The 261,481-nt window shown below is 54.0% G+C and overlaps 26 protein-coding genes, 1 long non-coding RNA gene and 1 other non-coding gene across 50 annotated transcripts in view; 13 read left to right on the top strand and 15 right to left on the bottom strand.

The window, feature by feature from the left end:
- Window positions 1-9,271, top strand: part of RHBDF1 (rhomboid 5 homolog 1) — an 11,876-nt gene extending 2,605 nt beyond the window's left edge. Inside the window, exons 2-19 of one of the 3 annotated variants that reach the window (XM_070954933.1) lie at window positions 1,513-1,654; window positions 1,931-2,061; window positions 2,717-2,821; window positions 3,275-3,488; window positions 3,787-3,993; window positions 5,091-5,213; window positions 5,309-5,472; window positions 5,861-6,112; window positions 6,193-6,304; window positions 6,462-6,536; window positions 6,654-6,815; window positions 6,929-7,029; window positions 7,132-7,195; window positions 7,338-7,432; window positions 7,619-7,694; window positions 7,772-7,872; window positions 7,962-8,115; window positions 8,616-9,271. In XM_070954933.1, coding sequence (XP_070811034.1) covers window positions 1,535-1,654; window positions 1,931-2,061; window positions 2,717-2,821; window positions 3,275-3,488; window positions 3,787-3,993; window positions 5,091-5,213; window positions 5,309-5,472; window positions 5,861-6,112; window positions 6,193-6,304; window positions 6,462-6,536; window positions 6,654-6,815; window positions 6,929-7,029; window positions 7,132-7,195; window positions 7,338-7,432; window positions 7,619-7,694; window positions 7,772-7,872; window positions 7,962-8,115; window positions 8,616-9,035 — 2,676 coding nt within the window. In that variant the 5' untranslated portion in view covers window positions 1,513-1,534 and the 3' untranslated portion in view covers window positions 9,036-9,271. Of the gene's footprint in view, window positions 1-1,512; window positions 1,655-1,930; window positions 2,062-2,716; window positions 2,822-3,274; window positions 3,489-3,786; window positions 3,994-5,090; window positions 5,214-5,308; window positions 5,473-5,860; window positions 6,113-6,192; window positions 6,305-6,461; window positions 6,537-6,653; window positions 6,816-6,928; window positions 7,030-7,131; window positions 7,196-7,337; window positions 7,433-7,618; window positions 7,695-7,771; window positions 7,873-7,961; window positions 8,116-8,615 lie in introns of those variants that run through there. The other 2 variants (XM_070954934.1, XM_070954935.1) reach the window with 2 other exon arrangements.
- A 447-nt stretch (window positions 9,272-9,718) lies between these two features.
- Window positions 9,719-11,138, bottom strand: SNRNP25 (small nuclear ribonucleoprotein U11/U12 subunit 25). Its single transcript, XM_070955303.1, has 6 exons — window positions 11,022-11,138; window positions 10,850-10,946; window positions 10,663-10,768; window positions 10,501-10,575; window positions 10,324-10,386; window positions 9,719-9,837 (listed from the first exon to the last, which is right to left on the bottom strand). Exons 1-5 carry the CDS (start codon window positions 11,136-11,138, stop codon window positions 10,332-10,334), a joined length of 450 nt encoding a protein of 149 aa, XP_070811404.1. The 3' UTR covers window positions 9,719-9,837; window positions 10,324-10,331.
- A 77-nt stretch (window positions 11,139-11,215) lies between these two features.
- On the top strand, window positions 11,216-11,794 carry POLR3K (RNA polymerase III subunit K). Its single transcript, XM_070955304.1, has 3 exons — window positions 11,216-11,326; window positions 11,418-11,505; window positions 11,592-11,794. The coding sequence occupies exons 1-3, from the start codon at window positions 11,216-11,218 to the stop codon at window positions 11,717-11,719; spliced, it is 327 nt and encodes a 108-aa protein (XP_070811405.1). The 3' UTR covers window positions 11,720-11,794.
- GTF3C1 (general transcription factor IIIC subunit 1) lies at window positions 11,765-37,089 on the bottom strand. Of its 6 annotated transcripts, none has more exons than XM_070955296.1 (37): window positions 36,866-37,089; window positions 36,462-36,665; window positions 35,085-35,258; window positions 34,152-34,295; window positions 33,641-33,737; window positions 32,203-32,326; window positions 31,632-31,790; window positions 30,660-30,775; window positions 30,163-30,523; window positions 29,094-29,248; window positions 28,614-28,756; window positions 28,301-28,454; window positions 27,578-27,681; window positions 27,053-27,213; window positions 26,147-26,398; window positions 25,554-25,699; window positions 25,222-25,319; window positions 24,355-24,451; window positions 23,367-23,544; window positions 23,054-23,195; window positions 22,609-22,744; window positions 22,019-22,100; window positions 20,812-21,000; window positions 20,343-20,500; window positions 20,076-20,218; window positions 19,608-19,689; window positions 18,911-19,023; window positions 18,491-18,553; window positions 18,039-18,132; window positions 15,683-15,855; window positions 15,206-15,490; window positions 14,751-15,010; window positions 14,296-14,570; window positions 13,376-13,844; window positions 13,035-13,074; window positions 12,355-12,541; window positions 11,765-12,013 (listed from the first exon to the last, which is right to left on the bottom strand). In XM_070955296.1, exons 1-37 carry the CDS (start codon window positions 37,084-37,086, stop codon window positions 11,792-11,794), a joined length of 6,201 nt encoding a protein of 2,066 aa, XP_070811397.1. In that variant the 5' UTR covers window positions 37,087-37,089; the 3' UTR covers window positions 11,765-11,791. The 6 variants fall into 6 exon arrangements, with proteins under 6 accessions (XP_070811397.1, XP_070811399.1, XP_070811398.1 ...); XM_070955298.1 differs by having other exon boundaries at window positions 28,614-28,753; XM_070955297.1 differs by having other exon boundaries at window positions 29,094-29,245.
- A 1,429-nt stretch (window positions 37,090-38,518) lies between these two features.
- KATNIP (katanin interacting protein) lies at window positions 38,519-56,412 on the top strand. Its single transcript, XM_070955084.1, has 22 exons — window positions 38,519-38,603; window positions 39,396-39,642; window positions 40,159-40,287; window positions 41,218-41,381; window positions 42,235-42,338; window positions 42,972-43,074; window positions 43,453-43,665; window positions 44,446-44,586; window positions 45,992-46,766; window positions 46,963-47,700; window positions 50,056-50,264; window positions 50,531-50,609; window positions 51,890-52,067; window positions 52,424-52,589; window positions 52,826-52,983; window positions 53,101-53,165; window positions 53,478-53,588; window positions 53,929-54,068; window positions 54,851-54,952; window positions 55,101-55,261; window positions 55,792-55,883; window positions 56,022-56,412. The coding sequence occupies exons 2-22, from the start codon at window positions 39,423-39,425 to the stop codon at window positions 56,078-56,080; spliced, it is 4,107 nt and encodes a 1,368-aa protein (XP_070811185.1). The 5' UTR covers window positions 38,519-38,603; window positions 39,396-39,422; the 3' UTR covers window positions 56,081-56,412.
- A 1,004-nt stretch (window positions 56,413-57,416) lies between these two features.
- ADCY9 (adenylate cyclase 9) lies at window positions 57,417-77,294 on the bottom strand. Its single transcript, XM_070955147.1, has 10 exons — window positions 75,671-77,294; window positions 70,879-71,051; window positions 70,015-70,119; window positions 69,134-69,351; window positions 67,624-67,726; window positions 66,161-66,369; window positions 65,780-65,939; window positions 64,669-64,817; window positions 64,317-64,358; window positions 57,417-63,404 (listed from the first exon to the last, which is right to left on the bottom strand). The coding sequence occupies exons 1-10, from the start codon at window positions 77,292-77,294 to the stop codon at window positions 62,225-62,227; spliced, it is 3,963 nt and encodes a 1,320-aa protein (XP_070811248.1). The 3' UTR covers window positions 57,417-62,224.
- A 3,426-nt stretch (window positions 77,295-80,720) lies between these two features.
- Window positions 80,721-95,852, bottom strand: SRL (sarcalumenin). 5 transcript variants are annotated; one of them, XM_070955395.1, is made up of 8 exons: window positions 95,666-95,852; window positions 90,417-91,274; window positions 88,318-88,404; window positions 87,747-87,842; window positions 86,815-86,850; window positions 85,727-85,843; window positions 82,427-82,660; window positions 80,721-81,708 (listed from the first exon to the last, which is right to left on the bottom strand). In XM_070955395.1, the coding sequence occupies exons 1-8, from the start codon at window positions 95,724-95,726 to the stop codon at window positions 80,897-80,899; spliced, it is 2,301 nt and encodes a 766-aa protein (XP_070811496.1). In that variant the 5' UTR covers window positions 95,727-95,852; the 3' UTR covers window positions 80,721-80,896. The 5 variants fall into 5 exon arrangements, with proteins under 5 accessions (XP_070811496.1, XP_070811495.1, XP_070811498.1 ...); XM_070955394.1 differs by having other exon boundaries at window positions 88,318-88,407; window positions 95,666-95,851; XM_070955397.1 differs by lacking the exon at window positions 86,815-86,850 and having other exon boundaries at window positions 88,318-88,407; window positions 95,666-95,851.
- A 996-nt stretch (window positions 95,853-96,848) lies between these two features.
- On the bottom strand, window positions 96,849-102,053 carry TFAP4 (transcription factor AP-4). 2 transcript variants are annotated; one of them, XM_070955182.1, is made up of 7 exons: window positions 101,913-102,053; window positions 100,272-100,437; window positions 99,731-99,829; window positions 99,471-99,641; window positions 99,226-99,306; window positions 98,492-98,653; window positions 96,849-97,940 (listed from the first exon to the last, which is right to left on the bottom strand). In XM_070955182.1, the coding sequence occupies exons 1-7, from the start codon at window positions 101,999-102,001 to the stop codon at window positions 97,758-97,760; spliced, it is 951 nt and encodes a 316-aa protein (XP_070811283.1). In that variant the 5' UTR covers window positions 102,002-102,053; the 3' UTR covers window positions 96,849-97,757. The 2 variants fall into 2 exon arrangements, with proteins under 2 accessions (XP_070811283.1, XP_070811284.1); XM_070955183.1 differs by lacking the exon at window positions 101,913-102,053 and adding an exon at window positions 101,209-101,284.
- A 5,279-nt stretch (window positions 102,054-107,332) lies between these two features.
- Window positions 107,333-117,927, top strand: GLIS2 (GLIS family zinc finger 2). The gene is made up of 7 exons (XM_070955155.1): window positions 107,333-107,522; window positions 113,606-113,841; window positions 113,936-114,099; window positions 114,543-114,719; window positions 114,816-114,949; window positions 115,244-115,362; window positions 115,610-117,927. Exons 2-7 carry the CDS (start codon window positions 113,676-113,678, stop codon window positions 116,389-116,391), a joined length of 1,542 nt encoding a protein of 513 aa, XP_070811256.1. The 5' UTR covers window positions 107,333-107,522; window positions 113,606-113,675; the 3' UTR covers window positions 116,392-117,927.
- Window positions 117,928-118,438: 511 nt separating this feature from the next.
- LOC139325401 (mitochondrial import inner membrane translocase subunit TIM16-like) lies at window positions 118,439-147,377 on the bottom strand. Of its 5 annotated transcripts, XM_070955253.1 has the most exons (31): window positions 147,271-147,360; window positions 145,671-145,764; window positions 145,078-145,152; window positions 143,510-143,580; window positions 143,090-143,273; window positions 141,905-141,981; window positions 141,218-141,268; window positions 139,441-139,527; window positions 139,186-139,268; window positions 126,250-126,304; window positions 126,109-126,166; window positions 125,882-126,027; window positions 125,703-125,798; window positions 125,276-125,419; window positions 124,988-125,111; window positions 124,651-124,826; window positions 124,390-124,498; window positions 124,167-124,253; window positions 123,915-124,057; window positions 123,572-123,676; window positions 123,369-123,454; window positions 123,145-123,286; window positions 122,718-122,807; window positions 122,101-122,217; window positions 121,474-121,609; window positions 121,293-121,381; window positions 121,108-121,194; window positions 119,378-119,462; window positions 119,162-119,298; window positions 118,958-119,023; window positions 118,439-118,591 (listed from the first exon to the last, which is right to left on the bottom strand). In XM_070955253.1, the coding sequence occupies exons 1-31, from the start codon at window positions 147,328-147,330 to the stop codon at window positions 118,505-118,507; spliced, it is 3,147 nt and encodes a 1,048-aa protein (XP_070811354.1). In that variant the 5' UTR covers window positions 147,331-147,360; the 3' UTR covers window positions 118,439-118,504. The 5 variants fall into 5 exon arrangements, with proteins under 5 accessions (XP_070811354.1, XP_070811353.1, XP_070811352.1 ...); XM_070955251.1 differs by lacking the exons at window positions 118,439-118,591; window positions 118,958-119,023; window positions 119,162-119,298; window positions 119,378-119,462 and adding an exon at window positions 119,891-120,788 and having other exon boundaries at window positions 147,271-147,377; XM_070955249.1 differs by lacking the exons at window positions 118,439-118,591; window positions 118,958-119,023; window positions 119,162-119,298; window positions 119,378-119,462; window positions 147,271-147,360 and adding an exon at window positions 119,891-120,788 and having other exon boundaries at window positions 145,671-145,875.
- On the top strand, window positions 132,576-134,961 carry VASN (vasorin). Its single transcript, XM_070955255.1, has one exon. It carries the CDS (start codon window positions 132,576-132,578, stop codon window positions 134,556-134,558), a length of 1,983 nt encoding a protein of 660 aa, XP_070811356.1. The 3' UTR covers window positions 134,559-134,961.
- A 1,226-nt stretch (window positions 147,378-148,603) lies between the features above and the next one.
- DNAJA3 (DnaJ heat shock protein family (Hsp40) member A3) lies at window positions 148,604-155,285 on the top strand. 2 transcript variants are annotated; one of them, XM_070955256.1, is made up of 12 exons: window positions 148,604-148,812; window positions 149,014-149,150; window positions 149,979-150,062; window positions 150,146-150,358; window positions 151,614-151,766; window positions 152,044-152,191; window positions 152,417-152,481; window positions 152,577-152,705; window positions 153,093-153,208; window positions 153,394-153,491; window positions 154,357-154,475; window positions 154,991-155,285. In XM_070955256.1, the coding sequence occupies exons 1-11, from the start codon at window positions 148,635-148,637 to the stop codon at window positions 154,458-154,460; spliced, it is 1,425 nt and encodes a 474-aa protein (XP_070811357.1). In that variant the 5' UTR covers window positions 148,604-148,634; the 3' UTR covers window positions 154,461-154,475; window positions 154,991-155,285. The 2 variants fall into 2 exon arrangements, with proteins under 2 accessions (XP_070811357.1, XP_070811358.1); XM_070955257.1 differs by lacking the exon at window positions 154,357-154,475.
- Window positions 155,286-156,007: 722 nt separating this feature from the next.
- On the top strand, window positions 156,008-159,295 carry HMOX2 (heme oxygenase 2). Its single transcript, XM_070954849.1, has 6 exons — window positions 156,008-156,096; window positions 156,301-156,463; window positions 156,874-156,991; window positions 157,402-157,893; window positions 158,366-158,486; window positions 158,557-159,295. The coding sequence occupies exons 2-6, from the start codon at window positions 156,345-156,347 to the stop codon at window positions 158,682-158,684; spliced, it is 978 nt and encodes a 325-aa protein (XP_070810950.1). The 5' UTR covers window positions 156,008-156,096; window positions 156,301-156,344; the 3' UTR covers window positions 158,685-159,295.
- Window positions 159,296-162,214: 2,919 nt separating this feature from the next.
- On the bottom strand, window positions 162,215-163,769 carry CDIP1 (cell death inducing p53 target 1). The gene is made up of 4 exons (XM_070955185.1): window positions 163,668-163,769; window positions 163,453-163,587; window positions 162,653-162,917; window positions 162,215-162,418 (listed from the first exon to the last, which is right to left on the bottom strand). Exons 1-4 carry the CDS (start codon window positions 163,750-163,752, stop codon window positions 162,307-162,309), a joined length of 597 nt encoding a protein of 198 aa, XP_070811286.1. The 5' UTR covers window positions 163,753-163,769; the 3' UTR covers window positions 162,215-162,306.
- A 2,210-nt stretch (window positions 163,770-165,979) lies between these two features.
- Window positions 165,980-173,780, top strand: CUNH16orf96 (chromosome unknown C16orf96 homolog). Its single transcript, XM_070955099.1, has 17 exons — window positions 165,980-166,477; window positions 167,087-167,191; window positions 167,295-167,375; window positions 167,946-168,032; window positions 168,400-168,832; window positions 169,020-169,090; window positions 169,628-169,738; window positions 169,857-169,931; window positions 171,009-171,173; window positions 171,281-171,399; window positions 171,531-171,593; window positions 171,673-171,759; window positions 172,033-172,192; window positions 172,377-172,476; window positions 172,766-172,852; window positions 173,012-173,156; window positions 173,340-173,780. The coding sequence occupies exons 1-17, from the start codon at window positions 165,989-165,991 to the stop codon at window positions 173,356-173,358; spliced, it is 2,397 nt and encodes a 798-aa protein (XP_070811200.1). The 5' UTR covers window positions 165,980-165,988; the 3' UTR covers window positions 173,359-173,780.
- A 1,102-nt stretch (window positions 173,781-174,882) lies between these two features.
- On the top strand, window positions 174,883-183,418 carry MGRN1 (mahogunin ring finger 1). 2 transcript variants are annotated; one of them, XM_070954838.1, is made up of 17 exons: window positions 174,883-175,042; window positions 175,437-175,555; window positions 176,105-176,193; window positions 176,905-177,051; window positions 177,273-177,390; window positions 177,774-177,840; window positions 178,280-178,332; window positions 178,706-178,753; window positions 179,269-179,337; window positions 179,617-179,776; window positions 180,000-180,109; window positions 180,503-180,726; window positions 180,861-180,984; window positions 181,589-181,634; window positions 181,849-181,959; window positions 182,405-182,449; window positions 182,689-182,779. In XM_070954838.1, exons 1-16 carry the CDS (start codon window positions 174,955-174,957, stop codon window positions 182,443-182,445), a joined length of 1,614 nt encoding a protein of 537 aa, XP_070810939.1. In that variant the 5' UTR covers window positions 174,883-174,954; the 3' UTR covers window positions 182,446-182,449; window positions 182,689-182,779. The 2 variants fall into 2 exon arrangements, with proteins under 2 accessions (XP_070810939.1, XP_070810938.1); XM_070954837.1 differs by lacking the exon at window positions 182,405-182,449 and having other exon boundaries at window positions 174,884-175,042; window positions 182,689-183,418.
- A 447-nt stretch (window positions 183,419-183,865) lies between these two features.
- NAA60 (N-alpha-acetyltransferase 60, NatF catalytic subunit) lies at window positions 183,866-192,132 on the bottom strand. The gene is made up of 7 exons (XM_070955064.1): window positions 192,008-192,132; window positions 190,026-190,141; window positions 188,293-188,422; window positions 187,790-187,886; window positions 187,197-187,431; window positions 186,781-186,944; window positions 183,866-186,395 (listed from the first exon to the last, which is right to left on the bottom strand). The coding sequence occupies exons 2-6, from the start codon at window positions 190,133-190,135 to the stop codon at window positions 186,788-186,790; spliced, it is 729 nt and encodes a 242-aa protein (XP_070811165.1). The 5' UTR covers window positions 190,136-190,141; window positions 192,008-192,132; the 3' UTR covers window positions 183,866-186,395; window positions 186,781-186,787.
- An 807-nt stretch (window positions 192,133-192,939) lies between these two features.
- INTS15 (integrator complex subunit 15) lies at window positions 192,940-196,098 on the bottom strand. 2 transcript variants are annotated; one of them, XM_070954982.1, is made up of 6 exons: window positions 195,896-196,098; window positions 195,580-195,801; window positions 195,332-195,497; window positions 193,971-194,489; window positions 193,703-193,742; window positions 192,940-193,609 (listed from the first exon to the last, which is right to left on the bottom strand). In XM_070954982.1, the coding sequence occupies exons 1-6, from the start codon at window positions 196,091-196,093 to the stop codon at window positions 193,429-193,431; spliced, it is 1,326 nt and encodes a 441-aa protein (XP_070811083.1). In that variant the 5' UTR covers window positions 196,094-196,098; the 3' UTR covers window positions 192,940-193,428. The 2 variants fall into 2 exon arrangements, with proteins under 2 accessions (XP_070811083.1, XP_070811084.1); XM_070954983.1 differs by having other exon boundaries at window positions 195,580-195,744.
- A 1,721-nt stretch (window positions 196,099-197,819) lies between these two features.
- On the top strand, window positions 197,820-200,954 carry LOC139325523 (deoxyribonuclease-1-like). The gene is made up of 8 exons (XM_070955450.1): window positions 197,820-198,086; window positions 198,313-198,401; window positions 198,590-198,673; window positions 199,125-199,234; window positions 199,476-199,588; window positions 199,721-199,875; window positions 200,290-200,386; window positions 200,786-200,954. Exons 1-8 carry the CDS (start codon window positions 197,820-197,822, stop codon window positions 200,837-200,839), a joined length of 969 nt encoding a protein of 322 aa, XP_070811551.1. The 3' UTR covers window positions 200,840-200,954.
- Window positions 200,955-203,809: 2,855 nt separating this feature from the next.
- Window positions 203,810-207,734, top strand: LOC139325524 (deoxyribonuclease-1-like 2). The gene is made up of 8 exons (XM_070955451.1): window positions 203,810-203,947; window positions 204,189-204,277; window positions 204,555-204,638; window positions 204,725-204,825; window positions 205,132-205,241; window positions 205,642-205,796; window positions 205,981-206,077; window positions 207,123-207,734. Exons 1-8 carry the CDS (start codon window positions 203,810-203,812, stop codon window positions 207,174-207,176), a joined length of 828 nt encoding a protein of 275 aa, XP_070811552.1. The 3' UTR covers window positions 207,177-207,734.
- Window positions 207,735-208,409: 675 nt separating this feature from the next.
- Window positions 208,410-210,283, bottom strand: ECI1 (enoyl-CoA delta isomerase 1). Its single transcript, XM_070954954.1, has 6 exons — window positions 210,111-210,283; window positions 209,910-210,037; window positions 209,666-209,812; window positions 209,306-209,427; window positions 208,991-209,169; window positions 208,410-208,862 (listed from the first exon to the last, which is right to left on the bottom strand). Exons 1-6 carry the CDS (start codon window positions 210,274-210,276, stop codon window positions 208,696-208,698), a joined length of 909 nt encoding a protein of 302 aa, XP_070811055.1. The 5' UTR covers window positions 210,277-210,283; the 3' UTR covers window positions 208,410-208,695.
- An 82-nt stretch (window positions 210,284-210,365) lies between these two features.
- PARN (poly(A)-specific ribonuclease) lies at window positions 210,366-224,264 on the top strand. Of its 3 annotated transcripts, none has more exons than XM_070955372.1 (24): window positions 210,366-210,446; window positions 210,524-210,601; window positions 210,689-210,768; window positions 210,945-211,012; window positions 211,096-211,177; window positions 211,663-211,723; window positions 212,028-212,193; window positions 213,002-213,067; window positions 213,174-213,212; window positions 213,543-213,585; window positions 213,973-214,050; window positions 214,198-214,254; window positions 214,411-214,488; window positions 215,003-215,046; window positions 215,329-215,371; window positions 216,195-216,270; window positions 218,333-218,443; window positions 218,524-218,593; window positions 218,949-219,004; window positions 219,370-219,456; window positions 219,831-219,905; window positions 222,073-222,265; window positions 222,864-223,057; window positions 223,456-224,264. In XM_070955372.1, exons 1-24 carry the CDS (start codon window positions 210,428-210,430, stop codon window positions 223,506-223,508), a joined length of 1,917 nt encoding a protein of 638 aa, XP_070811473.1. In that variant the 5' UTR covers window positions 210,366-210,427; the 3' UTR covers window positions 223,509-224,264. The 3 variants fall into 3 exon arrangements, with proteins under 3 accessions (XP_070811473.1, XP_070811472.1, XP_070811474.1); XM_070955371.1 differs by having other exon boundaries at window positions 213,970-214,050; XM_070955373.1 differs by lacking the exon at window positions 222,864-223,057 and having other exon boundaries at window positions 213,970-214,050.
- LOC139325478 (uncharacterized) lies at window positions 220,588-221,596 on the bottom strand. The gene is made up of 2 exons (XR_011601094.1): window positions 221,458-221,596; window positions 220,588-220,902 (listed from the first exon to the last, which is right to left on the bottom strand). It is a non-coding gene; the product is annotated as an uncharacterized lncRNA (long non-coding RNA).
- A 2,735-nt stretch (window positions 224,265-226,999) lies between the features above and the next one.
- TRNAT-CGU (transfer RNA threonine (anticodon CGU)) lies at window positions 227,000-227,071 on the bottom strand. Its single transcript has one exon. It is a non-coding gene; the product is annotated as a tRNA-Thr (tRNA).
- A 6,378-nt stretch (window positions 227,072-233,449) lies between these two features.
- CLCN7 (chloride voltage-gated channel 7) lies at window positions 233,450-243,723 on the bottom strand. Its single transcript, XM_070954866.1, has 25 exons — window positions 243,591-243,723; window positions 242,319-242,390; window positions 242,162-242,233; window positions 241,934-241,999; window positions 241,266-241,398; window positions 240,926-241,035; window positions 240,763-240,843; window positions 240,435-240,497; window positions 240,041-240,124; window positions 239,808-239,901; window positions 239,582-239,646; window positions 239,371-239,487; window positions 239,018-239,072; window positions 238,605-238,665; window positions 238,367-238,505; window positions 238,012-238,105; window positions 237,601-237,770; window positions 237,345-237,396; window positions 236,914-237,041; window positions 236,452-236,537; window positions 236,118-236,250; window positions 235,662-235,721; window positions 234,673-234,849; window positions 234,323-234,403; window positions 233,450-234,204 (listed from the first exon to the last, which is right to left on the bottom strand). Exons 1-25 carry the CDS (start codon window positions 243,687-243,689, stop codon window positions 234,118-234,120), a joined length of 2,379 nt encoding a protein of 792 aa, XP_070810967.1. The 5' UTR covers window positions 243,690-243,723; the 3' UTR covers window positions 233,450-234,117.
- Window positions 243,724-244,582: 859 nt separating this feature from the next.
- PTX4 (pentraxin 4) lies at window positions 244,583-249,887 on the bottom strand. Its single transcript, XM_070955065.1, has 3 exons — window positions 249,744-249,887; window positions 246,520-247,279; window positions 244,583-245,934 (listed from the first exon to the last, which is right to left on the bottom strand). Exons 1-3 carry the CDS (start codon window positions 249,885-249,887, stop codon window positions 245,294-245,296), a joined length of 1,545 nt encoding a protein of 514 aa, XP_070811166.1. The 3' UTR covers window positions 244,583-245,293.
- A 1,331-nt stretch (window positions 249,888-251,218) lies between these two features.
- On the top strand, window positions 251,219-255,733 carry BFAR (bifunctional apoptosis regulator). Of its 2 annotated transcripts, none has more exons than XM_070954928.1 (8): window positions 251,219-251,293; window positions 252,150-252,448; window positions 252,969-253,170; window positions 253,601-253,770; window positions 254,047-254,191; window positions 254,415-254,588; window positions 254,742-254,944; window positions 255,077-255,733. In XM_070954928.1, exons 2-8 carry the CDS (start codon window positions 252,204-252,206, stop codon window positions 255,267-255,269), a joined length of 1,332 nt encoding a protein of 443 aa, XP_070811029.1. In that variant the 5' UTR covers window positions 251,219-251,293; window positions 252,150-252,203; the 3' UTR covers window positions 255,270-255,733. The 2 variants fall into 2 exon arrangements, with proteins under 2 accessions (XP_070811029.1, XP_070811028.1); XM_070954927.1 differs by having other exon boundaries at window positions 251,221-251,311.
- Window positions 255,734-256,459: 726 nt separating this feature from the next.
- PLA2G10 (phospholipase A2 group X) lies at window positions 256,460-259,348 on the bottom strand. The gene is made up of 4 exons (XM_070954929.1): window positions 259,297-259,348; window positions 257,964-258,123; window positions 256,785-256,891; window positions 256,460-256,608 (listed from the first exon to the last, which is right to left on the bottom strand). Exons 1-4 carry the CDS (start codon window positions 259,346-259,348, stop codon window positions 256,460-256,462), a joined length of 468 nt encoding a protein of 155 aa, XP_070811030.1.
- Between the last annotated feature and the right edge of the window lie 2,133 nt (window positions 259,349-261,481).

The following is a 261,481-nucleotide window of genomic DNA, read 5'->3' as shown; positions in this document are numbered from 1 at the left end:
GGGTCTGAGACAGGGAGGCCCTCCCGGCAGATGTAGACTTATTGGAGTAGTGGGTGGCAAAGGGAGGCGCGGGGGGGGGGGGGAGGTAGGCAAAGCAGGGAAGAGAGGTCTGCCTAATGTTTGGAGGCACTGGGGTGAGAACACCCAGCCATCCCTGAGCCAGGGGTCTGGACATGGAGGGACTGTGGAGTTACCAGTGGAAGGTAGCTGGCTGGTTATGTGCACCAGAAAACTCTCCTGGCCCAGCCCTGCCCTGCTTGCTGGAAGGGCCCCATTAGGACAGGATCCCTCTGGGAAGGGAGTCATCCTCCTTTCATTCCCTAGAACAGATGGTCTGCTTTAATTGCTTCCTCATTTTCATGTGACCCAGAAGAGGATGGAAACTGCCAAAGGCAGCTGTGTTGATGTTAGTGGGCAGCATGACCCTCTTGCTTAGGGATTCCTCTATCCAGGCAGGCCTCTTCAACCTTGTCCCTTTATAGTGGTATGTCCCAAAATGTCTTTGTGGGAGACGGGAGTGAAGAGATGCTGCCCAGGGAATGGTCTGAGAAGAGGTAGCAGAGCCCACAGCTGGAAAGTGGGCAGGGCAAGAGGCTCAGGAGGGACCCTGCCTAGTTTCCCAGGCTGCGAAGGAGATGGCGGGAGAATAGCACTTTCAGGCTTGCAAAACAAATAAAGTGGAATGATCTTAGTAGCTTGTGTTTCCTGCCTAATCTGTCTGATGAAGCTGACCCGTCAGCCCAAAGGACCCCACACAGACCTTGGGAAGCTTCTGGCCGCGAGGGGTTTGCCAGGGGCTTGGAAGGGCTGTCTGTCAGGGTCAGGTCTGCGCTGGTGTTGGATCATTTTGCTAGATATGCAAAGCTAGTTCAGCTTCAAGCCAAGTATAGCCTCAGCTGCTTAAATGTAGTCTTGTTTCTAGGGGTTAAATGCTTCGGATTTGGACCGGATCGCCCGATCCAATAGTGATGGAGGCGGGTGGTTCAGAGAACCGGTAGCAAAAATCCCTGCCCCCCCCCATTCCCAGCTGAGCCACACAATCATCAGAGGCTTTTTTTTAACTTTTAAAAGCATTTTTTCTACAACCTCTTCGGCCGAAAAATGCTTTTAAAAGTAAAAAAAAAAAGCCTCTGATGATCGTGGGGCTCAGCTGGGATAGTCAGAGCCTTTTGAAAGCGTTTTTTTACAACCTCTTCGCCGAAGAGGTGATAGAAAAAATGCTTTTAAAAGTAAAAAAAAAGAAAATTGGCCACACCCACCCAGTCACATTACCCCACCACCACCACCAAGCCACGCCCACAGAACTGGTAGTAACACATTTTAGATTTCACCACTGCTTGTTTCCCAGAGCTCAGTGGACCCTGGATCTTAGGAAGCCAAGTGGCTGGAGGGTAACAGGATGGGTCCCAGGCCAGGCCTTCCAGTGAAGGGGGAAGAGAGTCGGTGCTTGTGGCCACAAGCAGGCTTGCCTCGGTGTGTGGTTTGTTTGCCCATAAGTTCTGTCCCCTCTAGGCTGGGCTTCTGAAGAGGGAAGATGACCGAGATCCGCCAGGACAGCTCTAGCAGCTTGCAGAGGAAGAAGCCTCCTTGGCTGAAACTGGACATTCCGGCTGCCCCTTTCTTGGCTGCAGCAGAGGAACCAGCCTCGCTTCAGGTACCCAGCCAGCCGGCCGGCCAGTCATCCAGCAGTGGGCTCTGCTCTGCCTTTCCACCATGCCTGACCTGCCAGCTGCTCTTTCTTCCCCAAAGGCTGGGCGGGTCTTCGGTAGGATGGGGGAATTCCTTGGGGGGGCCTGCACAGAAATCGGCTGAGGAGTGCCCCATCCTGGAGCCTCCAGACGGGAGGGATGGGGGGGCCTCTCTGGCCTCAGTGGTGGCCCTCTGCATTTGGCTGCCAGTGCTCTGATGCCCGGGCACCGTTCCTTTGCAGCCCTTGAAGCGCCAGGCCTTCCTCCGAAGCATCAGCATGCCTGCCGAGAACAGCCTCTTTCCTGCTGCCTACAGCGAGGCACGGCGGCCTGTCCTGCAGCAACAGACGTCCATCACCCAGACCATCTGGAGGTAAGCCCTAGAGCCCGTGCCTTGGCGCAGTCCTGGACATTTGGACTGGGTCCCTGCCAAGGCACGGTTGGCAACTGGATTGTCACACGTCCTCCCTGCCCTACTGGCTGGCAGCTTTTCTCTGCCAATGCATTTCCTGGCAATAAACGAGCCCTCGAGAGGGAAGGAGGCTCCGCAGCTCTTCAACTGATAAGTTCAGCTGAAGGGGGACAGGAGCCGGAGGGGCACGACCAAGAAGGGCTGCACGGTCTTCCGGCTCTTGCAAAAAGGACGTGGCATCTTTGCTCCTTGGTGCCTCTGTCCAAGCCCAGGAAAGCAAAGGAAGCAGGCATCCAGAGACAGCATGCCCGAGCAGCAAGGGAGCGTGTGATCCAGAGGACGAAAGGCTGGGAAGAGGCACCTCGCCCACCAGGCAGCTCCAATGCTCCCAGCCCTCCAGTAGCCCCTAGGTCTGTGAGTGACCTGAGCTGGGTGTTGATGTGATAGAACCCAGCCAAGTTGGGACATGGGTTCCTGCCCCTCCTTGTGTGCCAGGGATTCTCTCCACCCCACATCTTGCCAAGCTGTCACCACTGGAAGAGCCAGTTGTTCTAGCCCAGCCAAGAGGCACCGGAGCCCCCTTCCTTCCCCCCATTCAGGACTCTCTCCTTTGCAGCAGACAGGTGCACTTTGAGAGGACCCAGACCCTGCCCATTCGGGGGCACCAGGTGGGCAGGAGGTACCTGAGAAAGCGCCAGTCACTGCCCAGAACACTGTTCAGGTACCAGTGACTGCATGCGTTTGAGCTGCATGTGGGTCCTGGCAGCAGAGCTGCTCCAGTTGCCAGCAAGCAGCCTGTGACACACACACACACAAACAAACCACTCTCTGGAAATCGGCTGTTCCCTCCTGCCTCTGAGTCCAGTTGGGCCCCTCCTGTGCTGTGATCCTGGACCTGGCCCACGAGTGGCTGCACCCACCACAGGGCCAAGAATTCTGCCGGCCAATGAAGGGTCTCTTGTGACACTGTCCTGTAGGTGCTACTAACAACTCCTGAAGCTCTTGTAGCTCACTCCCACTGGCAACACCCCCTACTCCCCACCCCTCATCTTGACCACTGGCTCTGGGCCCAGAGTCTTTGGGGGATGAGGGATTTAGTAATGTCAGTGGCTGGAAGGGGAATAATATTGTGGCTTCAGCAAGGTCTCCTCCTGACCCTCCACTTTCTCATCAGGGGCACAGCAGACTGGTTTGGGGTCAGTAAGGAGAGTGATGCCACCCAGAAGTGGCAACGGAAGAGCCTGCGCCACTGCAGCCTGCGCTACGGAAAGCTGAAACCTCAGGCCCTCCGCGAAATGGACCTTCCGAGCCAGGACAACATCTCTCTGGCTAGCACGGAGACCCCACCACCACTCTATCTGCCCCCTTGCCCACCTGGCATGCAGAGAGTAGGTAGCCTGGGGTCACATGACTTTGGTGGGATGGAGCAAGCAGCCTCTGGGCTGACTTTCTTGTCATCACAATTGTGGAGGAGGAAGGAAGAGCACCTTCCCACAAGGGTGGCGACAGGGCTAAAGGAAATGGCAGACACTCTATGGGAAGCAGTTCTGGAATAAGACACCTGCCCCCCCCTTCTTCACCTGATCGTCCCCCCCAAAGCTCCTCCTGGGACCTGCTGAAGCCCAGTTGGTGGAGGAGCTATTGTGGCTGCTGGCCTCAGGGCTGTTTCCTTCTCTCTGCTGTCAGATAATCGACCCCCTGGCCCGTGGACGGGCCTTCCGAGTGGTGGAGGATTGCGATGGCTGCAATGTGCCCCCCACCCCAAACACACCAGGAGCTGCCTCGTTGTGCTCTTTCACTAGCTCACGCTCCGGTTTCGGTCGTTGGCCTCGGCGGCGGAAAAGGGAGTCAGTGGCTAAGATGAGCTTCCGAGCAGCAGCAGCGCTAGTGAAGGTGAGGGGCTGGGAGGGAGGGAGAGGGAAAGGACATCTTGCCAGGGGCATGTGCCATCTCACTAGCACACCTCGGGGCTCCTGCCCCTATGCACATACCTGTTGTGACCTAGGCTTACTGAGTCATTACAAGACACAATTAGTCCCAAATAAACCTATTTTATTGTAACAGCTGAAAATTATGTTCATTCCCAGCTGAGTCCTAATTAGTTGCAAAACAAGTTCTTAGGAAGAAGTCCTTCGGGATAATCACCAACCGTTATCTTCTTTGACACCCTGCCAAAGGCCTTGCTTGGCAAAGCCCCATAAAGTTTAGAAATAAACAAGAGAAACAGAGTTAGCAACGTTGCTTTCCTGCAAAAACGCCCAAGTGCCTTTGTTTCTCTTTTAAGCCTTATGGGTGGGGCCAATCATCTGGCCTTACTCCCGAGTCGTCCCTTTTGCTTTAGCTGCTCTTGCCTTCTGGCAACTCTGTGCATGCGTGCACTAGGAACAGGCTCCTCCTGTTCCTCTGCCTCTCTGCTGTCCACCTCTGGGGGCTCCGGAGTCTGCACATCACTCCCAGATAGCCCTGGTCCCATCCCTGCCTCCGATGCCGAGCCCTTGTCCAGGTCTTCCCCAGACTCCTCACTGTCCGACTACTGCCAGCTCTGCAGGCTGCTGGTGGACCACAACAATACGTAGCCAGTGCTTGCAGCCTTCCTCGCATTCTGTATGCATGGTCTAATCAGTCTGATTAGCAGTTGTGGCTGGTCTCTTCCACCTAGGACTGGCAACAGTCCTCCTTCTGAGAATAAGCAAGAGGAACAAACTGAAATCAATCCAGCTGGCTGAAGTATTTGATTTTTAATTACTTTTTGGAAGCATTGTGGCTAGGCCAGGCCCCTATTCTTGGTCCTGGTCCAGTGGAGCAGGAGAGCTGAAAAAGGTTTGCCAGGATCCTTAGGCCTTGCAGGGCTTTGAAGTCCAAACCTAGCCCCTTCTGCCGTGCTGGTGGAGAGTGGTCAGCATATCCTGGATGAATTATGGTGGGTTGGCCCACTCGTGGCTGCTTAGGGATGGCATGCTTCCCGCCTCTTGAACATCTCTCTTTGCCAGGGCCGTTCCATGAGAGATGGTACCCTGCGTAGGACACGACAGCGCAGCTTCACTCCGGCCAGCTTCCTGGAGGAAGACTTCACGGAGTTCCCAGATGAGCTGGACACCTCCTTCTTTGCTAGGGTAGGAGTTGAGCCGCAGGGGAGGGGAAGGGAAGGGGTGGAACTGCTGGTGGCCCCAGCAGCTGCTCACAGCTGGGTCTTCCCTCCCTTGCCCAGGAAGGGGTCCTGCCGGAAGAGCCCTCCACATATCCCGATGAAGTTTTTGAGTCCCCCTCTGAAGCAGCCCTAAGGGTCCCCGAGGCAAAGACCCTGCAGGCTCAGTCAGCCCTCACAGGGGGGGCTCTGGACCGGAGTGAGCTAGAGAGAAGCCACCTGCTCTTGTGAGTGTTGCAGGGGATGCACAGAGGCCAACAAACACAAGCCTGAGTCCTCTGGGGGAAGGAAAGCGGGTGGCCCCTTGCAGTTGCCCTGGGGAGATTCCTCTGATGATGTGTGCCAGACGCTGCAGCCGTTTGGAAAGGTGACCTGCAGTTGGGAAGGGGGGGGGGTCCTAAAAGAAGGCAAGGCGGATGTTCCAGGCTGTCAACCATCCATTCCATCCGTGATTCAGGGTCTGGCATGACCTGGAAACCATGCACTCAGACACCAGATGAAGGGGATGAAAGGGGGTGTGCATGCCGCAATTAAGTGCACCGCATGGGGACATGGTCCAAGATTCCAGCTCTTTCTTTGAGGAATGAGCCTCTTCTTGCCTTCCCTGTCTTCCAGCCCCCTGGAGCGTGGCTGGCGGAAACAGAAAGAGGGGGCTTCCGTGCAACCGAAGGTCCGTCTGCGGCAGGAGGTGGTCAGCCTGGGCCTCCAGCGACGTGGCCAGCGCATCACCATACCTGTCCGCAAACTCTTTTCCAAAGAGAAGCGTCCCTACGGTTTAGGCATAGTGGGCCGGCTGACCAACCGGACATACCGCAAGCGCATCGACAGCTTTGTGAAGCAGCAGATTGAGGACATGGATGACCACCGGTGGGTGGAGGCTTGGGTGCCTGGGAGGGTGAGCAACTGATTGTGGCCTGATGGCCCCCATCACCCTCTGCTCTGCACAGGCCTTTCTTCACCTACTGGGTCACCTTCGTGCATTCACTCATCACCATCCTGGCTGTGTCCATCTACGGGATTGCTCCTGTGGGGTTTTCGCAGCACGAGACAGTGGATTCGGTGAGTGGCAGCACCTGAGGTCTCCCTGGTCCCCTTTCTCCCATAATGGACCTGCCCCTTCTCTACTTCCAAGGAGCCCTTCCTCTTCTGCTACTGGAAGGGCTGGAGGTGGGCAGTCTTCCCATCTCCTCTCCTCAATGGGCCTTTTTACTGGTAGGTCTTGAAAAACCGGGGAATATATGAGAACGTGAAATATGTCCAGCAAGAGAATTTCTGGATAGGGCCCAGCTCGGTGAGTGCCGGCCCCCATCTGCTTCATCCCTCTATGGCTCAGCCTTGTCCTGGCTAGAGCCTTGTCTGGGAGTCGGTCTTTCCGTGGGCTTTAGCTGAGACTCTGCTGCCCTTTCAGGAAGCTCTCATCCATCTGGGAGCAAAGTTCGCCCCTTGCATGCGACAGGATCAGCAGGTGCACAGCTTCATCAGCGCTGACCGGGAGAAGGAGAAACACTCTGCCTGCTGTGTGCGCAACGACAAATCAGGCTGTGTGCAGACGGCCGAGGAGGAGTGCTCCGTAAGCTCGGCTCATGATCTCTTCCTTCCCACTGGCCTGTCCCCTGTTTTCGTGGGGAAAGGGCGTCCCTTGGGGACCCTGCTTCTGCCCACTTTTGCCCCTCTGCTTTGCAGTCCACTTTGGCCGTGTGGGTGAAGTGGCCAAGTCATCCCAGCACCCCCTTGCTGGCTGGGGGCAAGAGAAAGTTTGGCTCTGTGTGCCACCAAGATCCCAGGTAGGTTGGGGGTCCATGTGTGGGGGTCCAGCTCTTGGCAAGGGCAGAGGGGCTGGTGTTGCGTCTGACACATAAAGTTGCCCAGGACTTCTCCCTCCATAGGGTGTGTGAGCAGCCGGCATCCATGGACCCTCATGAGTGGCCTGATGACATCACCAAGTGGCCTGTAGGTTTCTGGAGGATTAGGGAGCAGTGATTGACTGTCCAGTTGCCCCATGTCTGCCTGCACATGGAGTGAGGGGGGTGGAGAAGGCTTCTGAGGGCCTTTTCTTGAGGACCAGGAGCAACGCCTGCCCATCTTCTTCCAGATCTGCACCAACAACAGTGCTGGGAACCACACCAACCACCTGCACATGGACTGTGTGATCACTGGGCGGCCCTGCTGTATCGGCACCAAGGGAAGGTAGGGTGGGGGGCCAGCTCATTTTGCTGGGAGATGCCCTGGACCAGCCCTTCTAGGACTGGGGGCTCAGCTGCCCCAGCCTTTAAGCTCATTCTCAGCAGTCCGTTTTACTTCCTGGTGCCTTAGCTGGCATCCTCCCCACTTCAGCCTGGCTTAACTTCCAAGCATCTGGTTCTCTTCTCCCAGGTGTGAGATCACTTCACGGGAATACTGCACCTTCATGCATGGTTACTTTCACGAAGAGGCCACACTCTGCTCCCAGGTACCCCCATCCCCCTTCTGGCTGGCTCCAGCAGGCAGGCGGCGTTCTCTGACCTGGCTGTTCCTCTGTCTTGCCAGGTGCACTGCATGGATGATGTCTGTGGCCTCCTCCCCTTCCTCAACCCTGAGGTGCCAGATCAGGTCTACCGCCTGTGGCTGTCGCTCTTCCTTCATGCAGGGTAAGCCTGGCCCAGGGCCACAAACGCCTTTTCCTTGGAACCCAAGTCCATGTCCCACTTGGTCACTGCTGTTTTTTCCTGCCTGATAGGATCCTGCACTGCCTTGTGTCCGTATGCTTCCAGATGACCATCTTGCGTGACTTGGAGAAGCTGGCTGGTTGGCACCGCATTTCCCTGATCTACTTGTTTAGCGGCATCACAGGCAACCTAGCCAGCGCTATCTTCCTCCCTTACCGGGCCGAGGTGTGTCTCACTAGCAGCTCATGAAGGGGGCTCCTTCTTCCCAAGCAAAGCGTGTCTTAGTTTGAGGACCAGGCCACCGGTCAGCTCGCTTGTAGAACATCCAGATTGTTGGGGGCAATATGCTGACTCTGTTAACCACTTAGAAAGGGCTGTAAAAGCACTGTGAAGCAGTATATAAGTCTAAGTGCCATTGCCATCCTCCAGCAGAGGCTGGATAAAAGCAGATAGGGTTGGGGACGGAACCCAGTCTTGATACTCCTGGGCGTTTCCTGCCTCCCTTGTGGGGGGAGGGGAGGGTGTTTTATCTTGGCAAATCTTGCAAATTTTCACCTGAAATTGAGATGCTCCTTCCCCCACCCCTATAGGCACTTCCCCCCGGGTTGCTTATAGGAGCGGCTGGCTGTACAAGCCAGGGCCTTGACCTAGATTTTGAGTAGGACCTACCCTGTCCAACCAGCCTTCCATGCAGGGCAGGTGTCTAATGGTGACCCCCTATCCAGGTTGGCCCAGCAGGCTCCCAGTTTGGCATCTTGGCCTGCCTCTTTGTGGAGCTCTTCCAGAGTTGGCAGATCCTGGCTCGGCCCTGGAGGGCCTTCTTCAAACTACTGGCGATCGTGCTTTTCCTGTTTGCCTTCGGCCTCCTCCCTTGGATAGACAACTTTGCTCACATCTGTGGCTTTATCAGTGGCCTCTTCCTGTCCTTCGCCTTCCTCCCCTACATCAGCTTTGGCAGATTTGACCTGTACCGGAAGCGGTGTCAGATCATCGTTTTCCAGTCGGTCTTCGTGGGACTCCTCTCCGGACTGGTGGTGCTGTTTTACTTTTACCCCATTCGCTGCCAGTGGTGCGAGGTGCTCACCTGCCTTCCCTTCACTGACAAGTTCTGTGAAAAGTATGACCTGGATGCGCAGCTCCACTGAGCAGGGAGGGGTGGAGTCACCGGCTGCCTTGGGCAAAGCTGGCCTGGTGCTACTTGCCAGACTGCCAGCCAACTTAAAATTCCTGCTTTTCCCTGTGCTGCCTTATCTTGGCGACTGGAACTTTTTCAGCACACAGAAAGTTGGTGCCTTGTTCAATTTTACTGAACCTTTTCTGCTGCCATGTTTTTATTATGCTAGTTTCAAAGCGACCCTTTTCATGAGGTTTGTTAATTGTTACCCTGGTGGTGATTAAAAGTGAAGGTAGCGTTTTAGCTACATTTCCACTAAGTTTCGGAGTGTATCTGTGCCAAAATTGAGATTGCTGACCAAGTGCCTCCCAAAGCAGTTCTTCATTCAGTGTTGACTCCATTTCTAACATGCAAACACTGAACTTGGATGAATTCTAACATTTAAAATGAAAGACTGGCTGTGTACAGAGGGAGCAGTAACAAGTATAGATGTTAGATCATCATGAAGAAAATCTATGTGGTCACTAAGAGTTGACAATCACATGATGTCATGAAATCAATCAAGTACAAAGAAAAATGTTAACCGACAGTATCAGTTGTAGATTCATATTCTACTGATGCCATACACTATACAATTGAGTGCAGAGGTAACGTGTGTGTGAGTGTGTGTATAACTGGATGAGTGGTAATTTAATAGAAAAAACTTTCAATGTATTTTATTATAATTTAAGAAATTTTAATGTTACTGGCTGGCTATTACTTGCTTCAGATTCATTGATATCTTCGTGTTCAGAAAAAGATCCAGCACTTTTTCAAATGTGGATTCTCGATCACTGTTTAAAAAAAAAAGGACAGTTGTTTCATATGTGCAGAAGTGAGGGTTTTGGGGGGAATTCTGAGGGTTTCCCTGAAGCAAAGCAGGTATGGCTTCTTCTCCCCCCTTCTCCTTTTTTATTATTATTATTATTATTATTTATACAATTTATACCCCGCCCTTCTCCTAGTGGACCCAGGGCGGTGCACAGCCCTGAGTCCACTCAGAGACCCCAAAAGGGGCTCAGACAAATTCCCAAAGAGCACCAGGATGGTTACCTGTTAATGAAGCAAGCTTACTACTGCACCCCAAAGACCCCCTCAAAATCAGGCAACGTTAACTTTGAAAAGATGGAGGTGGGAAACAGCTTCACCAAACACAACTGCCAAGGCTTTGGGGCTAATATTAATCCTGCCTGGGAGCCCCAGCAATCGTCCGGATGCAGAGCCACATTGCCACGCGAGGCCGGCAGCCGCCCAAGGAAGGGACAAGAAGCTGGACTTGCCTGGGAGTTCATTGCCGGAGCTTTTTCACAAAACTGACCTCATCCCGGTTGCGAATCCCATACCTAGAAGCGGCAGAGGCAGGCGAGGGTCACCTCGAGACGATGGGGGCTCCCCAGAAGGCGAGAAGCCCCCCGGCACCTTCCCCGGACACCCTCCCGCCCCGCGAAGCCACTCACTCCCGCAGCTTCTTGCGGTCGTCCGCCAGCTTCTCTCCGCCGAAGGTCAGACTGTAGGTGCGCCAGACGTGCCTCCTGCGGGGCAGCGGGGCGGCGATGAGCGGGGCCTCCCCAGCCAGCTCGCCTTCCCCCCCCCCGCTCGTCCGCAGCGCCCGCACTCACCAGCTGATGTGCCGCACGCCGCCCTGGCGCTCCTGCCGCAGCTGCACGAACCGCCGCAGCGCCTTCTTGAGCTCCAGCACGGTCGCGCTCTGCACCACCACCACCGCTGCGGGGAGAGAACAGCTGGGTGTCCCCGCGGCGGCCGCAAGGGGGCGCGCCGCCCCCCGCCCCCCCCCCCGCGACTTACGCATGGGCGCCTCTGAGGCGTCGACTCTGCGCACGCGCACCGTCATCGCCTGTCCATACTCGAGCGCCACCTGCGAGCAGATCTCCTCGGGGGTCACCTGCAGGACACAGCGCGCATGCGCCGCGTAAGCCGCCGCCTACGACGTCCCCCGCCCGCCCCCGCGGCCACTGACCTGCGCCGGGAGGTCGCAAAGGAGCGGGTCCCTGACTAGTTGCGCCAGGCCGGCCTGCCAGCGGGCCACCGCCTCCGCGTGCGCCTCCTCCTCCTCTTCCTCCTCCTCTTCCATCATCGTCGTGGCCTGATCCTCGCGCGGCCGGAACCGGAAGTGGCGCCTATCGCGCAGGCGGACGTCCGAGGCGCGCCGAGATGCTGCTCTTCTGCCCGGCCTGCGGGAACGTGCTGGTGGCCGAGGAGGGCGCCCGCTGCCACCGCTTCGCTTGCACCACCTGCCCCTACGTGCGCAACGTCACGCGCAAGGTGGGTGTCCGGGCGGGCCGGGGCTCGCTCGCTCGCTCCCTCCCCCGCGCACCCCCCCCAGCCTCCGCTCACCCTCTCCCCGTGTTGCCAGGTGACGAGCCGGCGCTACCCGAAGCTAAAGGAAGTGGACGACGTGCTGGGCGGGGCCGCCGCCTGGGAGAACGTGGACTCCACCGCAGGTGCGTGGGCGGAACGCGTGGGCGGGGCGGAGTCCTCCCTCCCTCCCTCCCTCGCTTGACCCCTCCCTCCCTCCTTCCCCCCGCAGAGCCCTGCCCCAAGTGCGGCCACCCGCGCGCCTACTTCATGCAGCTGCAGACGCGCTCGGCCGACGAGCCCATGACCACCTTCTACAAGTGCTGCAGCGGCCGGTGCGGCCACCGCTGGCGGGACTGAGCAGCCTGAAGGAGCAGGAGCCGCGGCGGAGGAAGGGAGCCAGAGTCGCTTTAATAAAGTCGCTTTATTCGCTCACAGGAGCGCCCCCGCGCCCCACTTGTTCCAGTTCAGTTCGTAGGGGAAGACCCTGCCCATTTTCAGGGTGCAGTCGATGGCCGGCTCGTAGAAGGCGGCCGGAGCGTCGCTCAGCTTGCTGCCGGTGATCACTTCTTCCCGGACAGGCTTGGAGAAGAGCGAAGCGGCGCCGGGCCTTTCAAAGTAGAATTTTCTGATGCAGCCTAGAGACTCCAGAGCCTGCAGGGAGCAAGAGGACCCGTCAGCTGGGGGGGGAGGGGGGAGAGGGAAACTATGGATGGTGGGAGGGGGAGCCCTCCGATTAGGGTTAGGGACTGTCTGATAGCTCAGCTCCAGCTGCATAGGAAAATGATAGGCGGAGGTCGTCAGCTTCTTGGGAACATACAGCCTTTTCTGGCATTCTGGGGGTCAGAGAAAGGGTTGCCCCAGACTGGGAAGCTGGTTTTGGACGGCGCCCATGCCAGATCCCAAATCTCTTTGCCCTTCTGGATCTGAACAGTTGTCCGTTCCTCAGAAGAAACAGCCACCATTATATGACCTGCCTCACCAAGCACACCCACCTGTAGGATCTCCAGGAGAGCCACTGGCTGCAGGACGCCCAGGTAGTGGTGTTGCAGGGCCACTTCTGTGATGCCAGGTTTTGTCATAATGTGGCCGAGCACCCCTTCCATGATCCCTTTGCAGACTGGTTTGTTCAGACTGCCGTCCACAATGCGCCAAGGCCGCCCCACAAAGCAGATGCTATCCCTGCTTAGGAGAATGAGCCATTTCACTGTAGGTGCAAATAGCCTCTCTCCTGGTATCAGGAAATGTTTGTGAAGATGCATCCAGTAATTGCGGTGCAACATTATCATTCTGCTTTATGTCCTGTCTGTCCTACCTCTAAGTCTACTCCCATCTCGGCATCAAATTAGAGGCTTCTTTGGCACATGGGAAGCTGAGAGCCGCCCATGCTTTGCCCTCTTTACCATATCTGCACAAAACGCCTTTCATAAAACCCTGGAAATTAATCCAGAGAAAGCTATTTCATACAGAACTTGCTCTGCATAAAAGTAAGCGAAAAATAGAAGCTCCTGCTGCAGCTTCAAAGATTACAGCTCAACAAGTTGAGAATTCCAGACCTGTGCATATAGACAGATGGCTGGAATAAAAGCACTTCTTATGTTCAGGTTATCCTTGCTGTTTCCCAATTGCACAACAAATGCAACAGCTACAAGTTGTGCTTTATCTGCATGCTTACCGTCTTGTTCCAGCCTGAAGAGACTGCCCTGTCGCACATCCTAGGGAAGAGCAGGAAAGGCAGTGAGCCACAGAAACACCCATCTCATTTGTACTGAATAATTAGTGTAATCATCAGAGTTGCTACTGAACAAGGTTTAGCTGATTGGGGAGGGTCCTGTCTTCCATTTCATGGACTGTTGAAGGGAACAGCATCGAGACAAGACTCACCAATGAGATGTGCTTTCCTTGTCTCTGGGAGTGAGCCCACCCCCATCCCCAATACAAAATGTGAGCCAGCTAGCTAAGTCTTGTTTCCTTTCTGGAGGGTCTCAGTACAGTTCAGGAGGGCTTCAAGCTTACCGTTGAGAGTATCCTCTTGGAATGAGCAGGAATCCTCATGGGGCTCTTGGCTGGGCATCCCCCCATCCAAGGCTTCTCTGCCAGGGAGGGCCATGGCTTTTTGCCTACAGGACGGGATGCCCATCCCGCACTTCTGCATGGCAGCTCCTCCTTGCGCTGCAGGGGTCTTGGCTCCCTCCAAGCATGGGGAGTTTGAGGAGAAAGCCCTTGTTTCTGGAAACCCCTCCTCCCCACCACCACTTCTTGGCCTTTTCCTGGCTGGTTCTTCTCTTGCTGCTGCAGCACAGGAGGCAGCCTCTCCTTCCTGCTCAGCACGGTCCCTCTTTGTACATGGCTCTTTGCCCGGCAGGCTCTGACTGATGTCCTTGAGACCCACAGAATGCAACAGCCACGGACTAGCAAATCTCTTTGCCACCAGCCGGGTAGTTTTTCCACCTACTTCCAACACTTGCTCCAAATCAAGAAGATCCTAAATGGGAGGAAAGGTGCATCACGATCCACAAAGTTTGTAGGTGAAATATAGCCAGACAGTGAAAGGCTTCTGACCCACAAAGGATGAGGAAATTCACTCTCCCCAACATGAACCAAATGTGCTCAACTGCAGCATTCGTTTATTTCATTAGATTTAGATGCTGCCTGACTCCAAGGCAATACTGGGCACTGACAATTTTAAACAAAAGAATAATATAAAATATAAAAGAAATCAACGTCCACCTGGAAAATACACCACGTATCCAAAACACATCTTAACAATGGGACCACATCCATCCTACCCCAGCCAGCACACTTAAGAACCAGAAGGTGGCCGGGGGGAGGGGGGAATTAGTATAATTGTGCAGTGCTCCAGGACAGCACTTTGGTTAGGAGGCTGCATAGGAGCTCCCACTCTGTGCTTTTTCCTCCCTCTCACCCATACCAACCTGAACATATTTCTGCAAGACCCCAGAGCGCCCAAGAACAGCTTCTTCGTAATGCTGGAACTGCCTGGCAAGATTCACCTGGTCCACCCCAAAGTGTGAAGTGGCCTCTATGGCAGAGAAGATTTCAAGGGCTGCGGCAGCATCTCCAGGGCTGTGATTGTAATGATCCAGCAACTGAAGTTTTGGATCAGCCTCTTCTAGGATCCTGAGACATTTGGTGAAGGAGCTGGGGAGGCAAGAGGCTCCAACCGGCATGTTCTCCAGGTCGAATGGGACTGTGGGCACAAAACAGAAGTCCTTCGGCTGACAGGAAGCGCAGACCCAGACATCTGCTCCCCAGGCCTAGGCCAAAGGCAAGCAGAGGCCACCACAATGATGGCTGCTTCTGAAACGGGACAAAGGGGAAACTATTGTGGGACCACTTGTCCAAGAACGCCTCTACCCAGGAGACTGACCTTCAGCTAAGAGGCCGTTTTGGGCAGGTGTTGCTCTCAGTCTGACTTTCACCTGACAGGAATCAACCACAATGTTGTCTGTGGGACTCAAATTCCGGGTGTTGATGATCCCTGGGGCACAATAGCCTCTCATGAGCAGGTAGTTGGTACGTGAAGCCTGCCGGGCCTTCACCTCAATCTGGCGCTTGTTGACTTGGTTCTCCTCCACATCCTCATCCTCATCATCGTCTTCGTCCTCCTCCAGCCCATCTTTCCCTAGGCTACAAGAGGCAGGAAGGAGTGAAATGTCAGCATGGCTGGTGTAGAAGGCTGGTCTTATGCATGGTTCAGTAAGTGAAAGATTGCAACCTTCTAAGAGAAAGGCACGGAACAATGAAAGGTTTGAGAAATTCAGTTATAAAACATTAATTGGAACTGAGCACACAAATCTGGCTGGAGGCACTGTGGTTTCTTACCTCTTGATGACTTCATTTTCCACCATGGTGCTGTCAACCACGACAATCTGTTCTGGGATTGCAACGTCTACAGAAACCAGGCCGAGAGAGAAGAGGGCCAGCAGAGCAGAGCAGTAGCCTCCTGGCCCATCCAAAGGAAACGTTACCATCTCAGCCCCAGGGAGGTTGTCTTGATCCTTAAAGGAAAAGCTGGAAACGGCATCCTGTTTCCCAGCTTCTTTGAGTTTTAAGAGAAACTGGTAAGATTCACTGCAAAGGGTGCTGGGAAACCGCCAAGTGAACACTCTGAGGAGAACCAAGAAAGAAGAGACTGACCAGACAGGACTTGGAAGCAGGAGACCAGGGGCTCCCCAATTTCTGGACAACAGGGTCTTTTAGCCAGAGCCCCCGGGTAAAACCACTTCCCAGTTGGCTAGCTACACATCCTTCATGTTCAGCCCTGCCAACTCAGGATGGAAGGAGAGGCAAGGCACCAACCTGTAGTAGCTCTGAGAAAGCTGATAAGACATGGGCACGAAGGGCAGTGCCCGACTTTTCTTGGGGCCCAGGCTGTGATTACCCCGGCGGCGGTTCACCAAGCTCCTCTTCTGACAATCCAAGAAAGCTTTCACCAGGATGTCATCCTGATAGTCACGGTAGAGGCGGAAGGTCTGCCGATGGAAAGACCCCTTTCAGTGCCTTCTGCAGGCCCCCTGACTCCTGTCAATGGGTGGAGGGGTGCCCCCCCATGCCTCACAACTACTTTGTACGTCTAGCCATGGACAGGAGGGGGTGCCTGATCAAGACCCTCACCCTAACCAGACTCGAAGCCCCGGTCCCTCTGCAGAGTCAGGGCCACTCCTAGTAGATCCAGTGTCACAAAGGTAGGCTGAGGGAGGCAAAGGGGAGTCCAGAGCCAAGCGCTGACCAATAAGGGCAGTTAAAATAGGGAAGAAAATGGTAAGTGAACACCTGTCTACCCTAGACAAGTTCAAATCACCAGGACCAGATGGATTACATCCCAAGGTTCTGAAAGAACTGGCAGACGAGATCTCAGAACCACTGAACTATATCTTTCAAAGATCCTGGAGCACAGGGGAACTGCCAGAGGACAGTTCATCTTCAAAAAAGGAAAAAAAAATAGATCCAGGAAACTACAGACCTATCAGCCTGACCTCAATACCAGGAAAAGATAAACAATGAATCACCGAACACCTAGAAGCAAACCAAGTAATAACCAAAAGCCAACATGGGTTTGTCAAAAACAGATCATGCCAGACTAATCTTATTGCATTCTTTGACAAAGTGACAAAATTAGTGAACCAAAGGAATGGTGTCAATATAATTTACTTGGACTTCAGTAAAGCATTCGATAAAGTAGACCATAACCTACTACTAGATAAAGTAGAAAAATGTGGGTTAGACAGCATCACCACCAGATGGATTCGTAACTGGCTGACCAACTGCACTCAACGTGTAGTCCTCAATGGAACTGCATCTACATGGAGGGAAGTATGCAGTGGAGTACCCCAGGGCTCTGTTTTAGGCCCAGTGCTCTTCAACATCTTCATCAATGACTTGGATGAGGGGATAGATGGGGAACTCATCTAATTTGCAGATGACACCAAGCTGGCAGGAATAGCCAACACTCCAGAAGATAGGTTCAAGATACAGAAGGATCTTGACAGACTTGAACATTGGGTGCTATCTAACAAAATGAAATTCAACAGTGAAAAAAGCAAAGTTCTACATTGAGGGAAGAAAAACAAAATGCACAGGTACCGTATATGTGGTACCTTGCTCAATAGTAGTAACTGTGAGAGGGATCTTGGAGTCCTAGTGGACAACCATTTAGATATGACTCAGCAGTGTGCAGCAGCTGCCAAAAAAGCCAACACAGTTTTGGGCTGCATAAACAGAGGGATAGAATCAAGTTCACGTGAAGTGTTAATACCACTTTATAATGCCTTGGTAAGGCCACACTTGGAATATTGTATTCAGTTTTGGTCGCCACGATGTAAAAAAGATGTTGAGATTCTAGAAGGAGTGCAGAGAAGAGCAACAAAGATGATTAGGGGAATGGAGGCTAAAACATATGTAGAACGGTTGCAGGAACTGGGTATGTCTAGTTTAATGAAGAGAAAGACTAGGGGTGACATGATAGCAGTGTTCCAATATCTCAGGGGTTGCCACAAAGAAGGAGTCAAATTATTATTCAAAGTACCTGAGGGCAGGACAAGAAACAATGGGTGGAAACTAATCAAGGAGAGAAGCAATTTAGAACTAAGGAGAAATTTCTTGACAGTAAGAACAATTAATAAGTGGAACAACTTGCCTGCAGAAGTTGTGAATGCTCCAACACTGGAAATTATTAAGATGTTGGATAACCATTTGTCTGAAGTGGTGTAGGGTTTCCTGCCTGGGCAGGGGGTTGGACTAGAAGACCTCCAAGGTCCCTTCCTACTCTGTTATTCTATTCTATTCTATTCTATTCTATTCTATTCTATTCTATTCTATTCTATTCTATTCTATTCTATTCTATTCTATTCTATTATTCTATTCTATTCTATTATTCTATTCTATTCTATTCTATTCTATTCTATTCTATTCTATTAATTCTATCCCTATCCCTATCCCTATCCCTATCCCTATCCCTATCCCTATCCCTATCCCTATCCCTATCCCTATCCCTATCGGCACTTCTGGGATGGGGTGGAACAATTGACATTTGAAGAGTGGCCAAAAGCATTCTCTGCTGCAAAGCAAATCAGGTTTCTATCTCCCACACCACTTCTTGGTATCCTTTAGAGAATGGCCCTTCCTAGACCCATAAAGTCCGGCCTGTTCTTCTCACCTGGAAGGACTGGAAGGATTTCATCTGGTTGTTGGAGAGAGCTAGTGTGCTTTGAATCAGGTTCTGCAGCACCAGAAAGTGGATGTCAGCCACGCTAAGAGGAAAAGGAAGAGGAGGGAAGCCACAGCTTTAGCCCAAGCCTGGCTATGGGGTTTCAGTTCAATCATCCCCATGGCCCGGAACGCAGAAGCCAAGGCAGGCTCAGCAGGGGCCCCGCACGGTTCTCTGAAGGGAAGAGCCTTTTCCCTGCCCTCTTGGCTTGCCCACCCACCAGTCGAAGCCAATCCGCTCTGTCTGGGTTTCAATGACCTCTCCTGTGACTGCAACTCTCAACCAGGGAGACAACTAGGAAGCCCCTCTAATGGGGGCTGGGTGTTGGGAAGGGCTTCCATCTTTCCTGAGGAAGGGGCTCTGCAAGCAGAGACGGCCAAGAGCAGAACCAGCTGCCTCACCTGCACAGTTCATCTTCTTTTCTGCCACAGCTAGTTTCATTTCCAATAGCCAGAACCCGGAACCTGGAGAAAGGCCAGCAGGAAGCCAACTCTCATCAGACTGGATGCCAATTCTCGGCCCTGTTTCTGAGCTGGAAAGCAACTGCAGAGCGGCTGAGGGGCTGCCGGGTGTCTAGACAAAGCTCTGCCTCTGCACCCAGACTGAAAAAGACCCCTTCTCCCTGGAACAGACACCCCCCCATGCCCAGCAGCCCAACTGGCACAGCATGTTCTCCCCTGCGCTGTCTAGTGAAGCTGCCTTCGAGCCAAAAGGCAGCCTGGGAAAGAGAAAGCAAGAAGGGAATGAGAAGCAAAGGCAGTTGCCCCCCTAGCAATGAAGAGCCCTAAAAATGGGCAGGCTTGGCAAAGGTTGCCACCCACCTGAGGAAAAGGTCCTGCAAAGTGTCCGGAATGGCGGGCCTGGGAATCCCCAGCGTGGAGCTGAACTTCTCCTTCAGCCTCTCCACAAAGTCCTTGAACTCTTTGGAACAAACCTTTTCACAAGAACACCAGAAATCCTATTTTAGGAACATGCAGCTCTGGGAAGTAACAGACTTGAAATTGTCTTCCTCTCCTCACTTTTGAAACAGACGAGAGAGAATCAGCTGTTGCACTGGACTGGCTAGGAATTCCAGTCTGGAGAAGTTAAGGTCCCAGAGGATTTTAAAAGGGTCAGGCAAGCAGGGTTTGTTGCTCCCCCACTCCCCCCCCCCCAATTCTGCCTCAAAAGCACCAACACCCCAGGGAGCAGCTGCAGCAGGTCTGAAAACGGGGGCTGAGTCTGTGGGAATACGCCTTTTGAGAGCTCAGCATCTTGGCTGCAGATGGAAGCATGCCATTGTTTGGACCTGAACAAGTCTGTGAGCTGCCGGAAGAAAGGGAATTAGCAGCCCGGGGGGGGGGAGGGGGAGGAGTTGTCTCCCTCTCCCTCCCCACCTTTTTTCTCATGAATGGGTGTCCTTTGCTTCTGCTGGAGGTTGCATAGCAGCAGAGGCTTCTACTTGGTTCCTGGTGTTGAAACTTGGCCTTTCCAGGGAAAGAATCCAGGAGAACAAATTCCTGCAGCAACGTTTCTCACCTTGGCATCCTGATAGTCGCTCTTCCTATTCATGAAGTCCTCGATCAGGGCTCTGTCTTGGTAGACTTCAGCAAGGCAAACTCTGCAAAAGATAAAAGCCCAACCTGAGGAGCAACTTTCTTCTGGACTGCTCTGTCCTTCTGGGGAAAGCACCCCCCTCCCCATATGCACCTCCAGGAGATACGGTCTTCCCCACAATCTGGATGGACAGGCAGCAGTGCTGGGCTCCATCCCGGCTTCTCCTTCACGGGAGCCAAGGGCCCACTCTGACAAGATGGGAAAGATCTCTGCAGATGCCAGGCAGTGACAGTAACCATGGGTCACTCGGTGACCAGGCAAGTTGTTTGCTGGACAACAGAGAGCAAAGCCCCGAGGAAGCTAAAAGCAGCTGAGGGGAGTTCAGAATTACCCCCATCTCACTCCCCAAATGCATAACTTTTCAAGTCAAAACTTCAAGTAAAGCCTCACTTGTAGTTGAGGTAGGTCTGGGGGTTTTTGACAATGTAGCGAGCCCGCCGCCCAACAGAATGAGAAGTCTTGTCTAGCGATTCCTCAAAGCTGCCGTGCATGATGTCTCGGACCACCTGCCAGGGGACAAACGGCCCCTTCACCTGCAGGACGCAAAAGAGCAGCTCAACTTCTGAGCCTCGCCTCCACTCCCTCCCAGGGCGGCAGGGGCTGGCAATGGCAATGCCGCAGGAGGCTGGGCCTCCGCCGGCTGATGCCAGCCAGTACCTTGGCATTCAGAATGTTGCTTGCAATGCGGCAGAGCATCAGCAGGCTGTCCTCCTGCACGGTCCACATCACACGCAGGCGGGTCATCCTCTGCAGAGCCCTTCGGTCCACCTCATCGTGGTAGCGTGGCTTTGGGTTCTTTGCCTCAGGATTTTCGTCTGAGCAGAGGGAGCAAAAAAAAGCCAAGCTTAATTCGTAAGCGGGGCACCAATCTGAGCCAGAGCTTCTGCCTCAGATTATTTTTAACTCTGTACTGCCCAGACCTGTCGTAGTGGGGCATTCCATCAGTCTTCAGCAATGAATAATTAAATCCAAAGAACTCTAAAAGGACAAACTGAACAGAAAGGCCAACCACCACAAGAACTTGCCAAGCAGCTCTCCGGCGGCGGGGAATCCTGTCTTGTGCAGAAGTTCTCCATGCTCTCAAGCAGATGAGCTCTGCACCAAGAGCCTCCTGCTGCTGTGTTACCTCTCCTTCTCTTCCTTTTCTTTGTCTTCTTCACCATGTCCTTCTTCAGTCGCTTCCTCTTCTGGCTCTTCCCCCCCCTCACCCTCTGGCTTCTGTTCAGGTTTGCCTCTTTCTCAATGGCCAGGTCTTCTCTCTGCAGAGCAGGTTCTGAAGTTAACAAACTCTCTTTCCAGAGAGCACTGTGGGTACCTGAGGGTGACAAGAAAGACTGAAGAAAAGCATGGAGGATGGAAGCATCATGGCTGCCTTCTGTTCTGCCTGAGCTACGGACCCCAAAGAACACAGCACACACAAATTCTGTACAAAACTTAATTTACTAAAATAACTCAGTCTTTTTCAAAACAAAGGCTGTTAATAAACTTTCTTAACAGCCTACAACAAACCAAAGATAAAGTAATCACAATCTTACTATGGTTGGCAGAAAGCCCAGAAGCAATTTGCAGAGAATCCAGACACAAAGGAGAGTGAACTAAAGTTGTTCCCTACAATTTGCTTCAGTCGGCATTCCTCCTTAAATAGGCTAAGGGAATGGCCAATTAGCCCCAAACCTTACTCTCGAGGAGACCTCCTCCTGAGGAGCCACTCCTGCCTTTTGGCAGCTCTGCGTGCCCATGTTTCGAGAAGAGGCTCCTCCTCTTCGTCCTCTTCACTTAAAGGAGCTTCTGGAGGTTCTGAAGGCCCTGGCTGAATCCCTGCCTCTGGCACCACCTCTTCTCCAGCCTCCTCATTGTCTGACTTGAGTGCCAGCTGCACAGGCTGCTGGCGCAGCACCACACCAGCCTCCTCGCTGTCAGAATAAAGCTACAATCCTCACAGGCCGCTGATGGGCCACCACACCTTCTGCTGGCCAAGAAGTCCTTCCCATGAGGAATTGGAAGGTTGAAGTGACACTCCCAACAACCCCTTTCCACCCTCTGCTATCCACATTTTAGGAACAGACTAACCTAGCATTCAACAGAGACAACCCATGCACAAATCAAAATCGGCAGAGGATTTGGTCACTGAAATACGAGTTGATCAAATCGTTTCATGTTTAGCAATCCCAGGAAATCCCGTTATCTCCTTGTAGTGTAAAAACCATCCCGAGATCGGCTTCTGCTGCTCTATTCTGCAGCTGAGGCATCATAGGAAACCCTTCCTAAAACTCCCTCCAAGTATAAGCATCCTTGTAGTTCTTGCATTCACAACCCCCGTTCTGTCCCCTCACCTCCAGGGCCAAATGGCAGGGAGCGCTTGGGCAGGAATGTCTGCAGTCTGACCATGTGCCCAGCTTCAGAAACTGCATTTTCCTGGTGGTAAAGAACGGGGAGGGGGAGTAAGTGGGAGAAGAAGACAGCAAAGGCTGTTGTAGAACAAATTTAGGATGGTGGACAGAAAAGCTACTAATTTATTTCTACTCGTCCTTATCTTTCTGTATCTTCTCCCTTCACCCAGGGGGAACCACCGAGACAGGATCCCCACCATCAACCCTCATCCACAGTTGATGGGAGGGGCACTGCTGAGAAGTCTAGCAGGGCCAGGTGCCCCAAGGTTCCTTCAAAGAACTTGAACTAGAAGGGGGGAGGGTCATGCTGTTTGGTGCCCGGCCTCCTTCACCATGGGAAAGGATCCAAATAAGGATCTGCCTTCTTCTTGCACCAGTCAGAATTGGAACAGTTAAAAAGAGATTTCCAAGAATAAGGCAGAAATCCAAACATTTATCAGAAAAAGGGTCACTGCCATTCCCGAAAGTCTACTTTGCTAACCACATAGTAAAGTGGGGCAGAGAAAAATGACAGCTTTGTGGAAAAGCCTCACCTTCCTAGTCTTATTAATGATGTAGCTTGTCCAGATCCAGTTGCGTTTCAAGTGGCTGTAAAAGCTGGAATCTAAACCGCCTGCCCCGAGCCCGTCCCCTGGGACAGAGCCCTCGTCCTCCACCTCTCGGTGTCCTCTGGGAGGGAAACAGCCAGGTGAGCAACTCTTCTCCCAAGTCTGAGGGCCACTCATCCTCCATCCAGATGGAGGTGGGGCAATCTGGGTTCCTTTGCCTGCCCCCTCCCAGGAACCAAGCCACGTTTCTACCAGGAACCCCCCACCCCCGTTAGCAGAACAGAAAGTGTAAGCAGTCACCCTGGAAGCGGGGGGGGGGGGGGAAACACTTCTTGCTCCTCTGAGAGAGTTGGTCTAGAGCCTGCTCCCGCACCCCATCTCCAGGCAAAGGAAGACCTTCCCGCAACCCTTCACAGCAGGGGAGACGTACGTTGTGTATACCAGCATAGCACACTTGCGCTCCAGGTTGTGCTTGTGGGCTGCTGATTCTTGCTCCAGGGCTACGTCTGAGAGAGCATCTGCCTCCCCAGCTGGAGCGCCACTTCTTTTCGCCCGGGGCTGGCGAATAATCCCTGAAGCAACCAACAGATGCTGTCAGCAGAGGCAGAGCCAGCAGCCAGATGCAAACCGACCTACTGGCAGTGGGAGACAGAGGGAGAGCCAGAGGCCAGGGATGGAGAAGAACTGGATGGCCAGCCATCCACCTTGGAAGCGGGGTTGGGGGCTGGCTGCCAGCATCATACCGAGGGGTGTGTTGAGGCAGACACACTGCAGGTCGAACCAGAAGTTCTCCACATCCTGGAGAGTGCCCAGGGTATAATGGCGCTCGTCAAATGGGCGGCTGCTTTGAGCCAGGTTGTAATGGGGTTCACAAATGGTGGTATCCACAATCACCGCTTTTTTCTTCAAGTACACAAACACCTGCATGTGGTTGAAAATGCTCAGACTAAAGCCCTTCCGGTCAGGATGAATTAAAACATGCAGATTTCTAGTTTCAGGCAACAGAAAAGGGGCTGACCAGTAATCCTAGCATCCAGTTTTATTTTAAAACAAGCAAAGGCACCTAGTCACTGTAGCTATTACCTTTTGACCTATTTCTTGGAAAGCCCCACTTTCATTTGAAGTTTGAGCATCATTTTCTATATATTATAAGGGTTTGCTCACCTTGTATGTGATGACTAAGCTCAAATTGCCCTATTTTGCCCAGTGCACATTATACAAATGCCTAGTTCTCCTGAGAAGTTTGTAACACTGGTCAAGGGGGAAGGAAGGAGAAGAGAATGGCCAGTAGCAGCAAGATGGATGGACTCATTTGCAGCAGCAACAGGCGAACCGTTGGAAGCCCTGAAGATGCATGCTGGGGGAGCATCCTATCTACATGGTTCCTAAAAGGCAATGCCAACTTGATGACATTTCATAAATCAAGTACCCTCATGAAGCATTAATTGCTGATAATGCCAACAGCAGTCCCTGCTTAACTATTCATCAGACATTTCAGTTGTAGTCAGAAACGTCTTTAGAATATCATATTTTGTGCATCTGATGAAGAGAACTTCTTTCCGACTATGGTCTGTCACAATCAGCGGTCAAGTCTTCAATTTAGAACAGGACACCATTGTTTTTGTAGGAAACGCATTCCCTGAAGAACATTGTTTCTCTTGCATTAATTTAAGTAACACAGCATAGCATTCAGTTTCAGAAAAACAATACAGAAATAATAACACACATTACCTGATCTTTTTCTTGAAATTTCTCTGTGGGGCCAAACTGCAGTAATCCCATATAACATAACCGCTGTAGGCTTTCCATTACTGAAAAGATGTACCTCCTGTCGTGATACATTCAGTTGAAAATTATTGGACCGCTTCTGAATTGTAAGAAATCAGCCAAATATCTTTGACTCAAATCAAAGGCAGCTCTAAAAGCTAAATACGCTGTATAGTTATCAAAGTACAAAATCTAAGTTCAAATCCAAATAAAGGGTTGAACATTATGTAAGACCCAATATGTGGCAGCCACCTCTGCTTGATAAATTTCCACATGAACAAAACTGATTGTAGCATAGTGCTCTGAGGGTCAGCAGTGCAGAAACCCTCTATCCAGAGAGTTCTTTCTTGAGGGCCAGGCTCAATTTATCCTACTCTGCATGCCGTTACATAAAGACCCATAACTCTGGAGAGGGCTCTAATGCTAGGAAAGGTGGACAGAAAGAGAAGACGATGACAACCAGCAGCTATAGTGGCGATGGGGGCACTATTGGAAGTCTGAAGGACCGGGTTGGGGAGAGATCTTCATACAGAAAATCTGTGGTCATTCAGACCACAACATTGACTTGATGGCACATAATCAACTCACCAATTAATCAAGCTAGTCAAAGTACTGGTAATGTAACATTCCATTCTCTGACCACCAAAGTCATCCCATCAAAGATAAGGACATCTTTGTGCCTGGTGACATTTTAGGGCAAGTCCTATCAGTGAGCTACCCTTGCCAAAATTCTACTTCTAACTAGAATCAAGCAGTGCCAGGAGAGCCTCCCTTTGGACCGTTGCACCCTCTCCCCTTTCCTGGAACAGCCCCAATGGAATCAGAACCCACCGCTTGTAAACGAGTTGCTGCCGAACCGATCTGGGAAGGTTTCTGATGAGTGTATGTTTCCTCAGAGAGTCCATCAGATAATCTTCCAGGTTATCTACCTATATTAATTTCATACAGCAGAATGCAAGATTGGCAGCCAAGCCTTAATCCATTTCATCCTGCAGCTGAGAGCTAAGCATGGAGATTCATCAGGGAGGAGACTGACACCAGCCTATGAAGCATGACCTGGCGAGGACTTTGAAGGCCCACTAGTCCCCCGTTCTGCCCACCCAGAAAAGGCCTGAGGTCAAGCGCATTAGCTCCTGAAGAGTTCTGAATTTGAAGCCCCTCACCTTATAGCTGACTTGCACTATCTGGACAAAGATGGACAAAGGCAGACAGAGAAGAAGGTCACTAACAAGTGCCCAGCCGTGTCCAAACTCCCGGTGGACTGGCAGAGGAGGGATGTGACGCTTCCAGGAGGCCTCATCCACATACACTGCAAGGAAAAAGGGAAGTGATGCAGGGCTCTGGCCATTTCACCCAGGGGATGTTCAGAATACGTTCACTTTTCAGCCACCCCCAGAAATGGAGGGTCACCGTTTTCACCTTGCCTTTATTGAAATAGGCTGCTGCAGACAGACAGGGATACTGAAAGCTGTGCTGACCATGACAGCAGCTCAGATAGGTCTGCTTGCCTAAATTTGGGGTGGGGGTGGGGGTGGGGGTGTGCAGAAGAACTGGCTCCAGAGGGAATGGGAGAGGACAAGTTATGGAGGCTACCATGTCCCCTGAGCAGAAAGCTGCCTGTTACTGAAACAGGCAGGCAAAATTGATACAGCTTTGTCAGAGAGGGCTGCCTTAGCTAAACTGTGAATAGGTTGGGAGACATTTCCTGAGAGTTATGCAAACTCCTCGAACCCTTGCTTTTGAGCTGGATCCTTACCTTTCTGCTCCCCGAGCTCCAGATCTCCTTCATGGGCAAGAACCTCTGGGCTTTGCAGAGACTCGTCATCTGCCGCATCAAGTGGAGAGCCGGAGGAAGCGCGGCCCGTGTCCTCTCCCAGCAGGTCACAACCAGGTCTCCTTCTCTGCGAGCTAGCAGGATGTCCATAGATCAGGTACCAGACGAAGAGGTGAGTCATCTTTAAGCGCGGCATTTTGGGTAGGAAACCCAGGGAGCGACCAAGGCCTGGCACTGAAAAGAAACAGATGCTATTTCCCCTTAAGAAATCCAGAGTCAAACACCTGTTGCTATGTTTCAAACTGCAGCCTTTATCCCACTTCCACTAAACATATATATATATATATATATATATATATATATAGAGAGAGAGAGAGAGAGAGAGAGAGAGAGAGAGAGAGAGAGAGAGAGAGAGAGACTCTCACCGCCCAGTACGCTCCCATAGAGAGGGGCTTCTCAGGGTGCCGTCAGCCAAACAGTGTTGACTGGCGGCCCCCAGGGGGAGAGCCTTTTCTGTGAGGGCACCCACCATCTGGAACGAGCTCCCCCCAGAGATACAGAGGATTCCGGATCTGCGCACTTTCCGCCGTGCCCTCAAAACATTCCTGTTTCAGCAGGCCGCCCTGGCCTAAATTTCCCTTTATATTGCTTTTGATTTTATTTTAAACTGGGATGTCTTGAATTATCTAGGACCAGAGTGTTTAGTATATTTTAATTGGTTTTTTTAACGGTTGTATTACATGTATTTTTATCGTTCGCTGTTCACTGCCCTGAGTCCCTCGGGAATAGGGCGGTATATAAATTTAATAAACAAACAAACAAACAAACAAACAAACAAACAAACAAACCAACCAACCAACCACGGCAGAGCAGAAAAGGTCCCCTTACCTGTAATGGGATGGTAGTTGAATTTGGCAATGCACACCTTCTCACCAGCTATTTCGCTTTGGCAAGAAAAAGTACAATCTTTCCTTTCCTGTAGGGTGGTCTCAGCTTCAGACTCCTGCCCTTTTGGGTCCGGAGACATCGGTGCCTGCTGGACTTTAATCCTGAAAATTAGGGAGAAAGAGAGGAGTAAAACCTTGGCTTCAAAGATCTGTTGCCTGGACAGAAATTCCACTACAGTCAGTGAACAACAAGGTCAGGACAACTCTTGCCAGCTAATACCCGTCTATTCTCATGGGTCAGTTGGCCTGGCAAGCGGCTGTTGAAGGGAGGCCTTTCAAAATCTCTGCAAGGAAAGTCAGATTTGTAACTGAAACGCAGGACGGCTCGTCTGCGGGGGAAAGAGAGCCGTCAGGCGAGAAGTCGATGACAGACTCTCTGAACCTCTTGGGTCTTAGAAGGGTCCCACCTCTACCAGCCAGCACTGGGCAGCGGTTACCCCCATCTGCCAGTCCTTTGGGAACTTGCCTGTTCACAGAACTTGAATTGGAGATTCGGAAGCGCACTTGCTCAATGGCACTTTTCACCAGTGGGTCACCTGGAGTCACAGACGGATCAACCACAAATTCAACCTGTCAAGAAAAGAATCCAGAGGGCCCACATTTATTTACTTTATGAATCACCTTTACTTCCAGCCTGGTGACTTAGCCACTAACCAAACTGGCTCTCTCTTCATGAAAGAGTTCCCTGATCTTTCCATTCTCCAGTTGGGACAGAGCCCTCAAGATGGGGGGAGGCCTTGCTGAAGCAAATCCTCAAATTTGCCCCACAGCTCCAGCCTCTGCAAGCTAAGCAAGAGGGGGCTCAAAGCTGCAAAGAGTGTGCAGCTGTGTGGCTGGCAATGCTCCCTGGGGAGAACAGGCTGCCTCGTAAAAGGCATGTTGGCTGCTTCCTCATTCCAAAGTCAACCTGTTTATTTGAAAAGAAAAAAAAATCCCCTTAAAAAATCTGAAGCGCTTGACAAGAAAACTTCTGGCGGAGCTAGCAGGAGCTGGTCTGCTGGGCTTGCTGAGCCCTGAACACCTGGCCTCTTTCCCTTGAATTCAGCCATTTGGCAAGACTGTCGCTTCCGAGACTCCTCTATAAGGGCAAAAGTAACCTCTTGTGGGGAAAAGAACATGGTCTTCCTTGCTCTCTTGCTCTGCCTATCCAGGAAGCTTCTCCTCCAGCATTTCGGAAAGGGAGGGCTACCTTGCGGCTGATGCCATCCTGGATAACAGTGGTGCGGAAGAGACGCAGAAGGCCTTCCTGGGAGAGCTTCTGGACTAAGCGAACAATGGATTTCTTGCAGCACCTGGTGGCGACCCCTTCTTGTTTTTCCTGATCCAGGATCATTTTCTGAAGTCTGAAAGAAGGAAGGAACAGAGGAGTCCTTTCTTCAGTGGCAGAAGGAGAGGAGGAATCACCACAGGAGCAACTCTTCTTGAGATGGCTTATGAGGCCCTGAAGGGAAAGCTCTTCTGCCCCTGCTCGCTGGTTGGTAAGCTCTGCCACTCCAACTTACACAAACAAACTCTCGATCAAGCGCAGATTTCGGACTGCCTCAATGATGAGGTTCCTACGTTTCAGCAGGCGGTAGGTCTCATGGGATCGCTCCACTGGGGGTGCCTGTGAGTTCTTCTCATTTTTCTTTTCATCACAACTCTTCTAGGACAAAGTCAGAAAACAGAATGTAAGAAAGTCTGGTAAAAAGCCAATAAATCCAGTGAGGTCCCATTGTCAAGAGGACCCCAGAATGGGGCCCCCTGAGAAAGCTTTCCACAGCACAAAAGACAGCAAGGACAGCTGACCTGGCCCTGGCCTAGATAAGAGCCCTCTTCAACCTGGAGTGGGCCACGGTCTGCTGGGTTCAGCTTGCCTCTGCCTAGGGAGGCCCCTTTGGGGGCCCATCTAAGCATGGGCTGAAGGGAGACTCTGGGCCCATCTGCAGCTATAGCTCCTGCCCAGATTTGCCATCACCAGCTTGCAAGCCTTGGATTCTTACAGGCAGGACTTCTTCAACCACGGCTGCATCACCAGAGACAGCTTTGAAACGGGCACAGCTAGAACGGCTGGCTTCCGACCTGAGCCAATCCAGAGCAGAATCCCTGCCTTCCAAGTATTCCAGAGGGAGCAGAGACGACCTCTTCTTCTTAGCTGCTTTGGGAAGAAGGACATCCGGAGTGAGTGGTTTCCACAGAGCTTTGCTGCTGAAAGAAAAGGGGAAGGGGACCCTCCAACCATCCTCTTTGCTGAGCCAGGAATTGAATCCATTTGGCAAACAATCTGCCCTTAAACACTGGTGAATAACTTTTCACTTTAATATAGTCAGTTGGTCTGGGGCAGCGGAGAAGGCATTGACTCAGAAATCAGGAGAAAGTGAGTTTTATGCTTTCCTTTGGCTGGAAAAGTGTCTGGGTGATTTTCGGCCAGTCATTCCCTCTCATCCCACCTCACAGTGTTGTTGCTGTGGCGTGGGAGAACAGGGAGGTGAGTCTTAAGTATGTTTACCATCTTATTTATTACATGTATTTATTTATTTATTTATTACATGTATTTATATGCCGCCATTCTCCCGAAGGACTCAGGGCAGCGAACACAAGTTAAGAAACAAGTACAATAAAATCATAATTTAATCCAAATAATTAATTAGTAGTAAATAATAAAGCCTAGAATCAGTCTCAGCCTATTTGTTTGAAAAGCCAAGCCTTCAAGTCCTGACGGAAGGAGTGGAGATCAGGAGCATATTGGCCATAGTAGTAGAAAATGCTCTTGAGTAACTCCAAATTTTCAGAAAGTGCTCAGAGTCTTCTCTCCTGAGCTCATCTCAGTTAATATCCCATTTCAGAGCCTGGCAATTTTCCCAGTGCCCCAAACTCAGAGGAAGGTTTACACTGGTTGTATTAAGAACAGCAGTACAGGGGTTCCTGGCACAAGCTGATACCATAAAGGCAAGACATGGCCAGGGACACCCCAAGGGAAGATTTGGGTTTTACTAGGAAGAATGAAACATTTTTGACCTCCAACACTTTTGGTGCCCTCTGCCTGGGCAACAGGCAAAGCCCAATCAGTACCTTTCTTTCTTGTTGACTGGCAAAGCCCATCTCCTCCTTCAAAATCAAGCCTGGGCAGGGCCTGTGCATTGCCCTTCTTCCGCCTTGCACCGTCTTTCTCTTCCTCTTCCTTCTCCAGTTCCAGGAGGACTGCCTGCCCTTCCTCCTCCTCTTCCTCCTCCTCCTCCTCCTCTTCCTCTTCTGCCAGCGAGAGCCGTTCTCCAGGCAAAGGGTCATCATGTGCAAAAGCTATGCTGGCCTGAGCCAACTTCTCACTCCGAGCCTTCTCCCGTTCAAACTGCTGGCTCAGGTCGCTCTGTTCTGCATACATCCGTGCAATGTATTTGGTTGTCCGTTGCCTGCCCTCGTCCTCCATGAACCCCTAAACAAAAAAAAGCACGGCTATCACCTCTGCCTTGTCCTCAAAGCTCTCAAAATGTCTTTAGGAAACAGGACAAAGCCAGTGACAATCCTTCCCCCAGTTCTTGCTGACCACAAAATGGCTTCTAGAGTATTACCTTGATCACTTTATATCTCTCCAACAAGCGACACAGCATCCGGGCTTCCAGCTTTCCCACGTTCATCGCGGCTCGAAGCTCTGCCTGAGAAATACCTTTGGTCCCCCAGCTTTCAACTGTGAGGCAGAAAAAGTGGGAATAAGCAAATTGGAAGGAGAACACTGAGTACCAAGTCCCAGCATCAGCAAGAACTGGGTCTGAAGCAATGTCAACTTCTGGAGAAAAAGGAAGCAACGTTCCAGACCTCAGCCATGCCAGACCCACCTTTACCTACTGGTCCAACTCTTCCTGCCAGGGGGGTTCCAAAGGTAGACTTAGTTTTGGTCATGGCCAGGAATGTCCTCCTGGCGCATCAGCCCTGGTTCTGCTGAAGGGGGGCTGCCAGGCCTTAAACCCTCAGTGGTGCTACATAGTAAAGTTTGGCCCTTGAAGCTCAGAAGAAACCCGGAGGGGTAGGCTGGTAGTCCTGCTCAGTACAGTCTCTGTGAGAGTCAAGAGATCTGGCCAGTCATGTTGCAAAATCTCTATCCCATTTGGGGTCTGGGGTTAAACATTTCAGCTAGAAAGAAGGATCCGTGGCTAATTCAAGGGGGAAGAACAGAAACAATCCTGCAGGTTAACAAGGCTGGAGATAGTAAGTGCCAAACTCATGTCACAAGTCTGATCCCTACATGTTCATGAACCTTATTAGATAAGCAGAAAACTTCATAAATTATTTGTTTAGGCTACTGTGAAGTTACATTGTGTACTGCCAAGAACTGGCTGGCTTACAAACCCAACAAATAAACAAGAATCTGTTCCATTTTGAAAATCCAAATCCAAATTCAGATTGCACTGAAAAATTAAGCAACGCTAGACTTCATGAGAATAGAGTTGTCCCTCTGCCACAATGCCCAAACCAGCTGTTTCTACCCTGCAACCAAAATGGCATCAGCTGAAAGGCACAGAAAAAGCAACCCAGACAATACCCACTCAGCTCATATGCTTGTGCCAACATGTCCTTTTCATACACAACGTCCACCGGCTGCACGGTTTTGGCAATCATTTCTTCTTCATCATCATCGTGGAAGTCAGCCACCTTCTTCTGATATTCCTTCACTAGCTTTAAACAACGGACCATGACTTGAGTTCCTGAGAATGAATAAACCCAAAAGGATTATGGAATGACTGAAGACAGTCTGCATGATCTCCCCTAATCCTGGCATCGAAGACACAGTATTGAAGCCCAATTTAATTCTTGCTGGATAACACTGCCAAAGAAATCCTGCCGCCCCCTCACCACCACCCCCAGCCTCATGGCAGTCCTACTTCAATCCCAGGTGCTTGTTCCCGTTCTCAGCAACCCCCAAAGGCCCCGATGAGCTAGCTCAATGCCAGAGAGGCAACTGGGGGCGGGGAGACTCCTGTCCATGCATTTCTTTCAGCCTTGCGATTGCTTTAAAGTCTGGGTATGTCCTCACTAGTCAGATCTAAATCCTCAGGAAAATCACAGGTCCCCCTCCACCTTTTTCCTGGGTAGCCCCATGACTTTCCCCTCACTTACCCTTCTTTGTCTTGAAAGGCCTCCCGTCAGAACACATGTCCCGCAGCGGAACAGAGACCATCTTGCCCAAGTTGGCATTCAGCATGTACTGATAGAGGCGCTTAAAGGTTTTTTCACAGAGACCCTGCAAGCAGCCAGAGGGGGAGGCCATTGAACTCTTCAGCAAATATGTATTTTTCCCAATCAGCCAAGTTTTCCCACCTGCCCAGTATCAGTTAACTAAGACACATTCAAAGTATAACTTTCCCACATTCATGCATTTTGGAATGAAGTAAAAGTTAATGCTATTTTTGCATTCTTGATATATTTCCGATTTATGCTCTCTCTCTCATTCTTTTTCTCTCTCTCTCTCTCTCACACACAGCATTCCAATGAAAGTAACTTTAATTTACTGGCAGCTATTCTAAAATTCCTCTCCAAGTATTTTATTACAATGCTGTATTAATAAGAATTTAATGAAAAGCAAGGCAGAATATTCTCTGTGGGACTCCCCAAGCAAAGATACTGTCTGCTTTGAGAAGGTCCTGCTTTGTGCCGACAAAAATGTGGAATCGGCCTCCAGGGTTCGGGAAATACTCCCAACCGATGAACTCCAATTCATCCATACATGGAAGGAGCCAATAAAAAATGAGGGCACACCTGGACACCCCACCACCACCACCACCACAAATACACACACTCTTCACCAGTGCCTATTCAGAGCTTCATAAAAGTTCTGAATGAGAAACAGCCACCTTGGTTATTCAGGAAGAGAGCAGCAAGCTTGCCAGTTCACCGGATAGAACAGGAAACCTGCTCTAATAGACTAAAAGATATACTGGGCTGTGAAATAAAAGGAACCTAGTTGCTAGAATACCTATAATCTTATCTTTTACTCTTTCATTAACTTGTATTAAAGATGGGAATCTTGCTTTCAGTTTGAGTTGGCTACCAAGGGCCTAGCAACAGCAAGGATTCAACAACTGCTTAGACCCTACCAAATTTTAAACCAATTTTAATGTTTATGTAATTTTTTATGTTCCTTTTGTAAGCCGCCCTGAGTCCTTCGGGAGAAGGGCGGTATATAAATTACATACATACATACATACATACATACATACATAAATGGGGCTTGGAATTCTTTTGTGCCCATGACTGCCAAGGTTTGGCGACAGGATAGGAGACTTTTGGAAAAAAGTAGAAAAAGCAGAAACACACATGTGGAATCTTGGGCAGGGAGCTGTACAGAAATAAAATAAAATAAGAGATCCTATAGCTGAACCCCCACCTCAGCTTTTGTTACAGCTACAGAAAATCCCCAGGATTTGTATGGTCTCAAAAGTAGACATCTTTAATGCTTCTGATGCTTTGAAGAACAGATGCCAGGGCTGAAGATGCTGCCAACAGATACCCTGCACTCACATGCACAGTCTTTCATTTCAAAAGCTCTCAATCTTACCAGTTCCTCCTTTATGTTGCCCAGTGTTTCCATCTGACCTGGCCGGCTGCTCAGCATGCCAGAGAGCTTCTCCATAAGAATATCATATTTGCTCCTCCTAAAACCCAAGATGCAACAATGAACAAATGCTATATTGCCGCTGTCTTGTCTATCCTCATAAGGAAACTCACACCTTGCAAAAACTGACTACTGCCAAGACTCGTGGCCCTCTGCTAACTACCTCAAGGGGTCTCTGAGACCCCAAGAAGGAAATTTCTGTAATGAAAGAAGCCTTCTCTTGAAGTATCTCCCTTAGGCAATCAGTTAGTTATCAGAGGCAGAGATTAGTCCCCTATCTCCAAAATGCAGAAGAAAAGGAAACTCAGATCCAAAAAGCAAATCAAATGTGATAAAACCTGATAAGAAGATTAGAGACAGAGTGGGAGTAGTGACATTTGGGGCTTTCAAACATGCTCAACAGCCCGAGAGGAGCACAACTGAAAGCTCAAGTGTGAACTTGCCAAACGCATACCTGTCAATATGAAAGCGGCTGAGAAGCAGAAGAATGGAGTGCTGTTGGATCCCTGAGGGCAACCTAATCACATGTGACTGCATTGAGATCAGCCCATTTTGGATCAGGACTTTTCGATGATAGTGAAGCTTTCCAGCATCCACCCTATAAAAGAGTAGCCTCCATTGTGTTTGGAACACAAAGATGGCACAGCAGCTAACTCCCGCTCCTCAACCCTCCTTTATAACAAAAACTGGAAGAAGGCAAACAAGAACCAATATTTCTGCATCAACTAAATTTCTTTTTTAAAAAAAAAAAAAAGTTTTGTTTTATTACAACACATTATCACAAACACATAACATACAACATATAAATATATCCTCTTTTTAACAAGTGTTTCTTTGTGGTCTGCTTTCCACTGTGACTTCCCCCCCCCCCATCCATGTCTCTCATATAGTTTCATTTTCTTCATTGTCTCCTCTTTGATTACAATGTATTTTCTACTCCTAATAGCCTTGATTTTATAAATTTCTATACATTTGTTTCAGATGCCTGAAAAACCCATTTTTTAAAAACTAAATTTCTTAAATAGCCTAAATCTTAAAATGATAATTGCTAAACCAACAAAGGTGATGGTCCCTTGCCTCAAAGATTTTGCACTACAATGAAACTGAAGCTTGGCTCAGAGTAAGGAAATTTCCGGGGATAATGTTCTCCCGTTTTTATAGCAGTATTTTATGCTTCTCTCCGAAGGGAAGCATCCTCCAGACTGTAACAGAGAAGTTACAGTCATAATTAGCTTATAAAATATTTCAGTAGCAAACCAAGTTAAAACAGTATTTAATCCCTAAGATAAACAGCTCTCCACATCTGTGGGAATATCTGTGCATAGAATCTTCCTTTCTGGCATTATAACATCAGCTAGTCCAGAATAAGACAACACTTACAACTTACTTAAAAGCCACACTGAGGTCTTTTTGGAGCTCTCCTTGCCAGCGAGCTCGTCCTAATCGCTCCAAAATGCAGTAGGAGAAGTCAGGAAGCTTTAAATCTGGATCCCCTTCCCAACCTATTAGTGCCCTGTGACGCAATACCTGGGAGGCAACAATGACCAGCCTCTCTCCCCAACTGCAAAGTAAAAAGAAGAGTCACTTTGAGAATCCCCCCCAAAAAGACAGCACTTTCTGTGCTCCAGCAATATTGTCGCCAGCCTCCTGAATTGTAGATAGACCATGTCAGCTAGAAGCAGACAATGCAATGACAATTCCTCCCACAGCCCACCGATTAATGGGCAACTGTTATTTTTCTTCTGGTAATCACACCCTTAAAGCGCCCCATCACTTATCTTCAGTTGTCTATGCCTGCCCAATTCAATCCAGCTGAGTGGGTACACTTCAAGCTCCGTAAATTAAAAGAATACAATTTGGTGGCAACCAGTCTTGCTTATTCCCGCCCTTTGGAATAAGCTCCCTCCAGAGATACAGGTGGGGTCCTTGGTGCTCTCTGAGCTTGGTTCTTTTCTTAAAGACGGGGCGCTCCCATGTGACTCCTCTCCTGCGCGAGCTACATTGGCTCCCGGTGGACTTCCGGGTGCGCTTCAAGGTGTTGGTGATCACCTTTAAAGTGCTCCATGGCTTAGGGCCGGGGTATCTACGGGACCGCCTCCTGCCACCAAATTGCCTCCCACCGGCCAGTTCGCTCCCACAGAGAGGGCCTCCTCAGGGTGCCGTCGGCCAGGCAATGTCAGCTGATGACCCCCAGGGGGAGAGCCTTCTCTGTGGTAGCACCCACCCTCTGGAACAATCTACCCCCAGAGATACGAGTGATCCCAGACCTCCGGACTTTTCGTCGGGCTCTCAAAACCTATTTTTTTCAGTTAACCGGGCTGTCCTGATTTTATGATTGGTTTTAAATAATTTTGATATGGTTTTAATTGGAATGTTTTAAATTAATGGGCCAAATTTATTTAATTATTTTAAATTTATTTTAACTTTTGTATATAAAATGTTTTATTTTTTGGCTGTTCACCGCCCTGAGTCCAAAAGAAGAAGGGCGGTATAGAAATTTGAATAAAGATAAAGAAAGATAAAGAAAGATGTTTCATTACCCAAACTAGGTATGGGGTAGCAGGGAGAGCAGTTTGTCCTCATTTTGTATTCTAGTGGCTTGCCCTTTCAGTGTTGGTGGGAATTGTATTGATGATTCGTTGGTTGGGCTGTTTATTGTTTGGCATTCCTTGATCGGGTACGGTTTACTTCTAAACAGGATAAGCAAATAAAGTGCACCTGGGTATTAAAAAGTAGAGAACCACAACCATCAAAGCTTACTCACTTCTCATAAGCCTCCACGTACGAGCAACAGGGCTGCATGTCCTTCGTCCTGATCCGATCAGTAACGTCCAGCCTCTCTTTCAAATACTGGCAGGAGCCCTGGACGCCCTCGTCCAAAATCATATGCACCGGGTAAATGTCGCTTAATGGAACGGGATCCCGCTTGGTCTCCAGAATTCCCGTCTCAAGATCGATTTCTTCATATCTGGAAACGAACAAAACCTTTTGGACGAAACTGCCACGATCCACAATTCCCCCCACTCCGTTGGAAAGGTAAAACCGGGACGTTCGGCACCACGAACCTCCCCCTCCCCCGGCTGAACCGCGGGCCCGCCCGCCAAGAAGCCAGGCTCCGGGCACTGCGGCTTTCGCAACTCCACCAGCGGCGGCCAGGCCAGGCCTCACCGGTCGAAGAGGCGCAGCGGCGGCCGCGGCTGGGGCAGCAGATGGAAGCGGAGCTCGGCTTGCGCAGCCAGCGTGGCCCACAGCAGCTGCCGGGCGCCCGGCTCCAGGGGCAGCGGGAAGGGCGGCACGCGGCCCGCCAGTCGGTCCCAGAGCGCGCCGGGGGTGACGCCGTCCAGCCCCTCCAGGGCCACCTCGTCCAACGCAGCCCATAGAGCCTCCATGGCTGCAGGCGCCCGATGACCGGCGGCGCGCAGGAAGTGACGCCTCGGCGCGGGACGCCCGAGCCGCCGCGGTAACCACGGCAACGGCCCAACAGACGGCGGCGGGCCTGGCGCTGAGGCAGCTTCGCCGCGCCTGGCTGGGCCCGGCGGCCCGGTTGGGGACGGGAGGGAGTAGCAGCGGTTCTCGCGGAGACTCGGCCGGCCCGCCTCCTCCGTCGCCGGAGGGCCGCGGGGATCAGGCCCCCAGGGAGCGGACGGGGCTCGGAAGGCGCTTCTCAGGCTTCGCCTTTCAGGCGCGCGTAACTCGAGGCCATGGTGACCGACTTCGACGAGAAGCACGACGAGCACTTGGTGCTGCTGCAGCAGAGAAACAGGTGAGCCGCCTGCCTGCGGGAGGGCCGGGGCGTCCGCCCGCCCGCCCGTCGTCGCCAGGAACAACCCGTGTTTTCGGTTCCAGGATCCTGAAGGCCCTGGAGAGGAAGGACCCTCTGCAGCTCCGGCTGAAGCAGCTGGAGCAGGGCTTCACTTTGTACGTGAACGGCGCCAACTCGGAGGCGAGCCGCGGCCGCAAAATCAGCCCTCCGGCCCTTCTAGGGAGCGGCGGCGCGCGAACCCCCAGAGCAAACCGTGAGTTCCTTGACGGTCGCGACCATCCGGAGGCTCAGGGGAAAAACTCGCCCAGAGATCAGCGTCGCCTCTGGTTGAGGTTCCTCGGTCTGGGATTTTTCGAACGTAAAAAGCAAAAGTTTTATTCAGTAAATAACACATTTGACTCATAGTATCCAGTCTGAGAAAGCATCTCTTGAGCGCAGAGAGCAGACCATTTCAATTATTTATGGAATTTATGCAGGGTGTCTGGACTTTGACCCTTTTACTAATACTGTTTCCCATTTCTTTTCAGCTGTGAGTACCAAAGACCTGTTAAAACAAGGAGAGGAGCGAGAGAGGAGCACCCAAAGTGCACCTAGTAAAATCCAACGTCGGGAATGGCTCCAGGTATGAAAAAGAGGAGGCAGCACTAGAGTTCCCATCCTGGCATTTTTTGGATTACAGCAGCATGCAACAAATATAAATAAATGAAGTGATGTGTCAGGCGTGCAACATTCTTCAATTTGTTAATAGGGCATTGTACGACCCTTAAGGTTGGAGGTCCAATCATAGACAAAGACATAAGAGAGAAGCACTGAGAACAAATATCTGTTGGAAGACATAAAGGAGATCCCCCCCAAAAAACAAGGACTGAGTTGTGGAGCCAGTCTGGATCAAGTCTGATTATAATGGTTCCTGAGTTTTGTGACGGCTACAGTTCTAAAAGCAACATTTCTTAAGGCTGTAATACTGTAATCCTGTGTGCTGTGTACTGATTTTTCTCAATCTTTCAGAAAGCTGTGCAGATCAAGACAGAAACTGGATCTAGGCTCTGCATTGCTCCCCCTTGTGAGTATTCTGAGGATTTTGAATCTGAGGAAAGTTTAGATCTGCAGACAACTGATTGTGAAGAGAATGATACTTTCCAGGTAAATAGATCTGTTGGATCAAATCTGCTATTTATTAAAGATGAATCACCAGCACGGGCATTTGGAAACACCCTTTCCTTCCTCCTAGAAAGTAACCTTGGGCAAAATAGCCTTGCTTCTTGTTGCTTTCAAAGCCATGCCAGAAAGAGAGAGCAGAAGGATATCCAGGGAGTCTTGCAGATCAGATCAAAGGCATATTTTCTCAAGCATCTGGCTCTCCAGCCCAACAGTTGGCATTCAGATTCTCATCTGGCTGGGTTTAACTAACCATCATGGATAACAACCTTTAGCAACCTCCCTGTCCTGTTCTAGGTGGGAGCCATTGTCACATCTTCAGTATCTTAGCTATGGTTAGGTAAGGGTATAAGAAGTTTTTGGGTTCTAGTATTTCAAAATAAGAAAGCTACTTCTTTCCAACTGTCCTCATCACACAGATTTTGTATCATTTCTCCTTTTAATTTTTTTATACATGAGATTGCAAAAAACTACTTGATATCTGTGTGCTTTTTTCTCAGTTCATTTGGTAATAGGTGATAATTAAGTTTGAAGTAACTATGAATGCAAATTTCATTCATTTATATTTTAATCCAGATTTTACTTTAAATCAGATGTTTTCTTCAGAGCAGAAGAAATGCTGTTTAAAGAAGTTAAGACAAAATAATTTTGAGTTGTCTACATCTGCAGTGATTGGTAGTGGCCCTCCCAAATTTTCCTTCAGTAATATCTGGAGAAGTTGGAGCTGAAATCTGCTAAGCCGTTATACGATGTTTGAGCTCCTTCTCTTTGTCCCAGGAACTCCGGCAAAGCTTGGATGTTGCCATGAGCCGAAACAAGGTGAAAGGGGAATGTTCCGAGGATTCTGACTCCATCGAGGAGGAGGTTCCCACTGAAATTTCTGAGAAGAAAGAACCCACTGAATGTCTGGGAGGGGCCGCTGAGCTGCTCCTTGCCAAAGCAGCAGCTCTCTCCCCTCTGCCTGATGCAGACTCTGCTCCAGCTACTGAGCCTCTTGTGTTGGAGTTCAAGCCAATCTGCCCAGGTAGGTCCATTTATTACGGGATGGAGAATTACTAACTTTGACCTCTTTGTGATGAAGATTAGAAGTCACTTTTTAAAATATTTTTCTCTTTTTCTTATTTGTTCTTTTTTTCTTTACACTTTTTATTCTCCCTTGTTTATTCTTTCTTTTTTTGAGAGGGTATGTAGTGTATATTGTCTTTTACCATTGTTATTAAATCTTCACTAAAAAGTATTTTAAAAATTGCCTGGATAAATCCAGTACTGTGCTGATCGTTTTTTATCTTCAGAATCAAAGAGTGCATTGGCTGGCTTGGCTCCGAAGCAATCCTCAAAAGAAAGGGTCCTTTATGTGCCTGGTAAACAAGGGCAGAGATGGTCTTTGAATCTCTTAATTCTTGAGATGGTGCTTTCCTTATCTTTTGCTCAGTTGCATTTAAAGACAGTTCCCAATCTAAAATATGGCTAAAGAAGGCTATGCTGGATGCTGACTGCCTTCAGAATAAGTTCCTGGTTAAGGTGTCTGCTCTTCCTGCAGGCGTTAAGAAGGAGCAAAGTCTCTCTGCAAAAAGGAAGGGCACTGCTGAAACCTACCTGCCCATCAAACCCATGAGTCCAGCAGCTGCAGGTCGTCGGTGCCTGGAAGAACAGGAAGGAACCGCCTCTAGTAAGAGACAGATTGTTTCTAAGTGGCCCCCTTAAGAGCTTGACAGGCATACAGAAGCTGCAGTAGTGAAAGGCAGCAGAAATGTGCCTGTCATTTCTCTTCTCTCAACAAGCCCATGGTCAGAATAATTCTGGGTGTTAACATTCATATTGGTTTTCTGATGCTGGTCGCCCCTGGAGACCTCCTTGGTTAGGCAGAACACTCTCCTGGAGAAAAGGAGAGGATTGTGCCAAGTGTGATTCTCTGGATTGGAGTAGCAGGTTCTCTTAGATGTCAATGCCAGGCCTTAAGAGTGGCAGCTGCGCTTAGGAACATTAGTTTGAGAATCTGCCTTTGGCCAGTCAAATGTGCCACTTTACTCAATTTTCTTCCTGTTAATTAGCATTTTGACTTCTACTGTTTCTTCTATTCCTTTGCCTGTCACTCTCCTTATTTTTCTTGGTGCATAAACATAGTTCAGCATCAACATCGCTAAAATATTTCTTATTCATTCTGTTTTTCACACCACCTTAAATACTCCTGTAGTAAAGCTACATTCAACCTTTCCATAATTGTCCACTACAGTTCGTTGAACACTTACATTCTCCACCATAATTCTGCTGCTGCTCTTGAAATATTGCTGCCCAGAATCAACAGAACTTGCTTGGCCCATTCTGTGGGACTAACACAGGAAGCGTCGTATGGTCTTCAGTTGCCACACCTTTTCACTTGGTGGGGTTTTGTTAGTCTTGGCTGGAACCAGGTACCAACTCCTTCCCAGAAGACGGCATTATTTCTCTGACATCTTGTAGGCTGCCACTAAGTTTTGCTCTTGTTAGTCTCTATGCTGTCTAGGAGTTTCCACTCCTGTGACTCGAGAATCTTAGCATGGGGATGTTTGAGGCCCAACTTGCTTCCCTCTGGCTTCTTTTTGTTTCTTTTGAATGTCAGGATCAATAAGCCGATCAGAAAGACCACTCTCAGCTGTTCGGAAAAATGTGTGTGAGAAGAAGGATCCAGCACATGCTGCTTCTGTTGTCCTCAAAGCTATGCAGGCAGAAAATGAGACGCTACAAAAGGAGCTGTTCTGTAGGCAGCTGGAGGTTTCTGCAGAGGTCAGTGACACGGGGGACCTGTCTTATTCAAAGACAGCCACAGCAGGTGGCTGGGCATAGACTTCCCTGCTCCATCTGGCCTCTGCCATGGAAGCAGACAATTTGGCCATTGCACAGAGGGATTTGAGAGGATCAGGATGTTCTTCCAAAATGTTGCTTTGGAACCATTTGCCTTGAAATGGACCATGTGCTCTGTCCAATGTTAAACAAAGGTTTTCTTTTCCTTGGCTTCCTAGAATTTTTTTCTTTTTTGCAGACAATGAAATAGAGACTAATTTTCTTAAGAAGAATTCTCCTGTCTCCTTTTTCTAGTTTATTATTTAATATTTTGACTAGTGGATACTAGATCAGTAAGAACTGAAGTCAGAGAAATCTCCCTTAGATGAGAGAATACCCATTCACTTATTTGCTCACTTATAATGATTTTACTTCAGTCACATTTTTTAGAAGCTGTTAGTGACAGGAAGGTAGTAGTTTAGTAACTTTCAAAGAAGAGAAGCTCCTCATGTTTGCCTGGAGGTAAGGCTGAATTGTGAATCTTTTCCATTCCTGAAAAGAAAGCTCCTGTGTGTAAAGGCATTGTGTGGCGATGGCAGAATCGTACTAAAAATTGACCTTGCTGATATTTGTAGAATTGCTGTCCAGAATCATCTAGCTGCTGATTGTGGTCGGTGAAAGGAAAGACAGGTAGAATATTCTCTGCCAAGAGTCTTTGGTGAGGCACATTGACTGCTTGAATAGGGCGTGGGACTTCTGCACATCGCCTGACCTCCCAGTTCAGACCAGTCCCCAGTTCCATTGTCTGGAAACTGAAGCTCTCTTGCGAGTTTGTTTTGATTTCCCTTCTGTACAGTCACTGCTGGCTTCTGGTTCTGCAACAGTGGACCTTCCTCCAAAACAGCAGGAAGATGCAGTTGTCTCCACAGCTCTGGAACAGACTGGACTTCTGGAAAACAGGTGGCAGTTTTGAATCCTTTGAGTCCATTCCCAGGGGCAAGATGAGTTCTGAGCTAATATACTTTTATCTCTGCATGGAGATGTCTAATGGACTCCTTTGCTAGTTCTTCTCTCCACTGCCTCCAATTACTAGGGCATCCGGAAGGCAAGTATCTTCATCTGCAAAGGGTGTCTGTGGAGGCTGGGGCGTGGGATAGCAAAAGGTGATTCAGAAACTCAGCTTTAGAAAAATTTGAGACAATGTCAATATTTTCATACTGAAGTGTGAACGTTGTGCTCTGAGCAATACAAGGAACAGCATCTCAGCTTTCTGGTTCTTGGTTTATAACATTCCATATTTTTCAAACTTGCACCAGTATTCTTTATCAAAAAAAAAACTAATGGGGACATATTTTCTCAAGTTGCTGATAATCCATGTGTGGGCATAAAGGCTTTGAGCCATTTAACAAGAAAAGCAGAACTGGATTATTCACAACTGTCAGCACCGCTACCTCAACCTCACCCTCCACCTTCACGTCCTTGTCTTGAGAGTTTCTGAGCGTCTGAATGAGTTCAAATCAATGGTCCTTCTGGGTCCAAAGAAAAAAGCACTGATTTTGCTTCTTGTTTGCCTCTGATCTCTTCAATGTTTAGGCAACAGAAGAAACTTTTCAAAGCTCTGCAAAAGACCGAGACTCTGTCCGTCTGCCATGGCCCTGCACCTTTGGGCTTTGGACAGCTACAGCTTTCTGTTCTGGTAGGAAGCAAGTTAAATTTTTGAACAGCAGTTTCCTCATCTTCATCCCAGTTGTGTTAATTAGCAACAATCAGAATGGGTTGGATCATGGTCCTGAAGAGAATGTGAACTCCAGACAGCTTTCTTCTGAAAAAGGGGCATTCCAACACATCATGTGTAGACTATGAGAGCAGAAATGTGGGGTTGGAATACTTAGGCTCTGTGCCTGGTGTTGGACTGAAGGGGAAGGCCTTGCTTGAGCCATGGGCCCACGCCTTGCAGGAAGCCAGACAGGATCCATCTGGGCCCCTCCAGGTCTCTTTGGCACTGTCATGAATGTCATATTCAGGTCAGTTTGAGATCAGGCTCTCCAGTGATGTCCTGAATTTTTCTTTTCAGGACCATGTGGAATTGGAAAAGGAGGTCCGGGATGCCATCTATATTACTATAGAGATCCTCTCCAATTGGGGAGACATGTCCCGTGTGGGTCTGACAGAAGTGGAGTTCTTTGATTCAAATTTTGAGAGAATGTTTGTGTCACCTCACGATGTGGACATCCGACATGCGGATCCACCTGGAGAGCTGAGCTGCTTAGTTATCCAAAGCACAAATGTAAGCCTCCAATGGTTGATTTTCAAGGAACAGCAGACATAATTTTGCACATAGGTTTATTTATTAAATTTCTATGGCCGTCAATCTCAACCAAATGAATCTGCCCCAGGGGTTGTTTATTTCTAAACAACAGCTGGCATCCAAAAGTGTTCCTGGGTTCTTGCAAAGCTTTCCACCCCTTGGTGAGATGTCGGGTTCTGTTTCTTCTGCTCAGGTAGTGGCTATGTTGTGATGGCCATGGTTGCTTTGGAACTAAAGCTTTGCTATCTGTTGCAAAGAACCAAACCTACTCCACTTACCTCAGTCAAGTTCCAGGGCCTGTGGATTGCACAGCAGCTCTGAGCTCAGCAGTCGGTTTTAATAACAAGCATAAGAACTGCAGTAAATAAAGACAGAAAGAACATCTCTTCTCGCTTAAAGAATTGTAATTGTATGATAAAAGGTATAATAAAATTTTGAACTGGCATGTTTTACAACAGTAAGACTAGGAACTTTTTTTAAGCTAACTGATTCCTTCCAAGGAAAAAGGAGGTGATCAGAAATGCTAATCCTCACTGGTAGCCCTTTGGCATTCTTACTAGCACTAAAGCGGATTAGGCTGAGCAGGTCAGCCTTGGAACTGGCCTCACACTTTCAAGCAGACTCTGCTTGCTCAGAGACAGAGCAAGCCAGAAGGAGCACGCAGCTTTTCCTCTCGCTGGCTTCTTTCAGGGGTCCCAGAGCCAGTGCTGTGCTTTGCTCCGGGGTAACGGGCCAACCATCAGTTTCCTTGTGTTGTAGGTCCCCAGAGAGCTTCTCCCCTGGTCATGCCTCTTCCAGCCTCCAGTGCAGCTGTACTTCATTGTCCGAAACCCCAGCCTCTCAGGAGACTTTGGCCTATCCAGAATCAGGATCTGGAACTACAGCTCAACTGTTCGTGGTGTAAGTGACTGCTCTAATCTCTGGGGTAGAGCTTTGCTTTTTCATACTTAGTAGGAGCTAACTTGTGTTCTAGAACAGGGGAAGGAGAAGGGAGAGGAGCAAAGCAGCCATGACTGTGTTAACTTTTATTTGGGTTAATTCTAACTTTAGGTTGAAATTGTTCTATTTTTTTAAACAAGGTTGAAATGTTACGTTGCTGCTGGAAATGTTTGGCAATGGAATGTTTTTGTATGAAGGTGCCGCCCTCCTTCATATCAGCCTGCATTCTGAGGCCACTGAGCTCCCCCCCCCCCCCCGCTCTTTTAGAAGGCTTCCCCTTCCATTTGGGAACTCTAGCTGGCCCAAGAGTGACACTGATGACATGCTATGTCTATTTGTGGAGGGAACAGGGTTCTTTTACAAAAACAGCCAAATCCAAGTCCTGCTGCCCTGAGTCTGATGTCTTCTGCAGAAACAGCTGCTTTGTTTGCTTTGGCTCCAGCTAGTCCTCGTGGCAAAGAAGATTTAATGAGCTGGATTAGACAAGAAGCAAATCCTGATCCTTTATGACTTGTTCTCAGATGTGCACTTAGCAAGAGGTGTTGCTACCTCTTCTCTGCTCGTGGGATTATCATGTAGTTTTCCAAGGTTTTCAAATGGCATTTGAATTAGAAGAACCCTATTTGACTTCTTGAGCTCAGTCTTGCATCTTTGGACTGACCTCTCCTGATGTGTTGAGAAGAGAGCCTAACTTCAGAGAGATCTTCTCTTGGGCAGTGAGTGGGAGGCCCTGTTCTCCAGAAACTCAGGGAATAGAACACCAAAAAAAGGGAGGGAAGTCAGTTCCTCAATCCAAAATGAAATGCTTTGTAGGAAAAATCCAGCCATCTTGTCGCCGAGCACAGTTTAGAGTACCATCCTAAACTATGTTCAACCATAGTGGATTCCCCGATCTGTCTTATTAGGAGAAAAGGCCGTGTTAGTCAGGTTGAGGCTAATTCTTACCTGCAAAACAAATCACCTTGTTCCTACTCACTTATTTGTGCCAGTTGGGCCAAAGCCAAAAGTGGATGGGTTCACCATTTTGCTTTTTTCTGTCATTCTCCTTTTCTGAGCAAAGAACTTGGAGGAGCAGCTTTGGGTGAGAACATGGGAAACAGGAAGGTTGCCTCACTATGGAATATTATAAATGAGACTTAACCATGTTGCCCAGTCTTCCAGGACCCATCCCAAACTCAAAGCCAGGTGAACACTTGAAAGAAGACATCTATCCATTTTTCAACCCATTTCCTCTGCATATTGTATATTTAATTCCTCAGATCTCAGCAGGGGCCTTTTCAGTTTTCTACCAATTAGAGACATGTACATTAGAATCTTGAGGTTGGCTTTTGCTTGCCCATCAGAACATCTTTCTTTGTCTCATCAGGATCTGAATATTGGAGCGAGAAATATTATTGTATATGTTGATGGGTGTCTAATCTTTGCTGGGGAACTGCAGAAGGGCTGCTTGGCTCATGATTCTGATGGCAATGGCTGCACTTCCATTGATCTCCCAACGAACCTTCCCCTTCCTCTGAAGGGAAAGATAGATAAGAATTGGGCTTCTGCAGATCCGAGAGAGGAGCTTGACAAGCTGCTGCTGTTCAATTGGAAGCCCTCCATAAAAGAAAACTACCTTGAGGAAAAAAAGAGAACCGGTGATTCTGATCTCCAACTCAACCCAAACAGCAGCAGCTTCATCTCACTGGAGACTGCAAGGTGTGTCTCCCCTGAGGATGACAGTTCCCTGAGTGAGAAAACGGAAGAACATTTTCAGCTAGCCAGTTTTACTTCCCCCGGTATTCTGACCTCTCCTGAGACAAAGCGGGAGATGCAGGTTAGCTGTGGAAAGCAAAAACTGCCTCCTTTGGGGTTACAAGTCCAGCTGCCTTCAGAGAGCATCAAGAGAGGCTGTCTAAGAACATCTGATGGGGGTCCCCATCTCTTTCCAACTGAGGAACAGCAACCCAGCAGTGAGGCCCCAGAGGCAGGCAAGAGACCCTCAGAGGAGACCCAGGAGTCCATCCCTGACCTGGATTTCTTGAAACCACTTCTTTATAATCACAGTGGTCCAACTGAGCTGCTTCCCCCTGATCAAGATCTTAGAGAGGAGGAAGAATTCAGCCACCCCTTCTATACAGAGAATGCTGCCCTTGACAAAGGTAAGAGCTGATGTCCACTGGTCAAATTCTCTCAGATCTTCTAGGGATTGTCTGGTTAGCCACATTTTGAGCAGAATCTGACCTTCCTGTGCTCTTCCTGAGTATTACAGGCTACTTGCTGCTCTCGTTTTATTTGTACATTTTGTTTAAAAGATGCCTCCCCTTCATTATCTAATAACTAATTTCTCCCTTTCAGAGGAGCCCTTCCCGGCCAAGGGCAGCGCGAGGCCCTCAAGAGCCAAGTGGGGCACCTCTCAGGAGTACATGCTGCAGGAATCTTGGAATTCATTATTGAAATTCAATCATTCACATCGTGGTCGAATCTCCAATATGGATTTCCAAGGTGACATTTTTGATGAGTTTCTCCATCAGCACAAAATTAGCCGGCAAGAAGCTCAGAAGCTCAGGATAAAGAACCAGACACAGGGGCTGCCAGCACAGAAGAAGGCCGACAGCTGCTTAGACCTGGAAGATGAGAGTGAATTTAAAATCCCTGTCTTACCTCATGGTCAGCACTTAAACATTGATATCAGGTCAACCTGGGGAGACAGACACTATGTTGGTCTGAATGGACTTGAGCTGTTTAGCTCAAAAGGTGAGCCCATCCAGATTATAAAAATCACAGCCAGCCCACCCGATATCAACATCTTGCCTGCGTATGGCAAAGACCCCCGGATTGTAACTAATCTGCTGGATGGAGTGAACCGGACACAGGATGACATGCACCTCTGGCTGGCTCCCTTCACTCCAGGAAAGTCTCACTGTGTTTGCCTGGACTTTGCAAAGCCATGCGAGGTAGCCATGATTCGCATCTGGAATTACAACAAGTCTCGTATCCATTCATTTCGGGGGGTGAAGGACCTCTCCATTCTCCTGGATGAGCGCTGCATTTTCCAAGGAGAAATTGCCAAGGCTTCAGGGACATTAGCTGGAGGTAGGGGTCAGACTGTCTCTGATTTTAAACTTGGGTTTTCAAAGGGGGGGGGTATTAGTTGGTAGATCTTGGCCCTGGTCATCCAACTAGTTAGCCTTTCTTCTTTCCTCTGTTAATTGTACAAGAGAAGTAGACTTTTCATTAAAGCCAATAGTAAGCTGGGGAAACAACTTTGCTCAGCCATTCTGGTTTAGTTTGTCTGGTATTCCAGTGTTTGGCTTTTGTATTCAAGGTTGCCTGGTGTAAGAACCTTGGATGCTCTGTTGTTATGTCCATTCATAGAGGAAGCCAGGGCCATCTGACAGGTCAAAATAAAGTTATAACAAGCTGATAAAATCCCACCAAAGCCTATACTAAACTAAACTATACTCCAAACCTCCCGGAGGTTACAGGAGGCTGGCTCCAGGGGATTATAAATGCTTCTCTGAGTGAGGGTGTCTTTCCTGCCGCCTTGAAAGAGGCAGTTGTGAAGCCCCTCTTCAAGAAGCCTTCCCTGGACCCGGTTATATTATCAAATTATCGTCCAGTCTCCAATCTTCGCTTTGTTGTGAAGGTTGTTGAGAATGTGGTGGCGCGACAACTACCCCGATACCTGGATGAAGTTGTCTATCTGGATCCGTTCCAGTCCGGCTTCAGGTCACGATACAGCACAGAAACGGCATTGGTCGCGTTGGTTGATGATCTTTGGAGGGCTCGGGACAGAGGTTGCTCCTCTATCCTGATCCTATTAGATCTCTCAGCGGTTTTTGATACCATCGACCATGGTATCTTACTGCACCGACTGGAGGGGTTAGGAATAGGGGGCACCATGCTTTGGTGGTTCTCCTCCTTCCTCTCTGACTGTTCGCAGTTTGTGTTGGCAGGGGGGCAGAGGTCGACCTCGAGGCACCTTATTTGTGGGGTGCCGCAAGGGTCAGTCCTCTCACCTCTTCTGTTCAACATTTATGTAAAACCGCTAGGCGAGATCATCCGTGGTTTCGGGGTAAGTGTTCATCAGTATGCTGATGACACACAGCTATACATCTCCACCCCAGACCACCCCAGTGATGCCCTTGCTGTGATGTCCCGTTGCCTGGAGGCCGTGCGGATCTGGATGGGGAGAAACAAGCTCAGACTCAACCCCTCCAAGACCGAGTGGCTGTGGCTTCCACCGTCCCGGTATAGTCAGCTGGTATCATCACTGACAATTGGGGATGAGATCTTGCTCCCCACAGAGACAGCCCGCAACTTAGGTGTCCTCCTGGATTCACGGCTATCTTTAGAAGATCATTTGACGGCCGTGGCCAGGGGTGCCTTTTATCAGGTTTGCCTGATCCGCCAGTTGCGTCCCTTTCTGGATCGGGACGCCTTGCGCATGGTCACTCATGCCCTAGTCACCTCTCATATGGACTACTGTAATGCTGTCTACATGGGGCTCCCCTTGAAAAGCACCCGGAGGCTCCAACTGGTCCAGAATGTAGCTGTGCGGATGATTATGGGCGCAGCTCGTTGCGCCCATGTAACACCTCTCCTACGCGAGCTGCACTGGCTCCCGGTGGTCTTCCGGGTGCGATTCAAGGTGTTAGTTATCACCTTTAAAGCGCTCCATGGCTTAGGACCTGGGTACCTATGAGACCGTTTTTTGCCACCAATAGCCTCCCACCAACCAGTTCGTTCTCACAGGGAGGGACTACTCGGTACCGTCAGTCAAATTATGCCGACTGGCGACCCCCAGGGGGAGGGCCTTCTCTGTGAGGGCTCCAACCCTTTGGAATGAACTGCCCCCTGAGATACGAAATACCCCTGATCTCCGTGCTTTCCGCCGTGCCCTCAAAACCCTGATGTTCCAACAGGCGGTACATTCACACGTTCGTGTGAATGTACGTGTGAATGTTTTTAAAATGTTATCTAATTTTAGGTTCTATTTAATTGGGCCAAACTATGTTATAATAATAATTTTAATTAGCAATTTTATGATGTTTGTGTATCTATATTTTTCTTGACTGTACACCGCCTTGAGTCCTACGGGAGAAAGGCGGTATAGAAATATATTAAATAAATAAAATAAATAAATAAAATACTAGTCCTAGACCCCACAGGACCTCTGTAGAAGGCAAGTTCATTTAGGACTCTAACCTGATGCAGACATCCTGACTTTTTCCTTATAGCCTTTTGTTCTTTATTGCAGGCACAGGCTTCTGACTTCCATTAGCTGGATCAAGGCACTATGTTAATATAGATTTAAGATAGTTTTTATTTGTGGATATTCGTTCCTTCCTTGCATGAGTCTTTATATTTACTTCCAAGAAGAGGGAGGACGCAGGAGGAGCTGTTAATCTAGTGGATATTGTCACCATAAAGTTCACAATGTTTCAGGTCCAGAGCAATTTGGAGACACCATCCTGTTCACAACTGATGAGGACATTCTTGAGGCCATTTACTGTTACGATGAGTCCTGCGAGGAGGAAATTGAAAGCAGGTGCAGCTTGGGCTATGAGGAGGAGCTGAAGAGGCCGAGAACAGCTGATGGCGAAGGGGATGAGAGGCCCTTCACTCAGGCGGGTTCCAGGACAGAAGACAAGCCGGTGAGAGTTCCAGCTGTGAAAGTGAGGTTTCTCTGGGAATTAAGATGAGGGCACAATTGTAGTGGCTTTAAGAGAGCTTTGAAAATGTCCTACTCTGGTGCTTAATTGAAACACTTTTGTGTAATTGACTGCTTGAGATGTTTGCATTTTATTCCAACTGCTTAAAAATTAAAGGACTCTGCTATATTTCTCAGAATGTTTCTACTGCAATCAAAAGAAATGGATTTTTGTTCTGACTTGTCCCTTGATTATCCAAACTTTTTTAGAGTCAGGAACAAATTGCAGGGTCAGATTCCCTCTCCGAGGCCGTGTCAAGCAGAGAACCCGGAGTCTACTCTGGAAAATGTACGTCCTCTCTTCCCATCTTCATTGTCTTCTGAAGGAGGGTGCTTGTGTGTATGGGTTCTTCACTCAATGTGCTGTTGATTTCTAGGTGCAGGGACCCTTTTAAAGAAAAGTTCAGAAGGAGAATAATTGACTAATGGTTATAATAGTTATATATACTCTCACATCAGAGGGAAGATGTTCCACAGGGCGGGTGCCCGTTTCCTGGGTCGCCTCAAACATTATTCCTTAGCAGATGAGATTCAGAGCGTGTCATTTCTGCCAGACTTGATGGGGCTGGTGGAAGTAATTGGGAAGAGGCGGTCCCTCAAGTAACTCGGCCCTATGCCACGAACAGCTTTAAAGGTCAAAAGCAGCACCTTGAATTGGAACGAACAGCCAATGCATCTTGTGGAGCAGAGGAATAATGTGTCCTTTATCAGAGAGAGGCTGGGCCAATTGTTAAGGTTTTGGGGGAGGTCTTATTGCATGCCAAAAACTGTAGAGCCTCAAATTTCCACCAGGGCCCAGCATGACATCAGCACCTGGAATGCTGTTCCCTCTGAAACCTGTGACTTTTGCACCTTCGATTGCAGATTGTGGTGCCCTCTGATTGACTCTCTTGTTTATTATTCAGCCCTTCTCTGAATGATGCTACAGGACTGAAAATATATTTTCCTATTTTGAATGTTTTTGTTATTTGCTGACTTCTGAGATTTTTAATCATAAAATATAGCACACAAATATATGCCTTAGGTAGCTCAGCCCTGCTTTTCTCTGGTACTGAATTCCTCCTGCTAATTATGTTGGTTGCACAGTCAGCCAGACGTTTAGATTGGATTTGGCATTTCTGTTTAATCAGGTCCTTCCAAGAACCTGGGATAGGCAGATGTGGTTCAATGAGGTTAAAGGTATCGTCACAGGATGTAAGCTGTTCCAAGTAGAGTTGCCTGTTGCAATTGACCGATGGTGATTTTATCAATGCCGATGGCATTCACATGGTGCTCCAGATGGTTTGGGATTGCACTCAAGGTGCCTAACACTATTGGTACTATCTTTGCTTTCTAATTCTTATAATTAATATTGTTTTAAATTTATTATAGTTACCCACTGTCATAGACTCTGGTTGGCTTAGTTAAAAATATAGAACCCCAAGGCGACCATTTCTTTATAACTAGGATCCATTTCATTGGAAAGGAATGGAGTAACTGTCTAGTTCCTTTTTGTGCTACAGTTCATCCTTGCAGTAAGTTTAATGTCTACTCAGAAGCTGATCCTGTGCTATGTCTGTCTCCTTTCAGGCCTGCTGCTGAATTTCACCGCTTCTTGGGGAGATTCACATTACCTTGGACTGACAGGACTTGAAGTGGTTGGAAAGGATGGCCAAGCAATCCCATTCTCTGTGGATCAGCTCTCTGCTTCTCCTCAGGATCTCAATGATCTTGTGGAATATGTGGACGATTCAAGGACCTTAGATAAGTGAGCATCATTCAAGAAACTGGAAGCTTATGAATAAGACAGATATAGGCTGCTGATAGTATTTCAGGATGATGCTGTCCATGATGGATTTCCATAAAATCTCCAGCTCCCAGGAACCTTGATATTGAAAACTAGTGGAGACTGCCTGACCACGGCACAGGAAGGGTGGTACATACCCTCCGGGCAGGAAAGATAGTCCTAGTTCCCAAGGTTTGCAGTCAGCTAAAAAGTAATCAAATGGAAGAGAGTTTGAAACACTATTAACTGCAAAGCAAGTGGCATGGCATATACGTTTCTGCAATAAATGTGTAGGTATCCAAATTCCCTCCCCAGCCAGTTCCTGTGCTTCCTCCTAGATTGATTGATGGAAAAAACATCACTACAGAAGATAACCACATGTGGCTCATTCCCTTTTGCCCTGGAGAAGATCACCTGGTAACCATCCATTTCACCCAAGTAGAAAATATTGCAGGGTTTCGCATCTGGAATTACAACAAATCTCCTGAGGACACCTATCGAGGGGTAAGGCCCAATGCAGAACCCTCCAGGAAACCTCAGGTGGATAAAGACAGGAGCCGGATCCCCTGGCAGAAGGTTTTCTGTGTCGTTCCCACCTCTTCCCTCTGCTCAACTTTTGGGTAGCATGTTGGGAGGTGAAGTGGCGGATGAGGGAGTTTGCTTTAGTTTTAATACTCTTGATACTATGTGACTCCAGTTCTTTAGTGGGTGCCATTTCCTGGTTTTCTGCTTTTCCCTAGGCAAAGATGGTTCACGTGTGGTTGGACGGTTGCTGCATCTCCCCTCCAGGGGGCTTTCTTATTCGCAAAGGACCAGGCAACTGTCACTTTGACTTTGCTCAAGAGGTCCTCTTCATCAACTACCTTGTGGGTCCCACAGTTGCTCCGGCACATGAGCGGTGAGTCTGGGCAACAAGATTGTTCCATTGGATGACAATGCTCATTTCAAAATGGATTTGTGGCCAGTAATGATGGCATCTCACAGTGCTGTGACAGTCTCCATCCTCACTGAACAGGAGTGAAATGAAGAAAAGGGAGCAAGGTAGCATGGAGTACGAAGCACCACTGATGCCGTGTGGATGTATCCTTCTCTGTGGAGCTGGCTTTGGCCTTGGCAGTTGTACTTCTGGGCTGGATGACGCTGGGGGCTCGGGGGTTCTCTGCAGGCTGCTCTCCTAAAGGATGTCTCATTTGATTCCCAGCTTCCCTGGGTTCCCGTCAGTGCCCAGCTGCCCCTCCTTGCCAGACTCCTCACTGCAGACATCAGAGGCCTTTGCATTCCACAAGGCTGGCTTTTGTTCTTAGGCTTTTTGCCATCTGCTGCGGGTACCCGAGGAACGAGTCGGGTGGAAGTCTTTTAACAAAGACATATTTTCTCAATAACCTCCATCAGTCATCTTCCAGTTCCAGCTACTCACGAGTTGGGGTGATCCATATTACATTGGTTTAAACGGGCTGGAGCTGTATAATGAACACGGGGAGAAGATTCTTTTAAATCAGAACAGTATCCTTTCTGCCATGTAAATAGAACCATTTCTGAGGGTGCCTCCCTTCCCCTGTAGCTCACAGCCAAGCCAGAGAAAGGTGGCCAGAGCAGGGCCCCTGCAAGAACAGAGGAGCGTGATCTTCCTGCCTGCTGCTGCTGCCGTGACACTTTTATGGTGCAGCTGGAGTTTTTCCTCCTCTGCCTTCAAAGGCTTCTCTTCAGGTTGAAGGACAGCTAGGCAGGACCCCAAGCCTTGTTTGCTTCTGCAGATGTCTCAGGGGCTGTGGGACTTTGCATCGCAACGGGGCTGGGAGACTATCCAGGCCAGATGCTCTCCTTGATGGATGCCCTTTTTCAGACATTGCAGCTTTTCCAGACAGCGTCAATGTTCTGGAGGGAGTCTGTGGAGATATTCGAACACCAGACAAGCTCATTGATGGTGTGAATCACAGCAGTGATGGAAGGCACATGTGGCTTGCACCAATTCTGCCAGGGCTGGTATGCTTCCCTTTTGCATTCAGTCACGTGCACTGCCTAACAGTCTGTCTGAAAGACCAGGTGAACAGCTGTCCCAACCGCTGATGGATGAGCCTCTAATTGCCTTATTTGGGTGCTTCCTCTGAGTTTTATGGAAGAAGCATTCCAGGGCTTGGAAAAATACTATACTAAATACTATATTGGGAGTGGGCAGTCTTTAAGGGAAAAAGAGATTGGTCCAGTGGTGAAATCTAAAAATTTTCCGTACCGGTTCTCTGGGTGTGGCTTGGGGTGAGGGGTGGGGGAGCATTCCTGTAACTGAGTGGACATGACCAACTTGACATCACTCACAGCCACCCCCACTCAGTCACATGACCATTACCACCACCAAGCCACGCCCACAGAACCCGGTAGCAAAAAAAAATTAATTTCTATTTTCTATTCTAAAACCCTATTTTCCCCTGTCGCGAGATGCAAATGTTATTCTTATGTATTATTTCTTCTTCTGAGTAAAGAAGTTTCCTTTCGCCCCCACACTTGTTTACTTGTTAAAGGGCAACAACTCCTGGGATGTCATGGGCAGCCTCATTTTTCTTTTTCTTTCACTAATGGGAGGAGGAAGAACATTCTCCTCACATCCAGTTTCACAGCCCAGAGCAACTTTAATCTGTTAATCAGATTTAGTTTCAAACATGTACAAAACAGTTGGAGTTAAAATAATCCTCACTGGAGTTAAAATAGTCCTCACAGAGATTATTTCTCTTGATTAAAGAATTTCTTCTCTGCTTCATTCCTGGTGGTAGGTGAATCGAGTTTACATTATTTTTGACTTGCCAACTACCATTTCCATGATCAAGCTATGGAATTATGCAAAAACTCCCCAGCGAGGAGTCAAGGAATTTGGAGTAAGTGCCTGTTTAGTAACTCATCTTGAACCTCTAATTCAGCATTCATTCAGAGAGGGGAGGGGGAAGAGAGAACGAGAGAAAGAGTGACTTCATTTCTGTGTGATGATGAGACCCTCAAACTTTTTACCCTGTTTTTGGGACCCAGCTCCTTGTGGACGATTTGCTGGTATACAACGGCATTCTTGATCTGGTGAGCCACCTGGTCCCTGGCATTCTTCCCAACTGTGAGCCTGTCATTCCCCATCACACCTTCCTCTTCACAGAGGACGAGAAGATCTGCCGGCAGGAGAGGAGCACCATGGTTAGGTGTGTGGGTACATTTGTAACTCTTTCTCTAGGGAGCAGGTGATCATTTTCCTCTGATCATTTTCAGTTTACTTTCAATCCGAGTAATAATAAACATCAGTAACATAAAAAGACATTCTGCCTCTCATATGTTTCATCTGACAATTAGATAAAAGCAAACAATAGGTAAGTAATTTGACAAGCATGATCTGATGTGAGCTTCTGTGAGAGAGGCTTCCGTGGTAGGAAGCCACTTTGGTTCAGGAATTTTCCTGTGCCAAACCCATCTGCTCTTTCAGCTCCATGGTCCTTTTCCTGATTTCCACCGAGGACCTAGGTGTAGAGGTGCGGGTGCCCCCAGGGGGGGACAAGAGAAGAGCCACAGTGGTACCCAGTCCCCATCAAATCAGCGTAGTGGGGAGGGCAGGACCATTATTTGTGAACCGAATAGGGAGGGAAGTATGGTTTGCAGATAGTTCCACTCCAAAAACGACCTTTCTTCTGACCGTTCAGGATGTCCATTGACCTTTTTGATCCTTTTGGCTCAGCAGCAACCAAATGGAGGACCAGGATGTGCGGCTGACGAATGAGAGCCAGCTTATATCCTCTTCCAGAAAGAAGCAAAAGGGAGTTGCTGATCCAGGTTGGTCGACCCTCATTGCCTTGGTTAGCAGGGATGGTAAGGGGTGCCAGTCTGGTTGACTTTCCTGCGATGGCTGGAGGTTTCTTCAAATGGATAAAGACATCACAGCTAAGGGCACTTCACTCTTCTCTCCACCAGCTCTTCGTCCTAAAACCTGCATTCAGGATAAAGGACCATTGCGGAGAACAAGACAGTGAGGAAAGAACAGGATGGCCAGCCTTCTATTGCCCATTTGTTGCCCAAGAAGAGGGGACAGCCTGGACCACTGGCACCCAGTTCCCAACCGGAATCATGAGGGGGAACTCTGGGTGGGAATGAACTGGCTGTTGGTACTGCTGAGACCATTGGAAGCACTTCTGTCACCTGCAGGTTGATTATAGTTCTCTTTGCTTCTCCTTCTCACAAGAGGGTTTGGCTGAACTCGAGCAGGCTTGGATGTGTGCTGTGGAAAGAGGATATGCAAAAGTCCGGGCTGGTTCACAAGCTAGAGAGAAGGGGCGTTTTCTGTAATTTCCACAGGAAGCCTTAGGGGTGCTTTTTTACTGGGCGGGGGGGGGGGGGGGAGAAAAGAAAGGCCAACATGGGTGCCATTAGGAGCACACAGCTCTTTTCCCCTTGTGCGCGTGCTTCACTGACATGCACATCATGTATTTTCTCTGCAGTTTCAGAGAAAGTATCTCAGCCACTGTAGAAATGAACAGCATTGAAGCCCGGAGAGGTGCCACCTTCAGTGGCCAGCCCGAAGGCCTTCCTGTGCAATAGCTACAGTGGCGGAGGGTTGGAGTTGTAACCAAGTGTGACTAAGAGAAAAAGCAGCAGCACCTCCATGGCCAGGTGCTCAACCGCCATGGGCTGCCATGTTTCTAAGGTGGAATGAGCAGAGGGGCTTGGTACCTTTCTTGGCAATTTTTTTTTTTTTTTTTTGCCCTTTCTTGGCAATTCTTAAAGGGTTGGAGGCATTTCCTGAAACCGAGCCAAAAGGCAGAAAGCGCCTAGATCTCCTTGAACAGCAAGTGCCTTATTTAAAAAATTCCCAGTTGCAGCAAGTCGACTGCTTGCAAGTACTAGATTCTCATGTTTGCAGTTACACTCTACTGTTTATTGCACAGTACACACAAACCCAGATTATTTCTTTTTTATCCCATTAGCCTATTAACCACATCGACTTGTGCCCCCTTGGCTAGCACAAAAAATGCCCGGAAAGATTGCCATCTTACTTTGGAAGAAGATGAAAGCCTGGCAGTCCAATAGCTACAGCAGTTGTGACCTTTGGGCTTGCTGGCACCATCACTGTGACCCATTTTGGTGGCTTGAGCACAGGGTCCAAAAGCTGCTTCTGCAAAGAATGAGGATCCATGCCTTGCCTCTTCCACTGAGTTTGCCCAGCCCTGCTCTCTTACCCTGGCAACTTTTGTAACTTGGCCTTGGCAGAGCTTTTGCTCAGCCTTCATAAGCATTGCCTAAATGCCCAGAGAGAAGTATGAGGGCACCATTCAATACACCCACCCACCCCCAAAAGAAGATCTGCACCTGTTTTGAAGGACCACAGATTTATTTTTCCTAGATAAATATTTCTTTGGCAGACAACTCATCACTGCTTGCAACAGAGTGTCTTGCACGCAGTATGTTATTTCAGTTGGCGTTTTCCATAGTAGGAGCAACTCTGTGGTTTCAGGTTAGGCTCAGAGTGAGGTTGCAGAAGATGAAGAAGTTAAACCTCAGCTTTTGTTGACGTGCGTTTCCCCAACATCACATGAGATCATTCTTGGTCCCTAAATGTTGCTGAAGTAGACTGAGAATGGGAAGAGCTTATGAGTGGTTTTTACTAATGGGGTTTAAAGTAATTTTAATAGCCTAGTAAGGGTTATTTTTCCCCATGTGTCCAACAATAGCAGTACTAAAACTTCTGAGCTGAAACAAAGAATCATGGTTGAGAACAGGATTGGAAAGATCCAGTTTTGTGACAAGATCGATTCGTGCTAAGAATAAATTCCTGGCTTTGAAACACTACCCTTTTCATGATTTCTACTGCAGTCACCTGACAGTAAACATTGGGCTGTGTATGGTTGCTCTCTGGATCCGGTGTATGAACAAAGAAGTGATCCTGCATATCCAATACAGAAGAGTTTAATAGAGAATTGATTACATTGCCTAAGTAACAAAGAAAGGTTTCTACCGTTCTTCCCCATTCATCTTGCAGCATTTCACCTTTGCTCTCAGGTGCCAGTCAGGCCTATTCTCAGCGGCTATTTACATCCCACATCTGGCAATACTCTCCACACTTCCGACAGTCAGTCAGTTAACCTCTGGGCCACCCCAGCACAGGAGTGGCTTGAGAGGAGTCAAGGCCATGCCAAGGAATGGATTTTAAAATCCAGCCCAGTTGCTCAGGAGCCTTCCCTCGGAAAGCCTGGCTCAAGGGAAGCCCAACAACCCTGATGCGTTCATATGGCACTATTGAGTCTTATGTACCCTGCAAACCAGCTGAAGATTAGTTAATAAATTATATCATGTTTACCCAAGAAATTGGCCTGAGTACACAATAGTCCAATTCACTGTATGTAGGCACATGGTTTGAGCACAGACACATTTCAAGCCAACGAAGCGGCTTCAAGTTTCATTGCTTATCTCTTGCTCTTCCCCTAATTCAGCACAAGAGGCAACAGTGACAAAGGATCAATTCTTGTGTACACTGAGGACAGACAAGGGTGTTGCATAGCCCAGACTTAAGACAGAGGCAAAGGAGGTGCACCACTTCCTATTTCCCAGGACAAAATGCATCTGCCAGGGCCTATTGCTAAGATGAAACAGCCCCAGAAAACTCCTAAAACACACCAACCAGCCATCAGACATAAAATGTTCCTGTCCAGATTAAGATGATCTGGTGTATCTTGCTTCTGAGATCTAGGAGAGCAGATACTCAAACCTCCCTGCTATGTGGATCAGCAGCACAGAAGAGGCAGTAGCAGTGAAGAACCAGCATACACTTGGGCAGCCCTCAAATTCTCCAGTGCTCAGGAGCTTCTCACAGAGGTCAATAGTCCCGTGGCCTCTTCTAGAGGTATTGTTTCTATAAAATGGGAACAGCGCCCCACTGGCACCATTGTGATCCCTGCACACTTCAGAACTAGCAGATGCTCTGTAGGAAATGCAAGTTATGGAGAAAAAGGAGAAACTATTATTCCTGCCAGGATTTACTAGGGAGCAAACCAGACAATCCCAGATGACAGGCAAGGAGGAAATTGCTTGCTGTGGAAGTCAAAAGCAAAGACTTTGATCAAGAGATTACAGTCAGCAGAAGAGGATGCAGGCTTGATCCACTCCCAAACAGGCACTTACTGCCTTGATTTGACTGAATCCAACTTCAGTAAGTGACAAGAATTTTAATGAAACTCCACTTTCAGCAAAGCAAGGCAGAGCTCCTTCCTAGCCCTCTTCTGTACAAAAGTCTCCCGTCTCTCCACATCAGGCCCTGATGTCTCCTTAAGCCACTTTACAGTACAGCCTAGCCTAAGCTGTGAGGAGTTTCCTTACAAAAAGGCACCAGACCTTGGCTTCTCTTACTATCCCACCCGTCCCTCCTACCCTTCAGGAATTTGCTGCTTGTTAGTCCATCAGTGTATTTCTTCTATCAGCCTGCAATTTCCCATTATATTGTCAAGTTCTTTCATCTCAGAATATTCCAAACCAAAATACAGGACACTGCACAGTATTGGAGTTGTATTATTTACATACACATTTAATAAAGCACTTATTCAAAACTTCTGAACTACCATGATGGACCCACAACCTGTCTTCTTTCAGAATTTTTGTTGCTGTTTTGCTATGCTTGAAATGCTCAACAGTTATTCCATTTTCCCAAGGGACCCTTCTTTCCATCTAGTTATCTGCAGATAGTGGCAACATGAACAGCTTTTAGAATAAAAACTGTCTGTGGAAGCCTGTTTAACTTGTCTTCTGGACCTTTCTGACAGGGAAAGGGCTGGAATACCCCACTAACCTTGGTTGAAGCAGTTATTTGGTCACAGCAAGAAATACTTTCTAGGATCCAAGATGGCTTAGGCCAGCAAGCTACCCTGTTTGCCATAGATAAAAGCTTCAAGATAGCATGCTGCATTCTTCAAAAGGAGGTTGTGGAATTTACTTTTCAGGTTACTTTGCTAAGTGAACACAACAGTTGCTGAACCATAAAATGGCCAAGCTCTTTCCCTCTCCAAGACCATTGGTGTCTGGAACTGAAGTAAATAAAATAAAGACTCAGAACTTTCTGCACTTTTGACACAAGAAAGAGCTACTCTCAGCAGCAATCTAGGCAATGCTACTGCTCTTATCTGAAAAGGTTGAATTTAACTCTGCAGGTCCCTTTTGGCAGGAAACCCTAGGCAATCAACAATCTACTCCATACTGAGAGCAGAACCCAGGAAGAAATCGAAGGACTATAGCTATAGCTATTTTTGATCCTGAAGCAAAATGCCACCACCCAAAAAAGTTCTTTCTAGTAGCTGTCTGCCTGCTGAGGCTTGGCATTAAGCGCGATCCACTTAGCATAGGGAAAACAGCAGTTCAAACAGAGACTAGGATTCAAAGGGTAACCTCAGATTATTCATTTATAGAGAATATAAATTGACACTGATTTTTCTGGAAGCTCGACTGAAAGGGAGGCAAGAAGATGCATCCAAATGAGTTCAGCCTACTCCTAACAACCTATTGCGTACATTGCTGGTAATTCCCAATCCTGGTGTTTACGAATGTAACCACAGTATGCTAGGCAGAAAAAAAGGTTGCCTTTGTAATTGCGCTTTGCGAAGCACACAGCCCTGTTTTCCTCCCTGAAAAGCGTGGAGGGCAGCCTGCATTGCTGCGCCTTCAGCCCATGCTGGAAAAGGGGCTTGCGCACTGTAGTGCTGTTTGGCACATCTGTGATGGTAGATTCAAAGAAAGAATGAGGTACAGAAAAGCTCCTTGGGCCACAAATTCTTGGGATGCGTTCAATAATTGGCAGGAAAAAAGCCTATACTCTAGTTTTAACAGAATCAGCTGACCCACAAAAAGAGGGAACTCTGTCATCTTCAGGCTTCATCAAGTCTGGTGGTGAAAAAGTGCCAAAGGAGAGTTCTATGATACATTAAAACTTAATACTTTTAAAGTAGCCCAAGTTTGTCTAACCCTAAAAGCATTTTGATTTTCAGGTTATTTGAGCTTGGAAAAAAGTAAGTAAGTCCCTATTCATTTTTGCATATTAATATTACAGATTTATGATTGAATTTCTTTTCTTTAGGTGGACCAATATTTCACTAGAGTATACTGGAATAAAAATATTGTGCCAAATAAAAGAGTGTATCATTTCCTCAGCAAAAGGCTACATGGCTGAGGTCTTATCTTATTCCCGCTTGTTTTGACATCTTGTGACACACAGTTATGACTCAAATACTGCACGAGTTAATCCAGATGCCCCTGGAGGTATTATCATCACCTTTGGGGCCAATTCTGCTGAGGGACAGGCTGCCTTTTGCATGTAGACAGGTAAACTGATGGGGGCCAGCAGGGCCCCCAAAGCAGAAAATAAAGTGGGGCAGGCCCAAGTCAGGCCTTACTACCTGCCCCCTAAATTGGCAAAGGAAAAATGAGGAACCACCAGGACCAAAACTGGCGGCACCAGCACATCCGACTGGCTGGGAAAGATGGGCTGTACACTACCTGCCCCCTTCTGATCTGCCGGGAAACGGCAAGTCCAGCGTTCCAGAAAGCACAATGGCACTTTAATCTGATTTTGGCAAACAACAGCTCAGCTGCTTCTTTAGTAAGTACTGAACTCCAAATGAAATCTTCTCATTCCTCCCTGTTCCAAGATGATCATTCCTTCCGGCCCCTGGTATCTCCTTTGAGCAGTTCTTAGTGTCGATCACAGAAGGTAGGCAAACATGCAATTGTCCGTGTTTACATATAAAGTGTGAGTGCTGTACACACTCACACCTATTTATTCACTCTGCTTGGAGGTGCAAAGGAAGCTGTTGATGAGGAACAAAAATGAAGCAACCACAGCTTGTCCTTTAAATGTGTTCCAAACCCCAATCTATATCGCTCCTCCTCAGTCCAGAGAGGAATCCAGCAGAGTCTGTCTGAAGGCACTTGATGTCTCCTCTCAGGAAAAAATAAACATTTCAAGGGAAGTGAAAAAGAGGGGCCAGAGCCTGGCATGGCTACGATCCTCTCCAATTCAGGTGCCCAAAGAAATGGGTAACAACTGAGCCAGGCTGTGTCATTTCCTGTCAGCCCACTGTGCAAGAGAAAAGGTCAGTTGGAGAGAGCTCAGATTTCTCGCTGAGAAGAATCGATGGGCATCACACACTCCGGGAGCTGTTCAGTTTGGTCAGTTCATTGACCTCTCCTGGCCCAGCCTCCTCACAGACACCCTTCTCACCAGCTGCACCAAACTGAGGGCGACTGTCTAATTTAACCAATTCTTTGGGAAACTTCTTGAAGCGGGGAAGCAAATCTTTGAGCTCTATGTCGGGAGGCATCTTGTCCAAGTTCTGTACAGAAGGCACCAAGTTGGTGATCTCATCAGTTGGAGACCGCCCAATGCTGCCATCCACTTGAACCCGAATATCTGGCGAGATAGACAACTGATGGTGGGGCACCACCCCACTGTCCATGCATTTGGGATAGAGGAAAGTCTTCATTTGGCCTTTGCCCTTCACATTGACTGTCCCACGGTAATCAAAGTCATAGCCCATTTTGTGAAGAATGCGGTAACTCTCCTCACTCACCTGGATCCGGCACTCGACTCCCGTGGTGTCCATCCTGCTTGCTATGTTCACAGTGTCCCCCCAGATGTCGTACAAGAGCTTGGTGGTGCCGATGACCCCAGCTGTCAGGGGGCCATGGTTAAAGCCGATCCTCAACTTAAAATTGAACCACAGCATGTTGTTGTTAAAGTCATCCACCACACGCATCATTTCTTTGGCAAATTCAAAGAGCGTCTGCAGATGGGCATGAGGGTTACTGCTGTCCTGGCACTGGGAAGCGTTCAGCCCAGAGGCAGCCATGTAGGTGGCCCCGATGGTTTTGATTTTCTCAATGTTGCTGTAATCAGGCTTGCTTAGCAGCTCATCAAAGTCTCCAATCAGTTCATTCAGGACACGGTAACATTCCTTGCCTCCTTCGTAATTCTCCTCGTAGAACTCACTGAAGTTCACAATGCTGGCAAAGATCACACCCCCGCTGTCGTGGTTTTTGGAATAGCTTTGAGACACTTTCAGCTGCTCGGCCACATGGTAGGGAATGATGTTCCGCAGGAGCCAGTCCGCCTGGTCCCTCATGCTTTGAATCTTGGTACGGTGAAGATCAGCTTCCACATCTCCATGATAATGGAGACGGTAACTCACCTCAAACTCCCGATTTAAGAACCAAACTAAGACAAGGAGAAGGAAGAGGCCTAAAACCACTTCCAGGCCAATCAGATCTGCCGGCCTACTGAAGTCCTCTGATGCAGACCTGTTGCAGACATTCTCTATGAAGCTGGGGAAGGAACAAAACAAAAAAGATAATGCATTCTTTAAAGATAACTTCAGATCATTCTGTTTGGGATCTCAAACAGGTGCTGTGATCATTATAATCATCTAGTTTTTACATGAACATGTATCAACATTTAAAGGCTCTGTGTGTTGGCACAAAGGGTACATGTGAAGCTGGGATATGCTGAAATGGCATCGGGCATGTAGGCTGAGGACGGCCAGCCCGATGCAACATTTTTTTCCAAGTCAAACTCCAAAGAGAATTTCCTTAAATCAAATGTGTGATGTACTCATTGTTAAGAACATCCAATTTTGATACGTATCTTGATACATATAGAAACTGTTCAACAGCTCAGATCATTACAGCTTCTCTCTTAGTAGTTAACAGAAGAGACACATCTGGCCACACTGCAAGTGAGAGACTTGTGAATATATAGGCATGACACCTTAAGAGCACCTGGCTTTATAATGTTATTGCTCTATAAAAATATTGTGCTTAGAAATAATCCATCTCACGCAGTAGTGGGTTCCACTTACCTTCGCTACTGGTTCGGAACTGTGAGTGCATGCGTGTGTGCACTCTGCACATGCGCAGAGTGCCCGTGATGATGTCCGGCGGGTGGGCAGAGCCTCCCGCCGCCACTACCGGATCGTCCGAACCAGGGCGAACCAGTAGAAACCCACCACTGAGAACGGCTCTCACGGCTTGAGAACTTAAGAGTACTCTGAGATTCATAAAAAGGAAACCTGTGGTTCACAGTCCAAATTTTAGCCTCTTCAAAATCTTTTTCATTTTGGTCACAACTTCTATACTGACTCTCAGCTGGCAGAATAGAGCAGTTTGGATCCTTAAAGAATATACACCAAAGACTGGAGGCTGACACACAATAAAGTCCAATAGCTCTTAAAAACATACCTTAGGTTCCTCAATGAAACAAGGTTTGAATCCTCCAAAACGCTGGAACAGAAACATAAGGGACTCACATTATCAACAAACCAACAGTCTGGACCAAAACAAAGGCAACCATATGGCAGTAGTCACAAAGTAGGACTTCTTCTCTCACTAAATTGCTAATCCCTGTGATGCATGCACACCCCAGCCCTCTTTAGACTTTCTCCTCCATCGCTTAGCCACACTCCTAGGCAAAACTGGCAACAATTGTGGCACTTCTCTTGAAGCAAGCAGGCTTCATTCCAGCATCCTGGGACCTTTCCTGGATATGGCAGCCTGGTCTTCATTAGGATTGCAGTGGTTTGTCTTGACTCACCTGTCAGGACACCAGGACACGTACAGGAGGAGGAGGAGGACCCCCCCAACAAGGGTAGCCAAAGTGGATCTCATCCAGGAGCTGAGCTGACAAAAGTTACAGTACTGGACTATTGTGATGAGAACTGCAGAACACATAAACATGGTGGACTGCAACAAAAGAAATGTTAGAACAGTGGAGCAAATTAGAGCAAAACTGCTGTACCTTTCCTCAAAAAAATCCCAAAGTTAAAATAAGCGACAATATTAGAGCAGTCACGAAATCTTTCATCCTCCATGGATTTGACTGAAGTCGTATTTAAGGTCTGTCTGCTTCTGTGCCTGGCAGAAAATGCCTAATTTCATTATGAGTTGGGAGGACAGAAACAGGGTGGCTCTGCCACGCAGATTCCTAGGGTGGTCAGACCACAGGCTGAAGTATCACCTAATCCAGGGAAAAGTTCACTAAAGGCAGGCAGTCTGATTCAGAATCCACTGGCTTCTTAGACAGTAGTCGTCCAGGGAATTGCAGCAGACCAAATTTGGGTGGAAGATAAACCTAGGAGGAGGAGGGAGGCGCCCCCTCCCTCCTCCTCTAGGCTCCCGGCGCTGGGAGCAAAACTCTGACTGAGAAGTGGAGCCCTTTGGGACTATTCTAGATGACTGGGATGGACAAAGGGGGCCACTGCCCCTTCCGGCTACCTGTTTCCACTCCTGGACAAGAAGTCTCTCCGTGTGATTTGGCACCAGAAGAGCCTGGTGGCGCAGCAGACTAATAGCCTGTTATTAACATTCAGCTGCCTGCAATTACTGCAAGTTTGAATCTCCCCAGGCTCAAGGTTGACTCAGCCTTCCATCCTTTCTAAGGTAGGTAAATTGAGGACCCAGTTTGTGGGGGCAATAAGCTGACTTTGTATAAATATACAAAAGTATGAAGGTTATTGCTTAACGCATTGTAAGCTGCCCTGAGTCTCTGGAGAAGGGCGGCATATAAATCAAATTTAAAAAAAAAAAAATTTTAGACCCAGAGCATCCAATGACCGAAAGTAGGGTAAAAGATATCCCCACACCCCGTGCTTTCTCACTCGGAAACTCTGCTTGCCCACCAAGAGCTGGTGCTGAGGCCAACGTACATAGAGGTTGGATCCAAACTCAGAGGTGAAGTGTGAGAAGACCGCAAGAGCAGGCAGGGAGATCAAAACGGCTCCGATGAAGTGTCGGGGCAGCCACCCAGCAATCACTTCCAAGAGTCGCTTGGTGCAGACCATCATATCCTCCAGAAAGAAAGCCATCCTGGAAACCGTAGAGACAGCTGCTGAGCTTTCCCTGCCCTTAGCCTCAGGAGAATGCTTCTCCACCACAAGTGCCCATCAGTGACATCAGAGCTTCCCCCCTTCCAAAATCAGGACAGCCTCCCTTTGCACCGGGGGGGGGGGGTGCATTTGCTGTCACCTGCATCCAACAAGGAAGCCCTGATATTGAAGGAGGGAGGACAAGCACAGCGTTTGGCTCACCTGATGGAGACAGTAAGAGAGACCACCTCGAGCAAGACGGCCACTACTGCCACAGCCACGGCTGCAGGAGGAGGAGGAGAGGCCACCACCCCATGTTTCAGGAAGCAAGCGATGGAGAGGATGAGGAAGACGGTGGCGGATAGGCATACGTCCAGGAGGGAGCTGAAGGTAGCGCTAGCGAAGGTCTTCACAGGGACTCTTCTAACAACCTGGGGAGAACGAAAAGGTTGAAGTTGGCTGGCCACACAGGAGCTTCTTCAGAACCCAACACCAAGCAGGGAAATCAAAAGTCACCTAACTCTACACTTTTCGCTTTGATTTCAGAATCTGATCCAGAGATGACCTCCACTCTTTACAATGGTTCTCTGCTCTCTATTTTAGAAAAAAATTACTAAGATACAGCAGCAGTTTTCAGAATCAGTTTCTAAAAGACCACCAGAATGAAAACAATCAGCAAAAGTGAGTACAACAAACCGAATCTAGATTCTTACAGGAAGTTATTCTCAAAACCGCTTTAGAAGAAATCAGATAACTTCTCCTTGATATGAGGTTATTATAAGTGTCATGGATCGTTACTTCGGATAGCTGAGAGATATTTTAGTTTATAACCAGACCTTCCAGTCTACAGACCTTGTTTTTAACCACCTATCTTTTAATTATCTTCGTATGCAAACAGTGCACATTTGCCCACTCTGTATGGAATGACAAGGAAAAAAACCTGACTTAGTGAATATAGACACACAAAGGAAGAAGTGATACAGGACTAAAGTTTAAAGCAGTCACAACAGGGACTGTTTCCAGGACAAAGGTCTGTAAAATAAATAATCGATAAAAACATTCTTGGGGAAGCTTGCAAATTTGAGCCCAAATTTATATGTGAAGTTTAGTGGCCTGAAGAGTAGTATGTCTCCTGCAGTTTATCAGATACGTTGCCAGAATTTCATATACCTATTTAAATAAAAGCAGTAAAATGCTAGAAGAGAAAAAAGTTTTATTTGTTAATTTATATGGTTCAAGTAGGAAGGGTGTGAATGTTTGTACATAAAAGCAAGCTCCTTAAATTTAGCATCAAGCCAACATAGTTTATCAAAACAGGTATTACATGTTCCTGGTTGGAGACTCTAGACAGGAGCCTGGTTGCTACGCTGCGGATGCTGCAATTTCAGTTTCTCTTTCAAAGACTTCCCTTCACCAATAGCAAAAGCAGAGACAAAACACACTTGAAATGATTTAAAACAAAGCCTAAATCAAAAGTAACTGCCAAACTGCCAACCAAGCTTCTTTTTCAAAGAGGGAATATCAGTGTAGAAAACAGGCAGCATAACAATTACTGATCTCTCCCCAGTCAACATGAACAGTTAAAATAAACATAAATTGTTTTGGAATTTTGTTACTGTGTTCCTCAGATACTATCAGCATGCATGTGCCTGTGTGCACACAGATCCACACACACAAAACCTTACCTCTTCTTGGTAGCTGCTCCGGTAGGCCATCTCCAAATCAGGTTCAAGGAAGTTCAGGCTCAACTTGTTAATGGGTGGCTTAAAAAAATAGTCTTTCATCAAGCTGAGGGAAAACATTCATTTTAGGAAAGTTTATTTTCCAACAAAGAAATAATGATTAATCATCCTCCTTTGACAGATCACTGAAACACAGGCATCTTTAATTATTAGCCCATCCTTAATTGGGCTTGGGGAAAGAGGAGTGCTGTATTAACTCTTCAAATAAAAAGTAATTGCTGCTTAATGACTGGACCTCAATCAACTACACTGCATGAATAATTTTCTTTTCCTTCTGCTCTACTGTGTCTGATTCTCAGAGATTGCCTGGACAAGTCCCTGTAATTTTCTTGACATTGCCAAACAATTTTTTCAGAAGTTGTTTGCCAATGCCTACTTACTAGGGCTGTGACAAAATGACTGGCCCAAGGTCATCCAACGGGCTTTGTGTCTAAGGTGGGAGCCAAGAATAAACTTCTAATCTCAGCACTGCCATAAACTTGTTGGCAAACAACGAATGAGACCACACAGATCACAAAGCGCCTATTCTGATTGTTGCAAACAGATCACTCATCCTCAGCACAGAGAAATTAGGACAATCAGCAGCTCGTTGAAAAAAAACCACAGAACTTATCTCTTCCAAGCATTTCAGCCAGACTCTATCTGTCAACATAAAAACTGCATAAATGAGACCACCATTAAATAAGGAAAAGTCCCCTTGCCAGGGCCAGAGGTCTCGTTGTTGCAACTTAACAAGTATGCACAACAAGTTGGCTTCCTGTTTGTATGCTGAGACCCTGCACTCCACCAAGCCTCAGAAAAGTGGCATTCGTGTATGTTAAAAAAAAGAATACGACCTTATAATTAGTAAAATTTTAGAGTGTGCAGAGATAAGTAAATTAACGCACGAGATAAATAATGATGAAAATTCAGATTATGATACTGTGTGGGGAAGATGGTACGAATGGATAAATGATAGAATCAAGGAAGGAGTAAAAGGTGTAGAAATCAATTAGAAATACATAGTATAAATAACACCAGATATTTTTTTTCATGTATATATATACAAACACTGCGAATCCGATGTCAAATAGAAATTGTTATTATATTTTATCTGTATAAAAAAAAATCAATAAAGTGTAAATAAAAAAAAAAAAGAATTGGTGAGATTAGCTGATTTAACTGCAGCATGTCTGTTCACAGGCTGCAGGTTAACACTCAACCTTCCTGGACACAATACAACTTTAAAGAGAACTAGACTGATAAAAGAAAACACTGATAAAAAATTGAGCAAATCAAGCCCATTTGGTTCAGCAATTTTCTATTCCATAGGAAGTGATAAGCAGAGGGAGGGGCTGAGCAAATGGCACTCAGACTGGTGGGTCTTGAAGCGCTCCATCTCCCCCCAATCTGCTGAACCTTGTGGAGCCCCATGGAGAGCAAAGGTCCAAGTGATGAGAATGCTTTGCCTGACCTGTCTTCTTTAATGACATCAACAAAGTGAGCATCTGTTTTTTCTCGGATATTTTTGAACCGCAGTGGCAGAAGAGCTGAATGATCCAAGCTTGCTCCAACCCATCTTCCCTTCTCTTGCAACATTTCATAAAGAGACGTTTGGCTGTTGCTGAGTTTTTCCTCTTGTGGGGGACTTAGAAGTCCATTCCGAGACTTTGGGCTGCCTCCCCCAGGACTCTGAATGAGACAAAAAGAGAAAAATTGAAGTAGTTTATAATTAAGTCAGAGAGAATTCAGATTATACTTGTCTGTTTCTACAAGTATACTGTGGTAGAAAAATCATCTCTGTTCAACGATTTTGTTCTATTTTTGAATGTATAATTTTTAAAAATATCCAAAGTACATCACGGTGCTCTTCAAATCATCCTAGGGAGAAATCTCATACATACGATTCCTGAGAATAAGAAAAGGGCTTGGAACCATCTGCACTCAAGAACACCTAGGCGAACACTTGAAGGCCATCTCATTCCAAAGTTTTACTTGCACCCTATTTGAGTCTGTCTCATCTCATGACCGACCTGCATCAGCTTCTGCTCCGTTGATGAAGAGAAGAAGGTGACTTGAAGAATAAAAGAGCCTTGGTAGTACGGTGGTTTAATGCACCCTGTTATTAACACAGCTGCCTGCAATTTCTGCAGGTTCGAATCTTACCAGGCTCAAGGATGACTCAGCCTTCCATCCTTTCTAAGGTACGTTAAATGAGGACCCAGTTTGTGGGAGCAATAAGCTGACTTTGTATAAATATACAAAAGTATGAAGGCTATTGCTTAACGCACTGTAAGCCGCCCTGAGTCTCCGGAGAAGGGCGGCATATAAATCAAATTAAAAAAAAAAAATTACCTTTGTGCTGGTCTTATGGTCCTCCTGGCATCCATTTTGAAATGTTCCTTCCTCTGCACTCACAGCACAGCCAGGGGAAAAAGTAACACTGCACGAATGGCAGATCTGCAACCACAAAGAAACATACTACAGGGTGAATTGCTCCTTTCGTCCCTGGCCTGCCTCTACTGCCAGTGTCTGTATGCTATTCAAAATGGCACATATTTTGTGTAACTCCTGGGGTGCTATCTAGTCTGCACGTGACACTTTTCCTCCCTTAAATGTTTCAGAACACAATGAGGCACTTAGGCATTGAAAGAAGTTATCATGCACATGAGAAGACACAGTTAGCATTTAGCAGCTGTCTTTTCCCCATCTCATATCTCAACCTAATTTGTACATATCAGCAGATTAAATCAATTATAATATTAGAAAAGCAAATGCTTGATTTTTGGAACAAATGCTTTTATACACCCTTTGCAAAAGCAGACCCATCCAAAAAGTTATGGTCTTTTTTCTTACTTGCATTTAATGATTTTGTGTCACTCACTCTACCAAGGCTGGCAACCGTGATCCTTGCCCCTTTATGCTAGCTGCTTGCTGGCTTTTTCTCAGAAGTGCTTAGAGCAGCATTTTTCAACTTCTGCAATTAACGACACAAGGGCTCCTAAACTATGTGAGATTTAAACCAAGCCCCTCAAAGCCAACTCATAATCCACACCTTCTCGTGTTATGACTTCCAGAGCAAAAAAATAAACCAATTTATGATTTGCCTTCTTAGAGGATCAGTAACTGCAGATGAAAGCTTCCAATTTTGGGTAGGTTGTGAAAATAGGTTTCTAAAAACAAATCCATAGAAATGTACAGAATTTGCATTTTTCGAACCTTATTTTTTTCTAAGTACTTGAATGTTTTTGCTAAATCATCCACATTCTCCGATGAAGTTCCCTGTGACTTGCTTCCATCTCCTGCTTCTAGACCTGGAAGGAGGAGCGTCTCTGAGCAGCTGCAATGTGTCTCCTTCTTTTTCAAGCCAGAGATCAAGTATGTTTTCAAACCTACAGGAAAACTATAGTTAACATATCTGTTGTTATTCTTCTACTATACACTTCCCCCAACTTACCTGTAGAGCTCCTTTCTGCAAAACGCTGTTTACTACAGATGGCCATCCTACATCCCTTGCCATCACAGCCTGCAGAGAAATGACTCATTTCTCCTTTGGAAACAGCCAAATCCACTTTTTAGCAACAAATCTGCATTTTATAAATTACTTGGCCAGCTACTAGGGTAGTAATTGATTTCTCATTGGCTAGTTTTCTATTCTTTTTTTTAATACCGCGTTTCCCCAAAAATAAGACCCTGTCTTATATTTTTTTGAAACCTGGAATAAGCGCTTGGCCTTATTGCCATGCACTCAAAAGCCCGATTGGGCTTATTATCAGGGGATGCCTTATTTTTGGAGAAACAGGGTAGGATTGTGAAATATAATCCATGAGTACTTTCAAATTTTTAAAAACTGTACATATTTTGTTTTTACTTTTACTTAAAAGCACTGTTTTAGTGTCACTGTGAATGTTAACTCAAAAGGCTTTTTGTATCAAATGATCAAACTAAAAAGACCAAATTGGGAACAGCTGTGTGTCATCTGCAAATTGATGAGCGTCCCTTCAATTCTCCCATCTGGGTCATTTCTAAAGACCCTGAAGAGCACTGGTCCCAAGAAAGAACCTTGAGGTATCCCACTGCATGCTTCCCTCCACACCAATGTCGTTCCATAAAGACCACATGCTGAGTGTGGTCGATCAGCCAATTGCAAACCCATCTGGTAATGGCACAGCGTGTCCCATACTGTTCTCTCTTATCAAGTAGCCGGCTGTCTTAAATAAATAAATAAATAAATAATTTTATTTCTATACCGCCCTTCTCCCGAAGGACTCAGGGCGGTGTACAGCCTATTTAAAAACACAAAAACACGACAACAATTTAAAATTTAAAATCATTAAATAATTAGGCTCCAATTAAAATCCCAGAAATTTAAAATACCCCAATTTAAAACGTTATGTTAATAGCCCTGCCTGGCGGAACAACAGGGTCTTCAGAGCGCAGCGAAACACCCGGAGGTCGGAAATCTTTCGTATTTCGGGGGGCAGTTCATTCCACAGGGCTGGGGCTCCCACAGAGAAGGCCCTCCCCCTGGGTGTCGCCAGCCGACATAACTTGGCTGATGGCACCCGGAGGAGACCCTCTCTGTGGGAGCGGACTGGTCGGTGGGAGGCTATTGGTGGCAGAAGTCGGTCTCGAAGGTACCCGGGTCCTATGCCATAGAGCGCTTTAAAGGTGGTAACCAACACCTTGAATCGCACCCGGAAGACCACTGGGAGCCAGTGCAGCTCGCGCAGTTAGGGTGTCACGTGGGCGCAACGGGTTGCACCCATAACCACCCGCGCGGCCGCATTCTGGACCAGTTGGAGCCTCCGAGTGCTCTTCAAGGGGAGCCCCATGTAGAGAGCATTACAATAGTCCAACCGGGAGGTGACAAGGGCGTGAGTGACCGTGCGCAAGGCGTCCCGATCCAGAAAGGGCTGCAACTGGCGAATCAGGCGAACCTGATAAAAGGCCCCCCTGGCCACGGCCGTCATGTGCTCTTCTAAAGACAGCCGTGCGTCCAGGAGGACACCCAGATTGCGAGCCCTCTCTGTGGGGGGCAAGGATTCACCCCCAATAGTCAGCGATGGCACCTGCTGACTATATTGGGGCGCCGGAAGCCACAGCCACTCGGTCTTGGAGGGGTTGAGTCTGAGCCTGTTCCTCCCCATCCAGGCCCGCACGGCCTCCAGGCAGCGGGACATCACATCAAGGGCATCGTTGGGGTGGTCTGGGGTGGAGATGTACAGCTGAGTATCGTCAGCGTACAGATGACACTTCACCCCAAAACCACGGATGATCTCACCCAGCGGCTTCACATAAATGTTGAACAGGAGAGGCGAGAGGACCGACCCTTGCGGCACTCCCCATGTGAGATGCCTCGAGGTCGACCTCTGTCCCCCTGCCAACACAAACTGCGAGCGGTCGGAGAGGAAGGAGGAGAACCACCGCAAAACGGTGCCCCCTATTCCTAACCCCCTCAACCGCTGCAGCATGATACCATGGTCGATGGTATCAAAAGCCGCCAAGAGGTCTAATAGGACTAGGACAGAGGAGCAGCCCCTGTCCCGAGCCCTCCAGAGATCATCGACCAACGCGACCAATGCCGTTTCAGTGCTGTACCCCTGCCTGAAGCCCGACTGGTACGGGTCTAGATAGATAGCTTCATCCAGGTGCCGGGGAAGTTGTCGTGCCACCACGCTCTCAACAACCTTCGCCACAAAACGAAGGTTGGAGACTGGACGATAGTTGGCTAATTCAGCCGGGTCCAGGGAAGGCTTCTTGAGGAGGGGCCTCACTACCTCCTCTTTCAAGGCGGCAGGAAAGGCACCCTCACTCAGAGAAGCACTTATAATCCCCTGGAGCCAGCCTCGTGTAACCTCCCGGGAGGCCAGCACCAACCAGGAGGGACACGGGTCCAATAAACACGTGGCGGCACTAATCTTACCCAGAACCCTGTCCACATCCTCGGGAGTCACAGGATCAAACTCCTCCCAGGTAACATTCTCAAGACCTGCCCTCGTCTCCTCCCGTGGACTCATCCAGTCGGAGTCCAAGCCATCCCGAATCCGAGCGACTTTATCGTGCAGGAATTGCACAAAATCCTCAGCGCGACCCTGCAAGGGATCTTCCCGCACTCCCCCCCGGAGGAGGGAGTGGGTCACCCTAAACAAGGCGGCTGGGCGGTTCTCTGCAGATGCGATAAGAGCAGAAAAGTGGTTAGACTTTGCCGCTTTTATCGCCACTAGGTAGGTCTTGATATAAGACCTCACCTGTGTCCGGTCGGAATCGGATTGACTAGTCCTCCAAATGCTCTCTAGGCGTCTTTTCCGACGCTTCATCTCTCTCAGCTCCTCAGAGAACCAAGGAGCCAGTTGAGATCGGCATCGGGTCAGAGGCCGCAAAGGCACGACGCGGTCCAAAGCTCCAGCGGCCGCCCTTTCCCAGGCGGCCACCAGCTCTTCAGTCGAGTCGTGTGTTAGGGTCTCAGGGCACGGCCCAAGCTCCGTCAGGAACCTTTCGGGTTCCATCAGGCGCCTGGGACGGAACCATCTAGTTGGCTCCGTCTCCCTGCGGCGGGGGACGGCAGTAGGAAAGTCTAGTTGGAGGAGCGAATGATCTGTCCATGACAAGGGTTTAATATCTAGGTCCCCTCTACCAAGATCATTCAACCACTGACCAGAAACAAAAATCAGGTCCAGAGTGTGTCCCCCTATGTGAGTTGGGCCTTGAACTAACTGGGTCAGGTCCATGGCCGTCATGGAAGCCATGAACTCCCGAGCCGCCTCTGACGCCTCACCCGCGGATGGAAGGTTGAAATCCCCCATGACGATAAGTCTGGGGGTATCAACCGCCACCCCGGCAATGACGTCGAGTAGCTCGGGCAGGGTCGCTGCCACGTGGCAGGGAGCCAGGTACGTAGTCAGCAAACCCATCTGCACCCCACGGCCCCACTTTACACAGAGGGACTCACATCCGGCTATCTGAGGAACAGTGGTCTCCCTCGGACAAAGACTTTCCCTAATAATCACCGCCACTCCCCCACCCCTCCCCTGGGCCCTTGGCTGATGAAATGCATGGAAACCTGGCGGGCACATCTCAACGAGGGGGACCCCCCCCTCCTGGCCCAACCAGGTCTCCGTAATACCTGCCAGGTCCGCACCCCCCTCCGAAATAAGGTCACAAATGAAGGGGGCTTTATTAACCACCGACCTGGCATTACACAACATCAGCCGCGGACCCAGAGTCTTGTACTCTATCCAATGCCTTACTGAAATCTAAATCTATTACATCCATAGCATTCCCTTAGTGTGTGGAAATAGGGCCTCACTGCTGAAGAAAAACTGTTTTTTGTGTACTTTATAACATCTTTTACTCCAGTCTCACGCACTACTCACATTTATCTCAATACTCTGTGCTTTTCTTTTATTTAAAATGCCTTTACTAATCCTTGTCTGTGACATTAATAAAAATTGATACTAAACTGCTAGAAGTTGGTCAGCAGAATAAAAAGTCTGCGGACTATATACCAACTTCTAGCAGTTTACAATACTCATAGAATTCTAAAAACTGTCCCCCAAAAAGCTGGTATCAAAAGCAACTTTTTTCCTTGCTCAACCATCTTATGGAAGAGCTATCTTAACTGTCCTCCAGAATACTGTAGGGTTTTTTTTCCTTCCAAAGTGATAATTTCTTTTTACCAAACATCATGTGACTTACCTGCATAGCAATAAAAGTATATTTTTATTATGGAAGTGTACATTTTAGTGTTAAATCACATGTCACAAACTATAAAATAATCAGTTAATTAAAATTCCACTTGGAAACCAAAAGACATTGCAGCTACAATGCATACCTCCCTCATCTTTAGTATCTCTTCAAGAACCAGGAAGGGCCGAGGCACCACGTTTACATGGCAGGTTTCATGTAAAATATGAAATTGATCCAAATTTGCTCACATTAGCACAAGAGAAGGAAAAGGCTAACTTCCAAAACAAATCAACTTATTCACAGGCAAAAATGAGAGAAATACCTTTCAGCTGGTCTGCTACCACGCTCTGGCCCACACGCTCCATCACCTTTCCATCCTCCATTTCGTAGCGATCATCCAAGTATTTTGCAGTAGCCTCTGAAATATGGACCTTTCCAGCGACACCCAGTTGTTCCATTAAGTTAGCTAAATTGACATCATTGGACCAGACATCAAACTTAAACCTCCTCATTCCCAAAATGCCACAAAGGACTGTTCCGGTGTGTACGCCAACCCTCATATTCACCATCTCCTTCTTCTCTTGGCAAAACTGCTCAATGGCTTTGATCATGCCCAAGCCCATCTCGATGCAGCAGTAAGCGTGATCCGCTCGGGGCTCGGGACACCCTGCCACACAGTAGTAGCAGTCCCCCAAAGTGCTTATCTTCTCGCACTTGGTGTCCTCGCAGAGGCGATCAAAGCGGCCAAAGAGGTCATTCAAAAGCCCCACCAAGGCATGCGCAGATTTGTTGGCACTCATTTTGGTAAAGCCTACAATATCGGCAAACAAAATACTGACTTGTTCTATCTGCTGCATCTTGAAGGGGCGAAAGACAATGGGGGTCTTCTGAATAGATGGTTTCTTCTTCCTACTTTTGGGGCTGGAGGCAGAATGGCGTTTGACGGAGGAGTTCTCGCTGTCCTCATCCCCCTGCTTCATCAGGTCGTCGGCGATGATCCTGGGCATGACCGAGTGGATCATGCGCTCCTTCAAGGCCTTCTCCACCTCCAGGTCCTTCCCGTGCATGATGGACTGCCCCACCTTGAGGAAGGTGCTCCTGGACCGCACCTCCGACATGATGAAGAGGTGAACGCCGGTGGCGTGGATGCAGAGGTGCAGCAGGGCCTTGCCCAGGAGCTCCCAGGGGGCCAGCCGCTGGCCCGGCGGGCGCGCGAAGCAGCGCTCGTCGCGGAAGCCGTAGCCCAGCGCCTCGAAGAGCGCCGAACCGCCCAGTCCAAACAGCAGGCTCAGGTAGAGCGGCAGGTGCGGCACGGCGTAGAGCAGCAGCAGCGCGGCCACGCACAGCGAGAAGCTGCCCACCGGGGACAGGCAGGGCGGGGGCGCGGCGCGCGCGCTCCCGTTGCCCCCCGCGCCGGGCCCGGGCGCCGTCGGCAGCTGCGTGGCCAGCGGGAGGGCCAACACCAGGAGGGTCAGCGCCAGCGACGAGCCGGCCGGGTGGCGGCCGTAGGCGCGCGTGAAGGTGAAGAGAAGCGCGGCCAGGCAGGCGGCCAGGAAGGCCAGCGCCACCCCCGCCGCCGCCGCCCCGCCCCGCCGCCAGCCCAGGTAGGCGCCCCACAGCAGCGCCGCCGCGCCCAGGTAGCAGAGCGCGTAGCGGAGCCGGCGCCGCGTCTGCGGGAAGCGGCGCTCGCGGCAGGCCTGCTCCAGGTTGCTCGAGTCGAAGCGCGGGTCCCACCAGCGCGACGAGGCGCGCTCGAAGAGCTGCGGCGCCCGCCCGGCCCCCAGCCCCAGCCCCAGCCCCGGCCCCAGCGCCGCCCGCGCGCGCCCACGCCGCCCGCGCCCACGCCCCGCCGCCGCCTGCAGCCGCACCGCCACGCGCCCGCCGCCCCCGGCCACGCTCACCTCGGTGCCACGCGGCGGGGAGCCGGCGGCCGCCACCGCCGCCATGGCCCCGCCCGCCTCACCCGGCGCCGCTCAGCCCAACCCGCCGCCGCCGCCGCCGCCTCTCAGGCCCGGCCTCCCGCTGCTCCCGCCGGGCCTCGCCGGGCTCCGCCGCATGGCGCCGCGCCGGAGCCCCCCGCCCGGCTGCTCCCCTCCCCCGCCCTCGCCGCCGCCTGCCTGGAAACGCCTCACGGGCCGCGTCGAAGGAGGGGGAGGGGCGGCGGCGGCGCCGAGGCTGCTGTCACTGGCGCGCGGGACGAGGAGCGCCTGCGCGCGGTGCGGGAGACGTCCGGGGACGCGGTCTGCGCACGCGCAGCGGGGACCAAGTGCGCAGCCGTAGCCCTCGTCCACCTCCCGCGAGCGCCGTGGGGGGGGGGGACGACCGACCAGCCCTCTCCCCGCCCCCGATCGCCCGGCTGCGGGCCCGGGCCGGTCCCGCCCGCCGCCTGGGACCTTCCCTCGCTGAAGGCCCTGCTCGGTCCGAGGCTCCGGCTGCTGGGAGGAGGCGAGGGCGGCCCCGACGGCTCCTGAACTCCCTCCGGTGGGAAGTCTGGGAGCGGCGGGCGGAGCTTCTCTGCTGCTGCGCTGCCGCCGGAGGAGCCGCCTCTGCTGCCGGCCCTTCGCGCCTTAAAAGGGGCCTTTAAAAGAAAAGCCCCCCCCCCACCTTTGGCTTTCTGGCAGTGCGGGAGGAGGGGGCCGGGATAGGGCGCTGCTCCTCTGGCCGCCTTGGGAAGGGGCGCCGGCCCAACTTCTGAGAGCGGCAAAAGGCAGAATTGGGTTGCTCTGAAGGCTGCACAGCAAGAAGCGCGTCGGGAAGGAAAGGCTGCTTCGGCAAACTTCGCCTGAAGCTGTTGGGGGATTTGTGGATCAAAACTACCGGGCGGCTTCTCAAGTAGCTCCAGAGGGAGTCTGGGAAATGGGAAGAGAGGCAGCTGCCGCATCGGATGCTGCCTATCGCACATCAGAGCCAAGTCTGCAGCAAAAAATTAGGAAGCTGAATTCCCAGCCCTTTGCCCTTCCAAGCCATCCAAACACATTCCAAGCAAGGGGAGCGAAAGCACCTCTGCGGAGCCTCACTGTGGTCTAGCCACTTCCTGAAAGCAGCTTCAATACTCGACCAAATGACTTCCTCAAGGGGGAAATGGCTTAGTTAATCTCAGCAACACACAAACCACAGTCGTGCCAAAGTTGGGTGCCCACCTGTGGGACCTTTTGAGAGTCCTCTGAGCATCCTTGGATAACAGAACTCTCCATTTCCCTCTCAGCAACGTCTGGGCAGAGATGCTGCACCCAAGAGATGCTTAGAAGCATCTTAATTTTGGAAATCAATCATTTCTATTGGGAAAAAAATGGGGGGGGCAGATCTCCTGATGCCGAGGTAACTAACTTGCATCCTGTGGGCATTTCCTCCTCTGTCACCAGTTTTAGGTGGACAAAAAAAGTGGTTTTGTGATCAGAGAAGGTGGAGGAAGTGGGGGGGGAGGGATTGAGCATGGAAAAAAATGAAAAGGCTGGGTTAGAAACCCAGCTTTTCTGCTGGAGATGCTTCCTGACTCCACCCACCTGCCCCCTTCATGTGCACCTCCTCAGAAGCATAGCCTTGACTCTCCTGCCTGGCCTATGGGTATTTTCCACACACAAAAATGTCCCTGCCAGTGATGAAGTCATCTAGTAAATCCAGGCATGGAGGGAAAAAGAAGGGAGCCATTCATTTTGGAAGGTGATTCCGTTTTGCCCTGCTTATTGTGAAAGTGCCTTATTCCAAGCAAAGCTTTTGCACTCCTCTGAAGCGGCGGCACTTACTTGCACAGGCCCTGCTGTCAACCAGAGGGCTGTGGAAAGAAGCCCCAGCAATGAATGCTGCTGGGTGGATCAGCCGTGGAAAAGCCCCTGTTGGCCATCTTCCTTGGCCTCTCTCGGTTTTATCCTTTCCACTCAGAAAGAGAGGCAACACACCAAGAAATGTGGCTGAAAAATACCAGAATTTATTAGAAGGGCTGAAGTACATAGTGTCTCCAAATATAGACTATTACTGCCAGCCACTGAAATGTATTACACAGCTATGTAATTCCTTTAAATACATCTGTCCACAATTCTGGTCAAAAGAAGCACATAACCACGGGTGGATGGTTTGGGTCTGGCATTTTACCAAAGGGGGAGGATGCTCAGGCTTCCTCCACTGAACATCCGTGGACCACAAGAGCACAAATTCCCAAGGCAGGAAGGGAGAGGTGGTCACATTGGATTAGCCGGCTGTTCTCAGGTCACAGCCCCAGGTAAGTGGGCAGAGGGTGGATGCCTCCAGATCCAGAATCAATTCCCTTCTGAGATATTTTGTGTTTCCATTGTGGAGGTCCATGTGGTTGCCAAGCAATCCCAGGCTCTGTTAACACAGCACAGGCACAAGTCAGCTTTTAAGGAACATGACTGGCAAGGCCAGGGCTCAGGACTCCTAGGAAGGTTTAGTGGTTTTGCAGGGTTCTCCTCGCAACCGAACCAAGGCACCTGTCCCCCCCACCCCACCCCCATACATCTTCTCTGCCAAAGCCCTCCTGCCCAGCAAACCATGCATTTCCATTCCCTCCCTTTCGGCACTGCCAAGGACAGGACAACCTACACCGCCCCTCCAGACTCGCCCTACTTCCTAGCCCCCAACTCAGTGTAACAGATGAGGTTTCACACTGTGCAGCCTGAGTTCAATGGGTGCTCCAAACTGGGCAAATCATTTCAAGTACACAGTTGCAGAAACTTTTCATTCCGTATGACTTGCAAAACATGGATGTGTGAAAGGAACAGCAGAAGGGATATTAGGGGAATCCAGCAAGCCTGAGAACAGAAGGCTAAAGGAAATATATATATATATAAAATCAAGGCTATAAAGTAGGCAAGGAAGGAAAGGGCATCCTGCTTTCTCAGGGAACAGGCCCCATTCACTGGGGGAATTGGTGGTGAAAGCATTTCTTCCTGCTGAAACGTTGCCTAGAAGACAGAATTGCTTTGGAGAGTTCTCCAAACAATTCAGAAAAAACACACCAAGATGGGAAACCACTGCTGAGAAGAGGAGCTAACTTAGAGTGGTGAGGAGGAGGACGGGGAGCTGGCAACCCAGGGCAAGCAGAGACCTTCCCTTTGCCAATTTTCATAAGGTCTCCTTGGCCAGCTGCTCCATTGCTTTTTGTGTCTGGTTAAATTGCAGCTCCTGCAAGTCAAACTGATTGTGTGCAAGAATCCTGTGTTCCTCAACTCCATGTAATGCAGCCAGAGGTTATGAGGGAGGGGCCATGTTTGGCTTCCCCTGGTTGTCAGGAGGCCTTTTTGGCGTTCTGTCAACATTCTGGTCCTTCCGTCTTGCTTAGCATATGCAAGGCCTTTGCCAATTTTACCTCTCCTTGACACATTGCCTCTTTTTTAAGTAACAAAGATTAAATCGTGACAGGTATTCGCAGTGCTTTATTCTCTTTACTAGGCCCACCCAACTTCCCTGCTATTATGACACCAGCCACTCGCTCTGTGGCCCGCAGAAGGGCTAACAGACCTTGGCTTCTTGGACAGATAAGACATAAGCTCATTCATCAACTGGGGCGCAAGAGGGTCATGCTGGCAGCCTGTTAGTGCTTCTTGTAGCGGTTCTTTGGAGTTTCCCCACAGCCGGTTGTGTCACAGGAGAGGGTGCCAGGCTTCTTCCCCAGGCCGATGCTCCCGAGCAGGTCAGGCAGCTCGTGGGTGATGGCCCTCTCGATCTTCTCCAGGAAGCAACCTCCCATGTAGGAGCACTGCTGCGCAAGCAGCTTGAAGCTCTGAATAGGGTTAACCCCAAAGAAGTCCTTGTAGGCCTCACGGTTGGGCAAATCAAACTTGCTAACGTTGGTCTTGGCCAGGATTGATTTAAAGATGTAGAACTTGTCTGGATCCTCCACGATGTCTCTGAACACCAGCTCTCCGTCACTGAAGAAGGTCATTTTGTCCTTAAAGGTCTGCAAGTAGCGATCAACCAAAAGCGCGTGGATGCGAACCCGGATGGCATGTTGGCGGATGAAGGCAATCTTGTTTTCCAGCCGGTTCTCAATCACCTGGTTCAGGTCTTCCAGAAGGGAGATCTCCTCCTTCGAGAAGAGGTCGCGGTGGGTTTCAGCCTGGTATTCCAGGGGCCAAAAGGAGCTGACGTAAACCCGAGGAGGCTCAGTAACGTTAATGAGGGGGGCCAGACTCCAGAACAAGGCACCGTACACCCGCATGAGCTCTTGAGTAGCCAGGCTGTCCGCCTTGTTCAGAATGATCCTGATCTGGGACTCCCGCCCCTTCAGCTGGCGGAAAAGCATCTCCAGTTCCAGCCCCACGTCCAGTTTTGTTGGATCAAACACCACGAAGATGAGATCGGCTCGATCGATGAACCATTGGCAGACGTCATTGAACGGGTAGCCTGCAAGAGAAGAAGGGCAGAGAACTTCGTGATCTTTGAAAGGAGGAGCTGGGGACCACTCAGCCATGAGTCCGTATCATGGGGACAGACCAGCAGAGACAGACCAGGGCCCTGTCTCTGAGCAATTATTTGCTGAATGCAAGAAGGAGCATTTACAAGAGGAAAAAAATAATAGCAGGTGGATTAGCCAAATTGCAAACTCTCTCAGGCAATGGCTACCATGCTTAAACGTTTGATTATTATTTTAGGTAAGCTATGAAAAGCTTTGAATATTAGGATGCTCAGGGATACAAGGCTGGCCATTGTTTAACGCTGGGAGCCGGTAAGAGCATCTGGAGCTTTAGGTCTCTTCTGTTTGCTGCCTTCTAAACTGGCCCCAATCCCAGCAGGGCCCTAAAGGCCAATTAGTTGCTCGCTTCCATTTCCAGAGACCCCAAACAGGCTCCCTCTTCCAACTTGTAGGGTTCTGAGCACGGAAGAGCATCGCCTGCTTGAACCCGCTTTGTGCTTTCTCTGTGTAAATGAAGCATCTGTTCCAAAATCTAAATGTTTTGCTTTGGGTACTTTTTCTATTAACGATTTGCATCCTTTTTCCCATTCAGTTTCCTTTAAGTAATATCGAATACGGATACAAATGACTGAGGCAGCATCTGGCAATGATTGGGATAGAATAAACCATTCCTCCCAAGAACTGGAAATAGAAGACATGGAACTCCACCTCGCTCCTGCTGCTTCCGGTTTTCAATGATGCCGGGGGTGTCCACAAACGTGACCCTCTCCAAGAGCTTATGAGGGATCTCAATTCCGATCAGCTTCTCCAAAAAGTTCTGCCCAAACTTCTCGAGGGGGGAGAAAGAGCGGGCGCTGTCTGCAGCCATTACAATCCCTTCGATGGTCTTGACTTTAGAGCCATGCATTATGACGGTGAACTCGGAAGTGGTGGGCTCAGCCCCTGTCCGTGGAGAAAGGGAAGCAAGGTGCAGGTCAGCTATGGCCCCAGATGCTCCTTTGAAGGCCGTTGCCTTGCAAGAAGGTGCTCTAAAAAAAACCCCGGCCAGGTTTGCAACTCCAAAAACTCAGTTGCTCTTCTAGAACTCTCTTAGTGTATTAGGCCCATTGTGAGTTTTGTTTTCTAGACCGTCCTCACAGCTTAAGAGCTACCCATCATCACATGCTTCATTTTCTCCTGGCTTCCCATAAACCCAGCATGATTTGTGGTTTGGGATCAGGAGAGCTGGAAGTGGGGAGAGAAAGAGACATATTGTGTAGGGGCTACTTCGGTTCTCTGTACTCCTGTCAAGAGTTTCTGGGGCTGGCATGAATTTGCCCATGGCCAAAAAAAAGCTGTGTGGAAACTAAACATTCTGGCTAGTTAATTCAGTCTGCAAATGGAAGAACCTTCTCGATCGAAGCGGTTCAGAAAAAAAAGTGGCCTGAGGGGTGGGAGGAAAGAAGAGTTACTCCTGCTGCAATGAATTGGCTCCAGGCCAGAAGCCAGAAATTTCTGAGTCTTTTGTGGGTCTGGCTGCCACTAGGTGAGAGGGAGGAAACCAAATGCCAGCACCCTACCCCTCACACTAAGCTACAAGGCAAAGGACTTTTTGGCCAGGGCAGAAGTAGAAGGGAGTGGGAGCACAGCCAGCGCAGCAGTGGGAGAGCTGGGGCGGAGTGCTTCAAACAAGAAGTGTGGCTGGCTGGCAAAGGGAAGGGAAGGTGCAGGGGTGAAATGCTACTGGTTCGGACCGGTTCGGGCAAACTGGTAGCAGAGATTGGGGCTGGTTCGCCAAACCGGTAGCAACCGCTGGCTAGCCACACCCCCAAACTTGTCCGTGACCCGCAGGCCTGCCATGCTTGCCTGCTTTTCACACTGCCTTCCTGGTGTCCCCGTGGCCAGCATGCGAAGGCAGGCAAGCAGAAGGCCACGTGGAAGGCAGGCAAGCATGTCAGGGCCATGGGGAAGGGAGCTAGCAGCCTACTTCCTTCCCCGCAGCCCTGCCACACTTGCCTGTCTTCCATGCTGCCTTCCTGGCATCCCTGTGGCCAGCTTGCAAAGGCAGGCAAGCGGAAGGCCACGTGGAAGGCAGGCAAGCATGTCAGGGCCACGGGAAGGAAGCTAGCAGTCTACTCCCATCCCCACAGCCCTGCCATGCTTGCCTGCCTTCCACGCTGCTTTCCCGGCAGTCCCCCACGCCTGCTTGCCTTCCAAGGTTGGCGTCCAACCCGGCCTGGCCAGTGGGTGGGCAGGCGGCCCTTGGTGTAAATGCAGATGCTGAGCTGGGGCTGAGAGGGGCAGCAGCGGTGCTGTGGAAAAGCAAGCGGACATCCCTGGGTTGTTGCACATGCACCCAGCCCATTTCTGCAAAGGCAGAGCCCTCCTACCTGGAGGGCGATCCAAAGAGGGGAGGGGGATGCTGCAGAAAAGGCCACCTTCCACCAGGGCCCGCGTGCCTCTCGTGCTGGCTCCACGGGGCTTGGGGCTCTCAAGCAGCCTACTGGCTTCCCACCCGGCCACCTTCCTATTCTCTTTGACTGCTGGCACCACTTTGGGAACTCGGTCCACAGAGTCCGGCGCTCTGGGGGAAGGAGGCTGGGCTGCAGCGCCTCTTCCTACCAGCGAATAGCCAGAGTGAGAGGCGTGGAAGCCTCCGGTGGATGGCAGAATGGAAGCCCCCCACGTGGGGAGAGGGCCAGGCCTGACCATGCCACCGCGGAGCCCCCAGCGCTTTCCCTTCGGTCTGGACAGCGGTGCTTACCCAGCCAGGCAAATGCGGGTAGCCCTTCATCTTGCCGAAGACCAGGTCGCTGCACTTATAGTCGCACGGCCGGCTGGAGCAAGACATGGCTCGGGCGGAGAGGCCAATGCAGCCCCCGCCGAGGCCGCCCTGGCTGAGTGATCGCAGTGCCTCCGCAGCAACAGGCGCACCGCAGCCGCCTTGCCTACTTCACCTGCCCTCCTGAAGCAACCCCACTGCCGTTCACTTTCATTTTGCGGCAGGAGAAGCTAACGGCGGCACCGCTGCACATGCAAGAAGCTCCCCTTCTTAAACACACACTGTTGCCTGCTGTGGCTGATGAAAGCGAATGGTGGCATCGTGGCGGTGCTCCAGGAGGGCTGGCTGGCTGCGGACATCCTGGGGCTGCTGCACATGCACACGTGCATGTACCACGGTGGCGCTGTTTGCTTTCTTCTTTCTCCCGCCACGAAATGAAAGTGAATGGCATTGGGGTTGCTTCGGGAGGGCAGGCGGACGTGTGTACACTGTGCAGCCAGGCGGGGATGGAAAGTGGCAGTGGCCCCTTCCAAGCGTAGCGCACGGAGGCAAAGGCGGGTAAGGTGGCCGCAGCGCGCCTCTTGCTATGGAGGCAATGTGATCGCTCAGCCAGGGCGGCCTCGGCAGGGGCTGCATTGGCCTCTCCGCCCACACCATATCTTGCTCCGGCCAGCTGTGCAACTATAAGTGCAGCAACCTGGTCTTTGGCAAAATGAGGGGCTACCCACACTGGCCTGGCCGGGTAAGCACCACCGCGGACTCTATGGTGGTGTGACTGGGCCTGGACCTCTCCCCACACGTTTAAAAAGGGGAGCGCGACTCCGGTAAGGTTTGCTACAAAGAGCCTCCAGCCGCTGCATCTTTCGGCACAAGAAACGCCTCCAGGCTCACCGAAAAAAAAAGGCTGCAGCTGCAGGCATCTCGCAACAGGGGAAAATAGGGTTTTAGAATAGAAAATAGAAATTATTATTTTTTTGCTACCGGGTTCTGTGGGCGTGGCTTGGTGGTGGTGGTCATGTGACTGAGTGGGGGTGGCTGTGAGTGATGTCAAGTTGGTCATGCCCAGTCAGTCACAGGAACCCCCCAAGCCACGCCCACAGGACCAGTAGGGAAAACTTTTAGATTTCATCGCTGAGAAGGTGCTTCCTATTGTCGCCGGCTTTGCCGGCCCTGGCTAGCATGCCCTTCCTTCCTGGATTGGACACTCTGGCTACTCTAGGCAGGAGACCAGCAGGGCATCAGGCTACCTGTGTAGAGCTGATGGGGAGTGTCGTCCAGCCCCAGAAGGTAGTTAATCATGGTAGACTTGCCAACGCTCCAGGGTCCCAAGAAGAGCACCATTGGCTTGGAAGTAATCTCTCCATCTGTAAAGGGAAAGGAAGAGCAGCGATTTGGAACAAAGCAGGGGAGGCTCTTGAGGCCTGAAAGTCAGCCAGGCCTTGTTTGCCTGGAGTTTGCAGGGGCATTGCTTCACTAGCCGCCCGCAAGGTGTCCTTGCCCACCCCGGGGCAACTATTCCAGGCAAGGTGAAGGTGCCACAAGAGCAACACTGAGGGAGAGTGAGGAAGGTAGGGTGGACTGGGGGTACCCCATGGATAGAGCTTTGCAGGAAGCATCTACTGGGCCTGGGCTGTGGGTGCAACAGCAGCCCCTCTCCACCCCTCAACACCTGGATGCTGGAGAGCCCCCAACCCATGAACCTCCAGGAGAGGGAGATTGACCAGAGGGGGGAGGGGGCAGCCTTCCCTGGATCCCCTGAGCAAGCCATTTGCATTTGCTGCTGGGAGCACATCTTCATCAGGATGGCAGTGCAGCTGAGACTTGGAAAGAGTTGGGGGAACTCCTGTCCCTCCCCAAGGAAAGCCCCCCTGTGCCGCATTTACTCTGCTGCGTTCCAGAAAGGAAACTGGTGCGCCTGTCACTCGGTTACTGCATTATGACAAAAGCCAGTTAGATGCTTCCAAACTGTGCTGCAGAATCCTCCCACAGATGCCAGGGAAGAGGATCATTGCGCCTTTGCCCAAGAAGGGCTGAGGTCAGAGCAGTGTAGGGGCCTTGGCAGCCATGCAGTCCTCAAGGCACTGCAATGCCCCCTCCAGGTTTTCTTTCTCCCAAGCTTCCCGTTACTGCCACAAAAAGCAAGATTGGGGGGGACCTCCCTGTCCCTCACTTCCCTGGCTGCCAAGGAGAGGCAATGGTGGCACATGTTCTCTTCCACCACAACAAGCAGGAACGTGGCTGAGCGCTGGAAGGGGGAGCAGGATGGTGCCCTTTCCTGGGTCCAGGGAACAATTGCCTGGCAGGACTGACTGACAGGACAGGCAGCTCTACCCACCTGTGGCTGAAGAGCCCAGGGTGCGTCCAGGGTAAGCTGTGGGGCAGGAGAGGAGGGTTGGAGAAGAGAAAAAGGAACGTGAGTAGGGAAGGGCGGGAAGGGGGAGGGTTAGTTTGGGGCAGAAAAAACGAAAGCAGAGCTTGGTCTTCCAGGTAGGGCAAGGAGCCAGGGAAGTGGCCCAGCTGCCCTCCCAGGAAGCCCCTGTGGTTAAGAGTTCATGCTGCAAGAAGCTGTGTCATCCCCACATGGAGATCAACTGGAAAGCCCCCTCCTTTGGGAAGGATGAAGTGGAGGCACACCCAGTCCCAGAGCACTTGCAGCCTTGCAACAGGCCCTGGTGGGACAGAAGCCGGGGGAGCCAAAGGCTGCTGTGCCCTGGAAAAGCTACACAGCTTTGGTTCCAAAGTTTGTTTGCACTGGCCACCAGCCCTGGGGAACAGGCCAAGTCCATGGCCCCCAGCAGTGTTGGCAAGCCAGGCCAGGGGGTGCCGATCCCAAAGGGCACCAGTTTTGGGAAGGTGACACCTCTGGGTCAGTCTGGGACCCCCCTGGCCATGGGGAGACTTCAGCAAGCAAAGGACACCTCCGGGATTGCAGAAATACAAGGAGCCTTGCGGAAGGAGGAAACTCCACGGGGAGAGGCAGCATTTCAATCCTCCCAGCGTGGAATTCTCCATGTAGAAGAGCCAGAAAGGCCAGGGCCTTGTGGAGGAAGCAGAGAAAACCCCCAGGATGCTTTACCTTGTGGCAATGCGGCAACCCCCAACCACCCTTGTGCATTCCTCATCCAGAGAGCTCCCCGCTTTTTCCTAAAACCTCGTTGCTCAGCCGTCTTATGCTGAATCTGCCCCCTCTTCCACCCCAACACCACCTCTGGAAGCAAGACCCTTGCAGGCAGTACAAAAGCCAGACCCACAGCCCACCTGCCTTACCCGTAATTTCATGCTGCCGAAGCTCATTGTACTTATAGGACTGCTCCAAGGGCTTGATGGAGGAGTGATAAATTTTTCTCAGTCGCTGCAGGATGGCTGCAAGAAAGAGGCCAGGCAGAAAAAGGAAAAGTCAGCCCAGCCCGCTGCTCTATGGCTCATGGGGCCTGCCCCGCAGGGAGCCAAGGCTGCACTTACACCCAAACCCTTCGGCAGCCCCTCCATCACGCCTTTGGCCCTTTGCACTCTGCAGGTTAAGAGTCTAGCATCATAAGGCTGTTGAGGGGCTGGGTGGAGCTATAAGGAACCAGGAGCAGAGCTGCCACCTGGGGGCAAAACCTTTGGTCCAGTTTGCCTAAGGGCAATGCCTCGGCATGGCTTTACTCAGCCTTCCATCCTTCCAGGGTCAGTAAAATGAGGGCCCAAATTGTTGGGGGCAAGAGGCTGACTCTGTAAGCCATTCTGAGAGGGCTGCGAAGCTCTTTGGATCAGTATATAAGGGCTATTGCTATAGTTATCCACGCCTTTGGTGGAGCTTTTGCAGGGCCTTTCCTGGCCAGGTGTGGAGTCCTACCTGAGTAGTCGTCTGCGGGTTTCTCTTCCTTCAGCTTCAGGGTGCTCTCGATGTGGGATCGATCCCTCTGTCCGTTCTCCACCTCTTCTGCTGAAAGAGCAAAGCAGGTGTCTCAGCCCACAAGCAACCAGAGGGAGAGCCACAGTCAGGGCCAAATTGCCAAAGGAAATAAGAGATATTTTCAACATTGGGTTCATTCACAACAGAGTATACAGATATTTTTCTTGTGTGGAAAAAGTGCCTTCTTTTCTCCCAGATTTCTACTGGTGCAAAAGGCCCAGCCAGGGAGCAAAATTCAGACTTCCGCCTTTGATGATGGGCCAGGCAAGGAAGGGCACCTGTCATTGCTCCAAAGGAGCCAGAAAGGGTTCTGTGGCTTTAGCAGCCAGAAGGGGAAAGAAAGGCAGAGGACAGGCCTTTCAGAAGTGCCCCCAAAGGCAGGACGGGTTGTCCTGTGCCTCCAAGCCCCAACTGGTGGGTGTGGGGACAACTTGGCCCATCGTTTTGAGTCAGTCCTGGCAGGGACACCCATCTATCCCTCCAGGAACCCTCTTGGCCAATGGCATCCCTCGCCCAGCCTGGCTGCCCAGCAGCCTCGGGAGAGCCCTGGCCAGGGATGTCCTACTGTGAAAACTGGGCACGTCTCCCAGGGCAGCTTCTCCATAGACGGCTGTCTCCAGCTGCCTAACCAGCCACAGCCACAATCTGGAGACACGCTGGCCTGAGCTGCGCAAACAGATGGAACAGGAAGAAGAGGCCTTCCTCCGACTTCCCACTCTCCCCCCACTCAGGATTGCTGGCATCACCTTCACACAGCGCTAACTCCTCCCGTCCAAGGACCTCCCCTGAGAGCCCCCAGGCCTGGGACAGGCTGCCTTGTGTCCTGGTTTAGCCAAACCCACCAGTGGACAAAATCGGGGGCTGCTTCCTCTGGGCAAGGTAGGACAGAAGCCCATGGAAAGGAACTGCAGAGCTCAGAGGGAATCAGCTGTCTGGGCTGGGCAGCCTCCTTTAGACAATGCACTCCTAAAATTAAATCCTTTTTTAGCCTCTAAACTGCAGCACAGTTTCTTCTGTGGAACTGCTTGCCTGGAGAGCTTTGTGCCATTTTGCTGCTTGTGATTAAAAACAGCAACAAATGGTGGAATTCTTGCCTGAGGGCAGGTCCTTCACTTGGCCTTGCAAGCCCAGGATTGCAATCCCAACACTCAGAAAGAGTATATTCATCATCTCTATATATAGAGAAAGAGTATATTATTCATCCAGGATCTAAAGGAGTTGGGGATACACGTGGTTTAACGAGAGTCAAAATGGGTCAGGCATCATGGACTTTGAATCCCGCAGAGGTGAGAAATCAGAACCAGAGATTCCTAGCATGGAAGGGACCGTGGGTTTCCTTTCTGGAGCAGATTCCACTCCGAGGGCATCCCGGCAGACAGCCATCCACCCAGATCCAAGGACGCCCCGGCTTCTGGGACCAAATTCCCCAGGGCACTCAGGAATCTGGTCCTCAGCAAGACTCCCCAGGCTTTGCAACTCTGAGCTGAAAGAGCACCAAACCCAGACGAAAGGAATAGGGATGAGGGGGACGAGGACAAGGGGGGCGGGGGGCCTTGCACTCCAGAAGCTGCCTTGGGAGTCCAGGTCAAGCCCCCGCCCCCCTTGGCCTGGGAAGGTTTGACCTAGAAAGAGGGGTGAATGGCCGAGACAGCTTTTCTCCCTCCTGCCTGTCCCGCAAGCCTGACTTCCCCTGTCTTCTTTGTTGGAATGCCAAAGAGGAAGAAGACAACTGGCATAGAGAAATGGGCACAATCAAGAAGGCTAGTCTCCGGGCCAAAAAAGTCTGGTTTCTGCTGGGGGTGGCTGTCCCTGGCTGGGTGGGTGGCACCTCCACTTCCTCTCCCTGCAGGGCATCTCCTTGACAGAGGGCCCGTTCTGCTGCTGCTCCATACAGAGCACCTTCTGGGCTGCCCCCTTCAGAAAGAGACCCCAGAAGGTCCTCTCTTCCTTGACTCTGCCTCATTCTCCCCTTCCCCTTGGCAGCCCCTCTACTTGGCCCTCCCACCCCACCTCTGCCTCCACTTCTGGGCATATACCACCTCTGAGTTGCTTTTTCTCTGCTGGAGGAACTTTCACTTCAGAAGCTGTTGCATCTTCTACCCCATTGCCATCTGGCTGCCCTTCACCAAAACCCAGTCCTTCCATGGGAAGCTGGGTGGCAGCTCCAGCTTCGGCCACTGCAGCTCTTCCTTTGCTATCAGTGTCTTCTGGACTCCCTGCCAGTTCCTTCATATCTCCTTCCTGTGCTGGATGGGCACTGGCTGCCTCAGATGTCTCTCCCGATTCACGCACATCCTGCAGAACAGCGCTGAATGTCTCCCTGGGTTTCCTTCTTGGTGAAGGGTTGCCTAAGTGCCCTTCTCCAAAGCTGCCTTCCAAATTTTTATCCACATCAGGGGAATCAGTGAAGTTATCATCCAGCTGTGCCTCAAAAGAGTGGAGAACATCCTGAGAAATCTCTTGGTTTCGTCCTGGGAGAACACCTTGGACATCTTCCTCAAAAGCAGCCTCCCTCTTCGGTGGAACCTTTTCTTCACCCTGCGATTTCTCCACCCTATGTGCAGAAACCTGCTCCGGCTCTCCTGAGCTACTTCCACCTTCTTCGGGACCAGCCATCCCCTGTTCTTGGCCAAGGGTTTCCCCTAGCTCAGCCACGTACGCTCCGTTCTCGTCCAAATGGCTCCTTTCTGCGCTGTCCACATCAGGGCCTGTATTGGTGGAGCCATCACCCTGAGGCTTCTCCTGGTTGCCTGAGAACTGGAGAGGGATTCCTGTCCCAGCAACGTGTCCATTGAGCAGCCTCTGCTTCTTCACTAGACTTGGGTCTCCAGGCAACAAGCCACCCTCAGCAAAGTTGGCAGAGTCTTCTGCGCCCTCCAGGGCAGAAACTTGCAGTTCTAGATAGTTAGAACATGATCAGTCAGTTTCATCTGTGCCTCAAATTGCAAATGTGCTTCTGTATGAAAAATGGAACTGGACTCAAAGGAGGCTGAAAAGGTACATTTTGAGGCTCTTCTAAATCCATTTTCAGTCCTGACGTGACCAGCAGATTTAGAATCTAGCTTGCCTAGCCTGGTCTTAGGTGCTAACTGTATGCCAACAGTTTTGTGAGGGTGGGTTGGAGTGGGTGGGTGTCTGTCTTGAATAACACATGTTGTCCTTAATCACCCTCCCAGCCAGTACTGTGACTGTCCCTTTCGGTCTAGCAAGACAGACAGATGGACAGAGGGAGCATCCCTGAGAGTCTTTTCAGGGGTCTTAGCCCCCTTGAGGTCATCCCCCTGGGGTCTGGCCAGGAAATACGCTGCCACCTTTTCCTACCTAACCCCCTTCCTGACTGTTTTCTACTAAAAACCCGAGTAGAATAAAAAGAGGAACTGCAGGGATGTCGAGGAGAGCTTTGCCCGTCCAGATTGTTGGCATGCAGAACCACAGTTAAGAAATCCCAACCATCTGAAGATTAGCAGGGCTGGCACAGGCTAAAGAGCAACCATCTTGGCAAAGCCCCTTCTCTGCCATGCAAACAGAGAAGGTAGCTCTGGAATGGACTGATTTCCCCCCTCCCCCCTAGGCAGCAGCAGCAGCCTTTCTTCTCAAGTGTCAGGGCCTGCTTGAGAACCCCCCTCCTGATTGTGGCACCCTTCGCCCACTCGCAGAAGCGACACAAGGAATCCAGGGCAGGAAGAGCCTCTTTGCAGATCAGGAAGGTAAAAGCGGTGGGTTCTACAAGCAGAAAGATGCCAAGGGGAGTCTCTTCCATTGCTCCTGGAGAAGGGGATCCCCAAAGGAGATGCCAACTGGCTGAGTAACTGGATAGTAACTGGATGTTACTATCACAGCTGTTTTGTGGGCTCCAAGCCAGGCTTGCCAGCTGAAGAGGGGTTAGCCAGTCACCCAGGAGGGAAGTTCATATGCCCTGCCTGGGCTTCCAACTATCCCTCGCCCTTTGCCTTTAGCAAAGGAAACCAGGCAAGGACTCCCTCTATGATGGTTCCAACAGAAACTGCTACACCTTGAGGCATAGTCTCCCAGCCACGTCCTACTTGCAAGGAATCCCATCACCTGCATGAGAACCCAGAGAGGAAGGGCATTACAGCCAGGTGGTGTTGAAATGCATTAAAAAGCCCAGAGGGGCCCAATAGGGGAAGGCAAGGGGCGCTTGGTCCTCGTGTTCAGGGCTTCCTGGGAGGAAAAGATCCCGGTGGGGGCTGGGGGCTTTGCTGCCTTGAAGAAAGTGGGGCACTTGTGGCTTTTGACTATGGCTTCTCCATCTCCCAATGGAACCCTCTTTTCTCTCTAGCTGGGCAACCTGTTGAGGAGCTTCCCCAGAGTGGGACCCAGTCCTACCTCGGCTCCACTGCCCTTGTGCCGAAAAGCCAGACAGGGTGTTTGGTCACCCAGCGGAGAAGCCCAAAGCGCTACAGGAGGAGGCTGAAGGGCAGGAGTAGGCAGCTCATCTCCAAGTTGCAAGCAATCTCCAAGCTGATCAGGAGCAATCTCTAAGCTGATCTGCAGATGGCCGGGAGGGTGGGCCACAGTATGGCAAAGGGGCCAAAGGTATGGAGCTTAGCACCGGCAGCTTCCTCATTGCGCTATAAATACCCCCCAGCCCTGGTAAGGCACTCAGGAAAGTCACTCTTGGGTGAAGCCCAGAGCCAAGAAACTCCCTCCCTCCCTCTCACCCCCGCCGGCCGGCTGGCGCAAACAAACATTTGCAGGCATGGCAGGCTGAAAGGAGCCACAAAGCTTACTCTGAGGGGGGAGGAGGTGAGGGAGGAGAGTCTGCCAGGACACCTACAAGCCTGCCCCTGTCTCTCGTAGGGCAGGGGGCTTTCTGCTGGGGACTGGGCAGGCTCCCGTCCCTGAAATGAGTGGGGAGTCATTCCCAAGTGCCAGGGAGGGTGGGGGAAAGATACATCTGCCCCAGAAATCCCCAATGATGCTGGAGAGGCGGCTGTAGCCCATTACAGCCAGCTGGCCCTTGCATGCTTCACCTGACGCCACCACTGGGTTCTGCCAGGGACACCATCCCTGGCTCCTTTGTCTCTTGATGTAAGGTACCCCTGGCCAGCTCTGTTTTCTGGCCACATCATCTGCACTTAGGACCAGGCCTGGAAAAGGAGCTGAGGTATCTGAACCCTGGGACCCTGACCTGCAGGGTCCTTGGCTGAGGGCCAAGCAGGCCTTAGACAAGGCGGCAAGTGAGGGCAACCAGCTCTGCAGACACAAAGCCGAGAGCACGTCCCAGGTGCCCCCACTTGGCCTGCAGCAAAAGGTCTGCCAGCTGCCCTGGAAAGGCTAAGGAAGTCACCTGCTGGGCAGGGCAAGGCTGCATCTGTGCTGACTGCACCAGTCCAAGCAGTGTCATGTTTGCTCAGCCTGAGGGCCACAGGTGCCCTCAGTTTGGCCAGCCTTAAGGGTGCCAGTGGTGGGGCGTAACCCAGAGGAAAAGGCAAGCACCAAGCAGGGCCGAGCAAATCGCATGGCGGACAGGGCAGCCGTGGTCAAGCAACCTGGCCTGGGGGGGGGGTCGTTCCAAAGGGAGAAACAGCTAGAGGGTGAGCCTTTGGACCTTTCCCCTGAGCAAGCCGTTGCCCCCAAGGGACCCTCCCTCAGCTGAGCCCCCGGGGCCCGGGAAGGAGGGGGCGCGAGTCTCCCGCTGCCTCAAGCGGCCCCGGCCGAGCAGCCCAACCAGCCAGTCTCAAGGGTGCCCTCTGGTGGCCAGATTGAGAAGAGATTGACGGCTGCGCCAGAGAAGCGCCGTTCCGGTTTTCTTTTACAACTCCGGAGAAAAAGGGAGACACGCCTGCTTTTCTGGCCTTCGCCCGAGGAGACAAAGAGGCCAGTTCCTGCCCCCCACCCGTGCCTGTTCTGGATGGCTGCGCAATAGGAAGGGGTGAGCGAAGCCCCAGTGCCCTGAAGTGAGAAGCGCTGCCGCATCTCCACACCCATACATACACGCTGCTCAGATAGTGTGGAGATCTTTCGGAGTTCCTTTAGGGCATCCGGAGCCAAGCAGGGTCCCTGGCAAGTGGCCGGGCTGAGCGAGGACCTCTACGGAGGAGATTCAGCTTGCCCCCCCCCCAGCAGACGCCAACCAGAGGAAACACACACACACACACACACACACCCGACATTGGCTCAGCACAGCAGGGGCAGCAGAAGTGGTTCATACTCTGCCTGGAGCTCCTGAAGAGAGCCAGGCGGGAAGTGACTGATCAACAAGTACCTGGCCAGGTCCTGCAGCCTTTCGCCTTCCCCATGACCTCACTCTGAGTGACTCACTTCTGGACTCCCCAGGTGCACGCTTGACTGTGGCATTAATTCAGACCTGCTTCCAGTACTGGGACGCAGCTAAAGCCCTGTGAGCAACCACTCCATGCATCCAAAAAATGATTTTCCAGGTCACAGAATGCCTGCCCCCCAGCATTGTACTAGACCTGCACTGCTCCTATGGGAAAAGGAACCCACAGGAGTTCGACATGCAGCTCTGGAGCAGGAAGGGCACCCGGTCCAGTTAGAGGCCACCCTTGGTTACCATGTGCCCCATCCAGGGTCGGGAAAGATTCCCTCTCTGCCTTGCCCCTTCTGGGGGCATCCACCATGGAAGCTGGGAAAGAGGGCCAAACCCCCTTGTTCCCCAGACCTGCAGGGGTGTCCTGCTGGGAAGGAAGGAAAGGGAAAGAGAGGGAGGAGGAGGAAAGGAGCCCTCAGCCCTGTTTGTCCATCTTCCTTTTTGTTCTGGGAATGATAAAAAATGGCCTTAAAAGGCTACAGCTGGTCCAGAGCGCCTGTGACAGTTTGAGAAGGCAGCAGCTGAGCTGATGAGGGCAAGGGGAAGGCGGGAGGGGCACCAGAGGCTTCAGGGCTCCAGTTACACGCCTGTTTCCATACTTAGCTCCGGGAGGCAGCTGAGAGGCAGCGCCCAGCCAGCAGAACCAAATTAACTCAAGGGCACCCAAGGGGAAGGCATTGGATGCCACATAGTTCTGCCCAGGGCCCCTGAACAGGCAGCGGAAAACCCCAGTGGGAGGGGCAGCCCCGGGGCCCTTAAGACACAGGGGATCCCTGGGGTAATAGGTCTCCAAACACAGAGGAGAGGAACAGGATCTTCCCAGCACAGCACCTACAGACCTCCCGGCCCAGCTGCTCTTCCTCTCATTCCCCTCAGCCCGACGACTGCCCTCTCCGGGTGCCCCAAGGCTGCCACCCCCCATGTTGCCTGCCATAGGCCTGGCATGTTGGCCCTCCCCATGAGTTCTGGGCCTTCGGAAACAGAGGACCCTACCTGCCGCCCTGAAGAGCACAACTGGTGCCAGGCAGAAACAGAAGAGCCTCAGCGCTGCCATGCTGGCTGCCAGGAGCCTTCTCCCCTTCTTCCGCGCTATTTATACCAGGGCAGGCTCCGGAGAAGCAGGTGGCCGCTTGGCCGCAGGGCCCACGCAGGCAATGGTGCTGGTGCCGGACTACTGGAGGCCCCTCCCCACCCGGCCTCTTCACCAACCTCCGTCAGTCCCCCCTCAGAGGCAGTCGCTAAGGGGGGGTGGAAGAGGAGGGGCATTATGGCAGCTGCTTCCCAGAACAGAGCCCGGAGCCAAGGTCCCAGAGGACGGGCAGTGGGGGAAGGGGGGCAGGGACCAGCTCTTCCTGCCCAGGCACTCAGGAGCAGCACTCGAACCATTACTCAGTCCTACCTTGGCACAGCATTCTCAGATGACCTGTATGGCCATGGAGAAGCTAGGCAGCCCTCCCAGCCTGCAAAATGCCTCAAAGGGGATGGTGTATGAAACTGGTAGCCTTCAGAGCAAGAACAACAAATTGGTGGGCACAAGACAGAGAGCACGGCTTTGTCATGAGACATCAGCAGAGTATGCCTGCAGGGGTCCGCATAATGCTGGATCTGGGAACTAGCAACTCATGCCAAAAAGTTGCCAACCAACCTTCCGCACGAGTTGCAGAAAAGGCAGGTGGGGGTGAGCAGGGGGAGACTGAGCTGCCCCAAAGATTGAAGAGACCCCATGAAGTAGGCAGCTTCCATGTTTCTGCTTTTGCATCCCACCTGTGTTATCAGCCATCCCCAAACCCCCGGAGTGGTCCTTCCCAAGGGAAAGTGGGGAGGAATTAACTGATCCTGGCCACTTGATGCAACTACGTTTTAGGCCAGGGGGGCAAAACCCATCCTGCCACCATCCTCTTGGTGCACAAAGGGGAGGGGCAAGCACAAGCTCCCTCTGCTGGGCAACACAGAAACTGCAAGCAAGAGAAGGCAGGAGCTGGGAACTGAATTCCAGAACATGGAGAAGGGTGGGTGGGTCAGTCCATGGCCCCCTCCTCATGCAGTTCCTGGCCTGGGAACAGCAACCTTTGCTTATAGTGAACCTTATTCCTCTTCTGGTACACAGAGTTGAAGTCCTTCCCACAAATTTCTTGCCTCTGTCCCCCAACATTAGCCAAAGACTAAACAAGACATATAAAAAACAAAGTACAAACTTTATTTTGTTTCTTTACAAAGGCACAAGCCTCATTTTTTCCACTTTCTTAACAAAATATAATAGCATCTCAATGAACACAAAGACTCAAAACTTGTAAAAAAAAAAAGAACAAAAAAAAAACCCATATAAAAATATGAAAACAAAGGAACAGCTGTGGCTGGGGGGAACCTATTAAAAGCAACCAGCACGAAAAAGCCCTGGCCAAAATCTCTGTCCAAATGGGTGGGGGGGGGGGGAGAGAGACGGGGAGGCACAGAATGCAACGACAGCAACCCCCACGGAGCAGGACCGCTCTTCGCGGACCCAGTCAACCCATGGAACGGATTTAAGTGCTTCCAAGAACGAAACCACCCAGAGGAGAGGTCGGGATCAATGCTCTCTCCCAGGCTCTGAAAAGGCCCCAAGCCTGAACCAGCCCCCCTGAATGGAAGGGCCCCAGGGGTCTCCCTGCACCAAGAGGTGTGCAAGGAGGACCAGTGAGGCAGAGACAAGCCTGAGGCCTACCACCACTAGCCTTCTCCCTGGAGCTTTTAGAAGGCCTCGGTGAGCCCTTCACCCCTCCAAGGGCCAGGAGCAAGGCCGAAGAGGGACAAGGCCCCTGGGAACACCTCACGGCCGGAGGTGCCAGAGAAAATCCATCCTTTAAGCCGGGAGTCTGCCCAGCTATGTCCTGGAGGAGCCTGGCCGCTTGCAGCTTGCCAACTCTTCCCCAGCTGCTTCAAGCTGGAGAGCCCGATGTCCAGCTCATCCCCGTCCTAATGCTCTCACTTACAGTATTGGAAGGTCACAAAATAGACCCAAATGTTGTGGTATTTTGTAAAAATTTCAGCACATTTCCTGAAGTCCCCTCGCCCCCACCCTGCTCACCCTCCCGCTGCCAGGCAGAGGTCAGGGCATCCCGGCCTTGCTGTGTCCCATGGAATCGTTGTCCTCCGCCTCCAGGTCAGAGGCCGTATCTGAGTTCGAGGGGTCCAGGCTGGCCCGGGCAGGGGTTACAATGACTGCACCCCGGCGCTGTTCTTCCTCCTCCAGCAGCTGTTTTTCCTGAGTCCCCTCAATGTGCTGGATCGCCTGGGGGAAGACGACACAGTAAATGCCAGTGGGCTCTCTGCCCAGAGACTGATCGACAGCCTTCTGTTGGGCCTTCCTGCCCTGGGATTGGCTGCCTGCTGCTTGGGGCAAGCCAAGTACCTTTTTGGTGGACGTGTCTGGGCCCTGCAGAGGCCAAGAGGACAGCGCCCGTTTTTCTACCCAGCTTGGAGGAACCCATCAGGGACAAAATGGTGTGCCAGGACTGGTCAGGAGGCTGCAGATTCTGAACGAGACAGGCAAGGGCCTGGCCCTGAGCTGCCACTGGGGCGGATGCCAGCTTCAAAGGGAATTTCCCTGGAGGGCCTCCTCTCCTCCAAGGGGCTCAAGTGTAGCCAGGCGAAGAGGGGAGATGAAACCAGGGGCACTGTTCTCAGGGAGCGCAGCAGAACTGCACAGTGAGGCTGGTAGCTACTCGTGGGGGCATCTGCCAGGACCTGTTCCATGGAGGGGCCCACTTCCCAGCCTCTCTGAAGGAGGCCAAGTCCCCCTTTCCTTTCTGCAGGTCAGGAACTGCTGCGTCCTGCTCTCACCTGAACAATTGTGTCCAGGTTCTGCCTGGATGTTGAGATAGTGTTGATCACTGAGGAGGGCCCCATGGTTACCACGGTGACATGGTGTGAAGGCAGAGGTGGTGCAGGCACAATCACCGTTGGGTGCTGGGTGGGTGCTGGGGGGCCATGAGCAGGCAGGAGCTGGTGAGAGGAGAGAAGGACACCTGGCACATCACACCAACTGCACGGAACAGTGGGGCTCCCGTACCAGAAGGCCACCATGGGCCTGAGGCAGAGAAATGGGGAGGCAGCAGCCGGAAGGCCCTCAGACAACTCAGACCCTGTCGTCCCCTGGTGGATCTGAAAGCCCTCTCTTTCCAGCCGTTCTCCTTAACACCTGACCGCAGAAGCCCTGAGCCACACCTGGAGCCCCAAGGATGAAGCCCCCCCCTTTCCAGGGCCACAAAAACCTAGAGGTACGTGTGAATGGAGAGGGGGCAGAAGCCTCCATAGATGCTTCTGAACCAACAAGACGGGTGCCGTAGCCACTCTCAGCTCTTCAGTGAGGTGTGCTTTTGGGCATAGCCATCTTAGCTGGGTACCCAAATTTTGTTTTCCTAACCCAAGACAGGCTACCCTCCCCAACGCTTCTGCTGGGGACTGGTCAGTGCTGCAGCTTCCTGTTGTCCATGGCCCAGAAATGGCGCAACCCTGTTTGCAAAAGGCCAGGAGCGAGCACTGCTGCTCATGTGTCTCTGGGTCTGTGGCCTCACCTGTTCCTGCTGCTGGAGCTGCACCTGTTGGGCAATCACCTTCAACTTCTCTGGGTACAAGTGGGCCTCCAAGGAGCGTACCTACCAGCCAGCCAGAGAAAGACTCGGTCACTCTCCACAATAGGCAAGGGAGGCTTTGTGCGCAGAAGGGGCAGCTGCTCGCCCTGGCCCCCGGGGGCGTCTTTTTGCTGGTACATTGCCCAGAAACTCCCCCGTGATCCAGCCTCCAGACCCGCAGGGCACACCTGCTCCTCCAGCATCATCCGGACCGAGCGCTCCTTGTCCAGTTGCTGCCTGAGCTCTATCATCTCCCGGCGCAGGTCCTCAGCCTTCTCGTCCTCCCAGATGTCTGGTGACCCTATGCCTTCGTCCTTGTCCTCTGCTCGCCGCCGCTTTGGGGAGGATCCGCTAAACTCCTGCCAAGAAGGCCCAGATTGAAGGGGGGGTGCGCAAGGACCACAGGGAGAAGAGCGCTCCTCCCAACCAAGGTCTCCATGGCACCCACCTGGATGAAGCGCTTGAGCTGAGCGTTCTGCTGCAGCAGCCGCGTCTTCTCCTGCTCCAGAGAAAAGATATACTCCGCCGTCTGCTGGAGGATTGCTGCCTGACCAAAGAAGAGACAAGCAGGGAACTCCAGAGGGTGCAGACCTGGCACCCCTCTCCCCCAAGGCAGCCAGCCCCCTTCTTCCCTAATCAACCAGCTTCCCCCAGGGAAACCCCTCCCATGCTGTGCTCTGCTCCCCGAGGCTCTACGTATTGCCATGGCTTTCAGCAGCTGGCTGCACCCCATTGTTCCTCAGGGAGCAGCCCCCATCCCCTTTCTCCCCTGGGTCCTCCCTTTCAGCTGCAGCATTCAACCTGTGGAGGTTCCTCAGCCCATCACCACCCCACCCCCCACGATGCCCCAAGGCCTTTGCCCCCCAATCCTGGTGAGTGGGCCTCCACCTGCCATCAGGGCCTGGCAAGGACTTGCTTGACCCCCTGCCGGCCCCACTACTGCGGCTTTGCTGGCGGCCTCCAATCAGTGGGGAGATTTAGCTTCTCACCTTGCTGAGCTTCTCCCCATCCGTGTGTGGGATGAGAGTTTTCAGGGACTGAAATCCTGCATTGATGCTCTGCATGCGCCTTCGCTCATTGCTGTTGGCGATCTCCCTGCGTATCCGTCGCTCCTGGTCCCTCTGCGTCTCTGGGGTCAGGGGGATGTTGGCCAGGCTGCAGCAGATGAGCACAGGTTAGAGATGGGACCCTCAAAGCTCCCCAAGCCAGTGGCCAGCCCTAGTGCCCAGCAGTGTGTTCCGGCTAGAGCCGCCTGCCCTACAGCCCCTCTTGGCCACTCCTAACTCCCTCCCGGGGGGGGGGGGCTCCTTAGGATTCCTTGGTCGTGCAGAGTCCAGCCCCGCAGCTCCACGGCACACCGGTCTGTGGTGCTCAGGAAGGTTCTCTCTGATAGCTGCTTCAGAGATGCCCTGCAATCCAGGGAGGAGCAGACCCCTCCCTCAGGGAGGCACACAGGGCAGCTCCATTTCGGGGGGGCTTTACGGGTGCTCTTCACTGCTGGCAAAAGGGCGGCTCAAGCCTCGAAATAACCCAGAGGCCCTTTCAGAGAAGTGGGGTGCGCTGGTGCACGCTGTCAGTTTGTTGTCATCATGGGGCTTTCAAAGAACCTCAACAAATTGCTGTGCTTAAGCATCTTCCAACCCATGTTATGTCTTTCACCGTTTCCAGGCCACACGTGACCCTCCTGTCAAGCTAAAATGTCTTGCGAGCTGTTACATTTACTGCAGCGCAAGTAAAACAGCATTTCCACACTAAGGAAAGCCAGAGGGGCCCAATTCGCCCCGAACTTCCCCCACAACCACCCAGGCGAGAAGATGGGAGCTGGGGGCCCCCTCGACGCATCAGTGGGCTTTTGCACAACGAAAAAGGAGGCCCGGCTACTTGGCCGTAGTGTTGCCTAGCACGGTGCAGCACCGGGGCACCTACCGCGCGCTTCCGCTGCCCGCGCGGAAGAGCCAGCGGGTACCTCGGGGCCCTCACGGGAAAGGGCCGCCTGGCATGCCGGCGGAGATGGGAGGGGCGGCCTCCGGGCCCCGGCGAGCAGAAGCGGGGAAAAGCCGCTCCCGGGACGGCCCGGAGAGGCGCCCGCGGCCTGCCCGGCCCCGCGCAGCGCCCCACGTGGAGGCCGCCTTCCAGCCCAGCTGGCGGGGGGCGGACACCCCGAGGGGGGCCGCGTCGCCGCGCCCGTTCTACCCTCACCGCCCGGCGGGCTGCTGCGCACAAAGAGCGGCACCCCGGCCGGCACGTGCGACGGCGGGCAGCCTTTGTGAGAGTCGGCGGCGGCGCGGCGTGGCCGGCCGAGCCCGGCACTACATGTCCCGGCAGCCCGCGGCGGCAAGGCCCGCCCCTTCGGAGGCTGCACAGTCACGGCCAGGCCCGGCCGCCGCGCTGCCAGTAAACACGCGGCGGGCTGGGAGAGGCCCGGCGGGGCGCGAGGACTGGCGGGGGTCGGGGCGATGCGGGGCCCGTCGCGCCCCGCCGCCCGTCCCCGCTCCCTCCGGGGCCGCCCGGGCCAGAACGTCGCTGCCCGCCGCGCTCCAGCAAAGAGACCCACGTGCTCGGCCGCCGCCATCCCCGTCCCTCCCGCGCTCCGCGGCGGCCCGGCGCCGCAGCCCGGCGCGCGCACCCACCTGCACAGCCCGCCGATCACCTCCTTCTCGGTCTTCCTGAAGTGCTGCAGCGGGGGCACCTTCTGCGCGGGCACCACGAAGTACTCCATGCCCGGCCGGGATCGGGGCCGGCGCGGGGCGGCGGCGGCGGCGGCGAGCGCGAGGGGCGGGCGGGCGGCGGGCGAGCACGCGTCCGCCGGTCCCGCGGTGCGTCTCCGGCTCTGGCCCTGCGCGTGTCTGCTCAAGGCGGGAAACAGCTGGGCGAGCGCAGCGCTGCCTCCCTCCCGCCCGCCTCCCTCCCTCCCTCCCTCCGCCGGCGCCGCCTCCGCCAGCCACCGGCCCATGTAAACAAAGGGCGATTCGCCGCGGCTGCCGCGCCGCCCTCCCGCCTGCCGCCCGGAGCAGCAGTGCCGGCCGGCATACCCGCCGAGGGAAGACCCAGCCCGAGCGCTGCGCTGACCGGCGCTCGGAACTCGCAGCGGGCGGTCCGGAGCTCTTGGCGGCCTGGAAGGGGCGAGGAACGGCCCCTTCCCAGGTGGGAGCCTGCGAGGGGGGTGAGGGGACTGAGCCCCTCCGGCCTTCCTAAGGGCCATCTGTCCCGGAGGGGAGGAGGAAGAGCCCGGCCTCTTCCCGCCAGAATGGGCTAGCGGCCTTGCTCCCCAGAGCAGCTGCCAGAGCAGGCATCTCCAGGAGGAAGCGGCGAGAAATGTGGGTGGGTGGTTAGGGGGGATACTTTGGTGCTCCCCGACTGACTTGGGGGCTGCCTGGTTCAGCACCTAAGGCTGTGGCACAGGTGAGGCCGGGGCTTGCAGAGCCAGGCCAGGTGCTCCAGTGGAAGCCTTACTTTGGCCAAGTAGGGATGCTGGGATAGCCCCACACAGCTGAAGTGGGCCAGAGGTCTGCCTTGACTGGAGCTTGCAATAGGGGACATTTTATTCAAACAACGGTTTAAGGAGGTGGGCCAAGGCAAGCCCCACCGACGGGATTGTGCCCGGCAAATCAAACCCTGGAGTAGCATCCAAGCACTGCCCAAGGCCAGCCACTCGAGGCAAGGGCTGGAGAAGCCTGGCTACACTCTACCTGCTTGCTGGTGGCAGGCCCTTGATGCATCAAGCAATGCCTGTCCTGGGGCCACCCTTCTTGCTGAGGGATTACCTGGGCCTCTTCAGCCTGGCAGTCTTGTGCTCTGGCCACAATACAGTGGATGGAGCTGGCCACAGGGGTCCAACTTGACTGCGGCTGCTATGGAATGCTCACCGCTCAGCCTTTCACTGTCACCTCCCCACCCACCCCCGTGAAGAAGTGACCAAAAACACCTTCTGGCCAGACTCACAAAACACAGCCAAGGTGAATTAAGCTTCCTTCTACCTTGTATGACCTAGCACCTTAATTAACATTTACATGACCAGCTAACCAATGCAAACTATGTCGGTGCTGTGGGAAGACATAGCTCACCAACTCCCACCATTCTGACTGGTTTCATGCCGTATACTTTGTCCAATTGGCGAATGCGAAGCAAAGCCCAAGTGTCACCATTGTGGCCAGGTGCAGTTTTAGGCTTAGTGCTGACCTGGGGGAGGACATCCGGCCCATGGAGGCAGAAGAGCGTGGTCTTGGTCATTTGAAAAGCTGATGGGGGAACTGGCTCTGGCCAGCACTGGTGCCTCTTCCTTCCTGAAGTGCTCATCCAGGGAAGATACAGCAAGGAAAGGAAGGCTGGGCTATGGGTCTGAATGGGAGATGAACCTGCATCTGGAGTACTCTTGGATTCAGTCTGAGCCCGTGGGAAACAGCAACAGCATTGGATCTAGCCAGGGCAACACAGGCTCAAGTGACCGGGTTAGTCCCGGCGGCAGAGTCTGAACCTTAGCTGTAGTCAAGACAGTTGCAGCAGTGGTGATCACACTCTGCTAGCCAAGACCAGAGAACACATGGATAGCATGCTGAGAATCGGCCCCAGCCTGCAAGAGAGGTTGGAGGGTCAAGAAGTCAAAGGGCCGCTCCTTCCACACCTTTGAACTGAACTGATCCAGCTTGACTGAAATTCCCATTTTGCACGTTTGCAGTTCCCAAGAGTGAAGATCAATGAGCGTGGTTTTCCTTTTGACATCTCCTCTTCCTCTTTGCCTCATAGGAAGGGATGCCAGAACAAGACAAACAGTGCCCCAATCCTGCCAAGGGGCTTACTGGTAGCTGAGCTGAGCGCATCCCTGGCCTGGCAATCATCAACATGAGATGCAGCTCCTATTTACCTCACCATCTTCCCCCGGTCTACAGCATGACCGCAATTTTTCTTAGAGTCGATCTCTTTTCTGAAAGCATGTCTCGGTCTCTTTGCCAGGACCTCGCTTTGCTTCCTTTCCAAACCGGAGTAAAAGAATAGGCCAAAGACGCTCTGAATGCAACAAAGGGGGTCAGGCGGGCCCACAACTAAGGGTACCAAAGCCAGGGACTGGCTGGGGTGGCCAGCGGTCCCAGAGCCGTGTCTATCATCAGCAGGGCACCCTCTCTTCTCTGCTGGCTGACAGATTACGGAGGGCCACACTCTGAGGCTAAGATGCTCCTGGGACAAGCAAAGAAGGCGCCCTTATGAAAGAGGCAGACTGGGGATGGATGATCCCCCATCCTGCACAAGGTATCTGGGCCCCAACTTGATTCTCCGATCCCAATATGGATTTGGAGGCAGACTCTTCTCTGGGGCGCATCACCCACCCTCTGACCCAGAGCACTTGGGTTCCCTGCAGTGAGGAGCAGTAGAAAGCTTGTCTTTGTTAGAGGCAGAATGTCCCAGAATGCCCCAGAGTTGGAGGAGTAAAGCACTTGGGGAAATGCTCAGTGCCCCCTCACCATCCAAGTGCTGTTGCTGAGGAAGGTCTGCACCATAGCCAGAGGCACTCCCCCTTGTGGCTAAGAGAATACAGCACAGCCATCTAGTTTCAGAGTTTATTTGCTTTCTCCCATTTTAAATTGACCCGGATCCAAAGTTCTCTATGACACAGAAATCACAAACATAAAATACAAGGTGCCAGGAAGACAGAGCAGAAAAAAACCAGTTGGAATCATCACAGCCACATAAGAACAATTCCAGCAACAAAAGGAAAAAGTGCAAAGGATTCAATTCTCTTCCTGAATTATTTGAGTGAGTAAGCCTTCCTCTTGGAGGTGCTGAAAAAGCTGGAGTCCTGTCCCTACCCTTCTGGCACAGCTCAGCTGGGAAACGGGTCTTAAGAGCAACTGCCACCTTTCAGCCTTCCAAACAGCTGTTTGATCTAGGCTGATGGCAAAGCACCAGGCGTTGTTACCAGCATGCCCCTGACCACCATCAATTTCTCCCCACTTGCTTGGAATTAACAGCTTGGGCTGGACAAAGACAGACCCAGACATAAGCACTGAAATAATTTAAATGGGAGGCCACCAATTCCAACCCAGTTTCAGATTGATCAATTTCAGCTCTCCCCCACACACACCCTGAAACATGACTCAATTGTTAGGGAAGGTGCAGGAGGCCCCATCTGGGATGCTTTCCCCGAGCAGTGGCCTCTAGCTGTGTTGACTGCATCAGGCCCCAAAGGTAGCCCAAGCATGGTAATCAGGTGACTTTGTCCCCCCTGCTAGAACCTACTTCGCCAAGTTGTGAAGATCAGCTAGAAGAATCTTGCACCAGATTCTAAAGCTCTGTGGCAAAATGGCTGTGCGTTGAAACAGAAATGGCAGGTGACAAGTGCATCGGGTGCTGCTTATTAGGTTGCAGTACTGAGGGTGAATGCCAGAGTCTGGAAAAGAAACCTACTGAAGAAGCCCTGTTCCTGGGTAGCCACCCAGTCTGCAGTGCTGGGGTCAGGCTTAGCAGTCCTCTGGTGGCAGGAGGGGTACATGACTCACCGTGAAGCCCCCAGCAGATGCTCCAAAATGGGGAGGGTACCACAATGACGCTTCCAAGGAACTTCTGGGCCTCCAGTTCCACATAGGTGCCTATTCTCCCAGGGGCACCAGGGGGAAGTGCTGTGGTGTGGCATTTGGGGAACTTCTCCATCTGGGCTACAGAGCAGCCTTAGTCCTTGGGACTGCTGCCAGGCCAGGCCTCTCCCTGCAAACCCAGCAGGCAATGGTGACCAGCAGAGTACTAGCGGCCAGCTGGCATCTGCTCCTTTGGCCAGGAAAGACGGTGCTCACAGCATCACGAGAGGTGCGGATTGGTGGCCCGGGCTGAGAAGCAAAGGGATGGGCAGGAGGTCTGGCTGGGCGGAGATCTGATCACCTTCTGCTCTCCCAAGGCTGGGCTGCCAGGGGCCCCGAGGGGCCCGACGGAAGGAAAGCAAAGGGAGAAAATGGCTTTTGCTGAGCCGCATCTGGACGTCTTTTCCGGACGAGGCCGCTTAGTGACCGGGAACCTGGGGATGCTTAGCCCAGACGCCAGCCAGCCACTGCCCGCCTTGCGAGCCCAAGGCCGTAGGAAAAAGGGTGTCAAAGCCGGCCTGCCGCAAAGAAACTCGGGGAACTCCCTGCCGGCGTCGCGGCATCCCAAGCCCGGAGCGAACGGCCGCCTCGACTATTCTGCTGCCCGGCAGAGCCGCCACGAAGAGCCTCCGCCCTGGCCGGCAAGGGCGTCCCGCTCCGCTCCGCTCGGCCAGAGACCAGAAGATCCGCCCGCCCACCGCGCTTCCTATCTGGGCTGCCTGGCGCCGCCTCCACCTCCGGCTCCTTCCGCTCTGCCGTCTGCGCCAGGGGAGCCGCCGTCCGTCGGGGCTGGCCCGGCGTTGTGGCCGGAGGGCCCTCAAGTCAGCCGGCCGGTTAGGGGGCGGGGCGGGCAGCAGGGTCCTTTTGGCGGGCCGTCGGGGCCCACCGCCAGGCGCAGGCGGGTGCGACGAGGAACCCCCCGGGACGGACGGCCTGAGGCCGCGAGTCATGGGAGCAAATCTCAGAGCGGACCCGGCCGTCGACCTTTTCCTTCTGCGGCCTGCCCGGCCGCCCACCTAGAGAAGGCGAGCACGACTGCTCCCTGGAAGCCGGCTAGGAGAGTGGCGAGCGCGACGGCTGCTCGGGCCGGCGGCCTACTGGCCGTGTGATCCTCGCCTATCCCGGCGCTTCCTCACGGCGGAAGAGGCAGGCTGGCGCGGGACCGCCGCTCCGCCCAGCCTGATACGGAAAGGCGAGCCTTCTTCGGTAGATCCGCAGCCGGAGGTCGGCGATCAGGACAAGAGGAAGGGGCCCCTTGCCCTCCCGGCCTCCGCCTCCCGCCCCTCCTCTCCAGCAGGCACCGCCTCCATCCGCACGGGAGTCGCCCCCCGCGTCCCAGAGCCGGGGGAGGGGAGCCGGAGAGACCCTCCCCTTCGCCTCCTCCACCGCCGCCCTCGCTCCCTCGCGCGGCATCTTCTCCGCCCGCCCTCCCTGCCGAGGCGCAGATGTGGCGCTGCGGCCGTGCGCCCCATCGGTGCCGGTGGGGGTGGGCGAGGCGGAGCGGCGAGGCGCCCCCCGGAGCTCTCTCCCACAGGTGAAAGCCTGTCAGGACCCTCAAAGAGGGCAGCCCCAGCGCCGCTCCCGAGCCCCTCCGCCCGGTCGCCTAGCCACCGGGGGCGCGCACAAAGCCGAGCCGAGCCGCCTCCCTCCCTTCCGCTGTCGGCCAGCGCCAAGGTAAGGCTACGGGGGCGCAGGCGGTCGGTCGGTCAGGGAGGGAGGTGGCGCCTTTGGAGACCCGGGGGGGGGAAATGGATCGGACCCAGATGGGGGAAGTCGTCGCGACGGCAAAACATGCCTGCCCTTTGCTGGAAGCCATTATCCCTCCGGCCGCTGCCCGGCGTCCCTTCTCTGCCTTGCTTGCTTTCCGCAATGGGAACCTCAGCGCCCGGGTTGAGCGCACGACGCCCCCGCCCCGTGCCTTGTCTGGGGGTTTCGAACCCGGGCCTATTCGTGGGAGGGCAGGGGAGGCTACCCGGACCAGGAGAGGAGGGCTGCGGCCCCCTGCCGGGCTTGAAATGACCCTTCCAGGCCAGCCTAAGGGGGAAGAAGGGAGGACAAAGCGCAGGGCCGGGGCTCCCTCAGCCGGCACGGGAACCGGGGCACCCTGGGGTAGCCCTTCGAAGATCCCGTGGGACCGGCAGCGGGGATCCCCTTCCTGCTCTGCTCCAGCCGGCCCCACATCTTCCAGCTGAAAGGGGTTTCCAGGGCACAACCCATTGGGGTATGGCACTTCTGGCCCAGCGGGAAGGATCAAGGCCTGCAACCCGATGCAGTCTGTCAGAGTGGGGGGTCTGAACAAGACGGGTGGATCTGTGGTTTGTTGGGGAGCCAGGAAGAGCAGGAATGTCCTTGCAAGACCTCCCTGCTGACAGCCACCCAAGCCTGCCGTAGCAGCAGAGTCCCAGCAGAGAGCAGGGAAACCTGGATGTGGCCACTGCATTCTGCTCCCTCCCTAAAAAAACCCTTTGGGAATGGCGAGGAGTTGTAGCCCAGAAGGGAAGGCGCCAGGGACAGCCATTGCCCGCACTGGACACAGGGGGCACTCTGGCTAGAAGGCCAGGCGATTTCCCCAGAGTGGGAGGTGGGTTTGACCTTGCCTCCCCTTCCCCTTCCAGTCAATGCCCTTCCCAGCTTCACCTGAGCAGGGGGCTGTAGGGATGACGCCCCCCCCCTCGGAGCCCTCACCCTTCCCGGCCTGATTGGATGTCTTCCATAACACTGGCATTTTCTGGCCCCCCCCACTTTCTGGGGAAAATTCTGTGCACCGTGACCTGTGCTTTTGAGGGGGCGGGGAAACTGCCCCGTCTGTCCCTGTGGCTCACCAGCCCTTCAGCCTGGCCATCCTCCTTTTCCTTCCCCACTCAGCCAGGGCTGACCTCTTGCCCACTGTCTGCGGTTGAATGGGCCCTGCAGCCAGGAGTGCCAGCTTGGGGGGACAGGAGACTTGGGTGGCAGGAGGGGAAACAGGGATGCCCTCAGGGGAGCCAGTCTGGCTGAGATATGGGCAGGGCAACCTAGGGGCTCTGAGAAACCCCCTTTCTCATCATGTTGGAGACCCTCAGGACTTGATTGACTCCCCAGCCCTTGATCATCTTCCTGCCATTGGAGGGCCCCCTTGCTTTTGAGTCTGGGAGCTCTGGGTGATTCTCAGGATCTGACTCTCAGCCGCATTTCTCTAAAGCTATTTGAGGGCCTAGCCGTGAACATACTTGGGCACTGGTCAGTGCAGGATCACCCTTCTTGCCTCTTCCAAAGAGGCTGCAAGTCCATGTGTCCAGCTGCCTCTGATTTCCAGAAGGGGCAGGAGGAAGACTAAGCAAAGTCCTCCCAGGGCTGCCCCTCACTCAACGACCTGGGGCATGCTGGTCTCCTTCCCGCTTTTCTCCTGCCCCGCCCCACTTTTGGCTAAATTTGCATTACAGCAGATTTCTTGGGGCCTGGCAGCTACCCAGGTGAAGTGGTCACTCAGGGTGCCATCGGTTGTCTTGCATCCAAGGAGGCAGGGCTGTGCTTGGGTGGACAGAGGGGGGTGAGGGCAGACGTTGTGGCCTGTAGAACATTTGGAGGTGAGATAGGTAGGAAAGGAATTGCTCTCGCTGGAAGTGGGGGGAGGCGAGTTGGTCATTGAACAGAGGGCGTACTGCCAACTGAATGGATCCCTATCCCCCCCCCCAGGCACTGTCCATAGCTGCTTTCTGGAGTTCTTGACAGCATAGTCACCTCGAATCCCACCTGTGCCTTCCCCAAATATGGTGCTCTCCCAAGCCCCTCCACCCTGGAGCAGGCTTCAGCCAGCTCTGTGCGGTGAACTTGGGCCTCTACACATCTGAGAAGATGGGGCTGTGCTGGTCAGATGGGGAGGAGCCTGGAAGGTGCCCAGATCACAGCCAGGATTACGCTTTGCCCAGAGCAGGCAGAGCCCCAGTCAAGGAGCGCCTGGAGCTGAGGGGGAGGAAAGCCACTCCCAGGTGGGCCAGCTGGACAGAGCCTCCTTTGACTTCCTGCCAGTGGGTGGGGGCACGTTTGGAGGGACCTCCAGACACTCCCAGTGCCCCCCCTCCCCACATCCCTGCTAGATGGGCTTTGGATATTTAATTTAACTAATAAGTGCTGTGGGTTCATGCTGATTTTGTTTTACCATGAGTGCTGTTTTAGTCCTGTTTCATGGAGGGGAAGAACAGGTAACAGGTAATGTTGCTGGTATTTTATTATAGGTGCCTTGCACTCTGGCTGGAAAAATAAGATAAATATCATGAATAAATAAAAAGGAATACACCCTGGTGTACATATTTACTCCAAAGGTTTAATGAGCTGTGAGGTTATTGGTGGTCCCATTCCACTCCCCTGACATATATTCTGAGGGGTTGGAGAGTAGAAAAAGGCAGATCCATCTCTTTACCTGAAGTTGAGGAGGACTAATGGCTTGTGATTCAGTTAAACTGTGTGGCTGCTTCTCTATATGGTTCTGAGCCTGGAGCCCCTCAGCAAAGAGATGAAGTGGGGAATTTGGCTGGGGACTCCCCCACCCTGGCTGACGGTCTGGCTGCTGGAAGCCAGGCAGAGGCACCAGCTGCTGATTTTAAACTGCCTTCCTCACCAGAGAGGTGGCTGTATAGGTGGTCTCCTTCAGGCTGGTGTGGTCTGTGTCAGGCAACAGCTCTTCACCTGCCAGTGGTGCAGTCCTGAACAATGAGAGTGCCTGGAAGAACCCTCCGGGATGCCAGTCCTGGAGAGGACCTGGCGGCTGGAAGAAGGGCACCCGAGAGCTGCCTCTGTGTTCTTGGCCGCTTCCTGACCACATCCAGTCCTTGCCTGGCTGTCGTTGATATGAGTCAGTACAGGAGGGAAGTGGTGAGGTGGGTCTGCCAGGGATGAAGGAGCAGGGAGCTGCGCCCAGGCATGGAGTGGGTGGGGGCAGCTCTGGCCTGAATGCCCAGCCATCCGGCCTCCCCCTGAAGCGTCCAAGTCTTAAGAAAACAGCAGGGGAGGGTCTTGCCAGCAGGACAGCTTCTGTTCGCCTGCCAGGCCAGGCTTGGACGCTCCTTCTTCTTCTGTCAGCCGACACTGGAGGGACGTTAGGTGCCTCTGCACATCTGTGGAGGGAGGCCTGCCGGCCCCTCCTGCAAGTGGCTCCCTCGGTTGACTTCCTCTGGATTCTGGGAAGGCTTGTTCCCAGGAATGTTCTGCTCTGGGGCCAGTTTGGTTTGGCAGCTACTGCTGCCTCGCAGGGTGGGGGAGCTGCTTCCCATCCAGTGTCCCACCCAGCCCAGCTCCTGGGAGCAGCTCAGGAATCCAGCGAGAGGCCACTGGAATATGGGGGGGGGGGAGAGACGGGGGACGGCTAGACTCTGTGGAGGCAGAGAGCTGCTCTGCACAGCAGGGGCAGCAGCTCCTCCCTTGGCACTCCAGGCTCACTCCCTGGGAAACAGTGCCTCCCCAGACTGTCTATGTCCTGGGCTGTTGCCACCGAAGCATCCTGGAGCCCTGATCCAAATGCTTGCTCTGTGAACCTGGCCTTCTGAGGGAGGGACGGAAGGCCCCTGTCCACGTGCTTGGCTTCTGGTGCCCGCCAGGACTCGGTTGAAGCTGGCCAGAGGCTCTTCTGCCAGGAGGCCCCTGGCACTAGAGAACGAGAGGCCTCTGGGGCAGGCTGGACTCTGCTTGGACATTCCTCCTGGAATAGGGGAAAGGCTGGGCAAAGGGGGCTCTCCATGTGGGAGAGGGAATGGCGTAGGGTGGGTACCCGAACAGGCAGAGCAGCAGTGCCAGGGAGGTGGGCAAGGGCTCCCCTGAACTACGCCTGCCCTGTTGTGGCCTGCATCTTGATCCGGATGCGGTGTAATCTTTCCCAGTGGCGTCCTTATGTGTACAGCCTTTGTCTCTCCTCTGGGCGCACTCACTCGTGGCCCCGATGGCTGAACTATAGAGCAGGTAGGCCCGCCAGCCCCCTTTGCGCCAGGTGCAGGGTGCGCTGTGTCAGGGTAGGGGCTGGGTTAAGCCAGGGCTTCCTCCAGGAGAGGCCCACAGTGGGGCCTGACACCTGCATTCTCCTCTCCAGCTGCTCTGCGCCCAGCCAGGCTGCACCTCCTTTCTCACCGCCCTCCCCTCTTCACCCAGTCACAGGAAGAGGAGTGGAGCTCGGTGCCAGAAGCGCCCCCCCCCCAATTGGGCCTCAGCCTGGCCCAGAGTGCAGAGCGTGTGGCTGGGGTGGGGGGGTTGCAAAGATCTTTGCCCCTCTCTCAAATGCCTGTTTTGTGATTCCCCCTCCCCCGCCTCTGCATTGCAGACTCGGCGCTGGCCTCGCCGAGGTGCTTTTCCCTCTGGCTGCCCGCCTCCCCCCCCTTCCAGGGAGGGGCCTGCGCATTCCAGCATGTCTGAGCCGCAGCCCGGCCGGGCCCAGCGCCAAGGCCGGCGGGGAGGGCGAGCAGGAGCCGGCCTGCGCCATCCGGGTCGGGTGAGTTCGCAGGTGCCGCCCAGAACCGGGCGGGGGGCGCCGCATACCAGGCCCACGGAGAGCGCGGCGGGCGGCCCTCGCTGCCGCCCGGCGCCTTTGCCGGAGGAGGGAAGCGCCCGCCGCCCCTTCCTGCGCCCGGCCTGCCTTCGGATGAGGATGCGGCAGACGGGGCGGGCGCTCCTGGCGGCCGGGGGCGCTGGGTGGGGGGTGGGGGGGCGGCCGGAGGAAACGCAACAGCCGGGGCCTCGGGCGGAACCGCCTCCAAGGAGCACCCACGGGTCAGGCCGGCGGCAGCCGAGCAACGGCTGCGCCCTCTGAGCATGGACAGAGTGTCAGAAGCGGCGCTTCTGGAGTGCGGAGGCCGCCGGTCCTTGGCACGCTCATCAAGGCCGGCCTGGCAAGGGGGAGAAAGGGGGAGACACGTGTCAGCAGCCGGCCGGCCCGCCTGGCTCGCCGGGAGGGCGTGGATGATGCGCCGTGTTGAACCCCGGAGCAGTCCAGGCGCCACTTCAGCCAACCGAGCTGTGGGGAGGGGGCCGCATCGGACGGGGAGGGGCGGCTGGGCACGGGCGGCAACAACGGCCCTCGAGAGCCCAGCAGCCTTTTGCCCTTCTGCCCAAATGCCAAAGAGCCACGCTCCCCCTCCCCCGAGAAGCCCGCCCCTCCCCATGAAGTGGGCGCTCCGATTTCTCACAGGGCCCTTTGAAAGCAACTTTAGCAAGTCTCGGGGCTCCTTCCCAATTCCCAAAGTGTCGCGTTCTGCCCGGCTGCCTCCAGGCTGCTTTCTGCCGGGGGCGGGGGGGGAGGTTCGGGAGGCCTTGCTGCTGCCCTTTCCCCAGGAAGCGCCCCTCTCCCCTCCCTTTATAGCTCCACAGCCTGCAGGCAAGAACAAGGAGCAGCTGTTTGTAATTGGAAGGTCTTCCTGTGGGGGAGGGGGTGTTGGCACCCACAAAATGAAAGTCTGATGCGAGGGAGGGTAGGTTGACTTTTGCAACTGCTCCCCCCCCCTTGTGCCCCAAATATTTTGGGGGACATTGATTAGTGAAGCAGGAGGAGGGCAAGGAGGAACCAGCTGGATTTTCCCACCTGCTTGACTGCTGGCCCCCTCGGACCCTTCCCTGCAGAGAGGAGGCAGCTGCCCAAGTCAGCCTCCTCCTGCACCCCAGAAGTAATAAGCATTGGCGGGGGGGAAGCCTCCTGCTGGGTTCTCCATAAAGCAGCTTTGGGGCAGGTAGACCCAGAGGATCCGTTGGGGAATATCAGGAGCAAATGGGGCATCCCTACCTTTCCAATTCTCATGCAGGGTGACAGAAGACCCCCCTGAGTCCACCCCAGCTGACCAGAGCAGTCTGCTCCCTCACTGCTGGCCCCCCATGCATTCCTTGGACGAGCCCCTGGACCTCAAGCTGAGTGTCTCCAAACTCCCGGCTGTGCGAGAGAAGCGTAACTGGGCCCTGGGCAGCACCAAGGGCCGAGCTCTGAGCCAGATCTCGGAGGACGAGGGCTACCTGGTAGCGGGCCCTGGCTCCCCTCCAGAGGGTGAGTAGTAGGCAGGGAAGGGGGGGCTGGGCTGCTCCCTTGCCGGTGGGAAAGGGGTGCACCACTTGCTGATCCATCTTCTGCCCCCCCCCAGGCCTCCAGGCGCACCCCCAATGCCAAGACAAGAGAGACCACCGGTTCTCCTCGCCTCCTACCGTTGACCTGAGCCTGTCTCCTTCTCCACCCCCCAGTGGCAACACATCTGCCTCCCCAGACAGGCAGGGCAGCGGGGGGCTGGTGAACTGCGCCAGCTTGCGTGTAAGTGTCGGGATGGGTACAGCAGGGCATGCCAACTCTGCCACACCTCCCAAGGGGGACTCACAAAGCCCACATATGTGCCAGAGCTTTCCTAAATCTCCCTGGCATGTTCCCTCAAGGCTATGCAGCCTCCCCACTGACAGGCTCTGGGCCATGGAGGTTCCTGCCTCCCCTCCCCTGGTGGCTTTCGAGGGGGTGTTGTGTCTAATGGCCGCTGGCGATGGCTTCCTTTTCTTCAGCTGACACTCCTGAGCAAGACGGGGAGGGGGGGGCAAGCAGAGGGACTCCCCCTGCCCTGGCCACACCCAGCAGCTTTTCCAGCTCTTGAGAGAGCTCTGTTGCCAAGTAGCCTGGGAAGGGGCCTCTGCCCTTGGCAGAACAGAAACATTCACTAACTGTGGGGGGATGGGCTGCCAGCCAACTGCCCTGCCTGGCCCTTCCAGGACCTGCAGTCCCTGCGCTACCTGGAGAGTCTCCGCAGCTCCTTCCAGTTCTTCCTGCCTCTGAACTCAGGAGGGTCCCTGCATCTGCCCGCCTCCACTTTCCTGGCACCGCCCAAGGAGAAGCGGCTTGCTCTGGAGACAGCTGTGCAGAAGCAGCTGGTGTGCCACTGGTCCAAGGTGAGCAGTCGGCCCTTTCAGAAACGGCTCTGCCAAGCCGGGGTGTCTGTGCTCTTCTCCAGTGACCCCAGGCCTCGCTCTCCCCTCACCCCACAGTGCAACCAGCTGTTTGAGCTCCTGCAAGACCTCGTGGATCACGTCAACGACTTCCACGTGAAGCCAGAGAAGGATGCTGGCTATCGTTGCCACTGGGAGGGTTGTGCCCGCCACGGCCGGGGCTTCAACGCCAGGTAATCGTTTCCTTGCTTTTGGGAAGGTGTGGGGCCTGCCTTGGCCAGCCAGCCTTGGGATGGCACCACGGCTCAGCCATCCCAATGCTCCAATGGGCACGAAATGTCGGGAAGGCTGCTCTGGTCACACTTCCACATGGCCATTTTGTTGGCCCCCGGCCTGTCAGCTGACTCACTACAGCCCTGGCAGGAAGCCTGGCCTCGGTCTTTGGAGGCAGGCACTCCCAGCTGTTGAAGTGCTGGGACAGTGGAAAGGAGCCAACCCCCCCACTGTGAGCGGCTTCTGCTCTGCAGGTACAAGATGCTGATCCACATCCGCACACACACCAACGAGAAGCCCCATCGCTGCCCCACCTGCAACAAGAGCTTCTCCAGGCTAGAAAACCTGAAGATCCACAACCGCTCCCACACAGGTGAGTCCGACTGGGTTCCAGTCCCCACCCCCCCAGTAAGCACGGCTTTCCTCCAGACCGGCCTAACCCTCTGGATGCGCCCTCCCACAAGTGCCGGGATCCAATCAGCCCCAGATGGGTCCTGCAGAGGGCAATGGGATGGATGGCCTGGGGGTCAGGGCCCTCCCAAAGCCCCCCACCCCATGTGGGAGAGGGAGGCAAGAGCCCTCCTCCCTGAAGCAGCCCTGCTCCCCTCTCTTCCCTGCAGGGGAGAAGCCCTACCTCTGCCCCTACGAAGGCTGCAGCAAGCGCTACTCCAACTCCAGCGACCGCTTCAAGCACACCCGCACCCACTACGTGGACAAGCCCTACCACTGCAAGATGCCCGGCTGCCACAAGCGCTATACAGACCCCAGCTCCCTCCGTAAGCACATCAAGGCCCATGGGCACTTCATCACCCGCGAGCAGCAGGAGCTGCTGAAGCTGCAGCCCCCCACCAAGGCCCCCCCACTCATGGCCAACGGACCATACCTTGGCGGGGCACAGATCATTGTGCCTACCCCGGCGGCCCTCTTTGGCAGCCACAGCCTGCCCCTCCCTCTCTCCCAGGCCCCTCTGGATCTCAGCACCTTAGCCTGTGGTGGGCTGGGCACGGCCGCCATCGCAGGCCTGCCCAGCCCCACGCTTGCTCCTTTGAACTTGGCCAAGAACCCCCTGCTGGCCTCCCCTTTCTCAGTGGGCAGCCTGGGGTTGCCAGTGGTGTCGTTGCTGGCTGGCACCTCTGCCAAGGCAGCTGTTGAGCGAGGGCAGGAGAACAGGGCCCGGCCCTTCAAAGGCGACATTGGTGGCAGCAGCCGATGCAAGGAGACCAGTGAGAGAGTGAAACTGGCCAGGCTGCGGACAACCACCGACAGCCTCTCTCTGCTCCCCGGGGGCGTTCTGGACCTGTCCACTGGCATGAACTCAGGGGCAACCGCTGAAACTCTGCCACCAGGTTGGATGGTAATCCCAGCTGGCTCCGTTTTGCTGAAGGAAGCTGTGGTGAGCTAAGTAGGGAAGAGCAAGGAGGACGACTGGAAGGGGACCTGGCATTCAATCCGAGTAAGCAATGCATGTGAGCAAAGCAATAAGAAGCTTCCCAGGGCAGCAGCCAGGAATTCCACCCTCCCCTCTCCCTCTTCTGCCAAATGCAAGGCAGGGCCAACCCAGGAGCACCAATGCAGGAATCACCGCTGGTTGGTCAATCCCCAGCGAGACCTTCTCAACCCAGCCCCCCTTTTCTCAGCCCTGCTTTAGCTCAAGAAACACGGGGGGAGCCCACGTGAAGAATCCTCTGCCCAAAGCTGCCACCACTTCTTTTGGCTCCTTTGCTGGCACTCCTCTCTGCCTTTGGGGCACGTCCCGTCCCCCATTTTTTCTCTGGAGCCCAGGAGTGCCACCCTGTGGCTCAGAGGCCTTTTCCTCCCCCCTCTGGCTGCTGTTCAGAAGCTAATCCTGGAGGAGCTGTTATCAGCTGCCTCCCTCCACTCCAGCCCAGGGCTTCTGCCTGGTTCAAACCTCTCTGACAAAGCACACCATGGCGTGTGCTGCTGACGAGACAGTTCCCCGACACGGAGGAATTGAACTGCGCAATTCCCTCCATAAGCAGTTCCTTATATTAAAGCTGTGCAACAGTCTTACGGAGGCAGTGAGGATGGGAAGACGGCAAAGCACCCCTGGATGAAGGTTCAGTCTGTGCTGGGTCCTGGGCTGCTTCTGCCCTGTAAACTTTGCAAAAGCCCCTTTTTTTATTGGGGGTGAGGGTGGGGATTCCCGCCTTTGCTTTTAGGAAAGCAGAGCACTGGACAAGCTGGCACCTTTTATGCAGATCCAAGATGACCTGCTACACTTTCAGCAGGAAGCCATGAACTTGTCAAACCTGGCCAGGAGATAGCCGAGACCCAGGGATGGGTGGGAAAAACACAGCCCATTTCCCCTACCATAAATGCAGGCCCTGCCACCAGCTGTACCAGCTTCAGGAGCCCAGCAGAGAAGCAGCATTTGCTCTGCACTTCCCCACCGCACCCCACGGCTCCGCCTGCAGCAGCCCAGATCACCTCTCGACTGCCCTCCTTGTATTGGTGGGTCACTGTTTCCAGCCGCCTTTCCTAGACAAGGGCATCTCTGGGTATCCCCCTATATATCCCCCCCAGGGACCTGCAACTATCCCTCTGCCATCTACATATCATCCTTGTGCAGTCCCTGCAGGCAATTCCTGGCAGACCTTCAGTGGTCCACATAGTGCCAAGGATCCAGAACCACCCTGGCCGGGGAGCTGGACTCCCAAGCACATGCATGCCTGCTCTGGGGCTCCCACTCACAAAGCATCCCACTAGGCAAACTGGCCTCAGAACTGATGCACACAGGCTGCCAGTGTTTTCCTGTTTCTAAGTGCCTTTTGATTGTAGGTTTTGTTGGGGGTGATGCCCTCCTCTTGCCTCTGTTATGTTAGTTAAGACAGAAAAAGATAAGCTATAACTTGACCCACCGGTCCTCCAGAAGAGAGGATGATTATGACAAGAACAATAAAGTACACAAAACAGCCTTGCTAGGTGCTGGTGATGTCTGCGGTTGCTCTGTGCATGTGTCTAGGGATGGGAAGGGAGATGTTCAGAGAAAAGATGGCTTCACGTACTCGCCATGATGCCATAGCAAAACCCAAGCTATCCACATTCTGGCTTGGTGTCCTGAGCAGCCCACAGCAGCAGAGCTGGCCTTTGGCAATCGGACTAAGCTATGGCAAGGTCTCACAAGCAGCTGGTCAGGCGTGTGGCCTATCTGGGAGGACACTGGCTATCTGGCTTGGACAGTCAACCATAATTTCCCCCTTTGAGGGGCGAGTCTTTCCAGATCTTAATTGAAATGCCACCAGGGATGTTCTGCACCTTTTTTCTTCTGGGCTTGAGGTAGCCACCGCGAAGCCATTTTGCCAGGGAAGCTGCATACAAAAAGGGCAAACCAGCCTTGCTGTCTTGTAACCTCAGCAACTGAGCTGGTGTGGGAATCGAATCTCCTGCATCCTGGCACCACCTTTCTTTGAAGACAATGCGAGACCAGCTATACAAGGGCTATTTATTGGCTAGCTATAATTTAGAGGGGATGCCAGTGCAAGAGAGAGGCTGTGCTACGTGCCTGGCTTCTGTGGCGAGTCTTGTTCCCTCTGGGGCTGGATCCTCAGCTCTTCGTCCAGCCGCTCCTTGGCTCTCACCACCTGCAGGGCAGAGGGTTGGCACTTCAGAGGTACGTGTGGCAGAGAGCCCACCCGCTTTGCCGGTGGCAAGTGGCCACCGGAGGGCAGCAACCCTCAGGAGAAGCCTGGCCAGATCAAGGAGGCTTAGTTTAGCAGCTCCTGGGGGCACGGAAAATGCCAGCCGCAACCTTCCATGGATGCCACACACAACCCATCCGTGTGAACCTGGAGGACTTAAAAATGCTGTGCCAGAAAAAAGGGGGCGGGGAGGAACCGAGAGATGCCTTTGATATAAAGCGCAGGCGGTCGGCAAAGAGCAGCGCGCTCCAGCAGGCAGCCGGCGGGTCATTTCCCCCCCTGCCCGGGCGACGAACCGGTTGAACTCACCTTGGACTGCAGGTAAAAGGAGCCCCCCACGGATTTGTCGTTCACCTTAAATAAATGCTCGTAATTCTACCGAAGAAAAGCAGACAACGCCGGGTCAGAATCAGCGGCTTGGCCCTTTGCTTCTCCGCCTCGCCGTCGCGTAGGAGCCGCTGCCCGAGAGCCCTCCCGGCCCAAACCCGCTCCGGTTCCGGGAAGGCGGCCCACCTTCTGGATCTCCTCCGGATTGAGCGTGGAGACGTTGAGGATCTGCTGAGCCTCCTGCAGGCTGATCCCGGAGAGGCTGGAGGCCGCCCAGGACTGGGCGCCCGTCCGCCCGCGCGTCTCGGCGGCCGCTTGGCTGGCTGCTCGGGGACAAGGCCGCTTAGCGTCCCGCCAACGGCCGAGACCCCGGAGAGCCCGGCGCCCCCCGGCCCGGCTTACCTGCGAACTCCTGCCGTAGCGCGCGGGCGAAGGCGCGGCCCACCACCTGGGCGCCCACCAGGACGATCTGCACCAGATACTTGGCCTGCGGAGACAGCGGCGGTCAGGCTCGCCCGCCCCGCCCTCCCGCCCCGCCGCCCCGCCGCCCGGCGACCCCTCACCATGTCCGCCGCGGGAGCGCAGCTCAGAACACCCGCAGGAGAGCGCGGCCGGAAGGAGCAGCCCTTCGGCCCGGAAGCAGCCATGGAGGAGCGCCCAGCGGCCAGAGCGCCCCGTGAGGCGGCGCGCACGAGGGCCACCCAGCGGCAGCCTCGGGTACTGCGTGGGAGCCGCCCCGCGGCGATCCGGAGCCCAGCGACTTCGCCCTTAGCGATGCCGCCTCCTGCCCTGCAGGTACCCTGGAAAGCTTCGGGCCAGCCGCTCTCGGGAGCTGCTGCGAGACTTCGCCACCCTTCCCGCCGAGAGACCCGGCTCTCCATCTGCCAGGGAGGCGGGGCCCTGAGCTGCGCCCAACTCGCCCCGGGGGCTTCCCTTGACCGTGAGCCTGGGGTGGGGAGCTCCGGCACAGGACCCATCCTGGTGCCCAAAGAAAGGGCCTCTCTGCCTTCCCACCCAGGGGATCGGGACCGCTTTCAGACACTGGCCCTTTACAGTCGGCGGAACTGGGGAAATTAAATCTCTGAATTTAGGGAAGATTGCCCAACAAGATTGCCCAGGTGTAACTCTGAGCCCCCCCCCCCCCCAAGTCCTTCAACAGCAGTGACAGCAGGACTGTCTGTGAGCTTCTGCCTCTTCCGCACAGGAGGAAGTCGGAGCAGCGTGCTCCTCGGGAAGAATAAAGACACAGGAGAATAAAGACACAGGAGACACCAGAAAGGGAGGAAGGAGGTTTTCATGTTACGGCTACACCCAGCAAGGTGGAATCAGGTGGAGAAAGGAGCTTCCTCCTGAGAAGAGGGCTGGTAAGCAAAAGCTTCTCCAGCTTCAGGATGCCAGCTTGGAATCACTTGGGCACATGTGGGCAGTGAATGAGCCCCGAGGATGCTTGCAGATTGCCCTCTGTGGAACACTTCTGGGCAACTGGCCCACCAGCTTCAAAGCAGCAAGCTGAGAAGAGTCCCTGCACAGCCTGAGATGCAACAGAAAGGCTCCTGCCAAGGACAAACCCTGAGGGCCCCTGTGTTGGGGGGAAGCCATGGTGTCCTTGGAGAGCGGGGCTTCGCCGGATGATTGTAAACAGGTGGTCTGAGTCCCTATCCCAGCAGGAGGGCAGCCCCTGAGCAGAAGCAGCAAGTTGGGGAGAAGCCAACTGGCAAGGAGTAGCCTGCAGGCCGAGCCTGACTCTTCCTTCCTCTGAGGGGGCTGCAGGCAGAGAGGCAGCATCTGTCTGTTCCAGCCTTTGTAACTAGTCCTATGGAGCAAAAAAAGATGGGCAAGGTTGAGCAATGTCGGGGCAGCTGCTTGAAGTCATGTGCCACGGGCAGCTCTCTTGTGGGTAGTGGGACCAAGTTCATCCCTCCAAAGTGAGAGAGAGAGAGGGAGGGAGGGAGGGAGGGAGGGAGGGAGGGAGGGAGGGAGAGAGAGAGAGAGAGAGAGAGAGAGAGAGAGAGAGAGAGAGAGAGAGAGAGAGAGAGAGAGAGAGAGTCGGATGTCTCTGGGCTTATAGAAGCTGGCAGTGGCCAGGCTGCCCCCACACCCTGCAAGTATGACCCTCCGATCACTGCTCTTACCCACTCCTCTTCATCCACGCCCTCAAAGGAGTCCTGTGGGAGGGGGTCATCTCGGTTTCCAAGCTTAGCCACCATGGCGCTGAGCAGCTGCAGAGAATGGATGTTAGGGGGGGGCTTCTTCACCCCAAGGCAGAGGAACCACCCCTTCCCCCAGTGTGAGAAGATCAAAGGGAGTGAAGGCTCACTTCCTCTTTCTTCTGCTCCTCGGACTTCTCTTCCAGGTAGACAGAGGGCAGGTATTTTCGTCTGGGGGCTTCCTTGGGCACTTGGCTCACTGCGTGGGGGAAGAAGGCAGCAGAAGCTCCTTATTCTTATGCCCACTGAACTCCTTCAGCCCTCCCAGCTCAGCCCTTCCTTCCCCCTTACCTGAGGTCATGTCCTTGGGTTGCAGGCTGATGGTTTGGTGCTGCTTGTTAGCGCCCTTCAGCCAGGCTGTGGCTGGCAGGGCAGGTTCCCACCACGCCTGCGTGGCGGGGAAAAGGTCATCCTGGAAGAATTCTTTCTATGGGAAGGAAATGACCTGTGGCTGATGAGAGGCTGGACGCAGGGCAATGCTGAACCTCTCTGACAGGAAAGGCTCTGAACTGGGGGGGAGGGTTGAGGTATTAGATTGGGGCCTCCAATGAAGGCCCCTCCCCTGAAGAAAGCTGCTGGGCAGCTGCAGGAGATGGGGGTGGGCCCTTTCATGGACAGGTCTGGCTAAAGGTAAGTAAAAGACCCTGAGGTTAGCACCACAGAAGGTCACATTCACCATATGAGCCTTTTGGCCATTTGGGGGTTGGAGCAAATAAATGGACATATAAATAATATGGGAAACAGAGAGACATTCTGAGTTTGTGAATGACTGACTCATTCAACTGAAGCTGGCCAATAGCAGTGTGGACTGAAGGTCTGAGCAACCACACACAGACATACACACACACACACACACATGAATGCAGACCCATACGCATGCACACACCTGGCCCCAAAAGCCAAGGCTTGGTGTTCTACCTTGACCCTGGGAACCCGGAAGGCCACCGGCTCAATGGAAGTCTGCCGGAGGCGCAATGCCCGGGCAATCTCGACCTCCCGCACATCACACGCCGTCTTGGGCAGGAACTGAAAGCCCTGGAGCAGCATAGGAGAGAGACAGAGACTTGACTTCTACCGATTGTCCTGCAAGGAACAACAACTCCCCAACCAGCACCCCAGAGATTTTGCAAAAGCTCTCGTCTTCTCTGCTGTTTGGATGCTCTGACCCTGGACGGCCACAAGAGGGCAGCCCCAGACGGCCTAATGCTGATCAAAGGGGCAGAGGAAGAGGCCTCCAGGTGGCCAGGTAGGTCAACAGGCATTGAGGGAAGGGCAGCCCCAAAGTTCTTCCCCTCTGGGATGCCATTCCAGTCTGGCAGGGACCCCTGCTCCCAGCTGTTGGTGCTGGGGAGTGGGGCAGGCCAGAGGGCAGCTGCTCCATTCTTTGCCCTCTGCAGCCTTTTCAAAAGTCTCATACAAGGTTTTGGCCCTTCCAGTGTCAAAAGAAGCCAAGTCCAGTAAAGATTCCAGCCTAAAAGGATTTTTTAGCATCCCAGCCCTGTTTCTCTGGGCCTCTGTCCCAGCAGGTGCCTCACCTTGTGGGGGTCACAGGAGAGGAAGCTGTTGCACTCCAGGAAGAAGGGGGCCTCTGGGACCACCTCATAGACAAAGACCCTGGTATCGCCCTAAGCTCCCAGAAGAGAGAAGAGGTAGAATGCGCAGCCTGGGCTGGGGACTCCTGCCCAAGCCTTTCACGAGCATCTGGCCAAACCGGTCCCATGGGAAGAGTCAACCCAGCCAGGAGAAATGCAGTGGGGGGAAGCTGAATCCCTCTGAGTGGGAAACCGGGCTCCATACACCAGATACCCAGCCTGGCTAGAGGCAAAAGAAGAGCCATCTTTGTGTCCCGCCCACCCAAGGATATTGCAGGGCTGGCGCCGGATGGCCTGCTTTGCTTCCCTGGACATGCCCGCAAAGCCCTTGCCCGCTGAGTGGCAGGATCTCCCTTCCCTCTTGGCTCACCTTGCCTGTGAAGAAGGCCACGCTGGTGTCCACGTCATAGAAAGGGATGAGGGTGGAGGGAGAGACATCCAGGCCAATGGTGGCTAGAGGTCCGGTGGCCAGGGCCTCAGCCTGGTGCAAGGAGAGCTGGCGTTCACTGCGACTGAAAGAGGAAGGGGCAGAAAGAGATAAGACAGGCCATGCTCTTGCAAGCAATTGGGAGACAACAGAGGGGAAGGCCTCACCTGTCAAAGCCGGAGACCAGCAGGTATTTGCCGCCACAGACCCAGGTGACACGGGCACCTCTACCCCCCTTAGGCCCTGGACCATCCTGTTAGGGGGCAAGGGGGGAGATGCTTCAGAAAGAGAATGTGCTACAGCTGCCCTCTTGGCTCGTCTGAGATACATGTGGGCCTTGCCCTCCAGAAGAGCCTGCCCAGGCTCTGACCTGCAAAGGCTGGGCAGCCTGCCGAGGCTCGTAAACTCGCACTTTGCCATCCTTGCTGACGGTTGCCAGGCAGCATCCATTGGGGCTCCAGGCCAGGCTGAAGATCTGAAAGCAACAACAGGTCAACCCTCAAGGCTGGCTGAGAGAGGCATGAGGCTCCAGGATGCTGAGTCACACCGTTAGGATGTCCAACCCTCACCCCAAGATCTATGATGGACCGCATGCCCCGCCATCATCATGGATGCTGTATCTGGGGGGTGATGGGGGGGTCAGGTTAGCTTAATTGCTGGCTATTTGTAGGACATTTCCGGATGTAACTTGGAGAGGCCGTTGTGCTCCCTACCTGGTCAGTGTGCCCGAGCAGTCCCAGCTCCTGCCTCCCTGTGCGCATGTCCCAGATCCGGACACTCTTGTCATAGGAGGAGGAGGCCAAGACATCGGAGGCCAGAGGGTGGAACTTGATGGAATAGATCTTCTCTGTGTGGCCTGGCATGAGAAGGAGAGAGGCCGCATTCAGAGCAGTGCTAGGCTTCCTGGGCCGATCCTGCCTCGGCCAGCCACGAAGAGAAGGGCGTGGAGGGAGAGGGGGGCTGACCTCTCAAGACCACTTCTGGCTCCAGCAGCTGTTTCTGCAGTCTGGTTGGCTCAACCCGCCATAGCCGAATCTTGGTGTCTTCTCCAGCTGCATCAGAGAGGGAAGGAAGGAGGAGCTCTTGGCAGGGTACAGCCCTGTGGCAGGGCTCAGCCAGCCCAAAAGGCTGGGGTGCACAGGCCCGCCCCAGGAGAGATGCTCGCTCCAAGACCCCCTGGTCCCTTACCAATGGCCAGGCGTTGCTCATCAAAGGGATCCCAGCACAGATCCGAGATGGGTGCCCCATTCTGGATGGTGGGCACTGGGGTGTCAGGGAGTCGCCCTGGCTGGGAGAGCTTCAGAGACAGGGAAGGAAGCCATGTAGATGATGCTCTCAGCCATTCCTCCTTGTCGTTTGCCAAGACAGAGGAAGACCACCACCACCCCCGCAATCTGTGGCCGGCCATGACCACTGAACATGACCCTGGGGGTGGGGATGGTGTTTCACCTCCAAAATGGCCACCTGTCCACCTGTGGCAAGCAGTGGGATGGCGATACGATGCCGGTTGGCACAAAAGCCATCACACTCCCCTGGTGTGGTGAGGCTCAAGCCACGCAGGTTGGTGATGTGGGTGGTGCGAGGCAAGACGACCCCTTCGATGTGCCGGAAGGCAGAACTCGGGCCTGGAGACGAAGGCACAGGATGAACGGGTCTGGGAAGGGGGGGCTGCCCCATGCATCTTCCTTGTGCCCCACAGCATCCTCAACTAAGCCCTCTTTAAGGCAGCCCGGGTATTCTTGGATGCTGAAACGTCCACCAGTGTCCCTTGCCCACAGACCCTTACCCAGAATATTCTGCAGAGACCGCTGGCTTGGGCTGGAGGAAAAGCCACTGGTGGCAGAGAGAGATGGGGCAACGCTGGAGGGAGATGCCAGAGAACAGACAGGAGATGACAGGCTGCTGCCCACCTGGCAAAAAGCAACGCCGTGTGTCAGCCAGTGGGCTGAAGGGGGGTACACTGATGGGAGGAATGGGGGCAGGCCCAGATCATCCCTGCTCAGAGGAAGCTGGGACAAGTGCACCCTGGAAGTGGGCAAAGCTACCAGGTGCCCTGTCAGCCACGGATACTCACACTGTTGTCCAGATCCTTGACCTGATCCCCTGCCTCCATGTGGGCGGAGGGTGGGTGCTGGTTGTCTTGGTCGAGACAAGGCAGGCAGGCAGACAGGAAGCCCAAGCTGGGCCTGTGGGCAGGATCAAGACTCACCATCTCCACCTGGAGCAAGGAGAGGAAACGTTTACCCCCTGCCAGAGGAGCCAAGGCCCAGGAGGTGCCACTATGGGGCAGGACTATCAAGAGTCAATGCTGGCCAGGGCTGGAGAAGGCTTATGGACAGGAGAGGCCAGGAGTCTTCTGTGGGGCAGGCCTGCTGCTTTGATGGCGGTCAGCTCAAGAAGCTGCCACTGAACCAAGCCCTTGTGGAGTCCAGGGTGGCTGGGGAGGGGTGCCTTTGAAGATCTTGGGGGTAATCAACCGGGGGGAGCTCAGCCCTCCTTACCTGTGTGTTGTCCCCAGCCCACCACGACTGAGCAGATGCTGCCGGGACGTTTCCAGGACAGTCTGGAAATAAGTCTTTGTGGAACTCATGTGTGGACTGCAAGAAAGGTTGGGGGTGAATAAGGACTGCTGGAGTAAGAAGCCCCATCTCCTCCCATGCGGGCAACTTGGCTGGTTTACCTTCCTGGGCACCAGGTAGCTGATGGGCACAACGGCGGAGTTGCTCAGCTGCAAAACCTTCATCACTTCGCAGGCTGTGACATCCAGGGCCAGCCTGGGCAGTTGGGCCGTCCCTCGAGTCCGGGTCTCCAGAAAGCACTTGTGAACTGAGCAGAGCAAGGTGAGTGGGGGAAGGGCACACAACTACCAAGGACCCTGGGCAAGCAAGCTGGGGGGTGGGAACTCACCTTCCACCATGGCTGGCTGTGCAGGCTGCACCTCGTAACAGAAAAGCACCTTCTCTCCCTGGAAGAGAACGGCTGCCTGAGCCACTGCTGCAGGGCCCCCTCTTGCCTGCCCTCCATTCCCACGAGACCAGCAGCACTTACCTTCCCAGCCAGGACAAGAAGGCCGGAACTGGGGTCAAAGAGTGGGATCAGAGGCCTGCAAAACAAGAAGTCCCATTGGAGACACAGCCAGAGCCCCGATCCAGATGCTCCCTGCCTGCCAGGAGCACCTGCTGCTCCCTCTCTAGCAACCCCTCGCCAGGGTGCCTGTTCCGCTCTTGGGATGTGCCCCCCTGGCCTCTGTGCTGCCAACACCCTCCCAGCCTCCCTCTAACCACCTTTGAGAACAGTCTTTCCCGGCACTGCATGCGCCTGGGCAGAGTGCTGACCCACTCCTTGCTGGAACCCCTTCACCGCCCAGCCGTGCAGCCGCCTGCATCAGCAGAGAGCCTGCAGCCTGCATCTCCCATTAAGCAGGTGGGAGTAAGGATCCACCCTCTTCCCAGGGGGCGAGGGGGACTAGAAGAAAAGTGCCCCTTTCGTGCCCTTGCATTGGCAGCCAGCTAACCCTGCACCCAGCAGTGGCAGCTGCAGGGAGCCCTCTCTGTGACCGCTCTCTCTTCCTTCTCACTGCCAGCTTCTGGGTCACCCTCAGGGACAGGTAAGACCCACATCAGCATCGGTCTCAGGGGCCCTGCCAGCAGACAGTCCTCTCCCCACCCCTTGGTCTGCAAACACCCCCCTCCCTGGGGGTGGGCAGCGAGTGGGCTGGGCCCGGAGGAGGGCCCTCCTGGGGAGTTGAGGGCCCAGGGAGAGAGCGCGAGGCGGAGGGCATCGCAGAGCCGGTGCCCTGCTGCCTTCTCGCCAGCGACACTCTTCCCCACTGGGGGGGCGGGGGGTGGGGTGGGGGGAGCAGCAGTCTTGGCAACTTTCCTGCCGGCCAGCAGCAAGAGGAGGCAGCGCCGGCTGTGGGCAGGGAAAGGGCGCTCTGGGGCGGGTGCAGCCACCTGAGAAGGGGCCCAAGCGCTCCAAATGGCAAGCCCAGCCCGGCCCCTCCCGCTCCCCAAACAGGCCCAGCAGGTCTTTCAGGAGGATCTCGCCAAGGCGGCTCGTCTGACGGGCTGCCAGGGGATCCCGGCACGAGGCCGGTGCGATGCGAGCGGCAGGTGCAGGAGACGGGCCCGTCCTGACCCAGCGAGGCTCTCCTGCCCGGCCAGCCTGTGGGGGGTCGGGGCCACAAATCCCTTCCTCCCGGTCTGCAGGCGGCCCCAGCTGGTCCGCCCTGCCAGGCCAAGGCTGGAAAGAGTGGAGGCAGCGGACTAGGGCTGAGCGGGCAGTGCAACGAGGCCAGCCCGACTCCCTCCCTGCCTCCCCCGCGGTGCCCCGGCGAGGACCGGCCAGCAGGAGGGGCGGGGGAGGGGCGCCCAGGGGGCGGTCCGCGCGGCGCTGGCCGCTCCTCCTTCCCGGGCTCCCCAGCCAATCGGCGCCCGCCGCCCCTCCGCGGCTCCGAGCGCTGAAACCCGAGTCAGCAGAGCCGCGGCCAGCCTGGCCGGGAGGGAGGGAGGAGGGAGGCAGGCGCCACCGCTTCCCGGAGCCGGCGATGGAGCAGGCACCACAGCAGCCCCGACGCGTCGCGCGCTAGCAGCACCCCGGCCCTGCCTCGTCTCGGGGAGCCCGGTCGGTAAGTGCCCCGAGCCCCCGCCGTCCGGAAAGCTCCTCGGTCCGCGGATGGGAGGGGCTCCGTAGGGAACGGTAGGACGACGAAGGGCGCTCGACGTGCACGGACGTTTCCGCCTCCTCGCCCCCTTGATTTGAGGCACTTCGCCTCTCGTCCCCGCGCCTCCCCTGGGACGAGTCCGGCCCGGAGCTGGTAACCAGGGCAAACGGCGGTGGGAGGTCGCTGAACTCGCTTCCCTTTCGGGAGAGCAACTGTCGACTTGTCTGCATCTGGCTGAGCCCTGGGCAACTCTGAACATGTGCAAAGTGCTCTTCCAGGCACGAGGCCGGCAGACGCCAGCCAGTTCAAGAGCTTCTCTGGCCTACTGTGTTAGGTGGGGTGTTGGCAAACTGCACGCCCCGTGTGGGGCCATCTTCTGCCCTGCTCTGGGTGCCACCCCACAGTGGCCCTCACCACTTAGAGAATAGCCACACAAAGACCCTGAAGCAGCAGAGCCCAAGCTGGCCTGGCTGGGAGTGGAGGCGGCCAGCCTTCCATGTTTCTTGCCAAGGCAAACTGGTGGAATCTTGGCTCCCCCCACAACCCCCCCCTCACCAAGAGGAAGTGAAGCTGTTGGGCTGCTCCCTCCTCCTCGACCCAGGTGGCCTTGCCTTCAGCCCCCCCCCCCTTCAGCCTGTCCCCCAGATCTCTGCTCAGGAACTTGGCTGGGCATCTGGCTGGGAAGGGTGCCTGAGTCTGGGGCTGCCCCAGAGTGTGTCCCTTCTGTGCCACCTCTCCTCCTGTTCTTCAGGGCAAACAATTCAGGTCTGGGGAGGCACCTGGATCAATGCCAGACCCCCCTCTGCTCACTCCCCTCCTCAAGGAATTGCCAAGAGACAATACAGTCTGGACTGGGGGGGAGCACTGGAGGGCTGTGGAGAGGGGGACATTGGAGAGCTGCTGCCCAGGTAGAGGCAGTGACTTGTGGGCCCTGTGCCCAGGGAGGATGGGTGGAGGAGGGGATTCCCAGAAGCAGCCTTCTCTTAGCAAAGGCCTCCTTGATGTTTGAGTGGACCCAGCTCAATGGGGCCCATCCCTTGAGCCCCTCCTAAGGTGGGGGAGAGCTGCTCCTTCCTAGGAATATAGCACAGGTCATGCCTGCTAGACCAGCCAGAAGTTTCCTGTTTCCAGTGGGGGTGGGAGTGTCAGGAATTTTAGGAAGGGTGTCAGATGCTCTGAGACTCAAGGAAGCAGTTTGCAAGCTGGGAATCTGCACCCTTGCTTGAGTATGGCCAACAGTTGAATTGCATTTCTGGAGGAACCTAGTTCCAAGACTGTACACAGTTGTGGGTTCAAGATGGGTGCACAATGCTGTGATTTCTCATGACTAAGCAGTCAAATTGGCGCAGAGGATGCCCAGCTGGGAACACCCACACACAGGGCTTGGGGACCGGCACACTTTCTGGGGAGCCTCTGGCCAAACACATAGGCTGGGCTCAGGGGCATCAGCACGTCTCTCACTTAGCCAGCTGTCTTGGCCCAGGACCCAACCAGAAAAACAGCCCTCGCCAGCCAGCCAGCCTCTGCTCACGCAATGGAATTCTCTTTCGGAGCCTAGGGGGAATGGTGGGCAGAAGGCTTCCCACACACTGCAGATGAGCACCTGAGTGCTACCTGCTGGCTCGCCCCCTCCCCAGCACCTGGGGGGAACTGGAGAAGCGAGAGGGGGGGCAGGAATGCTGTGGCTGGGAAGGCGAGAGGCTGCCAAGTCCTCCAAGGGGGGAGGAAGGGAGACAAGGGTGGAGGGAAAGCTAGAAATTAATTTTGCAGGGAAAGGGGCAGAGTGCTTCTACAGGGCAGCTGACTCCTGTTTGATCCCCAAGTAAGATGGGGGGGGCAACATTATCCTCAGCCCTGGCAACTGTCTTGCAATGTGGGGTAAAGCTTGCATTTTCTTGCCATCTCGGGTGGGGGGGCATGGATGTCAGGGCTCTCCCCTCAACCAACTTCCTGATCTGGTTCCAGCCTTGAGCTGGAGGGCCAGCCTGGACAATGCAACCTTGTGCGAAGGCGCCTCAGTCCCAGGCCTGGAGGACTACCCAAGCCGAACAGAGGCTTCTTCTGTGCCACAAATCAGGAGAAACTCCAGCCTCACTGCTGGGGGGGCTTCCCCCCCATTGGCAAGGGTGCTACCCTGGACAAGACCCCAAAGTCCAAGCCAAGTGAGGAGCGCTCCCCACCCTCTGCCCCACTGCTGCCATCCAACCTGCCTGACTCCTTGCAGCCACCGCCACCTCTTCCTGGCCAGGGGAATGCGGGTTAGGCAGCTCCTCCCTGGCCTAATTAGGGGCTACGCCTGTGCCAGGCTAATGACAGCCTGCTGCCCAAAGGCCCAGGGCCCTGCCCAAGCGCAGGCGGGCACGTGCATCCTCTTCCCACAGGATCCTCAGAAGACCCAGCTGCCCTCTCTGTGCAGGGCCAGGCTGGGGGCTCATTTCCTGGCTGGGGTCCCCCATAGCTCTGAAGGGAGGAGAGGATACTTGGGGTGCCCAAGGCTGAGGAGCAGCCCAGGGGACTCCATGGCTAGCTTGGCTGGAGAAGGAAGCAGAGGCAGCGTGCAGGAGCAAGGGGGGGACTTATCCAAGGGAGGGGTCGTGTCCCCTTTCCACCAGTGTGGGTGCAGCCTCTGCCTGGCCAGGGAGGAGGAGCAAGAGCAGCCTAGTCCTCTCCGTTCTCAGCCAATTTCCTGCTCCAGCCCCCGCCTCCCTCGCAGGAACCCTCCTCCCTCCCACTGCTCCCCATTTGAAGGGTCCTGGATTATGCATTACCCCCCTCCAGAAGATTTCAACCCAGCATGAGGCGACCTAATCTTGATTGGGGAACAAACCTCCTGGACCCAGCAAGCAGCCGGGGCCTCTGACCTGCTGCAGCCCTTGAGCATTCCCCCCCACCCCAGATTTCATGGAAAGGCAAAATGATATGGGGAGGAAAGACCAGAAGTGGGACCCCTTGCCCTCTGGCTGCTTTGGAAGGCGCAGTGGCTCCAGGTGTTTGCGGTTCCTTCCCCCCCCCCCCCCCGCCTGCATGGGACGTGTCCTGTGGCTTCCCCTCCCCAGCCAGGGCTGGCTCCAGGGAAGGCTGCTGTGGGTCAAGGAGCCTCTGATCCTTTGCCAGCTGCCCCACACTTGGTGCTTTTCTTAGCCTGAGCCTGCGGGGCGCCTTCCAAGCGGCATCTTGGGACCAGATGGCTTCCAGGCCAGGCAGGCGCTCCCAAGCCTTGCAGGGTGTGGAGGGAGCCTGCTGGGCAGAAGCCATGTCTCCCAATAGGCCATTGGGGGCAGCAGGCTGTTTATCAGCTGCCCAAACCGGGAGGTGGCTGCTCTGGCCCCTCTCCTCTGCAGGCCCAAATGGGGAAGGTTGGTGACATCCCGTCCCCAGCCAGATCGATGAATGAAGGGATGGGGTAGAGCCAACCATGATTGGGGGAGGGGCTGTCCATAGGGCAAAGTCCTCCAGCAGCTTCCCTGCAGCCCTGGGCCTTTCTCCTGGCCTGACCCGTTCAAGTCTTGGTCCCTAAGCCCAAGGTGAGCACAATGGCTGGGGGCTGGTTCCAGGGCAATGGAATTAACCGCACGTGAATCAATGCCATCCTCATGAGGACACCTTGTAAAGTGTGGCGCTTCCCGAGACAGGGCCAACTCCACTGCAAATGTCAGGGGTCTCCAGCGGCTCTGCTCACAGCCCTGGCCTGGACCCCCTGCATCAGACGAGGGTGAGAGCAGAGCAGGGCAGGAGCAGGGTTACCATGAGGAGGGCTGGCGGGGGGGGGCCTCAATCTCTTAAAGTGCAGAGTGGAGGGAGGCCTCTCCCTCTCTTTGCAAGCGAACTCACGGCCCTCCTCCTCCTCCTCCAGCTGCACATTCCAGAGTTGATCACCTGGTGAGCAGCAGCCTTTCTAAGAGCTCCACAGCCAAAGTTAATCATCTCACTTATTAAGTGAGGCGACAGACGAGCTGCCTGTGATTGCATACTGGCTGAGGTGACAGGCAGGGGTTGGGGGCACACTGGAGCCAGTTGGGATCCACCTTGCCTTCTCCAAGCCAGGCTGCCCATCCTTGCCAAGGATGCCTGTGTGTGTGTATGTATGTGTGTGTGTGCTTTGCCCTCCCCAGCGCTTGGACAGGGATGGGCAGAGCTACAATTTTGGTGTCTGCATAGGAGGAGCCCTCCTTTGCTGGCTTTCCATAAAATCAAAATCACCCCCCGCCCCCAGGTCTGTGGAATAGCAGCCAAGTTAGACGGGGTGCCCCAAAGTGGCGGTGCATGCCAGCTGCCGGTGAATGGGGGGGGGGGAGAGAATGTTTCTTAGCTCCAAAAGGAAAGTCTGCCCAGCAGCTGCATGTCCTCCCAATAAACCAGGGTCTCTTCTGCAAACGGCCAGCCCCCTCCTCTTGGTTCTCTGGCCCCTCCTTGTTTGATCTGAATGCTGGGAGGACCAAAGGGAGGCTCTTCTCCCCTGGGAAGGAAGCTAGCTTCCAGCCCTGCTGATCCCTGAGAAGGTACCTAGACTGAACAACGGTGTGTGCGGAGGGGGTGTAGGGTAAAAGCCAGGATTGCCTCCCAGAAAAGTTCTGGGATCAGGCAAATATCCAGAAGGACTTGCATTAGGAGAAAAGCTTGGGCAGGGGTGGCCCACGGGGGCTTTGCAAATGCCCTCGAGGTCAGAGGTGACCCACCTCCACTCTGCTTTTCTGTCTGCAGAAGCTCCACCATGAGGCTCCCCCTGATCTGGGCATTGCTGCTTTTCCCAGCTGGTAGCCTTTCCCAGGCCTGCCCAGCCGACTGCCAGTGCAACCAGCCCCAGACCGTCTTCTGCATCGCCAGGAGCAGCCCTGCCATTCCGCAGGGGCTGCCGCCAGACACGGCCCACCTGTACATGTTTGAGAGTGGTCTCCGCATACTGAGCGAGGACAGCTTTGCAGGGCTGCCTGCTCTCCAGCTCTTGGACCTCTCCCAGAACCTCATATCTAGCCTGCCACGCAACATCTTCCAGCTACTGCCGGGACTCCACAATCTTGACCTATCTTCCAACCAGCTGCAGGAGGTCACCAACGAGAGCTTCCATGGACTGCGCCTGCTGGAGCGGCTCTACCTGGATCGCAACCAGCTCCAGAGCATTCACCCAGCCGCCTTTGACTCGCTGGAAAACCTCCTGGAACTGAAGCTCCAGGACAACCAGCTGCAAACGGTGCCACCTCTCAACCTGCCCACCCTCCTGCTGCTGGACATCAGCCGGAACAAGATCACAGCCCTCGAGACAGGCACCTTCCATGTCCGGAGTCTGGAGTCCCTGAAAATGGCTGGGCTGGGCCTGGGCAGCGTGGATGAGGAGCTCCTGCAGAGCCTGCACAACCTGCATGAGCTGGATGTCTCGGACAACCTGCTCACCAGGGTGCCCGGGGTCCTGAGCCAGCTGCCCGGGCTAACCAGGCTCAGCCTGGCAGGGAACGGCCTGATCTCACAGCTGCGGGCAGAGGACTTCCAGCATCTCCAGCATCTGCAGGAACTGGACATCAGCAACCTCAACCTCAACGGGCTCCCCTGGGATTTCTTTGCCTCCTTCCCCAGACTCAGGGCGGTCACCGCAGCGGAGAACCCCTTCAACTGTGTCTGCCACATGAGCTGGATCGTCAGCTGGGCCAGGCTCAGCAAAGCCTCACTCCGGAGGCCGGAAGAGACCCGCTGCCACTTCCCCCCCAAAAACGCAGGCCGCTTGCTCCAGCAGCTGGAGTATGCAGACTTTGGCTGCCCCACCACCACCAGCAGCACCTTACGAGCAACCAGCCCCAAACTCACCAGCCCCTTTCCCAGCAGCAGGCCCCTTCCCCCAGAGGCCGGCACCGCCCATCCCACCACCAGGCATGGTGGCCTCATGACCACGGCCTCGCCCGCCCCGGAGGGCCAGCCAAGCCCCGAGGTCCATCTTTGCCCACCGCACGCCTGCCTTAATGGGGGCCTGTGCCAGCCAGGCCCCAACCACCACCTGGAGTGCCTCTGCCCCCTGGGCTTCACTGGATTGTACTGTGAGGTAGACAGGGGGCAGGTGACCACTCCGTCAGAGCCCACCCAGGCCAAGCAAATAGCTGTCAAGCACGTGGGAAGCACTTCCGTCAAAGTGGGCCTGCAGAACTACATCCGCTCCAAGCCTCAGCTCAAGGGCATCCGCCTGACCTACTGGAACCTCTCGGGGCCAGACAAGCGGCCCGTCACCCTCAGCCTGCCAGCTGCCTTGCCCGAATACACGGTGCGGGCCCTGAAGCCCAACTCCTCGTATCACATCTGCGTTGGGGCCCTGGGTGACAAGGCCTCACAGGAGCAGCTCTGCGTGGAGGCCCACACGCTGCACCCAACCCACCAGCAGCACGCCCGTGTCAAGCAGGGCAAAGGCCCCGACCTGCCGCTGGTGGTGGCACCTCCTGTGGCAGCTGTGCTGCTCCTGCTGGGGGTGGCGGTCGCCAGCTCCTACTATGTGCGACAGCGCAGGCAGCAGAGGAAGGCCCAGGCTGCCCCCGGAACCCCCAGCTCTGGTCCGTTGGAGCTGGAGGGGGTAGCAATGTGTGGGGAGAAGGGGGATCTGGTGACGCAGAGTCCCAAGACTGTGGCGCCCCTCAGCCTGGAATATGAGGTGCCTCTCATGCACCCCCATTTCACAGACACTGCCCCCCCTCGGGCCCTGGGCCCTTCCTACTTTTAGGGTCACTGAAGGGCAAAGCAGGGTGTGGGTGGCTTCCTTGGTGCCAGTCTGGACAATGTCCAGGGAGAGGCCAGAGAGCGGCACAGAAAGAGGTCACCTCCCACAGCAAGGGCACCTTGCTGGCGGCACCTGAGTTCTCTGCCGAGGGCAGCCCCAAGCCTACAGACCTATGGGGGTAGCTGTAAAAAAAAAACCACATGAAGGAGCAGAGCCTTTTCCATTAATCGAGGAGGAAGAAGAGACCAGGTCCTCCGGGCACCCCAGCGACCCAAAACTGAAGTCTTAGTTGTCACTGCCTGGTCTCTTTCCTCCTGGGCAGTCCCTTTCCTAACAGACTGATATGTTTTGTAAAATCAGATGATAAATGCTTTTGTACAAGTTTTGTACGGATTGTGCAGGTTATAAATGCTTTTGTAGAAAAATGTGAGTGTGAGCAAGAGCCTTGTTCACAGGCTGCACTTGCAGAAAAGGTGCACAATGCAAACACACAGTCTCCAGCTCTTACTGCAGGCGGAGAATACAGAATGTGCTGGAAGACACCCTCACACTGACCTTGTCCCTTGTGAGCCTGGCTACACCCTCCGCAACACACCAAGGCATCTGCTTGTAATGCCAGCCTTTTGAGCTGCAGCCCTGGGGGCCCAAGAGCTTCCACAACATGGGGTCTTTGCAAGAGCCCCCCCCCCCCAATGCCTTTCCCAAGTAGCTGGAAAGAGGCACCAGGAAGTCTGTTACAGCCTAGGCCGGGCAGGCCACTTAGGCCTCTGGGCCAGGGCATCTGCTGGCCCTTCCCTATGCTTAGAAGCAGGTTCTTCTGAGTAGATGCAGTTTGGCCTTAATGCTTGGACAAAACACGTGGTTGGATTCACAGAATGCAGTAAGCCAGGAGTGGGGCAGGTCACTGGGCCCAATCCAGTCTTTCATGTTTCCATTACTGGCACAGCAGGGCCACGGTCTGTGTCCACAGGAACAGATCCACGCCCGAGTCAAGGAACCACCTTCAGACCACCAAAAGTGGGTTGAAAATTAGGCGCAGCTCCTTGCTCTCCTCTGCTAACCACATGGAGCTGGGCAGCCATAGTCAGGTGGTGCTTTGGGCCCAGATGAGGGGGAGGCCTCTGTTCGAACAGAGAGGGGGCCACCTGACTCCAGGCCTGGTTGGAGCCCTTCAGCTGAACAGGCACCAGTGGAAATGCCCCCGGAGCAGGGCAGGCAAGGGCAGAGGCCTGCCCTACCATTTCCAGAGGATGCCCACTCCTAGAGGGGGAGGAGCCACCCCTTAAAGCAGCCCCCCTCAACTCCAGCCTGACAGGGCCGCTATAGCCGCCTACCAGCAGTCCCCCCTTTGGCAGCATCAGCCACAGTTCTGCTCCGGCCAAGCCTGAGCCGTGTTTACACAGCTGCCTCTGCCTGGCTGTCCTTGGGCCCAGCCAGCTTCTCCCACCTCCCAAGCCTGCGGCTGCTGGATCAGGCAGGCACCACGTGGATCGCATTAGGGGATCCGCCTGGAATTCAGACAGAGCGGTGATCCGGAGCTGCTGCAACAGCTCTCTCCTCAAGACTGCAGGAGATGGGCACTCGGAAAGCCCAAAGTAGCTAAATCATGGCTCCAGGGGATGCATGAATGCACAGTTGGGTTCAGTTGGTAAATCGGGGTTTGTTCACAAATGGCTCTTGTGCTGGGGAACCTGGGCTGTGAGCAGCGCAGCCAAAATGAAATTCCTCTCCCTTTATGTCTGAAGCCCCCCCCAAGAAGCCCCCCTCTCAGGGTGCCTGCACAGCTTGGCTTGACCCACAGTCTACTAGCCTCCCTGTACTCCAGGCGGGTTCTCTCCAGGGAGCTGCTGGCTGGTCAGGCCAGAAGAGCCTCTCGAGGAGGGGAGCAGTTGAAGCCCTGTGCTCATCATGCAGATCTGACCCTTGGAGCCTAGAGCAAGGAGATCCCCCCGGCCCCCGGGGAAGGTCCTGCTGCTCTAAAGGGGCTCCGGGGAGGGGTCTCGAAGAGCTCATTTGCACTCACCACCTCCAGGGTGATCTCTCAGCTGCCCCAGGAACACCTTGGCAATGCCACCCAGGCAGATCTAGCAAGCCGCAACCTCACACCCACAAGTGGTAAAAGGGAAAGAAACCAGCTTCCTCCTGGACAGGTGGCACCTGCAGATGCATTTGCAGACCGAGCCAAGAAAACCACGGGGAGGATCCCAATGGCCAGAAGCAGCACCCCTGCAGCCCTGTTTAGAGAGCTCCAACCGGGTCAGAGGCCTGATCCGCTGACCAAGGTTATTCCAGAGTTCAACCATCCATTTGTTGGCAGGACAAGGTACCCAGCTCTCCCCAGCCCCATGCCAGCAATCTTGTCAGAGCAGGGCAGCTAATTTAGGAAAGGTGAGAGTGCACCAAAGCTGACTGCCCTCCGGGGCTGGGAAGCAGCTGGACAGTCCCCAGGGAAGCCAGGGGCCCCTGGGAGTCGCTGGCCCACAGGGAAGCTGGGGAAAGTGGGCAGCACCGAGGAAGCTCCCCACAGGAACTGGCTGACCCACTGAATGGGCCCTTTGTCATCCCCAGCAGACTGTTCAAATTAACATAGCAGATTCCTGCAAAAACGGCTGCTGAGCAAATATTTTCCTTATGAGCCACGTGGATTTTCCAACCGCAGCTGAGAGGATAAAGTGTGGGGGGGGGATAAGGCAGGCAGCAGCCCTATGGCCAAGCCAAGCCAGTCCCACCCAGGAGTCCTGGCCAGCTCCTCCAGGCTTGGAAGGCAGGGAGCTCAGAGCTTGCCAGCCGCTTGAGTCACCCAGAGCGGGAAAAGGGCTGACTCCGCAGCCTTCAAGGACATGCGGGGGGGGGGGGGCAGGAACAGAGCTCCTCCTCGCTGCAGTGTTTGGCAGCAGAGGCTTCTGCCAGCCCTTCAGTGCCCCTGCTTGGGAGGGGGGTTACAAAAACATCTTCCCCTAGTGCTCCCTGGAAATGTTGCCGGCTATACCCATGGGACAGGGACCAGGCCTGGCCAAAGGGGGTGCCAGCTGCTTATTCTTTGAGGTGACTCAGATACCCTGAGGGAAGTGGGCAGAGACGCTCCAGGATGGTCAGGACACAAAGATCCACGTTGGCGATGCGCTTCCTAGAGCGGTTGCCAACTGAAGCCCCCCAGTCAGATGATAGCCTCTCCAGGCAGGGCCAGATCTGTGAGATGAGAGCCCAACACCCACCTCCGATGCTGTCAAAACATAGCCCCTTCTCCCAACCTGGAAGGGAAGATGGGTGGGAGCAGCTCCACCAGGCTAGATGGGAAGCCTTTTCTTGGCTGGAAAGTTCTGCAAAATCTAGGGGGCAAGGCAGGTAGGAGGGAGCCAGGGCTGGAGCAAGGCCCCCATGCTTTAATATGGCAGGCTGCTCTGATGTGCCCACCAGCCCTTCCTGGGAGGGGGCCAGGGTTGTGCTAAGCCCCTGGCATTAACTGCACTGTGTCCCCAGATCTCCTGAGCAACGGGGCCTACTTCCCCTCCTGCCCCCTGCAGAGTCCATATGCCCTTCGCTGAAGCTTCCTCCATTCCCAGAGTTGCCCTGGGAACCGGACAGCGGGGTTCTGGCGCTGAAGGGCTGAGGGCACAGCAGCCCCTACCACAGAGGGGCTAGGTGGGCAGAGGGGCAGCTCACTGCAGCTGGCTCTCCTTAGCCGGAGAGCAGCCGTCAACTCCTCTCTGTAGCCAAGCAGTGAAAAGTGGTCAAAAAAGCAGGTCCAGCTCAATTCCCCCCTTGGGGAGAGGCATGTGGGTGGTGGGGAGGAGAGGAGGAGAGAAGCCTGGCCAACCATCCCTCCATTTCGGGAAGGGCGAGAAGGGAGGCGCAGACCTCCCCAGCCAAGTAGCCTTCCAGAAACAGCCCCATTGCTGGGAAGGAGGTGCTTCCTTCCCCCACACAGCCCCCCATCCCATCAGAATCAGCCCCTCCTATCTCACAGTTATCAGCTTGATGGCAACAAGACGGCAGCCTTGCAAAACCTGCCAGGGGCAGGCAGATAAGCGGCACCAACCAGCCCCACACATTCTTTGGCAGAGTTATCAGTGGTAGCCAAAACAAGCCACCAACCTGGCATCCCTTGACCCCTTCCTCCATGCCTTGGACAATCCAAGGAAATCAGAGCCTACCAGGAAGTGAGGCCTCCCCCACCTGAGTTGCTACAAGGATGTCACCCCACCCCAGGAGTGTGATGCGCTTGGAGACCCCGAAGTTCTGGGGAAAGGGCAAAAGCCGAAGAGGCCCATCCTGGTGACCTGGAAGGATCCTAGAAGGAACTCTTTGAGGAGTGGCAGTTGCAATGTCCACATAATGTTTCTCCACATATTCCCCACCTCCTCTCGGAGTCGATGGGTCCAACTCTAGCCAGCTACTTTAAGCAAGATCCCTCCTGCAACTCTGACTGTGTCCCCCTCCATTAGAGGAGCTGCGGGTGCAGGTGCCAATCCAGGCAGGTTGGGCCAGATAGCATGGGGAGTAGCAGCAGCAGCCCTGGGGCCTTCCACCGTGCCCAGCGGCCTCTGGGCCAATCCGGTGGACGCCAGCCTGGCCCACCCCTGCCACCCATTTGCACCCCCAAACACTGGGAGTTGCCGCAACCCCTTACCTGGGAGAGGCGTCCAGTGTGACGGAGGTCAGGGAGCTGCTCAACTGGCGGCTGTCCCAGAGGCACACTTCCCGTTCCATCATCTGGAAGGGAGGTGAGGCTGAGGGGCTGCCTCGGAGGGACTACAGAGCCCTGGCAGGCTGTGCCGGGGAGATGTCCTTTCCAGAGGGTGCAGAGGGAGGGCCCCCAGTCTGTCAGGATTCGCCCCCCGCCCGAGCCCCCCAGCCCCGCAGGAGAGGCAGACAGAATCCCCACCTGGTTGGAGCCCACGGAGAGGAAGCAGCCTTCCGTGTTCACCCACAGCAGCTGGGCCTCCCTGCCACCCGTATGTGCCAGGACAGTCTGTGGGGAGAAGACAGAGGGTTGGGGTGGGCTACCTTTCAGATTCCTACTAGTGAGGAGAGAGAGAGAGGAGACCCTTGGAATGGGACGTGTTTCCCCCCCCTCCAGTGAGTCCCTTCAAATCAGTGCCTCCATCCAGCAGACTGGAGTCAAGGAGGGCACCAGTGTGGGGCAGTTCCCCCAAAGGCTCCTTGGGCTGCCACTGCATTGCAGCTCTTCCAGACTGCTGGGTCTTGGGCAGAGTTTGTGTGAAGGAAGTGGGTGTGGGGGTGCCATAGTGGTCAGCTGCAACTCTTAGTTGCTGAGGGGACTTTGGGAGCAACTGGATGGGCAGCTCTGGTGTTCCCAGCCCAAAGAAGGTGCCGCCCCCATTCGCTGGGGGGGCAGACCTTGGAAAGAGACTCATGCAGGCTATGCTACGAGGGCTGGAGGATCAAAAGGCTGCTGCTAAGGTAGCCCAATGCCCAGGGCCCGATCCAGCCACGTCAGACCCTCCAACCCAGGAAGAAGACAGGCAGACCCTCCCATCGGTCCCACCTCCCTCAGCCACGGAGCAAAACAGGAGGGAGGAAACAGACATTCTGCTGCTTGGAAGAAGTAGAGCCTCCCCACTCCCCGGGTTTCAGCCCCCTTCCGCCCCCGCTGCTCTCCTGCACTGAACCATCCCCCAGGAAAGCTCTGAGACTGACAGCAGAGATGACGCATGCAGGTCCCTCCATTTCGTGGGGAAACAGGCGGGAAGTAGTAACTTCCAGACGAAAGGAAGGCAGCCACGTCAGCACTGCATGGAGAGGAGGGGGAGCAGCCCCCCAACCTGCCTCCCCAAAGAAGATCAGCAGCTGCTCGACTCACAGCCGGTCTGGAGCTCAGCAGTTTGTGACTCCCAGCCAGCAATGTCTTCTAGCCGGCCACGGCCCCACTCTCCCCTGCTTGGCTAATTCAGGGAAGCCTCCACCCTTCTTGAGCCTAAGGCTCAAGACACCCCCATGCCTCTTGGCTACAGAGCCCCCAATGACCCCTCCTTCCCCTGGGGCCTTTGCCAGAACAGCCCTGCTCACAGAACGGGCCTTGGGCAAGCAGGGGGAGGGGGTGGTGCAATGATCCCCAAGCAGAGCAGAGCTCCGACCACCACCTCCGCTGTGGCTTCTCTACCCCTGCACCCTCTCTCAGATGTGCAATGTCGGGGGGGGGGGAGAGATGCACCAGGAGGGGAGTCTCGGGTCCTCCTCCGTCCCAGCGTAGAGGGCAGACCATGAGGTGACGCTGTAAATAGGGTCCTGGAATGCAGACTAGCTCATTACTGGCTTCTCACAGCCTCCTTAAGAATCAAAAACCAGGGAGTCTGCCTGTCAGGCTGCAAAGGGGGGCCGGAGCCTGACCTCAGAGGGTATCTGCGTGGTCCTATTCCCAAGCAGTCCCACTCCCAGCTCTGGACCCTGGGCAGCAGCTTGCAATCCTCTTGCAATCTGGGAGCTAAGCCCGGACTTCGAGGACGGCTTCCCTTTGGCACCTATTTACCCCTGGAGCTGCTTCACGGACCTGCCTTCCTGCCTCCTCCTCCTCCTGAGAATTACCCAGGTGTGTGTCTGTGCGTTAGATGGGACTGGATGGTGTCAGCTGTGTGGAGTTTACCCCAGATGGGTCCCCTGCCCTCCCCCCTTGGCACCCCCACAGCCCCTAGATACTCTACCTGGCAGGCCACCGACTTGGCCCGTGGGTCAAAGATGTGCAGCCTTTTGTCCTGTGGAGCAAAGGGAGGCCCAGTGGTCATCAGCTCAGCCCACTGCTCTGCCCCAGCCCCATGACCCCCCTTCCAACCCTGGGCACAGTCAGCCAGGCCAGAGAATGTGGGAAGGGGAGCTAATCCTGGATGCTGCTGCCAGTAGAGCGGTGCGAGGGGTGTCAGGCAGCTGTGCAAGTGCCTGCTGATGTCCTGGCCTTTGGGGAAGCGTCCACTTCTCGCCTGCCCATGGGGAGGGGGGAGTGCCCCAGATTGTCACAGCAGCCTGACTGATGCTGGGCTAGGTCTCCACAAGGCTGCAGGGGGCAGGAAGGACCTTCTCTTTGCAGCCCTGCCCATTCTTGGCTGGGATGGGCCTGGGGGCCCCAAGGAGACACCACTCTCCTGGGGGACGCAAGCATGGGGAAAGAATGTTCCTTCCCAATCAGGCGCTCCCAGGGCCTCGCCCATCATGCACCAGGCAAGAGAATGCAACGTAGGGATCCCTCTGAGGCGCCACTAGATGGCAGCAAAGGGCAAGCGGCTGCTCATTGCCAGGGCGCCAACACTACAGCATGGAGCATGGCGCCCCCTGGTGTCCACCTGCACTCAAGAGCCAGCTCCTTGTTTTGGCTGCTCCTTCCCAACAGCACTCACCTGGCAAGAAGTGCCCAGGAGCGACCCGTCCGGCTTCCAGGCCAAACTCTGCACCCAGTTCAGGTGAGGCTCCAACTCTGAAGAGAAGAATGAAACAGGCCTGGTTTTGTGCCCTCCGGGACCCGCCAGGACCCTACTTGAACCACTCAGATCATGAGGTGGGCGTCTCTCCCTGGCTTGATGGGGGACTGATGTTGCTTTCCACAATTATAAATCTTGATTTACTGACAAGTGGCAGGGCTTGCACAAGATGCCAAATGGAACCCGACACCCCCCCCCCCCCCCGTTGCATGGAGACAACTGAGCAGCTGAAGTCCTGCTCAGCTCCTTCTGGGTTGTTTTCCTCTGACTCAGAGCTTTTCTGCCTGCTGCCCTTCCTTTCCACTTCCATATCAGGTCAGGCTTGACCTGCAATGCTGGCTCCCGTCCCTGGGGCAGGGGCTGCTGCAGGGGCCCCTGAACTGGTTCAAGGGTGTACATTTGGTGAGCTGCGATCCCTCCAGCTGCACCAGCCACCTTCTCTGCCAGGCAACAGCTTGAGCAATTCCAAAGTCATGTCATTCCCCCTCTCCCCGCCACCTACTGCTGCTCCTAGCAGGAGCACAATCCTTGGCAACAAAGCGCTTCCTGTCCTCAGCCCAGAAAATACCCCCATCTCCTTCCGCCTTCTGAAATTGGAGTTACAGCGCTGCCCACGAGGTTGCTTGGCAACGGGCTCTCTGTGGTTCTCGCGCAAGCCTGGCTTCTCCTCTTCTTGTGATTGTCAGAGCCACTCTTCCTGACCGGAAGCTCGCCTGCCATCCCTCTTTCTGGCCACCTTCCCCCAGCATCTACCCATGTGGGCAGTGGCCCAAGGCAGCCGGCCTGTTCCAGGAAGGGAGACCAAAAATGCAGCCTCTCAGCTCTGCTTCCAGAGAAATTGGTCAGGTCCTCTGGAAGGACTACAGCCTGGGGGGAGCCTGGCCAGGCATGCGGGAGTAGCTTTTGGTGCTTGCTTGGGATGGGCAAAGGGAACAGCTCCAGACTGGCAGAGAATTGGACAGAACGATGAAAGCACAGGGAAAAAGGGGCTGACCTGGGTAATGGTTGCTCCACTTTCCCTGGGGCCAACTGGTCCCACCCAGGATCCCTGGCATCCCCCAGTCCACCCTGAGGGCAATCAAAGGGCACCCACTAGGATCGTACCAGTAAGGATCTGTTGCTGCTCCACATCCCAGATCTTCACTGCCTTCCCGGCCGCACTTGCCAGGACACCATCCGCCGTGGGGTGAAAGAGAAGCACCTCCACCCGGCTCCTCTCTGGCCCCAGCATCACGTGGGGGGAAGAGGAGAGGTCTTGGCCAGACTCAAGGAGACGCCACACCTTCACCTGCAGGAAAGAGACCTCTGGCAGTGCTCATGAGAAGCTCAGCATCTGCTCTCAAGACTCGGGGGATGCCAGGCTCCCTCAGGGGCAGGCAGGGCTGAGGGTGAGGGGAAAGCTCTCAGCTAATGCACTTTGGTGCCATCCCTCTTTCCCTCTGCACCCATCCCAGTTCTCCCAGGAACCACCTTTGCAGAGAGGGGGACCTTGGGGGGAAGCTAGGCAACGGATGCTGCACTTACAACTTCATCTGCTGATCCGGTGGCCAGCAGCTGCTGGTCAAAGGGAGAGAAGTCAAAGTCTGTCACCACATCTGGGAGGAGAGGAGAGGGAAGGGCAGCACAAGGAAGCAGGCAGCCAAGGCTGTGGGCGCCCACTGCAGTCACAGCACTGCTTCTCCCCAAGGAATTGCCTCCCAGCATGGGACGGGACGGGGAGGATTGGAACTGGGATTTGAACTGGAGGGTGGCAGTCACTCATTTCTCTTCTCGCTTCTTCAGCCAAAGGGTCATCATCACAGAGCCTCCCCTTGGTTCTTGGCTGGGGCTTCTGGGTTCGGGCCTGGACCGAGGGGGCCCTTGGCCATCACATCTGACAGCAGGTTTTCCACTGCAGCACAAAGCCAGCTGGGCTTGAAGAGGGGAACCTCCCGAGGGCTCTTTATTCACCCCAAGCAAAGGGGCACAGCTTCTCCCAGCTAGTGCCCCCCCCTCCCATGGCCATTCAGTCTGACACCAAAACACCCACTCTGTTCCACCCAGCGGGATGAAATTGTCTTTGTTTGGGGGGCTTGGGAGGAGGAAGGTCAGATCCTACTATTATTTGGTTCACTCTGCCATTTTCCATTTCTCAAGTCTCTGACAATTGCAGTCAAGAAGGCACAGCCAATACCCCTGCCCATCCATCCGCCCATTGCGCTCTGGGCACCCACAATCCAGCAGCTCCCCTTCCTGCTCTGGTTCCCTGGGTGTGGGAGGATTTAGCCCCCAACCCTTTGCTCCCACATGTGGGTGTGTGTGCCTAAGCCCTTTGAGGCTTGGGCACGATGCATCGTTTTCTCAGTTCCAAGGGGCTGGGAGCAAGCACAGCCACCCAGGAGCTCCTCCTGCTTGCCCCCCTCGAGCTGCAGTTGACAGATTTTGAATTGCAGAACCACCAATGCAAAGTGCCTCCCCCAGGAAGGAGAGCAGCAGTTTCCTGCTGTGGGCTGGCCCGGCAAAGCTTCTGAGACCAGGGGCTTCATCCTCTCAGGCAGTGCAGCTGTCGGATTACAGTCTCTGTCCAGATTATGGCTTCCAGAGGGTAGGCGCTGAATTGGCAGCCCACAGTCCTGGGCCCATGGAGGTGGAGGTGCAATACCCCTGACATGCCCTCTGGATGAGCGTGTAGCAGAAGGAGCTCCCCCCACCCCCCATGTGGATGTCTCAGAAAGTCCAGGGCAGGCTGGCTTCTGCTTCTACGATGCCCGCACATCAGGCTAAATGTGAAACTCCCAACCTCATCCACAAGCAAGCCCAGTGCGGCAGGGCTGGATTGCCCTGGCTCAGTCTGTCAAAAGTAGGACAAGGCTGGGGGTGTGGGGTGTTTCAGAGTCATGTGACACTCTTCCTTTCGGCAGCTGCGCAAGAGAGCAATTGCAACAGCAACAGCTTGTCTTAAGCAACTGGCCAGCAGAACTGAAAGCAGATAGTTTGATTCTCTCTTCCTCTATATAGTTTTTTTCTCACCCAAGCAGTAAACTTCTCTTTTCTCTGCATGGGAGACCTGCCCTTTTCCCCAAAAGGCCGCCCCTGCAGCTTCTCCAGCTCACCTGAATGGCAGTGCAGATGAGAGATAACTCTCTTGATCCCCTTTGGGCTCTCCAGGGGCACAGCACCCAGCACGCCTGACAAAAAGCAGAAAAACTTCATGAAGCCAGCCCCCTGAGCAGCCCACCTGCCAGGCAGAAGGAAATCTCTCCCCAGTTTGCCTTCCACTCACAGAGCTGCCCTGAGGCTGCACAGCTATTGGTAGGAGTCGTTATTGGAAATCTTGGCTTCTGGCCAGACCTGGCTCAAGGTGGCCACTACACAGCAGGGAGGCACCAAGTGCTGGGGAGCGGGCTTTCCTTCCTGGCCCCAGCCAAGTGAAGCCAGTCCTATTGGGCCTCTGTGCTAATCAACAGATGATGTTTGACTTTTTAAGATGTGTGCGTGGGGGGGGAGCAGAAGACAAGCTCCCTGCTAGAGGGAAGAGCAGAAGGGAAAAAAAACTCCCCAGCAGCCAGACTGGGGCCAGTTGGAGGGGAGCCTCCCCACCCTCAGCAGGGACTCTTTGCCTGGGCCACACCCAGAGGGTTTTTGCAAACTCCTTACTAGGTCAAAGTGCAAGCGCAGAAACGAGGCTGGGCTGGGCTCCTCTTACCTGCCAGGTCTGTGCTGAATGCAATCCAGCGGGTGTTGGCCTTGATGTGGGGGTTCCCTGAAGGGCAGCTGCTTTGGAGATCTCCAATCCAGGCCTGTTGCGCAGAGAGGAGAGCAAGCTGGGAGAGGGGGAAAGGGTGGAAAGGCCTCCACAGACCCATCTTCTTCCACAAGTGAGTCACCAGCCAGAAGGCAGTGGGGGACATCTGGCCCTGAGCAAAGGGCAGCTTTCTCTCCAGGGAGGACTAAAGCAGCAGAAGTGACTGGGGCACAGCCAAGGACAGGGAGGAGGCGCTTCAGAGCAGAGTTGGCCAGACTGCCCAGAAAGAGGGAACCAGCAAAGCCTCCTTTGTCATCCCCTGGACTCTCCTGAGGGTCAACTCCTGAGTCCTCCCCGTGGCTGGAGCTCTGCCAATGGGCCTCTTATGCCAACATGAGGTGTGGCTCCCCCATTCTTTCTTTGAACCCCCATCCCAGACCGAGATTTTATTTCACGGGCAGAAGGCTGCCCAGTTCAGTTCTCCACCCTGGCCCTCAGCGTTTCCCTGAAGCAGCTTCCCAGGGAGAAGGAGACTGGCTCCACCCGGCTGGCATGGCGGGGAAAATGGTCAGGCCAGCCAATCCCAGGAGGTCTCGCGCTTGTCCGCCGGCCTGGCCAGGCTACACCACGGGAGAGCGTCTGTGGAGCACAGCCCCGGCCTGGCAGAGCCGCGGGGAAGCTCAGGTGTTTGCCGTCCCGGACGCTCCCCCCTGCGGGAACCGGAAGCCCCGAGAAAAAACACGTGTCAAATCATAAAACGGAATTGTTGCAAAATTAGCGCTTCTGGCGTTCCCTCTGCAGCCGGAAGTTTGAGCGGCAAAGGCGGCTCCGCTTAAAGAGGCCCTTCCGAAGCATTTTCCGCCGCCGAGGTGAGGGCCACCCCGCCCGCCCTAGCCGGGGGCTGCCCGGGCGACGGGCCGATGAGATCCGGCTTCGCAACCAGGAGATGTTCGGCGAATTCCCCACTGCTGCTCGGCCGCCAAACTCCGGCCGCTCCAATTGCTGGCTGCAGCGAAGGCAGAAAGACACCTGCCGGGCGGCCCCAGCCCAGCCCAATTGGCACCGGGGATGCGGCCCCAGGCCAGCCGGCCCCTTAGCAGCGAGAAGCTGTTGGGGAAGCCGCCTTGCTCGTCCCCGACCGAACTAAATTTGCAGGGCGAGGCTTCCCTGGATGCAGTCCCGGTAACTTCCCTTCGGCTCTTCTGGGCCTCGGCTGCCCCGGGGCCAAGAAACAGCCGGAGGGCGGCCTCGGCCTCAGCTCCGCTAGGCAGGGCCTGACCGCGTCTCGGGAGGCGCCCACGCGAGCGCGGGTTAGCCCGGCAGCCGCGAGGCGCCTCCGAAAGCGCCGGCGTCCCTCTCCGGTGGGATCGCTGACAGAGGCCGAGGGCCGAGCCGCTCGCTTCCTCCCGATGGAGCCCGAGCCCACCCGGTGGGGGGGGGGGGCGAGCAAGGAACCGCCGCGTCCATCGAGCCGCCGCCCGCCCTGGTAGGTGGATGCGGCGGTTCACCGGGGAGACGATCCGGCGGTAAACACGACTCACGACGCCGCCCGCCCACCCACCTCCTTGCGGGCCACTTTGGCCTCGGCGTGCCGAAACTTGGACACCTTGAACCGGCTCATGCTTTCGCCGCTGCCGCCGTCCAGCCTCGGGTCCAATTCCACGGAGGCCCCGCCCACGCGGGCCCCAGAATTCTCCGAGCGGAGGGGCCGCCCACGACAGGCTGAGCAACGCCGCGCTCTCAAGAGCCGAGCCCGCCTTCCCCGGCTGCGGGGGCGGAGAGGAAGACCCAGGCACAACTAGCGCTTTATTGGTGAGCAGGTGGCCGGGTGAGAGCCCGAGGGGACCGCCTGTCTTCAGGCGCCACGGCTGGAAGGGGCTTGTTACGGGACCGCGCGTAACTGGACAACCGCAGTGCCAGCCAGCCTTCGAGATCGGCTGAGGAGCCTCGCATCGCCTCCTTCCCCGCCGCGTCCCGCTCACTCTGCCGGCTTCCCCCAGCCCTCCCCCCTTTTTTCGGGTTTCCCTCCAGACCCACTCTCGGCTGATTGGTGGCCGGGCTCTTTCAGCGGCCCTTCGGCCCCGGGAAGACCAATGGCCGGGCTGCCGGAGGGCTCCTCGAGGGCGGCTTCTCACGGGCTACAAAGGAGCGCGTCTGGCCGAAGATCGCCTTGGAGCGCAGCAGGGGCCACCCAAAAACCCTCCTCCCCCCCGATGCTCAGTCCCCAGGCGGCCCTGCGGCGCTTCCAATGGGGCCCCTTCCCCACTCTACCTCCCTTCCACTATTAGCCTCGAGCTCGCAGAGCGGCATTCTCCCCGCTCCGGCAGGGAGGCTCGTGGCGGAAGGCGAGGAGGAGCTCCCACCTCTCCCGGGGAGGCGAGCAGCTGCCGGCCACGCGCGGCCCCTGTCTCGGGCATGCCCTCCGCTTGGACCGGCGGCGCTCCCACTCTCTCCGACCGAGCTTAATAAGGGGCCGCGCCTGGTCTCCGGCTCGGCTTGCCTCCACCCAGCCCTTCTCCGGGGGCTGCGGGCGAAGGGGCTTTCCCCGCACCTCTGAAGGCTCCCGCGATCCCGGTGCCGGTGGCCTGGACTAGTGCCCAGCTCCGCTTCGCGGGAGCCCCGTGTGTGGAAGGAGGTGGCCAAGCAGGGGCGCGGAGCCGGAGTCCAGTGCCACCCACGTCCAGACGGTCGCTCCGGATACGCACCCTTGAGCCTCGCACACGCGAAATCCATCCCCGCGCCTAGATCGAGAACATGGTAGGGGGATACTAGGACCCAGGAGCAGCCCGAGTTTCGCGTCGGCGGGATTGACCTCTGAGAAAGGTCGTCTGCGCCCTCCCATACCACGGGACGGTGCGGTTGCGCAGTCAGACTCCCGGCTTACCGGGCTGAGGAGCGCAGGCGCACTGCGGCCGAGCACGCAAGATGGCGGCCGGGTGCGTCTCACGCTGGCTGGCGGAGGCGGCAGCCGCTGCCGGGAGCTGCCGGGCGGGCGGCGGGGAGCCGCGGCGCTTGGCGCTCGTGTTGGCTCTTGCCCGCTGGCGGAGCGTGGCCCCCGTCGCCTCTCGGGCGGCCCTGGCGCCGCGGATGGGAAACCGCTCCGGTAAGAGGCCGGGGAGCCCCGAGAACGACAAGCGCTGCCCCGCTCCTCTTGCCGGCCTGGCAGAGGTCGGCCCAGTATGCTCGGCCTTGGCAGCGCGCGGGTCTCTTGCCGGGAGAGCCGGAGAAATGCAGCCGGCGGGGCTGCTCTGCGCTTCCGCCCTTCCCTCGACGCCGGCTTGACCCTCTGCTTCTCTTTGCGCAGGAATCCGACCGCTTCCTCTCGTCTGGGCGGCCTCGATTCACACCAGCGCCTCGAGCAGCAGCAAAGAGGATTATTACCAGATCCTGGGAGTGCCTCGCAGCGCCAGCCAGAAGGAGATCAAGAAGGCCTATTACCAGGCACGGCCACTTCTCAGAGGGGATGCAGGGGGTGGGGTGGGGGGTGTCTGACCATAAGGGGGCAAATAGCACTGGCCAGCAGAGCCCTCTCCTAACCAGCTTGCATGAGACTCTTTTTCCTCTCCAGCTTTAGGGCTGGCATTGTGTCCTACACCTTCTCAACCCTGCCTCAATCATTTGGGGCTAGTAATTGCTTAAAAGCTGGTTTCCTTTATATTTGTTTACCCCATGTACTCAAAAGCAAAGGGGTGGTAAAATAAACAGCAACCTCCCATGTTGTGACTGAGATTTTGTCATAAGACTAGACTACCGCTTGGGGAATCCATTCTGTAATATTGGATTTTTCTGACATTCCCAGGCTGATTTCTAAGTGTTTGCTGCAGAACCCAAGGAAAGGAGGGGGCTGACCTTGCATGTGGGCATGATCACTAGCTACTTGCGCCAAATTGCTGGAATAGGAAGAGCTGCATCTGATCCAGCAAGGCTGCTGTTGTGTTGTTTGGCTACTATTGCTGATGAAGGCCACTGATATTTACCGTTCCTTAAACCTTCATTTGTTTAATTTGGCTTTTTGAAGGCCATTACTTCTAAGGATTCTGAACTGCACTACAAATGTGCGGTGCTCAAGTGTATATGATTATGATGTGATAGAAATGAAACAACTTTTTCTTATCTAATATACTATATAGGCAAAAATACTCCAGAAGATAAAAACTATTTTAACAGTTCAATATAGCTGATTTAAAATTCATTGCATGAATTCCCAACACACAAATGACAATCTCTTGTCCACAATTTTTACTTTTGTGTTTTTCTTTCTTTGCTTAGCTTGCCAAGAAGTATCATCCTGACACCAATAAAGATGACCCTAAAGCAAAAGAGAAGTTTTCTCAATTGGCTGAGGCTTACGAGGTAGCATACTTACTCTCCCTTTTACACTCCATGGCTTGGGAACTGGGGCCCCCTAGATGACTGAGCTCTTGTATCATTGGCAGGTCTTGGGAGATGAAGTAAAGCGGAAGCAGTATGACACTTATGGTACAGCGGACTTTGGCTTTGGCTCTGGCTCTGGCTCAGCAGGTTCCGGGCAGCAGTACAGGCACACTGGCCCAACTATTGACCCCGAGGAGCTGTTCAGGAAGATCTTTGGGGAGTTCTCGCAGTCCCCTTTTGGAGACTTTAGCACCGTCTTTGACCAGCCCCAGGAGGTAAAGTTGAATTGCAGCCCAGGCCACTGGTGTGTAAAGTCCCTTGGGGCTTTCATTCCTCCTGTTTTAACATCTGCATGAGAAATCCTATGCAAATGATGAATCTTTAGGAACTACCAGAATTATTCTATTCAGGAACTATTCAGAATTAACAGATAAATTCACTCCTCTCTGATCACTCAAATTGAGTTTTTGCTGTCTTGGGGGGGAAATCAAAGGTGCATTTAATAATTACAATGATTTCGAGAAGATGGATTGACTATATTCAAAACAAATATCGGACTAAAAAGCTTCAAATAGCTTATGAATGAAACCAACTTTTTCTTTTTGAATTATGTTTTGTTAGTTGAAAGGGGAGTTAAAGAGCAAGAGGGAATTTGGAGCCTACAAAAAGTTAGCATATTCTAGTTTGTTTGTTAAATCCTATATCATGTATTTGCTCTGGGAAGTCCGGGGTAGGAGGAGGGGGGTTGGAGGGAGAAGGGGGATGAGGGATATGGGGTGGGGGAAGGAGGGAAGGGGGGGAGGAGGGATGGGGAAAAAATTGTTGTAATACTTGATAAAACTTTTTAATAAAAAATAATAATAAAAAAAACAATTACAATGATTTTGCCCACATTGATGGCTTGACTGAACATTACTTTTATTCAAATTCAGTAGTTATCCTTTTTGATATTTAGATTTTAAGAGGGAAACAATAATGCAGAAATCTACATTATTTCTGCATTATTGCAGAATAATGCATAACAAAGAGTGTGGGTTTCCAAGAGAAAATAGTGTGAAGAAGTAGGTTGCAAATTTGATTTTTGATTTATTATGATTAGCAAATTTGATTTGTATTGTATTGGTCTTTTTGGTTGGTTGATTTGCCTTGGTACAAAGCAAAAGTGTTGACTTCTTATGATTGCCTGGACTAGTCCCTGCAGTTTTCTTGGCAAGATTTTCTTTGCCTTCTTCCTAGGGCTGAGAGAGAAGGGCTGGCTGAAAGTCACCAGTTGTTTCTGTACCTAAGGCAGGGCTGCAAATCACCCAGTGTCTAGCTCAGTGCCTTAATCACTGCACCAAAATGGCCCTCTCACTGTTCATACGTATAATTAATTTTCTGAAAGTGCCAGAGTACTTCTTCTCAATCTAGACAGATATGTATTCTTCTTTTTCTAGACAGATTTGTATTCTTCCTTTTGTTCTACATGATATGAAAAATGTTGGCTTGGAATTGTGAGCTCCAAACACTGAATTTTTTTCTCTTCTGTAGTACATTATGGATCTGACATTCAGCCAGGCGGCAAAGGGCGTCAACAAGGAGATCATGGTGCAGATCAATGACACCTGCCAGCGCTGTGGTGGCAGAGGGCATGAACCGGGCACCAGAGTAGTGCATTGCTCCTACTGCAACGGGACTGGCACAGTAAGGGCAGGGCAGGTGTGAGCAAGTTTTGGTGCAGGGAACGATTGGGCACCTTGGCGCTTTAGAAGAAGAAAGCCGATTCCTTGCTTCAGATGGTTATGGACCCTGATAACGATGTGCTGACTGGGGTCCAATTCCCCTCCCTCAGCACTTTCACTCCCTGCTTGGAGACTTTGGCGAAACTCCTCGTCTTCTGTGCAGGTGTTGGAGAAGCCATTACAACACAGAAGTGAAATTTCCTGGCATCTCACCTTTCCTTGTGTCTTCTTTTGGACAGGAGACGATCAACACAGGCCCGTTTGTCATGCGTTCGACGTGTCGGCGGTGTGGTGGGCGGGGTTCAGTTGTAACTAACCCATGTGTGATTTGTCGTGGCTCTGGCCAAACCAAGCAGAAGAAGACAGTGATGGTCCCGGTCCCAGCAGGTATGTATGTACTGAGTGCTCCTAGGGCAGAACAACAGCTGTTCTTCTGAAGTGAAACAGCAGGGAGGAAAATCAGTCCTTGCAGAAATCAGAGCTTGGCAGCTCCAAACACTAAGAACACGATCCTAATGTCTTCAGCCTCCAAATCAGAGTTACTACGAGAGGGGAAGAAAAAAATGAGGTGCTAGGTGAAAAGTAACCCTAAGTGCCTTTGTTTGGTTTTAGGTGTGGAGGATGGCCAGACCGTTCGGATGCCTGTTGGAAGGAAAGAAATTTTCATTACTTTCAGGGTGCGTACTGACCTCCTGCTTTGCCATGTCATGCCATGCTTAAAACTGGTTGGCTGCCTGCACTTGCTGAGTCCTTGAACTGTCCCTGGTTCCAGGTTCAGAAAAGCCCCGTGTTCCGGAGAGACGGTGCTGATATCCACTCTGACCTCTTCATCTCCATAGCACAAGCTGTTCTTGGAGGGACAGCAAGGTCGCCCGGCCTATATGAGACGATCAACGTTATGGTACGTCCCCTGCCACAAATGCAGAACAAGTGAAATGGCTTGTTTGTGATTAGAGACCCAAAAAACATGAAGGGGATGTTACCCTTTTGCACGGAAAGCTGTGTTTTTTTTCATGGAAAGGATCAGATTGGCGTTTCTGCAGCTGTGGTCATTTGTTGCTCCATTGGTATTTTCATTTGTCCTCATTTTGCTTCAAGAGAAAATTGACATTTTCTGTGATGTTCTATGTACAGCCCAAGGTGTTAAATCTTAGAACGTTCACTCCCACGAGTGCTTTGGTAACGGCGGCTGATTCCCACATTTATGAGATACAGTAAGAGTTCAGGAGCATTGAGTGAAAAACATCTAAAAAGCTTTAATCTTCTTTTTTTTCCTGTGCTTTCTTAGATCCCCCCTGGCATCCAGGCTGACCAGAGGATTCGGATGAGCGGGAAGGGAATTCCCAGAGTGAACAGCTACGGTTATGGAGACCACTACATTCATATCAAGGTCAAAGTTCCCAAGTAAGTGAGAAGACTGGGCATTTTGGGGGACGGGTTAGAAGAGGTAATTGGCATGAAAAGGGGCCTTTGAGGCAGGGAGATGCGTCTGTCAGTTGCTTTTGCAGGACCTCTGTGCCCAGAGAGGCTGGCTTTCCTCCAGAGCCTTCCATTGACCTGTCTTATTGCACCTTCCCTCTCTCCTGCAGGAGGCTGACTGATCGCCAGCGAGCCTTGATGCTGAGCTATGCAGAAGATGAAACTGATGTAGAAGGGACTGTGAATGGCATCGCCAGCACAACCACTGGTGAGGCTATAGAGCTGTCAGATCTTGGCTGTACTTTGGGGCTAGCAGGTCGTCTTTGGTTATAGTTGAACTGCTGGCTCCGGTGGTGTAAACTATGGCCTTGAATGATGTAAACCATGGCACAGCCTTCTACTCAGATGGTATCACCATTTTTTCCTTGGCAGGAAAAGGTTACTATTACTTGTGTTTGCCTAATAGGGTTACCCACTATTAGTTCATCTGTGCTTTGATCAATTTTCTGGGCTTCCACAATGCACTGAACTTTACTGACCCCTGAAGTTGAGTTAGTGCAGTGCACGAGTTGGCAGCATGGCCGGCTGATGGTTTAATAGTGGGAACAAATCCCCCAATTGAGAGCAGTTTTTGGCCTTCCTGTAGTGCTTTCCCTGCCCCACAGTGACCCACAAAATGCAATTGGCTGATTTCCATTTCATGAGCATTCTTGTCTTTCCACGGATTCAAGGCCCGAGTTGTATGTTCACCAAGACATTCAGAGCAGTTTAGCAAGTTCACCAGGGAGAGGGGAGGTGCGTTAGAATGCGTACCTTTGTTGAGATCATAGTTTCGCCATCGGTGAAAGAATAGAGAGGCTGAAGGATAAGCGATTGAAATAAAAGAGTAATGAGGAGGCAGCCAAAATTGTTGCTGTGTGCAGGAAGTGCCAGCAATCATGTATAGCACGACATGAGCTGTCATTTGAACATTCCTCATGTCCTGGGCAAAGATGGCCTGAGGAAGGGAGACATCTTCTTAGCTGCAACTCCTCCCCCCCCCTCCCAGCTAAAAAAGCTGGGAAATGGCCTGACGCGGACAGGGATCCTTCTCACAACGTGTATTGACCAAGCTCTCTGCTATTTGTGTCTAGGTGGCAGGGGCACGACTAGCACAGGGGCAGGCGAGGAGAGGCCTGAGGCAGGGGACGGCACAAAGGGATTCCTAGCTAAACTTAAGAAAATGTTTAGCTTCTGATTAACTGCACCAGAGGTAGGAAGCCTCTTGTGATCTTTCCATGCGCAGGTCTCTGTGTTCGCTGTTTGCAGAAACACAGGGGAGGGAGGGAGGATGAAGCTGTAGGAAAACCACTCCGGAGCAGACACATTCCTTGCTGGTGACTGGACAGACACCCTGTTGCCTCTTGGTCTTTTCTTGCACCCCCAAGCTGTTTCATCTTGCTCCCAGCACTCATAGGGCAGCAGCTGAACAGAAAAACAAATACAAGGACCAGAGGAGTGGGCATTAGTAGCTGCAGTTTCCATCACTTGGTATTATACTAAAGACTCCTGGTATCATTGCAGAAGAGCTTGTATTTAGTTAAACATTCCTCAATTCTTGCATCTATGAACCTTCCCAAAACATTGCAGCAAATCCAGAGCCTTAAAAGTGACTTTTGGGGCTGGGGGCACCGGAGTCCCGGCTTGGCTTTTATAGCAGAATGGTTAACTAGATCTGCCCACAGTCTTTGTGAAGGTCACAGACGTCCCTCTTTCTTTTGGCTCTAGGTAAACGTTCCACTGGAAACTAGATGATGGGGTAGTAGCAGTCTGGAAGGCGTGATGCCAGTGGCTTTGGAACTGAAGACAGACACACGTTGAAGGTCCATGGCCCGATGGCTCCATTGAAGGAAAGAGGCCTCTCCTCTAGATGTTAGATTGCAGCGTTTTCAACCGGGGTGGGGGGGGGGGGTGGAGTTGTGAAAGGTTCTTGGTCTTCCTGGACTTGTTTCTCTCTGAACAGAGCAGACTGCTGGGTGGGTGAGGGTCCTGAGGAGCAAAAATAAAGTGTACCTTGTGCCGAGTACAGAGTCCTATCTTGAGGTTTGAACAAATTCCCCAGAGAGCTCCCAGGGTCTCACTGGGCCTCACAAACCTTCAGCGATGTGGCCGTGGTGCTTTGCTCCAGAATGGAGAGTTTCAGCCATGGACTGGGATGAAGGAGAGAAGGGCAATGTAAGAAATCACTCTGATTCTGCTCGCATTGTGCTTTATCCCGGCCCAAGAAGTGAGTGGCTAAAAAGCAGAAAGGGGGCACACCCTTTGCAGCCGAGCCCCTGTGAACATAAGGCTGCTAGGAAGGCAGGAGCACCTGCCTATCTCCGGGGGAGCCTAGGAAGGCCTACTGGCCCAGCAGACCCAGAGCTCTTTGCTTCTCTGGCAGCTGCTCGGGTGGCTTGCAGGAGGATTCGGTGTAAATAATGGACTTGCCATAGAAAGATCGCCGGAGTGATCTGCCCGCTTCTGCCTTTCTAAAGTCGATGAGTTGGGGGGAAGAGGCTTTCTGATGGGGGGGGGTCGATGCAGCCATGCAACCACACGGGGAGTTGTCTCGCTCTGCCGATGCCCTTCAAGTCTGCGCGCTCAGCTGCCTGGGCAAACGGGCGGCCTCGGCGGACGGTTGCGCAGAGCTGGGAACGCCTCCGCCGGCTGAGGACCGAGCGCCTTTCAAGGGTGAGCCCCGCCCTGCAGGGGGCGCTGTGCTGCCTCCCGGAGGCGGCTCATGCATATTCAGCGCGCTTTGTCCGCGTGACAGAGGGAGGCGGAGCCATCCGCGGCCGCGGGGTGGCCGGAAGAGCCGCGGGAGGAGGAGCGGCGGATGCGGCGGCTGGCAGGTAACCGGCGGGCGCGCCAGGGACGTCGGCCCCGCGACCGCTGCGGCCCTCAGCCCCTTCCCCGGCGGCCGGCCTCCCTTCATCCCGGGCCGCGCCGCTTCCCGGCGCTTGCGATGGAGGCGCGGAGCGGGCCGCTGCTGCGCTCCCGAGGGCCTCGCTCGGGCACTCCGGGAGGCTAAACGGCGGTGGGCTCTTTCCCAGCAGGAGTTGGAGCTGAACCGGGTCTGTAGCCCAGCAGGTTAGGCGCCATGTCGACCGAGGCTACCGAGCTGATGGATGAGCCTGAGAGCCATTCTTACGAGGAGGAGGAGGAGGAGGAGGAGGAGGAAGAGGAGGAGGAGGAGGAGGAAGAGGAGAAGACCACCAGGTAGCGTCTCCTGCTTCTTAGAGGGGCAGGTGGAGGCTGAGAGAGGCTGAAGCGCCTGGCAGATGCTTCATGCAAGGGAGGATGCCTTTGGGGGGGGCGGGGGGGGGGCTCTGGCGCCTGCAGGGGAAGCCAGCTTCATCCTGGAGCACAAAGAGATTGGCCCCCTCTGGGACTTCCAACACTGTGCAATTTGGCACAGCGGATCTCTGACTTTGCCTTCTCTGTTCCCTTCTCTGAGGAGTGAGCTTGCGTGGCAGGGCCTGGGGTGCAAAAAGTGGGAGGGGTGGTTATTTGTGGCGCAAAGCCTGCTCTCCTCAATGCCCCACAGAGTTGGGGGCCTGCCCTGCTGCCTGCAGATGATTTGAGCTTGCAGTGCCCTGCCACTCTCCCCGGGACCCGTCTCTCCACAGTCCCACAGACCTGTCCGAGCTGCTGAAGGAAGGGACCAAGGAGGCCCATGACCGGGCTGAGAACACCCAGTTTGTCAAAGATTTCCTGAAGGGACACATCAAGAGGGAACTCTTCAAGGTATCTCCAGCTTTATCCAATTCCTGGGTCTCTGGTGGTTGGGGTCAGAAGAGGAGACAAATTTAGCCCATTCTGATGGATGCCTTGCTCTGGAGCAGGACAGCCCCATCTGTGGCAGAAGAGGGTTGGCTTCTCTGGAGTCACCCCTCCATCTCAGCAGATCTTTCTGGGATCCTCTATGGATTTGTATCTCCTTTTTCTGACTTACAAAGCATTGAAAATGAAACCTCCTTCGGTCCTGGATGGGTCCAACTGGGGGTTGCTTCTTTCACTAAAGTGAAGGGTCATTGCTGTTTTTGGCACATTGGCCTCAGGGAGCAACACGGCCTCGGGCACAGCAGTCCAACAGCTTGGACAACAGGCTGCACTGGTAGCCACTGGCCTCTCATGGCTCCTTTGTTTCCTTGCAGCTGGGCACAGCAGCCCTTTACTTCACATATTCTGCACTGGAGGAGGAGATGGAGCACAACAAGGACCAGCCCAGCTTTACCCCGCTGTATTTCCCCTTGGAGCTGCACCGGAAGGAAGCCTTAGCAAGAGACCTGGAGTATTTGTATGGGGAAGGCTGGGAGGAGAAGATCCAGTGCTCAGAAGCCACTCAGCACTACGTGGATCGCATCCATCATGTTGGGCAGCAGGAGCCGGAGCTCCTGGTGGCCCATGCTTACACCCGCTACATGGGGGACCTTTCTGGGGGTCAGGTGCTAAAGAGGGTGGCTCAGCGTGCACTGAAGTTGCCAAGCAGTGGAGAAGGGATCAACTTCTACATGTTTGAAAACATTTCCAACCCCCAGCAGTTCAAGCAGTTCTACCGAGCCCGGCTGAACGCCCTGGATGTGTCCCAGGAGACCAAGGAGAGGATCGTCAAGGAGGCCAACAGGGCCTTTGAATTCAACATGCAGGTGTGCGGCTGCTGGATTTCAGGGTGCCTGCTAAAAGCCACCCCACCCTGAATCCATCCTTCTGGGGCTGGATGGGGGCTCTTTTCCTAAGGCCAGTTGACCCTGCGGGGCTGCCTGCCATTGCCTTCTCCCTCAGCTCACGAGGCCCTAGCCAGCCAGTGGTGCCAAGTTTAGTTTTCTTTGTGGCCCAAATGAGGAGCATCTTTTGTGGAATGTCAGGCTTGAGTCAGGAGACCCCCAATTGCTGCCTGCCTCCTGTTTTGACATCCTAAGGGACAGGCCTGGCCTCCTCTAGCAGCAAAGCGAGTCTTCCTGCTCCAGGCCCATCGCTCTCGGAGGTGGTTACTGCTATGGGCGGCTCTGATTTTCTGGCTGGCTAGAGTCCAGAACAGCCCACAAGGGCTGGGCCTAGATCAGCTGAGCACTCCTGCGACTTGCTTCAGCTCAGGGCAACCTTGGACTTTGTCTGCAGGTCTTCGAGGAGCTGGACAAGATCGGGGCTTTATTACCAGAAGAAGTCCAAGATGGCGGCCTCCCAGTGCATGATGGGAAGGGAGACATGCGCAAATGCCCGTACTATGCCCCAAAACCCGGTAGGTCCCCTTCTTCCCCCTCTTCCCTCTTTGGCTTCCTCCAGCCTCTAATGGTCCTCTTCCTCCTCAGCTGGCTCCAAGGATGCTGCCTGCCCCTGCCACCTCGCCCTGGCTGCCCTGAAGCAGCCCACCGTCCAGCTGGTCTTGGCAGCCTGCGTTGCAGTCACTGCTGGCATTGCAGCCTGGTACGTGATGTGAGGCTGGGCACCGGCTGCCCATTGGCCCTTGAAGAAAGTGCTCCTTTTCTCCATTGAAATAAGTGGACTTTTAATGCCGGATTTAATTGAGGAAACATTAAACCCAAATCCAATGTACAAATGCCTGTGTGTCCAAACAATTAGGAGCAGAACTAATCAGAAAATCTGAGCTATTGGCTTGGGGAGAGAAGGGGCCTGAAGCAGGGGTGAAATCTACTTACCTTTCCTACTGGTTCGGAAGTGCATGCGCCACGAGTAAAAAACAGGTTACTTCCTGGTTAAAACCAGGAAGTAATGACGACTGGGTGGGTGGGCGGAGCCTCACACTGCCATCGCTACCAGTTCGGCTGAACCAATCCGAACAGGTAGCGTTTCACCCTGGCCTGAACGGTTAGAGCTTTTCTCTTCCAGAACTTTTCCACACTACATGGAGGGTGGGCGGTGGGGGGACAGGCAGGCAGTCCTCTCACCTGGATGCAGAATGCAGTTCACTCCCATTTACTTGCAGGAGGGCTCTTCAATTTGTACATATGGAAAGTGATAATGGTTTAATGTTCGTGTAACTTCTAGACTATGGCAATGCCTCTGACATAATAAAATTGATCTTTGGTTTCTGCAGTTTGTGTGATTTGGGGAGGGCACTTTCAGGCTGTGGCAGTCCTGCTTCTCTGCCTCATGAGTGTCTTCACTTGGCATGTGAAGGCATGTAAGCTAGCTGCCCACAGCCTTCTGAAAATACCGATAAGAGGGTCAAAATGAGCTCCTGGTCCTCCCTTGCCCCCTGCATAAAACCAAGGAATCTCCCCTTCTTCCTCTCTGGGAAACGAGCAGGGCTCTGTCCACTCTGGCCCCCAACAGCCAGGCTCTGGATTATGCCCCAGACACACAGCACACACATCCGCTGAGAGTCAGTCTTTTTTATTTGACTACAAACATGGAAGAGCTTTGACAGGTTACTCCCCTCTAAGAAGAATGGGATGAGAATTCCCTGCTGGTTCCAAGTGCTTTAGAGAGCCCTCAAACCCAGGCCAGGCCCATCCGTGCTCTGCAGCCTCAGTGGGCAGCCTTTGGGCGAACAGGTGCCTGGGCAGTACCCCAATAGGGGCACAAGTGCTTGAGGCAAGGCAGCTCAGGCTCTGGAAAATTGAGCCAGGGACTCGGACCAGCCACCTGCTATCCCACCACAAACTTCAGGAGCTCTTGTGCACCCTGTTCATCAGGGTCAGACAAGGGCTTTTTAGCAAAACTAGTGCAAAATGGCATGTGCGTGTGCCTCTACGGGGTTTTCACATTTCCATAAAGTAGTTATTAAGTTTAGTACCTGAAACAACAAGCAATCACAAAGGGAACCTGGGACAAGCACATTTTCTCTGCTCAGGTTTGGCTCGGAGCAGAGGAATATCTGCAGGGGGGGAGTGGGGGCTGGCTCCGGGCCTCCTGCACGCCTCCAATAGGCAAACGGGATTCAAGTCCAGCTAAGATGGATGGTGCTATTGGCCTACCCAAGTTGAGAGAGATGGCTCAGACAAAACAAGATATGGAATGATGGGGAGCCAGCTCTCACTTCTTGCGTGGGGTGCTTTGGCTGGGCCAATTCTTTCTCCTGAATAAACAACTCTGCCACTGCTTCACTGTCAGGCACACTCCTGCAAGCAAGAGGCAGACTGGCTTCTGGTGCCTGGCCATAATCTACAAAGCACAGGGAGCTGGGCAGAATCAAAAAACAGCCTCTTCAAAAGTGCAAGGAGCAATCATAGATGTGGGAACCACCAACACAGAACGAAACCTTCAAGCTTTCCCTTTGATAGAAAGGTAGGCCTCAGCAATACTTAGGACAAGCAGAAAAGCCAACAGCTCTGGACTTCTAGGGGTGGGAGCTTGGCAAGCTAAACATGTCTCCATAAAGAGTGGAGACAAAGACCACAGAACAGGACAGTAGACTGGATCTACTCTTAACTACTCCAGTTAAGGAGAGGATAAGGGATTGCCCACATATGCTTCGGATAGCTGCTCCTTGTGAGGGGACTGCATGGGCGTGGTCTATTGTGGATATCAATTCCAGGAGACAAAGGGATTGGCTGGCACCTTTTAAAGGACACTTAAGTTCACTAACATCCCTTCTAATCGCTTTTGGAAATCACTCATTTAAACATCCTAATGCTAACAATCTTCAGAGGGACAAATTTGAAATGTCACAGTGTGAATAAATGTTTATCCTGAACAAAAGAAAATTTGTTTCAGAACTTTAAAAAAATTGAAATGAAAGGCAAAAAGCCAAACAAGATTTTGAAATAAAGTTATAAACAAATTAAGACTCCAGAAAATTTGGAATATTGAAAGTTCTACCATAAGATTTTGAAATTATATAATATAAATAGCTTTTTGTAAGAACCAGAATTATTTTGGCTACCGCAAGTCATAACATAGATAAGAGACCCTGTGATTAAATTGGACAATAAAGGGAACTAAAATCCAGCCCCCCAAAAAACAAAAACTCCAGCTTGTCTTTAGGAATTAGAAAATTATACAAAATACCGTTAACATTTAAATTAAAGATCTTTGAAGAATAGGGCCAGATATTGATACTGTTTAACAGTATTAACAGTATCAGTAGCAATGTCTGTTTCTCTGGATAGACTGTAGAAGATGAAGGAACGACAGACGTGCAACAAATTTTAATTGATGCAGAAATAGTAGTTAGTGGCACTCAAACTGAAAATAAAATTGATAGGAACATGCGTGGATGCCAAGAGAAGGACCCTGATAAGGACTTTTTAAAATCAAAGGGTAAATACAAAAGGCAAACCAAGACAATGACTTGGATAATGGCTTTCCACTGGATTTACAAAAGGAGCCTGTTAAAGGCTCAAAACAGCCACAGAAAAAAGCTGCATCCGGATGAATTGAAGATCAAGATTGTTAGAAGTAAAAGAAAGGAATATATGGTTGCTTTGCTTGATCAAGGTTAAAGCAAGGCATGTTTTTATAAACCTCTGGTTTATGGACTTTATAGATCTTTTGCTAAAACCAAGACTGAAAAGCTGATGGTTTATGATTTTATGTATGGAAAAGATGGGAAGAAAAAAGTATTTGTAACTTTGTAGGGAGCAATATGAAATTTGCTTTTACTTGTGATGAAAATGGAAGCCACTTTACATATTTTTTTCTTTCTTTCCTTTTTCCTATTTATCTTTTCCTTACTTTGTACTTCTATGCTATCTTTTTCTAATTTTAATGTGTATTTGCTTTTACTATTATATTTAAGCTCTTTAATTAAGAAAATATTTTTTTTTAAAAAAGCCAAGAGCACCTAGGGACTTCGCTCCTTCTCCCTCTACCCGCTGCAGATCAGTGCCTAAGGCGTCACTGCGGATGAGGCCCTCATCCTCTCACTGAAGGCGGCCCCAGCCAAGCACCGGCAGCTCCTTGGGGGAGGAGAGTCACCCGTCTGGCTCAGCTTCCCTTCGCATTCCCACTCCTCCCGGAGCCGGCCCAGCAGATCCCCCGCAGCCTTGGGGGGGCAACAGCCCCTGAGCCTCTCTGGGCGAAGGAAGAAGCACAAAAGCAGATGGGAAAGGCAAACCAGGAGGCAGCAGCAGAGCTTTCCAGCCGAGCAGGCCCTGCTAGCACATGTGCTTGTAGGTGTAGATGTAGGCCTTGCAGTTGGGGCAGGTGTGGGTCACATCCTTAAATTCATCGATCAGGCAGGGGATGAAGCAGCAGCCCAGGGTGCACCTGGAAGGGAGAAGAGAAATGGTGAAGGGCAGGATGGGCATCTTTGCATCCACTTGCTGGGGAGAGTCAGGGAAACACAGCCCTGGATGCCCCCTCCCTCCACTGGGAGCCCACAAGACGGTCTGCCCCAAAGGAATGGCTTGCAGGGGCTGGCACGCTCCCCCCCCCACCCGTTCCTCCCACCCCCCAGCCTGCTCCAAACTCAGATTTCACAGCCACCCCCACTCCCCTTACCCGATAAAGCAGCAGAAGAAGCCCAGGAGAAAGTTCATGAGGCCGATTTCATGACTGATTTTGGTGGTGATGGCCTGCTGGCAGTGAGGGCACACTGTTGGGACAGGGGCGGCTTGGAATATCTCGCCCTGCAGGACCGTCACAGTGGTTGCGGTGCCCGATGGCACTAGCACAGTTGCTGTTTGCCCTCCAGCAGGGGCGTAGGGGCCAGTGGGAGGATAGTAGCCCATGGGGGCGTGTGGCCCTGGAGGCACATAGTAGCTGCCTATAAAGGAAGGGGAGAAGGGACTCGTTTAAGGCCCAGAGAGCTCCGAGGGGCACTCCGGCCACTGCCATCCTAACAGGCCAGGGCAGAGAGACTAGAGATCAGCCTGTCCCAACTCCTCCTTCCTGGCTGCACTCGGAGCCTCCAAAGCAGAGCAACTGCTCAGTGGACGACTGTCTGGCTAACTGCTGCACTGGGTTTCGTGGCCTTGTGACCAAAGGCCACTTGAAGGCAGCACAGAACTGAGGCCCCATGTAGAGAACCACCTGCTGTTCCACTCAGAGCAGCCCCTCACCTTATTTCTGTTCTCTGGAGCTTGAAAGGTCTAGTTTAGCTATTTTTTGCTGTGCCTCGTATTGCTTGGATTGGAGGTTTATATGCAGCCTTGATATTGCGACAACAGGACATTCTCTTCTGCCACACTTGGCTTGTGTGCCACCCCAGCCACTACCAACCCTGAGCAACTTTTAGGCTGGCAAACACCCCGGGGGGGGGAGGTTGAAACGAAGCCCTCCCCGTCTCCCATGCCACTCACCAGGGAGGACGTAGGGCATCGAGCTGTCTGCTGGCACAGGGGGGGGGATGAAGCCCAGCTGGGGGGGAGGCATTGCTTCATAGGGCGGGGGGCCAACATCGGAAGGGGGCTGCACCGTGGCCGGAGGGCTCCTATCTGAGAAGATTTGGAAGAACAGGGTGTCACATGGGGAGAAAGGTGACCAGGTGTGTAATGGGTCACAAACAGAACCTCACCTGCAGGGAAGGGGAACCCATCCTTCTCTTCCAGGAGGGGTGCTGATGGCCCCCCGGGGTAGGGTGGAGGAGGGTCACTGGACATGCTGAAAGAAAGAAAGACAGAAAGATGCAGAGCTGCTGAGATGGGCGGCAGGCAGGCTAGGAAAGGTATGAGAAAAAGAGCGGAGAGCTCAGCCAGGGGAAAGTGGGGGGCTTTTCTCATGGGATTCTTGACAAAAGGATCGCCACAAATGGCCCAACCTCCTGCTGGTGACTTCAGGGGAGAGGACAAATTAAGGCTTTCCTCCTGCCCCTCTGCTGGCCTGGCCTGAAGGGTTTTGCCCTAAATGAGACAGAGAGATAAAGACCCATAGCCAGTTGGACAGGGGTGCTTGGCTCAGCTCTCCAGAAGGAAAGGGATGCCCCATCTTTCCCCAAGGCCTCCCCTTCCAGGGCGGCTCTGTTAGCAGCTGAGCATCATGGAGAGTCTGCTGGGGGAGACAGACTCCTGGCTATTATACAAATTCATCCGGCTGCAGCCAAAGATCCTCTGGCCACACAGTCCCTGCAGATGGAGTCAGTTGCCAGTCACTTCCTTGACTGGGGGGATGGGGGGGGGGGCATCAGCCAGGACCGTAAGTGTCTTTCTAGCCCCAAAGAGATGGACCCATTTTGAGCCTGACCCTTTGGGGGGACACAGGAGGATCCTGTCAGACTGCGGGTGGGGGCACCACTGTGGTCTCTCTTTAGGACATCTGTTCGAAGGTGGCAGCCTTTGTGGCCAGAAAAGCCCCTTTCCTGAATCAGAACAGGGACAAACAGGGCTGGTGCACAGAAAGGGAAAGGGAGGCAGTCAGGTGCCTTGGGGAAGTTTCTTCCTGTGGAGATCACTTTAGACAGCAGCTGTCATCCCTGTGTGGACACAGACCCTCTGCCCTCCAAGGGAAAGCTCCACGCGGCTCCCAAGATTCCAGCAAGCTAACCGCAAACAAGTAAATCAGCCAGAAGAAAGGCCGGTTACACAAATAAAAATACTCCTCTCCAGCCAAAACAACAGCAGCAAATCCAAGTGTCACTATAAAATCTCCAATAACTGCATTAAGATTGACTGCCCAGATGCTCCTTCTGTGCAATAGACCCAGCACCCCTTGGGCTCCCCGCCGTGGATTCATCACCCAAGGGCAGTCCCCGGAAAGGACCGGCCTCCCCTCCAGCAGGCCTGGGCACGCGCCCCGACCGCTCGCGGAGCCCCGGGGACGAAGAGCAGAGCCTCTCGGGGAGGCAGCTGGCCCTGTTTCCGACTGGCAAAAGGCTGGCACGGCTACAGTCCCCTTGGCAGGCCTGGCACGCCGCCCCGCACACCGCCCCGGCATCAAAAGACCCCGGGGGGGCAGCATAAGGGCGGCTGCGGGCCCAGGTGGAAAGGGCAGCCTCGCTCGCCCAGCACGGTCACAGCCCCAGCGGAGGCCCAGTAGATCAGCGCCGGCGCCCGGCATCCCCACCCGGGAGCAGCAGCAGCAGAGCGGGGGCTTCCCGCAGGCTTTTCCGGGCCTCCTTCGGAACAGCAACCCGAGGAGGGCACTGAGCGCCCGCTCCTATCCCCCCTCCCCTCCCCCAGCGGCGGCTCCGGGGCCGGAGACGCTCTGCCCGCCCAGGGGCTCCCAGCCCGCAGCGCCCCCCCCCCCCGGGCGGCACCTGCAGCGGCGCCTCCGAGGCCGGCGGCTCCGGAGCAGAAGGCGCGGCGCGGCCGGGGAGAGCGGGGGCCTCGACCGGCGGGGCTGGCTTAGCTCCCCGCGGGGGGCGCAGGAAGGGTAGCCCGGGAGACCACAAGCCCCGGCATGCCGCGCGCGAGGAACCCAGAAGGCTCTGCCGCCCGCCTCGCACCCCCTCCCCCTCCCCGCCCCCGCCTCACCTGCAGACCGGAACGAGCGAGCCGCTTCGGAGCCAGGCAGAGCGGGGCGGGGCCTCGGGGCGGACGGGACCAATCCAGATTCGGGAAACGCCCCCCGCGCGCCGGAAAGCCCTCCCCCCCGGGCCAAGACGCGTGTCGGCAAGGTTGTCTGAACCCGGCGGGACTGATCGGACGCTCGGGAGCCCCTCGATGCCGATGTCCCCGGTGCGAGGGAGGGCGAGCGGCCTGGAAGAGGCGCTCAGGGAGCGGGCTGGAAGGCCGAGCCGGGCCTCGGGGCCGGCGTGGGGGTGGCGCCGGGGCCAACCTTGCTCCGGGGCCCCTGGCAGCGGCTGCCAGCTCGCCCGCCTCCGCCCCCCGCGCCGCGTTCCGGGTCTCCTAGCAACCGGGAGAAACTTTCCCGCGAGCAGAACGCCGCCGCCCGCCGCTGATGCCGGATCCCGGCCCGGGGCCGCCTGCGAGCCGCGAGCCTCCCCAGGGCAGCGGGACCATGAGCCGCAGCCTCTCCTTCGTGGAGCTGATCAACCTGGCCATCGGGACGCCGGAGCTGGGCAATGTCAACTTCAACGCGCTGCACCTGTTCCTGCACAGCCTGGTGGAACACCTTCGCCTGCAGGACCTGAGGAGGGAGGTGTCGGCGGAGGAGCTGGAGTTCATCAAGCCACCCCCCAGCTCCGGGGCCTCTGCAGCCACCTCGGCCACCGAGACCCTCCCCGCGGTGCAGAAGTCCAGTTCCATCTTCCACCAGATGCAGGAGAGGATCACCGCCATCGAGAAGCAGCTCCGGTTCCTGAATGAGCCCCCTGACACGGTAGAGCTGCTGGCCCGCAGCCAGGGCATGGGCCAGCCCGCCCTGGACATGTGGCAGATGATGCAGCTGAAGAAGAAGATGGAGCTGAATGAGGAAGGCATGACCAAGGTAACCCCACTTGCCCTGCCCTTCACAAGCAGGCAGCAGGACCCCAAACCGCACCACCTCCAGGCTTCCAGTCAACGCTCAGCTGGCCATCCTCGCCTGGAGTTCCCCGGACCTCTGCTGCCCATCGGGCAAAGAGGTTCACAAATAGAGAATCCCTTGCTGGGTGAATAGAAGAGAGGCTTTGAACAACCAGAAATGAGGAACACGCCCCGTGGCACCTTGGTGTCTGAGGACGGCTTCCTCCCTTTTCTGCAACTCACCCACTGCTTCCCCAGCGCCCCACAATCACTTCCATCATCTCTTTCTTTTGCCATTTGAGTGCCAAACGTTAAGTAAATCCCCACAGAGGCAGGGTTCTTCCCTGGGCAGTGCTCTAAAAATTCCTAATCCCCCACCTTCCTCCTGGTCAAGCAACTGTCGGTGCTCAGGCATAATTAAGGGATCTGAGGTTTCCTATCTAGTTGTGGGGCTGTGGAGCCACGAAGCCCCCCTCCCTGCCCTTTCCCTAGATTGCAACAACCATATGAACGGCCTGCAAGCAGTGCAGAGTCTCCGTCAGCCACTCGTTGGTCTTTGGCCCTCCGTGACGCCTCCTATTTTCCCATTCAGGCCATGAACACGTTGCAGGACCTGCTGAATAGCATCTGCTCTCTGAAAATCGCCACGGAGGGCTTTCAGCAAGAACTGGGGCAGCTGAAAGAAGAGGTTGCCCAGGTGAGCGGTCCTGAGGGAGAGAGACTCCGGGCTTGGGTCCCGAAGGGTGCTTTTGGTGATCCTTGCCCGGCTGCAGCTCTGATGCTGGTTTGTCTATTAACAGATCAACGGAGAAGAAATGAAAGAGCGGCTGCTGAGCCTGGACAAACAGGCCAGGATGATGGAAGAAATGAAGGAGCAACTGGTGAGAGAATCCCGAACCCTTGTGCCCTTGCCACTCCCTTGGTGCCCCCCAGACCCATTAACCCAATGCCCTGCCTCTCTCGTCTCTCCGTTTGCCCCTTGCAACCACCCCTGTTGGCAGAGGGAGCGGGGCAAGGCCTTCAGATGGGCAGGCAGAGCATCAGGGAGTGAGGAAATGGGGGTGAGATGATGTGGTGGAATTTCAAGGACACCCTCCACACACACACTTCTTCAAAGGCTGGCTGGGCCTTGAGAGCATTTAGGCGGTTACTTCACGCACCAAGAATGACCGAGTGGCACTTCCATAGGGGGCACCTGAAACTTTAATTAAAAAGATACACAATCTCTTTAATGTATAGGGCTTTCTGTCCAGTTTTGGGCACCATTCTCCCCTCCTTAGTACCCCTTTCTCAGTCCCTGGACAGATGCTCTTGGGCTTTGCAGACAGGCCCCGACAGTCCTCCTCTCGGCCCATGTTTAAGACAAGCCTCTGCTGCTTCTGAAAACAAATGTTTGCTTTGGCTGCCCCCTTCCCAACGGGCTCAACCTTCTCCTCCCCCCGCGGGCACAGGGCCTTGTAAAAGAAAGGGTCAGCCTGTCTGCAAGTGCCTCGAAGGTGGTGTCCTGGAGTGCCCTTTGCGAGACGCTCACCGGCAAAGTGAGTATGGCTGAATTGCATCCTCACCCTGAAGACCCAGATAGGGCACCTGGCATCTCTCTGTGCCTGCCTAGTTCCCCTGGCATGATGGGAGCAAGCCCGCCAACACACAGGTGAGTCAATTCGCATCCTTGGATAAATTGGATCCTCTTGACTCACCTGGAAAGGCAAAGTGCAGCAAGAATGGGATGGGTCTGGAGGTCGGGACCTCCCTTGCTCGGGTGAGGAAGGTAGCAGGGGGCAGTCCCTGCAGCCAGCTTCTCCCCCCCATGCTGATGCTGTATGGCTGAACAGCAGAAGTGCCCTTTTTGAGGAGACTCCTGTTTGCAAGGCACAGCTACCCTCCTGCTCCACTCTGGCATTTCAGACCTTCGAGGAAGAGGAAGATGGCAGAGAGAAAGAGGACGGGGGCAAAGAGGAAGAGGACAGGAGCAGAGTGCAAGAGGACAGGAGCAGAGTGCAAGAGGACAGGAGCAGAGTGCAAGAGGACAGGAGCAGAGTGCAAGAGGACAGGAGCAGAGTGCAAGAGGACAGGAGCAGAGTGCAAGAGGACAGGAGGGGCAGAGCAGAAGAGGACAGGAGGGGCAGAGCAGAAGAGGACAGGAGGGGCAGAGCAGAAGAGGACAGGAGGGGCAGAGCAGAAGAGGACAGGAGGGGCAGAGCAGAAGAGGACAGGGGCAGAGAGAAGACATCGCGGGAGATCCTGGCTGTTCTGAGCCAACTGCCCGAGAAGCACGAAGCTCTCCTGAAGCACATCACTCAGCTGGAGGCCCAGTTGAAGTATCCAGCAGGCCCTGCAGGTGAGCCTGAGATAACATCTATGGGGGGCCCAGCTGCTGCTCCCTGGGGGGAATTGGGATGATGTCCAGCTGGGGACGCTGTCTCCTGGCCCTCAGAATGAGGCTCTTTACCTGCCTTGAAGTCTGCAACCCCAGGCTGATTAAGTCTGAGCAATCTGGCACAAGTCCTTTTCTCCCCCATTTCTAGCTTTTGAAATGCCCCCGGAGCTGAAGTCGCTGCTGGAACGGATGGAGACATTGCAAACTCAAAGCCAGCAGGTGCCCCCAGGAGCATAGCCTGGCAGGGGATGGGCATGGGGTGGGGGCGGGCCCTGCATGAATGTATTTCCACAAATGTGCAAAGCCAAGGTACAAAGACAGAGCGAGAGAGAGATTGTCCATGGGGGGTGGGGGGGGGCTTAGGATTTGAAGGACAATAGAAATTTAGGGACAACGTCTTAAGGGGGCAAATCTCACCCTATGGTCTGGACATGCTCAACAGCCCACTGCCACTGAGGGGAGAGGGCATGTCATCCAAGATGGCAGTCCAATGGGGAAGAGATTCTGGGTGGAAGCCCCCTTTGCCCTGGGCAACAGACAGACCCCAAAGTGCTTTCAGAATCCTGCCTGTTGGAGGCCTTGAGGCTCCTGCCTACAAGAAAAGCCCATTGCAAATCAGCTCTGGGTTTTCCCAGGCGCCACAGAGCATCCATCTGGACCTCTTCAGGGAAAGTGCTGGTCACAGCACTGGCTGGACTCGGGCCAAAGTTGCTGGCCATACCAGGGAATGGATGGAGACACTGGCTTCTTTCTCAGGGAAAGGAGTCTCTGCAAGAGACCCTGGAGCAGATGGAGAAGCTGAGGGAACAATTTGAAAACCTGCAGCAGGGAGTGGAGAGGTTATCCAGGAGCAGCACGGAGATGCAGGTAAGAGGCTGTACGGCCACTCAGTGACCAGCCACAGCTTGTGGCTGGTGGAGAAGCAGGGAAGCAGCCCAGGCAGTTTGAGCCAGAGGGAAAAATGGAGTTTTTACTCCCTCTACAGATCATACGCAACCTGTTGCATCAGTTGGATGTCAAGAAAGCTGATAAAGACTCAATTCAAGAGGAGATGAATGTGGTGAGGAGTCCCTTGGAACTGGAGGAGACGATCTTTCCCCCACCCCAATCAGGTCTCTGGTGTGGAAAAGAAACTGGGTTGGATGAAGCCTCTGGTTGCTTCTTTCCAACCTGAAGTCAGCCCAGTCTCAGACAGAAGAGAAATCCCTGGGATTTCTGCTTGTCTGCTCCAGGATCACCAGTGATTAAGTGAAGTCCTGTCACTATCCATGTAAAGGAAATGTCTTTCTTAAGAAAAGAGGACACTTTTTCCAGATAGAGACAATAACTGGCAGTGGTGAAATCCGAACCAGTTTGCTATCGGTTTACTGGCCGCGCATGCACACTGCAGCCAAACATGCGCTGCATGCACAGTGTGCAATGAATGCAGGCTATGTGCATGCACATGTACAAAAAATGGCAAAAGGAGGCTTGGGAAAGTAAGTAGAAACGAGGGGGGATCAACTGTGGCGTGTGATTCAGCTTTGCTAGAAAGCAGGATTTCCTGCTCTCTACCAAAGCTAAAACTGTGCTGCACAGCTGTTCTACTTACCTTCCCAAGCCTCCTTTTGGGGTGTGCTGTGCACGTGCATGTGCAGTACGTGCCAAAAGGAGGCTTGGGAAGGTAAGTAGAACGGGGGGGGGGGGATCAGCTGGGCAGGATTTTCTGCTTTCTAGCAAAGCTAAACCCCGCTGCACAGCTGATCGTCGGAAATACCAGTAGCTTTTTTAACTACCAGTCGCCTGAACCGGAGCAAACTGGTAGCATTTCACCCCTGGTCACGGGGCTTCTGTGCCTTTAAGGGGAGGACATTCAAATGCTCTAGCTTCCTTTTGGGCCTGCATACGCCCCAGCAGCAACTCAGGGAATTGATTCCCTGCCTTGCCCTCTGTCATTAAAACCACAGGAGCCCTTCTGGAAGCAAAAGGCACTTTCTCTCCCCTCCTAACCTGGGCAGTGGCTGTCGGGAAATCTGGCTCTAAGGTTGATCCACATGGGGGGGGGGGTTGGTTTTTTTTCTCTCTTGGCCTGGTGATCTCCCCTGCCCCCCTCTGTCAGCGCCTGGGATTCAGGGAGGACCTGCTTTGTCTTCCCCAGAAAGCTGACAAGAGCGCGCTGGAGGCAATGGTGAACCACGGGCAGCTGCAGTTGGCCACCAGCCAACTCAGCGAGATGATGCAGGATCTGTTGCAGAAGATGTCCCTGCAGGACAAGGACTGGCAGAAGGCGCTCGAGAAGCTCTTTGTGGACATGGACTGCAAGGTGACCCCTCCCTGTCCAGCACCCCCCCGGGGGAACCTTGGCTGCCACAGAGCAGACCCCTCCTGCCGAGCGAGACGGCCCGCTCAGCCACCCTTGCTGCCCCACAGTTGGATCGCTTGGCCCTGGACCCCGTGAGCCGGCAGCTGGAGGAGGTGTGGAAGTTCATCAAGAAGTACCTGAGTGAGGGGCCCCGCTTTGATGCCGACAGCGCAGCTGGCTTCAAGAAGTGAGGAGGGACGGCAGAGCCAAGCTGGGGGGCAGGGGTTGCATAGCCTGCCAGAGGCACCCCCTCTTTTGTGGCCCTGATAGAGGGAGGCTGTTGGAGCTGCACAACAGCCCTTGATTTGTGCCTTTCAGGCAGCTCTTTGAGAGAGTGAAATGCATCTCCTGCGACCGGCCAGTGACCATGATGACCGGGCCGTAAGTATCCCTGGTGCCTTTCTGGGTTGGGCAGCAGACGGACAAGCAGCAGCTGCATTCGCCCCATGCTTCTTCCCAGGCATATGATCACTGTCCGGAAGGCCACGCTGAAGCCTCGTCCAGTCAGTGCCAGTGGCTATGAATACCTCTTCCACCAGCAGAAAAGGTCAGCGACTTGGCTGGGGACACTGGGGGGGAGAGGGGGGGCTGGCCCGGCTGGGTGGGAGTTCTGGGAGCAGCTCTCTCTACACGCCCAGAGGAAGCGCCTCCGTGCTGGATAGGAAGCTTTGCATTCCCGGCCATCGATTCCCCCCAGCATTGCATTCCCTTTACTGCTTATCCCGCACATGGTGTCTGTGTCTCTGGGGCCAGGAGACCTGAGATAGCAGCCGGCCTGCTTGCTGCTGGTGCTGAGCAGGGCCTCCGATTCCCTTCCCAGGGATCAGGATCCGAACGAGATGAGTGGCAACCCCCCTTTGCAGACCTGCTGGCAATGCCAAGCCCAGCAGCAAGCCTGCGCCCTCAAGCACCTGTCCCGGGCCCAGGACTTCGCCACCCTCTACCCCTATGGGGACCCCACTGCCATCACCTACGACAACGTGAGCCATCCTAAGGGCCTACAAAGAGCAGGTGTGGGAGGGAGGGAGAAGTGCTCCTGAGCTTCTGGAAAGGGAGATTCCTTCTCGGTAGCAGTCCAAAAGGCACTGACCAAGCTGCTCTCCTCCTGGTCGGGACTGTGGCCCATGGGTGGCCCCTTCTCTTTCTGTGCATTTCTTGTCTCAGACTGAGGTAGACATTCTGGGGGTGAACGGAGTCCTCTACAAAGGCCGAGTGAGTTCACATGCAGCAGAGCGGACATTTGCCCTGCAGAAGGAATTTGCAGGTGGGTGAATTGGCCACCTTGCATACCAGGGAGGGTTGTCACCCTTTTCCCAGCCTGGCATCTCCAGATCCTTGAGAGGGCTCTTGGGGGAGAGGCATGTCTGTCATCCTAGGGGAAGCCCAGTGGCTGGAAATACCCTCCCTAGCCACAGGAGAACCTGGTGGGCTGCTCTGGCTTGCTCTCCTCGTTCCCCAACTCAGCCACTCCTCGCTTCAAGCACCCCATTCTGCATGCCGAGAGTCTTGGCAACCTCTTCACAGCCTGGCTGTTGTGCTTCTTCCCCACACAGCTCTGAAGATTCCCCGGCCTCCGACGGGGGTGCGAATGGAGAGAGTCCGCTCTGCCTTTGCAGACATCAGTGCAGTGCCCTACCCCTGTGAGTTGGCCTCTTTTCTGCCAGGGTTCTAGTTGTTCTATTTTGGAGGGTCCTCCTGCCATGTCCTTCCATGTGAAATATGAGCAGGGCAAGTGTAGCATGGTGGAAAATGGCTCTTGGGAAAGAATCCTGACCCTGCCTGGTTTCTCCCTTTTCCAGCCTCCGTCCTCCGTCGAGTGGGGTCTGCAATAGCTAACAGCAACCAGCGACCGCAGCAGCTTAGCTGTGATCCTGTGGACAGAACAGTCATCGGTGCCACCCTCAGCGAAAGCCACGTTCAGAATGAAAGGGACGTTCCAGGCCTGTGAGCTCAACTCCAGGAGCCCCATGTCATTTCCTCTCTCTTCTTAAATACCTGCCAGGTTCCTCCCAGACGGGACAGGAGGTGGTAGAGGCGGAGGTGTCTTGTGGGCTTCCCTTCCTTCCCTCTCAGCTGTGTTATCTGGCCCGGGCCTTTCAGTCAGCCTCCATTATGGTGTCTTTCTAGGGGCAGCCGTAGCTTTTAGCAGACTCCTTCCCTGAAGATTTTGGTCATCCCTGCCAGATCTCTGATGCTATAACGGAAGAAGTTGCTTCTCGTCCATCTGAAACAGAGGCCACAGACTTGCCTGGCTTTCAAAGGAGAGCGGCTGTGTCCACAACTACCATCATGCCCGACTTACGTCAGATGTTCAGCAGATCATGGGCTAACATGGTGCTTCTCTCCATGGTGAACCAGGATTCCCAAACAAAACATTCATTATGATGACAGTGAACACAAGTATTCCTGGGGCCAAGATCTGCCAGGGATTCCAGTTTGGGCCCTGGCATCTTCAGAAACCTGACCAATGTGCCTCTCCTTCCCTTTCCGTATGGGACCCCGGAGATATTCCTGATACTGTCCCTGTCTCAGCCATGGCCCAGGAAAGCATTCATCTAGTGAGAAAATGATTCTATAAAGATTCTTTTTCTACATGCTGTGAACTGCTGCCTCTGTTCTGCAAGGAACTTAGTTCTTTTCCCTCCAACCTCAGCAGTTCCCTTTGGTGGGTGGTTAGCAAAAGAGGGAAAGGCTGGTCATCCGATGCCTTGGTAAAAGCAGATCAGTCCAGGCTGGTGGGTAGCTAAAAAGAGGAAATATTGGTGCCTAAAACCTAGATGTTTCCATGAGGTGCAGCTGGACACTTTTGGGATTTTGCATTCCCTTCCTCATAAGTGTGGGATTGGGCATGTTTCCCAGCAACAGTCTATCACCCTCCAAACCAAAAGGCCCTTGGGGGCAGAGAGCTGCCTCTCCTCCCTTTCCCATGTGGGGTGGTGGCTGGGGGCTCCAAAGGAAGCTCCGGAGGGACTGGCGGGCAGGCAGCTTCCGTTCTTGACCCTCTTCCTCTAGGGGCCACTGAACCCTTTCCAGGAGCACCTTGACTCCCAGGGGGGCCACTGCAGGAGCTGCCAGCCTCGTCCTGGGTGGGGCGGGGTCCCCAACCCTCGCCCTCACCGGGACAGGAGGTCTGGTGGGCAGCTGGGCGGTGCTGCTGCTCCAGCCCGGCTCCTGCGCCGCATTTCCAGCCGTCTCTGGCTTCCCTGCGGGTGGGACGGTGGCGCTGCGGCCGGAGGTTGAGGCGGATGGCCGTTGAGAAGCCTCTGCTTTGGGACCCCGCTTGGGGGCTCTCGCTGGCCTTTCCACCGCGGGCCGGTACTCGCGAAGCTGAGGCGGGGCGTCCACGATCTTCAGCACCCTAGATAGAGTTCGGCAGCCCATCGGAACCCCGCTCCGGCTCTGCCTGTAGAATGCGGACTTCAACTCCCATCATGCTCTGCCAGTGCGCGGCTTCCGCTCTACTCCATTGCCACAGTTCTGATTTCTCCTAGCTTTAGGGTTGATTGACGGCCGCAGCTCCCGCCCTTTCCCCTTTAGGGCGGCCCGAGCGGTTGTTGTTTTCCGAGGCGAGCGCGGCGCCTGCTGGGAAACGTAGTCCCAGCAGATTGGCGAACCGGTCGACGACTACCGGGCGGGCGGGGAGTGATGACTCGCTTTCCCCTGGTGCTCCGCGCGGCAGCGGCCTGCAGGCCTGCCTGACGGGCGACACAGAGGGGCGACCGCCGCCAGCTCCTGCCCTGCCATGGGCTCCCTGCTCAGCCGCCGCATCGCCGGCGTGGAGGACATCGACATCCAGGCCAACTCGGCCTACCGCTACCCGCCCAAGTCCGGTGAGGCCCGGCGCTGGCTCCGGCGGCCCCCACCCCGTCCTTCTGCCCGGGCGCCAGCCGGGGACCCTTCCCCTCCTCGTGGGGGCTTTCCGGAGCCCGGCGGCTCCTGGGCAGAGGAGCAGAGCTTCCCTGACGCGGGGCAGTCTACCTGAGCCCGAGCACCGGGCTACAACCGCGGCCGCGGAGGGAAAGAGGCGCGGGGCTCCCGGCAGAACCGGCCCCGGAGGCAGCCTGGCGGTGGGAAGGCTGGTGCGAGGCTGGAGGCCGCCCCTGCCCTGCTGCGGCTGCCGGGCTTCTCTGGGCGGTGCGGAAGGCCCGGGGAGCCGGGTGTGGGCCGCGGAGAAGCGGGAAGGTCGGCCGTGGAACGTTCTCTCTTCCTTTCTCTGGGCATCAGGCAACTACTTTGCCAGCCACTTTTTCATGGGTGGCGAGAAGTTCGACATGCCGCATCCCGAGGGCTACCTGTTTGGGGAGAACATGGACCTGAACTTTCTGGGCAACCGGCCCGTCCAGGTAAGCGCAGGCAGCCCCGGGAACTTTTCTCCTTAGAACCTCGCATTTATTCAGGATCCAAATGAACTAGGGGAAAGTATATCTAGGGGATAAGTTAATATTTATATATTAATTTTATGTATGTGTTTTAAAACATAGTTCTTGTTTAAGATTTGCACTACATTTAAAAAAAAAAACCACTGAATGTTGGAAATACTGGATTGTAATGGACGCTTTTTCTGAATTTGAATGCAGTTCTGTTTTTGTAGTTAATGATATACTGAACTCATAGTGCCAGAACATATCTCAATGAGTTGGCTTCACGCCATGTGCCTAGAGAGTCCACCCTGGAATGCTAATTGGGCTCCAAAGTTTTGGACTGACAGAGACATGCCTGTTACACGGATGCAGCCCCAGGGAAGCCAAACCACTTCAACCATAGTCCTTTTGCGGGGTGGGGTGGGGTGTATGGGGGGGTGTAGATAGTCTCCCATCCCCTTTGTTTGCCCCACATCATGCTGCCCATTTGCCTTTCACCCTGCCTCACAGACTCCCGGTTTGTCTTTCCAGTTTCCTTACGTGACCCCTGCCCCTCATGAACCAGTAAAGACCCTTCGGAGCCTGGTGAACATCCGCAAAGACTCCCTGCGTCTGGTCAGGTACTTCAAGCCAAACTCTGGCGGTTGGAAGTTCTTCCGGCTCCTGGGAAGGCTGTGTGATCTGTTCCCTGTGGTTAAGGCCAGGGCTACCTACTGGTGGGTTGTTTTCCCCTTTGCCCAGGAATTCCCTTGCCATGGTTTTCATTCTTCGCCAATGACTGGCAGATGAGAGATGGCGTCTCTCACTTGTGGCCAAACAGGGTCAATTTGGTTTGAGCTGCAGCAGTGCAAACGCTTGCTGTTTGTGCTGCCCAGCCTTTGAGGCTGCCTTCAGCCGATCTTCCTGTCTCTGAAGGCCTCTCGTAAATGGCCAAGCAGCAGCTGGGAATTAGTTGGGAAGGAAGTGACCAAGAGACCCAAGTAGAACCTGGGCAGAGAAATTAAGGGAAGATGAAGGGTGAGATGGACATACATGCTGATAGGGGTCCCTAGCTATCAAAAAAACCGCTTTTTGTCTATTCTCGTTACTATTTTATAGTGTAAATTCTTTTTAAAAAAAGGAAGTAACAAGTATTAAAGAACTCTTTAGAGGCACCTTAGCAGAGATTGCCAACAGTGTAATTAGGGGGCAATTACCGAAACAGTATTTGGAAAAGGCTGGGAAATGTAAGGAGATCGAGAGACTTCAGCTACCAAATTGACCTTTTGGCCATCCAGGAGATGCAGTGGATGGATTTTGTTCCTCTGCTGACTTAGCCTTCCTTGGTGCAGGTACAAAGAAGATGTTGACAGCCCCACAGAGGAGAACGGGAAGCAGAAGGCTTTATATAGCCTTGAATTCACCTTTGATGCAGATGCCCGGGTGGCCATCACCATCTACTGCCAAGCAACGGAGGAGCTGATTGGTGGCATGGCTGTGTGAGTGCAGGGACTGTGGGGTTGACCAACAAACGGGCCTCTCGGATCTGGCTTCTTTTGGTGGCACTTCTAGGAATGTGAACATTGGTCAGTTGGCTGCAGCTGACAAGTAGCAGCTCCAAGACTCATTTGCAGACATGGGGGGGAGGGTGAAATTAAGAGGGATAGAGCCAAGCGCTCCTTCCTGGGATGGCGCCTCCAACCTTGTTCCTCACCTGCAGCTACAGCACAAAGAACCCTTCTCTGCAGTCGGAGACGGTGCACTACAAGCGAGGGGTGAGCCAGCAGTTCTCCCTGCCCTCCTTCAAGATCGACTTCTCCGACTGGAAGGATGAAGAGGTGACTCTGCCCATCTTCTAGCTGCTTCCCGAGTAGAGGAGAGTCAGGGCAGTTTGTGATTTGGGAGAGGTTTGGCTTCCTTGGTCTTTCTTCAGGGCTTTGGATGCAAAGCCATTGGGTTCATGTGGCACAAAAGCCAACCTGCCTGCCTCTGGGAAATGAGTCCAGCTGTGGGAGCCACAGGGAGGATCTGAGAGGTCAAGAAGGCAGCGTCTGCCTGGTCTTGATTGCATCGGTCACGGCTCCATTGCTCTGTCTGAGGAGCCATTTTGACCCCCATCAGAGAGCAGGAGAGGAATGAGCCAGCAGCTACTCAGATGCCTCTCAGAGGCTGTTCTCTTGTGTTCTCAGTCTGTGGCTAATCTCTCAGCCTTTCCTTCCAGCTGAACTTTGATCTGGACCGGGGCATTTTTCCAGTGGTCATCCAAGCCACGGTAGACGAAGGCGATGGTACGAAGCAGATTCATGCCTGGAGTTGGACAGCACTCCTTGGGGCTATGTCAGGTGGGGGGGGGGTTTGAAAAGGTGGGCCAAAGGGGCTTGGACAGCTGCTTGTTGAGTGGTCTGAACTCCACTAAAGCTGGCAAGAGTGCCAACCTTTCAATCTTTTGGGATGCTTGAAAAGAAGGGGCTTCCCGTTCTGCCAGCCTCCTGCTCTCCTGCATCCCAGCATCAGCTGCTTCCTTCAGTCCTTGGGATTTGTCCACTTGTGCCTCCATCCCAAGGGAACCCCTTGCCCCCACTCCGGTCTTGGCTGGGAGAGCCGAAGTGGTCTCCAGTAGAGGTTTCACCCAGCAAAAGGGTTGCCTGACTATCTCCTCCCAGCTCAGAGACATAGAGTTGGCCCAGCTGCTGGATTCCTAGCTGGATTCTTATATTTGCCTCCTAGTTGTTGTGGAAGTGACTGGCCATGCCCACATCCTCCTGGCTGCCTTCGAGAAGGTAAGAAGGTTCTCTTGCAGGACTCTGGATTCCTTCTCTCCCCCAATGGCTGGCCTTGTCCAGAGCTTTGATGTGTACCTTTAAAGTGCAGTGTGGCATCTGGAGGGCTGGGGAGCTGCATTCTAGTGGTTGCAGATATAAACTGGGTTGGGTTGCTTCTTAACATTTCAGGTGGTGTTTTGACTGCTGTGTTTTTCTGCTTCAGCTGGAAACATTCGCATCCCCTGAGTTTTGGGTCTTATAATATTGCCAATTCAGGAATCTCTGCAGCAATCTCAGAAATTGGGCTGGGGGTTTCCACTGCAAGCAACTTGGGCTACTTATATTCACTTCTGGCAGGGCTAATCTGTCTCCCTTCTTTCTTGCTCACTAGCACGTCGATGGCAGTTTCTCTGTAAAGCCCTTGAAACAGAAGCAGATTGTAAGTCTTTTCCTGCAATCCTGGGGAGGAGGGCTGAATGCTGCTCCAATGGAGCCCTTCCCTGTGCTCGCTCACTTCCTGGTTTCAGCAAGGGGCACATGGGATTCTGGCCTCACAACTGGGAAGCTCTATTGGTCAGCAGGGAAATGCCCAGACTGCCCCCCTCATCCCCCCCAAGTACTGGCCAGGGTGCTGCTCCAGAGCCTCTGAGTGGAGTGCGGGGCCTGACAGCAGGGAGGGGTGGGACCCACAGCTCCCTCTCCTCTGGTGTGAGGGGGTGGGGGAGAATATTTGGAGGCCCTGCCTTAGAGGAGGTTAATTCTAGGCCTGAACTACAGCACCCCTTACTGCTGCAGCTGAGCTTGACCCGATTCTCTTTCCAGGTTCAAAGGGGGCTTCAGGCATTCTTTATGACCCAAATCTTGGGGGAATCTACTTGGAATGGGCAAGAGACATATCTACTGGTAGTCAGTGCTTGAGTGTCTGCTTGTTCTGCCCCCCCCCTCCCCCCGCAGGTGGACCGGGTGAGTTACCTGCTCCAGGAGATCTATGGCATCGAGAATAAGAATAACCAAGAGACCAAGGTAGGGAAGGAGCACACACATACACCCTTTCAGCCAGGAAAAAACTAGTTTAGTTCTCCCAGAGGACTTCCCTGAGGGCTGGGAAGGGGCACTCTGAACTCTGGCTTCTCTGCCTCTCCTGTCAGTGGAAGCCCTGGATGGCCTGAGGGGTCCCTGCTGTCCTTGCTGAAGGGCTTCGGGTTAGCTGTTTCCATCAGAGAGGCCGGCCACTTGGGAGATGTGGATGTACAAAGGTGAGGGGGCTCCCAGCTAATTCTCACCCCCCCCATGTCCCGATAGCCCTGCGATGATGAAAACAGTGACAACAGCAACGAGTGTGTGGTGTGTCTTTCGGACCTGCGGGACACTCTCATCCTGCCCTGCAGGCATCTCTGTCTGTGCAACTCCTGCGCCGACACCCTTCGCTACCAGGCCAACAACTGTCCCATCTGCCGTTTGCGTATGTGGGGGGAAAGGGGTCCACTGAAGAGGTCTCCCTGTCTTTGGGTGTTTGAGATCAGCCTCCCACAAGCTCCCCAGAGGGGCCGAAGGGAGGCTTCCAGAAGGGCAGGAGTCCCCGAGAGGTCTGACCCTTTGCCATTCCACCCCAATGCCTTGGCCAGTGGGTGCTTTGGGTACCTGACCCCTTGGGCACCAAGGAATGTCTCTTCCTTCTCCCACAGCCTTCCGTGCGCTGCTGCAGATCCGGGCAGTGAGGAAGAAGCCAGGTGCCTTGTCGCCACTCTCCTTCAGCCCTGTCTTGGCCCAGAGCCTGGATCGGGAGGAGCATTCGGTGAGCCAGACCCCTGGCGGGGCCCCTCCCCCACCCAGGGCCTGCTCTTCCCCCAAGTTCCCTCCGTCAGCAGGGAGGCTCTGTCCTTGCCTGGAAGCCGTGAAAATGGCCGGAGTGAAGAAAGTGCTTGGTCAGCAACGCCAAAAGCTGCTCCCCACCAAGGGAAGGAAGTTTGGGGTGCTAAGATTTTTTTGGGGTAACTTTGCTCTGTTTTCAGTCCCTGTCCAAGGTTTTTATTCTTGATGTTTCTAGCCAACTTTGAGAGTTGTCCTTAAAGATGGGATTTGTGTTACAAATTCAGGCTTTGGCAATTTCTTTTGTGGTTATGAGAGCAGAGCTAACCAGGTGCTGGTCCCTGTTCACAAGTGGGACTGTCCTCCTTTCTCCTTGCAGTGCTCGGACAACATCCCCCCGGGGTATGAGCCCATTTCCCTGCTGGAAGCCCTGAACGGTCTGCGTTCTGTCTCACCCTCCATCCCCTCGGCTCCCCTCTATGACGAGATCAGCTACTCCGGGGTGCTGGATGGGCTCCCTCCATCTAGTAGGCCCCTCGTGGGGCTTGACCGAGGTGTGGAGAGCAGCCACCAGAAGAACAAGCGCAGCAAATCTCCAGACAGGTGAGCAGCCAAGGGCTGGCCTGGCCCGGCTGTTCCCACACATCCCTCTTGCTTCTCTTCGGGAGGGAGAGATGCTGCCTTTCCCTAATGGCCACTACAGCCTCCTTTCCCCCCCTCCCCCCCTGCATTTGCAGTGCCCTCCGGTCCCCCTCCTCACCGATCCATGAAGAAGATGAGGAGAAATTCTCGGAAGACCTGGCCCTGGAGCCGCCTCTTGCTGGGATGGGGCACATCCTGGGTGAAGACAGCTCCCCTGAGGTGAACATCTCTCCATTTTAGAAGGGCTCTCACATCCTTGGCAGATGGCGGTCAGCCCGGCACCATGGTTTGTGAAATGAAGGCCATGTTGAGGAACAGCCATGCATGCCTTGGAAGCAGTAGTTTAGGCCATGCCAGAGTGCACCGTACCTTGTGGCTGAGCTCTGCACCCCTGGGAGCCCCCAGGCCTTCCCTGGTGTAGGGCTTGGCCTTCTTGGTTCGCTACCGAGAGAGATTCCTGTGGAGACCATTAGCACGAGCACATGGGCCATGAGGTCCTTGGGAGCTTTATCTCTTAGGGGGGAGGGGGGCTCCCACAATTTCCAGATCTTCCCTACTTCTTCAAGTCTTCAGCCCAAGTCCAGGCAGAACCTGAGGGGTAAATGATAGTTTCCTCTGGGTTTGGGAGTCCACCCAATGGCTGGAAGGTACTGCTGAAGCTTTTCCCTTGTGCCTTGGAAGTGTTTCCTTTGGCAAAGTGGAGACAGGCAGGTAACATAAAACGAAATACTGGCACAGTACAGCTCCCCACCTGATGGAGGTGCCTGTTTTACACGCAATGCGAAATGCAGAGCTAAGCTTACCCTGCTCTCCTCTCCTCCAGAGCCTGGCAGCTGAAGAAGCCGAGGCGGCTGCCACTCTGCCACAAGGTGAGCCCACGGGGGATTCAGGTGGCCAGGATGTCTTAGGGAAGGAGGCTTGAGTTCAACCCCAAAGGGCCTGGTAGGAAAGGGTGATGGGACAAAAGACAGGACGGACGCCGGGACGCCTGCTGTGTGCAGAGGAGGGTCCTGGGCAGCCAGAGGAAGCGGGTTGGGGCCTCCTTCAGCTTTTCCCAATGGACTGCCTCTGCTTTCCCCCTAGGTAGCCAGCCTTCCTCCGGGAAGGATCTTGTCCAGGAAAGCAGCAAATCCTGCGAGGCCAAGGCCCTCCAGAAAATGGAAAGTGAGCTGCCTGCTGATGTCTACCTGCCAGGTAAGGGCCCGCAGGGCACTCAGGCAGTCCGGCCTGGGTCTTGGGGCTCTTCCTTGAAGCTGGTAGGAAAGAGCCCAGCTTCTCTGCACCTTCCTTTTCCTACTTTCCTTGCTTCTGTAACTCCCTGGGGGCTACAGTGGGGAGAGCTGGGGCTGCCCCCTTGGCCCTTCTAGCCTTCCTCCACAAGGAAGATGGAGCCCCTGCAGGCGCCTGGCAGATCAGTGTAAGAGGCCCAGCTGTGTGCTGTGGGTCTGAAGACGGTGAGAAGCGGTGGCTCAAAAAGGGGCCTAGTCAGCATCTGTTTGCGGGCAGGGTGGGGCAGATGGGAACCATTCCCTCTTGGAGCGCCATGTTTGGCTGGACAAGGGGTGTCATCTATTCTGAGCCTTTTTTCTAACATCTCCCTCCTTTCTGTCTGCCTTCCGGCCCTGCCCTCCCTGGGCAGCCCTTGGCCCAGACGCCTGCTCTGTTGGGATAGAGGAGTAAGCCGGTACGTCTTCGCTTTCCTTCCTGTGCGTCAGCAGACGCCTTCTCTGAAGCTGGGTTGGGAAAGGGCAGCTACAACCGGGTGGGCTCGTTCTCGGCTCCAGGGAGCTGCGAGTTTGGTTGGTCTATTTTGCTCACCGCCATTCAGGGAGGATGAAACAGGCCTGGCTCTTCCAGCAGTATTGCAGCCCCAGGAGCATCAGGGCTACCACACTGCCGAGCTGCCTCTGTCCTCTCCTCCAGGGTCTTCTGACTTCATCAGTGCCCTCCCAAACCACGGGAGCAGCAATTCCGGACAGCCGTTCCTCTTCCTTCAGCCTCACCTCCGTGTTGAAAGTGGGCCAAACCCGTCCTAAGTACCTGGCCCAAGAATCAAACTCCAAGCACCGAGGCCGCAAGAAGCTGGCCCCCCTTTTCCTTCCCTCCCTCCTACTTTGAAGGGACACAGCTTCAGGAACAAAGCAAGATGGACGTGTTTTTTTCCTTCTTTGGGCCGGTCTTGGGCCAGCACCCTGTCTCTTTTCTGGATATGTGTCTTTGTATGGACGTGCATGACCCCTTTGTGGCCGTGATGGGAAAGACCCCTTCCCGGTCTGCTGCCATGGGCCATCCTCTCCCCAGGGGGGACCCTTTCCAAGCCTCTGCTCTCTCGCTTAGCCGTTCTTGGCCATTTGGGGCCTCTGTGAGAGCAGCTGGGCTCAAGCAGCTCCCCACATCCAGGCCTGTGAGTTAGAGGGCTGTTCTCTCCATCTCCCTGCCAGATGTAGCCCCTGCCACCTGCTGATTGTAGCCACAGTTCTGGGACTTTCCCCTCCAGGCCGGCCCTCATGACTTGTGCAGGAGGCCCCTTATTCTGCTGCCAGCCACTCCCGCTGTCCTCCCCACCTCCCTGCAAGTCTCTTCTAGTGCCTGTCTTCTTTCCACACCTAGGTGGTGTGTTCCTATATTTATAGTAATAAAACTTTTGGTGTCACTTTCTGGTGCTGCTCATCATTTGGAGTCAAAGGAATAGAGGTGTTGGCTTGTCAGCTGTTTTGAGCTAATCCAGGCCAAGAAAGTAAACGTATGCATTCTAATACCACTGTTATTGTAAGAGTAACCAGACCATGCTCTAGGTTGTGGCTCTCCCTTCGGTCTCTCAAGGTTGTTCACGGTCTCTTCCATCACTGGCCTTTGCAGCAGCTGGTCAACTCCGCCACTGCTTTGCAGGCAGGGTTCCCAGCAGGAGGGGAGGATGCCATAACCTGCCTTTGAGGCTGATGAGATAATTGGTGGGGGCTGCAGATACCTCCACATTCTGGGCCTTCCTGAAACTGGAAGTAGAGGTTTTGGCAACTGGCTTTGTGTTTATAATGGACAGTGGCTAAGCTTTCCTAGGTTGCCCAGGCTATCCAGTAAACAGAAGGCAACGCTAAAAGCATTTTGGGCAAAAATTGTATTTTTCTTTATTAATAATCTCTTAACGGGCAAAGGCCAGATTTAGAAAAAGCTGGGAATTTCCTGCTCTGTGGAAAGCAGAGGCTAATCAGGGACCACGAGGCTTAGCCATTCCCACAAGTGGATGAATGCAGTTGCGCTAAGCGGAAGTGTCACCAAGCCTAATTCTGTGCCATCTGACATCCCTCTGGCAAACAGCAAGGCTGAAACTCTGGCTTTGCTGAGTGCTGGGGAGGGTTACCCTATTCTGTCCCCCAAATCCTGCTCTCTAGAGCAGCATGCCGCAGATGGATGCAATCCATGTTTTCCACATCACATAACCTCTCGGTGCCATTCAATTCACACCCTCAGAAAAATTCAGCACCTGCTTCAACAGCCAAAGTTTTCACCCTAATTTCACGGCTTCTACTTCAGAGGGCTCAGCAGTCAGCCAGCTGCTGGGCAGATTCGCAAGAAGGGCCTTTCCAGCTGCATCTGCTGGAATCAACAGCCCGCTATTTAAAGACAGGTTTCAACTCCCTGTAATTATTTCTGAAAGGATGAGTCCTAGCTGGAGATAGTTGCAAAATGGAAGAAAGGTTGTCCAAACCTGGCCTTGCTCAGTACACCCCTCAAGCTCCACATCTGCTCCCAGTGCATCTCCACCCGGTTTAAAGACGACATTGGAGAATTGGCCACAAAACAAACCCCTTTAATCCAAGAGAGTTAAAAGGACCGGCTGACGTGCTGTTCAATAAATAAGGAGACAGGCCAATACAAACGCCTTTCAGGGGAGGAAGGAGAGAATTTGCTTACACAACAGGCAGGCATACAGGAACGATGGAGAGGCACTATTCAGAAATCAAACTGAAACACTGATGAAACTGCAACGTCAGCATTTCCAAGCAAGAGGTGGTTTGAAAGCACAAAACCTTTCAGAAAGATGCTATGCTGGGCCTGGCATTGAAATGGTCCTTCCACTTGGAAGACGAGCAGCCACGTGCAACAGTCAAGAGATGCCACAGGCCTCTGGCACAAGCCACGTCATTGTGGTGGCATTGTGTGGCCTCACCAACTGAGCAAATTCTGAAGGGTGTTCATTACATCATGATGGTGTCGCTTTTCCCCATGATTGACCCTTGGCCCTTCAGACTTCCCTAACCTTTTACCCCAGACGGTGCCCACAGGGAGCTGAGGGGGTCCCCAGAGAAGGGTAAAAACTGCCTGAGGTGCCTGTAGAGTCTCGTAGGCTAATTTGCCTTCGGCAGCGCAACCAGCCCCTCTGCCCAAGGCCTGCTGGGAGCAAGAGCAGCAACTCTGTGCCACTCCAAACTCTGCAGGGCACAGCGCTGCTCCATGCAGCCAGCTAACTGTAAAGCCTGCCAGCCATAAGGAAGGACTGCAAGCCCCCCCCCGCATCTCTTTTTCAAAGCCCTTTTCAAAGTGTGTGTGTGTGCGCACACACACACACACACACACACACACACAATCTGCCTAAACTTCCCAGGTCCAAGGAGTCCCAGCCAGAGCCAAAATGTGAATTCCAGTTTAGCGCTAAAGGTGTAAGCCTGCTGCTTTCTCAAGTGCTTGCAGTAAGCACATGCCTTCCGGAAGGATCAGTTGGGTTATGTAAACTGCCTGGAGATGCAGGTCTTGGGAGGTGATGCTACTTATCTAGGTACAGGAAGGGGAGGGGAGACTCCCCACAGCACCTTTTGAGAAGGATCAGCACTGTTGGCCCTTGAGACAGCTGGAGCTCATCCATGAGAGGGGGAGCCATGCTTTCCCACTGCTACTGAGGGGCCAGAAATATCGTGTAAGGCTGAACACCTGGCCCTTTATCCCAAGAGCTTACACCGGGGATGGAAACCACGTCTGGCCCCATAGAGGTCCAACGAGCCAAAAGGGCTTAAGATGGCACGCCCATTTTGCGAGGTCTGTTCAGGCCTCCTGCTTCTGCTGGGAAGGAGAGGGGCTCCACTGCAGTTGCCCTCGGGGGCCCAAGGCAGGAGGAGAGCAGGGCAGCATCTCAGGCCTTGACTTGGGGGCATTTCCCACCCCCAGCTCTTCCCCTACTTCCAGTCCACACTTCAAGGCCAAGTTCAGACTAGCAGAAAGCAAGATATACAGGTGTGTCTGTCCTTCAGCACACACACATTTTAGCCTCAAAGAGCCAAAGGCTCCCCTGGGCATGAACTGCTCAGCCAAGGGAGGCATTTCTGAAAGGGAGACAAAGATGCCGAGCAATGATCACCCGGGAGGCCTCGGCTGCCAACAGTCCTCTCGGTTCTAAGGCGCCCCTCGTGCCAAGCATCTCCCCACTGCAGAAAGGCTGGTTGGGGGCAGAGCAGCCAGGACATTGCCCTGCAGTGCCGAGGCAGCAGAACTGCCTGTTTTCCTTCTGCTCATACTGAAGAGGGGAAAGCAGCAGCAGCAGCAGCAGCAGCAGGAGGAATTATTCTGCCAAGTCCACAAATGGTTGAGGGTTGGAGTCATGTCAGCTGTGCAACCGCAGAGATGCAGAGAAGGACTCCCTAGAAAAGAACCATGATTTGGGCCCGTCAGTGAGCAAGTATCTGCTCTGCCAGCCCAGCCCAAACAAATAACTCCACAGGAACGGAGAGGCACCTCCTACTTGCTCCAACCCGGGAGCGTTTTATGACAAATTGTTGATGAATTAACTAGCAAAGGTCATGGAAGGCAACCCTTCCAGGAACACAGCCAAATTGTTGTCCTGAGTTGGGCATCTCTCCCTCCTCACCCCATTTGAATGTATTATTAAAATTAATTTTCCCTTATGTTGGTAACTAAGGCAGCTTTTGGAAAAGAGAAACATGGCAATGATGGTCATCAGCCCTGCGTGTCCTGATCCACCAAGACCACAAAACAAGGCAATGGGCAGGCTGGGCTGTTGCCTACCTTCAGGTCACATGGTCCGGCTATATTCAATGCCGCTCTTGGCTGAAATGCCCGACCAAGGCAAAAGGCTGCAGAGGATGTTCTGGGCTTGGCGATAAATCCGCTGGGGAATTGTGCAGGGGCTCAGATTGGCCAAAGTCGAGCCGATGTGCTGAAGATAGTCAGTGCCCTGCTGTTAAGGAACCCACCAGACCAGGAGAACAGCTAAAAGCCAGAGGGGATCATGGGGGCCCGCAGTTGCCCACGAGTGCCATGGCAAAGTGTTGCAACCCAGACCTGATGATTTTGCTCTGAGTGCCAGGTCCCTGTAAAAAAATGAGGCTCAGACTTTGGCTTCTCCTCACCCAGACCCGGGAAGTTGTTTTTCAAAACTCACAGACTGGCCAAGGAGCAGCCAGATCATTAGCAAAGGATATAAAATTGTCCACGGCGGGTGTCCCCCATTGATGTAGAGGACGTAAGTGAAGCCATCTTTGAGGACCCCTCTGATGGAATAATAGTAGGGCAAGTAATGATGCTGCTTAAAGTCTCTGTTTTCGTAGAAATGTATTGCCGTGTTGTTGGTGGTCAGGACGTGCAGGTAAATGGCCTTGCAGTGATCCTGGGCAGTGGTCGAAATGTGATCTTTCAGGCTTTCCAATAGAAGAGAACCTGCCACCAGACCAGCAGCCTTGTTAGAAAGGACCCACTGCCATTATATTGGCACAGGGTTTAAACTGATCAGTTCACAGATAACTGGCTCGTTATTCTGGAGCAGGAATTGCTGAACATTCCTTCTCCGCTGCCAGGCTATCTTCTTTCACACCAGGAATCCATTTGGACGGGATCTTGCCAGGACAGTGGACACACACAATTACAGAGCCGGGTCAGACAAGTAAGATTTGCGTTTTAAAAAGCCCTGTGTGCATAATAACAATGTAGCTCTTGCTCTCCTGACACACATACATAGCCAGTTTTTTTATACCCTATAAATACTTGCAAGCAATACAAATATTAAAAACACGGTTACCTATGCCATGCTTTCGAAATTCTTTCACCACTCCTAGGCTTAGAATGTAAGCAACTTGAGTATCAACAGGAAAACCAGAAGCTAAAATATCACCATCCTAGAGAGAAACTCAAAAGTAAGACACAGTGAGGATACAGATGAACCAAGCCTCTTTTTCAAGCATGCTCAATGTCTATTGAATGTCTGAGAATGATTTGGACAGGAAGGCAGGAAAGGAGGATTTGGGGCCCATTGGCAAATTTCCCCTTATGCTCAAAGCATTAAAAAAGAGGAAAGGAAACAGGTTGTCCCAAACAAATATCAAGAGGATAAAGACCATGAAGTCTGCCCCAAGTCTCTGTTACTGACACCGTCTCCATCCTTTAAAGCTTCACAATAAAAGCCTGAAGATTAGTGAGTTGCCCTGTCATTGGAAAGCACAAGAATGATTTGGTGGGGAGGCCAGGATGGTTCAAAGGCCTAAGAGAAGCAAAGGCTGTGCAGGGCAGAGCCTCAGTATTTACCTCTTTGTGCACTTTGGCTCGACTCTTGATCTCAGCAACTATCATGCCCACAATGGTGCCACGGTAAGTTGCAGCCAGGGAAAAAAACTTTTGGTTGGAGGTGATGTCCTGATACCATGAGTCAGGGTATCTGTGGAAAAACAGCACTGTTATTGTTTGGAAGGAACCAATGATTTTCACATATACAGGGATACAGGGATACTGGTCTCAAACCACAACATCCCAATAAAAAGAAAATGGTCATTAAACATGGTCATTAAACATGGTAGACAACCTTTGCACTAATTAATGCCCATCAAAATATTTTTGTTTACTAGGAAAATTTCTGAGAAATTTATAGAATTAATTTTAGTATTTTAAATTATTAAAATACCGTATTTTTCGGTGTGTAAGATGTACCTTTTTACCCACAAAAAGGGGGTGAAAATCTGGGTGCACCTTATATGCCGAATGTAGCCCCGCCCACCTGCCAGCCCCCACCCTTCAGCCATTTTTGGGCCATTCCAGGCGGCAGGGATCTGGGTCAGGGCACAGCCTGAGGAACAACCCTCTTCGGGACGGTCTGAGGTGGGGGGGAATCTGCCCGGCAGCTTCGGGGAACAAAGCGGGTGCCACGATTTGCGGTTGGTCACCCCTCTGGCCGCCCAGCAGGCAGCTTAGGGCAGGCAATGGCCGCAATGAATGTGCAACGGGAACAAAAAATTTTTTTATTTTACTTTATTTCAAATTTATATACCGCGCCTTCTCCCGAGGGACTCAGGGCAGTGTACAGCCAGATAAAAACATACAATACAAACATTAAAAACAATTTAAAAATATATATATTAATTTGGCCCCAGTTTAAAATGATAAACCAATTAAAAATATTTTAAAATATTTTAAAAATATTTAAAAGCACTTTCAGGCGGCAGCACTGCAATCCCCTCCCCAAATCCAAAATGGTTCCCAGTTCCCCGCTGCACATTGCAGGGGAATTGGCCGCCCGCCACCTGAAACGCGGCTCTGATTATTGCACTGGGGAATCCAGGCAGCAGTGGCTGGAAAGGAGGGGCGTTTTTTTTTTAGGAGCTCTCGTTCGGCTCGCTCGGCTCCTGAGCGCAGAGGGCTTAGGCGGCAGCTCCTCACATTGCAGGGGAGTGAAGTCATTGCGGCCATTGCCTGCCCTAAGCTGCCTGCTGGGTGGCCAGAGGGGTGACCAGCCACAAATCATGGCACCTGCCTTGTTCCCCGAAGCTGCAGGCAGATTCCCCCCAGACTGTTCCAAAATGCTGGTAGGCAGAGGTAGAATTCTTGTTTTCCTCCCCCAAAATTAAAGTGCATTTTATATGCCGATGCGTCTTATACACTGAAAAATACGGTACATTTTAGTAGCATTTACTAAATATATCATGCAAATTCCAATTTTATTTTATCAGAAAATGCAAGATGTTTCCAATTCCAATTCAGTCTTTTATGAATCCTACAATTCACTGGCACTAACAACCCTCCAAAACATGGGCCTCCTCCCCAGTGGCACCTGTTAGGTGCTCATGTCGGGCTCCCAGCAAGACATTAAGATTGCTCAGTAGGGAGTTGAATGAGATGATAATTTTATCATCTCAAGATGAAAACATTATAACCTCCAAGTTGTCAACTTTAAGCGGAAACCCAGTTCCATGCTCCCTTTTACACAGTTCAAGGACAGATTTCATTCTGGCCTAGCAAGTGGCTACAGGCAGACAAATGCAACGTACTCAATGGGGAACCAATCACCACAAAGCTGTTTGACCGTATCTATGTCATCATGACACAAAAGGCGAAGGTATATCTCGCTGAGTGCAGTCGGAGGCACCTCCTCTGTCATTCACACCTGCAAAGAAAAGAGAGGCAGTTGGTGGGGCTGAGGGTTTTGCTGCTAGGGTCCTGTTCAACAGTCCTAGCCAGGGTGGATAAAAATCAATGATTTTTTTAAAAAAATCAAAAAAATCGGATTTTTTTTATTTAAATCGGATTTTTTTTATTTTTATCGAATTTATTTTAATAAAAAATTTTTGGGGTAAAAATCTATCGTAAGATAGTTTTCTATTTAAGATACATAAATAATTTAGTTAATTCAGCATGAAATGGAGCTTAGTTATGTAGCATGAGGCTATATATTCTGCAACACTGGGACTATCAGTGAGTCAACAATGGGTCAAAGGAGTAGCAGAGATGACAGTTGTTCTTTAAAAATTATGATTTAAATCGAGTTGATTTAAATCAAGCCTTTTTACTAGTGATTTAAATCATGATTTAAATTGTGATTTAAATCAACTCGATTTAAATCAAATCCACCCTGGTCCTAGCCCAAATCAAGATTTTCTAAAACTGCAGGAGTCCAGGTTCCAAAGCCCCCAAGCCTGTTATCTGCTCAAGCAATTTATCCGTTGCTTCTTTTGAGCTACAATCTTTTTCCCACCGGAAATTACTGATAAATATTAAGCCAGTAAGGTCTGACGGGTTGAGTAGGCATGGCTAAAACAACACTTAGCAAAATGCTAAAGTAAGACTAAACTAATTGACCAAGTACAAGAGAGCAAGAGTACATGCCCATTACATGGGGGAGAGCCTTTTCTGTGGGGGCACCTACCATCTGGAACGGGCTTCCCCCGGAGTTACGAAACATCCAAGACTTACGCATATTCCGCCGTGCCCTGAAAACATTTCTATTCCAACAAGCTGGTCTGGCCTAACTCTCCCTTTTTAATTGGCTTTTAAACTGGCTTTTAAATTGGGTTTTAAACCTCTTTAGATAAATTTGGATGTTTTTAATCTTTGAGCCTAAATTACTTAATCTGTTTCTTAATAGTTTTTAACTTCTATATGTATTTGTATTTATTATGGCTGTTCACCGCCCTGAGTCCTTCGGGAGTAGGGCGGTATACAAATATGAAAAATAAATAAATAAATAAATAAATAAACATGAGATGGTAAATTGATACCATACTCTACTCTTGGAACAAAAATGCCAAAAAGCCACATTAGTTACATGATAAAATTAAACCTCAGCTAGGGATCTAGATAATAGTTATGTTGCTCTTGCATAAAGCACTATAAATAACCGTGTACACCTACAGCTATACAGACATTTGCCTGTCAGGATCGAGATAAATTAAAAATATATGAGGTCAGAAATACATTGCGGTCAGTTGTACAGATACATGGAAAGGAAAACAACAAAACTGCTCATCTTTATTCTCTCGATAACATCGCTAGAGTTATTCAAGGCAGGAACGATTTCTTTCAATGTCAATTCCTATAACACAACTGAATCCACACTAAGTCCTCCATCCCCCCCCCCCCCCACCAGGGATTAGGCAACAAAACAGCCCTTCAGCCCGTATTTCCCAGCAAGCTTTACAGGAGCGGCTTTTCTTTAGAAGCGCCCGGGGTCGACTGACGCGAAGCAGCCCAGCAAGCGGGTCAACCGTTCTCCAACCCGCTTCGCTCAATAATGCTGGAGGCTTATCACTATCCGGTCAACACCCGTCCAGCAGGTTCGCGCCACCGCCGGGACCCCTGGAAGGCCAGCGGCTGCGGGGTTCCGGTGGCCGAGGCGCGCTTCCCGGGAGGGCCTCCTCGGGCGCTGAGCGGGGCGATCGCGGCCCTAGCCCCGTCTCCAGGGAGAGCCTCCCGGCAGCCGCGGCCCTGCCCCCCCCCCCCCGCCGGAGAAGTGCCGGCCCTCGCGGCCGCTCACCTGAGAAGGGGCGTCAGCTGCCCCGGCTCAGCGCATCCCGGACCAGAAGCAGCAAGGCGGCGGCGGAGGACCCCGCAATAAGGGACCGCCCCATTGGCCACCACAAAGGGTCACCTGACTCGCCTGACCCGAGGCGGGCTGACGCAGGCGCAGTATCTCCGCCGAGCGCTGCTTCGCCCGGACGATCCTCCACGCTCAGAAGCAGTCTACCGGTTGAGGCCTTCCACGAAGAACAGAACCGGCGTTCCACCTTGGGGCTGCTCCCGACCATGGAAGCTCTATCGTTGCCGTTCTCGCTCTGCCGGGCAGAGACCGAAGCCCAGGAGGGAAGTTCAACTCCGCTCATCGGCAGAGAAATACTGGAATTCCTAATCTGATGGCTCTATACAGAAGCCAAGAAATAAATCTAACTTGCATTGAGGTCCAGCCTATTGACTTTCAGACCAGGCTTCTTCCCAAAAGCGATTTGGGCAAAACACCTACTTTTCTCTGCTGCAAAGCCAATTCCTTCAGTTTTGATTAATATATAAGTCATCCATCCATATTTCAAAGATTGAGAGAGCATCACTGTTTAAACCAGGAAGAAATCTGGCATTTAAAACAAGTCATTAACGAATTTGTGGTTTCTGTCAAATGTCAAGGTCCAACAAGCAGCTGATGTCTCAAGTCCAGGGATGAATGGGGGCCCAGAATACATCTTCTCCTTAACTATAAAATGCATTTAAAATTGGAAAATCATCTCTTGAGGATGTCATACACTTTTAAAGGGAGGGATCTTTGCTACAGAATGTAAACTCTTCCAAGTAGACCTATAAAATAGTCTTAATCATAATTTGTCAGCTAACTAAAAAGATATTTCAGTGAACATTTTCTCTAATCAAATTTGGATTTACTATCCAACTCCTTGTATAGAAAATGCTAGAGACCACGAGTTTTAAAGCAGAAATCTGTTTTTAAAAATGCACTCAGGTTTTCCACATAAAGACTGACCAAAAAGCTTACAAAATGTGATTTACCTCTCCTTTTGCCATTTTTACATAACTATCCATTCCTTCTGTTTGGGGGAACGGAAAAAAAAAGTTACCCAAAAAGGTAATTGGCAAAAAACCCCCCACAATCCTGCCTTCCTCTGTAGTTAAAAATCATACCAAGTCAACAATAGGAAGGAAAAGGCTCTTGCCCATTCAAAAGCTGGAACTGTACATCTTATGGCCGATCCATTATGCCTGCATCGGTGTTAAGTCCCCGTTGTTAATGTCCAGCACCATCAGTTCTCTCCTCCCAGAATAGACAATCTCTTTCTCTAAGACTTGTTTCTCTAATAAATATAGAAATCCCCCCCAACACAACCCCAAAACAATGGGCTCTTTTTCTAAGGCTTCCACAAGGCATGGAGAAGTTGAAGTGCTGGAGCCGAGCCTTCAGCGAATGGGCCGGTATGGAAATGCCATGCCCGGCATGAAGGCCTGCACAGGATGAGCAGGGTGAGCGGCGTGGGTAGGGTATCCAAGCGGAGGGGTATGGATGGGGGGATAAAATCCTGGGGGCAGAGCAGCATGGGCTGGCGGTTGGACTGGACCCAAAATCACCAGCTGGAGCAAGCTGCGGAGGAAGGAGAAGAGACATGTCTCAGTGGTGGGTGGGTTAGCATCGCTCCCCTGCCCTGCTTCTGTGAAGTATGGCACACTTCCTTACTTGTTATGCGGCAGTCCAGAGCACACTGTCCTTAGATTCTCTGAAAGCAGAGAACAAAGTAATTAGAATAAGGGGTAAAAATCAATGTGGTCCATCTGCTGTTTTACAACTGCCCCACCCAAGACTGCCCCAGATTACCTAAGAGAAGGCTGCAGGAGCATAAGGGAAATTAGAAGGAGCAGATCTGGAAATAGAGATTTCACTTTGTCCCCCCCTTTTCTCTGCTCAAAAGCGCACCCTCAGGTTGACCATTTGCACAAATACTTACCTCTTGTCCAAAGCAACACTCCAGAGGCCATGGCCACCTGCAAGACCTGGGCCAGCCGGTCCAGTGCCAGCTCGATCTCCTTGGCTGCGTGGAGAGGGTTCAGCTTGTCAGAGAGGAGGCGCACGTCCTCCACCAGGGAAGCCATTTGCTCCCCAGTCACCAGCCCAAGACGTCCATACAGGTTCTTCTCGGTCAAGTGCCCCTGAAGCAGCATCAGCACCTGAAGGATGCTGAGGTGCAGCTTGGAATATAGCAGGTGACAGTCCCTGTCAAAGCTGTCCGGCAAGTCCATCTTCCCGCCAAGAGCCCCATTGGAGGGAGGCAGCTTTCGTCTCTTGTAAGCCAACGGGGCTTTCACACACCAGCAGATCAGGCCACAGAGTGGGGTGAGCTCAAGAAAGCCAATGGGTGGGCTTGTTACAATTGGTGTGTTCAGAAAGGTGATCAGGATCAACCGAGGGTCTTCGAAGATCCAGGAGATGATCATCTCCAGCAAATCAGGGGAAGGGATGAGCTCATCTGGAAAAGGGCAACAAAATGTTGGTGGGGAGATAGCAGCCAATCAACATGTGGCTCAGCTAACATATGTAGGGACTCTTGGGTGGAAAATAGATTTGGATTTTTTTAATCTTACCTTTATTAGTTTTATAACGCGGTGAACATAACTAATGTTCCTTCCTTCTATTTTCCACACAATCACAACCCTGTGTGGTCGGTTGGGTTGAGAGACAGCGACTGGTCCAAAGTCACCCAGCCGGCTTTCATGCCCCCAGGGAGGCCTAGAACTCTCCATCTCCTGGTCTCTAGGCCAGTATCTGAACTATTAAACCAAAGTGGATCTCAGTTGTTCTAGAACGGTTTGTGTTTACATGTTCTAGAACTGGACATTAGCTTCCCCTTACTTCCAGATACTGCCTCTGCCATTGTCTGTCACAGCGTTTCAACAATGGCCACATTTATTTCACTACAACTGGGAAGAACCTCCCCGTGAAACACCCAAGGCAGCTAATAACGCAGAAAGATTAACGAAGACTGAATAACTGTGTTAGTGAAGCAAAAGGAACACAAACACTTTGATAGGCCAGAAGAGCCGACTACTCAGCCACCTTAAAGTACCTACCCGGAGGGTGGGTGCCCACAAGCACTCATTGCAGCAATTAGGATCCCCAGGAGCCCTGGGGTCATGGGCAAGGTAGATCACCCCTGGCCCTGCCCAGTTATCTGCAGGCCAGTTACAACATCCCAGCCAGGCGCAGGCATTAGGACCAGCTGGGACTCTTGGAGCCAGGACCCCGTGGCGCATACAGGATGGCTGAATGTGAGCAGCAGCCCCCGCGTCCCTCGGGCAGAGAGGACGGTACCTGAGGACAGGTCGTAGAGCATGGCAACGGCAGTGATGAACTGGCAGCAGAATCGAGGGCTGGCGCTGAAGATGTGCTGGAGGGTCTGGACAGAGCCGGGCCCCAGGCTGCAGTAATCGTCCACCAGCGCCCGCGCCAGCCTCACGCAGTAGACGGCCGGGGTACGCTGCAAGACAGAGCCCATGCTTGGGTCAGGGTGAGGCCGGCTGGGACCCTTGCCCGCCCACCGCCGCCTCCCGGGGGCGCACCTGCAGCCAGGAGGCCACGCACTCGAGCACGGGCACCCGGCCGACGGCCACGGCCACGGAGACCAGCTTGCCCAGCAGCGCCATGCGGCTGTCGTCCGCCTTGTTGCCCTGCGGGGCGAAGAGCGCCGAGAAGACCACCTGCCGTACCGCCTCCTTGCTCTGCTCCTGGAAGTAGCCGCAGAGGGTCTCCAGCAGCTGCAGCTCCTGCACCGCCGACAGCCTCTGCGGGCACAGCGGGGCGTCAGGCGCGCAGCCCCCACGGGCCCCCAGGGACCCCCCCCCCCCCGCCCGCCCGCCCGCCCGCCCGCCCGCCCACCTTGGGCTGCGCCCCGCCGCGCTCCTGCAGCGCCTGGAAGACGAATTCCTCCAGCAGCTCCACCGGGCCCGCGTCCCCGGGCGGCAGCGCCGCCGCGCTCTGCAGCTGCCCGCTGACCAGCACGTCCAGGTGGTAGAGCGCCTCCTTGGCGGCGCTCAGCGCGTCCCGGCGGAGCAGCGCGTGGCGGACCTCGCTCATGGCCGACCTCCCCGCCGCCGCCGCGCTCAGCCGCGAGCGACGGCGGCCCGCTCGGGCCAAAAAGGGCGGAGCTCCGCAGCGCCCCCTGCCGGCAGCGCCGCGCGCACGTGGCCCGCCTGGTTCCCAGTCTGGGTGGTTGGGGGTGGTGGGGTGGAGCGGGGAGATGCCAGCCCGCTCGCCGGGAAGCCTTTCCCCCCCCCCCCGCTTCCCCGCGATGCCTCGTCCTTGTCCCCGTCGTTCCGGGGAGCCGCCCCTGCCGGCCCCCTGGGAGGCTGCCACGCTGGCCGGCTTGGCTCGGGAGCTGAGAAGCCGGCAGGTGCGCTTCAAGGCCCCGCTCGGCCAGGTGCGCCCCGAGACCTTGATCCGGAGCTGCGGCCGCGAGGGCAGAACGTGGTGGGCGAGGAGGCCCAGCCCAGAGGGCAGAAGAGGCCCTGAACGTCCTCTTCAGGGTGGGCCGCGCAGCTCCTGGGTCCTCCCCTGGCAGAAAGCGCCCCTGCGGCCCCTGCTCGCTCAGGTCGTCTTCTTCAGCCTGGCCTTTCCCCACCATCCACGCGATCAGGTTCCGCCGAACTGGAGGGTCTTCGTGCTCTCTTTGTGCCCTGCCAGCTTAGCTCTGGCCTTCCACGCGGCCATTGGGCATCAGTGTTAAAGCGGTTGGCATCGCAAGCAACGGTCTGGGTGCTGCTCGTAGAACACGTGGCCGTATCACTTAGGGAGTTTCCCCACATGTTCTCTGCTGTTGGTGCAATGCCCATCTGCCCTTGGACCATATTGCTGCTGACGTCAAGAAGGCATGCCCGATGCCAACACCTACTCAGATAAGAAACAGAATAAACAGCTGCCAAGGCCAGGGGTCCAGCCTATTTAAGGGAGCCAGAAAATCTGCTACCCCACTAGCAGGACTGGACCTGTGCAGGTAAGGAGCAGCTCTGCCCCTCCTGGAACATTTTTCGAAGCCCTCCTTTGGCTGACCCAGAGCATCAGGGGACACCAGCACTGGGGGTGAGACCTTTCTGACCCTCAGAGTTTGGCTGGACAGAGGGAGCAGGATGCTCCCATGCCTAAGTGCCTCCTGAGCGCACTTAGAGAGCCAGGTGGGGTTAGTGGTGAAGGTGCTGGCTTAAAAACCAAGAGAGGGTGAGTCCCTCTCAGATTGGTGCTTTTGTCCCCAGTTCTGGCATGTCTTTCCGTGCCTTCACCTGGCTGCATCTCTACCCTACCTGTCTGCCAGGAAAACCGGCCCTAACAACTGGATGTAGCAGTGCTGTCTTCAGAAATTCCCAGCCACAGGACAGCAGTCCATCCAAAATCCTCCTTGGGGGGGAAATGTTCATTTCCCATCTTGCATTCACTGCCTGGCTGATATGCTCATCATCGCCAAGCCCAGGGCATCCAACTCTGTCAGCTAATCGAGCGAAAGCCTTCCAAATTCTCCTCTGATTTTCCCCAGGGATGGTGAAGTGCCCTCCCCTGCCCCACGTGTAAGTTTCCAAATTCAAGTGAAGTGCCACCTCCTGCATGATTCTGTGGCATTTGTAGACACCTGAAATTATGGAGCGTGGCAAATGCCTCTGTTGTAAGTTTACAAGCAAATCAAGAGAATTCCCCTTGCATTTGACCAATGGCTGAGCGCACCTGCTGCAGAGGTTCATGCCACTACAAGCATTGTGCCAGGCCAGCTTTCTTCTTCACCCTGTTTGGATAATGTCCTATCAACACATCAGGAATGCTTCTTGGTTGCCCTGGCAGCCAAGCGCTCTCTGCGCTTGGCAGAAAGCGCAGGGCCCAGCTGCCTCCTGGGAGCGCCAGTGTCACACCCTCCATGCTCCCTTCTCTTGTACAGGACGAGGCCATGAAGACCCTCTTGCTGGCGCTCCTTGGGGTGGCTTCCCTCTTGCAGCTCACCCTCTCCCTGAGAATCGGCGCTTTCAACATCAGGGCTTTTGGGGACAAAAAGCTGTCCAACCAGACCATCTCCAGCTGCATTGTCAGAGTGAGTCCCTCTGACTGCACTGGGGAGACTCTTCTCTGGCAGCCTAGCCCATCGTCCCCTCGTGCCCATCCATGGCCCAGGAGCAGCTTTCCTTGGGCTGAGGTCCCAGCTGCCTCAGAGCTCGCCTGCCCCACTCGGCCAGATCGCTCTCTCTCAGCCTGCTGACCCAGAGCTGCCTGCCCTCTTTTGCTGCAGACAGACAGGTTCCTCTGCTTTGTCCCTCCAGATACTGACCGCCTACGACCTTGTCTTGATCCAGGAAGTCCGAGACGCTGACCTGAGCGCAGTCAAGAAGCTGATGCAGCTAGTCAATGGGTGAGTTTCACAGCTGCTGAGGGGGATGAAGCCCCTTATGGAGGCAAAGCAGTGTGGAGACCTCCGCCTCCCTAGCAAATGCTTTTTCCTGGTGGGTGGATTTTTCCTTTGGGAGACCCTTGAGCAAGTACAGAGTTCAGCAGGCCTGGTGGAGATGACTGCCCCCCAGCATGATCTTTCTTCACCAGGGCATCGCCAGATCCCTTCGGCTACTTGATCAGCAAGCCTCTGGGGCGCAACAGCTATAAGGAGCAGTACCTCTTCGTTTACAGGTAGGGCCCAAGTGGAAACATCACCCAGGCAGCTGCCAAAGAGATCCTGAAAATCGTTGCTGATCTGCTGCTGCTGCTGCCAGTCAGTTTCTGGATCTCAGCAAGTCTCCTTTTCCTCACTATTCTGTGCATTTCCCTCTCTCTCTTTCACACACACACACACACACACACACACACACACACACACCAGGCTTTGAAATCCTTTGCTGTTGTTGCTTTGTTTTCTATAGACTAATTGTTTTTCTGCTTTGTTCTTAATACCCTCAGACATCCTTGTTGGAAAGATGGGAGATTTATTTATAAAATAAATGCCTGCCATCCCTCTGCTCCTCTCCCTTCCCACCCTTCCCCATCTGCCCCTCCAGCTTCCGAGGGGAAGATCTTTAGCAGTGGGGGAGGACAAGAGCCACCGGAGGGGGAGAAACTGGTGGCTGCTATTCTCTTGGTCCAGGCAGGACAGGGTCTCTCCAGTGGAGAGCTACTATTATGACGACGGCTGTGAGCCCTACGGCAACTTCAGCAGGGAGCCCTTCATTGTCAAATTTGCTGTCCCTCAAGCAGGTGAGCAGCCCTGCTGGACTTCTCAGGTGGCCTGTAAGCTTGGCAAGCCAGGCTGTGGCCGGCCGGCGTCTTGGTACAGTTCAGTGCAGCAAAGAGTAAAGGCTGGTGCAGGGCAGCCCTCCCCAAAAAGTAGGCCAAGCAACTTCTGGGAGAGGGGAAACACCTGGCAAAGGGAAGCATTTAGGCTGGGGGGGAGTCTCTTCTGCAAGCCACCTTCTCTGTTTGCCACCCCCCTCCCCAGCGGTGGAAGAGCTGGTCCTGGTGCCCCTGCACGCAGCTCCTGAAGCCGCAGTGACTGAGATTGACTCTCTCTATGACGTCTACCAGGATGTGAAAGACAGGTGGGGGGCCACGGTAAGCGCCTCCCTTGGAAGGGCTCCAGGGCCCCATTCCCCTTCAACACAAAGCTGGAGAGCTGCGGGCTGGTGGAATAGTTGCCATCCACCCCAGTGCCAGGCGGACACATGCTACTCTTTCCCCTGGCAGGATGCCCTCCTCCTGGGAGACTTCAATGCCGACTGTAACTACGTCCAGGCGGAGGACTGGCCCTCCATCCGCCTGCGCTCCAGCAAGGACTTCCAGTGGCTCATCCCAGACATGGCAGATACCACGGTGACCAACACCATCTGTGCCTACGACAGGTGGGAGGAGTGGGCAGCTCTCAGTTGGGCAGAGGGGGAGATGGCGGGCACCCTTTTCTTACAACCTCCCGTGCAGGCAGCCGCTGCCTTCAGTACTCGCCAGCCAGCCATGGCTGGGACTGACCAGTCTATCCCCAGCCAGCGCTAATCAGAGGCCTCCCTGGGAAGGCCAGGAACAGCCGCAGAGCATTTACCTGCCCAGATGCTAGAAGGAGCATACTCTTATTTGGGCAGGTGCCCAGAAGGACTTCCTTGCCCACCAACTGGCACAGTCCCGTTTTAAAACCATCTCTCTTGCTTCATCCATGGTTAGCAACCACACCTCCAATTCCCTTCACAAAGCTTTCAGCTCTCCCTGAGCTTCCCGTCACCCTCAGGCTTCATGTGCTCTTTTCCAACGGTGTCTGGCTTCAGGATTGTGGCAGTGGGTTCAAAGCTGAGAGAGAGCATCCTGCCTGCAACAGCCAAAGTGGACGACTTCCAGAAGACCCTGAAGTTGAGCTCCAAAGATGTGAGAGTTCCTTCGCAACCTCTGGGGGAGAAGAGAGAGGAGGGGTGAAACATCTGGCGGGTCAGGAGGGGTTGTCTGAACCTGAAAACTGCCTCCATCCTGGAACACACTCTGGGCCTCTCTGACCCTTCCCAAGAGAAAAACCACTTTTGTGAGTTGAAGCGGTTTGAGGCCAGGGGACGAGAGCTGCTTTTTGGGCATGACTCCGGGCTCTGCCACAGCTTCCCTTGTTACAAAAGAGGGCTGGAGGTTCCAAGGTTCTCCACCCCAAATCCTTGTGTTGGAGACGCATTATGGAAGGTTTGCTTTGCGGCCTGCTGCCCATTCTTGAACACAGCAGCGCTGAGCCTGATCCAGAAATTTGGCTCCTGCTCTAATGTGTATGTTTGCCCTTGGCAGGCCTTGGCTGTAAGTGACCATTTCCCGGTGGAGGTGACCCTGAAATCCACCTGAGCCTTCCAGGCCTAGCCAGCCAGTTCGAAGAAGCCGCTTTGATTCCCTCAGAGCCTAGCATGACTCCCTTCACAGGCCCAGGAGACGGGTAAAACCTCAGCAGGCGCTCTTTCTGACAAACAGAAGCTTAAATAATAAAAAGATTAGTTGCATTCAAATGCTTTTATGGATTTGATGAGTGACAACAATGCCAAATGAAAAATATTCACAGAGAACAAATAAGCACCTGGAGAACATGGCTGGTTACCGGAAAGGTGCCTCTGCCTGGCCACTCCCCTCCAGGGCAGCCAAGGGCGCGTTCCTTGCAGCCAGAGACTGTCCAGGCCCAGGTATTGTGCAGACAGAAGCTGTGCAGCCCACCCTGGCCCGGCTGCTGGCTGTTGGGACATCCACCACCCACACCCCCAGAAGGTTGCCAGGAGATGCCTTAATCCTTCAGCCTGGATGCCTGTGCCAAAAGGGGCTGTTACACCCCCTGAGCTGAGGGATTGCCAGCCCCAGTCATTGCTGCCCTGGCTGCTCCTCAAGTGTTCTCACCCCTTGCAAACCCCTTGAGGGTTTCAGCCTGACTCCAATGCCTCAGGTGATGGGCTGCTATTGGCCAGTCACGGGGGCCAAAGAGGTGCAGCGCACACTGGGTCCAGAGATTGCGAACTATCCAGCCTTGCAGCAAGCTGAGGGCTCTTTCCCAAGGCCACTTGCATCCTGTAGAGCACAAGAGTAGAGTTGTGCAAAGGATGCAGCAGCCACAGCAGTTGTGAAAGATGGCCGGCCATTTCCAGCTGCTCTCACCAGTCAGGTCTACCATCCCCCTCAGCCAGCCAGCATCCACCCTGCTGCTTCTGGGCTTGTCCACCTGTCAGGCAAATGGGCATCATGAGGGACCATAGTTTACTCTGGATACTACAACTGAGTTACTGTAATCCAAGGACAACCCACCACGACTGGGTTCACGTGAGACACAAAGCAGCTACATCATGTGTGAATGCAAAGGGTCGGTCTGGTTGGACGTCTCTAAGCAGGCTCTGCTGAGCTGCCAAGGGTTACCTGGATTCCCTTGGGCACAGCTCTTTGGAACTGGGAGCAGCCATCTTGGTCCCCAAATTCACCATCACTGCTTCGGATGAGGACCCTTATCCCTGCCTGGGAAGAGCAAGCAGGGACTCTTCCCCCTCCTCTCCCCAATTCATACCCCACTTCTGCCTCCACTGACCCCAAGGATGGACCCACAGGATAGTCTCCCCTTTGTCTTCCAAGGCTGCTGTTCAAGTTGCTCTGCGGTCCCACTCCAGTTGGCTTTTTACATGGCATGCTTGGCCCTCGGCAATTCTCCAGCTCAGCATGTTTTCCACATTCCATTCTAAAACTGGAAGAACATTTCAACCCAATTTTAAAATCTTGAGTGACAAGTTTGTTCTATAATTGAGAAGTCATTGGGCAAGCCCAGGATGGATTCAGCCCTTTGGGCAAGGGGCAGCAAGTCTTCAGCTAAAATCCAACTGGTAAAAATTCTCGGCAAACCTGCGTGCTTAGCAAGTTCAACCTGTTGACCATCCAAGAGTTGAGCAATGGCTGTGTGGGAAGGGAGGAAGAGCAACCCCTGCGCAACAGCTTCTGCGGCTTTGGTGAGCCAAGAGCTGCCGGGGCTTCCCAGGGTGGAGTCAGCAAGACTCAGAGCATCCTCTCCACCCCCACCAGGGCAGGGCCCTTGCATCACTGCAGCCAAATGGCAGGTGGGGGGGACGGAGGTATCTCTCTTCTCCCCTTAATACCTGGCGCAGTTTCAAACGGAGGGAGAAGCCGGATACACCAGGGCTCAGAGGGAGTTTAGAGGCTCTGCCAAGCCACCTTTGGACTTCAAGGAATTCAAGGTAGGCACCTTCTTAGTGGAGGCCTTCGAAGCTCCCTGGCTCTGCCTTTGGGGGAGGGAATGGGCATTTTCTCCTCCTTGCTCCCTCTTCTTTTGGGATCCCTTCAAGGAAATGAACTGCTGGTTAGATTGTCACAAAGCTTTTGGAGCTCACAGCGACAAAACCTTGGAGGAGGTTTGGCAATAGACAACAGCTGGGATGGCTCTAATGAAGAATAAACTCTCTCACAGAAGGGGGAAATTCCTTGCTCAGCCCTAGGGTGCTCTGCACCAGAAGCCCTCCACCGTAGGGAGGCAGTCCAAAGGCCAAGCTGAGGTCCAGCAGCAAGGAAGGGGGCTGACAGCAAAGCGAAGCAGTGCCAGCAGGAAGGGCTCAGCCAGCTGCATTCCCCAAGTGTAATGGGTGGGGGAGGAACAGAGCATGGCTGCCCCAAAAAAATTGAGGAAATGAAGACAGGCGGTGCAGCAGAGTGGTCAGCTTGAGCACGCATCCTTTATTATGTTACTGAACTGGTTTGTTTGGCATTTATTGTAAGTAATAAATATGCTAAGTCAGATGATCTCAGGCCCAATTCAGTGAAATCTGCAGGGCTTTTTTGGTCTTCTCTGCTGAATCTCTAAAGAGGCCAGGGATGCCGTCTGGAGAACAGAGCAGATGGGCAGGGGAGCCATGGTCCAGGGCCACAAAGTCGAGCAGGGACCATCTCAGGCTCTCTGCTTGGGGAGGAACTGGGATGAGCTGCACATGGTCAGACGAACAAGGTTCCCAGTCTGTTTTTGAGAAATTCAGGAAGATCCGGGCTGACTTCCCAAGAGCCCCAGGGAGCCCAGCGCTGCTCCTGTCTGAGTGGCCCTAAGGGGAGCATTGGGGAGGCTTCTCAGATGGTTTTCTGCTCTTGCATCTCATGGGTTGCATTGGAAACACACCTCCAGTTTGAAAACGGACAGAGCAACAGAGAGCCATTTGGGGGCTGTCAGTGCAGCCCCACCACCAGTTGGGAAAAGCCACAGTAGCAGCTGACCATGAAGTCAAATTGTGGGTAGCCGCTCTGCCTCGTCCACATCCCTCTTCTCTCCCCCCCCCCACTTTAGGCAGCAGCATGAAACTAGCAGCTGTCTTCCCTGGGCTGGCCTCGATGCTCCATGCAGCAGCAGCCCTGCACATCTGTGCCTTCAACATCCGGAGTTTTGGAGACACCAAACTGTCAGACCAGAGCGTTTCCAAAATTATTGTGAAGGTGAGGGCAGGTAACTGTTAGTGGTCAGATGGCAGGCCAGCTCAGAAGCAGAGGAAGGTGACTTGTCAGTAGATGGCGTCCCTGCTCAGAGGTATTGGTGCTGAAAAGTATGTTGGGAAGAAGGGCCCTGTCAGGTCCACCTGTGGGGGCAGCTGGCTCCCATCTGCCTAGAGGGCCCTTCTGCCCACCTTCCCATGCCAGCACCTGCCATTCACACCCAAGCTGTGCTCGCCCATTTCAGATCCTGTCCCGATACGACCTTGTCCTAGTGCAAGAGGTGAGGGATGCTGATCTCAGCGCAGTCCAGGAACTGCTGGAGCGACTCAACAGGTAACGAAGCGGCTTGGAGTCAGCGGGGTGAGGAGTGAGGCTCGTGGCTGGTTTTCTCCCTTGCCAAATGCACTCCCGGGGCAAAATGGCGCCTGCCTGGTTTACGCAGCAAGGACTAAACAGGAGGAACTCTGGGCAGGTCGTGGTCCCTGCCTAGGCTTGGAAAAAACACCCGAAGTGCTGAAAGGACCAGCCTGAGATGGGGAGGGGGGGGGTTGCTTGGCTGCCCTGTTCAGACCACAGCCCTGGGGCTGCTGTACCATTTCTTGTCTTGCAGAGCCTCCAAGCACTCTTATGACTACGTGACCAGCGAGTCGTTGGGCCGGGAGAACTACAAAGAGATGTATCTCTTCCTGTACAGGTAGGGCTTGCAGGTGCCCTTCTCAGAAAGCGAGGCTGGCCCCTTTCCCAGTCCTCCTCCTTTCACTGTCTCGGCTTCCCTTCCAGGACACAGAGCTTCTCTCTTGTGGATCAGGACCAGTACCCCAACCCCGACAGCACCTTCAGCAGGCCTCCGTTCATCGTTAAGTTCGCTGCTTCTAGGTCAAGTGAGTGAAGCCAAAGGCTGGGCCACTTTCATACCAGATTAAGAGCGGCATTTTCTGCAGTCCAAGTCAGGGAACAAATCGGATCAAGGAAGGAATGCTCTGGGGAAGCAGGCAGGAGGCCAGGGGTCCAAGACAACGGCTAGGCCAACAGATCCACAAGGCACCACCTTCCCAGAGCAGCCATTCTTATTCCTTTCCTAAAGGCTTCAGGGCACAGATTCTGCTCCATACCCGCCCATCCCGTTCTCTCCTGGGGGTAACCATGGGACCAGTGCCGTTTGGGGCACTGACTTGGTTCTTTTGCAGAGAACGAGCTGGTGCTGGTGCCCCTTCATACCCCTCCCAGTGAGGCTGTGGCAGAAATCGATGCTCTCTACGACGTCTATCTGAAGATCATTGACAAGTGGCAGACTGATGTAAGCAGCTGGGCCCCGCGGGGTGAGCAGAGGCCCTGCTGCTCGCTGTGAGCGTTGCATGCAGAGGAGCCATTCTTCAGGACACCTTTTGGCCCATGCAGAAGCTTCTGATGGACCCACTTCGCCTGCTTTCTCCAAACTGGCCTCCTCCAGAAGTGCAGGGAGACACTGTCACGCTCTGGAGGATGCCAGGCGGAAGGTGGTTGGGTGTCAAGTGTTACAACAAAAGTAGCATCAGCCTTTATTGTCTCAACTGCAGGGTTGGGAAAGGGTGGGAGGAGAGTTAATCAGAGCAGCTAGCTGGCTACCCAGAGAGGCAGGGAGAGCCCCACCCGGGCAGATCCAGGAAACACATAAGACGTCAACCTCCGCACCTTTCCCATAACCTGTTGCTTGGCAGAACATCATGTTCCTGGGGGATTTTAATGCCGATTGCAGCTATGTGGGGAAGAAAGACTGGAGCTCCGTCCGTCTGCGCACCAGCGAGGTTTTCCATTGGCTCATCTCAGATGACACAGACACCACCGTGGGTAACTCCGACTGTGCCTACGACAGGTGAGGGGGCAGCGGCCTTCACAAATGCTGAAGGCAACAGCTCTCCAGTATCCAGGACGACCGGGCATCAGAGCCAAATTATCCCTGGACTTTCTCTCCCCTCTGGCTCCCCAGAGGCCCCCTTGCAAAAGGGCACATCCCCAAGGAACGCTCTCCTTCACTGGCATTATATTTGTGCTTTTAGGATTGTGGTGAGCGGCTCGAAGCTAAGGAAGTGGATTGTGCCCAAGTCCGCCAAAGTGTTTGACTTCCAGAGGGCATTCAAGCTGAGCCAAGAGGAGGTAAAATTTCACCCTAGAAGCCCTGATATTTCATCTAGCATTCTAATTTAAGGCCTAGAAAGATGCCAATCTACAACTAAGGACTATTACTGTACATTTTGGAGTATAAGACGCACTTTTTCCCCCCTAAAAGAGGGTGGAAATGTTGGTGCATCTTATATACCGAATACAGCCATTTTTGGCCTCCCAAAGCCCTGTGCATCCCATTTTTGCAAAAACGTGGGGCACACTGAGGGTTTGGGAAGCCTGCAGAGTGCTCCTGTGGGCTGGGGAGGGCAAAAACACCCCTGCTTTTGCAAAAAAAACCCTGACCCTCTTTTGGCCTCCCAAGCCCCCCCTCCCCCCCATCGCGTTTTTGCCCTCCCCAGCCCCCAGGACCACTATGCAGGCCTCCCAAATCCTCTGCACACTCTTTTTGTGAAAAATGGGATGCACAGAGGGCTTGGGAAGCCTGCAGAGTGCTCCTGGGGGCCAGGAAGGGCAAAAACTTTTTTTTCTTGCTTCCCTCTTCGAAATCTTGGTGTATCTTATATACCGGTGCGTCTTATAGTCCGAAAAATACGGTAATTAAGAATATTCCCTACCTCCTGTGTATTTCAGATCCCAGGCAGAGGACAATAAACGGTTACCATAAAAGGATGCCAGTGATTTGAAGTGTGTAATCACACTTACCCTGGGGTCCATCTCCTGGGTGGGGGGGATCACAAAGGCTCTTTTTGCACTTCTACCTGATGGGGACCACTCAAATCAAGGATGCAGTCAGCCCTTGGGTGTAGCTCCATGCCCTGAATCACACAAGCAGCCCCTCTAGTGATTTCAGTTCTGCTCCACATCCCTCTTGTGCTTGTCACAACCACCTCAGGACTGCCCCTAGGGGCAGCTTGGCCATTCAGAGCCAGACACACCAGGGTCTCAAAAGCAGCTGGGCAGCCAAGCTCCTAATGCTGAGCTCAGGAGGCCTCTGCCTGCTGTCCCAGAGCCCCAGCCAGCCTCCTTATGCTATCCAAGGGGCATCCTGACTTCTCCCACTTTCTCCTTATCGCAGGCTCTGGCTGTTAGTGATCATTTCCCCGTGGAAGTGGAGCTGACATCCTCCTGAAGCTCTCTGTTGCCAGGCTGCTTGGCCTTACAAGGGTGGGAAGAGGGGATGCAGGGCTTCTTGCCACAGCCCCACCACTCTGCAGGCACCAGCACCACATATCCTGCCTTGCAAGTCACCTCTGGATTTCCGGTGACTTGGATTCCCACTGGGCCTTGGGTTGACTGGGACCTGGGATCCTGAAGGAACGGCTTCTTCAGAGTTTCTGAGCTGGAAGTGCGCTTGGACTTCTTACACAATTGCTCCAGCCTGGGCGACAGCCACCACATCCAACAAGAGTCCCATCTTTCCAACCCTTTTTCTGCTGGGTCGCCCCCACCTCCTTGTCCTTTCCAGCCCCTGCTAAGCCAGAGGCAAGCAAAGGACGCTGGAAAGGCTAGGATGCCTGCTTCTCGGGCCAGGTCTCCCTCCAGACAACTGGATAGGCCTTGTCCAAATGGGGAAGGCTGCGGTGTGGTCTTGTAACAGGCTGGAGATATACAGCACAAATCCTTAGTTGGCTGCAAAAGTCTTCTGAGAACTCAGAGACCGTAACACTCAGCTTAACCTACCTCTTAACCTACAGCTTTTGGACAAACAGCGTGATAAAAAAAATACTAACTTAGCAAAGGAGTTGAGTTCCATTTTTTAACAGCCGTCCATTCAGAACACAAACTCCAAGGAATTTCTACTCAGGGCGGGGAGTATAGGATAGTCACCTGGTTAGCTTTAAAAGCCATTCAAACTGCTCAGAGAAGGCAAACTCTGCCCCCCCAATGAGAACAATCCCGGTCCAAAGTGTCTTGAGCAGCTCTTGAGAACATGCAGGTCACCCCCAAAGGAGAAACTGCTTTAGAGAATCAATGCCTAGATCTGGATTCCCCACAGACTGGAAAAAAGAGACCAGTCAAATAGAAAATCACACACAAAAAAAACTGGGAGTTTCTAGCAATGGCCATCCACACCATTTTACTTACACAACCAGACACTCCAATGGGTGCCCTGCTCCACCCCCACCCCCAGGAGCACCTCACAGCAGCTCCAATCCTCTGAAGCAGTTAGGCTTCTGTAGCAGAGTAGGAGGCCACCAGTGTACAAAGGGCCAAGCTAGAAAAGGCGGCCCAGACAAAGCCCACAAAGGTAGTCAAGTGCAGGTAGTGGGGTGGCCAGAGCAGCCATGGTAACCTTGCTTACCTGGCAAAGATGGTTTAAAGAGATCCAGTGGCACCCCCACCAGCAATGAAGTAAACAGTCTCTACTGTAAGGATTTATTGACAACTGGCATTCCGCCTGTTTCTTAGGAAGACCAAAAACTAAGCAGTCCTGGGTGGCTTAGCTGCCTCTCCGCAACCATTTCTAACCTGTCTAGCCACCAGCTGAGCCCTGCAGTCCAAACTCCAGCAACAAACTAAGCAAAGACCATTAAAATCAGACACCACACGTTCAGTCTACTGAGGACAAAATGGGGCAACCGTGAGGCTGCCAGGGAGAGCCCTCAAGCTCTGACAAGAGGAAAGGCTCAACCCCCCATCCACCCCCCTCAGGCCTTCTTCTGTTTCAACATCTCCATGTACTTCTGGAGAGACTTCTGAATAGCATCCCTGGAAATAAAGCGTACAAAGTCCTGAATGTCAGCTTCACGATGCATCAGCAGGTGGTCGAGAGTCTGCTTCCGTAGGGCGGACTTGGAGAGCTGTCGGGCGTGATCTAGGCACAAGGATGGGAAGAGTGACAAGAGGGTTCCCTGAGGCAATTAAGCTGTCCCTAGACACAGCCAGGAGTGGGCTGGCCTCGAGTCCTGACCTCAAGCACGAGACTGGGCCTGGGTGTCCCACCTGGAATGGCCAACCACTGGGCCATGACTTCTACAGCTCTGGCTTGGATCTTTTCTTCAGGCACTAACTCATCCACCAAGCCAATTTTGAAGGCTTCTTGTGGAGAATACAGGAGTCCCAGCTGGAGAGACCGCTCGGCGACCCTATGACCAACAGTGTTCAGCAAAGCATCCTTGAACCTGGGTGCAAGAGAGACATTCAGACAAAGTGTCCTCCAACTAGCTACTGGAGCCAAACCGAAGCTGGTCTGGCCTGAAAAGGGGTTGAGGGGCCTGGAAAGATCCTGCTGTTTGCACAGCTTCCACTACACCTCACCAAAAAGGGGCCACTATGCCCAATCTTGTCTCATTCAGACCAATCTTGTACTTCGGATTGTCAGCCATAATCCGGTAGTCACACGACAAGGCCATGAGGCAGCCTCCCGCGGGGCTGGAACCCTGCGAGGAACAGAGCTGCGTCGGCCCACAAGCGGCCCTGGGGGGCAGGGAAGAGGGTCCCTGCTTCACCATTCCTTCCTCCCCCGTTTCCAGGGGCCGCTTGTGGGCCGAGTGCCTCGAAGGAGGAAGGCTTCCAGGGAGGAGAGCTCAGCGGCTGCGGAGCATTGCGGGCAGCCCAAACGGAGCAGCCGGGGCGGGGGGGGCAGCTCGGGGAGCGCAGTCCGGCGGGGCGGCTTACGTTGACGGCGGCCACGGTGGCCAGGCGGCTGCCGTAGAGGAGGATCCAGAGCTGCTGCACGGCCCTCCAGAACTCGCCCAGCCGCTCCTCGCTCCGCCCGAACATCTCCGTGATGTCCAGCCCGGCCGAGAAGATCCCAGGGACGGCCTGCGGGGGAAGGCGCCAGGCTGTCTCGCTCGCTCGCTCGCTCTCTCCCGGCCGGCCACCCCCATTGCCCCGCCGCCCGCCCGCCCGCCCGACCTACCGAGGTGAGGACGAGGCCGCGACAGGCCCGGCGGTCCTCCAGCTTCTGCAGCGCCAGGCAGAGCTCGGTCAGCAGCGCCAGGCTGAGCCCGTTCACCGGCGGCTGCTGCAGCCGCACCACCGCCACGCCTGCGGGGAAGGGCGCGTCAGAGCCCGGCGCAGACCCGCCGCCCCGCTTCGCCGCCGCCGCCGCCCTACCCACCCGCGCGCTCGTCCAGCTCCACCAGCACCGGGCTGGCCCCGCTCATCCGGCGCCTCTGCCCCGCAGGGAAGGCCAGGCGAGTCAGCGGGCACGTAAGGGCCCCGCCAGGCCCGGCCGCCCGGCCCACCAGTGACCTAGCCATGGCCGCCGCCGCCGCCGCCGCCATCTTGCCCTCCCGGACAGCCCCCCTGAGCATGCGCGGGTCGCGACGCTCTCCGGTCACGTGCCCGTGACGCGTCTCCGCGCCGGGTCGCCGCGTTTGTTTCCGGAAGTGCTGCCGCGGCCGTGGTGGGGGGGTCGACCCGGCGCCAGGCGGAATGGAGGTCACCCGCGGCAGTGAGTGGCGGGCGTGGACGGGGGCGCGGGGGCGGGGCGGCGGCGGCCCCCCCGGCTGACCCTCGCTCTGTCCGCAGATTTCAAGAGCGCGCTGGGCACCGTCTACGAGGCCGTGGAGGACGCCGATTTCCTGGCCATCGACGGGGAGTTTTCAGGTACCGCGGCCGAGCCGCCCCGCCCCCCCTCCCGGCCCGCGAGGCCCCTCGCCCCGGCCGAGGCCTCAGGACTTGTTCTGCTTGCAGGCATCAGCGATGGGCCGTCCGTGAGCGCGCTGACCAACGGCTTCGACACGCCCGAGGAGCGCTACCAGAAGCTGCGGAAGGTGAGCGGGCGCTGGGCCGGGACCGAGGAGGGGGCAGCCTCGCTCGAGCCCCTCCGTTGCACCCGAGGGGGGGGGGGAAAGCTGTAAATCCTCTGGCCTGCGCCTCCCCCCCTCGCACTTTCTCTGAAAAGATAACCGGTTGCTTAGAATTTCTGTTCATTTCTTTTTCTACCCAGCATTCCATGGATTTCTTGCTGTTCCAGTTTGGCCTATGCACTTTTAAGTATGATCACACAGAATCTAAGTATGTCCTTTTCTTGGTTTTTAAAATTAAATGTGCTGGCATGCATAATTTGTATTCTGATTTTCAACTATGTTTTCTTTTAGGTATATTATGAAATCATTTAACTTCTATATTTTCCCCAAACCTTTGAACAGAACATCACCAGATGTCAAGTTTGTCTGTCAGGTATATATGTATTTTCCCCGTCTGATTCCAAAATAACAGAGAATCCAAAGCAAAATCTTCCACTACCAATCTTACACAAGTGCAGTACTGCGAATTGTATGTTCTATTTATTAGGAAGGTAGATTATAAATTATCAAAAAGAAGTTTTTTGTTAAAGTCAGAAGGATCTTGTCAATTTGACAAAAAGTTTCATAAACGCAAAGTTGCTGCAGAGGAAAGTATTTTTTTTTCCTTTGCACTCTCAGTACTTCTAGCCTGATGTTGGAGAAAAGGTCAGTTGCCTGGAAGCTTCCTTGTGCCTTGTGTCAAGGCCAGCAGTTTGAATTGTATCTGGGAGATTGTAATTGTATTGCTTTGTCAAATGAATAAAATATACAATATATAGCCCACCATGAATTGGCATTTTTAGTAATGAAAATTAATTTCATTAAATTGAAGTAATTTGTAGAATCATCTATAAATCTATTTTCCTGTTTTTCTTTCAGAGCTCAAGTATAGATTTTTTAGCAAACCAGGGATTTGATTTTAATAAAGTTTTTCGAAACGGTAAGCCTTTTGTAAATATTTTAAAAGTAATTCTGCATTTCTATAGCTGTAACTTCAACCTCTTTCTTTCCAGTATTGCGCAATCTGATCATGAAGAAAGTAAGTCATGTTTCTGTAATAGTTTGTGGTTAAAGTTTAATTCCCATCACTGAGAATTCTCTCCTACCAAGAGAGTTAAAAGTGCATCTGTAGGAAACTAGGATAGGAAAAGATGACTAGATGCCCAGATGTTTAAATTGGAACAGTTTTAAAACAGAACTTCATCTGAGTCCCCACTCATCCCCACCTTCCCCCTGTTTTTAAGGTATCCCTTACTTAAATCAAGAGGAAGAAAGACAGTTACGGGAGCAATATGACGAGAAGCGCTCTCAAGCCAATGGGCTTGGGGGCTTGGCATATATGTCACCTGGTGCTGCCAAGCCTCCATCGGCTGTTCCTGAGGATCAGAAGAAGTTCATCGAGAAAGTTGTGTGAGTAAATATACAGTCTCTGCTTGGAGAAGGACTCAGAACACCACTGGTAATGGTTCCATTTAGGTTTTCAATTATTTCCTGGGCCAGACAAAGTTTTGCCAGGAAGAGGATTCTTCTTCTGTCACCGTCTGCCAGACTGGAAATGGATTTGCAGCTTTTCTCATGCAGTGAGGGAGGCTGACCACCCCAGTACATTACTCTGGAGCCCTTTCAGCTACAGAGGCCCGGCTTTGGGCTCCTGCATGATCAGGATATGGGGATTGTAACTACCGTGTTTCCCCGAAAATAAGACCCTCTCTTATATTTTTTTTAACCCTGAAATAAGCGCTTGGCCTTATTGCCATGCACTCAAAAGCCCAATTGGGATTATTACCAGGGGATGTCTTATTTTGGGGGAAACAGGGTAGGGACAGGGCCTTTGTAGGTGTGGTGCCCACAAGAGGCCCATCCATCTGCATTTGCCTTAGAATCTATTGATACTTTGCTTTTGCTGATGCTACATTTGTAGGGATTCAGTTACGTTGGTTCCTTCCTCATTGTTTTACCCACTCACCCCATTTACTTTGAATTTCTGAAAGTACTGACTTAAATAGTGATTTGCAATAATGTGCACAGTGTGGATCCAGTAAGTAGTAAAGCTTGCCAGCTCTCCCATTTTGGAGAACACAAGCCATTGTGCACGAGCAGGGAGACAATGGTTCTGCCTTGCCTGGGCTGGCGTTCTTCTGGTTGCAGACGGCCCTCCCCATTGTGGGAAGAGGCCAGCCAGAAAGAAGATGCCTTCTACTTCTCTCCCCCTTTTCAGAGAAAGGATAGAAGATCTCCTGCAAAATGAAGGAAACACCACCGTGCAGCTGGAGCCATGCACCGGGTTTGTTCCTCTGGGTCTTGGGCAAAGCATTACGTAGATGAGGCTGGCTGGGCAGCAAAGAGGAGGGGAGATGGCAAACTTAATATCTTTCTCTTCTTCTCTGTAGATTTCAGAGGAAACTAATCTATCAGACGCTGAGCTGGAAGTGAGTAGTGCTGGTTGCTACAAGGAGAAGCATCTGAAGCAGACTTCTCCGCATCTGGGGAGCCGCAGCTGGGAGTGCTGCATTCCTTAGAGGCAGAGCTCCCCGTCTCCTGGGCGGTGTTGATGCAAAGCTGCTGGCCAGGGCCAAAGAGCCAGGTCGCCGAGTTTGCTTTCCCTTCAGGCATTTTTTTTCTTTATTTGCCAAGCATGGAGTTTACACTTATATTTCTGTTTCTGATGTTATTGCCAAATGTGGCATTTTCTTGATTATTTTTTCTGCAAAGCTAAGGAGGATTATTATTAATCCTTTTTTTTTTCAATTTCACCATAGGTATCCAAAAGGCATCCATGTTGAAACTGTGGAAACAGAAAAGGTGACTAGTTCTGCATTTTCCAATCCGCACCTTGGTAGGGCTGTGGGATTTTCCAGGCATCACTAGGAGAGTTTCATTGGGCAGTTGCTCCTTTGCTGGTCTGATCAGGGGCCAAGCCCTTACAAAAGAGAGACCTCCAGTGGGATGGCTCATGTATTCGCCAACCACTTCTGAAGGAGCTGAGGAACAATATTTTAAAGTCGCTCTTCCTGGCCTGCTTCCCTCCAGATATGCAGGATTCCGAGGCGGGGAAAATGATGTGAGAAAGTCAGATTGACTCTCCCTCCTCCCCCACCCAGGAATTTGACACATGTAGCTGTGTAGGAGTGCTTGGTCATTGTGCTCTTTCTTGCTTGTGCCTGCATTAACCTTTGTGGCTCTTAGAAGGAGCGATACATGATCATCAGCAAAGTGGACGAAGAGGAGCGCAAGAGAAGAGAGCAAGAGAAGCAAGCGAGAGAGCAGGCAGGTGCCTCCGATGCCTCTGCCGGGGCAGGGGTTGGCTGGCTCGCTGGGCTGGGGGCAGCCTCTCAGCTACAGTGGGAGGGGCTAATTCGCAGGGATGCTGGTCTGAACCGGGCAAAGGACTCACCCTGGGCTTCTCACTTGCAGGAGGAGCTGAAGGATGCGGTGGGGTTTTCCCGAGTCATTCACGCCCTTGCAAATTCAGTACGTTTGTTGCCTTGAAATCGTTAGGAAAAGTATGCATGCCAGCAGCAGCTGAAGTTAGCCAGGAATGTTCTCAAATGCAGCGTAGCGTGGGGGGCGGGGGAGAGAACGTGCTCTGCCTCTGCCTGAGCATTGGGCTGAGTTGCCTCTCTACAGGGCAAGCTCGTGGTCGGACACAACATGTTGCTGGACGTCATGCACACCATCCATCAGTTCTACTGCTCCCTCCCCGAGGTTGGTGGATTCTTCCTTGCATTGAGATTGCTTTTCCTCAACATGCCCTTTGCAGGAAAGTCACCTCCTCCCTACTCACCTGGGACACACCTAGACCGGTCGTCCTGGGTGGAAGGTGGGCACCAGCACCTGTCCTGGGTCCAATGAGGATGATGCTCCATCTCCCAAAGGGACTGAGTAGATTGGTCCAGGATGTCAACAGCTCCCAATATGCTCCTCCCAGTAGTTGATAATCAAAGGGGGACTGCTTCCCTCTGCGACATTCCCTCTGCTTTTCCCTGGAAGCTTGCTAGCTTTCTTAACTTCCAAAACTTTCTAATTAGAGTTCTCTTAAAATGGCAACTATCTGTAATATTTTTTTTAAAAAACATGCTTTTAATGGCATCTTAAATGTAATATCCAACCTTTTCTTTGGCATTGCAACCTTTGCTTTTCTCAAATAAATGAATTGTGCATTGATGCAGTTTACATCATTTCTTTTGGTCTCAACAATCTGATTCCTTTTAAATTTCAGGATTTTAGTGAGTTCAAAGAACTAGCAACATGCGTCTTTCCAAGGTAAGTGCTTCTGTTTGCTATTATGTAAGAACATAAGCCAGTTCAGTTCAGCAGTCTGTTCTCTCAATGGCCCTCCAAGTGTCCACAGAGGGCTGTCCCTCTGCCATCAAGGCTAAGAGCCACAAACAGCTGGGATCTCAGTTAAAGTATCGCTATAATCCTCCTCTTACGGAACATTCATACTTAGGAAGTTCCTGCTGATTCTTCATTGTAACCATCTTATTTCAGGCCTTCCACCCCTGATATGTTTTCCAGAGTTTATAACTAAAATCTGTTTTACAGGCTATTGGACACTAAATTGATGGCAAGCACTCAGCCATTCAAGGTAGGACATTTGCATTTCTTGATAGCACCTGTTAAAGTAGTATAATTAGCAAAGTTAATGAAGTGAAACGGACAGATAAAATAAGACTATTTTGCAACAAAGATAATATGCCATTTTTGCACCCAGTGAACTGCCTTTTCCAGGCCACAGAATGCTGTCCTCGGGCGCTATTGCTGCTTGCTAGAAGGCAAAACCACTAAGCACAAATGAAAGCTAACCGTTGTCTAAATGCCTGGCTGTTGAGGGGGCAGCAGGGGGGGGCGGCGGGAGTGCCCTGGAAGAAGTCCTGAGTGTCACTTTCTGCCTTTAGCAGGAGCTCTTGGTGCCCCTGACATGGACAGTACTACCTGTTGCTCACTTGGAGCAGTGCTTCTGGCCTTCAGGGGCTTTTAGTTGTCTTTGCTAATTTGAGTGAAGGCAAGAATAATACTGGTGAGCTTGCCTTGGAAGTGTTTTACATAGGACTCACAAGTGGGTGTATATTTTAATTAATTCCAAATGTTTAAGACATTGGTGATCATCATCTTCTCGCTTTCTTGCTCTTAGTTGGTATTGATTATCATGGCCCAAACTGCATTAGTGGACTGTGGCACAATGTAAAACCTCTGAGCTGGTCCTGGTCTTAAAACTCTCAAGCTCTGTTTTGACTTTGCAACCACTGTGGTCTTTCCAAGGAGTCCCAAGGTTTTGGGAAGCATGCATGTACAGTGTGTGTGTGAGAGAGAGAGAGAGACAGAGAGAGAGACAGAGAGCATGGTATTCATACCTGTCTGCTGACATAAGCTTGCAATCAGAGATGTCTCGTGCTCTCCTCTCTTCTCAGGAAATCATTAAGAACACATCCCTGGCAGAGTTGGAAAAGCGTTTGAAGGAGATGCCCTTCAGCCCTCCAAGAGTTGGTAAGGCAACAAAGAGCAGCCGAAATCTGGCTTTTAGTAGACGTGGCAAGTGAGCATTTAAAAATGTGCTTATGCTTTGGTGGGTAGAAATTTATTGGATTCTCTAGAGCTAGCAATTCTATATAATTTTGATGGGGAATTTAGGTCGGGGCTTCAGAAAAACCAAAACTACCGTTTTCCCCCAAAACTAAGACATGTCCGGATAATAAGCCCAATTGGGCTTTCAAGTGCACGCGGTAAAATATGCCCTCCCCAAAATAAGCCCCCCCAATACTTAGACGCATGTGCAGCTGCTGCGCAAACAACATGACGTGAGGAGGCGAGGCAGGAGGGAGGGGGAACATGCCCACAGGCCCCGCACGCACCTGCGGTCCATGTGCAACAGCCTTTTCGGTGAGCCGGACGCACCACTGCCACTCAGGAGAAGAAGAGAGAGAGGAGACGTTGTGAGAGAGCCCATTTCTGATATTCTTTTCTTCCCAGGCGGCGGCAGCGCATTCAGCCGATCTCGGCCGTTGAGGGGGAGTGGCAGGTGGGGAGGGGTGGGGAAGGAAGGAAATGGAATGGTGTGTTTTGGCACTCCTCTTTCCACCTACTGTCCAATGAAGTCACTAGGATTCTACTTCTTTTCTTTTTTTTCATATAAAGTGCACTGTGAACAGAACATGGTCTGACTGCTCTCCCCTGTCGTAACTTTGGCTGCCTCCGCCACGCGCAGAGGAACATGTCAAATTTGTCTTCTCGCCAAAAGACTTTTCTTTCTACAAGGAGAACTCTGTTCTTGCAAAGGTGCCATGACTTTAACTCTTGAAGCCCCTCGCCGGAAGTGTTTTCTTGGATGGCGTGAGCCCCTGCCTCTGCGGCGGGCTTTCACCGTGGCCCTTGGACCTGGAACTCTGATTGGGAGCGCCTGGCCCATCTCTCTCTCATATTGCCTTTCCAGGAAACGGTCCTTCATTCCGGACCACCGTACCCGCCAAGCGGGCCCTTCGTCCCCACGCAGGCTGCGAGCTACTGGGGGGCTGTGTGGAGAGACATGGGGGGGGCTCTTCTTTTCTCGCAAAAGATCCTTTTGGGATCTTTTGATCCCAAAAGAAAGATGCTGGATCCTTGAAATTGGGCCTGTGCGTGGCGGAGGCAGCCAAAGTTAAGATGGGAGAGCAGTCTGACCTCCCCCCCCCCCCTCGCATCTCCATGCAGCCCCTCAGTGGCTCGCAGCCTGCATGGGGACGAAGGGCCCGCTTGGCAGGCCCAGCAGTCTGGGATGGAGGACCGTTTCCTGGAAAGGCGATGCGAGAGCGAGATGGGCCAGGCGTTCCCAATCAGAGGGGTGGGCAGTCTGACCATGTTGTTCACAGTGCACTTTATATGAAGAAAAAGAAAAGAAGTAGAATCCTACTGAAGACGCGCTAACCTGCTCGCACACTTTGTCAGACTGTAGGCAGAAAGAGGAGTGCCGAAACACACCATTCCATTTCCTCCCTCCCCCACCCTCCCCACCTGCCACTCCCCCTCACCAGCCGAGATCGGCAAGCCAGATTTGGGGAGCTGAACGCGTTACCGCCGCCCGGGAGGAAAAGAATGTCCGCATGGATGGCAGGTGCATGTGGGGCATCTTTCCCCGCACCTCGCCTCCTCACCTTGTTCTGTTTGTATGGGAAGCAACGGAAAAACTGCCATGATGGCTGGAGGCAGCGGCCTGAGCAGCACCAGCAAAGTAGCTGGTCGGGGCTCCGGGGCCGAGGTTTAGGGATAAGACCCCCTGATAATAAGGCCAAGGCCATATTTCAGGCGTCAAAAGAAAATAAGAGCCTGTCTTATTTTCGGGGAAACACGGTAATAGCACTATTGAACCAGTAGCTGGATGAAAAAGGCTGCAATTTGTGCTACTTTTTCATCAGAGGCAGAACAAAGACATTCTTGAGTCTGCTGAGTGGGGTCAGCAAAACAGTCTCTGAGTGGAAACTGGGCACCTCAAACAGTCTCTGCACCACTGTCTGGACTAAAGTGTTCCTCCTCCCATCCAGGTGACTTTGAGTAAAAGCATCCTTTCCTTCCTCAGAAAGCGCCGAGGGCTTTCCCAGCTACAACACGGCTTCAGAGCAGCTTCATGAAGCTGGTTATGATGCCTACATCACGGGCCTCTGCTTCATCTCCATGGCAAACTTCTTAGGTACTCTGACCTTCTTCCATTGTGCCGCAGCCTCCACTTGGCTCATCGTAGTGATTTTTGTCATATCCTTTGCTCATTAGGTTCATTTCTCAGCCCTCCCGCAAATCATGTTTCTCCCAGTTCAAAGCTGATAGAGCCTTTTTTCAACAAGTAAGTAACAACCATCCTTGAAAAGCATCCTGCTGTTTTCTGAAATTCTGCTGTGACTTTTTCAGTGAGGTTTCTGTTATAGTTTAAAGCTTTGGCATTTAGAGTAGTACCAGTGTGTTTGCTAGAGAGGTTTTCTTGCCCCGCCATTTAGTGCAAGCTGCTGCCCTAGGCTGAGACCACGAGGGCCCTGCTTCTGGGAGGCTTGATCGTGCTATGTAGTTGAGAGGTGCTTTTTTGCTAGCTTTTCATGGAGCTAGCTAGATAAGCGGAGACAAAGAAATCTTTTTTTTTCTTTTCTTTTCGATTTATAAGAGCCCAGTATAATATCCAAGTGACTCTCTATCTTTTCCTTCAGATTATTTCTGATGAGGGTGATGGACATTCCATATCTCAATTTGGAAGGACCAGATTGTAAGTGTTTCCCCCCATCTTTAAGCACATCAAAATAGTGGGATGGTTCACACCTTTTTGGTTTTGCAGCAGTGTGTGAGAAACATTTTCCCTTTAGTGGGGACTGAGTTGCAGAAAAAGGAGGAATCGACTGAAGGTTGGCAAGGAGGAAAGGTTGGGTAAAACGCGCGTGAACTGATACAAGTCTGCCTCTGGATTTAAGTCTGCCTTCCCCAGAAGGGTGTTCCTGTGCGGTAGCCCTGTGGGAAAAATGTCGCATTGATCTTAACTATTTGCTTTTGGCTCCTGGGTGTGTCGGGGGTGCAGATCTTATCAAAAATATAAATCACTTCTGGAGCTCATATCAGGTTCTTCTGGTTTTGTAGTACAGCCAAAACGTGATCACGTCCTTTATGTTACCTTTCCCAAAGAGTGGAAGACAAGTGACCTTTACCAGCTCTTTAGTGCTTTCGGTAAGTAGACCCGTTCCAGTGACAAATTCTTACAAAAGAGCAGCTGAATTTGGCAGAGAGTCATCTGGGGGGGACAGGGGGGTTGGGTAAAATTGAAGGCTAAAAGCAAAGGATCCTTGCATTGGTGGCTAGAGAGCAAATGGGAGTAGGGTTTGTGGGGCCCTTTTGGGCAGGACAACTCCGCAAAGCCTCCGCCCATCCCTTGACACATCCCTGTGCAGGGAGGTGTCACTCTTCCCTCTGGCCCTCCCTGCTTCAGAGACATCAGCCTTCTCCCTCCAGGATGAGAGCTGCCCCTGTCCACATGGTGTCATCTTCACTATGCTTGGATAGATTGGAGCAGAATAGAGTTTACATTCCCCTTCCAATTTTAGGAAACATTCACGTGTGTTGGATTGACGATACATCAGCATTTGTATCCTTGAGTCAGCCTGAACAAGTTCAGATTGGTGAGTACCATAAAACTTTGAAAAGTAGGGTTCACGGCTGGTTATTTTTACTAAACATCAGCTAATGGTCGAAATGTTTAAAGAAATGTTCTAAAAATGTTTAAAGAAGTTCCGTATATCTTTATCCCTTTCTCCACTATTTGTCTTCTGGGGCCTTGGAGGCTGTTAACTTTTCTCTTTCTGGTGGTCTGCCGGGTGGGAGTAGGCAAATGCCAGGAGAGGAAACGCATGGAAAAAAGGGACCACGGAATGCAGTCCCCTTCAATCCTTTGCAGGCCAAACTCTGCTCTCAGTCCTGCCAAATCAACAGCAGGAGAGCTGAGTATCTGGAGCAGGAGGCATCCAGCAGCCTTGGGAAGGTCAGATGCGCTGCCTGGGCATGACCGGGCAGGAGTGCCCCACACAGCTTCTGTCTAGGCATCCATCCAGCTGCCTTCTGTGAAAGGATCTTCCAGGGAGGAGGACCTGAACTCCTGCCCAGAGCAGGATCTGAAAGGTCCAGCCTGGAAGGGAGGGTTGTGTGGCAAGGTTGTCTCGGACCAACAAATACTGTTCATCTTGGCTCAAGACTTGGATCGATTGCTGCCACAGGCACAGCCCTTGGCAGACCGCAGGGTGCCTTTCACTTTTTGGGGCACTGGCACTTCCTTTTTCCTCGTTCTGCAACGTCACTTTAAAAAAATTCTTGATGTGATGGTTTATTTTGCCAAAGCCTCACCTTTTCTAGTTTTGCTTCAAGGTTTCCTTGTCCCCAGAAGCTTCTTTGCCCAAAGGACACCCTGGCAGGGCAGCCATGACCCAGGTTTTCTTTGCCAAGAGCAAATGGAGAAAGGCTGGGGGAGGGGGCAAGTGGGGCTTGTCATCCAAGGTGAGCCGCAACCTTTTCCGGAGTGTTGTGCAAGTGAGCGGAGCTGAGGTGCTTCAAAGCAGCCGTCCACCTTGTTGGGCTCTTCTCAGGTAGGCAGCAGAGATGGGTTTCAGCAGGTTCTGACCAGTCCTGAAAAACCGGTAGCAGAAATTTGAGTGGTTCGGAGAACCAGTAGTAAAAATTCTGACTGGCCCCACCCCCATCTATTCTCTGCCTCCCACGTTCCAGCTGATTGGGAGGAAATGGGGATTTTGCAGAAACCTTTCCCTGGATTGGGGACAGAATGGAGACTTTACAGTATCTTTCCCCTGGAGTGGGGTAGGAATGGAGATTTTACAGTATCCTTCCCCTGCCATGCCCACCAAGCCACACCCACAGAACTGGTAGTAAAAAATTTTGAAATCCACCACTGGTGGGCAGGACTCAGGCTGCTTTGCCTTTTGGTCTTGGAAAAGGCAAAGGCCTGCCGAGCGTCTCTGAGAGAACACAGAAATGAAAGAATGGCCCACAGCCTGACGGACACCTCCAGGTGACTCTCTGGCAGAACTGGGGACAAGGGACAGAGGTGGTTTTTCAGGCAGGCCAGAGCAGAAGGTTGTGCCCAAGGGCCCGCAGAGCCACTGGGCAGCCTTGGGAGGCAGCAGATGCCCAGTCAGCTGAAGAGGACTAGTTTTGCTGACTCACCCAGAGACCATCTGGCAGATGGAAGATTACAGGTTGTGAGGCAGCCAGGACTGCAAGCGAGCACTGAGACCAGAGAGCCCTCCAGAGACTCTGGGTGCAGGAATCCGTTCCATAAGCCTGCACCTCTTCTGCTTCTGCATGGTTCTGGCACAGAAAAGGAAAGAAAAAATGGATGGTTTGATGAGCTTTTCTAACAAGCCATGCTAACTCTTGAAGCAACAGGTGGGTGGGGAAAGAGAACCTTTGCTTGGGCCCTGCTCACCTCTGGCCGACTTTGAAAGCTGGGGACAATTAAAAAAAACACTAGCGATGTCTCTGACATTGGCGACAGAGTTATACAGCCCCCTCCCCCAAACAATTTGTATCTGAGTCCCCCCCTTGAGCTTTCTGGTGCTTTTCCTAGGAACAGGATATTGGCTTCCTTCACCAGCATCCTGGTTATGCTCTCCTGAATGTAGCCTGAGTCCACACACACCCCACCCTTCAAAAGGGCTCCCCTGCTCCCTCCCTGGAAGAGGAAGCAGAGGGGTGTCCCTCCCTTCAGCTCTTTGAGCCAGGAAGCTGTCCTGGAGAGGATTCCCTTCTGAGTGATTTTGTACTGAACTGTTTCCACAGCTGTTAATACCAGCAAGTATGCTGAAAGTTACCGGATTCAGACTTATGCAGAATATATTGAAAAGAAGCAGGAGGAGAGGAGGCAAGCGAAGAGGAAATGGGCAGAAGACAGTTGGAAGGAGATGGAAGTGAAGCGCTTAAAGACACAGGCCAGCCCCTTCGCACTCCAGAGCCGCTACTACAGTGTTTGCAGGTGAGACACTTTGGCCAGTTCTGCATCAGGTGGGTTTCAGGGGCAGGAGAGTGACTCAGTTCGGTAATTCCCACAGTTGGAAACGGGCCCAGCCAGTTCAGCAGAAGAGAGTTAGCTCCAGTTGGGAAAACACAAAGCCCCGTTGCCTCCTGTGGAGGGTTCAACCTGGGGAAAGAAGTCTGAGCCAGAAGCGAGTTGCCAGCCTCCCCTCTTCCTTTCCGAATTTGAGAGGCCAGAGGAATCTGGTCATCTGGATGCCAGGTGGTAGCGCAGTTGCCCCAGGAGGGAACTAATAGAGCCAGCCTAAGAGTTTGAAAATGCAGGTGAAGAAACCGTTCCGGCTTGGAGAGGAGCCAGTTTGGGCAGCTGTTCTGTGACACAAACCAGGACTGTGCTGGCTAGTAATCAGGATGGCAGGAGAACAGGTTGCTCCTTCTGAGAACAGCTGGAGGTGGTCTTAGGAAGGACAGCAGGGCACGGCAGGATTGTATCCCTCCTCCTTGCTTCAGGATGCTCCCTGGGAACACTTATAGGAAAGCCCCCACAGACCTTTGGAGGACTAAAATCTCTCCCTTTGGGGTTTCTCCCACTACCCCAGTTTTTCAACCCCCAGCTCTGTGGGGAAGAGAAGCATGAGCCCCATCCAAGAGGAGAGCATCACAGATGACCTGGAGGAGGCCACGGTGCAAGAGGTGGACCTGGCCACTCCAAACCCCTTCCAGGAGCCCGCTGAAGAAGAGAAGAAGCAAGCCAAGAAGCTCAGGAAGGGGAAAAGGGAGCAAACATTAGGTGGTAGGTGGTCTCTGCAGGGTGCTTGATCTGACAGCTATGGGTGGCCTTGGCCCATTTGCTGACCGGCAGGCCTGGAGTGAGGGAAAACCACCAGTTTCTGGTTTTCTACATAATCTGAGAACTTTGAATGTCAGATAAAAGAACATGGCAGAGGATATTGCTGCACCCCAGTTGTCTTTATTTTGCCCAGCATTGGGGTACTCAAAGCACATCAAATGGAGCTGCTGAGGCAGCTCAGATTCAGCTCCATCCTCTGAATACCCAAGGAAACTGGGGGGAGGGGGTGGCAAGACAGTTGCTGGCCTGGGATTCGTCCCAGCCAGCATGGACAAACTTTGGCCTGAGTGAGTTGGGTTTTGTGTTTGTTCAGCTGTGTGGTTGTGTTGTGTTTCTTGTAGGGGGGCTCAAGGTCACTCCCACCAGGCTCTTTGATGTGCCAGACACGTGGTAGCTGCCAGGAGCACCAATGAAAGACGGCTTCCATTCCAAGGAACTGGTGGCGGCAGTATCCTCCCAAGCCAGCCTGAAGGAAGAAAGGAGGCTGGTGCACAGTGGAGAGGCAGGACGCTTCTTGGAAACCTGTTTTGTTTTTTAATCTCTACTGAACAATCACGGTCACTGTTTTTATGTGTATGCATGTGTGTACATGTCCATTTCCTTGATTATGTGAAAGCCTTTGCTGTCGTGTGTATTAGATCAAAAGGCCAAACCGTGGGGCTGGACCATCCATTCCTGTAACGTGGCAGAGTTTGTGCGCAGCTTGCTCTGCTGGTCCCCTCAATCCTCTGCAGACATTCAGGCACACCAACATCCAGTCGGGCGCCTGGCGCTTTCAACCACTTCCTTCCCTGCCATCTTCTGCAATAGTAGAAGTGCATCTTATTCTCCCTTCCCCCCCCCCTCCCGCAATTAAAGAGAAACTGTCCTTTCCCTTTGGGAAAGAAAATAGGTCTCAATCTTCATATTAAGTTTGAGAACTGGCTTAGTGTACCTGGAGGGGAGGGAAGCTTCTCCGGCACCTTTTCCATTGAACTGTGACTAGCATTCTATATTTAAAAAGACAGATAAACCAGCAGCTTCACCAGCTTTTATTAGTTTGAAAAATCAATCTTCATAAACTTGGTTTGATATTTAACATTTTTGTATCGTGGAATGAAAAATGTTATTTCCATACAGTGAAAAAATTAAAGAATCTTTTTCTTAAGAATCTGTGTTTATATTTCTATGGCTGGGCCCTTTTCTCCTGCAGCCACATAAATCCTCCACCTGGAGTGGCTTGCGGGCTTCTCTTTGCCTGATAAGCAGCTGGGCCGGTTACAGCAAAGGCTGCCCCCCCCCCCCCAACGGGGCTCCTCTTGTGGAAGGCTGATCATTAAAGGAAGAAGAAGCCTGCTGGCACAGCCAAGGGAGGCCTTTTTCCTTGGGGAAAGATAGTCTCCCCATGAGAAACTGTGGCTGCAACTCCTCCCTCGAGTTCTCACTTTCCGCTGCTACTGCCAGAAGGAAAACAGAGCCGTTCCTTTTCCCTGCCTTGATGGCGCAAAACCTACTCCTCACCTCTTTTCTAGTAGCCAGCGTAAAACTCTGGGCACTGCTCTGCGTCACTGTCCAGAGCAATGTCCAACAGGAGGGAAACCTGGGCAGGGTCAGTTCTTTGCCCTGTACCACCAGGGGTCATGGGGACTGTCCTGCTGTGAGGCTCTTCTGGAGCTGCCATTCCCAGGAATCGCTCGACAGGTTTCCTTTTCAGCCTAGATAAGCTGCGTTGGACAGACAGGAATTGGTGTTAATTGTGGGATTATTCTAGCAGAGTCCCTGATAGCCAGTGTGGCCTTAGGGGTGCAGGGAGCCCACAAACGGTGCAATTAGTCTTGATGCCCCGTCCTTAACCTTCACGCCTCTGACAGGATGGAAATACTTGCTTTTCGGCAGCCCTGTTTAGCAATGGAGTGGGGGCGGGGGGGGGGAAGAGTCAGGAAGTTGTCCAAGGCAAAGTCTGAAGTCTATCTGGTCCTTGGGTAGGAAGTTTCCCTGGTTCAGCAGCTGCCCCAAAACGTCCACACACTCCTTGGCCCCAGCTTTGAGATACGGCAAGAACAATAAGGATTTTTAGGGGCATTATGGTAGCATGGAAAAACACAGCTGCCCCCAAAAGTCCCTCATTTTCCCTGCGCAAAGAGCAACTGTCAGAAGGAGCACTGGGGGCACCGGCCTGCTCCCCCACCCCTCAGCTGACTTTCCACTAGTTCCACCTAAGGGAAGGGTCAGCCCTGTGCAGATGATGCACGCGTGAGCTCTCCAGCCCCCCATGACATGCAGACATGCCTCACCCGGAAGGTTGTGCCCCTTCTGATGCCCCTTCAGAACTCTCCCCACCCCCCAGGGGGCTCAGTCCCTGTTTCTGCTGCAACTCACAAAGGCCAGTTTGCTGGTCTTGCCAGCCCCTCGCCCATTTCCCTAGGCCAGTCTCCACTTTGGTCCTAACCTGAGCAGTTGAGCCCCCTCCCCGTCTGCATAGAAGCAGGATGACAGGGAGGGGCTGGGCTGCCCCTCCCCCACTTCCTTCAGCCTCTTCCCTGCACTGCCCAGCAAATGGAGGACGTTTTCTCCAGCGACCCCTTTAAGGATTCCTGGTCCACGTCCCTCTCCAGGTGGCCACGGAGAACAGTAAAGGTCTCCCCCCCCCCGGTTGTCCTGTGCAGGAGCAGAGGAGGCCGCCTTCCACCAGCGCCCGAGAGCAAAAGGTGAGCCCAGAAGCGGGACTTTGTGGGCCAGTTGGGTACCAGGCAAGCTCATCTCGCCCCCAAAACCCCGACTCTGGATTCACAGCCTCCCACGGGGACTCCGACAACAAGTCCCAGAGCCCCCACCCCCCACCCCCACCCGCAAGCCCCGGCCTTCCCCGGGGGAAAGAGCGGGTTCGCTGCCACCCAAGGCAGCCCGGTAGGAGCGCCCAAGCGACATCAGCCCCGGTTCTTCCCAGCTGGAAGCTCACCGGCTCCTCCCGCCTGGGGCCGCCCTTCGGACCCACAGCAATCTCTCGGTCATTTCTCTCTTTTTCCACCAGGGACCAGGAGGAAGGGCAACGGGGCTTCCACGAGACTAAGCGAAACGTCCTGAGCAGCAGAGCTCAAGGCGGGGGGGCGGCAACGTAGCCTCTCGGGCGTTTGGACTGCAACTCCCAGAATTCCCAGGCTGGGAGGGGGCGGGGCGCGCCAGGGCTGCGAAGCCTCGCTGAAGAGCCCCCCCTCCCCCCAGTCCGAGCAGCGCCTCCGTCGAGTTTCCCCCCGCCAGCGCAACTCCCGGCCACAAGAGCAGCCTCAGCACGGGACCCTCCGACGGCGAGCCCAGCCCAGGCGCGGGTCCCTCGGGCGGCCACTTGCGGGACGGGGGCTCCCTCGCGGGGCACTTACCCCTGCTCCGCTCGGACGACGCCCCTCGGCCGCGGGGCAGCGCCTGTCTGGCTGGGGTGTGGCGGCGGGGAGGCTGGCCGGGCGGCTTGGCTCCGCCGCTGCGCCGGGAAACTCCCCCTCCTGGAAAGGAGGCCTGTTCCTCCGCCCGTGGGGTAGCGACGCGGCCGCGTGGATCCACAGACTGGGGATGGAGATACAGGCGGTCGCCCGTCCACTTTCCCGCGTGGGATATGCACCGACTTCCCGATGTCTGGAAGTGCGCGGGGGGGGGGGGAAAACACCCCAAGAAGAGGGCATCGGGTGCCCCCTGACACGCGTGGGCAGAAGGGAAGGCTCTGGGGTCCTCCTTGAGGTTGCACAAGAAATAAGTTCCCTTCATCCTGGAAGCCCGTGTTCGCCTGCACGTGGAAAGTTCCGTGTTCGCCTGCACGTGGGAACTGCCGCCGCCGCCGGACCGCCCTAAAAATGAGCCCCTCCCATTCCTCCTGTCGCCCCCGCTGGGGTAGCCAAGGGGTAGCTGGAACTCGCGAGGCACGGACGGGGTTCGAACCCGTGATCTTCGGTTTACGAGACCGACGCCTTACCACTTGGCCACCGCGCCTGCGTTGAACGGGGCGCTTTGCTCCTATCTAAGCTGGCGGCGCTCCCGAGAACCTCGCGCGGACGTCCACGCCCCGCCTGCGCGAGACGCTCCGCCCCGAAGAGGGCTCCGAAGTAAGGGCAGGCCGGGCGTCGCGATGGCGCGCTGCGCAAACGCACGAAAAGGGGGGGGGTAGGGTTAGGGTTGTCTTCGTGCGCATGCGTTCCCGCCCCGTGGCCCCGGAGTCGACCGGTTTTTCCCGTCTCTCGTGGCCGGCCGGGAAGCGGCCTCGCTCGGCGGAGCCCGCGGGAAGTCCCGGGACCCAATTCCGGCCGACGAGGCCAGGCCGCCGCCGCGCGGCCGGAAGACACCTCCGGACTCGGCTGTCAAGCAAACGGTTTAATGACCCCCGGCGCGGCCTCCCCCGGGCGGCCCTGCCCAGCGCCCCGCCGCCGTCTGGCCGGGCGCCGCGGGCCGCCTCTCCGGGGCTCCCCGTGCCGGCGCTCGGGGCGGGCCACCTGCGGCACCCGGCCGCCGCTCATGTCCAGGATGCGCTGCGGCAGCGCCCAGCACACCGTCCTCCCGGCGGCCCCGCGGCTCTCCGGGACCGGGCAGGCGTAGCAGAAGGGTCGGGCCGGCGGCGGCCCCCGGCGCTTCCCCGCGCCCGTCTCCACGCGGAGGCTCAGCCCGGCCCTCTGCCGCGGGCGCAGCGCCGCCTCCAGCCGCTTGTGCAGGTGCAGGTTGAGCTTCTCCCGGGTCAGGTGCAGCCGCAGGAAGAGGCTGGCTCGCGTGGCGGTCGCGTCCCGCTGGCTGCCCGCCGCCTGCAGGCCCACGGAGAGGGACAGGGCCTCTCCGCGTGGTGCTCTTTCCCTGCCCTTCCGGGGGCTCCGGCCTTCCTTGAGCCCCGCCGCTCCTTTCCCGTCCGCCTGGGCTCCGGCTTTGCTTTCGCGGGCGGGGAATCTCTGCGCGCTCCCGGCTCTTCCGGCCTCGGCCTCGGCCTCGGCTGCCGGCTGCGGGAGAGGAGAGCAACGCATCGTTCCTTCCAGCTCTGCCGGTCGGTGCTCCTCCTTCGCTCCCTTCTCCGCGGACGGGGGGAGAGCCCGGTAATGCAACGTCCCTTCCAGCTCCGCCTGAGCGTCCCGGTCTTTTTTGCTTCTAGCCCCGGCTCCGGTGGAGGCGTATCGCAGCCTTCCTTCCAGGTCTGCCGGTCGGTCCGCATCTCTTTGGCTTCCTGTTGTTGCTCCTTTCTCGGGGGTCTCCGAGGGAGCCCTGTAACGCATTGTCCCTTCCAGCTCTCCCCAGTCGTCCCCATCTCTCTTGCTTGCTCCCCTCTCAGCGGCCGGTACAGGGAGAGCCCTGTAATGCATGGTTCCTTCCAGCTCCGCCTGCTGATTCTCACCCATTTTGCTTCCAGGCCCTGCTCTGGTGGGCGTGTGGTGCATTGTCCCCTCCAGCTCTCCCTGTTCGTCCCCATCTCTTTTGCTCGCCCCCTTCTCAGGGGAGGGTGGGACAGCCCTGTAAGGCTCTGCCTGTCCGTCTGCCTCTTTTTTCCTTCCTGCCCCTGCTCCCTTCTTGAAAGTTGGTGGGAGACCCCTGTAAGGCTCTCTCTGCTGGTCCCCATCTTTCTTGCTTCCTGCCTCTTTTCCATCTGCCTTCTCTCCTTCCTTAAGGGGAGCTGGGAGACCTGTAGGTCGGTCTTGTAGCTCCTCCTGCAAGTTTGCACCTTTCAGAGTCCTGATTTTGCCATCCGTCATTTTCTCCCCCGGTGCTTCTTGCCTGGTGCTGGGACTGTCTTTACCAGCTGCTCCCTGGCTCTTAGGACAAGGCATGGCAAGAGATGCTTTCTTAGGCTGGATCCTGTCACCTGGTGCTTCCGTTTCCTGGATGGGGACATTTCTAAGAGGCATGGCCAGTGACCGGGGTGGGGGTCCTTCAGCCTTTTTGGAGGGAGCGCTGGGAGCCAAGCAGCTCTGCTTAAAGAGGTCTGTAAACTGTACATCCCGAGGCTCTTCTGCAGGAGCCAGGGGGACAATACGGGGGCCCTGGGGCTTTGGTGGCTTTGGAATCAGGAGAATTTGCTTTGATTCAGGGCCCCTGGAGGTCGAGGCCCCCTTCCGAGGAATCTTCAGTACCAGTATGGGAACGGGGGGCTTCTGAGGAACTCCCTTCTCTGGGCTGCTGGGACACTGGGTTGCCTTTGAAAGGCCCGGGATGGCCTTTTCCGTGGGTTTTGAATGCAGCGTTTCGATTCCCCAGGTGAAGACCATGTACTTGTGGCTGATATTGAAGTCAATGATGCAAAGCGCCTCTTTGGCCACAAAGGTCAATGAGAGGTGTTTGGGCCTTGAGATTTTGTTGCCAAAACGGATCAGCTTCGGCAGAGGCTTTACAGAAAAGATACTGAAGGTGCGGAGGGAGTCCTCGACCATTTCAGGGAAGGCTCCCTTCTGAATTTCCACCATTTTCACTGTTAAATGGAAAAGCAGCTTCTGGAGTTTTTCTGGCTCCACTGAGAAAAGGACCTCATTTCTTTGGCTTCTCTGGAAATCTCTTGGTTTAAGGCCTAGCTTCTCCTCAGGAGCAGGGAAGGCCACTTTTCTGATTTCTTCTGGGTTTGCTTTGTGAAAAATATGGTACTCTTTGGCTCTTGGAGGCTCCTGAAAAGATTTCATGTAGACGGCCATGGCATTTCTAGGGAGGAGGGGAGGGTGCGCTGGAGCTTCAGCGTCGCTCGGGATTAGTAAAACATTTTGCATTGTTTTTTTAAGATCCCCACGGAAGGATTTTTTTTTCACAGATTGAAACAGGTTCACAGAGTTGATGACCACAGTGGGAACGCCACACCGTCTCTGAACCATTTTCTTCTTGATGTGAAATTCCAAGAAGTTTCTACTTTTCTCATCCATTCCTTTTAGAACAGTTGGGACTTCCTCTGAGTCGGGAGGCAAGGCACCCACAGGGTCTGCAGTAACCTTCAACGGCTCTTCCTCTTTTTCAGAGGAAGATTTTGGGGCGGATTTCTCTGTTGTTTTAGCAAGTTCCCCTTTTTGCTCCTTCACCCTGACGTCAAGACACTGGATGGCCATTTGATCCAGCAAGGGGAGAGGTGAAGGTTTTTCTGCCGCTTCCTCTTTATCCTGGATCCTCAACCTGGGAAGAGAGCCGGGGGCTGTGGGTGCTGGCAGGGGTCCCATGCGGATTTCGAGAGATTTCTCCACCAAAATGACATGATCCTCCTTTTCAAAAGTGGAGCTCTGGACAATGTTTATTTGTGCAAAAGACGTCTGCGGGACTCCCTTAATTTCAGGATGACTCTCCGGAAGCAACGGTGCACCTTTTATTTCAGGAAGTCTTTCTGGGAATAAAGGGATAAACGATGGCCCACGTTGATTTTTTTTCTTCAGAAAGTAAAGGTCTTCTGATTCCGAGGAAAAAGAATCGGAGCTGCTGGCTTCGGAAGCGTCTGAGGAATCATGCATTCTCTGGGAAGCATCTGTAGCCACACGGCAGCACAAATTCAAGTGTTTTAGGAGCGGCAAGCAGGAGGAGGAGCCGGAGGAGGAGCTGGAGGAGGAGGAGGAGGAGTGCTTTGGCAGAATCATGGTGGCCCTTAATAAAGGAGGTAGACAGGGGAGGTACTTTTGGTATAAATTCTCATCTTGACACATGCTTCGTGGAGTTTGGTATGGCTCGTAAGGATGTCTGTGCACCTGACAAGGCAGCTCATAACTGTAGAAATAAAGAAAAAAGCAGAATTGTCTTACACTGCTAGACGAGAAAAAAGTGTTTCCACTTCCAGGTGACTTCATTTTAAAAAAAAATAATCACTGTATTTCTCCAATGTGCCCATTCCTACCCTGTTGGGAAATCTTCCACCTTAGACAATTCTTCAGACCTTAACTTATCTGAAGAACTGTCGTGACTGTTTTATGATGCCCAGAGAGGTGAACCTGCCTGGCCAGCCCCACTGAGCCTTCCCCAGCAACACAAGGAGCCCAGCCCCAGCCAGCTCCTCACAGCTCCCCCACAAAGGACTGAGAGGACAGAAAGTACATTTGCAGAGAACCTCCTAGAAAAACAGATTTCACCTACCTTTCAAAATCAGATGTTAGTTGCCTCCCACAAATGCAGCTAGAATCTATAACAGAAAAAAGGATATATTTGGAATTTATTTTTAATCAACTTATAGAAAGTATTTTTAAAACATCCACCAAGCTGCCTTGACTATCTTGTTATAGAAAAGAAAAACCTGCCAGGCAATCTTTGGACGATGGAGAAAGAAGAGAACCGATGCTGCCTTTGGAACTCAGTCTTAAACCTGAGTTATACAACTGTAGGAATACGAGATTTGGCAAAAGGCTTGCTAGGTCAGCAAAATGGGGAGCTCTGGTGAAGCTGGGAAAGACCAGGGCAGGTGCTGAGTGGAACCTCATGAGGGGTGGGAAGGGGTCCTGTGTGCCACCGGCTCCCATTCACAGCGCAAACAGCCACCATCCCTGGTGAACCTCGAGGTAATGCCACTGGGGCCCAGCTCTACTCCAGGGAAAGATGAAGTTGGAATAAACATACGTTTTGCTTGTGTGGCTGGAAAGTCCGTCTCTTCTTCGCACGCTGCTTCAGGCTGTAATGGGGAGGGAAATGTTACTGGGTTTCAAATTTTCTCATGGTGAAACTGCATTCTGGCTTCCCAAAGGCAAGAGATGAAAATTGCAGCAAAACTTAAAATGTGTGAGTTGGCCCCTTCCGGTTTGGGAGTACCATTGGTACCTCTCCTGCTTCAGCATGAGGGTAGAAGACCCTCTGAGGCTCATGGGCTTCTGGCCAGCTGCATTAGCATGGCACCAGATGCCCAGGTTCCTTCTGCTGCCCATCTGGGGGCTCTGGGGAGGGCTTGGCTGAGTTGGTGCCTACTCTCAGGAGGTCTCCCTACAATTGTCTCTTTGGGGACATCGTGACCTGCCAGGCCTCCTCTGGGCAAAGGGGTGTGGGGAGTTGATACTGGCTTCCAATTTCCTTCCCCATGTAACACGCCTTCTGAATGAAGATGGTTTATATGGTTTGGATTTATTATCAAATGTTGTAGTTTTATTGTAAACCATGCTGACTTGTCCTTATATGGCAGTCCATCATTTCAGAAAAACCAGGATGCTTTGGGTCAACTAGGCCGCATCTAGGCCAGTGACCTGCCTCTGGATAAACCCCTCTCTTTGAAATACAGCCAGTCTCAGATAGATCCACAGAAAATTAAGGACAACATGGCTCAGTGTCACCTGTTTTAATACCACCCTTCCAATATTTGAAGGGCACATTCTGTACCACTGAAAGATGACCTTCCATGTTCAGAGGCAGCCTACTCTGTTGGCTTCTTGCCAGGAAGCTGGATATGGTGGGTGTCTGACCTGCAAGTCTGGTCCCACTTTCTCAGCTCCATTCAACACTCATGTCCCACCCTTCCAAAGCTCACACACACAAGTGAGAGTGTAGTTATGGTGGCTGATTTCCCTGCTTCCTTTTTAGTTTTCGGGACCATTTGCAAACCCAGGTTCTCCATCTGCAACTGCAGGGTGGCCTTCCGTGCCATGTTCAGACTGGGCTAAGCTCCCACAGAAAAGCATTGGAGAAAATTAGGGGTGCTTTTGCTCAGCCAAGCCCTGTGCTGCTGTGGATGTGCAAGCTGCCCAGGACTGCATCAGAGAACGCAATACACAAAGCCATCTCTTTACCAAGGGAGGAGGGCTGGGCTGCGCTGCATGACTCTCCGTTGCGACGGGCCGCCTAAGCTGGGCTTGCCACCTGGCCAGGCAGGAGGAGGTCCAGATTTCAAAGCCCAGCCAGAGCAGCAACAGGACCGCTCCGGCCAGGGGGAACCCCCAGGTCGTCTCTGGGATCCAGCAGAAGCCTTGCGAACACAACATGTGTTGGAACTGGGACAGCAGGTCTCCCTCCGGGCAGGAGCCAACAGGGCCATTTTTTCCATCTGCTTCCCGAGCAGTCCGGCTCCGGAGTGGGGGTCCCCCACTGAGGTCCTTCTGCAGCACCAGGGAACCAAGCACCAAGGCTGCATAGCCAGACCTCATGGCCCATCCAGCAAGCTGCGTCCTCTTTCCATCTCTTCACCTGTGGGGTGGCCAGTGCCCCAGTCAGGAGGCACAGGCCCAGGCTCCTGTCTGATGGGTCACAATAGGTCCCCTGTGGGTGTGGTTGCTAAGAGACCTGGCTTTGGTGTTGGGAGCCTGCTGCTTGGCCGGAGGGAACGGATGTAGCTTCACACATCCTTCCTGCCTCCAACTTCCTCACCAGACGCCATTTTGTTCTGGCTCCCTTTCTCTCGTGCCCCAACCCCTCTTCACTCCATGGGTGGCACAGCCAGGGCAATAAGAAAAACCAAGAGCAGAGGGAGAAAAACCTAATTCATTTTTATTTCAGCACAAAAAAGGACTTTTGAGGTACAGTGGCGCATGCTGTAGAAGACAGCAAAGCTTTGAGGCTTCACAGGGCAGAAAAAAAGATAAAATGAAAGCCTCGGGAAAAGGGCTGCTGGTCGGCCCAACAGAAGAAGCCCCCCCCACATCCAACCGAATGCTCTCTGGACATCTTGGGGGGCCAGCAGTGGACACGGGGGGGGGGGGGGACAAGGCTGGCCTCGCTTGGTCCCTTTCAACCACAGAGAAGCTGGAAAAGAGCAAGTCTCAGGTGACACACCTCACTCCCCAGGCCCCCTCCTTGCTGGAGGGAAGGGAGAAGGGAAGCAGACAGGCTCTGGGCCTGTTTAGTTCCTGCCGGAGGAGGGGATTGGAAGGCACAGTCGGTGAGTGATGGGCTAAGGAAAGCCTGGCAAGAACTCATGAATGCGTGAAAGACACACAAAAGACACACCAAGTCCAGGTTGCAGCAGGTCTGCCTGCCGTCGCCACTCTCTGGGCCCCCCAGCTCTCTCTACACCCCCCCACCCCGCGCAGAGCAGTGAAAAGGGCCATGGGGAGGCGGGCGCAGCCAGGGGTGCAGTTTGGGGCCTGTGTGCTGGAGGGCTCCAGCGCACCACTCGAGTCCTGAGCAGCCCAGCAAAGTCACGTCTTGGCCAAGAGCATCTCCTCGATGCCCTTCTTCCCCAGCCGATAGCGGGCCAAGTCCTTCCGCGTGACCAGCCCCACCACCTGCAAGGCAAGAGGGGCGCATATGCTCAGGCTAGGCAAGCAGGCCCCCCCTCATCAGCTGGAGGAGCCGCTCCCTGCAAGAGAACCCCTACTCTTCCCACCCCCGAAGGACCACTACCTGGTTCTGATTGTCCACGACCACCAGGTGGCGCAAGCCCAGGGCTCGGAAGAGCTTGAAAACCCTCGGGAGGGAGGCCTCCTGCAATGGGAACCCAGGCCGGTCAGGCGGAGGGAGCCAAGGCATGGAGGAGGACTGCGCCCCCTCTGGCTGGCGGGCTGGGTCCATCCACCCAACCCTTCCCCTCCAGCAGCGTGCAGCCACCCAGAAGCAGACCTCGTCCCTTGAGCCTGCTGCCCCTGCAGCTAAATGGGCCAGCTTGGGCCCAGAAGTGAGATGCCCCTCCAGCTGCCACGCCTGGCCATCGCCTTCCACTAGGGAAGCCCCCAATGCCCTCCGGGCCCCTTTACCTGTGGCACAGTGTAGGGCGAGGGGTTCATGAACTCGGTCAGGTCCATCATGCACTCACGCTCGTCCTGGGAGACGTGGATGGACTGGATGGGGGGGAAGCGAGGGTAGGCGTCCCGGAAGTCTTTCAGCTTCAGCCGCCGCTGCCGCAGAGACAGGCTGGCCCGCTCCACAAAGACCTGCAAGGAGATGGGAAGCATCCTGGGGGCCACCCCACTTGGCCCAGGCCACAGGACGCCGACCAGCTCCCCTCCTAATAATGGCCTGGAGGTCCCCCGAAAGCCTGGCTCGGGTGGCTGGTCGGGCAGCCTGTTCCCTGTCCCAACATGCATGCTTCCCAAGTGTTGTGGTCCGCCAGCAGCCTGCGGAGCTGGCAGCTGAGTTGGACAGCAATGAGGCTGAGGAAGAACATGAGCCAGTCCTGGAGACTGGGGAAGGCCCGGATGAGGACTCTGCGTCGGAGGCAGAGATGGGGCCAGGACCATTGGGGAGTGAGGCGCAGTCTTTGGAGCCTCCAGGGGCTGACAGTAGAGAGGCAGAGGAATAGGAGGAGCCTGTTCCTAGTGCACATATGAGAAGAGCTGCCAGAAGGCAAGAGCAGCTAAAGCAGAGAGGACAACTCAGGAGTAGGGCCAAGAGATAGTTGGCCCCTCCCATAAGGGTTAAAAGACCAGCAACTGCTCTTGACCTCTTGTCAGCGTCTTCTGTTCCTGAACTGTTGCCAAGAAAAGCCTTTGGCAGTTTGCCTAATTATCCCAAGGTCAGAGATAAACTGAAGAATGGTGTTTTGAGGACTTTGCTTTCATTTAATTTGGAATAAGCTGAGAATGAGTTAAGCTGTTTTAATAAAATCTGTTTTTTGGAACTGTTTTGCATTTAATATTAACTACGTGGGCCTGGGTCACAACACCAAGCCCCGTTGGCTCCCACCTGCTCGGCCTGACCTCCCATCGGCCAGACCCCCTGCTCCCCCGACCCAGCGCACACCTACCTTGTGCTTCAGGAGCACAATCAGCTGAGAGCGCAGGATCAGGCCCCGCAGGCCCATCGTCTGCAATGAGAGAGGCTTTCCTGGGTCACTGCAGAAATTGGGGTTGTTCCCACTCCAACAATGGGGAGGTCCGGAGAGAAGAGAGGCTCATCCTGGCTCAACCCTCAGCAGATGCTGGGCACCATCTGGCACTGAGGGCTCTGCTGCTCCATGGTTGCTCCTACAACCCCCTCTTCCCCCCCCCCGCACTCTTTTATGCCAAATGCTGCTTTCGGTTAAAATGTCTGAGAAGGCCCTTTGGAGACAAATCTCCAAATCTGGGGGGAAAAGAGACTTAAACCATCCTGCCAGCAGCAAGCCCTGCCTGTCACAACAACAGCAGCTCCCTGGGGTTTCAGCCAGGCCCCCAATCCTCTGCCTAACTGGGGTGCCAGCCCATGCCGGCCACTTTCCCACCTGGTTGCTGCCAGGGCTGCTCTCGACTACGGGGAAGCCATTGTGATTGGAAGCCACGTCACTGAGGATATCCACGACGGTCCCCACTTTCTCGCTCTGCCGCAGGCAGGTGACCGGGGTGCTCATCACCTGGCTGGAGGGAGGGGAGCCCAGACTCAGCCCAAGGGCAACCGTTGGGATGCAAGAGGGCAAGGTTCCCACCAGGAACCCGGGGAAGAGGCCCTTGCCCATCAGGGAGGCGGGAGGGGGCCTCCCTCCCCCACTGGTCTCTTCCAGCGCCCCTTCCCTACTCAGACCTGGAGGGAGCCCAGCAGGTGCCAGCTGGTCAACTTACGTGGCTGTGAACGAGTGCGAAGTGACCGGTGCCTCCCAGTGCAAGAAGGGGACGCTCTGGAGCTGGATGTGCATATCATACAAGCCCTGTAATTGGGGGGGGGAAGGGGGGTTGAAAATGGGTGAGAGAAACCCTGAGCCCACAAAGGGGGATGGGTCGGGGTCCACAAACAGAGGGACCCCGGGTGTTCCTGGCAGACGCTCCCCAAACTTTCCAGGATAATTCTTTCTGCAGGAGGGGGACCACACAGGGTGCGATGACAGTCCTGCCAGACAGACGCTGGAAAGTCTGGGCTGGCAGTCGGGAGGGGAAACTGAGTCACAGAAGATCCCATCTGGCCTGAGTCATGCCAAGGTGGTCTTGAGGGTGGTGCTCTCCCAGCTGCCATGGGCAGTCCTCAGGATAAAATGCTGCTGGGTCTCTTGACCTCCCGCCGGAGCCCTTCGGGGGGCAGCCTCTCACCTCCGCAAAGAAGTCCCCCACAATCTTGGACGTCATCAGGACCAGCATGATGGGGAACCCGTAGGTGACGTTGCCCGTGGCCTCCATCATGATCACAGTCAAACTCAGCGTCATCCTCACGATCCCCCCTGGAACAAGAGCCCATGCTGGCACTTCTTCCTCCTCCAGGAAGAGGCCCTGCTGCCTTGTCAGGCACGACTGTCATTTTGCCCACCAGGAGCCCAAACAGCCAGGAAGGCGCCACCTTGTCCAGAGCCATTTTCCCACCCAGATTGAGCCTCCCGGCCTGGCTCTGCTCCTCCCAAAGGTACCAACCTCCCCCCCGCCCCCACCCCCACCAATGCACAATAGAACTGGACTCTGCTGAAGACCAGCCAGCCCCCCTCCCCCCATGGAGGCCTTGGAAAGGGGCTCAACTCTTCCATACTCACCCAGCTGTGCTGCAGCTCCCATCAGGGCATACTTCCCTGGATCGGCCCTGATCTGGAAGCCAGAGAAAAAGCAGGCAGTGGGGCAGATGGGATCCCACGAGCCCCCATAGTGCGGGGGAGGGGACTGACCTCAGGATCAGCACAAAGCAGCCCAGACCCACATCCTGGGCTCCAGATGGCCCCTGCAAGGAAACTCGCTGAGCCCCAGACCCTCCACATTCTCCCGGGTCTGTGGGGAAAGGAGCCCCAGGCTTACCAAACCATTGGGAATGTAGGACAAGGAAATTCCGAAGAGGCGGCCCCAGGCAGCGCCGATCAGCAGGGAAGGGATGAAGACGCCCGCGGACACGGTCAGCCCGTAGGTCCAGCAGGCCAAGAAGAAATACACCAGGGTGAACAAGCCCAAGGTCATGGGGTCGTAGGTGCCTGGGGGAGGGAGAGAGAAGACCCTTCAGACCAAGAGAAGTGGGGGGAGGGGTGAGCTGGGCCACGGTAAAACCCTGATGGCTGGTCAGTTGCAGAAGACTAAGAAGGCCACTCCAAGCAGCCGCCGTGGCTGATAAATTGTGGCTCAAGGCATCACTGCAGCCAGCAGAGGCAGCTCCTTGTGCCATAGTTAAGCCCTGCTGAGCCCAACCACATCTGTGTGGCAGCAGAGGCAGCTGACCTGGAGGGTCGTGGAAGAGGCGGACCACACTCTTCTCAGGGGTGTTGAAGAAGGCAGCGGCCATTGAGTTGTACTGCCCATCAGGGCAAAAGAGCTGGTGAAAAGGAAACGGGGAGGAAGAGGAGAAGCTTGTTACTGTCGTAACGGGGAAAAGCAGAAGCATCGTATTCTGGTGGAGCCTCAGAACCGAAGGGGATGCATGGAACCCGTGGCCACACTTCCCTCCCACCCATCCCCTTGTGTTTAAAACTCCCATCCTGCTTGCTGTTTGCCCTCTGGTTGACCCCCAAGCCTGGGCCCTTCAGCAACAGGGCTCAACTCCTTCCGGCTCAAAAGCCCACCCCCCATCCTCTACCTGCAGCGGGTAGGCCATGCTGTTGTCCTGGAGAGGCTGGCAGTCTGTAGAACTGTAGATGAGGACAAATGCAATCGCTGCCGTCACGGCCCCCACCAGCACGGCCTCAATCACCTGCAGGCACGGGCGGTGGATGTACCTGGGGAACGCAGGGACAAAGCGCAGGTCAGCCGGGGGCTGGATGGAACAGGGCCGCCGAGAGGACAGACTCGGGGGCTGAGCCCCGCCAGGATCTCACCTGATCCGGAACATTGTCAGCCAATAGTTCAGAGCATTGAACATGGCGCCAAGGATCCCCCCTGCAGCAGGAGGGAGACAGAGGCGGGTCAGGAAAGGGGCACTGCAAGGGCTCTGGCGCCCTGCCTCTGCAGAATCTGGGGATCCCAGGGTCCCCTCTTCCCAGCTGAATCCACATCACGTCTGCGGGGCTCAGCAACGCAGATCAGCCACGCAGACTCAGGGAGAACGGCAGGAGAGGGGAGACTGCAGGGGAAAGAGCAGCACTAACGGTCCACGTATTTGCTGAGGACTCCACAGGCTGTACAGGGTGGCACAGACCCATCGCCGGTGGGACTTCTTCCCCAAGAGGCCCGCCGGTGCCCAGTGCCCAAGTGGTGGATGCAGCCACCCTCATTCTCTTGGGTTTCTTACCCAACACACCAATGAAGATGAAGATGGGGATTTCTTGGAACGTGTACCCCATTTTCTGAAACAGGGAACAGAGAGGTATGAATGCCAGGAATACTGGGGAGAGTCTGTGCTCAAGAACCCAACAGCTGCCTGGCACTGCCTCTCCCCCCCAGCATAGGCTCCTCCGTCCACCCCTCCACCCACCTGAGGGGCAGCAGCAACAGCCCAGCCTTTGCCAATGAAGCTCAAGGGCTCCGCCACTGACTCCATTTCGCAAACACACCACCAACCCACTGCCCCGGCATCTCTTTCCCCAAAACCAAGGGAGACCAGGCAGCTCCAGCTGGGTGGGAATGACTGGATGGGGGCCCTACCTCGGAATCAAACCTGCCGAAGTTGATGAGGCCGGGGCTGGAGAGGTCCAGGGGATTGCCCTTGTAGACGCTGAGAATGGAGTTGAGGGTGAAGGTGGAGATCATGGAGGCGAAGAACTGCAGGGGGAAAGAGGAGAGGAGACGGGCAGCAGCAAGACCCTTGGGGGGGCTGGACCACTGGACGCAGCCCCCTCCCCTCCCCAGCACTTACAATCCGCCAGGTCAGGAACTGGTTCCAAAAGGAAGCGCCTTCTTCCAAGCTGAAGAGGACCCCACCTGTGGAGGAGGGGAGGGGGCACGGGTGAGCAGCCACCCATTCCCCAGGGTAGGAGCCCTGTGGCCCTCACCCTGCCCAGCTCTGCTCTTCCTAGGCATCCGGAGAGGGACCCCATCTTTGCCAAAGAGAGGCTCAGGGAGGGAGAAGGAAGGGGCTTTACCAACAGGGGCCCCAAAGGCAGCCGAGACGCCAGCGGCAGCTCCGGCCGAGACAAAATCCCGCTTCTCCGTATCCCTCCGGAAATACTCAAAGATCTGCAGGCCAACAAAATAAGGAGTTTGTGTGCAAGTAGGACACGCCTTTCCTCTCCTGCCGGATGAAACTCCCAAGCGCCCCCCTCCCCCGAAGGCCAGATCCCACCCAGATCTTGGGGGGGGGCGCAAAGCTACTGACCCTGAAGTCCCTCTTCAAGGAAGTTGAGCGCCCTTGAGAAATGCCAGCTGCAATGACAGCCCCCGAGTGGATCATCGGCCCTTCCTGGAAGCAGAGGGCAGAGGGGTCAAAGAGGCTTTTGGACAAGGGGGTGGACCCTGGGCAAGGGAAGTGTCTCTCTCTAGTTGGGAATGCCCATCCTCTCTTGCTGCTCCACCCAAATCAGCAGCCTGGCATCCATCACGCTCCTCTTAGCCAATTCCCCCGTCCCGCGTGGGGCTGTCTGGCCCGAAGGCAGGCATCAGTTCATCCAGTGCCACACTTGAGTTGTTGGAGGAAGGAGGCGGCAGGAAGACTGTTTCCCAGAACCCCCTGGTATCAAATCAGTAGGGCAGCTCCTCCCCTCCTCCTTTACCTTCCCCACTGCCAGGCCTCCAACCACGGAGAAGATCACACCACAGACTTTAACCATCAGGGTCTGCAACGAGAGCACACAGGAGGCCACAAGTCAGTGGGGGTGCCAGACTCCACAATAATCTCCCTGGTCCCCAAAGACCCCAACCCTTGCCAGAAGCATTTCTGCACCCCAAAAGGGACGCTCCTCCCTGACTCGCTGCTGCTTGGCTGCTGAAGCCCCCAAGTCAGAAGGAACGCCACGCGACAACCCTCCCTCATCAAAGCAGAGTCAGTCGGTGTGCGCCTTTACGAAGAACCACAACGCAACACAACCGCACGCCCCTGACCTTCAGCCGAACCACGTGGGGGATCTTGACTCCATTCAGGTAGCACTTGATCTGAGGAATTCCGCTGCCGGCAGCCACGGGCTGCAAAGGCAAAGCACTCGGTCATGGCGGCCCAACTGCCGCTACGGAGGACGTACGCAAGCCAAGCCAAGCCAAGCCTCACCTCCAGAAATGCGACAATGATGGAACCGGCCATCACAAAGCCTGCGTTCACAGTGGCCCAGAGGAGCAGAGAGAAGGAGAGGCGTCCCGTCTCTGTGAATTTGTCAATATCTGGGCAAAAAAAAGCTTAGGAAAACCACCTGGATGCTGATTAGGCTCCTCCTATCGGGATGACTTGGTTTTTACTTTGGCATCCACTTTTACAGACCTGGGGGGAGGGGCGGAGGGGGAGGGGAGGGGAACATCCCGGAAGAGGATGCCAATGCCGGGCAGAGCTGAATTCCCCCACAGAATCCCTTGGATGGCCAGGCTAGAAACCGCCCTGCGCCCCTGAAGGATACTGCCCTTCACCAGCTTGTACTTGAGCCCTGCTAAGGTCTCGACCGTGATGTCAATGAAGCAGGCGACCAAGCCGGTCAGGATGCCGATCATGGCACAGATGAACCAGCGCTGAATTTCCACTGTTCGGAATGCCTGTATAATGGGGGAGGTGATCAGAGCCCAGGCCGCCCCCCCCCTTTCTCAGTCAGGCTTTGATGCTTGCTGCGCTGTGGCCCAGAAGGCGGCATGGCAACTGGCAAAGCAAGGTTCTAAATCTGATATTGGTCTTACCTGCAAGCCCTTAATGTGGGCAAACCAAGGTCACCCTCCTTGTTCTATGCGGGTGGGCTCCCCACCTCACACACTTTCAAGGCTTGGCCCATCCCTCTGCACCCTCCCTCATTCCTGGCAGAGCTGATGAGAACTGGGGGCCCAGCATTCAAAGCTACATTTGGTTGCCAGAAGCCCCTTTTCAGGCTCAGCCACAGGAGCAGCTGAGAACAACACATTAGGAAGCCAGGGAGAACCGCCCCCACTCCCAAAGGGAAAGAGCACCTGGGAGCTGTGGCTGCAGCAGGGAGAGGGTCCACTGCTTTCCCCTTGAGGTTCTTCAGATGCACAAAGGGTTTGCCCCAGAGAGGAGAGGTCCAAGAGCACCAGCTGGGATGCCCAGGAGAGACGGACTCACCGTGTGGTTAATTCTCTTCTCCTCTTCCAAGAAGAGCTGGTTCTCACAGTTGTCATAGTCCAAGCTCTGCAGGGGGCCAAAAGACGGAGACCACTTCAGGGGAAGCGGGCACCCCCACCCAGCTGCATAGTGCCAGCTTTGCCTCCGGCTCACTGGAAGAAGGGCTCCCTTTCCACAGTGATCCCAACCCCAAACCAGGCCCTTCCCAGGATGAACAGGGCAACTCACTTCGTATTTGAGGGAGAGAAGCTTGTTGTTGTGTGGAATCTCGCTGGGGAGGGACCGAGGGGCTTCCGTTTCCTGCGAGGAGCCAGAATTCAATCAAGACCCCTGGACTTAGCCCCATGCTGCTGCCCCCACACCTCCCACCAGGAGGCTTGCTCACCGTGCTCTCGTGGTCCCCAAGATCCACATTGCTCAGGCGCCCAAATCGTGAGGAAGATGAAGAAGGGCTCAGCTGCAGAAACAAAAACTGTCTTGCTTGAGCTCCCCAGTTCTTTTTGGGGCTGGAAGGATTCAGAGCAAACACGCTTTATCTCTGGGAAGCCCAACAGCTCTGCAGGCAGCGGGGCTGTTTCATCAACAGCACGTGGCTGCATGAACAATGATTAAATTTCCGTCTCCAGCTCTGAGCGTGTGACGTTCCAGCAGGGAATGAAAAGCCTCATTCTGCTGCACTCGGGGAGGAGGGAGGAACACAAGAGGAAGGAAGAGCAGAAAAGTCACGGGGGGGGGGGGGAATGGATTCACAAAGCCACCACAGGCCTGTTGCCTGTGCCCAATCAGGCAGCGCTTGGGCGCATCGGGATCCCAGCTGTTCCTGGGGAGCATTTGTGCCACTCTCTTGGATGAGGAGGAGGGGCCCCAAGAGGTGGCTGGCAGAGACAGCCCTTTGCCCATCAACTTTGTGGCAATCCGTGGGCAGTTTCCAACAAGTGGCCTGCTTTGGCTGTGACTGAAAGATGCAGGAGAGGCAGATTTAAATGTTTCGAATTTAAAGCAATATTTTAGGCAATAGAGAGACTGTTTCGTGTAAACTGTTGTGTGTTGGTGGTGTCAACATGTTGAAAAATAGCCAAAATAGGAGGACAGCTGTCAGAAACTGTCCACAGATTGCCACAAAGCTGATGGGCAAAGGGTTGTCTGTGCCAGCCGCCACTTGGGGTCCCTCCAGAAACAAACCCCTCATCCAAGAGAGTGGCACAAAAGATCCCCGTGAACAACGTCCCCAAGCGCTGTCTGATTGGGCCCAGGCAACAGGCCTGGGAGGGATTCCAGGAGCCCCACTGGATCGCCAACGGGCATCAAAACAGGACCTTAGCAGTCTGCCCCGGGCCGCCGCCCCCGGAGCCTGTTCAGCGCCACTTTCTCACGCCTTCAACTTCCAGGCGCACCAGCCGCTTTCCCCCTCCTGGAGCCCAGAGCTCAGAGCAAGAGGCCCAAGAGTGCCCGGCCACCCGCTTTGGATGCCAGGGCTTGGAGGCCGGCTGTAGCTGTAGTCCTCGCTGAGCCCCAAGGACCCCGGGCCCAGGGCTGCGCCTTTTCCTGTACGGGTAGGAAAGGCACTCTGCACTTGCTCAGAAATCTTATGAAACGCTCCCGAAGGCTCAGATTCCCTCGGGCTTCTCCCAGTCCGCGGGGGCTCCGCCAGCCTCACCTGCCCGCCCGTGCCGTTCAGCAGCGGCGTAGTCTCGCCCCGGCCCTCGGCCTCTCCCTCCCGGCCAGACCACGACACCCGGGTCGCCACGTTCGCCATCGCCGCTCCGCAGGCCGGCCGACTCGAGAGCGAGCGAGCGAGCGAGCGGCGGTCATGTGACCTGCCGCAGCTGGCGAGACACGTGATCCGCCGCCTCGCCCGCCCCGGAGCATCACGGGGGATGGAGTCCTGGTGCCGCCCGCCTCCGCCGTGCTTGCCTCGCGCCCCGGCGCCGTTCCCAGCACGTCGGGATGCTCGTTCCTCGGGGGGCGCCCAGCGACCCGCAGCCGGTTCCGAGCCAGCGCCCGGCCAGGCCGCCACCCGGGCCGCCCCTCCGGCGGCTCGCAGCTGGCGAGGCGCCGTCCCTGCAGGGGAGACCGGGGCCGGGCGCGGGCGGACTCAGGGTCAGGCGCTGCTTGCTCACCGCCACGCCGGACCGGGCTTTCCCAGGCTGGGGGCCCGGAGGAGCCGCCTCCCCTCCCCTTCCCCCCAGGAGGCCACGGGAGCCGGGGCTGGACTGGGGTCTCCCGGACTCCTCGCCGCAGCTTTTGCCAGGGAGGGGAGGAGACCGCCCGGGTTCCCTCGTGCTCGCCCGCCCGCCCGCCCGCCCGCCCTATACGGACGGGGAGATGCCCCTTCCGCGGTGGTGGTTTTTGACGGGAAAACGAGATATGGGGCGTTGCGGGGAATGGACCTTTTGGAAGGAGCGGCTCTTTCAGGGCTGGCCCCTCGGACGGAGCTGGCAGAGTGATCCCTGTTCTCCAGCATTCAATCTGCCTTTTTTTCATTTAAAAAAAGGAGAGAAATTCAAATTTTTAAACGCCATCACAATGAATATTTTTTACTTATCTGATAGAAAGAGTGGAATGTCCAAGGTCTTGAATAAATATTTATTGTTTCAAGTCAAAACCATGAAATGAAACTATTTGCTCCAATGCATTACACAAGCTAAGAAAGGCAGGGAGCCAGGATTGGCTTCCGAAATGCAAGAAGGAACCCTCATCTTGGGGGAAACTAATATACTTTAACAACAAAACCCACCATGGTTTTTTTAAAAAAGAATTTTATGAAAATGGCACGTGAAGATTTTTCTTTTTTTGTCAACCCTCCCCTAGGCCAGAAGGAAGAATCTGGACACCAGGCAGAGTAATGAAGAACAGGCCCCTTCCTCTGCACAAATATCCCAGAAATCGGCAATGCTTGGACCCAGTTGTGCAGTTGGTGTAATCTGGCACCTGATGCTGCTGTCTGAGCAGAGGGCGCTGGCTCAGTGACTTGGGCCAATGTGCCAGCCATCCTGCCCCAGGCCCACTACCCAACTCCCAGCTGGGTGGCATGAGTTACTGAAGAGAGGCCAGTCAGTCTTGGGTTCCAGGGTCAAAGGGCCTGAGGTGAGGCAGAGCAGGGGAAACTCCCCCAGCTGAAACAGGTGGGATGAAGACCATCCTGGGATTAATCAGGAAATACTATACAGAGGTGCCAATCCTGTTTTGGGGCTTGAATAGATTTTTCGAAGGGAGAACTGGAGAAGCTTTGGGGTTTCAGCTGCTGCCATCAGGATGACCCCAGTCCTTTTGGCAGGGTCCCTTCTCTAGAAAATATCCAGTGGGGGGGGGGCACAAAGCAGGGATGGCGAACAACCTCTGAGACTTCCAGGGAGGGGGTCACAGGCAGTGCTCAAGGCAGGTGCAGTCCACCTTCTGCACAGAACCGCTGAGCATGGAGACATTGGCCAAGGTGAGCACTGTTCCACGGGGCAGGCCTTCTCCAAGAGCGATGCTGGAGACCTCCCCAGGCAGCAGTGCTCGGCCCCACATGGCAAAGCCTGCCAGGAGCCCCACGAATGATTCAGAGGATTCAAACCCTCCACCAAGCGTGTCTTGCTCCTGGCCGAGGAGGAGTGACCCTTGGGATGGAATCTCGTAGCCCTTCCGAAAGTTGGAGCCCAGGGAGGCCAGCCTTCGGTCCAGGTAGAACCAGTAGCGCCCCTGGAGGGAGGACCAGATGACGCAGACATGGTGCCACCTGCCATCCAAGACGGCTCCCACCGGCAGCTCCCGGAAAGCGGGGTCTCCAATCACGAAATGGATGGAGTTGCGTGGGGCAGCATCCCTGCCATGGAGCACCAGCTTGTTGTCGTTCTCCTCTGTGGCGTAAGACAGGATGGTGCCCAGGTAACGGGCGCTGGTCCTAACCCAGCTGCAGAGGCTCAGCTCCAGCAAGCTAGTCTGCAGGTTGGGCTGGAAGGCTGCGAAGTTCTCAGTGGAGGCGTTGGGGAAGACCAGCATGGCGCCCACGTTGCACCCTGCAAGGAAGAAAGAGCAGTGGGGTGGCTGCCAGGAATGACCTGGGGGCTCCTGTGGGCAGACTGCTGCCTCATGCCTGAGCTACGGAGCCTGGAAATAACGGGGTGAGTCTGGGAAGCAGACAGACCAAAAGTGTTGAGGGGATTTCATGCACACAGCTGGTTGCAGCTCTAGCCCACCACAGCTTGGGGCTCCAATTTGGAATTTTACATCCAGATAGTGATAGTTACATTGAAGATTTCTAGTCTAAAGCGTGCAGGTCACTCGGGGCCCAGACAATGTTGAAAACCAGTACAGCAGATAAAATACAAAGAGCAAAGTACAATGCCAAAGCACCTCCAAGTTCAACACAGGCAGAAGTAAGCAGCAGCAGCGGCAGCTTCTAAAATCCACACAAGTGTGTCTCCAGAAGGAAAGCTCAATCCCACCTACGGAACCCACTTGGCTCCCGCTACAGGGAGCTGAAGGGTGACCTTCGGCCAGATGAGCCTCCAGCACATTTTAAGGCCGAGAAAGGCCACTGCATTGGAGCTTAAGGAGGCTCACAGCATTCATGCATCAGCACATCCTCCCTCTATACCTACTTGCCCCTGGCTTCCGAGGCCCTCCTGGAGGCTTCTCCTCCACAGGGACTTTGGCCGGGCCAGGGGACTGTTCTGCGAGGGTCTGCTGCTCAGGTGAAGAGGCTGGGCCCGGATCCACCTGCAGGGGGGAAGCCGCCTGGCTCAGAAGGGAGCCCCTCTCGGCCAGGGCTTCCAGGCGGCCCCCCGGCTGGCGATGCTTGGCGCGCAGCTTCTTCAAGGTGGGGCTCTGCCCTCCAGCCGCCTGCGATGCTTTCTCCGGCCTGAAGCGATGGGCTGCGGTCCAAGGACTGGGCAGTGCCTCCTTCTGCTTAAAGCTGTTCAGCCTCTGCTCAATGCTGCCCAGCTTGCTTCCCTGGCTGCGGAGGGCATCCTGCAGGCTCTGCAGTGTCTTCTGCAGGCTCTGCTGGTGGACAGCCATGTCCCGGAAGTCCTCCCGGTGCCTCTCAAGCTCCTGGGTGAGGTTGGACAGGCGGCTCTCCAGCTGCTGCTCCTCCTGCTTTTGCTGCGTCTCCTGCCAGCCCTCTTCCAGAGCTCGGATCCTCAGTGCTTGCTTCTTGTCGTTCCTCTCCAGCTTCTTCACCCAAGTCTGCAAGCGATGCAGCTCCTCCTGGGTGGAAGCCCGGGACCCGTTGGCCATCAGCTGCAGGCTCTCATGCTTCTGCAGCAATTGGTCCATCTTGGTGTGGAGGTTGTGAGAAAGATTGTAGTTCTCTTCTGTCTCCTGAAGGCGCGTCAGGGTGAACTCCTGAAACTGTCGGAACTGTGAAACAGGAGTCTAGTCAGGCCCCTCAAAGCTGAAGGCAGAGGGGAGGGCCAGGAGAGTAGCATTGGGAAATGAGTGGGGGCAGGGGTGGATTGAAAAATGTTAGCAACCAGTTCTTTGCCCAGTTGCTGGATGGGCATGGCTATGAGGGCGTGGCCTACTCAGCCCCCTGTACCATGGTGGGGGGGTGTTCTTGCCCTCCCCAGGCTCCGTAGGCTTTTCTCGAGCCACCGGGAGGGTGAAAACAGTCTCCTCCGGGCTCCGGAGGCCCTCCGGAGGCCAGAAACAAACCCATTTCCAGACTTCTGGTACTTCCGGGAGGCCCATTGTTCGCCCTCCCAGAGCCTTCGCGCGACTCTGCACTTACCACACCTCCAAAACAGGCTGCCTGGAGACTCCTGGGAGGGAGGGAGGGGTCAGCCAGTCCTTGCAATTATCGGTTCAGCAAACCAGATGTAAAATTAGCATCTGGTTTGCCCGAACCGGCTGAATCCGACCCCTGGGTGGGGAGAAGGCAAGCGGGACTCTCTCCTTCCCCGTAAAGGCATGGGCATGATGGGTTATGAAGCACCAAGAACCTTCATTTGGTGTCCCTGGCATCCCTGCAACAAACACCCACCAGAGAGAAAGGGGGCAAAACCCCAGGACTGAAGGCACCTTTTCCTGCCTGGCTTTGCAGCTTCACTCTAGGGCACCCGACAGCATTAGAAACATGCACTTCTGAATGCGTCCAGAGGTGGGACTATGGCTTCAAGCACTGCTCAAGATGCCCTCTGAGAGCTAAGCAAAAGGACCAAGTCAGGGTCCCAAAAATGGAACAAAGCGGTGTGTGTGTGTGTGTGTGTGTGTGTGTGTGTGCTTCCAATAGATACCGATGGTGTTGAGCTTATATAGAAAGTTTTTATAAAGCATTTAGACATTTCACTGCATAAGGACACTTGCCAGCGGCCAGATCTTTGGACCAAAATACAGCATTATATTTTTCCACCAGCTTCCTTGGAGCTACTGAGTAATCTCAACTATATTTAGGAAGTGATATTTTTACAATAACAAGTACAATTATTTATAGTGCTAACTGAAAATGGTTGACAAGTGTAACTATTAACAATCGATGTGCTTATTTTGCTATTTCGGGTGACAAATATTTCATTGTTTTACAGTTTTGAGATGACCTGAGATTATTTTCTTGTCTTCTGAAATGGTCAGGCTATTTGTGGCAATCTATATTAATTCCTTCGCTCTGACTACTCTCCCTCAGCCAGCTCTTCTAAATGTGGAGCCCTAGCTCTCATGGGGAGCGGAGACTCTGGCGGTGCTTGATGGGAGTTGCAATACAAGATTCTGGAGGCCCAGGCTGGCAAGAAAGTCCAAAGCCAGGAAAGACTTTCACAAAATAACTTTATCTTTAAATCCATCAAAAAATGTAGAAATATATTTTGCTGGGCCACTATCTGTGGCTAATCTTAGCCTAAAATGGCCTCTGGCAAAACCTGAAAGGCTTAAATATCACAACACCAGCTGTTGCTACTAACTTTTGCAGCGAAACATGACCTGAGGAGCTGGGTGGTTCCGAGGGAGGGAGCCACCAGGGGATGTGGGCTTTTGAGTATCCCCAGCCCTCACTGTCTCCCTTGCTGCAGAGGCCAAGGAACCCAAGGATGAGGATTGGCAACCTCCGCCCGCCCCCCCCACACATTGTTGTCTGTTGGGACCTGTAAAATCGGGACCTTTTCTGAGCTGCATCCCCTCCTTTATTTTCCCTGAAACGATTCCATCACTTTATTTATTCTTGCATCTCCAGGCTGCCTTTTTTCCTTCTGGGGACCCCCCCCCCCTCCTTCTGTATCCAGCTGAATCTGGCTGGAATCCCCCCTCCCCTTCCCCCTCCCCAGGATGTTGGGACTCAAGAACAGAAGCAGCCTCCTTAAGGGACCCGATGGGCTTAGATCGCTTATTTGTTGCAGGTTAAACAAAGGAGAGCTTGGATAGCAGAATAAGTACCACATAATAAACTCGCAAAATCAAATCTGGCAGCCGAGTTCAACAGTGCCGCCTTTTCCTGCTCCCAACATTCTTGCCCGATTTTACTGTCCTTTTGTACAGGTGATCTCCTTGAAAATATCTCCGGGATAAGGTGACCCTCAACTCTCAAAACAGGAGCTTCGCCCGAGAGAGCAGGAACCCCCGGATGAGTCGCTGTCTTGTTTCAGGAGATCAAAGCAAAGCAGAAAGTCTACCTAAAGAGAAGGACAGGGAGAGCGGCCGTACAATCCTCCCCCCGGGGGGGGGGGGTGAGGCTGCCCGGCCCGTCTGCATTTCGGGGGCCAGAAGGGGAATAAACTCGGGGGCTTCCCCGTGGACTCCCATCTGGACAGGAAAGGGGATCCCCTTGCCCGCCGCCCCTGCCCGCTCACGCTCCGACCCCGGACAGAGACGGGAAGGAGGGAGCGGAGCGGCTCACCTGGGCTTCCAGGCGCCGGAGCCGCTCGAAGAAGGGCCGCCTTGGCTCGGACTGCATCAGGGCGCCCCGCAGACAGGCGGTCGCCAGGACCAGGGCTACTGACACGACCCCCGCCGCCGCCCGCATCCCGAAGCCGTTGCGCATCCCAGAGAGACGAGCCTGCGCTGGCTGGCTGGCTGGCTGGCAGGAGAGCCTGGCTGTGCCCGGAATAGACCAGAGACCCGCCGGGACCCCGGAGCCCACTTTAGCTCCGCCGCAGGAGGGAGAGAGGGAGGGAGAGAGGGAGGGGCAGAGGGAGCGCGATCCCAGCCCAGGAAAAGGACGGGAGGCCACGCGGTACTGCGCCGCGCTGAGGGCTGTTGGGGCCGGGCAGGACAGGTCGAACGAGTCAGTTCGGACGGGGCGGGGACAACCCAATCCGGGAGGCCCCCCAAGGAACATCCCCGGGGCCGCAGGAGGCAGCTGTCCGCAGAGAGACCCTGCCCGGCAAAGCGGCGGAAAAACTCCCCTCCCTGCCGCGGAGCCAGACGCCGCCCCGAAAGACCACCCTGTGTGGAAGCCGCGGCCCTTCTGAGCCTGGACTACCTCGCAGGGCTGTTAGCAGCTCTTCCTCCCCGCCCAGAGCCCCGCTGCCCAGGAATGAGCGGCAGGGGGCGCTGTGGCGGGTCCGTGTTTGGCTTTCGCGCAGGCGCATTCCCCATCTAGGCATGAGACGGCACGGGCAGCACGCATGCGCAGGCGGAAGTGGCTGTCAGAGGGGTTCCGCGGCCCCCCCCGGTGAGTGAGATGCGCCCCGGGACCCCCGTCGCCCTCCTGGACGCGCTGAGGGGGTGGGGGGTGGCCGTTCTCGGGATTGTCGACGCCAATTTCCCCGCCCCGTGGTTTCGCGTCGCTGCACCTCTCCTCCCGTCCCCGCTCGCATGCCCAGGTAGACTGCCCCAGCCTCCGGAGGCTCCCTCCCCCCGCAGCCCGAATTGCCCGGGGCGCCTCCCAGGAAGGTCCTGCGGTGCGGAGGGGCTTCCCCGCCCTGCGAGGTGGAGCAGCTGCCCTGAGGCTGACCGTGGGGGGCGGGGGGGGCGGTCTGAGTGGCTGGGCGGAAGGGGCTGCAAGTGTGGGGAGAGGTAGACTGCCTCTGAAGCGGGACGCTCGACTTGCCCGTGACTCAGTGTTGTTGCTCTCGTTGCCTGCCGACCCCTCCAGGTTTGTGTGCGTGAAGGGGGGGGGGGGTGTAACAATCTCCAGCATGAACAAAACTGAATTTTCTCCCTGCCTCGACCACAAACAAGGGCCGCCCTTGATGCCTTCCTTCCCCAAATGCTGCAGAACCGGCCCCCCGAATATTCCCTCCCGTTCCAGGCGGGCCTGGGAGGGTGAGAAGGGAGCTCCGCTTTAATTCCACTTTGTAGGAAAAGGAGCCAAAGGCAGCTTCTCCTCGAGGTCCGATTCTCTGCTCTCAATAGATTTGCTGAGGATAAATGGTCGATTGCAGATAGAGAGGAGCTACTTTCCGAGACTGATTTGCGCTGCTGAAGTAGCCACAAAGGTGCCAGGTGTGTTCTTCACCACAGGTGAGGTATAGGATGTTTGCACTGCAGTAAGAAAAAAGCCATGTGTTTATTGATTGTCAGAATTGGGGTTTTATTCAGTGGTGAAATGTAAAATTTGTTACTACAGGTTCTGTAGGTGTGGCTTGGTGGGGGGGTTAATATGACTTGAGTGGGCATGGCCAACTTTTTTTTTTCTTAACTTTTAAAACAATTTTTTCTACAACCTCTTCGGCTAAAGAAAAAATGTTTTTAAAAGCCTCTGATGATTCCAGCTGAGCCGCGCGATCATCAGAGGCTTTCTTTTTAACTTTTAAAAGCATTTTTTCGGCCAAACAGGTTGTAGAAAAAATGCTTTTAAAAATAAAAAAGCCTCTGATGATTGCGTGGCTCAGCTGGCCAAAGGGGGAGGGGTGGTGGTAGGGATTTTTGCTACCGGTTCTCCGAACCACCTGCCTCCAACGCTACCGGATCGGGCGATCTGAACTGGGAGCATTTCACCCCTGGTTTTATTACAAAGCAATCCCACCTTTCCTTCACATGCTCAGGGTCTCAGCAATATCCCCTCTTTGGCTTTTTGTCCTATTGCTTTAAATCAAGACACAGTTCCACAAGGATGTTGGTCATGCATTATAATGCTTATGCTGCGTAGTTAGTATTTTTCCATTTCTACCCAGAAGGAAGGCAAAACTGGTAATAGTCAACATGTAAACTGAATCTAAATTGCCCCAAATGATAGTGCTGATTAACTTAATAAATGATATCTAGAAAGCATTTCAGGAGCTGCTAAGATCTTCTCCAGGAGACACACAATTCCTGTCTCTGGATAGGAACTAAAGGGGCCTCTTTTGCCCTCTTCCAGTTGCCCTCAGGGCTGGAGAATGTGAGGCCGCCTCTGTCAGCCACCGCAAAGGACATGGAGGAGAGCCTTCCTTCATCAGCGGAGAGGCTGGATGCACCAGGGATCAGCCGGCGGATCTCGGTCAGCGAGTTCTCTTGTCACTGCTGCTACGACATTCTCATCAACCCCACCACCTTGAACTGCGGGCACAGTTTCTGTCGGCACTGCCTGGCATTATGGTGGATGTCTTCCAAGAAGAACGAGTGTCCAGAGTGCCGGGAGAAATGGGAAGGGTTCCCAAAGGTCAACATCCTCCTCAGGTGACCGTTGCCCTGCCAGCTTTGCCCTTCCCGGTTGCCGGGCCAAGACCCAAGCGGTGGTCGCAAGGCATCCAGAAGCCGGTGCATGGGGGGAGGCATGGAGGCTTGAAGATGGGGCTTGTTTCTCTGCTCTGGCCAGGAGCCTCAGTGCCTCCCCAACTGCACCTTTGGGCACATCAGGAGGGAGGGACTGAACAGCGTCCTTTGGCCTATTTGCCTCTGCTCCTTTTAGCAAGGTGCGGCCCTGGTAGGAAGCCAACCTGATGTCACATTACTCCCTCTGAGGGCAGACTGGTCTTCCTTCCCCAACCCTCTGCAAGGAGGGGAGAGACAAACAAGGATTGCTGGGAGGACCAGCAAGTGATTCCTGTTGGAGGATTTGGGCAGGCCTGACTCAGGGGATGCCCTGGACGTGTCTCTCGCTGCAAGTTAGAAAAGGCTGTTCCAGAAATTGACAAGCTGGCTCATCTTAACGGGGCACACGGCCACCTGTCACCTCAAGCAGTTTTTCCCCTTCCAGGAATGCCGTTGAAAAGCTGTTCCCAACTGCCATTGAACAGCGCAAAGACGACATCCTGCAAAACCACGAGGCAACGCAAAGTCTAGCTGCTTTTCAGAAGTATGGGAGCGACCAGCCCACGGTGGCCCCCAGTGTTGGGAGGGTGAACCCACCTGGAGGAGGCTTCTTCTCCGGTGTCCTGACTGCATTGACCTGCGTGGCGGTACGACTCCCTGAGAACATTTTTCACAAGCACTGCCACCACACCACGGGGAGGGGAGGAGGCTTTGTTTGAGCAGTGGAGCTGAGCAGGATCTGCGAGGGAGGCTGAGCTTCCGGTGGGGTTTCTTACTGCCTGAATGGGAACAAGGGAGGGGGCTTGGCTGCCTGCCCAATTTCTAAGAGCTGGGCCAACCCTGTCCTGCCACTCTTTTTGGCGCTTGGGGAGTGAAGCTGAAGGGAGGGAGCTGTGGCTGGCTGGCCTCTCATGCCATCTTATCCCAGAGAACTGGCCACGTGTGGCTTATTGAAAACAACGTGGCTTGCACCAGGCACGGATGGCTTGTCTAGACTAGCCTTTGAACATGATGCCTATTGTGGTTGTTCTAAGCACTCCCCAGCCTAGCCTCAGATGTTCTCGATTGGTCTCTTAGGTGGTTTTGCTGGGCTATCACTGGAGCAGCCGGGAGTCAGAGGACAGCCTGCTGGTCCACAAGCCTGTGGCCAAATGGACTGCAGAGGAGGTGGCCCACTGGCTTGGGCAGCTGGGGCCCTGGACATCCCTCTACAGGGAGAAGTTCCTGCAGGAGAGGGTGAATGGAAGGTGAATCCAAATGTTTGGGTGGAGAGAGGGTGGGAGGATTTGAACACAAACCCTTGCCTGTCATTCCCTGAGCATATGCAAATGGGGACAAATGTTCATGGCCTGCTTGGGAGTCAGAGGGGACTGACTGCTGCCTCCTTCTTTTAGAGCAGGCAGTTTCGCTTTGCTTTGGGGGAAAATGTGGCTTCTTAAGACAGTTTCCTGATGGAGACTTTTGGGCTTTGCAGTGCTGGAGCCAGGTAGCGGGTGCCCTGGCCTGAATGGTTTGTCTTGCAGGCTGCTTCTGACGCTGACTGATGAAGAACTCAGACAGGCTCCTTACCAGGTGGAGAACAGCAGCCACAGAAAAGCCATTGCGATGGAACTCGAGCGGGTGAAGATGCTGGGGGTGAAGCCACCCCAAAACCTCTGGGAGTACAAAGTGAGTGTGTGCTGCAGGGCCACAGGAGCTGCTGGTCTTTTCTCTCTGCCGCTGATCCAGAGGACCAAGACCAAAGGCCAGCAGCCCCGGCCTCTTCACCTTCCTCAGACGGGGGTCTTTCCTCACATCTTACACCAGGGTCTAACAAGCAGCATCGTGCCTGGGAGAGGCCGGCAGGTGGCAGAGCAAAGCCCTTCCTCCACAAAGGTCCCTTGCCTTGCAGGCAGTGCAGCCCGGGAGGTCACTGTTCCTGCTCTACGCCTTGAAGAGCTCCCCTCGGCTCACCATGCTGTACTTGTACCTGTCGGATTACAGCGACACCTTCCTGCCCTTCATCCACACCGTCTGCCCCGTGTCGGAGGCCCAGGAGTTTGAAGATGTGATTGCAAAACTGCACGTAAGTCTGGAGTCCCAGGCACTTCAGCCTTAGAAGTGGGTGGCCCTCGTGCCCTGGCAAGGGGTCTCTGCGCTTCCAGCTGTTGCTCCGGCACTGCTGACGCCCTCCCAAGAGGGTAGCAAGGCAGCTGGTGGTAGTCTTCTGTCTCTGCAGGACCACAAGGACCCGGTGTGGAAACAGTGGCGGGAATTCCTGGTGAAGTTTGCTTTCCTGCCCTATCAGCTGCTGGCTGAGTTCGCTTGGGACTGGCTGGAGACCCATTACTGGACCTCCCGCTTCATCATCGTGAACGCCATGCTGCTTTCCGTGCTGGAGCTGTTCTCCTTCTGGCGGCTCTGGTCGAGACGGGAGCTGAAGTGAGTCCCTTGTCCCTCTCCTGGCCAAGGGGGGAGGCCTGTGAAGGACCCAGGATATCGTTTGGGAGAATCTCAAGGCTGCCAAACCCAGATATTCACCCTGTTCTCTCTCTTCCTCTCCTCCTTTTTCAGGAGAATTCCCTACCGGATGTGGAGCCATTTCTGGAAAATGTCAACCCAGGGATTCCTGATGGCCATTTTCTGGCCAGTTATTCCCCAGTTCGCCTGCAATTGCCTCTTTTACTGGGCTTTGTACTTCAACCCAATCATTAACATAGACCTTGTAGTGAAGGAAGTCCGTCGCCTGGAAACCCAAGTCCTGTGAGGCAGAGGGCCCCGGACACCCCACCCCACCTGCGCTCCCGGTCTGGATGCTGAGAGGGCCAGCCCTGTCTTTCTGCACTTCCAAATTCAGCCGATCTTCCTCCATGGATAGCTGAACAGTCTAGTTTTGCAGCTCCTTGCGTCCCCCACTCTCTTTTCAGGAGCAAGAGGCACTTTTTCCTTGGAACAAAGAAGATGTCATATTTGCATAATCCAAAATCTCTCTTTGAACCGACTAAAGCCGAGGTTGCTGCAAACTCTTTGGAAAAGGAGCCCTTGCGTGTAAGTAGGTGAATTGGTTTCTCTGTGTCTAAATTTCCTCTGTGTTGCTCTGTGTTAAATCTCTGGTGAATCTTTATGTTAAATGTGATGCCCCTATAAATGACATTTGACCCTGCATTTGTATCAATACGATCTTTAAATTTGCATAGAACATTTTTACAAATTAAATAATCTTTTCTAAAAGTAGTGATAGTTGTTTTTTCACCTAATATTCCCTCCTTCCCTTTCTTGTTTAGATTTTGAGGTAGGCTGGGCTGCACCATGGCAGGTGTCATGGCTGCCTGGTGCCCATCAATGGCTGTGATGACGGGAGTTGAACTTAACTTTGGGATGTTCATTAAATCAGTTCTCTTCTATGCCCTCCCTTGCCACCCTGCATGCTCTTGCTTTCTGTATAGTAATGGAATGTGGGAATGATCAGGGGAGGGACGAGTGGGTCAGAAGAGCCCCCCCACCCCTCACCCCGAGTTTTGTGGACTGTAAAGGAGACGGGGAGAGATTTGGACTTTTGGATTTGCAAGATTCTGTTAATGCAGCTTTACAATAAAGTAGAAATAGCCCACCTGGTTGTGTTTCCACTCTAATCTACTTGCATGGCTGACACCAATCTTACAAGTCCTCCAAGTTCTCTCCCATCTCCTCCCACTTTCCCTCTAAGGGCTAGGTTGCCTTTTTTCTGACCATCCTGGCTGCCCAGCCTCATTCCCACATGCCATCACTCGTTAGTGCAAAACTCTGCATCCCGAAGTGAGTTGGGTGACATCCTGGAAATGAGACCCCAGAACTGCCCGCAGACTTTTCCGGTGCTGAGTCCCTGCAGCAAGATGAGGCCAGGCCATCCGAGAGGAAGTAGTAGCTCAGGTCCTGAATCGGAAGGCGGACAGCCAGGGAAGCCGTGCGAGGGCAGCGTCAGTCGTCTGGGCACCCGGGGCTCTTCTCTTCACACCGGGTGTCTGGCCAGAACAAATACATCACATTGTAGGGGGCTTTTGCCAGGCACTTGGCTGCGTTGCGGTCACACTCACAAGCCATCTTTTGGCACTTGTCTTCAATGTCATCTGCAAAAGGAAAAGAGACCAACAAGCAGTGAAGCCAACTTTGGGAGTCGCCACCTGAAGCTTTGAAATGCAGCTTTCCAAGTAGGTTGACTGTGGGGCCTGGAAGGGGGGGGGAGGGATCTGGCCTGTCTTCCTGCCGAGACACCCCGAGGCCTCTTTTCTCTGGGGGAACTCACCACACTTGGCTTTGCTGTCCTTGCACTCCCAGGGGTACCTCCGCGTCTTGGGGGCGCAGTTCTCCTCCTCAGCTTTTCCGTAACAACAGTCGTGCTTAAAGCAGCACCTGGCAGAATCAGAGGAATCCCACTGAGCCTAGGTGAGCCCGCTCACCCGCCCCCTCCCCTCTCAGCCTGCTGACCAGGAGGGGAGGCTGGGTTTACTGCAATAGGTAACAGTGCTTACTCAGGTAGATGGGTCATTTTTATATCTTTAATGTAGATGGGTTGTGTGTGGCAAAGACAACTTTTGAAGAATTAATTACTGCTCTTCTGGACAGTTGGAGCTCCAGGCCTCCTTCCTCGTGTCACGTCCTCTCACCTGAAATGGCTTCTGTGCAAAAAGCGCAGGCGGGGCTCTTTCCCCAATTCCCCAGTGCTGTCACTTTCAACTTCACTTTAGTCACCCCAAATAATCCTGAATAATTTATAGCTGAGCTGGATTTGGAGGCATCCCATTCAAGGGCGAATCCCAGATGCCCACTAAGGCAGCCAGCCAGGGGGAGTGCCCAGAGGCCGTCCGAGCCCCCCAGGTCTACATGAGGTGATGATGCTGCGGCACCTTAATTTGAAGTGAAGCCGGTGCCAGCTTGACTGTAGCCATGCCGTTAAAAATGAAGATGGGCAGCTGGCCCACATCAGCCAGGATGTGGGGCAAAACACCAACCAAAGAAAACACATTTCCTGGCCAAAATGTATCCGTCACTCCTGGCTGCGCTTGACCTTCACGACTGAAGCACAGGTCTCATGCTGCCAAACTAGTGGAAGCCGCAGAATGTGCATCTCCAACTGCTTAAAATACAGTACAGCTAAATATTGTCCTTTGGGGAAGCTTCTATTTTGAGTTTAGTTTATAGCGATGGCAGGATGTGGTGTGAGGAGGGTGGCATGGCATCTCCGGAGCCTCTCAGTGCCTTCCACGTTGGCACTTTCAGATGCAGGCGTGAGCTCAGCCGCTTCCCAGAATCCCTCCATCTGTGCACACTCTTATTGTGCAGATCTTCCATACCTTACAAGCAGGTTTCGCTTTTTAACTCGGCTCCCCAAGGAGGAGCGCCCAGTTCCTCTATCCCAGGGTTCCAAGGCTGAGAAGCAGAGCCCTCGCCAGCCACGGGGCAAGAAGCCGATGGGGGCACTTACCAGTCGACCTGGTCCTTGGGCCAGCCATGGCCTCCCCAGCCACAGTAACATCCGTAACGAATGTAGGCCACGGGAGTTCGGCCTGTGGTGCACTGGATCATCCCGGCCAGCTGGAGGATTCCTCTGCGGGGCCGGGATGGGGCCTTGCCCAAAGGGTGTCCTGTAATGGGGGAGGAAGGAAAGCGCGGCATCAGGAGGGCAGCTCTGGTGGCAAGCTGACTCTGCTCCTAGTTATGTGTGTGGGGGGGATTCCAATAAAGCTGTCTAGCAGCCCCCAGCAACACACTTGGAGGGGGAGGGAAGATATTTATACACAAGGAGAACCTCTCTCTTTAATGGAGGTGCCCCAAAATAGGACCCACCCAAAGATCTGAGCCCCCCCCAAGAAGCCTAACCTCCAGCAGCAGGGGTCCCAGGAGACACCCAGGGCTGTTTTCAAGGTGGGCTGGCCAGGGTTCAAGCAGGAGCATGGGAATGCGCCCCCCCTCCCCCACACACACAGCTTCCTGGGGTATTAACATGAGCCCTCTGCCACCAGCCTTCTCGCTGGGCATTTGGAAGTTGTAACTGCCTCTTCTGATTTCCCTCTTTGCTTTAGGGCATCAGGTAAAACAGCATAAAAAGAGGAGCTGCCTCCTTGGCGAGTGGGGGGGGGGCGGTCAGGGTTGCTGGCAAAAAAGATTTGTCAATGTAGCTTTACAATAGAGTAGAAATGGATCGTCTGTTGACCTCACAAGGCTGACACCACTCTTGCAAATCCACAGGAACCACAATACCTCAAATGACACCCACCCATCACAGGGGGCGGCGTCCAAGGCAATCCCCCCAAAGCAGCAGGGTCTCTTTCTCTGGCAGCTCCCCTCTTATGCTGGGCCTGCCCCCAATTCTGTGGAGGGTGAGATCTCTCTGCTGCTCCCGGTTTCTCCCACTCAGCATCCAGCTGAATCAGTGCAGGGAGAGGCAACCCAGCGTCCCCCAGATCTTCTCCATCCTGAACCAGAAACCGGGAGACACGGGTTCTAATCTAGACACCGGCAGAGGTCCAGCGGGATGACTTTGGGCCAGTCCCTCCCTCTGGGCCCTAGGAAGGAGGCCATGGCAAACCATTTCCAAACCACCTGGCCAAGGAAGCTGCGGGGACCAATTCAGGCAATGGCCAGGAGTCAAGGCTAACTTGGAGGCCACCAACCCTCCCCTTAACCTGGTTACCGAACTAACCCACACCCTGGATTCAGCTGACGAATGGGTTCACACAAGGCTAAGATCCCTCATTAGGGCCGCCGGGAGTGAGGAGGGGAACCCCGCGGAGAAAGCGGTCTCGCCGCCAACTCACCGGTCCGCGCCGCCAACAGCAGCAGCAGCGCCAGCAGCAGCGGCGGGGCCATCAGCTGCAAACCGGGGAGACGTCCGTCCCGTCCAGGCGCCGCCTCAGGAGCCTCTGCTTCTCACCCTCCAGCCCGGCGCTGAGCTTCTGCCGCCGCCGCCTCTCGCCGGTCTCCATCCCGTTCTCCGCCCACGCGCCCGGCCGCGCCCGCCCCGCACGCGCCACAGCCCAGGCGGAGCAGCTCCGGGCCCTCCGGGGCTCCCCAACCTCGCCCAGGGATCGTTGGCGGCCGCCCCCCCCGCCCCCGCTGCCTCTTCCTGGCCGGCGCCGCCGTGCGCGCGCGAGGGGTGAGCAGCGGGCCGTCTGCGGGGATGCCGGAGCCCCCAGCCCCACCGGAAGGTCGCCGCGAGCGCTCTTCTCTCCCCTCGGCAGGGCTGCGCTTCCCGAGCGCCAAGGTCGCCTGCCCTGGCTTGGACAAGCCTCTCTTGGGGCTCAGCTAATGTTCGGAGGGAGGCGGGATTTGGTTCCCTTGGACTGACCTCCCCCCACCCCCCACGGCTAAAAATGAAAGCGTTCAAGGACAGCAATCCCAGGGACCATGCTGCACACCAGCTGGGCCTTTTGGGCAGCCAGAGAGCAGTGAATGGCCAGCCCTACTCCCAGCCCTAACCCTAAGCCAGGCCCCATTTCCCGTTGGATGGGTTTGTTCTAGATAAAACCAGTGGGGAGCACTGGGGGTGCTCCTGGCAAAAGCTCTGCTTTCACCGCCTTCTGGCTTTTAAAGGTGTTTGTGGCTGAAGACTCCCAGCAGCACAAGCAGTCTGAGGGCCGGCGGGCTGCTCTTCCTGCTTTCTCTGGGTAAAAGGAAGTTGTGCTTGTTTACAAATCATTTGCTGTGAAATTCCTCGCTCCCTGCACCTGGTCTCCCCAAACGTCACCTGCACAGCCCGTTGGTGGGACAGGCTGACCTTCCTGCTGGCAGGGCCTGTAAACTCAACCTCTCTTCAGAAAGGGTTAGGGCAGGGGTGAAATCCAGCAGGTTCTGTCAGGTTCTGGAGAACCTGGAGCAGAAATGTTGAGCAGTTCGGAGAACTGGCAAATACCACCTCTGGCTGGCCCGAGTGGGGTGGGAATGGAGATTTTGCAATATCCTTCCCTTGCCATGTCCACCAAGCCATGCCCACAGAACCAGTAGGGAAAAATGTTGGATTTCACCCCTGGGTTAGGGTTAGGAAAGAGACAGGATCTCCTGCTCCCTTGCAGGAGGCCTGCTTGGAGTTCTCCCTCGCCCTTTTAACTAGCTATTTAACTTGATGGTGGATGACAGGCTTCTTTGCAGACTAATGAGAAATTACCAATGACAGCCCCTTTCATGGGGGGGGCACTGTGTCCACCTCCCTCCCCGCCCCCCCCCCTTGCAATGGAAGTCAGGTTCCAGGCACACAATCAAGACTCCTCTAGGAGACAGCCTGAGCTTTCAGCACACTGAAACTTTCTCAGTATTTTTTTTCTCCTACAAATAAATCCATTCTTCTGTATTTCCCAGAGGCGGCACCATGAACAGCCAGCTAATTACAGTTTTGGGCAGGAGACTTGCACTGTACTGTACTTTCTGGAAACATACCATCCATCTTGCATAAGTTGCCAGTGCAGCATCTCCTGCCTGCACGCGAACTGGCTCTAAAGTAGAGCCAGTAAACAGAATCTGCTTTACAATATTTGTCCAGTTGGCAACACAACAAGGCGCTTCAGCAGCAGGAGTCAGTAAATCAGCAGGTTCTGTTTTCTGCATTCCAGACACTAATAATTGTGTTTTCGCAGCTGCACGAACCGGCATGAATGCAAACAGCCCTCCTGGCAGCTCTGGCTGAATGTGTCTGTTGCAGTTGTTTGTGTGTAGTGTGTGTGTGTATTATCTCTATTGCTATGCAGAGGCCCAAAAGACGTCATGGTCCCAGGACCGCTCCCATTAATCTGACCCTGAGGTGATATTCCTCATAGCTGTTTGCCGAGATGTTGCCATCCGGGATTCAAGGACCTTGCAAAAATTTGGAGTATCTGAACAGCACAGTGAAAGCTTAGAGATGCATCACCCTGCTGGCTCCCACTCCCGCTGCAATCCAGTAAAACCCCTTCCCACATGTGCCCCAGCCGAAACAGGATGTGCGGTGGCTTCTTTCAGTGTGTGCCCTCT

This window comes from Pituophis catenifer, unplaced genomic scaffold, assembly GCF_029215685.1.
Source record: "Pituophis catenifer annectens isolate HBS135680 unplaced genomic scaffold, rPitCat1.0.hap2 SCAF_16, whole genome shotgun sequence".
In the NCBI taxonomy this organism is placed as follows: Eukaryota; Metazoa; Chordata; class Lepidosauria; order Squamata; family Colubridae; genus Pituophis; species Pituophis catenifer.
The sequence above is the reverse complement of the archived record's forward strand: the minus strand, read 5'-3'. Positions and strand labels throughout refer to the sequence as shown.

What these genes read in the sequence shown, in the direction of transcription:
- SNRNP25 (XM_070955303.1), bottom strand. Translation starts at nt 11,138, where the DNA reads ATGATGGAAGAGGAGGAGGAAGAGGAGGAGGAGGCGCACGCGGAGGCG. An exon ending in GGCGTGCGGCACATCAGCTG is followed by an intron (nt 10,576 to 10,662) that starts GTGAGTGCGGGC and finishes GCTGCCCCGCAG; the next exon opens with GAGGCACGTCTGGCGCACCT. An exon ending in GACCGCAAGAAGCTGCGGGA is followed by an intron (nt 10,387 to 10,500) that starts GTGAGTGGCTTC and finishes TGCCGCTTCTAG; the next exon opens with GTATGGGATTCGCAACCGGG.
- POLR3K (XM_070955304.1), top strand. Translation starts at nt 11,216, where the DNA reads ATGCTGCTCTTCTGCCCGGCCTGCGGGAACGTGCTGGTGGCCGAGGAG. An exon ending in TGCGCAACGTCACGCGCAAG is followed by an intron (nt 11,327 to 11,417) that starts GTGGGTGTCCGG and finishes CCGTGTTGCCAG; the next exon opens with GTGACGAGCCGGCGCTACCC. An exon ending in GAACGTGGACTCCACCGCAG is followed by an intron (nt 11,506 to 11,591) that starts GTGCGTGGGCGG and finishes TTCCCCCCGCAG; the next exon opens with AGCCCTGCCCCAAGTGCGGC.
- GTF3C1 (XM_070955296.1), bottom strand. Translation starts at nt 37,086, where the DNA reads ATGGAGGCTCTATGGGCTGCGTTGGACGAGGTGGCCCTGGAGGGGCTG. An exon ending in AATTCAAGTTCTGTGAACAG is followed by an intron (nt 27,214 to 27,577) that starts GCAAGTTCCCAA and finishes CCTAATTTTCAG; the next exon opens with GATTAAAGTCCAGCAGGCAC. An exon ending in GCAACATTCTGAATGCCAAG is followed by an intron (nt 20,219 to 20,342) that starts GTACTGGCTGGC and finishes TGCGTCCTGCAG; the next exon opens with GTGAAGGGGCCGTTTGTCCC.
- KATNIP (XM_070955084.1), top strand. Translation starts at nt 39,423, where the DNA reads ATGAGCCGAAACAAGGTGAAAGGGGAATGTTCCGAGGATTCTGACTCC. An exon ending in GAGGAGTCAAGGAATTTGGA is followed by an intron (nt 54,953 to 55,100) that starts GTAAGTGCCTGT and finishes TTTGGGACCCAG; the next exon opens with CTCCTTGTGGACGATTTGCT. An exon ending in GAGAGGAGCACCATGGTTAG is followed by an intron (nt 55,262 to 55,791) that starts GTGTGTGGGTAC and finishes TTGGCTCAGCAG; the next exon opens with CAACCAAATGGAGGACCAGG.
- ADCY9 (XM_070955147.1), bottom strand. Translation starts at nt 77,294, where the DNA reads ATGGCGGCGGTGGCGGCCGCCGGCTCCCCGCCGCGTGGCACCGAGGTG. An exon ending in AGTTTGGATCCAACCTCTAT is followed by an intron (nt 64,818 to 65,779) that starts GTACGTTGGCCT and finishes CTTTTGTTGCAG; the next exon opens with TCCACCATGTTTATGTGTTC. An exon ending in GTGTCCTGGTGTCCTGACAG is followed by an intron (nt 64,359 to 64,668) that starts GTGAGTCAAGAC and finishes TTTCTGTTCCAG; the next exon opens with CGTTTTGGAGGATTCAAACC.
- SRL (XM_070955394.1), bottom strand. Translation starts at nt 95,726, where the DNA reads ATGGCAGCGCTGAGGCTCTTCTGTTTCTGCCTGGCACCAGTTGTGCTC. An exon ending in AGAGAAAAAGCAACTCAGAG is followed by an intron (nt 88,408 to 90,416) that starts GTGGTATATGCC and finishes TTGCTCTTTCAG; the next exon opens with CAGAAGAGGTGGAGAACGGA. An exon ending in CCGGAAGCAGCAGGAGCGAG is followed by an intron (nt 81,709 to 82,426) that starts GTGGAGTTCCAT and finishes CTTCTCTTGCAG; the next exon opens with GCTACCCGTTCAATGACGTC.
- TFAP4 (XM_070955182.1), bottom strand. Translation starts at nt 102,001, where the DNA reads ATGGAGTACTTCGTGGTGCCCGCGCAGAAGGTGCCCCCGCTGCAGCAC. An exon ending in GTGATCGGCGGGCTGTGCAG is followed by an intron (nt 100,438 to 101,912) that starts GTGGGTGCGCGC and finishes CATCTGCTGCAG; the next exon opens with CCTGGCCAACATCCCCCTGA. An exon ending in ACCTGGACACAATTGTTCAG is followed by an intron (nt 97,941 to 98,491) that starts GTGAGAGCAGGA and finishes GTCTTCCCCCAG; the next exon opens with GCGATCCAGCACATTGAGGG.
- GLIS2 (XM_070955155.1), top strand. Translation starts at nt 113,676, where the DNA reads ATGCATTCCTTGGACGAGCCCCTGGACCTCAAGCTGAGTGTCTCCAAA. An exon ending in CCCTGGCTCCCCTCCAGAGG is followed by an intron (nt 113,842 to 113,935) that starts GTGAGTAGTAGG and finishes GCCCCCCCCCAG; the next exon opens with GCCTCCAGGCGCACCCCCAA. An exon ending in TGGTGTGCCACTGGTCCAAG is followed by an intron (nt 114,720 to 114,815) that starts GTGAGCAGTCGG and finishes CTCACCCCACAG; the next exon opens with TGCAACCAGCTGTTTGAGCT.
- VASN (XM_070955255.1), top strand. Translation starts at nt 132,576, where the DNA reads ATGAGGCTCCCCCTGATCTGGGCATTGCTGCTTTTCCCAGCTGGTAGC.
- LOC139325401 (XM_070955253.1), bottom strand. Translation starts at nt 147,330, where the DNA reads ATGAGCCGGTTCAAGGTGTCCAAGTTTCGGCACGCCGAGGCCAAAGTG. An exon ending in AGGAGCAGAAGAAAGAGGAA is followed by an intron (nt 121,195 to 121,292) that starts GTGAGCCTTCAC and finishes CATTCTCTGCAG; the next exon opens with CTGCTCAGCGCCATGGTGGC. An exon ending in GCTACGGCAGGAGTTCGCAG is followed by an intron (nt 119,299 to 119,377) that starts GTAAGCCGGGCC and finishes GTCCCCGAGCAG; the next exon opens with CCAGCCAAGCGGCCGCCGAG.
- DNAJA3 (XM_070955256.1), top strand. Translation starts at nt 148,635, where the DNA reads ATGGCGGCCGGGTGCGTCTCACGCTGGCTGGCGGAGGCGGCAGCCGCT. An exon ending in GATGGTCCCGGTCCCAGCAG is followed by an intron (nt 152,192 to 152,416) that starts GTATGTATGTAC and finishes GTTTGGTTTTAG; the next exon opens with GTGTGGAGGATGGCCAGACC. An exon ending in ATCAAGGTCAAAGTTCCCAA is followed by an intron (nt 153,209 to 153,393) that starts GTAAGTGAGAAG and finishes TCTCTCCTGCAG; the next exon opens with GAGGCTGACTGATCGCCAGC.
- HMOX2 (XM_070954849.1), top strand. Translation starts at nt 156,345, where the DNA reads ATGTCGACCGAGGCTACCGAGCTGATGGATGAGCCTGAGAGCCATTCT. An exon ending in TCAAGAGGGAACTCTTCAAG is followed by an intron (nt 156,992 to 157,401) that starts GTATCTCCAGCT and finishes GTTTCCTTGCAG; the next exon opens with CTGGGCACAGCAGCCCTTTA. An exon ending in CCTTTGAATTCAACATGCAG is followed by an intron (nt 157,894 to 158,365) that starts GTGTGCGGCTGC and finishes CTTTGTCTGCAG; the next exon opens with GTCTTCGAGGAGCTGGACAA.
- CDIP1 (XM_070955185.1), bottom strand. Translation starts at nt 163,752, where the DNA reads ATGTCCAGTGACCCTCCTCCACCCTACCCCGGGGGGCCATCAGCACCC. An exon ending in TGGGTTCCCCTTCCCTGCAG is followed by an intron (nt 163,588 to 163,667) that starts GTGAGGTTCTGT and finishes AAATCTTCTCAG; the next exon opens with ATAGGAGCCCTCCGGCCACG. An exon ending in GATGCCCTACGTCCTCCCTG is followed by an intron (nt 162,918 to 163,452) that starts GTGAGTGGCATG and finishes CTTCCTTTATAG; the next exon opens with GCAGCTACTATGTGCCTCCA.
- CUNH16orf96 (XM_070955099.1), top strand. Translation starts at nt 165,989, where the DNA reads ATGCCGGATCCCGGCCCGGGGCCGCCTGCGAGCCGCGAGCCTCCCCAG. An exon ending in TTGTGGACATGGACTGCAAG is followed by an intron (nt 171,174 to 171,280) that starts GTGACCCCTCCC and finishes GCTGCCCCACAG; the next exon opens with TTGGATCGCTTGGCCCTGGA. An exon ending in CAGTGCAGTGCCCTACCCCT is followed by an intron (nt 172,853 to 173,011) that starts GTGAGTTGGCCT and finishes TCCCTTTTCCAG; the next exon opens with CCTCCGTCCTCCGTCGAGTG.
- MGRN1 (XM_070954837.1), top strand. Translation starts at nt 174,955, where the DNA reads ATGGGCTCCCTGCTCAGCCGCCGCATCGCCGGCGTGGAGGACATCGAC. An exon ending in CCGACTGGAAGGATGAAGAG is followed by an intron (nt 177,391 to 177,773) that starts GTGACTCTGCCC and finishes CTTTCCTTCCAG; the next exon opens with CTGAACTTTGATCTGGACCG. An exon ending in AGAATAACCAAGAGACCAAG is followed by an intron (nt 179,338 to 179,616) that starts GTAGGGAAGGAG and finishes ATGTCCCGATAG; the next exon opens with CCCTGCGATGATGAAAACAG.
- NAA60 (XM_070955064.1), bottom strand. Translation starts at nt 190,135, where the DNA reads ATGACAGAGGAGGTGCCTCCGACTGCACTCAGCGAGATATACCTTCGC. An exon ending in GAGCCAAAGTGCACAAAGAG is followed by an intron (nt 187,887 to 188,292) that starts GTAAATACTGAG and finishes GTTTCTCTCTAG; the next exon opens with GATGGTGATATTTTAGCTTC. An exon ending in ATTTCGAAAGCATGGCATAG is followed by an intron (nt 187,432 to 187,789) that starts GTAACCGTGTTT and finishes GTCTGGTGGCAG; the next exon opens with GTTCTCTTCTATTGGAAAGC.
- INTS15 (XM_070954982.1), bottom strand. Translation starts at nt 196,093, where the DNA reads ATGAGCGAGGTCCGCCACGCGCTGCTCCGCCGGGACGCGCTGAGCGCC. An exon ending in GCGTGGCCTCCTGGCTGCAG is followed by an intron (nt 195,498 to 195,579) that starts GTGCGCCCCCGG and finishes TCTGTCTTGCAG; the next exon opens with CGTACCCCGGCCGTCTACTG. An exon ending in TCTGGACTGCCGCATAACAA is followed by an intron (nt 193,610 to 193,702) that starts GTAAGGAAGTGT and finishes CTTCCTCCGCAG; the next exon opens with CTTGCTCCAGCTGGTGATTT.
- LOC139325523 (XM_070955450.1), top strand. Translation starts at nt 197,820, where the DNA reads ATGCTTCTTGGTTGCCCTGGCAGCCAAGCGCTCTCTGCGCTTGGCAGA. An exon ending in TCTCCAGCTGCATTGTCAGA is followed by an intron (nt 198,087 to 198,312) that starts GTGAGTCCCTCT and finishes TTGTCCCTCCAG; the next exon opens with ATACTGACCGCCTACGACCT. An exon ending in CTGATGCAGCTAGTCAATGG is followed by an intron (nt 198,402 to 198,589) that starts GTGAGTTTCACA and finishes TTTCTTCACCAG; the next exon opens with GGCATCGCCAGATCCCTTCG.
- LOC139325524 (XM_070955451.1), top strand. Translation starts at nt 203,810, where the DNA reads ATGAAACTAGCAGCTGTCTTCCCTGGGCTGGCCTCGATGCTCCATGCA. An exon ending in TTGACAAGTGGCAGACTGAT is followed by an intron (nt 205,242 to 205,641) that starts GTAAGCAGCTGG and finishes GTTGCTTGGCAG; the next exon opens with AACATCATGTTCCTGGGGGA. An exon ending in TCCGACTGTGCCTACGACAG is followed by an intron (nt 205,797 to 205,980) that starts GTGAGGGGGCAG and finishes TTGTGCTTTTAG; the next exon opens with GATTGTGGTGAGCGGCTCGA.
- ECI1 (XM_070954954.1), bottom strand. Translation starts at nt 210,276, where the DNA reads ATGGCGGCGGCGGCGGCGGCGGCCATGGCTAGGTCACTGGTGGGCCGG. An exon ending in GGAGCTGGACGAGCGCGCGG is followed by an intron (nt 210,038 to 210,110) that starts GTGGGTAGGGCG and finishes CCTTCCCCGCAG; the next exon opens with GCGTGGCGGTGGTGCGGCTG. An exon ending in CCACCGTGGCCGCCGTCAAC is followed by an intron (nt 209,428 to 209,665) that starts GTAAGCCGCCCC and finishes TGTTCCTCGCAG; the next exon opens with GGTTCCAGCCCCGCGGGAGG.
- PARN (XM_070955371.1), top strand. An exon ending in TTCACGCCCTTGCAAATTCA is followed by an intron (nt 214,255 to 214,410) that starts GTACGTTTGTTG and finishes GCCTCTCTACAG; the next exon opens with GGCAAGCTCGTGGTCGGACA. An exon ending in CTCCATGGCAAACTTCTTAG is followed by an intron (nt 218,444 to 218,523) that starts GTACTCTGACCT and finishes TTTGCTCATTAG; the next exon opens with GTTCATTTCTCAGCCCTCCC.
- CLCN7 (XM_070954866.1), bottom strand. Translation starts at nt 243,689, where the DNA reads ATGGCGAACGTGGCGACCCGGGTGTCGTGGTCTGGCCGGGAGGGAGAG. An exon ending in GTACAAGCTGGTGAAGGGCA is followed by an intron (nt 241,036 to 241,265) that starts GTATCCTTCAGG and finishes TTTTTTGCCCAG; the next exon opens with ATATTGACAAATTCACAGAG. An exon ending in GGGAGCTGCAGCACAGCTGG is followed by an intron (nt 237,042 to 237,344) that starts GTGAGTATGGAA and finishes CTCTTGTTCCAG; the next exon opens with GGGGGATCGTGAGGATGACG.
- PTX4 (XM_070955065.1), bottom strand. Translation starts at nt 249,887, where the DNA reads ATGCGCAACGGCTTCGGGATGCGGGCGGCGGCGGGGGTCGTGTCAGTA. An exon ending in TCCGGCGCCTGGAAGCCCAG is followed by an intron (nt 247,280 to 249,743) that starts GTGAGCCGCTCC and finishes CCTGTTTCACAG; the next exon opens with TTCCGACAGTTTCAGGAGTT. An exon ending in GCCTCGGAAGCCAGGGGCAA is followed by an intron (nt 245,935 to 246,519) that starts GTAGGTATAGAG and finishes TCTTCCTTGCAG; the next exon opens with GGTGCAACGTGGGCGCCATG.
- BFAR (XM_070954928.1), top strand. Translation starts at nt 252,204, where the DNA reads ATGGAGGAGAGCCTTCCTTCATCAGCGGAGAGGCTGGATGCACCAGGG. An exon ending in CAGGAGAGGGTGAATGGAAG is followed by an intron (nt 253,771 to 254,046) that starts GTGAATCCAAAT and finishes TTTGTCTTGCAG; the next exon opens with GCTGCTTCTGACGCTGACTG. An exon ending in AAAACCTCTGGGAGTACAAA is followed by an intron (nt 254,192 to 254,414) that starts GTGAGTGTGTGC and finishes CTTGCCTTGCAG; the next exon opens with GCAGTGCAGCCCGGGAGGTC.
- PLA2G10 (XM_070954929.1), bottom strand. Translation starts at nt 259,348, where the DNA reads ATGGCCCCGCCGCTGCTGCTGGCGCTGCTGCTGCTGTTGGCGGCGCGG. An exon ending in GCTGTTGGCGGCGCGGACCG is followed by an intron (nt 258,124 to 259,296) that starts GTGAGTTGGCGG and finishes CCCCCATTACAG; the next exon opens with GACACCCTTTGGGCAAGGCC. An exon ending in CCCAAGGACCAGGTCGACTG is followed by an intron (nt 256,892 to 257,963) that starts GTAAGTGCCCCC and finishes TGATTCTGCCAG; the next exon opens with GTGCTGCTTTAAGCACGACT.